At 37.3% G+C, this 232,316-nt stretch overlaps 1 protein-coding gene across 3 annotated transcripts; it reads left to right on the plus strand.

Moving 5' to 3' along the window:
* The first annotated feature begins 107,350 nt into the window (after positions 1–107,350).
* TSPAN12 (tetraspanin 12) lies at positions 107,351–215,798 on the plus strand. 3 transcript variants are annotated; one of them, XM_043966621.1, is made up of 8 exons: positions 107,351–107,662; positions 108,880–109,015; positions 134,510–134,592; positions 136,110–136,245; positions 164,261–164,335; positions 174,937–175,044; positions 178,000–178,143; positions 214,286–215,798. In XM_043966621.1, the coding sequence occupies exons 2-8, from the start codon at positions 108,950–108,952 to the stop codon at positions 214,589–214,591; spliced, it is 918 nt and encodes a 305-aa protein (XP_043822556.1). In that variant the 5' UTR covers positions 107,351–107,662; positions 108,880–108,949; the 3' UTR covers positions 214,592–215,798. The 3 variants fall into 3 exon arrangements, with proteins under 3 accessions (XP_043822556.1, XP_043822558.1, XP_043822557.1); XM_043966623.1 differs by lacking the exon at positions 107,351–107,662 and adding an exon at positions 133,595–133,653 and having other exon boundaries at positions 108,763–109,015; XM_043966622.1 differs by lacking the exon at positions 107,351–107,662 and having other exon boundaries at positions 108,763–109,015.
* Positions 215,799–232,316: the final 16,518 nt, after the last annotated feature.

Here is a 232,316-nt window from a genome sequence, read left to right on the forward strand (position 1 = left end):
GGAGAAGAAATAATATCACAAGTGTGAAGCTCTTTGCAAACCACAAAAAGCTATGTACAGGTTAATAATTGCTTTTTCTTCAGTTCTTTTTCAGCTTCCTTTCTTCACTTTCTTTAACAGTATAAGTAAATAAACATCGGTTTCCTTTGTTGAAGCATTTATTAGGTGCATATTATTTTCTAGGCACTGTGCTAAGCACGTTCAAATATCTCATTTGATCCTCACAACAGCCCTGAGAGGTAGGTTATTACCCCCATTTTACAGTTGAAACTAAAGTATACAGCAGTTAAATGACTTTCCCAGAGTCACACAGCTGGTAAGTATGTGAGATAGGATTTGAACTCAAGTCTTTATGTTTCCAGGTCCAGCCCTCTGTCAACTACTCACCTTAGTTCCCTATAGGAGGTCAGCTCCTGCTGATTAGGAGCATCAGCTGATGCAATAAAAAGTTTTAAATTTTACTTTGAAATAGAAATTTTCATCTATCTTTTCTTTGCCTTATGAATTAAAAAAATACACTGCATCAATTAATAAACCTTAGTCTTTTGAGGTATTATTAAATTCCACACCTTCTAATGTTGATAGCTAGAATTTCTATGGCATTTTGAGGTTTGCAAACTTTTCTGTTACAGATCTAGATGCCTACCACCCAACACAGAAACACGGAAAGGGTGAGGAGAGGGAGTCCCTGAACAGCACCAAAAGTCACTGCTGGTCCACAAGTGGCCAGCTCTGCAGGTGATGAAATAACCTGCAGTGACAGATTTTACTTTCAGTCTTTTCTTTAATGCTAAAATACTTCAGTGGATCTGTGGTTTCTGTAGGGTATTTCCTCTAACCCTGAGGATTACAACCCTTTCAATTTCTCTTGTCCTCCCATAAATTCCCCATAGATGGTCCAGTCAATATATTTTCCTTCATAATGTTCATTATTGATATATTCTCATTTTCATTGGTCCATATTCACATGAGGAATGGAACAAATACGTATTAAGTGCTTACTATGTGCTAAGTACTGTATAAAGATCTCATTTGATCCTTACAACAACCCTGTGAGGTAGTTACTATTATGATCCCTATTTTATAGTTGAGGAAACTGGGGCAGACAGAGATTAAGTGACTTGCCCAGGACATCCTTCTATTACATTTTCTTCCTCTCTCTGTACTTAGCCAGGGCTATAATTTCTTCAAACTTCAGTGATTGCTTTTACTGTGGATACTCCTCCCAGGTAATCCCTTAATGCTTTATTAGTAGATGGTTTCATGAAATTCTGTAACCAAAAATATTCATAATCTAGTGGCCAACTCTCTGCTAATGAGCCTTTCAAAAGTGATCGAGGCTAGTCCTTAGATGACAGATATAGGGTTGGCCACTGTGGCTGAACCCTAAAGCCTTTCAGATTGACAGCATTTTTCAGAGTTTGCACTACCCTGGCATAGTCTCTCAAAAAACAAGGTCACTTCCATGTCATAATGAGGTATCTAAGTTGGATTTCATTGGAGGCATATTTACTTTTTTGTTTTGTTTTGGTTTTTGGTGAGGCAATTGGGGTTAAGTGACTTGCCCAAGGTCACACAGCTAGTAAGTGTTAAGTGTCTGAGGTCAGATTTGAACTCAGGTTCTCCTGAATCCAGGGCCGGTGCTCTATCCACTGCGCCACCTAGCTGCCCTGGCATATTTACTTTTTAACTAATAGTGTGATTTCTTTTCCCAGTGGAAAATAATAGCTATTCCCTTCCAGCTTTCCTGGTTGTTTCTCATTTATGTTTCACTCAGTTCCTTGTGAGTAGGAACCATATTCTGTTTACTTTTGTGTCTACCACAGCACATAGAATAGTCTTTTCAATACATTAAGCACCCTCACACTTAATAAATACTGATTAAATATATAGTTGAATTCTCCGGCTTTACTCACCATTTCTTTAATTGAGTGCTTTCAAATATAATATTTCTAATAACACTGGGGATATATATATATAATATATATTCTAGGGATTGTGTGATAGAATATTAGGGGTTTTTTTCCACATTGAGTTTCATAATATCTTGTTCTTTTTGAGTTCTGATAGTCGTTTGCTTCTCTGATTTCTGGGATTGCTAAAGTGGCCACAATAATGTACTTGGATTTGTATTCACATTCCATACCTACTTGTCCCATACCTATTAAATGATACCCAACATAAAAGATGGCATTCTTTTTAAGTCATACAACCACAAGTAGTGTTAACTCAATACTCAAATACTTCCTGTAAAGGAGTGAATATGGTTTCCAACCTGAAACTTGAGGCATTCATGGAATTTATAGAAAGAGCCTGCTCTTTAACCTTAAAAAAGATAGAAAATCTTAAAGAGCAGCATGTTTTTCTCTAGATAGTGTAACTGAAATATATGCCATAATAAGATCTCATTGTACAAACTAAATTTTGGATTAAAGTATTACATGAACATTTGGAATAATTGAAAAACATATCTTATCAGCACCATCCATCATTGTGCTGAGATTTAAATTAAACAAATGTAATCAGCAGCTTGATGGAGGCACTACTATTTATACTACAGAGTTATACTATCTCTGTCAACATTGAAATTTTAGGGATTTCCTAAATAACATTATGTGTATCACCTTGTAAGTGGAATTCACAATGAAGTTTACTATTGGAATTATGTGACTAAACAAAATCTTGCATTTGTAATGATTCAGGCAAGGATCTACCTACAGAGACTATGTAACTAAATATTGGACAAAATAGACTAATGAGTTCTAATATAAATGCAAAGGGAGAGAAATAATTCTAAACGTTCCAAAATACTAAAGGTTACAGTTTTTCAGATTAGGGACTACAGATTAAAAAAAAAAATACCTTGAGAGGGCGTATTATTCAGAGTCAATTAGAAGGAAACCTAAGAATGTCTACAAAGGGTAACACAAAAACTGAGGAAAGAATTGTTTCACAGTACTGAGATTCAGTGCCTTATGTAGCCATACCCATCTACTTACAATATACCAATAGTTATGCTAGTACTAAAGTCTAGGACTGGTATACTTAGAATTCGTGGAAATCATTTATACCCAACCCCAGCAATTATTTAACTCCTTGACAGGCTTGGTAGGAGGAACGTTTTTCGTTTTTTTTTTTTAAACTTGACCTTACCAAAGGTTATCAACTATAGCTGATCACTGATGATGATTGGTAGGAATTTCAGACCTCTGAACATTATAATTTATCAAGTGATATCCCAAGTTAAATGCCTTCTATTTGAAATTTCTCTTCCCCCTGGAATTTTTCAGTGTTTCACAGAAATCCTGCTCTGTAGAGTTCCAGATGAGGTATCATTTCAGTAAGATTCTGAGCATGTCATCAACTAAGGATAAACTTGTGAGAAGACCATAAGAAAGTTAATTTCATTCATCAGGTATCCAGGCCCCTCAAAATGTGAAATTTGAATTTCTATCATTATTGTCTCTGTTTACCACATCAACGTTGTTGAATTCATTCCATCCAAGAAACAGGTATGTGGAATCCAAAATGTCCCTAGTCTATATAAGTCAACAGTTTGACAACTGTTTATTAAATGGCAACTACATAGATGATCGAAGTTGTTGTTCAATCATATCTGACTATTCATGACCGCATTTAGGGTTTTCTTGGCAAAGATACTGGAATGGTTTTCCATTTGCTTCTCCAGCTCATTTTACAGGTGAAAGAACTGTGTCAAATGGGGTTAAGTGACTTGCCCATGGTCACACAGTAAGTGTCTGAGACCTGATTTGAACTCAGGTCTTCCTGACTCCAGGTCCCAGCTACCTCCAGGCAAAGTAAGAGCTCTAGGTTTTTCAGAGGCTACTCAGTATCTACCACATTTTTCTTCTACAAAAATATAATTATATCTGAGCTACTTCATTGCCTCTTGGAAAAGATCCTTTGTGTCACTGAAATTACGAAGATGAGAATGCTTTCCAAAATGTCAAGTTTCTGTTTCTGAGTTAGCACACAAGAGGGAACACAGGTCACTGCTCCTTACACCTGATATTTCATCTTACTGAAACTGCTTAGCTACAAAACACTAGATTACTACTGAGGCACTATTTGCTCACTACACTCAAAAACAATGTCCACTGTATCACATTGACCCAGAAGTTCTATTATGAAGGAAATCAAGAAGTTACACAATTACATCTATGATTATGACTACAAATTGTACTATGCACAGGGCATTTGTTGGGGCTTTTTTCCTAAGGTTAAGCCTTCGCCCTTAACTTTGTTATCCCGTAATGCAAGCCTGGAGTCTTTATTTACACTAGTGATCAGCTGGATTAGAATCTTTATGCCTGACAAAAACACAGCCCCGGGTACATAATAATGCAGATATAAACATCCTCAAACTTCCTACAGCTAGAGCTGCACACTTCAACTGTCATTACTTCATGCTAGTCATTAAGCTAAAGCTATATGAGCTAAGAGTCCTTTGTCTTCTACCACTAGTCAGTCAGATACAATACTTTCCAAACATGCTGGGAACTTCTTGTAGAATGGGACATGTATCTATATATGTATAGAGATGGAAAACTATTAGAAGATGTAGTATTCCAAAAGACTTTGTTTTACACTGTCTCGTGAGTTATCTAACTGGGGCCATCTGACTCCCTTTGTCAACATCTCAAGCATCTGTCCCATGGTCTTCTCTTTATTCCTGGAAAAGCAAGAACTCATTAATCTATATCAATCAATGGGTAGCAAGTCTGAGCTGGTCAATTGCAAGGGTTGGCAGCTCTTGATAGGGCAGCTAGGTGGCACAGTGGATGAAGTACAGAGCCTGGAGTCAGGAAGACTCATCTTCTTGAGTTCAAATATAGCTTCTGAGACTTACTAGCTATGTGAACCTCAGCAACTTACTTAACCCTGTTTGTCTCAGTTTTCTCATCTGTAAAATGAGGCTAGAGTACCATTCCAGTCTCTTTGCCAATGTAAGGGCCAAATTTAGTGTGGGAAGAGTTAATTGGGTGGCTCAGCTTAATATTGGGGTAAGAAAAGAAATTAACAGCCTCTTTCAAAAACAACACAAAAAAGGCTTTATTAATTGGAACAAATTTAAAATACAAGTGAAATTAATAGAACTAGAAACAATGTATAAATCTCTGGGGTAAAAAGAAAACCCCAGGCACCCCAAACCTGCCTCCAGCCCAGCTAGCTCCAAACAGCTAGCTTTGCCTCAAAAACACAAACTCACCAACACCCAAAAGCTATAGCTCTAAGGAGAATTAGCTGTGTAGTCTCTTCTGTTTTGGTCTGAAGGTCAAACACCAGCAGCTCCTCTAACTGTCCCTACCTTTCTCGTTTCCCTCAGAACACTCTCCTCAGAAAAGCTCCCCTCTCCTCCCAGAAAACTCCCCTCCAACAGGAAACAGGGCTGTACACACACACACACACACAGCTTCAAGCTAATTGGCTGGTAGCTTTGATCGACAGTATCCATGAGCAAACATCACTTCCTGATGCCAAGGCCACATGGCTATGTCCTCAGGCCAGAGCTCACAAAATGTTCCTCCCAACAGGGGACGTTATTCCAACCCTCACACCAAGAAACCCCCAAATGGAGTCACAAAGAGTCAGACATTACTGAAAAACTGGCTGAAGAAGCTCTTGATAAGATATGATAATACAGTTCTGAGGCTTCTCAGGTCTCTAAAAGCAGGTACAAAGCAGCTCTGCCAGGTTTCAGCTCCATGGAATTTGATGTCCATCACAGGATAAGCTCATCATTTCTAATCACATCACCATGATGCTAATTCAAGCCTTGGATACCCCTTCCCTCAGCCTCTTCTCCCCTCTGGAGGACTGGAAAGTATATTACTGAACTCCCCCCACAGGCAGAAATTAGACTTTTATCTCACTCCACTTTTTATTTTCTTCTCTGCCTATACCCTCTGCTACCCCATCCCCCACCTTCCAACTTCCTTTTGTGTGTGTTTGTCTTTCTCCATTAGATTGTAAGCTCCTTGAGGGCAGGAACTGCATTTCTTTTTCTTATTTGCATTCCCATTGTTTAGTATAGTGCCTGGCACATATAGGCACTTAATAAACATTTATTGAATATAAGTGAAATTAAATTGAATAGTCAGCATTTATGAGTATAGGCTTTGTACTTATAAGGCATTATATCATCTTCACTGGAAGTTTTGCCTGAGGAATTCAGGCTATTCACAAACTATCAACATGAGCAGCAGCATCAACACCAATGTGCCCATAAAGGATGCCTCTTAAGGAAAAAAAAACTGTTTTGTTATTCCAAAATGTGGTCATCACATTACTTTGACCATTCTACATATTATATTTCAGGGACATTTTTTCATGAATATATTGTGTGGAAGCTACATAGGATGGTGTACTTCCTGCTATGCCCACCTGACCTCAAGACTCAGGTGAAAAGAGGAGCAACATCTTCTTAGGATTCTGTACCTTTCATCTCCTGCAGGTTCTCTGGGGAAAGGTGGCAAGGGGCTGCGCCAACTTCCATCTGCCTGAAAGCAACTTACCCCTGCTCATGACTTCCCCCTGCTTGGTACTTCCCCTTGCACCTCAAGACTTCCACCTCCTTCTGAGTTGGATCTCCAGCACCAGTTGAGAAGAGCAGCAAAACTTCCTCTAAGTGCATGCCTTCCATGCCCTGCTGCATGTGTTCCTTGAGGGAAGGCTGCTAGAGGTTGGCAGAGTGACTTCCATCTGTGCTAGCACAAGGCAGCTTCTACTGCCTATTACTATCCTGATCTCCCAACTTTGATGTGGAGAACCTCCGATGTAAAGAGGAACAACTTTTCCTTTGACCTCAGGCCTTCCATCTCTTGCTGTACTTGTCCCTTGAGTGAAAAGGAAAGTTGGTGAGGAGCAATACTTCTGTCCCCTACTGCTCTGTTTCCTGACTAACCTTTAACTTTCGGAGGTTGCAGTAGTGAAATGCAGCATCCCGTCTGACCATGTGCCTTCCGTCTCATGCTACCCTTCTCAGCAACTTGATCACTGGCCTTCTCTGGCAGGAGGAGTGGTGCTTTCTACGCAATGATGAATAGTTTCACACCTGCTCATACCCTATATATCCCACTGAGTCTGAACCCCTTTAGGCCATATTCCAAATCCTATTCCCTATCTTCTACCGCCTGATTATGTAATCCCATTTCCCTCAACTCTCCCACCATAAAGATATATCAAAAACACCACCTAACCCTTCCATTGTGCACCCTGGAATGCTTATTCCATAAGCAAAAAGCTTCTCTTCATCCTAAATATGTTCCTTTCCCATTCCTTCCATCTTTTAGTTATCACTTCAATCTGGTTCCGCACTGATGACAGTCTCTCTGGCTACCCTTTCCAACATTGGCTAGACCCCTCACTCATTGCCTCACTGGTCAAGGAAGGAATTAAAATACTTGCTTCCCATTTTTACTTCCATACCTTCATCACTCAGTAATTTCTCCTTTGAGGTTCATACAAATCACATCTACAACCCAATTAAAAATCTGATAGCTGTTGTCCCCAGACTTCAAAGTCACATCTCTTCCTCAATGAGTTCAGTACCTGACTTACAGTTTTTTCTCTCCTCCCCAACACTTTCTCTCATACTTGGGGACTTCAGTATACATGTCAACTCTTCTTCAAACACCCTAAGCACTCAGTTCCTCAACCTACTCATTTCCTATAACTTCTTTCCCACCTCAAGATGGTCATATCTTTGATTTTGCCATAACATACAAATGTACCACCTTCATGAAAGAATTCTAAAATTACCTTATCTGATTATAATTTATTGGCTTTTCACTTCTCTTCCTAATAAACCCTATTCTTCATCCACACCTTGAACTCCAATCCCTTAATTCCCTCAGTTTTCTCCCAGGCCATTGCCACTACACCAGGTACTCTCATCTTTCCCAAATCTTGACCCTCTGGTGAACCAGTTCAAATCTACACTGTCTTCCTGCACCCCTGTCAAGCCTTAGGCTTGGATTATTCTCACCCTCTGTTCCTACACAAGTGTTACTGAATGAAGGTGAAGAAAAGCATGCAACCATACTGAATAGGGTCACTACAAATTTATGTTGCATAGCCTCAACTGGGCTCTCATTGTTTCTAGGCACTCCCTGTCTTGCAAAAAGAAGTGACCTTACTCCTTACCAAGGCTAACACTATTTGTGTAATTCCATTCCACCCCCTCACCTCCAACAAATTGTTCCTTCTGTCATCCTCAATCTATCATCTCTATTCAATCTCTCCTCCATTAGCTTCTTCCCTACTGCCCCCAAACATGCCCATGTCTCTCCTTAAAAAAAAATCCCTCATTGATTCTCCCATCTCTGCTATCATCTTATATTTCTTCTGTCCTTTGTGGCCAAACTCCTTGAAAAGTCCATCTACAATAGATGCCTTCACTTTCTCTCCTCTGACTCTCAACCCTTCAGAATCCTGCTTCTGACCTCATTATTCCACTGAAATTTACCAAACTTACCAGTGATTAAATCCAATGGCCTTTTCTCAATCCCCATTCTTTTCAACTACTCTATAGCCTTTATCACCCTTGGTACTATCTTCTCTGTAGGTATTTTGGATCCTGTTCTTTCTGGGTTCTCTTCCTATCATACAGCTCTTTTTCAATCTCCTTTGCTGGATCCTCATCCCAAATCATGCCCTCTAACCAGAGGTGTCTCACAGAGTTCTGGCCTAGGTCATGTTCCCTTCTTCATTTGGCATTCTCATCAACAACTATGTATTTAATTAGCATCCCTATTCCAGTGATTCTCAAACCTTCCTATTCTGTCCTAACCTCTCTACTTACCGACAATCTTGCATCTCCAACTACCTTTCCAATATCTCTAACATGGATGTCAAATCTTAAATTCAACATGACCAAAATTGAACTCATTCTTTCCTCCCATACTCCCTCCCTTATCTTCCCAATTACTGTTGTGACGTTTAAAATCTAACGTGGGTCCTTACCTGCCCCGCCACCTCCAGTTTGGGAGGGAAACTGGCTAAGATTACTGATAAATTCAGCAAGAGTTTAGGCTTTTAAGTATTTATTAAAGTGTATTAAAAGTTAGTGAAGGGGGTAGCTAGGTGGCACAGTGGGTAGAGTACCGGCCCTGAATTCAGGAGGACCTGAGTTCAAATCCGTTCTCAGACACGTGTGACCCTGGGCAAGTCACTTAACCCCAATTGCCTAAAACAAACAAACAAACAAAAAAAGTTAGTGAAGAGAGAGAGGTTGAGAACAGATCTCTTATAGAATGGAAAACCCTAGCTTAGATCTATTCGGTATAGCCAGAGAGTAAACCTTGCCTTTCCCTAGCAACCCAGGTGAAGTTCTGCCACCATGCCGAAGTCCTGGATGAAAAGGGAGTGATCCTCAGTGGCTTTTCCCAGAAGCTGTCTATGAAACAGGAAGCAGAGCCGTCCACACACACAGCTCCAAGCTAATTGCAAGTTCCTTGAAGGCAGGGTTTGTATTTTGCCTTTTTGTATCCCTACTGCTTAGGACCATGCCTAGTACATAAAAGGTCCTTAATAAATTTTTCTTGACTTACTAACTGTTGTGGAATGAATTCTGATTTGGAAAAGATTGCATGCAATACTTGACATAACCCACGTACTTTTGTATTGTTAGTGACCAATAACTAGTCACTAATCTATATTGATTTATATTATACTATTATAGGGGAAAAACTTCTTTATTAGGGTAGACTCCTTAAAATTGTCCAGTAAGTATGCTCCTAATTCTACCTAAAATCTCTGATAGGGGTCACAGTTCTTCACTAGTTATTTGCAAGATAAACCACCAGACACTACCAGAAGCATTTATCATAGTTGGTTAAGGTATTTGTAAACAAAAACAATCCTTGAATTCAATGAAAAAGAGGACTTTCAGGCATTCTTGATGAAAAGACCTGAGCTGAATAGAAAATTTCACTTTCAAATACAAGACCCTAGAGAAGCATAAAAAGGTAAAAAAGGAAAAAGAAATAATAAGGGATATTAAAAGGTTAAACTGTTTACATTCCTACATGAGAAGATGATGCTTGTAACTCATAAGAGCTTTCTCATTATTAGGGCAGCTGAATAGAGTATATTTAGACAGAGGGCATAGGTGTGAGTTGAATAAGGAGGGATGATATCTTAAAAAAAAAAATTAAGGGGTGAGAGGAATGCACTGGGAGAAAGGAATGGGGGTAAAATATCACATAAACGAAGCAAGAAAAAGCTTATGGAGTGGAGGGGAAGATGGGGGAGGTGTGGGGGAGTAAATGAGCTTTACTCTCATCAAAATTGGCTCAAAGATGGAATAACATACACACTCAATTGGGTATAGTAACCTATCTTACCCTGCAGGAAAGTAGGAGGAAAAGGGGATAAGGTGGGGGGGAGGAGTGAAAGAAGGGAGGGCAGATTGGGGGAGAGGGCAGTCAGAAGCAAAATACTTTTGAGGAAGGATAGGGTGAAAGAAGATAGAAAATAGAGTAAATGTCATGGGGAGGAAATGGGATTCAGGAAAATACAGTTAGCAATAGTAATTGTGAAAAAAAATTGAAGCAAGTTTCTTTGATAGGCCTCAGTTCTCAAACACATAGAGAACTGAGTCAAAAATGTTAAAATAAGAGCCGTACCCCAACTGATAAATGATCAAAAGACATGAAGTTTTCAGATGAAATAAATGGGACCATCTATAGCCATATGAAAAAAAAATGCTCTAACTCACTTTTGATTGGAGAGATTCAGGTCAAAACAATTCTGGGTACTACCTCATACCTATTGGATTGGATAATAGGAAAGCAGAGGGAAATGACAAATGTAGGGGATATGGGGAAAATGAGGTGTTAATACACTCTTGGTAGAGTTGTAAACTGATTCAAACATTCTGTATAGCAATTTGGAACTATGGCCAAAGGGCTATAAAACCATGTATACTCTTCGACTTAGCAATTCCACTACTGGGTTGATATCCTAAAAGGAATTTTTTTTAAAAGTTGAATTCGAAATTGAGGAGATGCCCATAAATTGGGGAATGGCTAAACAAATTGTGGGATGAGATTATGATGGAACATTATTGTGCTAAAAGAAATGATGAGCAGGATGTTATCAGAAAAAACCTGGAAATACTTACATGAGCAGATGCAAAGATACTGATACAAATATACTGTACACAGAATAACAGCAATATTGTAAGATGATCTGCTGTGAATGACGTGGTTATTTTCAGCAATACAATGATCCAGGGCAACTCTGAAGGACTTATGAAAAATGCAGTCCATCTACAGAAAAAGAACGGATGGTGTCTGAATACAGATTGAAGCATAGTTCCTTTTTTAAAGTTTTTTTTGTCTGTTTTCTTTCACAACCTGACTAATGTAGAAATATTTTGCATGACTACACATGTGTAACTTATATTGAATTGCTTGAGTTCTTAAGGGGTTTTGGGGAGGGAGGGAGGAAGAGAATTTGGAACACAAAGTTTAAAAATTGATGTTAAAATTTGTTTTCACATGTAATTTGGGGGGAAAAATAAAATTCTAAATAAAGTGGGGCCCTAGCCCTGTCAGTAGGGGAAAAAAAACAATCCTTGAGCTATTATTGCTACTAATCATGTTCAAGAAAATAGCATGGGATGATGATGACTGCCAGCAATGAATTACTGACATACTTCTCCACAGAGGTACCCAAGCAGGTAACACAGGCTGTATAATTAATGGAAGGTATTAGGTACCAATAGTTGGGTTTAGAAGGTTGGAAAGGGGCAGCTAGGTGGCACAGTGGATAAAGCACCAGCCCTGGACTCGGGAGGACCTGAGTTCAAATTCAACCTCAGACGACACTAGCTGTGATCCTGGGCAAGTCACTTAACCCTCACTACCCTGCGAAGAAGAAGAAGAAGAAGAAGAAGAAGAAGAAGAAGAAGAAGAAGAAGAAGAATGGTGGGAAGCAATATATAATCACTGGAAGTTATTTTGATTGAAAAAGTTTTCAATGACAAGCATAGTATCAATGCAGCAGACTTTGAACAGGAATAATGAGAGCTATCATGCTCCACAGGTTTTTTGTGAGGATTAAATGTGGGATTGTGCATGCGCGCGTGCGCGCACACACACACACATACATACATACATAGACACATGCATACACACATATGTGTGTGTGTGTGTATGTATATATATATATATATATATATATATATATATATATATATATATATATATATATATATATATATATATATATACTACTCTAAGAAGACCTGAGTTCAAGTTCTGTCTCTTTCACATTTTAGCTGTGTGACCCTGGACAAGTCACTTAACCTCCTAGTACTTTAGGAACTCTAAGTTGCGAAGAATGTACCAGCCTGAATTAATAGAGAATATCTTCATCTGGCATTTCTCTATAGCAGTGAAATTACAGGTTCAGCCCTTAGCTCCATATAAGATTTTAAGAGTATAGGTCTAAGATCCCTATCCCCTGTCCCTATCTCTCCTTTAACAGTATATATATAGTATTTGAGCAAGAAATCAACGTCTTCGTATATTGCTAAGGGTACATTTGGCTAGATTTTTGGAGGGGAATGACTAACAAGACTAACTTTTTAAATGTATTTTGTTAGCTATAAAGTTTTTTCCCTTCCCCATGATATTTATTCTATTATCCATCTTCTTTCATCCTACCACTCTTCAAAATGATTTGGTTCTGTCTGTCCCCTCCACCACTCTGCCCTTCCTTCTTTTGCCCCTCTCTCTTTATCCCCTTCCCCTCCTATTTTCCTGCAGGGTTAGAGAGATTACTCCACCCAATTGAGTGTGAACATTATTCCTTCCTTGAGGCAATTCTAATGAGATTGAGGTCTTTGAGCCTATTCTGATGAATGTTAGGCTCATTTACTGCCCAGATTAAATAGATTACTCCACCCAGTTGGGTGTGTGTGTTAGTCCCTCCTTGAGCCAACTCTGATGAGTTTAAGATCTTTGAGCCTTTTCTGATGAGTGTAAAATTCATTTACTCCCTGCACCTCTTCCATCTCTTCCCCCACTCCATAAGCCTTTTCCTGTTTCTTTCATGTAGGATTTCACCTCTATCCTTCCCCATCCCCCAGTGCATTCCCCTCACTCCTCAATTTAACCCTAAGGATGTCATCATGGGGCAGCTAGGTGACACAGTGGACAAAGCATCACCCCTGGACCCAGAGGGATCCCAAGCCAAAACCCAGCCTCAGACACAAGACAGTCACCCACTGTACAACCCCAGGTATGTCCCCCAACTCCAATTTTTTATAGTTCTCTAGGGTCTTGTATTTGAAAGTCAAATTTGCCATTTAGTTCAGGTCTTTTCATCACAAATATCTGAAAGTCTTCTTTTTCATTAAAGTCCCATTTTTGGGGGCAGCTAGGTGGCACAGTGGATAGAGCACTGGCCCTGGATTCAGGAGGACCTGAGTTCAAATCTGGCCTCAGACCCTTGATACTTACTAGCTGTGTTACCCTGGGCAAGTCACTTAACCCCAATTGCCTCACCAAAAAAAAAAGTCCTATTTTTTCCACTGAAAGATTATGCTGAGTTTTGCTGCGTAGGTGATTCATGGTTGTAATCCCATTTCCTTTGCCCTCTGAAATATCATATTCCATGCCCTCCGGTCCTTTAATGTAGAAGATGCTAGATCCTGTGCTATCCTGACTGGGGCTCCACAGTACTTGAACTCTTTCTTTTTGGCAGCTTGCAATATTTTCTCCTTGACCTGAGAGCTCTGGAATTTGGCTATAATATTCCTAAGGAGTTTTCCTTTTGGGATCTCTTTCTGGAGGTGATCGGTGGATTCTTTCAATTTCTATTTTAGCTTCTGCTTCTAGAATTTCAGGGCAATTTTCCCTCAGAATATCTTGGAAGATGGTGTCTAAGCTCTTTCCTTGATCATGGTTTTCAGGTAGACCAATAATTTTCAAATTATCTCTCCTGGACCTATTTTCCAGGTCAGCAGTTTTTCCCAGAAGATATTTCATATTGCCCTCTCTTTTTTTTATTCATTTGGATTTGCTTTATGCTTGGTTTCTCGTAAAGTCACTGGCTTCCATTTGTTCAATCCTAATTTTTAGGAAATTATTTTCATCAGAGAGCTTTTCTATTTAGCTTTTCAAGCTGTTGACTTTTTTCTCATGTCTTTCCTGCATCACCCTAATTTCTCTTTCCATTTTTTCCTCTATCTCTCTAACTTTATCTTCAAAGTCCTTTTTGAGCACCTCTATGGCCTGAAACCAATTCATATTTTTCTTGGAAGCTTTAGATATTGGGCCCTGATGTTGACATCTTTCTCTGAGGGTGCACCTCAGTCTTCCTTGTTACTGAAGAAACTTTCTGTGGTCCTCACCTTTCTTTGTCTACTCATTTTGCCTTTCTTTTACTTGACTTTTAGCTCCTTAAAGTGGGACACTGTTTCCAGGCTGCAGTATCCCAAGCTTAAGAAGTCCCAGGTGGTATGATTTAAGGAGGATCAGGTTCTTCACTCATCTGGCCTGTTCCCTGGTCCATAGATGACCCCAGACCAACTTGCTAATCAACCAGCTTTGTGTGTTGTGGTTGTTAGCTCTGATGAGCCTGTGCCCCTCCCCCACCTGGGCCACTGCTACTTGAGCCTACCTCCTGGTTCCCAGCAGGGGTGAAAAACCCAAGTTCTGCCTCAGCACCATCTTAGGCCCCTGTAGTCTCCCCCCTGCCCAGGGCTCAGCCCTCTTACCAGACTGTGAGCTTAGTTCCAGATGACACTGGCACTTCAGCTGATTCAGAGGCTCTGGGGGTCTCCTTCTCTGGTGAGGCCTTCCTGGGACTGAATCTGTGTCAGGGTGACTGTGGGGTTGGGCTCAATTCCTGTATCAGCACAGCAGCTCCCTCCTTCTGACCTTTCAAGTTGTTCTTTGTTAGAACATGATTTCAGCACATTCTTCTGTGAGTTTTGCTGCTCCAGGCATTTTCCTATGGCATTATTTGGATGTTTTTTTAGAGTGATTGTGTCATGAGTTCAAGAGCTCACTCTAGCTATAAAGTTTTAAGAAAATTGGCCAACAAGTTTAAAGCACATACCACCCAAAGAAAAGGACTTCATCTGGTAAAATCTGTCTAGTGAGATGTAAAATATGAAATATAATCTTACATGTGCCAACAGACATCATAGCTTAAGGTATAGGAACAGAATTAATATTTTAATAAATTTGGATAACAATTCAATAAATATTTACTCCAGCGAGCACCTATTATGTGTAATAATCTTTTACCAGATAAGGATGTAATTCAGTCATATAGAAAAAGCAGAAGACTACAGGTAGACAGCCTGAGTGCTAAACTTATAACCATATAATGTCTAGTAAAGGCAGATCCCTTGTAGAGGACACCTGGGAGAATGTGAACAAGTATCTCATAGAATGAGAAGATGCAGATGACTTGCAATCTGCATCATTGAAGGGGTTACCTATATCCATAAGATTATTGATCCATTGAAGTATTGAATTGCAAGGTAGTCCTTAGGAATTACTAATGGAGTAATATTTTGAGAATTGACCTTTAGTCACTTCAGACTTATTTGAAGATTTACAAGAAAAACACACACATCCTAGTTACTGCATTGTTCACACTAATTATTGGTTTGTTGTTTTACCAAGAAAATCAGTCTTTCTTGTGAACTGTGAATGAAGCTAGGTTGAAGCATATTATCAGTAAAATTGAGGTCACATATCCCATGTCATAAAAGGTCCAGAGTACAGATAGGTTACTATGACAGTTCTATGTTGAACAGCTTCAAAACCATTTCGACTGGGCCATAGCATAACCATTAAAAGCTGGGGTACAGGGTTAGCATGAAGAAGGCCATGAACCAAGCTTATGGGGGAAAGAGAGGAATAATTTAGTGATTCATAGATAAGATTAACAGAATGTGGTGTACATTAAGACAGGATAGGGGCAGCTAGGTGGCGCAGTGGATAGAGTACCGGCCCTGGATTCAGGAGTACCTGAGTTCAAATCCGACCTCAGACACTTAACACTTAACTGGCTGTGTGACCCTGGGCAAGTCACTTAACCCCCATTGCCCCGCAAAAAAAAAAAAAAGACAGGATAAGTGTTGGGGCAGCAAGGTGGCACAGTGGATAAAACACCAACACCGGCCCTGGATTCAGGAGGACCTGAGTTCAAATCTGGCCTCAGACACTTGTCACTTACTAGCTCTGTGACCCTGAGCAAGTCAATTAACCCTCATTGCTCTGCAAAAAAAAAAAAAAAAAAAAAGGTAAAAGAAAGAGGATAAGTGATTGCCAAATGGTAGCAGAGGGAGAGTCTGAAAATGTCATTGTAGAGCAAGAAGTATGTCAATTTCTCTTTCTTATGTATCAGAAGGTAGGAGAGAAATAACAGGAAGTTTAATGGCTTGCATATACCAATAGATGTGGGGTATTCAAGAAGCAGCTAGATTTCAGTGAGTACCAGATGATGGAAAGAAGAGACCTAGTGTCAATAAAATAATAAATAAATACACAGAAGAGATAAAGGAAGTTCAAAAGAGGATCTGGAAAGGCAGGGTAATTTCTGACTGATATGTCAAATTTATTTTACACTTAAAAAAGCCCAAACCTGTGCATAATAGAAATTAACAGTTTTTTATACAGTCTTTTCTGTTTGCTATATATGTTATTTTCACTGTATGTTGATGTTTAAATTCAAAATAAATAGAAAATTTAATATTTAAAAATGGTATGATACTGTGTTTCAGTGCTGCCTCCCTTACTTAGGTGCAGACAATTGACACTGAGCCAAGGGAGTTCAATGAGCTTAGTAAGGTGTCTGAGGTCACCACCAGATGGCAGTGAAAGCCTGTAAACACTTGAGTCTTTAGGGCAGTCTTTTTTAGTCTTTTTTAAGCCACAGCCCCTTTGGTAGACTGTTGACACCTCAGAATAATATTTTTTAAATGAATAAGATAAAACACATGGGATTACAAAGAAAACCAGTTATTTTGAAATTTTATCAAAACATTAAAAAATTAATGGAGCCCAAGTCAAGAACCTTTGTTCTAGGGTTTTTCATGACTGTACCCTGGCTGGCTATCTTCTAGCAGAGCTTAGACTTGAGCAAGTTCCAGCACCTGTCCTCATCTCCAACATTAGAATGATATGTTTAGGGGCAGCTAGGTGGCGCAGTGGATAAAGTACCAGCCTTGGATTCAGGAGGACTTGACTTCAAATCCAGCCTCAGACAGTTGACACTTACTAGCTGTGTGACCTTGGGCAAGTCAATTAACCCTCATTGCCCTGACAAAAAAAAAAAAGAATGATATGTTTAAAGCTAGAAGGCACATGGGGCAGGGTCATGTAGTGCAATTCTTTATTTTTAGACAAAGTCCAAAGAAGTTATAGCTTGCCCAAGGTTACATAGTGTGGCAGAGCTGGGATACAAACTGAAGATCCTTTGAGTGCAAATTCAATGCACTTTCTCCTGCAATATGTTGTGTCTCAACATGGTGGTGACATGCTTCCAGGCTTGACTTGGATGAAATCCACCAATTATACTTGAGTTAGAGCTCCCACCCAGTAGGGACCTTTCACTGTCTCAGATTACTTTCTACTTCCCTTATAGATTCAGCACTTAATATGTAATGATCATATGGTTTTTAATAATATCAAATAAAATGCAAAAGAAAAAGAAAAGTTTTCCCTGCCAAAGCCACAACCTCCCAGATCTTTAGTCTATATGAAAAATCCCTGAGACCTTGTAGAAAAGGAATGGGATAGAATGAAAGCCTGCATCTCTAGCTCATTGATTAAATGGGAAAGCCAAGAATTCAACAAGAATTCAACAGACAAATACAAGAATGGTAGCTGGTGGACCTTGGATTATATTGGGATATGTCAGTCATGGTTCAGATCCAAAGTAACCAGGTACATCTGACTGTTCCAAATTCATTTTGTACCACTAATGGTATTCTTCCTTCTAGTAGCCTCTGAGGCTGCCATATCATCAGATGAAAAATACACTTGGCCTTTTATCCTTTTATATCTTTCCTAAAAGAGGATGATTTATAAGCAAGATCCAGGGGGCTAGGGAAAGGAGAAGCTGTCCTCTGTGGCAGCATCATCCAGGATTCAAGGATTGTTCAGGATGTGTGTGTGTGTGTGAGAGAGAGAGAGATGGGAGGGGGGAGGAAGGGAGGGGGGACAGAGAGGGAGGGAGGGAAGGAGGGAAAGAGAGAAGGAGAGAGAGAGAGAAAAAGAGAAAGAATGGACCCAGAGGAATATAATTGAAAGAGATGAAAGGGCAGGGCAAATTATACTGTACTACACTTTAAAGTGCTATATGCATGTGTTACTATTACTAAAATGTCTATTATCATCCATTTGGAATGCATATGCATAGGGCATGTTGTCCCTATCTACTGTGGAGGTTAGCCTGTTAGCCTTTGTCAATTTCAGTTATGAATAATTCCTTTTCTTTGACCTTTGGCATGTTTTATCTTTTACACAAAGTTCTAATATATGACCTATTATGTCCTGGAAGGTCTTTATATCTATTAATGTTGAAAACTGACACATGCACAGTGGACAGAAAACAAAATAAAAACATTAAATTTATAAACAAATGATCACCAAAAATAAGTACATCATGTAGAAATAATTTTTTTAGATAAAAAAACAAGGTTAATTTCATCATTAGCCTTGAGATAAAAGAGATTTACCGTAGGAATTTGAGCCCAGGTTAGGCAAGAGGCAGTTATCATCTTGTGATTATTATGGGAAAGAAAAAGAGCTTTCAGGACAAATTTAGATGAAAACAAAATAGCTTTGCAGACTGGTATGATGGTGATGTGTGAAGATTTCAATTATAAGGTATTACCCTGGAGAAGAACTAAAGAGAGGAATAGATTGTCTGACCTTAGATTAGATATATCTGAGTAAATGAGAGGGAAGACACATTGTAACATTCTTATAAAGAACTTGAAAGATAATGTAAAGATAGTATTTGAATAAATTGCTTATCTCTGAAGCAAGGGAGGAATGGGGAGCTATAGAAAACACTATGTAGTTTTTAGAAAATGTATTTCCTCATCTGTAAGCTTTACAACAGCTGTTTTACTTGTAGAGTGCTCTTTATATTATTATACACACCCAAGCGTTTGATAGATACTCTTTTGATTGACATTGAAGCTCAATATTGGAAAATGATGAAGTTTATCATTTTATCCTTAAATTTTCTCCATTGTAACTATAGGGATAGAGACTAGACTTGTGATTTCACTGGCAAAGAGAATTCTGGTGAGAAATATTCCTCTGCCAATTCAGGTCAGCACCTTCTTCACAACTTAGTCTTAGGGACTTTCTTAGAGGACTAAGACATTATGTAACTTCATCCTGGTCACATAGTATGTGTTAGAAGCATATCCTGAAAGCAGGCCTTCTAGACTTTAGGGTTGGCTCTCTATGCACAATGCTGTTTCTCCCTGAAAATTTTCTTTCAAAATCTATGGCTTTCTAGCATTTAACCCTGACATTATAGGTTTATCCTTTGGTCTAAAAGTCTCATTACAATGTAATTTCATTTTATTAATGAAGCTATAGTTGTTTCTCCCACCCCCAGACTCAAATTTTAAAACATCTACTTTACTCATATTCAGGTTTAGTGTATTTTTAATACAAAGACCAAAGACAAGTATTTTCCACCACAGTTATATTTTAGTGATTGATAAACTAATATGATGGGTAGCTAGGTGGCACAGTGGATAGATTGCCAGACCCGGAGTCAGGAAGACTTATCTTCCTCTGTTTGAATCTGATCTCAGACACTTAGTTACTTCATCCCGTTTGCCTTAATTTCTTCACCTATAAAATGAGTAAATCTATAAAATGAGCTAGAGAAGGAATGTCAAACCACTTCAGTATCTTTGCCAAGAAAACCCCAAATGAGATGATGAATACTCAGAGACAACTGAAAAATGACTGAACAAAAAATTGAAATGAACAAAAAGTTTCATTTTATTTCTCCTAAATTTATATATAGGTAATAATCTGATTTAAGACAAAAATCTTTAAAGGTTAGTCCACTTTCAGTACTCTTCTTTAAATATTTTGTATTCATCCTTTAGGGAAGTTCCAAATTCATATTTAGGAAATATTTGTGTGTAAGTTTTTTATATAGTTTCTAAAATGAAAGCTCTGCAAATACAAGGAGCACGTGACTCTCAGTAGACTATCATAGTACTACTATGGATAAGCACCATTGTAAAAAATAAATATTTGTTGAATAAAATAATTCTTTTTAGAATAATTTGAATACTTTAAAGAAGTTTAATGGAAGCATTTTTCTTTATATTACTGTTATTTCTGGTAAAGAACTATCTCCTACTCCATTGGATCCTACTTGGCAACAAAAAATAACAATTAAGCAAAAACACCTGTTACAGTGACTACATCAGACAGTCAATTGATTATATTGTCCAAGTACTCCTCCACTTCTTTACTATAAAAGGAAAGGTATGCTTCATAATTTGTGTTCCAGCACCCTCATGGGTTATTTATTTACTCAATGTGACTTTCTTTTAGTGATTTATTTTTCCATTTACATAGTTAATAGTCATATATATTGTTCTTTTGGTTCTTTTTGACAATATCAGTTATATGAATCTCCCCATGTTCTTCTGAATTCTCTTTTTCCATCATTTCTTTCTACATAATCCTGTCCATTAAATTGGTATATCAAAGTTTTTAGCCATTGTATAATTGGAAGATACTGACTTTGTTTTCATATCTTTCTTCCACAAATAGAACTGTTATGAGTTTTTTGGTACATAGTGGACCTTTATTTCTTTATTTCCTTGAAATATAAGTTCAGGAATAGGATTATTGAGTTACAGAGTATGGGCAATTTAATCAGTTTTCATGCCTAATTACAATTTGATGTCCAGAATTATTGGATCCATAGACCTGTCTTCCCATAACCCTTCAAACATCATTCCTCATTTTTTTGTTTGTTTTTGCTTTTGTTTTTTGCCATCTTTGTCAATTGCTAAGTATGAAGTGAAACTTCAGAATGGTTTTTTAAAAAATTTGCACTGTTGGTGGAGTTGTAAATTGTTCCAACCATTATGGTGTATGAATGTATTGGAACTCTGATGTAAAGAATGACAAATATGGATGTATGAAGTGCTAGAGAGAAAAGAACGAAGAGCCAAATGAATAACATATACAAATAAATTTGTTGTTGTTGGTTTTTCAGTCTTTTCAGTTGTGGCTGATTCTTCGTGACCCCATTTGGGTTGTCTTGGCAAAGGTACTGGAGTGCTTTGCCATTTCCTTCTCCAGCTCACTTTTACTGAAGAGGTAACTGAGGCATACAGGGTTAAATGACTTGCCCAGGGTCACACAGCTAATAGATGTGTGAAGTCAGATTTTAACTCAGGTCTTCCTAACTCCAGGCCTAGCATTTTATCCACTGCATTATCTAGCTGCCCCAAAGTGAGGATTGAGGAGTTAACAAATTCCTGAGCAAATACAACTGGCTATTCACCAAGAGCTCCCACTACTCCCCAACTCATCACATGTCACTCATATCTTTCCATCATTCTCTCCTTTTTCATGCTTATCTCACATGAGATGACCTTTCTTTTTTGCCAAAGCCAACCCCTCAACATGTATCTTTTTTTTGGGGGGGGGGTGAGGCAATTGGGGTTAAGTGACTTGCCCAGGGTCACACAGCTAGTAAGTGTTAAGTGTCTGAGTTTTGGATTTGAACTCAGGTCCTCCTGAATCCAAGGCTGGTGCTCTATCCACTGCACCACCTAGCTGCCCCTCAACATGTATCTTTGATCCCACCCCTTCCTGTCTTCTACAGCTATTTGTTCCCTCTGTCTTCTCCCCTTTCTCTCTCATCTTAAACTACTGGCACCTTCCCTTCTGCCTACAAAATATTCATAGTCCACTCCTAACCTTAAAAAAACCCTCTCTGGATCGAATCATCCTCACTACTATCATATATCTTTCTTCCCCTTTTCGTCTAAACTTCTCAAGACGACCATTTATGGTAGGTGCCTCCACTTCTTGTCTCACTTGCTTCTAAACCCTCTGTAATCTTACTTCCAACCTTATCATTTAACTGAAACTAGTCTCTCCAAAGTCACCAATGATCTCTTAATTGCCAATTATAATGACCTTTGATTCTGTCATTGACCCTCTTCTGAATTATTTCTCCTCTGGGTTTTCACAACACTGCTCTCTTCTGGTTCTCTTCCTACTTGTATGACTTCTCCTTATTTTCCTTTGCTGGACCATCCTCTGGGTCACTCACAGGTTTATGTATGAAGCCCTAATCTCTGTCTTTAGGTCTGGTCCAAATGTCTTTTGGATGTCTCAAATTGGATATCCCATAGGCATCTCAAATTCAGCATGTTCAAAACAGAACTCATCTTTCCTTTCAAACCTTTCACCTTCCCAGCTTTCCAGTTACTAACAATGGCACCATCGTCCTATTAGTATTCTAGTTTCAAAACCTCAGTGTCATCCTCCACTATTCACACTCATTCTACATATCCAATCTGTTGCCAAGTCTTATCATTTCTGGCTTTAAATTTTTCCTTTATAAGTCCTCTATTCACATAGTTGTCATCATGGTGCTGATTGACCCTTATTGCTTCATGCCTAGAATATTGCGATAGTCTTCTGATTGATCTCCCTGCCTCAAGTCTATCAGCACTCCAATCTATTCTCCAATGAGCTGCCAAAGTGATTTTCTCAAAGTACAAGTCTAACTATGTCCCTCCCCTAATCCATAAACTACAGGGACTCCATTTTATCCTCCAGAATCAAATCTAAAATCTTCCATTTGCTTTTTAAAACCCTTCCTAACTTGGCCCTTCCTACTTCTCTTTATATTCTAAGCTGTATGTTTGTTGGTCTACTTGGTGTTCTTCAATAGGGTACTCAATCTCCTGATTTCAGGTCTTTTCCCTGGCTGTCTCCTACACATGGAATTCTCTTTTTACTTATCCCTTCCTCTTACTTTTTCTGACTTCTTTCAAGACTCAACTTCAATCTCACCTTTTGTAGGAGGCCTTTCCTATCTCCTTGTGCAAATGTTTTCTCTTTAAGATTTTCTTCCCTTTTCCAGCATGTATTTTATAATAGGAAGTAATTTGTATATTTCCTTGATCAGAATGTGAATTCCTCAAGCACAGAGATCTTTTTTTTTTGCTTATCTTTATATCCCTATGGGGTAAGCACAGTGCCTGGTACATAATGATACTTAATAAATACTTATTTACTGATTGACAACAGTGAATTGTAGTACAATACTGTCAAAGTTAAAAGATGATTCCTTTCTTTCAGTTAATAGCAGTAAACTGTGGTTGTTTGTTGGGAAGTCTCTTCTGTTAAAACAAAATTTATCAATAAGCTTTCTTTTTGAAAAAGGGTCAAGTTTTATCCATTGTTTTTAAAGGTATTATTGTTCAGCAGTGTCCAACTCTTTGTGATCCTATTTAGGGTTTTCTTGGCAAGGATACTAGAGTGACTTGCCATTTCCTTCTCCAGCTCATCTTACAGATGAGGAAACTGGGGCAAACAGTGTTAGGTGACTTGCCTAGGGCCACACAGCTGGTAAGTATCTGAGGCCAGAATTGAACTCATGAAGATGAATCTTCCTGACTCCAGGTTCAGCATTCTAGTTACTGTGCCATGTAGCTGCCCTGCTATTAAAGGTAGTGAGGAACAAATTAAAACCTTACTTTTTATATCATTCAATTCCTTTTTCCAATTACATGCTTGTTCTGGGAAATATATGGTACTACGACTATTTGTTTCTTATAAATGTTATTTATTAAACTCATAAAAAGAAATATTTTATATTTTTAAAAATAAAACTTAACAGTATATATTGAAGTAGAACTCCTGGGGATTTGACTAATCTGGTTTTTGAGACTCTTAATTGCTTAAGGTCAAGGGAGGAGACCTTATGGCACATGGTACAAATGAACTTCATAGAAAACTGAATTCCAATTTTGTATAAATGAAAAGAGCTCAAGTGAAAATAGAAATTTATTTCTCAAACTTTGCTGAATTCTATTCAAAACCTGTTCTACAGATACAGCCTGAATACATCTAGCTGCTTAGCAGAAAAATGAAAGTCTCCAGGAGTCATGATGCAGTAGTGCAAAATTACTTACCATTGATGACATTTGCCCAGCAAGTATTCTTTGTAAATTGTAGTTTCAACTGACTGTAATAAAACCATAATAGGTTTTTCTGACACACAGTTATGTATATTTACCTTTTAATTGGCATGTACTTAGACCAAAAGTAATATCATCTCATGAATTATATTTCCCTTTGTTTCTTAAATTAGGATTAAAGATTTATAATTATAAGATAGAATGCCAAAATAAACCAAAGCTAATTTGTTTATTTAATATATAATGGTTCTAATCTAAAAGTTTGCCATAGAGATATTTTTTAAAATATTTTTTACTTTTTTCTACAAAAATTTTACTTTATGTCATTTGAAACCAATTTAGATGTGATTAATCTGATCAAACTATGATTATTAAAAAAAAGAATTATAAATCACTTATATTCTTCAATATAGTTTACTATTTAAACTTGTTTAACATCTAATGAGTGGATTATATTTTTCCTAAAAATTAGCATGGAACCACTCATTTTGTAGTAAATTAATATTTAGGTCATCTTTAAGGTTTCTTGTAGCTGTAATATTTTATGACTATATTGTAAAAATGTTTTCTCTTTTAAAATGCACTACTATTCACTGCTCAGATCTAACATACATTTTCAATATAACATCTGATATGAGCTGTTTTCCTAGATGAAGAGTGAAGTTACAAAATGAAAGGTTAACTATTTAAAGACCATTGAATCATAAACCATAACCTGGAAAAAATAGAGAGAGGCCTCTGATCTAGCCTCCTGATTCTAGAAATGCCTCATAGAAACTGTCCCATACTAATTTTTAGATATTTTATTTTTAGCGATCTCAATAGAAAGTCTAATAATTATAATAGTTTTAATAGTTCTTAGTATCAAGAAGTTCTTCATATCTAATGCAAATATCAATTATTTATTTTTTCTTGTCCTGGAAAATGGATGGCTGATAGCCCATCTTCTGTATACTAACCTATTAGATAATGAAATAAGATAGTTAATATTAGAAAATGATTTGATACCTTTAGTTTTTAATTTTAACACATAATTTTTCAAAACAGGTTGGTTGTTAATTCATTGGCTCTCTGCTTTCATCCATAACTCTGCAATTCACAACCCTTCCATACTGACTGTATCATGTGCGATTCTTGTCTATATCTTTTTAAAATCATTCATAGGCAATCCACTAAACACACTGGAAGCCTTCCTATGTTTCTTTTAATATTTCATGAACAGTAGTGTAGTACTCATGCTACCTTTTAACACTTACTCCTTAAAAATATTATTGATGATTTTTGTTCATATATGACCTTCTTATCTGAATATATCCTACTTAGTGAGACTTCCCTTTTATTAAAAATATCTGCACTATGTCTAACAGTGAATGCAATATTCTAAGCTCATAATTTACCATTTCTGCAGTGAAGATAGATATGTACATGTTCTCAACTTTTTTCAGGGACCAAGCTTAGGCATTAAAATTATATAGTGTTCAGTTTCACTTGTATTTCTGTTTAAATTGTTTCAGTGATTGTATATGTTGTTTTTCTGTTTCTACTTACTTCATTCTGCCTTATTTCATATATCTTCCTATGTTTCTTTGCATTCTTCATATTTGTCATTTCTTATGGCACAGTGATATTAAATTATATTAATGTACTGAAATACATTCCCAATCTGTTGGCAAATACTTTGCTTCCAGTTTTTTGTCATCATGAAAGTACTCAAATTAATATTTTAGAATAGTGGAACCTTTATTTCTTTCTTTTAACTCATTGATATATTTGCCTAGAATTGGGATTCCCATAACTCTCACTCAATACATATATGACCAGCACATATTATTATGCATCACATATATTCTTTTTTTTTTTTTGCAGGCAACGGGGGTTAAGTGACTTGCCCAGGGTCACACAGCTAGTAAGTGTCAAGTGTCTGAGGCCAGATTTGAACTCAGGTACTCCTGAATCCAGGGCCGGTGCTTAACCACTGCGCCATCTAGCTGCCCCACATATATTCTTTTTAAAAAATATTTTTATTTATTATGTTAAGTATTTCCAATTATATGTAAACACATTTTAATAATCATTTAAAAATTTTTAGTTCCAAATTCTATATATATTCATAATTCTATCTTTTATGACATCACTCATGTGCACACCATCTTGGTATATACTACAGCTTATATCTTTTGCCATTTGTGTTTAATGAAATTTTAATTGAGATTTTGTTGTGCCAGCATAAAAAAGTCCAAAGCCACAAAGTATTACATAGAAACCACTAATCTTTTAAATGAGCTTTTGGCTTTGTTGGAGTCATTGAAAGCACTGCAAATGTCTGATATATTCTCTTCAATTCTGCCTCTAGCTCATTGCCTAACCCATGATTTCAAGGTGCTCCCAAACTTATGTTGCAATTTTAAGCTGTCAAAGTTTTGGGGACACCCTTTGATACTGATAAACTAATGAAATGAGCTGTTATAACCTTCTCCTCCTCAAGTCTTTAAGGTTGTAATAGCACTTCAGGGAAGATAAGAGAAAGCTGATGAGAAAAGAATGCCACTAGGAAATGAAGGCCCATTTGGTAGTGGATTACTTTAATTTATAGTGGGACACAGTAGATCCTTTTGTGTGACTTCCACTTGAGACATTCAGAATACCTTTTAAGTTTTTTTCCTTTCCTTTCCTTTCCTTTTCCTTTCCTTCCTCTTTTAACTTTCTTTTCCTTTCTCCTTTACCTTTAGTTTCCTTTCTGCTTTTTCTTTTACTTTTTTTTTTGCTAAAATTCCTATCCAATCCTTTTTGTTTAACATCTTCCCATTAGTGATATTTTGAATATTTTTTCTCAGAATCCTACTCTGATGCCTGGTGGTCATGGCTATTCATGAAATAGACAGTTTTACTAAACAGACATCATAATCATTTGTGGCCCTTACTACTTCTTCAGTAAAGATGGAAGAACAATAGAAAGGGAGTCAGAGGTTGCTTAGAATCACAGAATTCTTATATGATCCATAAATGCTCAAATTTTACTTAGGCATAATTTGCCCTCTTTCTCTGGGAACTATTAAGAGAATCAAGGATACATGCTTATTTCTGGGCACTTGAGAGACATGGAAAAATAGTTTTGGTTTTGGTCAGGCTTGAATCAATCATTTTTCTTGTGCCAGATGTTGTGCTAGCTGCTAGGGATACAACTACAAAAGTGAGATCATCCCAGCCATTGAGGACAATATATTCTAGTAGGGGACAAAATATATTCACTGATAAGTAAATAAAAGTGATATAGAAAATCTCTAAATAATGATTGGGAGCAGAGCACTAAGAACTGAGAGAATAAGGAAGGTCCTTTTGAAGATGGTGGTGTTTAAGCTGAACCTTGAAGGAACTAGAATGCTAAAGATGAGAGAGCATTTCAAGCATGGGGATAAGTTGTGCAAAGAAACAAGAGGTCCACTAGGGTGCTGCTGCAATAATATTAGCCTAAGGGGAAGGTGGTAAGAATATACTAGATGGAATAAATGAGAGATTTTAAGGGAAATAGGATTGTTAATTACTGGACATGGAAACAGGAAGCAGAGTCAAGACAGTGGAGTGAAACCAGGAAACTGCCTGAGCTCTCCCAAATTTCCCTCAGAAACAACATTAAATTAAGCCTCTCAACAGATTCTGGAGCTGCAAAACCTGCAGAAAAAAATGGAGTGAAACAATGTTGTGATTTAACATAACCTGGAAGATCTTCAGGAAAGGTCTGTTTCATCTGGGTAAAAGGGGAGCATAGCTCAGCACAGAAGGTGTCTGGGCAACCCAGCAAAAGACTCTTAGCCACAGCACAGATCAGCAGTTGAGGACCTGAAGTCCTAGCTCAGCAAGCTAGTGGCACAGTAAGCCAATTGTGAGACCCCCAGACCCAATGCAAAAGGAAATCTGCCAGCTGGGGTATCTTCTACCCAACAGGCCCTACTAGGCTGGGCTGCTCAGTGCCATGATAAAGCTGCAAGCTGCTAAGGCCTCAGGGCAGAAAGCCAGTGACTGTGGCCCCCAGCAAAAGAAGCTTGGGAGAGTGCATGCTGTATCCTAGGAGCATAACTCAACCTTAAAAGGCACAAAAGAGGCTAAAATATGAATAAGAAACAGAAAAGAACCCTCACCACTGAAAATTACTATGGTGACAGGGAGGATCAAAACATAAACTCAGAGGACAACAATTATAAAATGCCTACGTGTGAAGCCTTAAAGGAGAAGAAGAATTAGGGGCAGCTAAGTTGTACAGTGGATGAAGCACCAGCCCTGGATTCAGGAGGAACTGAGTTCAAATCTGACTTGGCGTTTACTTGCTGTGTGACCCTGGGCAAGTCATTTAACCCTGCAATTTGTTTTTTTGGGGTTTTTTTTTTTGGTGAGGCAATTGGGGTTAAGTGACTTGCCCAGGGTCACACAGCTAGTAAGTGTTAAGTGTCTGAGGCCGGATTTGAACTCAGGTACTCCTGACTCCAGGACCGGTGCTCTATCCACTGTGCCACCTAGCAGCCCCTAACCCTGCAATTAAAAAAAAAAAAAGGATAAGAAGAATTGGTCTTAAGACCAAAAAGGCCTCTTGGAAGAGCTCAAAAAGGGTTTTATAAACCAAATAAAAGAGGTAGAAGAAAAATTGGGAAAAGAAATGAGAGTTATGCAAGAGAAAAACAATAGCTTGGAAAAAGACAATAATGCCTTAAAAATACAATTGGACAAATGGAAAAGGAGGTGCATAAGCTGACTGAGGAAAATAATTTCTTAAGAATCAGAATTAGGCAGATGGAAGCTAATGACTCAATGAACCAACAGGATTAGAAGTAAAGCAGAATCAAAAGAATATAAAAGTAGAAGAAAATGTAAAATATATCTTCAGAAAAACAACAGACCTGGAAAATAGGTTCAGGAGGGACAACCTAAGAATAATTGAACCACCTGAGGACCATGATCAAAAAAAAAGAGCCATATTTCATGACATTATTTAAGGAGAACTGCCCCCAATGTCTTAGAATCAGAAGAAAAATTAGTCATTGAAAGAATCCACTGATCACCTCCTGAAAGAGACCCCAAAAGGAAAACTCCAAGGAATATCATAGTCAAATGCCAGAATTATCAAGTAAAAGAAAAAATGATGCAAGCAGCCAGAAAGAAATAATATCAAGGAATAACAATCAGAATTACACAGGTCCTAGTAGTTTCAACTTTAAAGGCTTGGAGGCTTAGGATATGATATTGTGGAGGGCAAAGGAACTGGGATCACAACCAAGAAAATACTACCCTGCAAAATTAATCATTATCTTTCAGGGGAAAAGATGGGCATTCAATGAAATAGGGTACTTTAAAACTTTCCTAAGGAAAAGCCCAGAACCAAATAGAAAATTCATTCTACAAATATAAGACTCGAGATTCATGAAAAGGTAAAAAGGGGTAAAAAACAAAACATGTTACTCAATAAGGTTAAAATGTTTCCATCTCTACAGGGGAAGAAGATACTCACTCTTTTTTTTTTTAAATTAATAAAGTTTTTTTTTCCTGTTACATGTAAAGATAGTTCTCAATTTTTGTTTATACAAGCTTTACAATTTCAGATTTTTCTCCCTCCCTCCCCTCCCTCCCCCCTCCCCTAGACAGCAGGTAATCTGATATAGGTTATATATATATATATATATATATATATATATATATATATATATACATAATAACATTAATCATATTTCTGCATTAGTCATGTTATAAGAGAAAAATCAGAGCAATGATGAAAAACCTCAAAATAGAAAAAACAACAGCACCCAAAACAAAAGAAATAGTATGGTTCATTCAGCATCTATACTCCACACTTCTTTTTTTTTTTTCCTGGATTTGGAGATCCTCTTCTGTACCATTGCATTGGTGAAAAGAATATAGTCCATCACAGTAGATCAACACTCAATGTTGATGATACTGTGTACAATGTTCTTCTGGTTCTGCTCATCTCACTCATCATCAGCCCATGCAAGACCCTCCAGGTTTCTCTGAACTCCTCCTGCTCATCGTTTCTTATAGCACAATAGTATTCCATTGTCTTCATATACCGCAACTTGTCCAGCCGTTCCCCAATTGATGGGCATCCCCTCAACTTCCAATTCCTTGCCACCACATAAAGAGCAGCTATAAATATTTTTGTACATGTGGGTACCTTTCCCCTTTCCATGATTTCTTTGGGCAAAAGACCCAAAAGTGGTATTGCTGGGTCAAAGGGTATGCACAGCTTTATCGCCCTTTGGGCATAACTCCAAATTCCTCTCCAGAATGGTTGGATCAGTTCACAGCTCCACCAACAATGCATTAGTGTTCCAATTTTTCCACAGCTTCTTCAACATTTATTATTTTCCTTTTTCGTCATTTTAGCCAATCTGATAGGTGTCAGATGGCACCTCAGAGTTGTTTTAATTTGCATCTCTCTAATCATTAGAGATTTAGAGCATTTTTTCATATGGGAATAGATAGCTTTGGTTTCTTCATCAGAAAACTGCCTGTTCATATCCTTTGACCATTTCTCAATTGGGGAATGACTTGGATTCTTAAAAATTTGATTTAGTTCCCTATATATTTTAGAGATGAGGCCTTTATCAGAAGTACTGGCCATAAAAATTGTTTCCCAGCTTTCTGCCTCCCTTTTAATTTTGGATGGAAGAAGATACTCTTGAAAATTGTATCTTTATTAAGGCTGATAGGAGGAGTACACACAGACAGGAGATGTGGGTATAAGTTGATTCTGATATTAAAATAAACCTTAAAGGATAACAAAAAGGATTATACTGAGAGAAAAGGAAAGGGAAGGAAGAATGGAGTAAATCATATCACATGAAGAAGCACAAAAGACCTATTACAATAGAGGGAAAGAAGGGAGGGGTGAGCATTGTTTTGTCCTTACTCTCATCTGATTTGGCTCAAAGAGGGAATAACACACACACTCAGTTGGGTATAGAATTTTATCTTACCCTATAGGGAAGTAAAAGGGGAAAGGGGAAAGAAAAGGGTGGGTGTTGATAGAAGGGAGGTTAAAAACTAGAAGGTGAAAGAGGAAAGGACAAAAAGGTGGTGGGGCTGATAGAAGGGAGGGCAAAACTAGGAGCTGAAAGGGGAAAGGACAAAAAGGAGTTGGGGCTGATGGGAGGGTAGACTGAGAAAGTGTTGGCTAGAAACAAGACACTAGTGAGAAGGGACAAGAGGACAGGAAAGAGAAAAGTACAAATAAGGGGAGAAATAGGATGCAGGGAAATATACAGTTAGTAATCATAACTGTGAATACGAATGGGACAAATTCTCCTATAAAGCAGAAGCAGATAGCAGAGTGGATTAAAAATCAGAATCCTACAAGATTTACGAGAAACACATTTGAAGCAGAGAGATACACACAGAGTAAAGGTAAAAGGCTGGAGCAGAATATATTATGCTTCACCTAAAGCAAAAAAAACAAAAACAAAAACAAAAACAACCCAACCTACATGTACCCAACAATAGGTCAGTACTTTTTAGAACTGGAATATAAGTGATATTAGTGTATAAAACTAGTAAACCAAGAGTGAAAAGTGAAGGATTTTAATAATTTAGGAAAGTTGGGGCTTTTTATGCTTACTGGCCAATAGACCATCTCTTTTTATTTATCCAGTAACATAACCCTATTTCTTGCCTAGTTTCCTATATTATGCTCTCATAAAAAATGAAATAAACCAGTTGTCACAGTGCCCAGGCTATGAAAAATTAGAAATAAATACTTGTTGAATGATTGGCAATTCTAATCTAAGTGAACTGGGGAAGAGAAGGAAAGATAATAAACATTTATAGAGCATCTACTACATGCTAGGCATTGTGCTAAGCATTTTTTTATTTTAGAAAAAATACTCTCATTTGATCTTCACAACAAGGAAGGTGCTATTATTGTCTCCATTTACAGCCAAAGAAATTCTGATAATATTCTTTAATGCTCTATTTTTATTAGTGTTTTTGAGTTCTTTTAATTCCCGAGGGAAAGAGGGGGAAATCTAAGTAACTGAGAAACATCTTCCAAATTTACGAGAACTATTAAAATCATCTTTTCTAGAATTAATACAATAAGCTTCATAATATAGAATTAACTGATGTTTTATTTTTTACTTATTAAATTTACTTATAGCCAGAAAATACTTGGGTACTGTGATACAGTGGAAAGGGTATTGGCTCTGTACTCAAGAGGACTTAGGTTAGAAACCTGCCACAGTCATTTACAATTTGTACGTTGTTGGGCAAATCAATTAACCTCTCTAGGCTTCAGCTTTCTTATCTGTAAAGTACAGAAGTTAGAATATATGTACTCTTGAATCTCTTTCACTCCCAAATATAGAATCTTATGCTCTAATTAGGACACTTCCTGCTCAAAACCTTCTAATTGTTCCCCATTGCCTCCATGACAAATTCTGAAGACTCACTATAATTTTTCTTCACCATATCTATCCAAACTTAACTCTCATTAAGTCCCAGAAGTTTCCATTCAAGATCATATCCCACTAAACTGAAACATACCTCAGAGACAATCTAGTCCTCCCTGTCTGACAAATATTTCTACAGCATTGCCAATTAAAGGTGATCCAACATTCACTTGAATACCTCCAGTAAAGGGAAACCCAGCTGTTCAGGGAAGCATTTTTCCACTTTAAGAAGTTTTCCTTACATTAAACCTAAATTCACCTTTCTTCATGTTCACCTGTTGCTCCTAGGTCTGCCACAAAAACCTCAGTTCATTTTCAAATGTATTGCTATCTAGACATGCTTCCCCATCTCATATTTAGGAAGTTGAATTTTTAACCCATGTGGTACTTTACATTTATCCCTATTCAAGTTCATCTTATTAGATCCAGCCCAATGTTCTAACCTATCAAAATCTGTAATTGAATCTGCTAGTTATCTCCCCCAGTTTTGTGCTGTCTAAGGCAATGTCCACAGACAATCACAATGCCACAAGACTTCTGTGTTATTTTGTGGACAGTATATTTCACTTTGCATAAGGTCATGTAAATCTTTCCAGGTTTTCCTGATAGCATCCTGCTCATCATTTCTTATAGCATAAATAGTGTTCCATCATAATCTCATCCCACAATTTGTTCAGCCATTCCCCAATTGATGGGCATCTATCTCTTCAATTTTGAATTCAACTTTTTGATTTTTAAAATTTCTTTTTGCATACCAACTTAGTAGTGGTATTACTAGGTCAAAGAGTATGAATGGTTTTATAGCCCTTTGGCCATAGTTCCAAATTGCTCTACAGAATGTTTGAATCAGTTTACAACTTTACCAAGAGTGTATTAATGTCTTCTTTTCCCCATATCCCCTACAACATTTGTCATTTTCCTCTGCTGTCCTAATATCCAATCCAACAGGTATGAGGTCATATCCCAGAATTATTTTGACCTGCATTTCTCCAATCAATAGTGAGTTAGAACATTTTTTTTAATATGGCTATAGGTAGCTTTGATTGTTTCATCTGAAAACTTCATATCTGGCCTATGCTCTGGTCTACAAGCAACCACAGGCCTGTTTCTCTGCCCTGGAACCCAGAATAGAATCCTGCCCCACCGTGATTGCAAGGTCTTGTGTGCTTGTGCTCCTCCCCTGCCTGGGACCACCACCCAAGACTGTGACCCAGATCTGAGCAGGGGGCAAAACAACAGAGTCCCACTTCAGTGCCAGCAGAGACCCCTGTAATCTCCCCCTGGCCAACCACTTGACCCCCTCACCATCTGTGGGCTGAGTTCCAGAAGCAGCTGCTGCCACAGCTGATTTAGAGGCTCCTGAGGCCTAGTTCACTGGGGCTGGGTCTGAGCTGGGGTTGAATCTGCACTGGGGAGGCCTGTGCTGGGCTGTACTCCGCTCTCACCTGGTATAACAGACCTTACCTGCTGACCTTCTAAGTTGTCTTTGGCTGGAAAATGATTTCACCCTGTCCTTTTTTAGGTTCTGCTGCTCCAGGAATTGTCTTATGGAATTATTTGAAGGTATTTGGAAGGGTCTTCGGGACAGCTCAAGCAAATCATTGCCTTTCCTCCACCATCTTGGCTCCACCTCTGAGACTTATGTGAAAACTAAGTTTAGAGAAATTAACATTCATGGGAACCCAAAGGCAGCTAGGTGGATAGAATTCTAGTCCTGGAGTTAGGAAGACCTGACTTCAAATCTAGCCTTAGATATTTACTAGCTGTATTACCTTGGGCAAGCCACTTAACCTCTATCTGAATCAGTTTTCTCATCAGTAAAGTGGGGATAATAATATCACATACATCCCAGGATTGTAAGGATCAAATGAGATGATATTTGTAAACAGTGCTTAGCAGAGTGCCTGGTGCATGGTAGGTGTTATGTTAATGAGGATGATGAAAAATGTGCTACATCTTCATCTAAGATATTGATAAAAATATTAAAAAGGACAGGACCAAGGAACTTTTCTTCATCAGGACATTTTACTTTTCATCTCACAACTTTTGCCTAATTTCCTACATTTGAAGCTTACAGCTGGCATAAAAGTGAATTTAAATCAAATTTGGATTCTTTAAACACTCATGTACTCTTTCTTGCTTATGCCAAACCTGCTTATTAAAGGCATGGCGTTTGCTCCCGATCTCCACACTGCACCCCCTCAACAGACCACAACTAGCATTTTAAACAAAAATGGTCAGTGCATTCTATAATTTAACAGTTTGCCTCTCTTGGGTTGTAAGAGGGCAGGGTTAGGGTGAAATAGAATTCTATATCTGAATAGGATCCAAATCGTGTATAGTGCCATATACAGTGAAAAAATAGTCCCAATAAATATATCATTCTAAAAGGACATAACTGAACCTATATCATCTGAAAAATAATTTTTCCATAGTAAGTTACTTATTTCAGGCTCTGGGTCATTAATTTGCTGCAGTCACCAACAGGAAAATGGAATTTCCGTTTATCTTCAAGCTTGACTTTTATTCCAGATTCAAGCAAATACACCTTGTCTTTGAGCTAATTTCATCTGCAGCTGACTTAGTCATAGTTTCCTTGTAGCTTCTGTTTCCTTCCAGTCTGTGGGAATACCATTCACATGTTAACCACTTAATTTCCACATTAAAAAATATCCACCCACCTTCATTGAGATTCTCTTTTCACTATCACAAATTTTTGTTGTTATTAAATCTTTAGCAAGAAGAAAGTGAAAATAAATGTATATTTTGAACTAAGGTTTCATAAATATGAAGTAGATAATTTGTGAGATTTCAGAGTACATCTATGCAGTTGTATTTGTAGATTAAGATATAGTCTATAATATTTTCAAATTTTGTTTTGTTATGGTTGAAATTTCAAGTGAATCCAAAAGATTGTCATTTAAATAGAATTATTTACTATGAAACTTCTTACTTCTAAATTAAAGATAAATTTTGAACTTCTCTGCTTAGCACTTAAAAATAACTGTAGGGGTCTTTAGGAGTGAGACACTCTAAAATGGATTCTGGATACTTAGGAATAATACGAAGTATTTTATAATCAGTGCTACTCAGAGTTGAGACAGGAAGTATTATTCCACATAGTCACTTATGGAGAAATATGAAGCTAGCACAATGCTTCATATATAGTAGGTGCTTGACAAACATTTTTAAAAATAACCACAATATTTCAAAACCCAGAGACATTTACCAGTCAGTTCTCAAAGTCCACAGTGCTAATTCAACATCAGGATCAAATCAGGCAAAGTTGTTTACAGACAGATAAACTGAAGGATCAATAAAACCATAAGGAGAGCTGGAGGAACAGAAGCCAACAGAGTTCCTAAAGTCATTACCATAAAGGCATGAAATAGGGCTGCCAGGTCAGCTTCAACAAACAGTCCAGTCACATACACAGGAAATAGAGTTCAGGGAAGGACACAATGAGTTTACATTATGGTCTTGGCACATATTGCTCACTGGAGGGCTTCAAATTCTGTGAGATCTTTTATTAGCATCTATCTTCACCTTTCTCTTTGGCTTCTACATCTGTACTTGTTTGAAGCTGGAATACCATATCTTTGCTCTTTAAGCAGCTTAGGCATCTAAGAGCTACCATTGTCCTCTCCCTTTGTTCCAAACTATAAGTACCTCTCATAAGCTGTGTCCTTATTGTCCCACATATTTTTCCCTTCTCCCAGAACTGGTGATACAATGTTGGAGGAGTCAGAAGGTGCTTAAAAGTTGTGATTTGAGGAGTATCCAAAAGCATTTTGCTCACTAACCTATTGTTAGTCATTTAGTCATGTCTAGTTCTTTGTGACCCTGTGAACCACAGCACATCCTTGCTGTCTGGGGTTTTCTTGGCAAAGATACTGGATTGCATTGCCTTTTCCTTCTCCAGTGCATTAAAGCAGAGGTTAAGTGACTTGCCCAGAGTCACACAGCTAGGACAGATCTTTCCTGCCAACCTAAGTTGTCTTAGGATGGAAAATTGTTGTACCTTGTCCTTTCATGGGTTCTGCCACTCCAGAATTTGTTTTGAGGTGTTATTTAAAGTTGTATGGAGGGGAATTTGGGAGACCTAAGGCAAATCCTTGCCTTTTTTTTTGCCATCTTGGCTCTGCTGGGCAAAAGTCATCATTTCTATCAGTATCCACCTAGCCTTTTACACAGTATTATAATCCAAGTCTATTTACATGGCAACCAGTAGGCATTATGGAGGATTAAGAATTTCCTCACCCTAGTCCCATTCAGCTCCTTTGCAATTTTGCTAAGTGGATTTTCTGACATGATTTGAAAGGGATTCTGGTTAGTGACACAAGGATATGATAGTAATGAAAAAGTATCTCAGATCATAACTGATAAGAATCTTTAAGTTGAAAGATACAGAGTAGTATCAAGAAAAAATAATTCAAAAGACAAACTTAATCTAAGCCTCACACCTTTTACTGTCTTCCTGCCTAGATATGGCTATAACAGTCCCAGGCTATAGATAGAAAAAAAATGTTTAGACTTTTTCATAGGCCCAAACCTTCCCATGACAGCAGGGAGTAGCAGGATTTGAACAAGTTCCATAGTAACTGAGGCCAGCAGTAAGTAGAAGAGAATAGTTGGGCTTTCTAGCAGAGAATAGCTCAGTAGAGAGAATTGAGCTGCAAAAAGACCTGATAACACCAGTAGAGGAAACCATTATATTCCTTGCTCATGTCTCTTACCCAACTGGTGATATGGTATGGTAACAGTTGGGAGCATATAGTCCTGAATTCATGGGAAATCTTGTCACTTATTTTGCTATGCTGTTATGTGTTTAATACTTTTTCATTGACTCGTTCATTAAATATATTTGGCTTTGAGTTCATGTGTCCTCTGGTCTATCAGTGAGGGCTTGTGATCCTTTGCTGTGAGTAGCTAATGATCCACAAAGTGCCTTGAATGTGCTGTAGGTTTCCATACAAGTCATGGATTGGGTACTCACCAGTTCTTTCACTATAAACATTCCAAAAAAGAAACCACAAATCACATAGTAAAATATATACTTAATTTAAAATAGCAAAATAACATTCATATTGCAACATCTGGGCCAAAAAACCCTCAAGCATACCCAAGGCAGGCTGACCAAGGCTTTGCTTCATGGTATTGACATTTAGAGGACACTGGTAGCACTTACATCATCATAGAAACAATGCAGCTTAGCACCTTTTTACAAAAAAAAAAATCAAGAATATATTAGTACACAGATCTGTTATTTAAGTACTGTGGGAACTATCTGTAATTTAGTAGACAGGCCTTAACATCTCTGAGCATAAGTTGCCTCACACTCAAGAATTTAAGTGACTTCCCATGGCATCAAAGGCAGAACCTGATCTCGGGTCTTCTAAATCCTAGGCCCAACACTCTATCCACTAAGCTGTGTTTCTTTTCAGAAAGAATCATTAGCTAACTTGGTTCCCTCCTTTCCTCAGCCTTCTCTACTTTAAACCTTCCTACTTTCCCTGCTTATGTCCTCCCCAGAAGTGGCCCAATAGTATCCTAGGGTCTCTGTCCTTATAGTCCAGAAGTGTGTTAGGGTCTCTGTCTTACCTCCCTTGAAAGATGGTGATCTCCCTCAAGTGAGTTTGTCTTAAAAAGTGGGTTTGAAGGTATCCATCATGCTGCGTGTTCTGGGAATGTTTTATGTCACTTGCCCCAGGCACAAAATAGTTCATCACAATTATGATAGTAGCTATGCCATGTTCAATAGAGACATAGACATTTTCTTTTAGGTGTTGACCCTATGATTTGGTATGTTAACTATCCCTCCTACTTTTGTTCCATCTTCAGATTTGGTGCCATTTATACCTTTATCCAAGTTATTAATAAAAATGTTGAGGCACAGGAACAAACATAAATTCCTGGGGCACTCCAGTCAAATTTACCTTCCAAGATGGCATTGAACTGTCAATGACTATTCTTTATATTGAGGCCATTAAATCCATTTCAAACATACCAAAATGTGCTATTGTCTGGACCATATCCTTTCATTTTTTTCCCACAAGTACAAACATAAAAGATTTTGTCAAGGGTTTTGCTAAAAATTACATAGGATCATAGATCTAACAACTGGAAAAAACCTCAAAGGCCATCTAGTGCTATCCACCAATTTTATAGATGAGGATCCTGGGCTCAAGGAGGTTAAGTACATTGCCCAAGGTCACACAGATAGTAAGCATCAAAAGCAGTCTGTGAATTCAGGTATTCAAATTCCAGAACTAGTGCTCCTTCGGAACCATGCTGCATATTATATCTATAGCATTCCCCTAATCTATTATTCTAGCAATCCTATCAACAAAAGAGATGAGATCAGTTTGGACTGACCTATAATTGATGAAGGTAAGATAGTCTACTTCATAATTACTTTTTACTCACCATCTGTGAGACACCTTTTAGAATTTCTTCAGGAATTAAAGTCAAGCACACTATCCTATAGTTTTCAGATTTTTATTTCTTCCCTTCTTTTGAAAATTAGGACATTTATTCTTCTTAATTCTGTCATTCTCATTATCCATGGTATTTCAAAAATCATAGATAGTGGTTTAGCAATCATACCTGTCTATTCCTTCACCTCCTAACTTTGGATGTTCATCAAGGGTTTGTCCTGAATCCTTTCTCTCTGTACTTTCTTGCTTGGTTACCCCAATCAACTTCCATGGATTTAATTATCATTTCTATGCAGATGATAAATTTATCATGCACAAATTTATATATTCAGACCATCTCTTCCCTGAGCTTCAGCCCCCATCAACAGCTGACAATTAGATATTTCAAACTGTATATCTGGGAGACATCATAAACTCAACATCTGTTAAACATAATTTATTATCTTTACTTCCAAACTCATCCTTCTTTCGAACTTCCCCATTTCTGTTAAAGGCACCACTGTTTTTCTTCAGCCTCTCAGCTTTGTAACCTTGGCCTTATCCATTGTTCCTATGTATCCCTCTTCACTAATCAGTAGCCAAATCTTGTTATTCTCACTTCCACAGTTTCTCTCTTACCTGATCCCTTTTCTCTTGTCATCTAATTCATGCAATCATTACTTCTCACCTAGACTGGTCTTCTTGCCTTATCCATTGTTCCTGTGTATCCCTCTTCACTAATCAGTAGCCAAATCTTGTCATTCTTACTTCCACAGTTTCTCTCTTACCTGATCCCTTTTCTCTTGTCATCTAGTTCATGCAATCATTACTTCTCACCTAGACTGGTCTTCTTGCCTCAAGTCTGTTCCTAATTCAATATTTCATAACACAGCTGCCAAAGTAATTTTCCTTAAGTTCAGATTTGACCATGTCACTTCACTAGTCAATAAACTCCAGAGGCTTCCCATTGCCTTTAGAGTAAAATATAAACTCCTTTGTTAAGCTTTTAAAGCCCTTTATGACCTGGCCCCTAGTCTGTCTTTCCAGCCTCATTGCACAGTAATCCTTCCCTTCTACTCTGAGAGTTTCTTCTTCACACAGAACATTGCAGCTTTCTTCTCAGTTCCTTTCCATAAGCCATTCACCATGCCTAGGTACACTCCTCTCTCACTGAACCCTTTTGCTCCTTCAAGATACAATTCAAGGGGCAGCTTGGTGGCACAGTGGATAAAGCACCGGCCCTGGATTCAGGAGGACCTGAGTTCAAATCTGGACCAGACACTTGACACTTACTAGCTGTGTGACCCTGGGCAAGTCACTTTACCCCAATTGCCTCACCAAAAACAAAACAAAAGATACAGTTCAAGCGCCATCTACACTAAAACCTTTCCTGGCCTGTTCCCAAATTCTAGTGCTTTTCTCCATTAATTAACTTTATATTTCACTATCCTGTTTTCATTTGTATTGATTCTTTTATGTGTATATGCTTATATATGTACTTGTCTTTCCCAACAGAATGGAAGCTCTTTGACAGTAAGTTTGTGTAAGTCTTTATATTTGTACTCCTAGCACTTTGAATAGTGCTTGGAACTTAGTAGGTGCTTAATAAATGCTTTTTGATTGATTCATTCTTTCAGGTTCTAAGGATATAGTTCAGATATCTGGGACTGATGACTTAACTTATTTAGGAAACCTAGGAATTCTTTTACTATCTCTTTGTTGACTTGGGATACCATCTCCTTATTATCTTCTTCCTGTCTATTTTGGTCTTCTTTGGCAGAGAAAACAAACAAAATAAGAGTTGAACAGTTCTACCTTCTCTCCATTTTCCCTTGTCATCATCCTATCCACCCTAATTAGTGATCCTGTCCCTCTCTTTTCTCCAGCATAGTACAAAACAAAGAAACAAAAGCTCTTGTTATTATTAATTGTCCTGACACTATTCTCACAGGAATATGCCATGCTTATGCTTCCGTCTTTACTGCATGTCTTTTAAAAATCTAATTTGATTTGTGAATCCCCTATGTAAACACATCACTCTACTTAGGCAATTCCCTCTTTCTTCCCCATCAGAACTGTTTCTTTGTATCTTTAGAATTTCCCTTTTGGGGAACTTCCAGTACCACCTAAGCTGATTTTCCCTTGGAGAATTATAAGTTATCCTATATGTCTTTAAAAAATATTAGTATCAAATCATATAATTAAAAATTATCTTTGGGGCAGCTAGGTAGTGCAGTGGATAGAGCACCGGCCCTGGAGTCAGGAGTACCTGAGTTCAAATCTGGCCTCAGACACTTAACACTTACTAGCTGTGTGACCCTGGGCAAGTCACTTAACCCCAATTGCCTCACTAAAACAAACAAATAAACAGACAAAAAGACCCTATCTTTGCCTATTTGCGTGTGTGTGTGTGTGTGTGTGTGTGTGGTGACTTTGCACATTTTTCATTGGAACATTTCATTTTCACTGATAGCTTCAGTTTCTCCTTTTGAGAATTGACTGTTCGTATCTTTTGATGACTTATTTACCAATAGAGGAAATGATTCTTACTCTGACAATTTGCTTTACTTTTTTTTTTCAGGGCAATGGGGGTTAAGTGACTTGCCCAGGGTCACACAGCTGGTAAGTGTCAAGTGTCTGAGGCCGGATTTGAACTCAGGTACTCTGAATCCAGGGCTGGTGCTTTATCCACTGCACCACCTAGCCGCCCCTTGCTTTACTTTTTAACAAATTTTGGATATTAGATTTTTTTCATATGCTTCATGCAAAAAATGTACTGTTTGTTTTTTTCAAAAATTTTTGGATGCATTATTGATTGTTATGGAAAAGAAAAATGTAATCAAAATCAAAATTATCTCCTATAATTTCATCTGAGTCATAGATTTTTATTTTTGAAATTATTCTCACTTTACAGTTAAGAAACAAACAACTGTATTTTGTTCTCTAGTTTTTATTGGTGTATAGTTTTATATTTAGATTATTATTCCATTTGATCTTTTTACATATTATGAGATTTTAGTTTGTTCCCATTATTTGCCAAGTTGTCTCTGATTTTTCTATAATTTTTGTTGAATAATGAATTCTTTCCCTAATGCTTTGTTACAGTATTATTAAACCTTTGACTTGGTATCCATTTGTTCTAATTTATCACTGTATGATAGACTCCACTCATCTTTTTAAACTTTGTAGCAGTTTTTCCAATTTGTGTTTTATAACATAGTTTGAAACCTGAGAGTACAAGTTGTTCTTCCCTTTTCTTCTTCATAATTTCCCTTGACATTTTTGAACTTTCATATTCTTCAGCTTGAAGTTATTTGAAAATATTGCTATCTTTACTATATTGCCTTAGCCTAACCATGAGCATTGAATATAAAAATAATTGCTTAGTTTTTAAATTTAAATAAAAATGTTATAGGGTTGATTAAGTTGTGTATATGTCTTGGTCAGTTAATTCATATATTGTATCACTATTTTACAATGCATTTCTATTTTAAATATCTTTCCCCAATTTTATTGGCTTTATGAAAAATGCTAATGATTTTGTTCTGTCCTTTTATATTATAAAATATTTTATGTTATATCCTGCTGTTTTTCAGAAGTTATTTGTTGGGGGAAGCTAGGTAGCACAGTGGATAAAGTACCAGCCCTGGATTCAGGAGTACCTGAGTTCAAATCCAGCCTCAGACACTTGACACTTACTAGCTGTGTGACCCTGGGCAAGTCACTTAACCCCCACTGCCCTGCCAAAAAAAAAAACAGAAAAAGAAAAAAAGAAGTTATTTTTTATTTCTATTAATTTCTCTTGGCCTTCTAAAGAAACCATCATCCCATCTGCTGATAGTTGTTTTAACCTCTTCTTTTCAATTTTTTTTTGTCTTGTCTTATTGCTATAGCTAGAACTTCCAAATAACAATAGTGAGGGTGGATAGACTTGTATAGTATATGTTCTCAGTGGGAAAAGAGTTCCTTGTGCCAAAATTTTTGAAACATATTGTGTTTAATATGTATTATGCTCTATTAATATTTATTAATATAATATCAGACTATTTTACTTTTTATCTTAAATATGATTTATTATTAATTGATATAGTAGATAATACTACTATATAATGTTAGTTAATATTGTTAAAGAAACAATCCTCCATAAATCCTTATTGCAGTGCCTCCTCATTATATGAAGGTCACTCTGGATTCTGGAAGGCTACTCCAGAAGAGCACAAAGCTTTGGCAGTTTCATTTAGGCTGGGAGAGATTTTAGTGTAGTCCTTGTGACATTCTGTCTACTTTCTGTGGGGTGGTTAGCTAAGGATGGAGAGGTTCTTCACCAGTGGACTGGCTACTAAGTGATGTATTACTTCCAATGGAAGCCTCCTCAAATTAAAAAAAATAATCATTTTAATACAAAATAGCCTTGGTCCTCCATGGTCCCCTTCTGCTTTTGCAGTGATGGTGGCAGAGGTTTAAGAAAGGGAGCAGAGAAGTTGTTGCCTTCCACAGGCCCATAAATCTTCTATAAACATTGATGTATTTGTTGGTACTCTGATATATCTTTGTCCAGATACCAGGAAGAAGATGTACAACTGGAAGATATGAACTCTATATATCAATTTGGATGTTCTCACTATAAATGAAACCAGAAGACAAAAGGAAGTTTCAGAGAAATAGAATAGTTCATAGACTATTCTTAGGCAAATAAAGGAGATAATAGAGTTGTTTTATCATTTCACATAACTCTCAGCCATCTTGCATTGCAGTGCTAGTGAAGAACATTTTTTTTTTTGGTGAGGCAATTGGGGTTAAGTGACTTGCCCAGGGTCACACAGCTAGTGAGTGTTAAGTGTCTGAGGCCAGATTTGAACTCAGGTCCTCCTGAATCCAGGGCCGGTGCCCTATCCAGGAGAACATTTTTAAAAATGACCACTATGAAGAAAATTGAAGGTTATGTGCCTATATATTGAACGGTATGAGAGAGTAAAGAAATTCTACAAAGAGGGGGAAGCTAGGTAGCACAGTGGATAAAGCACTGGTCCTGGATTCAGGAGGACCTGAGTTCAAATCTGACTTCAGACACTTGACACTTAGTAGCTATGTGACCCTGGGCAAGTCACTTAACCCTCATTGCCCTGCAAAAGAAAGAAATAAAGAAAAAAGATATTCTACAAAGAATTCTATAAGACCATTCAAAATAAATCACTGGATTACTTTGATGCAAAGATAGTAACAGGGAAGGACTGAAAAATACAGTGGAAAATATGGTTTCAGATTAATAAATCTAGGAGGCTTACCCACATGGGAACATGATTCCTATATATCTAGAATATTTTGTTCAGAAAAAAGAGTTTGAAGGGACCCCAAGAGATATGGAGCATACCAAATAACATTACCCAAAAACCAAAATTGATTCTATCTTATCAAATAAAAAGCAAATATTTATTTCCATGGGATTCCTTTCCAAGTAAAGTGTCTTTGTAAAGTCAGACCATCATTTTAAGATCATAGGATACTTGTTAGAGAACAGGTCAGAATTGATATCATCAGAGAGGAATGAACAGGATGAGAAGAAGATATGGTGAAAAAGTAAAACAATTGCAACCTGACTTATTCAAACAAATCATGATGCTTGTGTGTGAAGGCCTTGTGGCATAATAAATCAGGAAGAATTGAGTTCAGTTTCTGCCCCTAGCACTTCCTTGTTATGAAACTATGGGTAAATCATTTAACACTGTTCTTCAGACAACTCTCATTACACCATATCTGTTGTTTTACTTTACCCTGTATAACTTTTACATGAAATCTCCTTCTATTGATATATTGATTCAAGATTTTACCCAATTATTACTGTTGGTTCACATGTAAAATTTTTCTGACTACTGTGGCTTCTCTAGAAATTATGTGGAGATTCATTCCTGGACTTATTTGCATATCAAAGGCCATAGCAGGCCTTTACTTTTCTTTTTAAAATGCTTTAAAACACAGGTTTAAAATAACTGAGGTAGATCAATGGAACCGGCTAGACAAGGGGGAATCAGAAACAATGAAACTCAATAGCCTCATGTTTGATAATCTGAAAAACATAAATTACACTGGAAAGAACTCTGTATTTGATAAAACTGGTAGGACAATCAGAAAGCAGTCTGGCAGAAATGAGGCTGTAATACATTACATCATAGTTCATAAAATATTCTTAATGGTTATGTGACCTTAATTTTTAAGATCATACTATATAATATTAGAAGAAAAGCAGATCATATACCTTTTATAGGTATGGGAAGGATATGTATTCCTAACCAAACCAAGGATAGAGGCAATTATAAAAGATAAAATAGATAATTATTATTACATTAAACTGAAAAGCTTCTGGAAAGGAAAATTAATACACCTAGGATAAGAAGGGAAGCAGTTCAATAAGAAAAACATTCATATCTAATTTTTCTGAGTCTTTAGTTCATAAAATATTAACAATTTGCACATACATATATATACATACTACACATGTGTGGCATACATATATGAAATGCATGTGTGTTCATAATTATGTAACACGTTTCATGAATGTGTGATAAAATGTGTTACACCTGTATATGGTATACATGCTTGTTATATATATATATATATGCTATGTGTCTGTGCATGTATATATATGTAAATAAACCAAAAGCCATTCCTCAATAGATGAGTGATCAAAGGATATGAACAAATAGTTCTCTAAGAATTGTAAACTGTTAACAACCAAATGAAAAGATGCTCCAAAGTACTAACAATGAGAAAAATGTAAATCAAAGCAAGATCCTCTTATCTCCTTTGTAGCTGTGGTAGGCCCTTAGGTGTTGCTCATTGCACATATTTTCAGACTTTTTTGACATATTGATCAGCTATGCTGATTTTTTTTCTACTCCTTTTTCTTTCTGTCTTTATAAAATACCATTTGGTTATATAGATTGGCTCTCTGGGAGAAGGAAAGATTTGGGGGGAAACTATGGTGATGTAAAGGAACAAAAACATCAATAAAACTTATTTAATAAAGTTAAAATGCTTGAAAATATGTCTCAATGTATATATTTATATGTGTATATTATCCATATCCACATGTCTATATATGTGTATCTATAATGCATAATGTGTGTGCATATATACATATATATACATACATATATATATATATATGTAATATTTCTAGTCTAGCTGGATAGAAGATAAGTAATCCAGGGTTTTCTGTCCTCTCATTTTGGGTAAATGATCCTGTGCCATTTGATTTGATATCTCTTGATATGGAATAATGTTCTTCTTGGCTGAAAAATCCTCTATTTAAGAAACTAGATTCTGAAGACAATGTATTTTCTATGTGAGTTGAGCTAAAGTGAATTGTTCTTTTTTTAGGGCATATGTTGAATTCTATTGATCTGTAATCCGTCACTTGATCTTGCTAGCTCTGAAAGATTTCTTATCCAATTCCTTAAAAATTCTTTGTATTTTTCACATAAGGATCCAATGAGATAGTATAAGGAAAATGCTTTCCAAACCCTAGAGTACTATACAAACATATATTGATGATGTTTTTTGTTGTAAGTAGTAGTAGTAGTGGTGGTAGTAGTAGTGGTAGTAGTACTGGTAGTAGTAGTAGTAGAAATAGTAGTGATCGTGGTAGTTGTGGAGATGGTAGTAGTATTAATAGTAGTAGTAGTATCATCTCTCTACTTTCTGAATTCAGGTTCTGTCATATTACATATGAAGTTTTCAGGCCTTTTTCTAGGTAAACATTCCTTTAGTCATGTCTTATTTTGCAGCATTTTCTACTTTTATTGTTGATTCATTTTATTCATATCTAACTCTATGTGACCTCATTTGGGACTATTTACTACTGCTAATTGCCCTTTCAAACTGAAAATTTTATTTCCAATTGATTATTTTATTCAAATTCTCTACAATTTCCTCCATTTGTTGTTGTTCAGTCATTTCAGTCATGTCTGACTCTTTATTACTCCTCTTCATTTGGGTTTTGGGTTTTTTTTTGGCAAAGATACTGGAGATTTGCTATTTCTTTTTCCAGCTCATTTTACAGATGAGGAAACTGAGGCAAACAGGGTAAAGTGACTTGCTCAGGGTCACACAGCTAGTAAGTGTCTGAGTCCAGATTTGAACTTGGGAAGATGAGTCTTCCTGACACTAGGCTTGGTGCTCTATCTACTGCACCATCTAGTGGCCCAACTTTCTCCATGACTAACCTTTATCTGTTGCCTTGTTCTGTTGTTGTTGTTTGTGCCCCTGTCCCCATGTTAGACTTTGCTAGATGCTAGGGATTTCTTTACAAAACCTTTCTCATTATTTAGATCCTCCTCGGTTTTTATAAAGTGTTTATCTAATTTGATGTGTCTTGTGCTATATTCAGCTGTCATTTCATGACGGTAGTTATTATTTTTACCACTTTTTGCTGACTTCTTTTCAAGATCTTTTAACATCTAATGTTTATTCATCATGGTACAAGATTTTATCTGTGTGCTTCATGTTCTCTTCCTTGTCTTTGTCTGAGAAATGATTTTCATTTGAGGCTTTTTGGTTATCCTCCTTCCCTTTATTTATTTTGTTTATTTTGCTGTGTTTGTATCTATACATGGAGTGGGGCATGGGCATTGAGCAGCTATGATTTTTGTGATTTCTCACTCTATCTTGTTGGAATGTCCATATTATAAATTATATTTTTGTTGTAATTAATTTCATCCATTCTCATTTCAATTAAGAACTACATGTTCAAATACAGAAAGACTCAATAAATGGAATACTACTTTAGAAATAGTTATACATAGAATCTATGAGCTTTTGATATACTTCTAGCATTCAGGAAAACTACCTTGGTTGCATATATCAAAAGTTCTTATAACTAATATCTGTATATCCCAGTATATTTTAAATGATAGCCATTTAAAAAATACATATGTGTGTGTATGTGTATGTGTGTGTGTGTGTGTATATATATATATATATATATACACACATATGCACACAAATGCAGGGCTTTGAGTTAAGAAAATATGAGGGCAGCTAGATGGTGCAGTGGATAGAGCACCGGCCCTGGAGTCAGGAGTACCTAAGTTCAAATCTGGCCTCAGACACTTAACACTTACTAGCTGTGTGACCCTGGGCAAGTCACTTAACCCCAATTGCCTCACTAAAAAACAAAAAAGAAAGAAAGAAAAAAAAAGAAAATATGAAACAATCCCTTTTCTACTTTTAGCAACCTTGATCATGTTTCTCAGCTCTAATTACATATACCTTTTCTCTACTGAATGACAATAAATATGTATTTCATTGTGCATCTTAGCTTCTGGTAACTGTTTAAAACTGTACAGTCCTATAGAAAACCTACTACTGCTATGAAATCATACTAATAGAGCAGTAGTTCCCATATAGTGGTTCACAAACCCCAAATGGATTCATGATTATGGTCTATGGGACTGATATCAAATTATTGAATGGCACCATAAGCAGTAAATAATTTCCCAATTTCATTACAAATATATTTTTCCTGATTTGAAACTTTTGATGGCAAAAGTTTTCATTGTAGGTATTATAAACAATGAATAAGTAAGTCTAAAAGAATATTACAAGCAGTATGTTAAATAATCCTGAGACTTCACAAAACAATTTTTTGTTGTTGTTGCTGAAAGGGATCCACAGAACAAAAAACTTTAGGAACCACTATAGTAGAACAATAAAAGCATAAAAGCAGTTTATGGTGTACTTAAGGATAACCAGTCATAAGTGTTACTCTCATGGATTACAGTATCCTTGGGAAACTCTCCTATGGAGAGTAACTGACTCCAATTTATATTCTATTCTTTGAAAAGGCTCAGAGCTTCCTTCTCCCTGCCCTCCCCCACCCAACCCCACTCCCCAAGTCAAATTACCCACTTCAGTTTTTGACCAACTCTTGCAAAGATTTATTTTCCTAGTGCTCTCTGCTAAATTGGTTGGGATGAAAATCTGATGATTAAGGCAATAGCTGGTAGATAGCATCATCAGAAGTTCATTCTCTTGACTTCCTGCATAGGGACAAGGGGACAAGGGGACCTTTTCAGCACTAAAGAACTGTGAGAAAACAATGGGATTTGGCAGATACTCAAAGGCCCACCTGGAGACTAATCTAAATTGATTGAATTAAGTGAGAGTGATTGATTTTGCTGATTAGCCTACTTCAAGTTAACTAGATTGTAATCACACCTGGCCAGCCCTTAAGAAGGTATTGTTCTCAGAAGCTAAGGACTTTGAACTAAACTAGAGACCGTCTTTGGGTCCAGTGAACCAATGGAATTGGATGATCCCTACCAATCAGTTTGAAGCAGTGGGTGGGGACCGCCTCTGCTCCATACCTATAAAAGGTTTCCACACTCAGTTTGAGAGGAGTGCAGGGTTGAAGCAGGCTCCTGGCAGAGGACTTGAGGAAGAACCAGCCCAGGCTGGAACTCTAGGCTAGATGTGCCTTTTCTTAACTCCATGTGTTCTCTTTTTTTCTAATACCTAGTATGCTTTAATAAATGCTTAATGCCCAAAGACTGGTGCTAAAGCTTCTAATTTAAGGTGACCACACATTTAGATTTTTTTAGACAACATAGCTAGAATTTTAAACATCACAGAATACACCACAGTTCTTGTCCAGCCAACCATCATCCATAAGCCACTAAGGTTCAGTTTATTAGTCACTCCTGGCTATTAGGGAATTTTGTTCCCTCCCTGATCAAGATAGTGTTTGTGGTACTAATTCATTCACTTATTAAAAGATATTACTAACCATTTTATTGAAGTTGAAATAAAGTTGTAAGAGAACAGAATATCCACATCAGATAGCATATATACTCTTTTATGACTTTTTACTTGTCTCTTCTCCCTTAAAATATTATTTAAAAAAATAAGCAAATGTCCTTTTGAAAAATTCATCAGTAACTAGGATTTTAATAACTATTTTAATTTGCAATTTTAAACGTGTTCAAGTGTGAAGAAATTGTTCGTCACATTAGCAGTTCCTTTGGAAACTTTTATTTTTTTATTTTTTAAATAAAAAAATGAGACTCAGGATAATTTAAACTCACCAGTTTCCAAAGGTTTGTCATGCCAGGGTGGGAGTGGGGATAAGCTCCCACTCTCCATAGAATGCTCCAATGGTGTGTGTCTCAAATAGCCTCTGACAACTGAAGCCCAACTCCTGACCTTCTCATGGTGGAACTCTTTCCACTAACAGGAGAAGGGGCGAAGGTGAGTCACTGGTGCCTTAAAACCAGTCGCTTTGGGCAGGTGGGGCTCGTCAGCCTTGGCAGGCAACTCGCCTAGGGGAAAGAACCCTGATTTTAAACCTCCACTGTCTTGCAGCTATACCAATATATGGGAAAGGCTTCGGGAGTTAACCCCGAGGAAAAGTCAGGAGTTAGAGTCCCTTAGGCAGTTGGATATTGGACATCACATCCCTCTGGCAACTCCTGCGGCGGCACTGGTGCCAAACTGTATTGGCTCTGCCTCTCCTTTGGATCCACCAATGTCTTGGAGAAGGAAAACCTGCTACATGGGCAACAGTTTGTTTTCCATATTGATCTGCCCTGGCCAGCACCCTGGAGAGGACACTCCAGCTACTCCTCATGGGGTAGATACAACACGGGATGCGGCAGTTACCGGTTATAAGTCACTCAGGAGCTATGGCTCCTGTATCGGACTGCACAGCCACACTGTGGCCTGTGGATCTTCAAGGAGATGATCCATGGTTGTCTGCAACTGGTGGAAGCCTACTACTACTACCAGTTTTCATTTGTCATATGTTTTGAGACATTTTGCTTATTATTAGTGAATAATGTATATAAGCAATAATAAATAAATATGACTCAAAGCATTTTTCTTCTGTTTTACCAAGTTCAATTATTATTCCATTTAGTTAGACTATGCTTGATAGCTATGCCTACATATATGTCTATATGTTTATTGATTCAAGTTGATCTTGATATAGGCCCCAAGAGTCGTTTGCATAAGAAAAGTGACCACAGACTTTAAAATTCTATACTAAAGTGGTGTGAATCAGAATTAGCTAGTGTCTGCACTGTGCTTTAATGGATTAAAATATTGGCAAATGCCCATATGGACAGTTGTGGGGAAAGGGAAAGAAGTAAAAAATTTCAGAAATCTGATGAATGTCTAGGCATTCAATCTAAATGGCCTTATTCCAACTTATATTGTCATGAAATTGTGCTTTAATTTTTAAAAGTAAGTTTAGAAATAAGTTATTTGTAGTCCAAAACCTTTTGCTTCTTATTATTTGTTGTTCCTTGAAAATCTCATTTTTATACTGATGAATTATCATTTGCTTACTTTAAATACAATTATTATTAATTGCTTTGAAGTATAATATATCCATTTAATAGTTTCTGCTTTCAGAAAATAAAATTAATACATAAATGAAACAAAAATTTTCCTTCTACTTTTGGTAGAAAAACTATTGCATTTCACACATTACATTAAGCAGTGAAAACTGAACAAATGCAAACAGCTGCCAAACCATCTATCCAACATTCTGTTTACTCCTTGCAAAGAATGAATTTTCAAGAATCAGACATATGGACATTATATCATGTGTATATGAACACTTGTGAATTGAATCCAAAAAATGTGCTGATACCAAACTATGGCTACAGCAATAACCTTGCTACAGTTCAGTAAATTAAAGTGTTAGGGTGTCATGATATATTCAATTTAATTAAATTCAAAGTATTGATTTTGTATAAGGGACTAGTTTAGGCACTGGTAACATAGACAAAAATTAATAGACAAAGAAATATGTTTATTGAAGATTATATAATCTGTTAGGGTGATGCAACAAATATCTACTGTGGAATAAAATAGATAGTACAAAGCACTTGGAGGAAAGAGAGTATGAGATGATGAGTATGCATGAGAGTCAGCGTGGGCCAAGTTACAGGGGCAAAACATGACTTCTGTTTGGGAGGACAATTAATAGAATATTTTGCCAGAACAAAAAACATGTATAAGGGAACAATGTAAAATAAATCTGGGAAAAGTAGGAAGGGGCCAGATGGTAAATACCAGAATGAGGAATTTGTCTTTTATCCTGTAGACAATATGGAATCACTGAAGATTTCTGAGCAAGAGAGTAATAGCTTGTGCTTTCTAAAGATTATTTTGGCAACTTTGTGGAGCTAGCATTAGAGAGGAGAGGGATTGAAATCAGGAAAACCAATTAGGAAGCTATTGCCATGGTTCTTGAAAGAGGTCATGAGTGGCTGAAGTAGGGTGATGGTTTGTAAAAGGAGAGAGTTGGACCAGATGAGCTCTGAGGTCCCTTCTAGCTCTAAATCTATGAATCTAGAATCATGTGAGTAGAAAGAAGAGAATGACTGTCAGGGGTCTTAGAGGTATTACTGACAAAACTTTACAGGGAATTAAATATTGGGGAGTGAGGAAGAGGAAAAAGACAAGAATAACACCAAGGTTTCAAACTTCTGTTACCAGAAGTATGGTGGAGAACTCAACAGAGATGAGGAAGTTTGGAAGAGGAGGAAGTATAGGGAGAAAGACTGAGATCCTTTTTGGACATGTTGAATATGAGATGCTTATTAGGCATCCAGGTGGAGATTCAGGTTGCTGTTGATACAAGATAAATTCAGAAGAATGGTTATGATTAGGGTTGTATATAGAGAACTAGGAGTCATCTGCAAAAAAAAATTGAAACCTTGGGAACTGATGAAATCACCAAGAAGGGGAGTATTATATAAAGAGAATATGAGGTAACAGGACAGAGTTTGAGGGACAACTATGATTTGGGAATGGAAGATGGATGATGATTCAGTAAAGGGCTGAGGAAAAAGTCAGACAAATAGGACAGCCAGGATAGTAATGGCACTGAAGCTAAGGGAGAAAAGAATATGTAGAAGGTGGGGAAAGAAAGAATCATTAGCAGTATCAGAAACAGCAGAGAGATCAGAGATAAGGACTGAGAAAAAGTAACAGGATTTAGAGTTTAAAAGATTATTGTTTACCTTGGATAAAGCATTTTTAGATGACTGGGAACACAGATTGGAAGAGGTTAAAAAATGAGTAGTTAGGAGCAGTTAGGTGGCACAGTGGATAAAGTACCGGCCTTGGATTCAGGAGGACCTGAATTCAAATCAAGTCTCAGACACTTGACACTTATTAGCTGTGTGACCATGGGCAAGTCACGTAACCCTCATTGCCCCACAAAAAATATATAAACAAACAAACAAATCGATAAAATGAGTAGTTAGTGAGAAAGAAGAGTCAATGCGTATTGAAATAGAATGATAATTTGAGGAATGTAGGATTAAGGCAAGGTTTTTTTTTTTTTAAACATAGGGAATCCTGGGCATTAAACATATACCATTTACATCTAATTCAGTAAACATAATTTATATTCTCCTATCAGTAATATAATAGCTAGCATTTCATAGTATTCTATTGTTTGCAAAGAACTTTAAATGTGTTACCTCGTTTGATTCTCACAACTCTGAGAATTAAATACTCTTTCCAGATGAGAAAACTAGGGCTAAGAGAAGTAAAGTGTTTTACCCATGTAAATACTTACCTAGTATATATCTAAGATACAATTTCTTTTTTTGTTTTTTAAATATTAATAAACATTTTTATTTAAAGTTTTTAGTTCCAAATTTTATCCCTCTTTCCCTCCCTTCCTTCCTCCTCCCTGAGGCATTAAGCAATCAGACATAGTTTATACACGTGCAATTATGTAAAACATTACCATATTAGTCATTTTATATAAGAAAACTTGAATAAAAGAAAAAATGAGAGAAAAGGAAAAATCACATGCTTCAGTCTGTGTTCAATAAATATCAGTTCTTTCTTTGGAAGTGGATAATAAGTATGCTTCATCATTAGCCCTTTGGCATTGTCTTGGATCATTCTATTGCTGAGAATAGTTAAGTCATTCACAGTTCTTCATCAAACAATATTGCTGTCACTGTGTACAATGTTCTGGTTCTGCTCACTTCACTATATATCATTTCATACAAGTCTTTCCAGACCTTTCTGAAATCATCCTGTTTGTCATTTCTTATAGCACAATAATATTCCTCACAATCATGTACCATAGCTTGTTTAGCCATTCCCCAATTGATGGGCATTTCTTTGATTTCCAATTCTTAGCCACCACAAAAAAGAGCTGCTATAAATATTTTTGTACAAATAGGTTTTTTTTTCTCTTTTTGGGGATATCTTTGGGATATAAACCCAGCAGAGGTATTTCTGGATCCAAGGGTATGCATAGTTCTATAGCCCTTTGGCCACAGTTCCAAATTACTCTCCAGAACTCCGCCAACACTGGATTAGCATCCCATTTTTCCCACATCCCCTCCAACATCGAATATTTTCTTTTTTTTTTGTTATATTTATTAATCCGATAGGTGTGAGGTGATACTTGAGAGTTGGTTTAATTTTCATTGCTCTGATCAATAGTCATTTAGAGAATTTTTTTCATATGACTACAGATAACTTTGATTTCTTTGTCTGAAAACCAAGTGCTCATATCCTTTGACCATTTATCAATTGGGGAATGACTTGTATTTTTATAAATTTGACTCAGCTCTCTATATATTTGAGAAACGAGATCTTTATCACAGATACTTGTTTCAAAAATTCTTTCCCAGTTTTCTGCTTTTCATATAATCTTGGTCACAGTGGTTTTGTTTGTACAAAAGCTATTTTGGGTGGGGCAATGAGGGTTAAGTGACTTGTCCAGGGTCACGCAGCTAGGAAGTGCCAGGTGTCTGAGGCCGGATTTGAACTCAGGTCCTCCTGAATCCAGGACTAGTGCTTTATCCATCATGTCTCCTAGCTGCCCACCTTGTACAAAAGCTTTTTAATTTTATATAAGCAAAATTATCTATCTTATATTTTGTATTACACTCTATATATTCTTTGGTCCTAAATTCTACCTCTGTCTATAAGTATGATAAACTATTCCATACTCTCTCTCTTTTTTTGTGGGGCAATGAGGGTTAAGAGACTTTCCCAAGGCCACACATCTAGTAAGTGTAAAGTGTCTGAGGCTAGATGCAGGTCCTCCTGAATCCAAGGCCAGTGCTTTATCCACTGTGCCACCTAGCTGCCCCCAAGACATCTTTTAAAATCTATTTTGAACTATTAAATTGGGATCACTCACTGCTGTATTTGGAATTCCTTGGATTCAGAGTTTTAAAATTAGGATAGTCAATCAATATCTCCTACTTCTTTTAATTCCTTCATTTGGTAGCAAATACCTCTGCAAGTAAGATATTATAAGATAATGCAGGCACACTTATTGAGGAAGGGAAAAATAAGTTAATTAATGAGGTTTTTGTGTTCCAAATAAATTGATTGAAGGATATTTTGCCAACTGAAGATGGGTAATGGTTATAAACCACCAAATTTGCTTCTAGATTGGAGGTATGATGTGATAGTTTGCCAGATTGTGGTAGTGTGGTTCTAAAGACAGTTTCTCCATTTTTCCTTTTTTGTAGGAAAACATCCTATCTCTTAATTTTGTTAGAATGTTGATTGGTGAGGAGCAGGATACTTCTGCTTCTAGACCCATGCTTTTAGATTCTTCAGTGAAATTTGTAATTTGCTAGAGGGAATGAGAATGTAAGAGTGGAATGCTCCTTAATATACCCCAGGTTGACTAAAAAGGATGATATGGAAGGTCTGATCTAAAATGTCTGATGCTTTGGAGCCACTTAAGTTCACATGAACATTTATCAATAAGACTATTATTAGGAAATGAGGTTGTTTTAACATGTTATTCAGTTGTGTCTGATTCTTTGTGACCCCATTTGCAGTTTTCTTGGCAGAAATACTGGAGTGGTTTGCTATTTCCTTCTCCAATTCACTTTACAAATGAGGGAACTGAGGCAGAGTGAAGTAACTTGCTCAGCATGACACAGCTAGTAAATGTCTGTGGCTGGATTTGAATTCTGGAAGATGAGGCTTCGTGACTCCAGACTTCATGCTCTATCCACTGTACCACTCGGCCTAACACCAAGAAGATTTGAATTCAAATCTCCCCTAAGACACTAACAAGCTGTGTGACTCTGGGAAAATCACTTTAACCTGTTTGCCTCAGTTTCCTAATCTGTAAAATGAGTTAGAGAAGGAAGTGGCAAACCACTTCAAGAAAACCCTAGAAGGGAGGCTTGAGTAGCAGTGGCCTAGGTGAGGGAAGGGCACAGGCTTGTTGGAGCTAACATCCACAGCACATAAAGTTTTTCTGTCTGGTTAAGTAGCAAGTTGGTCTGGGGTTATCTACGGATCAGGGAACAGAACTTGCTCCTCCTTAAATCATACCACCTGGGAACCCCTGAAGCTTGGGACAGTGCAACCTGGAAACAGTGCCTCACTTTGAGGAGCTAAAAGTTAAGTAAAAGAAAGGCAAGATGAGAAGACAGAGAAAGGTGAGGACCATAGAAAGTTACTTTAGTGACAAGGAAGATCGAGGTGCACCCTCAGAAGGGGATAGCAACATCAGGGCCCCTATATCTAAAGCTTCCAAGAAAAATTCAAATTGGTCTCAGGCCATAGAGGTGCTCAAAAAGGACTTTGAAGATAAAATTAGAGAGGTAGAAGAAAAAAGGGAAAGAGAAATGAGGGTGATGCAGGAAAGACATGAGAAAAAAGTCAACAGTTTGAAAAGCCAAATGGAAAAGGAGATAAAAAAGCTCTCTAATGAAAATAATTGTCTAAGAATTAGGATTGAACAAATGGAAGCTAGTGACTTTATGATAAACCAAGACACAATAAAGCAAATCCAAATGGATAAAAAAAGTAGTGGACAATGTGAAATATATTCTTGGAAAAACTGTTGACCTGGGAAATAGAAGCAGGAGAGATAATTTGAAAATTGTTGTACTACTCAAAAACCGTGATCAAGGAAAGAACTTAGATATCATCTTCCACAAAATTGTCAGGGAAAATTGCCCTGATATTCTAGAAGCAGAAGATAAAATAGAAATTGAAAGAATTCACCAATCACCTCCTGAAAGAGATCCCAAAAGGAAAACTCCAAAGAATATTATAGTCAAGTCAGGATAGCACAAGATCTGGAATATGATATTCCAGAGGGCAAAAGAATTGGGATTACAGCCAAGAATCACCTATCCAGCAAAACTGAGTATATTTCAGAGGAAAAAATGGGACTTCAATGAAAAAGAGGACTTTCATGTATTCATGATGAAAAGACCTGAACTGAATGGAAAATTTAACTTTCTAATACAAGACCCTAGAGAACCATAAAAAGGTAAAAAGGAAAAAGGAATTAAGAAGGCTGTTAAAAGGTTAAACTATTTACATGCCTACATGGGAAGATGATATGTCTAACTCATAAGAACTTTTTCAATATTAGGGCAGATAATAGAAATAAATTTAGACAGAAGGTACAGGTGGGAATTGATTATGAAGGGATGATATTTGCATAGTATTTATTTTTTGTTTATCTCTCTTTGTGGGGTAGTTGGAGTTGGGTGACATGCCTGGGGGTCATGCAGTGGGTGTGTCTTGTGTCTGAGGCCGGATTTTGGCCAAGGTCCTCCTGGGTCCAGGGTGGATGCTTTGTCCACTGTGTCACCTAGCTGCCCCAAGATGACATCTTTTAGGTAAAATTGAGGGGTGAGAAGAATGTACTGGGGGAGGGGGAAGGGCTGAGGTAGCATAGGGTGAAATCCCACATGAAAGAAACAGGAAAGGGCTTATGGAGTGGGGGAAGAGCAGGACAGATGGGGGAGGAGCAGGACAGTAAGTGAATTTTACACTCATCAGAATAGGCTCAAAAACCTTAATCTCATCATAGTTGGCTCAAGAAGGGATTAATACACACACACCCAATTGGGTGGAGTAATCTATTTAAACTGGGCAGTAAATGAGCCTAACACTCATCAGAATTGGCTCAAAGAGGGAATAACATACACACTCGATTGGGTGGAGTAATCTATCTAACCCTGCAGCAAAATAGGAGGGCAAGGGGATAAAGAGAGAGAGGCAAAAGAAGGAAGGGCAGATTGGGTGAGGGGACAGTCAGAAGCAAATCCCTTTTGAAGAGGGATAGGGCGAAAGAAGATAGATAATAGAGTAAATATCATGGAGAAAGGAATAGGAAGGAGGGAAACAGTTAACAATAGTAATTGTGCAAAAGAGAAAAGGGAAAGCATGTACAAAAATATTTATAGCGACTCTTTGTGGTGGCTAAGAATTGGAAATCAAAGGAATATACATCAGTTGGGGAATGACTGAAGAAGCTGTGGTATATGATTATAATGGAATATTATTGTGCTATAAGAAATGACAAGCAGGATGATTTCAGAAAAACCTGGAAATACCCATATGAACTGATGTATAGTAAAGTGAGCAGAACTGGGAGGACATTGTGCACAGTGACAGCAGTATTGTTCTATGAGCACTTGTGAATGACTTAACTACTCTCAGCAATTCAATGATCCAAGACAATCCCAAAGGACTAATGATGAAGCACACTATCCACTCACAGAGAAAGAACTGATATTGATTGAACACAGAGTAAAAAAAAAAAAAGAGTACTTGTGGTCTGTACATAAATAACCTATATCAGATTGGTTTGCTGTTTTGTGGAGGGAGAAAAATTTGGAACTCTAAATCTTATGAAAATGAATGTTGAAAACTACCTTTACATGTAACTGAAAAAAAAATAAAATAAATGTTTGTTACAGAAAAAGAAAAGAAAAGAAAACTTCAGAAAGAATCATGAAGTCAGACACAATTAAACAACAACCTCTGACTCCAAACTGAGGAAAGGAGGAGGATGCCTTGTTACTTTGTTTCAAGGATAAAAGCAAAAAGAATAGACAATTTTACACTTATAAGATATGTGCCAGATCATATAGGCAGAACTCCCAGAGAATTTAGGAAGTGTGCCAGGAAAATGACCTTGAGTTATTCTCTCAAATGAGGAATCAATGGCATTAAGAATTTCTTACGTTTCCTATCCTTCCTTGTGAGTCTACAGATGAAATGCTAACTCAGATTCCATGGAAGAAAGAAAATAAATAATATTCTAATATAGAAAAATCTTAATAATGATTCTTTATTAAAAGAGCTATGTATAAATGTGTATATTCATCTATATATTCTAGTGCAAGCTATACTGATTCATTGGTATTACTCAGATTTAGTAAAGATAACACTTACAGGCACAAAATTCTAATAATCCAAGTCATAGCTTTATATACATAATAAAAAGTGGTAGAGAACTACAGGGTCCTCACATTATGGAAAGCATTGCCACAGTCAAAATTTTGTTGACTCTGCTGCAGGTAGAGACATGTTGAAAGTCAGTTATGAGGTATAAGAAGATGCAGTCTCTGCTGTAGAACATGATCTTATTGGTGCTAGTATTCTTCCAATTTGTAGATCACTACCCTTTCTATACCTTCTGATCCTATGCAATTTTTGTCCATGTCTTTCTGTACATTTTTCATAGATGATCTATAAAATTCACCAGGTGCCTTCTGATTCTTTTCACCAATTTTATACATGAGCTGTCCATCATAACTCACTCTTGTTTTTTATTTGTTTGTTTCTTTGTTTTTTGGCCGGGCAATGAAGGTTAAGTGACTTGTCCAGGATCACACAGCTAGTAAGTGTCAGGTGTAGGTCCTCTTGAATTCAAGGCTGGTGCTTTATCCACTGTGCCACCTAGATGCCCCCATAACTCACTCTTTTTTTTTTTTTTTTTGGTGAGGCGATTGGGGTTAAGTGACTTGTCCAGGGTCACACAGCTAGTAAATCTCAAGTGTCCGAGGCTGGATTTGAATTCAGGTCCTCCTGACTCCAGAGCTGGTACTCTATCCACTGAGCCACCTCGCTGTCCCAAAATGGTGTTTGTTTTGGCGAGGCAATGAGGGTTAAGTGACTTGCCCAGGGTCACACAGCTAGTAAGTGTCAAGTGTCTGAGGCCAGATTTGAACTCAGGTTCTCTTGAATCCAGGGCTAGTGCTTTGTCCACTGCACCACCTAGCTGCCCCCATAACTCACTCTTAATATAGAAATCTTCAGGTTATACATTTCCTCAATTATGTTTTTACACCAATTTTAAATGTAAGTCATCATTTGTAGTATGTTGTATCCTACCCATCCATCATTGACCTTTACATTTCCCTTAAAGTAACCTGTAATTCTGCATCTTTTAAGAGTTTTTGTGTTGCATAATTTGTAACCATATGATATCATAGGGCAAATTTTATCAAAAAGAAGGATATTTGCAGAAGCAAACAGATTGGGATTGCTAAAAGTTCGTAGTTTCCTAAATATAATTGTCTGTAGTTTTTCTTCTGTCCAATTCTGGGCCCAGTTTACTCTCCATCTGTAGAGTCTTGTAAAAGCAAAGGCCCATACACAGACAGACATTCACATTGTTGGATTAAAATACTGAAGGACTAACTCTTTGGGCTGCTTATCCAACTGCAAAGCATTATTTGGATAATTTTTTTTTTAATCTGTGCAATTAAACTTTGGTTTTTCAGTGTTGATGTATAGTCTAACCTCTTTTGAGTGACTGTAGGTCTTAAAAGTATCCCTGTCTTGCTCTGGGTTAAATGAATTCCTTACAGTGCCACCCACAAACAGAAGTTTCTGGATAATCTTACCATTACTAAGTCTGTCCCTTGTCTCTTTGGACTTGGCACAAAACACTATTCCTAAAACTGCTGAACACATTTAATAAGCATATGTCTTAGGGTTTTGTGCCCTGCTTGATGTTGATACTTAAAGATTTATTGAAAGGTTATATCTCTGATGTACCTTTTATGATTTTAATGTATGTAATGCCTTTTGTGAGAGGTGCATTTAAAATGTCATTTGACTATGCCAAATCAAATGCATTTTAAAATTATCAAACAATAGATGAAGTGGGAACTTATATTTTCTACATATCTAAGGCAGTTGTTTGAGTATAAAACAATAAAAAGGAGAAAATAATATACAAAAACTTTCATATTTCCTTTCATTTTTTGTTTGCAAAGCTCTCCTTGAAATATAGATATATCATTATTATGTAGAATTTATAGAGATCATAAAGGCATTTAGGCTGGTAATTATTCATGTCTTCTTAGTTAATTTTTTTGTATTAGTAGTATTAGCCATATTTGGAATCTTTCCCTTGTTTCCATATCTTGAAAATCAATCCCTGAGTGCCTTTAAGATTGTGTTGCCTTCTGTAAGATTTCTTAAGAATGTAAGCAAAATTGGTCAAATCTAGCCTTTCTTCCTGATTTCACCTTAAGTACCATTCCCGCTTCCTTACATTGTATAGCAGGATACATATCCTGATATAATCTAAATGTGATGAGTATTGGTCACCAAAGAAATAGAAACAAGTATTTTCCATTTCATTTCTATTTTTTGTACTTTGAGTTTATTCTACAAATACTTTTTGGATGACTTGGCCCACCTAAGTCTTACACAACATTTCCCCTAATTTCTAGGTTCTTTCAGCATCTTCATTGTGTTGATTGTTTTCCATTAGTTGAGGTTCTCTAGGTCCACAAAAGTATACTCCATCGTGTTAATGTGGCATGGAGGGGACCCTAGCTAGGTTCTTGAAGGATGTTCTAAAAGAGTCAAATGTGACCAGGGTTTACTCGGTTGTATAGGATGGAGTATGGTCACATTAATATATTGTCTCTGTTTTTCAAGGATCTACCTGGTTAAGTTCAGAGAGGTTCACTCCCAGCAGGATGGCCACTAGGTCATGATTTCTTTGACCATGGAAACATATGAAATGAATACAAATGTTAAATGCCCCTCAGTCCTGTGTGATTACCTGGATCATGATGGATACACCACAGCAGAAAAGAGGCAGAAGGTGCTCAGGATCACACTTTTTGAACTATAAACTGTTGGTACTCCCAATGTATAATCTTTGCCCAATGGCAAATGAGTTGTTTCTTTGAGGGAGAAACTGAACCACATCTATATTGGAATCATCACTAGACATGAAATGAGAAGACCTATAGAAGTTGTAGCTAAATCGAAGGAAGACTTGAAAATTCTCAAAGAAGCAAATGAAAGAATTGGCATAATTGGTTTCCTCATGTCCCGTGAAATTGTATTTCTTATTGTAATTGGGCACAAGATGAAACCAACTCTGTTCACATGCTTTATTAAACTGCAGTTTAGCTACAACTCAAGACTGTTGTTAGACCCCTACATGAAGCCTTTTTTGCTTGGCTGAATCTGCCAGCTCTTGTGCTTTGCTAGCATGGCCTTCCTGAACCAAGGGTTACCTCAAAGCCACGATGAGGCTTCAGAATAAGACTTTGATGGAAGATAGCTCATTGTCATAAAGTGATAAGGATTTTTTATAGTGTAGAGAAGACAAATATACACACATATTTAGGGTCTTGTACATAGTTTGATGTACAAATTTATAATAAATATTCATTTGATATTGCCTCTAATAGAGTAAATTTCCATTTGAATATAGTATGAGATTTTGCAGTTTAAGTAGTACCATATCCAGGTATGTGATTTGACATGAATTGTAATTTGGAAGGGTAAGATAAAATACTAACATTTTTATTTTATATGCAATCGAATGCTTTTTTTTTCCTTAAGGGTATGTAAGTTTTGTTTGGTTTAAGTTATAGATTAGAATACTGACTGCACGTTCCATTAGGGCAAGAACTAGGTCTGATCTACATTTTCCTTTGCCTTTAGCACCTAACAGTATTCTATAGGCATAAGATGAGAAATGCTTATTGAATCAAATAGCTATGTCTTGAAATAACTTTTCATATGTGCTTATGGCATAACTAACATCCATGGGATTCAGTTCAAAGAAGAAAGCAGACCAAATTCACTAAGAACATTTTCCAGATTCAAGGAATTCTTCTCTACTTTTGGAGCCTGTTTTTTGGCTCAGTGGAGATAGAAGTTCAAAGGCACATCAGTCAGTGCAATGAAATAAGTACCTTGGTTACCCATTAAATTTGTCTTTGTAAATAAAGCACGGTGAGTTTCCCTTTGATCCTGTGAAGATAGAGCCCAGTGTGCTATCCTTCGTCCAGCAATGAAAATAAAAGAGGCTGCTGAAAATAAGGCATGTCATAGTTATATAAAGCATTCAAATACTTTAGAGCTAAAGCAGAAAATTTCTTCTAAATAAAACCCCAGCTTTTTATTTGTATCAGTCCATTGGAGGTTAATAATTGAGTTATTTATGATAAAAATTAGGGAGCAATGGCCATTTTAGAAAAATCTTACCTGAAATTCAACATGAAATAATACATAATATTATACGTTAATGTTATTTTGGTTGTTTAAATTTTTCCTCTAGCATTCTTGTTACCTTTTTGTGTGTGTGTGTGAGGTAATTGGGGTTAAGTGACTTGCCCAGGGTCATACAGCTAGTAAGTGTCAAGTGTCTGAGGCCGGATTTGAACTCAGGTCCTCCTGGATTCAGGGCTGGTGCTTTATCCACTGTACCACTGTACCACCTTCCCCCTTTGTTACCTTTTAATTTAGTACCTGTTAAAGAATCTCCTCGACAGTGTTTCCAAAGATTGAGGTAATTTAATTTATAATTCAACTAAAAATTTCCCTATGTTTTCATTTTTTACTTTTAAAATTTGAATAATATATTTGCTCATACATTACCTTAATTTCTGAATATATACAAAAATATTTTAAAAAGAAAGAAGTAAAAATTACAACTTAGCAAGATTGCCCAGTGCATCAAGTGAGTTTGACAGGAGAGCAGTGTTCCACTCCCATAGACAAATACCTCTGAAAAAAAGGAAAGCAGGGAAAAATGCTTTGTTATCTCTTCTTCTGGGAAAATCCTGATCATTAGAATTTTACACTGTTCAGTTCTATTACTTTTTCTTCTTTGCATTTACTTTGTTCTAGTCATAGTGTATGTGGTTTTCCTTGTTTACTCACTCTCTATGTGTTTCCATAGGCCTTCTCATGCTTCTCTGAATTTGTTACATTGTGTCATATAGTTCATTAATATTCAATTGTATTCATGTGTCATTTAGCCATTACCTGAATAATGGGCATCTGCTTTTTTTTCTAGTTCTTAGCTATTTCAAAACATTACTGTAAGTATTTTGGTGTATATGGCACTGTCTTTTTTATTTTTGACTTTGTTGGGGTAAATGTTTAGTGGTAGGCTTTCTGGGTTGAAGGGACCCCATATACTTATATTTATCACTCTCAGTTGGTTGATATGAATTGAATATTAAATGGTTGATAACAGTACTGACCCAGGCAAAATGATGAAATAAATAGCTTTTCTTTGGTGTCCTTTGCCCGATGTTGTGCCTTTTCCTTCCACTGAAAATAAGACATGCCCTGTGTCTTATTCAAACATGGCTTTGGTCTATGCTATTGATCAGACAATCTACAAGTCTAATACCTACTATGTTCTTGTTGCTGAGGATACTTTGATAAAATAATGGAATTTGGCAGCCGTCCAGGGGTCCCACCTGATTGATTTAGTATTGTTTGAGAAACCGACTAAGTACCTACTTGGGATGATTAGATATAGGCCACACCTGGCCTGGCCTGAATGATGTATATTGCTGATGTCAGCAGGGGGACCACAATCAGCCACACAACTTGAAGGACCTCCCTTTTGGGGGAGGGAGAGAAAAGGTAGAAAAGAGAACGCTGAGGCTAGGAGCTCCCTCCTTCCTTTTGGTGAGCTTCCGAGAGTGGACTGGAGAGGGGCTGCACAGTGTGTAATTTAAATTTCTAAATGTAGGTTCTAATCTGCCCCCCAGTTTTGGGGGGAAACTGACTAAAATCACTGATAAACAAGTTTAGGTTTTTAAGAGTTTATTGAAAGATAGTAAAAGAAAGAGAAAGATTGAGAACAGAATTCCAACAACCTGGCAATCCTATCTTTCCTCCACTCCCATGTGAAGTCCTCTGGAGTCTCGCCTCCACCACAGCCAGGTCAGGAACCAAAAGAGAGTGAACTCCTCCGCCAGCGTCCGTATGCCAAAGCCATATTTCGAGTCAGTAAAAATGGTGGCACTCTTCCCTTTGGCTATATTACAGGCTTGTGTAAGAGCCACAAGTTCAGCAGCCTGTGCACTAAAATGGGAAGGCAGAGAAGCTGCCCAGAGGGTGTCATAATCAGAAACTACAGCAGCTCCAGTAAAACGGGTTCCCTCTCTCATAAATGAGGAACCATCTGTATAGAGGACAAGATCAGGCTTCTCTAAAGGTGTATCAAAAAGATCATCACGGGGTTTTTCAGCCATATCAACTAAAGAAGCACAGTCATGCAATGGCTCCCCCAAGAATGGAAAGTTAGGGAGCAGTGTAGCTGGGTTAAGGACTGTACAGCGTTTTAGAGTGATATTCTCATTACCCAGCAGGACTATTTCATACTTAGCCAGCCTTTGATCTGAAAAGGCTTGTGTCCTATGATGTAGCAAAAGAGCCTCTACTTCATGAGGGCATTGCGTGATTACAGGGTTACCTAGGACCAAATCAGAGGCTTTTTCTACCAAAAGGGCTGTGGCTGCCACTGCCCTAAGGCAAGGTGGTGCCCCAGAGGCTACAGGGTCCAGTTGGGTTTAATAGTAAGCTATGGAGTGTTGGTTAGGCCCCAGTGATTGAGTCAGAACCACAGAAGCCACCCCGCTTTGTTCATGCACAAAGAGAGTGAAGGGCTTGCTGTAATCTGGGAGGCCTAGGGCAGGTGTTGATAATAGGGCCTGTTTCGATTCCTTTAGAGCTGAGAGATGTTGGCTTTCCAACTGCAAAGGCTCTGGAACAATATTTTTTGTTAAGGATATCAGGGGTTTAGTGAGCTCCCCGAAAGAAGGGATCCACTGTCTGCAGAACCCTGTAGCTCCCCAAATGGCTCTTAACTGTTTCTTAGTAGTGGGGGCAGAAAGTTGTTGAATGGCCTGGACTCTCTTAGGAGAGACAGAGCAAGTTCCAGCAGCCAGAATAAAGCCTAAGTATTCTACCTGGGGCAAACATCATTGTACCTTTGACTTGGACACCTTGTGGTCTCTCTTGTGTAGCTCTAATAATAAGTGATGGCTATCTTCCTGACAGGTTTCACCATTAGTTGAGGCTAAAAGTAAGTCATCAACATATTGTACTAATCTGGAGAATTTAAAGGTAATGGAGGCCAGATCCTGCTGTAAAATTTGGGAAAATAATGTGGGACTGTCTACAAATCCCTATGGGAGTCTAGTCCAGGTCCACTGTGTGTATTTTTCCAGGTGAAAGCAAATAAATACTGGAAGTCCTCATGCACTGGGATGGAGAAGAAGGCAGAGCAGAGGTCTACCACTGTGAAGCATGTAGCATCACATGGTATGAAAGACACTATTGTGGCAGGGGTTGAAACTATGGCATGTCTCGGTATAACATAAGAGTTTATTGCCCTAAGGTCTTATACAAAATGATAGACAGGTTTACCATCTGGCCCAGGCTTGGGTTTTTTTACTGGCAAAATGGGAGTATTGCATGGAGAATGATGACATGGAACAATAATACTCTGGGTTTTCAAATCCTCAATTACAGTGGTGATTCCTTCTATAGCTTCTTTAGACAATGGATACTGTGGAATAGATGGGGCCCCCCTTTAACTTTAAAGGTAACAGGCATGGCAGATTTAAGGAGCCCCACTTCAGTAGGGCTGGTATGGACTGGTTTACAAAATGAGAGCAGATAATATGGGCGTCTCTACCATCTAATGGGTCTAGTCCAGCATATTGCCTGGCATGCTTACACAACCTGTCAGAATCTATTAGGTCTCTCATCAGGTCCCTGAACTGTATCTATACATTTTTGCCAGTTATCAGTCTTTTTTTTCCCTCTTTCACCATTTATTTTTTTTTTCTCAACAAACATTTATTTTATTTTCCATTTACATGTAAGGGTAGTTTTCAATATTCATTTTCATAGGATTTAGAGTTCCAAATTTTTCTCCCTCCCTCCCTTTCCTCCCCCCTCCATAAGATCGCAATCAGGTTCTATATGTACAATCCACAAGTGTTCTTTTTATCAGTTCTTTCTATAGCCGTGCATAGTATGCTTCCTCATTAGTTCCTTGGGATTGTCCTGGATCATTGTACTGCTGAGAGTAGCTAAGTCATTCACAATTACTCATTGAACAATACTGCTGTCACTACACACAATGTCCTCTCAGCTCTGCTCACTTCACCATACGTCGATGTTCATTAGTCTTTCAAGGTTTTTCGGGGATCATCCTGTTTGTCATTTCCTGTAGCACAAGTCCATTCCACTACAATCATATAACACAGCTTTTTCCATCATTCCTCAATTGATGGACATTCCCTTCTTCTCAATTCTTAGCCTCCACCAAGAGTTGCTATAAATATTTTTTGTACAATTTTCCCCCTTTTTCTTTTTCATGATTACTATTGTTAACTGTTTCCCTTCCATCCTATTCCCTTCCCCATGATATTTATTCTATTATCCATCTTCTTTCATCCTATCACCCTTCAAAAGGGATTTGCTTCTGTCTGTCCCCTCCCTGACTCTGCCCTTCCTTCTTTTGCCCCTCTCTCTTTATCCCCTTCCCCTCCTATTTTCCTGCAGGGTTAGAGAGATTACTCTACCCAATTGAGTGTGTACATTGGTCCCTCCTTGAGCCAATTCTAATGAGATTGAGGTCTTTGAGCCAATTTTAATGAGTGTTAGGCTCATTTACTGCCCAGATTAAATAGATTACTCCACCCAGTTGGGTGTGTCTATTAGTCCCTCCTTGAGGCAGCTTTGATGAGTTTAAGATCTTTGAGCCTTTTCTGATGAGTGTAAAATTCATTTACTGCCCTGCTCCTCTCCCATCTCTTCCCCTACTCCATAAGCCTTTTCTTGTTATTTTCATGTAGGATTTCACTTCTGCCCTTCCCCCTCCCCCAATGAATTCCCTTCATCCCTTAATTTAACCCTAAAGATGTTATCATCTAGCTAAGTGACACAGTGGACAAATCATCACCCCTGGACCCAGGGGGATCCCAGCCAAATCCTGGCCTCAGACACAAGACAGTTGCCCACTGTACGACCCCAGGTATGTCCCCCAGCTCCAATTTTTTATGATTCTCTAGGGTCTTGTATTTGAAAGTCAAATTTGCCATTCAGTTCAGGTCTTTTCATCACAAATATCTGAAAGTCTTCTTTTTCATTAAAGTCCCATTTTTTCCGCTGAAAGATAATGCTGAGTTTTTCTGGGTAGGTGATTCTTGTAATCCCATTTCCTTTGCCTTTTGGAATATCATATTCCATGGCCTCAGGTCCTTTAATGTAGAAGCTGCTAGATCTTGTGCTATCCTGACTGGGGCTCCACAGTACTTGAATTCTTTCTTTTTGGCAGCTTGCAATATTTTCTCCTTGACCTGAGAGCTCTATAATTTGGCTATAATATTCCTAGGAGTTTTCCTTTTGGGATCTCTTTCTGGAGGTGATCAGTGGATTCTTTCAATTTCTATTTTAGCTTCATCTTCTAGAATTTCAGGGCAATTTTCCCTGAGAATATCTTGGAAGATGGTGTATAAGCTCTTTCCTTGATCATGGTTTTCAGGTAGACCAATAATTTTCAAATTATCTCTCCTGGACCTATTTTCCAGGTCGGCAGTTTTTCCCGGAAGATATTTCACATTGCCCTCTATTTTTTTATTCATTTGGATTTGCTTTATTGTGTCTCAGTTTCTCATAAAGTCTCTGGCTTCCATTTGTTCAATCCTAATTCTTAGGCAATTATTTTCATCAGAGAGCTTTTGGACCTCCTTTTCCATTTGACTTTTCAAGCTGTTGACTTTTTTCTCATGTCTTTCCTGCATTACCCTCATTTCTCTTTCCATTTTTTTCCTCTACCTCTCTAATTTTATCTTCAAAGTCCTTTTTGAGCACCTCTATGGTCTGAGACCAATTCGTATTGTTCTTGGAAGCTTTAGATATAGGGGCCCTGATGTTGACATCTTCCTCTGAGGGTGCCCCTTGGTCTTCCTTGTTACTGAAGAAACTTTCTATGGTCCTCACCTTTCTCTGTCGGCTCATCTTGCCTTTCTTTTACTAGATTTTTAGCTCCTTAAAGTGGGACACTGTTTCCAGGCTGCAGTATCCCAAGCTTAAGATGTCCCAGGTGGTATGATTTAAGGAGAATCAGGTTCTTCCCTCGCCCAGCCTGTTCCCTGGTCCTTAGATGACCCCAGACCAACTTGCCAATCAACCAGCTTTGTGTGTTGTGGTTATTAGCTCCGACAAGCCTGTGCCCCTCCCCAACCTGGGCCACTTCTATTCGAGCCTACCACCTGGTTCTCAGTAGGGGTATAAAATCCAAGTTCTGCCTTAGCACCAGCATAGACCCCTGTAGTCTCCCCCCTGCCCAGGCCTCAGCCCACTCACCAGACTGTGAGCTTAATTCCAGACAACACTGGTGCTTCAGCTGATTCAGAGGTTCTGGGGGTCTCCTTCTCTGGTGAGGCCTTCCTGGGACTGGATCTGTGTCAGGGTGACTGTGAGGTTGGGCCCGACTCCTGTATCAGCACAGCAGCTCCCTCCTTCTGACCTTCCAAGCCGTTCTTGGTTAGAAGATGATTTCAGCACATTCTTCTGTGAGTTTTGCTGCTCTGGGCATTTTCCTATGACCTTATTTGGATGTTTTTTGGAGTGATCTTGTTATCAGTCTTTCTAATACAGGATTCCATTGCCTTCAGCAATGTTTCTTTTGCATCTTTCAACATATCAAAATGCCTAGGGTCATTGGGGTCCCAGTCAGGGTCTTGAATAGGCCACCCAATATCAACCTTTCCCATGGCTTCCAGGCCATTTGCCACAGCTACTATATCTGCTCTTTCCCCTGGGGACAATATTGTTTCCATGAGGTCAGTAACATCATTCCAAGTGGGCTGATATGCTCTAAAAATTGCCCTGAACTGCCTGATGACTGCTGTGGGATCCTCATCAAATTTAGGAGTACTTTGTCCCCACAAAAGCAAATCCTTGGGTGTAAAAGGTGTGTATTGTCTGAGCTTATGTATAGTACCTTTTTTACCATGGGAGAGGATCTCTTGAAGGGGAAAAATTTTTACCTTCTCTGTCTCTTCTACAGGGGAATCATTTATTTATTTATTTGGTTGGTTCACATGGAGGAAATAGAGGGAGAGGGAATAGGAGTTGGGTCATTTGGAATTTCAGTCTGAATGGCCTTGCATTCAATCTCGGGTTTGGATTGAGTTGTATTACTGGGCGTTTTGGTTTGGGAGGCCATGTCTTCAAGTTGGGGTCTGGATTGAGTCAGATCATTTATTATTTCAGTTTGGGAGGCAGACTCGGATGTAAGCTGGGGCCTGGATTTTCTTCGTCTTATATATTATATCATACTAAAGTATGATAATTTTCACTTGCTCTGGCCCAGATTTCCCAAAAAAGTGAATGTTCAGTTGGACATTCACTTAGGGTTCTTTGCAAATGCCTCAATGTTTTGGGATCAAATGACCCATATTTGGGCCATTCTTCCTATAATTCCTCATGCCACATAAAACACAGTCTGATAAGCTCTCCTCTGGTTATGGTTGTATTTAGTCTAAGTTTTCCCTTATTCCAATCCATAAGTAGCTTTCCTAATGGGGAATCCTGGGGAATCATCTTTATCCTACTATCATCTAGGACATGCCAAGTTTTCCATACCACACCACAAAGCCAAACAAAACCAAAAAGAGGAATAAAAAAATATTCATTAAATTCAAACTGGCCAACATCTCTGATTAGTGAAGATAAAGCTAGAAAAAGGGCACTTAGGAAGTTTAAAAGATCCATTTGAAAATTTACAACAGCCAGTACTTCGCAGCACTTTCCAATTTAAGGGGATGGGGGAGGGGAAATCTTACCCAACTGGAAGATCAGAAGTTCGGTTTTCCTCTTCGTGGTCAGCCAAACTGTGTAATTTAAATTTCTAAATGTAGGTTTTAATCTGTCCCCCCCAGTTTTTGGGGAAAACTGACTAAAATCACTGATAAACAAGTTTAGGTTTTTAAGGGTTTATTGAAAGATAGTAAAAGAAAGAGAAAGATTGAGAACAGAATTCCTACAAGCTCGCAGTCCTATCTTTCCTCCACTCCCCTGTGAAGTCCTCTGGAGTCTCGCCTCCACCACGGCCAGGTCAGGAACCAAAAGAGAGTGAACTCCTCTGCCAGCATCTGCTTCCTACTCTGTGTGTTCCTCCCAGAAATGGGAGGCTCCTCAAGTTGATTGGCTGGTAGCCTTGATAGACAGCACCCATGAGCAAGCGTCACTTCCTGACGCCAAAGAAAAGCCGCATGGCCTTGCCCTCAGAGGCCTTCTCCTCATGGTGGCGCTTGGCATCATTCCAATCATTACAACAGTTGACTCATAGAACCTACAGATCCCAGGTGGTAAGTTAATAGAAACGAGGCCAGCTCCTTGAATTAGCTAAGCTAGAAGCAATTTTGGGGATTGTGTCAGTCTTTGCTAGAGCCAGGGAGCTTATCCATTTTTTGCTTCCCCTATTCCCTTGTCCTTGGCCACCCAATTAACTCTCCCCATATTAAATTTGGCCCCTACAATACAAATATAATGACTGAAACCATTCCCATTTTTGAGGAGTTTGTGTTCTGATGAGGTCAAAAACAAATACAAATATGAATATGAATGGATATGAAAAGAATAAACATGAATAAATACAAGGTAGTTTGAGAGAACACTAGCAGTTGAGGGGAATCAGGAAAGGCTTCATGTAGAAAGCCATGCCTGTGCTAAATCTTGAAAGAGAAAAGGGATCCTATGAGATGGAGATGAAGAGGAAGTGCATTTCAGGTATGGCAGATGACTAGTACAAAGGCACTGAGAAGAGAGATTGAGTATCTATCTTAAGGAACAAAGAGAAGGCCTGTTTGGCTGGATCCAGAATCAGTCGGAGTCAGTCAGTCAGCAAACATTTATTAAGTGCTTACTAGGTGCCAGATACTGTGCTAAATGCTGGGATTACAAATAGGAGTCAAAGGAAAGACATTCCCTAACCTAAGTAGCTTACATTCTAATGGTGGAAAGATATAACATAAAATAGATCTGAAGGGGAAGAGGAAGGGAAAGTTGCCAGGCCCCAGGAATTAGTAGAGTAAGTCTTGTGGAGATGAACCAACAGTACAGCCTGGAAAGGTATGAAGAGAGCAAGAAGGGTAGGCAGGAAGGTCAATGAGGATAGGAAGATAAGTTGAGTAGTTTGTATTTTATCCAATGGCTAGTAAGAAACTTATGGAATTTATTGAATAGGAGAGAGACATAATAAGGTCTGAACTAAGGGAAAATCACTTAGCCTGCTTTGTGGAGGAAGTATTGGAATGGGGAGAGACCAGAGGCAGGGAGACCAATTAAGAGGCTGGTGTGTCAACCAATTTGTCACCTAATTTCCAGTAGAGGATTTTTTATTTTTATAGCATTCTAAAAGAATGAATATCTAGCAATTGACTTTTAGGCACTAATAACACATAGCAGGAAAGATTATTTTGAATGTATTAGGCTCTTCAGTGCTCTTCAAATCACATCTCATAAATTGAACATACTTTCCTATGTGTAAAGTTTGCTTTTATTTAGGGAAATCTATAAAATTGCATAGCAATTTTCACTATCACTTAGTGGCAGTCTGGTTCTATAGACTTTATAGGTTCTGTAGTCTATGAAATTAAATTTTTTATTGTTTGCTTTGTCCAAATTTCTATGACCTACTTGACAATTTGACAAATTCATCCAACTCAAGTTGATTTTCATGAATGAAGTTTTTTTCTTCTGTTTTGCAGAAATAAAGAATCAATTATTTTGCCATTTAGTTACCAACTTCTTAAATTTTAAATGAGTATATTTGATCTTAGTTTTCAGATTTAAGAAAACCTAGGTCTTAGGTGAATGCAGTATAATTGAAATTTATAGCTATACACACATACATTTATGGAAGTGAATAAATGTATAAGATTGTATTCTAGTCATAATACTTCCACAAAAGAAAGTACATAACAGTTAAATGCATAGACTTAGATTCAACTGGCTTTTAAAAATTTATAACACTACTCTCCACCACTACTGATGAAATTAGGTCTCTATATTATTATCTGGTCATTTGTGAAATCTTTAGTGTATCCAAGCATTAGGTTTGAAACTTAAAGTTTATTATAATGCAACAATCTAAATTTGATTTTTATCTCTCTAAATGACATTTAATCATATTAGCATAACTTATATAGGGGATAGATTTGGGGTCTGTTTTAAGCTCATATTATTCAAGAACTCCCTGAATTGCCAGGACATGGGCATGGAAATGCAAAGGTACCTCTGATCTGTAGATCTGTTTATTTATTTATTTGCAATTTTCATTAGGGAAAGGTGGCTCATAACTTAATTTTTATGGCACTGGATTCCACGTTAATTCAATTGTAGCTGATATTTGCTAATAAGGGGTAAAGGTAGCATGAATAAATTGCTAATTCAAAAACCCAATTTTACCCATTTGCTTCATCCTCTTTTTTTTCTTTGGAATTTCATTTTCTTTTTCTACCTCATTCTATAAGACAAGAGCAGACCTTTAACAAAATGACAAAAGGTAAATGGTAAGAGGATGAAAAGTTGTGAATGGGTTTTATCTATATATTGGAGAAATTGACCTGGGATCATTAGCAGCTGATTGTATTTGCTCTATTCTGAGACATTTAGAAATGAGGGAGTTAGCTATGGACACCCCTATTAGTACTGTTCTCTGTTGCAGACTAGGTGATTACCAAGCTCCCTTTCAACTCTACACCTTAGGAGTTGATTAGATTCCAGGTTACTGCATTGGAAACAATGATCTACTGTCTTAAATGACATTCTTTCAGTTTTTCCATAAATACAACACAATTTATGATGAAAATATAATTATCCATATTAGCTGAAAAAGTAAATCATTTCTTTAGGAGATGGACTGAGGTTGATACTTCCCAGGGAATTGATATTTGACAATAATGAAAATCAACTTAGAAATTATGTAGCATGAACTGATGCAGGATGAAATGAGCAGAACCATGAGAACATAGTAACAACAATATTATATGATAATGTGAATAACTTAGCTATTCTCAGCAATCCCAAAGGACTCATGATGAAAAATGGTATTGCCTCTCAGAAAAAGAACTGATAGCTTCTCAATACAGACTGAAGCACATTATTTTTCTCTCTTTTTTAAAATTTTTGGTTCATTTTCTTCCACAAAATAATTAATATGGAAATATGTTTTACATGATTGCACATATATAACCTATATCAGATCGTTTACCACCTTAGGAAGAGGAAAGTAGAGGAAGGGAAGGATAGAATATGGAATTCAAATTTTTTAAATAGTTAAAAATTGTTTTTACTTATAATTGGGGAAAATATTATTTAAAAAGAATATCTGCACACAAAAATATTATGTAACAGAATGCTGTCCTCTTCATAAGCTACTCACGTATACTAGATACAAAATCTCTGGTCTCTATTCTCATCTATATAGCAGGAGGAAACAGAAGTTAACCTTGAGTGGTGAGGGGAGTTCCTGCATTGGTTTCAAGAATGTGTATATATGTCTATCCCAGGGAGCAGGAGTTCATGGAACTGGGACAAAGTCCAGCTTGTAGGAACAGCTGTTTTTATGGTATGCTTCTCCACTGACTCACTGCCAAAGAGGTTTCAAACTGAGGTTTTGGATGCCCCTGTGCAGGGCAAACAATGATCAGATATGGTTCTCTTTAAAACACAATAAGACTGGGGCAGCTAGATGGTGCAGTGGATAAAGAACTGTTCCTGGATTCAGGAGGACCTGAGTTCAAATCCAACCTCAGACACTTGACACTTACTAGCTGTGTGACCCTGGGCAAATCACTTAACCCTCATTGCCCCACAAAACAAAACAAAACAAAACAAAAACCAAAAACAAAAACCAAAAAAACACACAATAAGCAAAAAGTTGTACAAAGGATTCGGTTCTCTTAGCTACCATGCACCTCTTCTCCACTCTTTCCCCTCCCTCATCCACCTTTGAGGAGATGCCCAAGATGAAATCCCTGTAACCCCAAGAAATTCATTTGACCTCATATTTTCTACAAAGTTTTGGATTTACCATAGTTATGTGCCCACTAGGAGCTCCTTCATTTACCACCTGATCTGCCAAATGGCCACCCACTTAAGCTATTTCTATTTACACATTGTGAGTGGATGACTGCTTTGTCCCAGGATTGTTTAAAAGTGCAGCTTCCAAAGTTGAAACCCTTAGGTGGGAGCTGGGAAAAGGTTATTTGTACACACTGTCCTCATTGATGAACTCTTGAATATGGTACTTTGTACCAGACCCAAAGAATGAAATTTAACATTCAAAGAATCAAAGAGAATGAGCCCAGATAAGGAAAGGGAATAGGGACAGGAATCAAAGATGCTGACGAGATTTTGAGCCAGAAGAGGAGAATTAGAGTGCTATTTTTTTTTTAAAAGGAAAGCATCTCCTTTATTAAAACCCTTATTAAAATTCACTTCTTTCAATGAAGGCTTTGTATACCTATAGACACCTTGTAGATTGAATAGCTTATTTGGGAGCTAATGAATAACAAAAGAAAACTGACACCATGTCTAAAGTGAAGAGCGCAGAAACCAGATACTCTGTCATCATACTCACTGCACTTAATTGTTCCTCCCAAGCAGTACATTATAGTGGAAGGAACCTTTAGAATTTGAATACCTGGATTTTAATTCCAACTTTGCTATTTAGTACCTGTGCCTTTGAAGAAATCATAGCTTCTCTGTCTTATTTTCCTCATCTGGGAAATAAGAGTTGGACTAATTTATCTCTAAACCCCTTATCTCTAACACTCCTTTCAGCTCTAAGTGCTATGACCTAGTGATTCTTCATATTGACAACATTAATTTTGTGAGTTTTTTTTTTTTTTTTGCGGGGCAATTGGGGCTAAGTGACTTGCCCAGGGTCACACAGCTAGTAAGTGTTAAGTGTCTGAGGCTGGATTTGAACTCAGGTACTCCTGAATCCAGGGCCAGCGCTTTAACCACTGCGCCATCTAGCTGCCCCAATTTTGTGAGTTTTTAAAACCATAGTGATTCATGTTATTAATTTGTAACAAAGTATAAATCATTCTCTGGTAGCATATGGTGTGTTTGTATAAGAAACTATTATTCCATTCTGACAATGATGGCACTGGATCCTTCTTACCATGACTACCAGCCCTGGGACTGACTGAATTTGTCTCAGTAATTATATAGAAATATTTATATATTTATACATGCATATATCGTATATGTTATATTTGTGTGATCCTAGGAAATTCATTTGATTTCAATCTGCCTCAGTTTCCCCATCTGAAATATGGGGATACTGATAGCATCTACCTCATAGGGTTATTGTGAGGATCAAATGAGATAACATGTAAAGTGCTTTGCAAATGTTAGAGTACTATATAAATGCTAGCTATTATTTTTATTGACTATTCAAATGACTTAAGGCTTAATTAGAAGGGGATTTGGCAGTGAGTTTGGGCTAGTGAGGAAAAATAAGACAAATTAAAGGAGGCTTTTCCAGAACATATGAAATATTTAATGAGGCTAGCTATAGGAACACAAGACATGACTGAAAAAAATGCAATATGATTAGTGAAAAACCTGCATTCTGATTAGAGAATAAAATTAGTGTATGCCTCAGTTATTATAAAGTTACTTTACCCAACTGTTAAAAATTTGTTGAACCAATTAATTTAAACTGATCAAAATAGAAGTGAAATACTTTAAACTTTAATTCAATGAGTTTAATATGCATTTCCCCCTTTATCCACCACAGTTCAAATTAGGATTGCATATATTTTGATTTGGTTACTCACTCTATAGTTTAAAAAGAGAATTAGAACCCAGAAAGGGAGGTGAAATGTTATAGATGAGGCAATAGAGAAGGGGCAGGCTAAGGGTATTAATGAAAAATTCAAATAGCAGCAGCTGCTCCCCATTCCATTTTTGCCCAGTCCATTGCTGGCAGAAAGCAATACTAGAGGAGAGGGGGGAACTCTCCAGATCATCCTCTAAATGAATTGGTGGGGTAGGGAACAGCTAATAGAAACATACAGAAGCCTTAAATAGAAGCAGCTGCTAACTCCTCTGGATAGCAATTTGACAGCTATTTAATTAGGTCCAGTGGAACAGTTTTATTTGGCAGGTGAAGCACTTAAATATTATTATTCTCAAATATTTGACTTCTAAGTTTTACTAGGTTTTATTTTTAAGAATGTAATAGGTTTTATAAAGGGAATTCATATCAGTTAATATACAGATATTTTGCTTATATGACTATAATCAGATATTTGGGCTGATTTCCCTATGAGCAGCATAGACTTCTGGGAATTGTAGTTTTGATAGTGTGAGTTTTCCCTTTCCCTAGGCAGAATGATTGCTAGACTACAGTGGAGGATGCTGAGCCCAAGCATCTGAGTAAAAAGTTCCTGTTGAATTTAGAGAAGAGCAAGCGTGATGGTGTTAGCATTATGATAGGCATTAGTTTGATGATCAGGAAGATGGAAGGGGTGCTTCAAATGGATGGATATTAAAATGGGGAAGGCTGATGCTGCTAGAGCTCTTTCCTGCTCGCTGCTCTGCATAGTAAGGTTCCTGAGAAATGGTGTGAAGTGGGAATGGCCTGACTCTACTGTCTATTTTTGCTCCTTGAGATCAGTGAAAGGAAAGTGAAGGTTTAAATTCCCCTTTTTCTACACTAGCAGTTGGAAGACATATCCCCATGATTTCTCCATTGCACAAACTATTTATAGTCCCTGTGTTTGTTTCACATGAAATTATGTCTCTACAAAGTTATAACTGCCCTAAAATTCATATCTGTTCATTTTGAACAGAGGGATGACAATGGATGAAACCAATGAATGGCTTGAAATACAAAGAATTAAACAGGACAGGGGTTTGAACCATTATCTAAAATATTTAGGGTTTTATGCTGGTTTTGGGTGATCTCAGCTATAATCATAAGGGATGTAAGGTTTTGTTTGTTAAAGAATAACTCATAGGATCCTACACAACAGAAAGAGACCAACCACATGACTCAGGGCCATTTACTCTTAGGATAAAGAACCATCTTCAGTTGATGAAGAGTGCCAGGGTACTCAGTGCAGCTTCTTGCCCCCTAAATGAGTAACAAAAGGTTCACACCTAGAAAATTCATGCACTCTGCTTTCTGGTAGGATGAAAAAATGAAGGATATGGAAGGAATGACTAACAAAAAAATTACAAAATGAAGCTATTCTATCACCTACACAACTAACCTTCCCAAATAATGTCACGGGCTGATTACTTAAGGAACCTGAATGTACTATTAATCTGAATATATCCAGAGTGAGTGTGCTAGCATTTAAAATTTAGAAGAGAGAATAAAGCATTTATTAAGCTCTTCCTTTGTGCTAAGCACTGGGGATCCAAATAGAAAAGCAAGATAGTCCCTATTTTTAAGGAGCTCATAGTCTATTTGAGTAGAATACACCTATAGAACATTTGAGCTTCAAATCAGATGGAAAGATCCCACGGTCCTTTGGGTGTAGTGTCAAAGACAATGGTAATGCCTCTTTTTTAATGTTAGTTACACTATTAATTTTAGATTGGTTTCTGATATTGGACCATTTGACTGTATTAAGGACTTTGGTGGCAAGAACTTTATTTTCTAGGTCTTCAATAGATGTGCCTGGAGCACCTGCAAAAGAAGCTGCTAAACCACATCTCAGGGTTGCTTCTCCAATGGTGGCTGACTTTACTGAGCTAAAACCATTGTTATTCCCAAGGCTCTTGGGTTAAGCATCCTGGACAGTTCCCATCAGGATCTGAAGAGAGATAAAGGTCAAAGTGGTTGTAGTGGTGGTTTCAGATGTTTGACCTTTACCACCTTCTGTTTCTTCCTCAGGATGCCTTGCTGTTTCAACAAGGATGGCTTTCTGGCCCTGCAAGTGTCAGTTGGTTTGTAGTTGGTGGGGATGGCTGAGCCTGTCTCTGTAGGGGTTACGTCATAGATGATAGCTATGAAAGCTGGGATGGAAGCAGGACAGGTGGTATGAGGATTACTGCCACTTCCAGAGTTCTTATGCCTATCTGCCTGTTGTTAGCAGCCAATCAGCTACTGTTGCTGGTGGTGATGAGGAAGGTGAACCCCCCTCTCCACAATGATTTCTCCCCTAAACAATGGCTGTGGAGATGGGATAGGAAGCAAATCTGGTGGTTTGCAGAACACTTCTATTAAGACACTTGGGGGGCAGCTAGGTGGCGCAGTGGATAAAGCACCAGCCCTGGAGTCAGGAGGACCTGAGTTCAAATCCAGCCTCAGACACTTAACACTTACTAGCTATGTGACCCTGGGCAAGTCACTTAACCCCAATTGCCTCACCAAAAAAAAAAAGACACTTGGGTTCAGGGTCCTACAGTTCCTCCATTTGAGGTTTGAGGGGGTAGATGGTGGTCAAGGTTGTGGAGGTGGTTTGATTTGTCTGGCACATGCCATCTCCTCTCTTTCTCAGCTAGGACTAGCTGTACTTGTTAATGATAAAATATCTTTTTTGTTATTTCTAGGTAAACATCAAAAGATAATTTTTAAAATTATTATTATTATTCATGTTAGGTACCTCTTGGGAAATGTCATGGTATAGAAAAAAATAGTAACAAACTTAGGTGGGTTTGAATCCTGGATCCATTGCTTACTAACTATGGGAATATGGAGAAAGTTATTTAGCTTCCCTGAGCTTCATCTATAAAAATGGGATAAAAATGTCTATACTGCTTACTTTCAAAGTAAACTGCTTTGTAAGCCTTAAAGCTTTATATAAAAATGAGTTACAACTACTACTAGCACTGGTTATGTCTTTCCTTCAGCAAAGTGCATAAAATATCCTTGCTATTCCAAGATTCACATTCTTTCAGATTATCAACTAGTTGTTTTCATGTTGTCTCTCCCATTAGACTGTAAGATTCTTGATATCTTTTGTATTTGTATCCCCATCACTTAGCACAATGTGTGACACATACTAGGTGCCTAATAAATACTTGTTGACTAAATGTCTAGTAGTAAATGTGGCAAATCTAAAAAAATTAATTAGTCTATTCTGGCTAACATGGCATTGCATAGAAGAGGCACTTGTACTTCTAACAGTAAGCTACAATAAAATTGCCTTTAATCAACACATGACTAAACAGCAATCACAGATAATAGGATGCATGGAATAGTAATAATTTGTGTTTCAGTATAGGAAATTGTTTAGGGTTCTTACTCTGCTTGAATAGAAGCCTAAGGGTTTCCTCCCTTATTCTGGGCAAAAGGGATGAAAATCTAAGCATCCCTGGTCAGCATTGTTAAATTTCTAAGTTAAAAAACAAGTTCAACAAGTTTCAAAGAAAAGACTTGTTAGTTAAGTGGAAAGACATTGTTTTCATTAGTGCTGAGAGGAAAAGGGAAAGTTTCATGTAACACAGCACATCGATGATCCTTCATATCTGTTCTTTCATGACATCTTTAAAATGGCCATTGAGAAACAACAAGGTGATGCACTTCAATAAGTGTCAATCAGAAACATACAATTCCACAAAAGATACAGGAAGATAATAAAAACCTATTTCTGAAATTATTTCACATGTATTATAAAATTATATAAATCAACAAATATGCCATTCAAAGAACTATTTAAACTTGTAATTTCAAACATTTTCATAAATAGGATAAAATGATTATATGTGTTAAACAGGAAAATATATTCATACAAATTTCTTCCAAAACAGTTTTTGACATGCTTTAGAAAATATTACCAGTAACACATAAACTCATCAGTGGTGTACAACATATTTTTAAGGAATTGGTTGTCTGAATTAATTTGAGTATATTTTTTTACCATCCCTTTGCAATTTATTTTATTAATAACTTTTATGATGAGGATATTTTGTAGATATATTTATTTTAGTTTTTATAACTCAAAAATGTGTATAAATATATATAAACATATAAGTTGGAATAATTTCAAAATAATTATATAAGCTATAAAACAATTTTCAAAGAGGTTATCATTTCATATGAATAAAATTGCTATACAGTTTAATGCTTTCATAATATACACATGAAGGTTGAAGTATTTTAGAGACTATGTCATGTATAGATACAGATACCTTTGATGGTCTGGTGAAACCTATGGACCCCTTCTCAGAATAATGCTTTTAAATAATAGAAGGAAACACTAAATTTCCATTACAGATTAGTGAATATATATATTTCCCCCATCCAAGTTCATGGACCCCCTGAATCTCTTCTTGGACCCCTTGAGCATCTGTGACCCCCTGGTAAAGAATTTGTTCTAGGGTAAGTATATTTGTACAGTCTTTCCTAATGTAACTTTTAAGCAAAGAAAATATCAAATAACTGATCAAAACAACTCAGATGGAAAATTATAAAAATGATTAATAAAAATGATTGAAGTCTAATTCCACAGCCTGTATATGTGTGTATATGTATATATTTTTCTCATGCCCAAGCTGTCCCATATTTGCCATTTATTTAAGAACAAACAAAAATCCAGATAATTTGAAGCATTGATCTTTAAGCCAAATTGCTTCATGATTCTAGCAATAGCAATTTATTTAAAAAACAAATTTTCATACTGTCCTGCTTATGTGAAAAAGACAATAATGACCTACTAAAAACAAGTTACAAACTAAATACTGATGAAAAGGGAAAATGGGAGTTTTCTGAAGGTAGCAGCATGGAGGAACAGAGAATTCTCCAATTAACTTAGATTTCAATCCAATTAACTTAGATTTACATATATACATAGTGTGAGATTTAAAATTGGATATTAGATCATAAATCTTCCCTACTTAACCCTTCCCTTAATTTATCTCCCAGACTAGTAAATGGAAGAAGCTTCTGGTTTTCTAAATAGAGCCTTTATTGTATATAAGGTGTTGTTGATTAGAAGGATAGGAAAATAGAAATACAGTACAAATCGTCTTAAATCTAGGCTTAGTCTATATTCCTTATAAAAACTCACCAAACCGATTTAGGCCACCTTTGGATTGAGTCAGACCGTCTGTGCCGCGCCGCCAGGAGTCCCGCCAAACCGGCAAAAAAAGGCTACTCTCCTTCTCTCCACCCCGGAAATCAAAAAACCCGGCAGGCAGTCTGACATGCGCAGCAGGCGGACTGTACCCGGCAGGCAGTCTGACATGCGCAGCAGGCGGACTATTCATCTCCTCCCCAAAAGGGTGGTCCTTGAAAAACTGGCGTCTTTCAGTTATCCTAACCGACTGTTAAAAACTTTCATATTTTACCACAATAGATACGTACATACATACAACAGAAGCAAGGGAAGTTACAGAAAATAAAATCAAAGCACGTCACAGTCCTGTAAAAACAGTGTCAGGAATGCTAATGCTTGGAGAGAGATGAAAATGGTGAGGAAACTTAAGGACAACAAGGATTTGTTTTTTAAAACCATTGGGGGGGGGGCGGGGCAGCTAGGTGGCTCAGAGGATAGAGTACCGGTCCTGGAGTCAGGAGTACCTGAGTTCAAATCCGGCCTCAGACACTTAACACTTACTAGCTGTGTGACCCTGGGAAAGTCACTTAACCCCAATTGCCTCACTAAAAAAAAAAAAAAACAAAAAAAAAAAAAAACAAAAAACAAAAACCATTTGGGGAATTAAGAGTTTCAGAGAAGGGAAGTGATTGCTGATCAGGCTGGATGAAATGATGATAACTGACAGCAGAGAGAAAATAGTGTTGCTCAATTCTCATTTTGTTTGATAACCTAATATGAATAAGGAAATAGTAGTAGAGCAGCTAGCTGCCCTTGGTGGTTTCAAACCATCTGACCCAGATGAACTACATCCTCAGATACTGAAAGAACCAGAAGATAAGAGTACTGAATCATTCTCAGTGATACTTGAAACATCATGGCAAATGGGCAAGGTACCACTAGATTGTAGTAGGACAAATGTTACCCCAAGTTTCAAAAAAAAGAGACGAATATAAAATCTATAAATTGTGTCACTGAACTTGACTTCAATTCCTAGGAAAATTCCTGAATGTATTATTGAATTGACTAGTAGATATCTCCATTAAGAGAGGAAGGAGTGATTACAAAGGAATCAAGCTAGCTTCATTAATATGTGTCTATATTTAGAGTAGCTTTATTTTCTTTTGTTTGTTTGTTTGTTTTTGGTGAGGCAATTGGGGTTAAGCGACTTGCCCAGGACACACAGCTCGTTAAGTGTCAAGTGTCTGAGGCCAGATTTGAACTCAGGTCCTCCTGAATCCAGGGCCAGTGCTCTATCCACTGTGCCACCTAGCTGCCCTTTTATTTTCTTTTTTGATAGGGCTTTTGACCTTGTAGATGAGATGAATGCTGTAGCTAAAATTTGTCTGGCTTTTAGCAAAACGTTTGATAACTATCTCATCAGAAAAGGTAGAGATGTGGGCTTTTGTTGTTGTTCAGTCATTTCAGTAGTCAGATGTTTCATGACCCCATTTGGGGTTTTCTTAGCAAAGATAGTGGAATGATTTTCCATTTTCTTCTGTAGCTCATTTTACACATTTGGAATTGAGGCAAACAGGGTTAAGTTACTTCCCCAGGGTCATACAGCTAGTAAGTGTCTGAGGCTAGATTTGAACTCGGGAAGATGAGTCTTCCTTACTCTAGGCCCCACACTCTACTGCTTCACTTTGCTGCTCCAGAGATGTGGGCTAGGTGGTAGTAAAATTAGATAGATTTGGAGATGGTTGAATAGCAAAATTCAAACAGTAGTCATTGATGGTTTCATGTCGGCTTAAAAAGAAGTCTCTAACAGAATGTCCCAAGAATCTGTATTACTTGTTATTTTTATCACTGACTTGGATAAAGGCTGCACAAGAAAAGGAAGGCTAGTTAGTGCAGTAAACAGCACAGTTCCAAGTCAAGATATCACCTTCCTGATGTCATCGGTCCTCTTTGAGAACAAAGGATAAACAACAATCTGTGACTAGTAGTAGCTGCCCCACTGAGAACCCAATGGGCCAGTTCCAGCTGGGCAATGTTCCTTCCTTCCCTCCTTCCTTTCCTCCTCCCCTCCTCCCTTCTTCCCTTCCCTTTCTTCCCTTCCTACTGTCATGGGGAAATAGGGTAGGGGGTTTGGGCAAGGAGTTGGAGTTTGGGGTCCTTAGGAATTCCTCTTTAAAGAATTACACCGTATTGCACACAAATCCAGTAGAAAAAGATAGTAGTTTATTTAGGGGCTGGGGAAGGGAAACCAAGAGAGAAATCCTTGGACTTCTCATGGGGATAAAGGCATGGCACAGAGCATGGCTCTGAGATACCAGTCTCCTCAAGCAGGAGACAGGCAGATACTTTTATAGAGGTCCAATGGTGGTCTGATGAGGTGATCATCTGACTGTGGAAAGTTCCCCTATTGAAGGAGGACCATCCCCCACTGGTGGTGGCTGGGAGAATTGGGTGAAGGGTGGCAAAGGCAGCAGCTACACCCAAACTTATCTTCCCAGGGGTGAGGGAGACTGGAATGAAGGGTGATGGTCCCTGAGCTAGCTCAGTCCTGATCAGGTTCCACTTATCTCTTTAGGTGTCTCTGTCCTTTGGTTTAGTTTCTCAAGGAGAAGGTTCTTTGATGTACCCCAGAGAACTTCTGGGGTGGCCTGGGACAATAACACTACCTTCCTCCCTCCACATGGGGTGCTCTACCCAAAGGAATATAAATACAAATATAAATTTTGATCGCTGAAGCTTTGCAAGATATCTTGGGGCTTGGGGGCTGAATTTTTTTCTCTTCCCTATTTATTTATTCTATCATTAAAAAAACCACACTGGAATAGTCAATTCCTTTGTCCCTGGTAGTTTCATTTTTATCATTCCATGAAACAGAGCTCTGGAAAACTAGGCTTTGATGAAGCCCATTGGGATTCAAATGGAACTACTTCACCATGCCTTAAACTCAAATCACTTTGGCTCTCACCCATTGTACCAAAGATAGATCCCAGCCCAAGCCTCACTTAGTCATTGTTTGGATTTTGATGGCTCTGAGTGAATATAAATAGCAATTGTTTCTGTTCTGGCCAGAAACCCTGAGGGTCTTCCCTTCCCAATTTGATTTCTTTTCAAGTAGGAAAACTAGGCCATCTTTTGCCTCATTTCTTATGTAGCATTAAATCACTGAATGGGCGTTGCCTCAGATAAGCTAAGGCCAGGGAGATCTTAGTTTAAGAAGGACCAAGGTTTCCCACTGCATCTGGAGGCATCTCCATCATCCTGACCTAAGTCTTGCAACTAGACTTATGACCCTGGAGGAGAGAATTAGGCTGATGACTTTGCACAGCCCTGCCTCACCTAAAACCAATTTATTTGCAAAACAAGACATCACCATCCTAAAGTCATTGGTCCTCTTCTTGAGTGAAGGACAAACAACAAGAAATAACACAGACAAGCAGAGTGGAAATAGATAGTGATAGGCTAGAATATTGGTCTTGATCTAATAAAATAGAATTTAATAAGGCATCATTCATAAAAGTATTATAGAATAGCAGATAAAAGACTGGCATTGAAATGAAGATGACTTAAATTATTCTCATCTCTAATATATACCGCATCTATGACTCTGGACAAATCATATAATTTCTCAATATCCCAGCTAATTCTCTAAGACTCTCACTTAAAGAATATCTGTAATCTTAATTAGTAGCTTCACATGAGAATCTACCTATAACAATGAAATCATGGGCCACACTGGTGACTGAATTTGCCCTTGATACAAGACTTTATAGTTAACATTTGAGATCCATTCAAACTCTTTCAATATCCTACTTGGTGACCAAGAACACATTTTTAGAAATACATATAAGTGATACTTATAATTCCAAATATGTCCCTACTCTATCCCTCTTCAAGAAAGCAATTTTAAAATAACAAAACAGATTTTCAAAAAATAATTCAGTAAAGCCAAGCAACACAACAACTGAATCTGACATCTTATACAGTGTTCCATCACCATGGCACCTCACCTGTAAGAGCACATATCTTCAAGGTGATGCACTGGATAGAGTGCTGAACCTAGAGCCTAGAAGATTTGTTTTCAAATCTAGCCTCAGGTATTTGTCAGCTGTCAACCCCTGTTTGCTTCATTTTTTTTTTTATCCATAAAATGGGGATAAAGCACCGGCCCTGGATTCAGGAGGACCTGAGTTCAAATCTAGACTCAGACACTTGACACTTACTAGCAGTGTGACCCTTGGGCAAGTCACTTAACCCTCATTGCCACCCCCCCAAAAAAAACCTGGGGATAATAATAGTGCCTATTTCTCAGGGTTGCTAGGAGGATAAAATGAAATAATATTTATAGAGTGCTTTGAAAATATTATGGTTTATTCATCTCTAACTCTTAAAATTTAAAGTATAATAACATAAATTATTAGTATTAGTATATTTGACTAGGCTTTGGGTTTCATGGAATCTATGGTCATGGGAAATTGCTGGATTCATTCAGAGCATGAACCTGTGACTTGAACCCATTAGTAAGGACAAATATAAAACAATATGGGTGGTACAAGATATGCTAGGTCCCTGAGGGAAGATAAAAGTTGCCAGGGAAAGTTCTATAATCACCTATCCTTGATAACTTTTGGAAAATATGGGTAGCTGTCTTAAATATTCCTTCCCAGAAACATGGATAGATTAGATAATTTTTCCTTCCCTTAAATTTATGCTCCTATAACTGCCTTTTTTCAGAATGTCTGTGTTTATGGAATTCTTGATTTACAAACTATACTATGTTATCAGTAATATAATAGAGAGTGTTGATAACTTGGGAGTAATAGTGGTATACAAAAGTGTGAACACTATTAATCTGGAGTTTCCCCTCATATTATTTTCCTCATTTTCTATGCTTCTGTTCTTTCCCTCATTCTTCATGTTGCCTCATTCTGCTCCCTGCTTCCTTTTCCAATTCCCCTCTGTTTTTCTGCTCTAATTTGACTCACCAGTCCAATTCACCAGGTTTTCTCAACGGCTAACACAGAGGATTGTTTGTCAGGTGGAGGTGAGGGTCAGGGAGGTGGAAAGGAAAGTTTGCGTAGTACTCATACAGTTAATGAGAAAAAAAAATGTGAAAAGTTGTATCTCCATTAGTCAAAAAATGGGAAATGAAGGAAAGAAATACAGAAGTGTACACAGATTAATTTAAACCAAATCCACATTAGTACTGCTAACTAATTAAGCAAATACTCATAATTTGTTTTATCATTTTTACATTAAGATCATTTCCATAATGAAGGGTAATTATAGTGTAGTCTAATTAGTTATTCACATATCTATTCTAATATATTCTGATGAAATAATTAGTCCTTTATAACATAATTGTTGTATTTTTTGTTGCATGTTAAATGCTTCTTTTGGGTTTGGGGATAGAGAGAAAGAAAGGGCAATACCCTTCTGTATTTGAGAATGAACCAATATAAATGAACTTGTCATTTCCACTCTTAATTGCTAATGGATTATTAACCTAAATCACAAAATCTTTCTATCAGATTCTACAGGAATAATGAAACTTTTGTTTGAAAATAGCCCATCCAAAAAGCATATGCTCTGAATCACTGAATATTGGTGTTGGGATCATTCTTTGTTAAATTTGTTGACAAAATGTGTAAAGTATTATCACCTTCTGTGCATAAAAGGATATCAGAACAAAGGCGCCAAGAGACACTATACAAATAAGATTCAGAATTATAAAAGGAACCCAGTGAATAAAGATTACTGGAGATAGTCACAATGAATTAATTTTTTTACATATGGTGAGTTATTTCAATATAACAAAACAGAGTACAGGGAGCAGCTAGGTGGTGCAGTGGATAAAACACCAGCCCTGGATTCAGGAGGTCCTCAGTTCAAATCCGGCCTCAGACACTTGACACTTAGTAGCTGTGTGACCTTGGGCAAATCACTTCACCCTCATTGCCCCGCCAAAACAAAACCAAACCAGAGTACTAACATTGAACTTGTATACTATAGAATATTCCAATTTATATAGCTCTCCAAGCCATAAAGGAAGATATCTTATACTGCCTATAATAATATTTGAAATACATGGAAGATTTAAATATTTTTGATTTGCTTAAGAAATGGCAGGCCAGTTCAGGAGAATTTTGGAAAAACAAAAACATGATCTTTCTCTCTCTCCCTTCTTTCCTTCTCCACCTCTTTTTCTCTTTCTATAAAGGGCATTCTGTTGAATAGAGTACAATTTTTATTAATTAGTACTTACAGAAAAACAATAGTATATATTTCAAGTACCTATATACAAATTAAATCCACAAGATTTTAGTTCTAACTTAAAAAAAACAACAACTTTGATGGCTTAAATAACTATAATATAGTTTGCAGCTTTCGTAATGCATCTTTTGTTCAGGGGAATGGAACATTTTTTCTTTATAAGAACAGAATTTGATTTAGTGCTAAGAAAAAACCTTGGAATGGGAGTCAGTACTGAGGAGGTGAAAGCCAGTTCATAAAGGACCTTGAAGGCCAGGGGTTTGTGCTTTATTTGGTAAGCAATGGAGAGATACTGAAAGTTTTTGAATAGAGGGATGACATGATCAAAACAGTGCCTTTGGAAGATTACATGGCAACAATGTGAAGGAGAAATTGGAGAGATGATGCAAGAAAAGGCATTAGGAAGATATTTTAATAGCTTGGATGAGAAGAGACAGCCTTGAACTATAATGATTACATTGGAATGGAGAAGTGTTTGATATGAGAGATATTGTGAAGGCAGAAATGACAGGATTTGGCAATTGATTGGATGTGTAGATGTGAGAATATTATCAGGGGCCCCCTGCTGAGTGAACATGTGACCATCCTCAACCAATCAGCTTGAAGCAGTGTGTAAGGCAGTGGGTTTTGTCAGATGGTTTGGGGGAGCTGGTGGTTGGAACCTTGTGAGGTTGGCAGCTAAACCAGGAGTGGTTGAGGTTTAGGGTTTCCTTTTCTTTCAGAGACACTTGTTCTCTCTTTGTTAACCTCTAATATATTTTAATAAATGTCTGATACCTAAACTGTTAAACTGTTGTCCTAGTTAGCTTTCCCCACACAGGGTCAGGTAAGGTGACCACACACATTTAGTTTTACCCGTCACATAGGCTAAAGGAAAAAAAAAAAAAGTAAAAAATGTTTCCTTGTTTTTAAGGCTGACTTGGAATGATGGTGCTGTCATCAATAGAAACAAGGAAGTTAAGGAAAGAGGTAGGTTTTGGGGGAAGATGATGGGTTTGGTTTTATACATTTGAGTATGAGTTGTTGTACATCCAGGTGAATATCTAGCAAGTAGTTGACAATATGAAAATTTAGCTCTGCAGATATGGGGATGGAATATAGACTTGGTATCTTTGCTTAGAGAAGATTATTGAAACCTTGGGAAAGATTTAGATCAATAAAGGAGAAGGTATAGGGAGAGTAGAGAAGATAATCTAGGACACAACCATGTGAAACACTTATATTTAAGAGGTAGGAACAAGATGAGAAAATAGCTAAAATCAATGGGTAGAAGTATCAGAGAGGCATATTTAAGCTCACTTTAAAGAAATAAAATTTCCCAATAATTAGAGCTATCCCAATAATTTATGTGGATGTGTTATTTTTATGTAGTTTTTGCCCAATCTGAAGAAAATTGAGGATTAAAAGCAGGAGCCTAGAACTGATAGAAGCATGGGCATTGAGAGGAGTATCTAATATATGTAGGATATATATACACATACACACACACACTTTTATAAAAATAAGCACATACATATATAAAGACTATATATGTATATGTATGTTTGCATGTATATTTATATACACGTACATGTACACATTATATATACATGGACATATGTACAAACATGGGTGTGAATCCATGTATGCAAAAAAAGCATACATATATACAGAGCCTTTTTTCTCAAGTGGTAAATAGAATGTATCCTGACAGACCACTCTAAAGGTCTAAGCAGCTATTATAAGTGAACATCTCTTTTCTTGAAGAGTTTCTGGTGTGGTTTTTTTTGAATGAAAAAAAGCTTAAGTAGTAGAAAAAGCAATTTTGAGGTTTGGAACTGTATTATATACTGATTTTGTACCTCTAACACCATGTAGCATGATAGTGAATGACAGTAGCCCTCAATACATATTTGTTAAGTTGAGTTTAATTGAATTGAATTATTGGTACTAATGTTAAAATATGGAATGGATCTGAATCTCTGACTAGGATCAGAAGTTTGATTTGCAAAAAATTGAAGAGAAACTTTAAACAGAACTCACTTCTTAATTCTCTCTCTTTTCTTTAGGGGGATGGATTATCATAAAGATGAAAGTAGATAATACCCTTTATGTAATGGGGAATTTATTCCTTCAATAGGTGAGAAAGGAAGTGATGAGACCTGGGATAGCTCTCTGAGAAGGTATCGTCTATAGCACATTAGGAATTTTCCTGTGGTTATGTGATCTTGAGCAGCAAAAGGGTATGTTCCTTTTTTTCTTAAGTTGTACTTAAACAACATAAACTGCTCTTTACTGCTATGTAATTTTCCTATACAAAGGAATATTTACAGATAAAATGTTCTATCACTTTTTGATGCTCCAACATCTATTCAGTTTGCTGCCAAAAGGAAAAATATGACAAATGACAATGAAGATGTTGTAAGCATCATCATACCTGAGTATTCTCCATTTACAAAAAAATGAAATAGCAATACTGGTCATTCATGCATGCACAAATGTATGTATGTATGTAACATGGGATTACAAAGAACTGTCTTGGAAACCCATATGGGTTTTATAGATAGATGTGGAATTATCTCCTCCACATCTCTAGGATACTGGAGTGTGTCAGTCAATAAACATTTATTAAGTTCACTAAGGGCTGGGCATATGAATGTCTATAAATATGTGTAGAAAGTAGGATTTTAGCTGAAACTTGAAGGAAGCCAGAAGGTAGAGATGAGGATAAAGAGCACTCTATAATATACAGTGCAAATATCCAGTCAGGAGATGGAGAGTCATGTGAGGACTAGGAATGATGTGTGTGAGTATAATGGGAAAGAAGACTGGAAGGGGTCGGGGTGGGGGGGGGTCGGGGGTCAGGGAGTGCTTTGAACACTGAACACAGACTTTTCCATTTGGTACTGGAGGTAATAGGGAGACACTGGAATTTATCAAATGGGGGTCTAGGATGGTCAGATCTGTGGTTTAGGAAGATCCATTTGTCTGCTGAGGAAAAGATGGACTAAAATAGGGAGAGACTTGGGACAGGCAGCCCCAGAAGCAGGCTACTGCAATCATCCATGCATGAGGTGATAAAATTCTGGTCAAGGATGGTGGCAGTGTCAGAAGAGAGAAAAAGGGTTATGCAAAAGATATTATAAAACTTTGGCAACAGATTGGATATGGGGGCTGAGAAAGAGAGGAGTTGAGGATGACACTTAGGTTGCAAGTGAGAGAAATGATTATTAATAACCAATGATTTGGAGAGATTCAGAGTCTCCCCCCCTTTCTCTTTCTCAATGCTTCTTAAACTGTGGGTTGCAATGTGGGGGTCACAAAAAATTTGGCCGTAAATGTTTGATTTGTATAACTATTTCATATACCTCCATAGCCGGTATTGTTTGTCAGGAAAAAAGGGGTTGGGAGTGGGAAAAGCTTAAGAAGCCCTGCTCTATCCCATTTCAAGACCTAAGTCTCTGAAGGTTGATCTAACCTTCTCCTTTATATGACCCCACCCAACTTACAAGGAATCTCTAGTCTAAGATGCTAAATGAATTCCATTCGATCAAGCTTGGGTAGAGACAGACCTTTTTGTCTAAATTGCCCAAGGCTGAGGGTGGTCTGGGTAGAGAGATAGTCTATCTGTCTAAGGGTGACATGGTGTTACCTCTTTGCAGTAAGCCCATTTCTCTTTGTAAAGTCCCCCTCTTATTAATTGTTAGCCAATCAGAGTTGACTACCAACCTGGGGAACAGCTACTCTTTGAAGAGCACAAAAACTGTGAGCCTGACACCATGAAGGTCTTTGGCTTAAGAGAGATGTCCAAATAACCATCCTTTTATAAAAATACTGGCATTATTAATAAAATGATTATATTACCCAAAAATTATGTCTCTCAAACCTTTTTAAACACTACACAAGCCTGGTTGACTGGGAGTATGATAGGACTCTTTTTTTGTTGTTTGGTTTTTGGTTTTGGTGAGGCAATTGGGGTTAAGTGACTTGCCCAGGGTCACATGGCTAGTAAGTGTTAAGTGTCTGAGGCTGGATTTGAACTTGGGTCCTCCTGACTCCAGGGCCGGTGCTCTATCCACTGCACCACCTAGCTGCCCCTGGATGGTAGAACTCTTAATAGCATAGTAGGAAAGCTTGGAAGGGAGGAGAACTTGGGGGAAAGATCAACTTTGATCATGCTGAGTTTAAAATGTCAGTTTGAGATATCCATTAGGCTGTTGGCAATGCAGGACTGGAGGCCAAAAGAAAGGGGAGAGCTAGATAAGTAGATTTGAGAATCTTAAATTTTGAACTTAGGTTATGATGCCATAAAAGGAGTCACAAAATGAAATAAACAGAAATGGCAGAAGTTGAATAAGTCTTTTAGATTCTTCCAAGGCACCCAAAGAGACTCTCATTCATCAAGTAGTTAGACAGCTCCAATCAGTTATGGAATGTCTACAAATACTCCACAGTCTCTCCAAGATATTCCCCTTACACATTATGAGAATTCTCTTAGAAGCAAATTCCCTAGCATCTTCCATGTGAAGAGATGTACCAGGCAAGCGAACTGATAGTATTTGTGCATGTACCAGACTCCCATCAAAGACAGTGTCTCCAAAGTCTTGGCAGAGTTTTAAGATATTAAAGTTTAAAACTGTACAAAAATTTAGGTGACACCCTTTCTCTCTCATGCTCTTATATACACAGAGCTAGAGAGTGAGAGAGAGAGAGAGAGAATAGTATATGTGGGTTGTAGGGTGTTGTTCAGGGAAAATTAGTACATCTGCTATGAGGGCTGTCAAGGCCTTTTCAGGGCTGCTTTCCACCTTTGTTATCCACCTGATTCAATGCTCCCACCTGTGGCTCCAAGAAGCTGTGTCATGCTCAGTGGCTAAACCCTAGTAAATTATTTCAGCAGACAGACTAAATCAGGTTGATGCTAACCAAGGGGCCTCAAACCCATCAATGAGTTGGGGGGGGTGCTACCCCAAGTATGAGAAGACTTCCTTTAGTGGAATGGGAGGATGAGAACAATTTGTTCCAACAGCCATGAAAGTAGCTGAAGCAGGTACTATGGAGTGCTTAGAGTTTGGTTAGATGTCAAAGACACCAAAGTCATCTACTGCATCCTAAGCTATCATCGGTTGTCTTCACTTTTTTTCTTGCCACTGAACTCCAATGAGTCTGGAAGAGAGAATAAGGCTGGTGACTTCATGCAATTCTGCTTCACTTAAATCCTAATAATGTAAAAGTCAAAAGATATTACCCATACCACTTTACTATTTTTACCTACCTCAAAGCCCTGTGGTGATGTGAGAATTAGAGCACTACCAACCTGTTGAGAAAGATATTGCAGGGAAGCTCCACCATGAAAAGAACACATGTGATTTAGCAGCCGGAAATGACCTTTTCTGGGGTTTCAAAGGTCAGATTGGCATCAGGAAGTGATGTCTGCTGCCTGTGGGAACTGTCAATCAGTGTTACCAGCCAATTGGCTTGGAGCTATGTGTGTAGACGGCCCTGTTTCCTGTTTCACAGGAGGCTTCTGGGAGAAGCTGCTTAGGAGGGAGGTCTTTTTTGGGTCCAGACTGCAGCTTGGTGGCAGGGACAGGCAGAATAGGGAGAGTAGACAAATCTCATACATTATCCACATGTTTCTCTTTATTAAACCCTAATAGGCTTTAATAAATACTTAATGCCCAAAGATTGGTGCTATATGTTTTCTAATTTAAGGCAACCACTCATTAGATTTTAGACAACACAGCTAGAATTTTAGAACTTACAGTGACAGGCTAGGTACAGATACACTGGGAGTTGTAGCTACAACCCTGCACACTGGCAGCCCAGGCCATAGGATTATCTTCTCACTGAACTGAAACAGCAATGGAATTCAGGAGCCCCCTGCATGTTTGAGCAGCCTTTTTTTAGAACTGCACTGCTGACCTCCTGGTATGAGAAAGGGGCTAGAAAAGGTGCCCTAAAAATTGTCTGCTTTCCCCAACCCTGGCTTGCTTGCCCCAGCAAGGTAGGGATCCCACCTTGTGGTCAAAACAAAGAAAAATGTACAAAAACTTTTGTGAAGATGAATTCCACTCACCATCAGTATGTAGAATGTGCACATACTTATGAACAGCACAAAATCCAGTAGACCTGAAAGACAAACAGCTCTCGTTGCTAGAGAACTCAGCAGGTACTACATCTAAATAGCAGCCCTGAGTGAAACAAGGATGGAAAATGAGGGCCACTTTGCTGAAGTGGGAGCTGGATACACACTTTGCTGGACTGGCCATAGAGATGGGGAGTGCCATGAAGTTGGGGTAGTGTTGGTATGATAGGTGCAGCTGAATTGGAGTGTTAAGGATTCATATTTTTTGATGAAATATATCTGAAAGCAAAGGAAGAATAAAGTTAAAATGGCAACAGCAATGGTCACTTACTACTGAAGATTAGCGTGTCTCATGACCTCATCATCAACACTATCTTCCATTTACCTAAATGCCATAAAACTTTATGATGCACCATCTAATGATGGCATGCATGACTAGGTTCTGGATAATGGGTAGTGTTCTCATGCTTTTCCAGTCAGCAATGGAGTGAAGCAGGGCTGTCTGCTTGCTCCCATGCTTTTTAGCATGATGTTTTCTATGATGTTGTCAGCTGCTTTCAGCAAGGACAAAAATGGCACCAAGGTCAGTTACCACACTGATGGTAAATTATTTAACTTGAAAAGGCTACAAGAAAAGACTAAAGTAGAAGGAAAATTGGTGTTTGACTTTTTGTTTGCAGATGATTGTACACTCAATGCAGCCTCTGAAGCTGAGATGCAAGAAAGTATGGATTCTCTTGAGAATGAAGTACAACAACCAATCAATATTGTTTATGTCTATTTCTCTGCATATGCACATGTACATGTATAAGTATCTATCATCAGTAGTATAATATATATGTGTGTTTATATGCACATGCATATATATTCAATGTTTGTAATTACATTATGGATTGGATATGGATAATGCAACAGCCTCAAAATATAATTACTATTTAAAATATTTCTATAATAATGTAAATTCTGAGTTGAAATCTGAACTAATGACACAAAAGTCATCTATCCCTATTCTTTCTGCTACAATATAGTTATGGAGACCTCAGGTTACTTGGAGTGGGGGGAATGGAAATCTCTATCCTCTCCATAGACCAAGGATTGTTCCACTCTACCCACAGGCTCATAAATGTTGTGTTCATTATAGCTTGTAGCACCTTAAAGCTATTGCCCTTTCTACAGGCACCAGTCCGATTCTTTTTTTTTTTTTTTTTGGTGAGGCAATTGGGGTTAAGAGACTTGCCTAGGGTCACACAGCTAGTAAGTGTTAAGTGTCTGAGGCTGGATTTGAACTCAGGTCCTCCTGACTCCAGGGCCAGTGCTCTATCCACTACCAGTCCAATTCTAATGATAATGTTATCACCCTTGGAACAAGATAACTATGCCCGAAATGGCCCTGCTGTGTAGAAAGGGAATTTTTTATTATAGTAGCTAGGTTTGTTACATAAATATGTTATTGGGAGAGATGCCTTGATAAACAGTTCATGTGAAGATGACATAAAGGTGAGTGATAAATGTGGAAGAGTAGAAGAAGCAGTATAGCCCAGCTTTTCCCCACAACTATGACAACAAAGCTCAAAGAATATCCAGCCAAGTGGTGATTGGGAAATTGAAGGAAAAACTACAGTGAGTTATCTTTCCAGCCCAAGATAAAAAAAAAAAAAGCTTACAAGCAAGTGACCGTGGCAGGAACTGTGTAACAGGATTAGACTGCAATCATAGATTCAGAGTTCAGAGCTCCATGCTAGGTCAGAGCAGATCATTGCAAGAATGACTAACAAAAAAGATAAAAGAAAATATTATGAGAAGAGGGATGTCTGAGAGACAAATCTAGTAAAGAATAACTCCAAAATACGTACAGACAAAAATTCAAAGAAAAACACAGCTTACCTATTAGAAAAATTATTATTCCTAGGAAAAAGGATGTGTAAAAAAGAATGAAAATGATATAAATGAAATGAGAGGAATGGAGAAGTGAGAAAACAAACGGGAGCTATGGAGGAGAGAAACTTGAAAAGAATATTAACAGCTTAGCACAAGAGATATGAAACCTTATCCAAATAAGAGAGTCCATGAAAAATAGAATGTACCAAATAGAAGTTAATGACTGTATAAGACAACAAAAGTATTAAAAACAAATCCGTAAATTTAAAAAATAGAACAAAAGGAGGGCATCTAGGTGGCACAGTGGATAAAGCACTTACTGGTCAAGTCACTTAACCTTCATTGCCCTGCCAAAAACCAAAAAACCAAAAATGTAAAATATCTCATATAAACAGCTGACTTGGAAAATATATCAAGGAAGGATAACTTTAAAACATTGCACTACCTAAAATCCATAACCAAAAAAAGAGCTCACACATCATATTCAAAATCATGAAAGAAAATTGCCCAGTAGTCTTAGAAACAAAAGACAAATTAAAAATATCCTACTTTTGTCCACCATAAATACATGTTCTCCACTGTTCTTTTGGTGATTTCAAAGATTGTAGTGTTCCATGACTCAACATCATGCGATTTTCTCCACATTTCAGCTATTTATATAAAGAGTCTGCTTTGTAGTGGATAGAAGGCAGGAGTTGGAGTCAGGAAGACAGATGTTCAAATTCTTACTTTGATCTTGAGGATCATAGATTTAGAGTTGGAAAGGATCTTAGAGGCCATTGACTCCCAAGCCCTTCATTTTATGAAATAAGAAACTGAGTCTGAAAGAAGTTAAGTAAATTATCCAGGTTCACACAGCTAGGAAGTACCTGAGGCAGGATTTGAACTCAGGTGTTCTCCAATTCAGTCATAGTACTCTATCCACTGAGCCAACTTAGCTGCCTCTTTGAATAGTTATAACCTAAGGAAATTCTCTAAGGAGGGGTAACAATCTTCAGTAAGGACATGGAGAAAGTTCTCATACCAATAAATGACAAGTCTTTAATGCATTCATATGTATTTGTTCAAAGGCCATGAATTTCAGTACTGTTACACATTAAATTCCTCATTTAATTATGAACTCCATCACACCAGACACTGAATTATTTTTCTTTTTCTATCTCCAGTATATAGTAAAGTACCCAGCATATAGTGGGTCAGGCTTAATTCATGTGTATTAACAGATTCATTTGTCTCAGAATAAAGCAAATGATCCTGTGATCATTTGAATTAAAATTTATCAATCAAAACTATTTATTAACAGCAGCTGATAGAGACAAAGTGCTGTGCTAAACACTACAAAAGAACTATGCATCTCCAAGAAGATTTAGGGATGAATGAAACCATTTCAAGTGTCAGGAAAAATGTAAACTAAATTATAGAGGAGGAAGGACAATTCCATTCAATGAACATTTATTAAGTGCCTCTTATGTGCAAGGCAGTGTTAAATGTACCAGTTTGTCTGAAGTGGAGGATCCGAATGAATGAATAATTGGCAATAGAGATGGGGATAACAAGACAAAAATCCCTGCCCTACAAGAGTTTACATTCTCAAATATATAGAGAACTGAGTTAAATTTATAAGGATATATCATTCCCTAATTGACAAATGGCCAAAGAACATGAACAGGCAGTTTTCAGACAAAGAAATCAAAGTTATTTATAGTTATATGAAAAATGTTCTAAGTCACTATTGATTAGATAAATGCAAATTAAAACAACTCTGAAGTACCACCTCATACCTATCAGATTGGCTAACATAACAGAAAAGGAAAATAACATGTTGGAGGGGATGTGGGAAAATTGGGATACCAATGCCCTGTTGGTAGAGTTGTAAATTGATCCAGTCATTCTGGAGAGCAATTTGGAACTATGCCTGAAAGACTATAAAACTCTGTATACACTTTGACCCCAGCAATAGCACTACTAGGTATGTATCCCAAATAGATTTTTTAAAAAAATGGAAAAGGACCTATATGTACAAAAATACTTAAAGCAGTTCTTCTTGTTGTGGCAAAGAATTTCAAATTCTTTGCCAATAAATTGGGGAATGGCCGAACAAGTTGTGGTATATGATTATGATGGAATACTATTGTGTTATAAGAAATGATGAGTAAGATGCTTTCAGAAAAACCTGGAAAGATTTATTTGTGAAGTGAAGTGAGCAGAACTAGGAAAACATTGTATGAGAACTTCCGGGGGCAGAGTCAAGATGCAGAGGAAAGACATTAAATGCACAGAGCTCCTGACACAATTACTCCCAAAAAAGCAACAAAACAACCCCTGGAGCAGCAAAACCTACAAAAAGACAGGCTGAGATTATTTTCTAGCCAAAGACATCTTAGAGGGATCTGTGCTGAGATGCAAGTAGAGTCCAACCCCACTATCATACCAATACAGTCCCCAGGCAGGCTGCACCAGAAAATCTTACCCCTGAGCCTCCAAATCAGCCACAGCACCAGCGTCTTCTGGAACTAAGCTTATGGTCAGAAGAGAGGGCTGAATGGCTGGCCAGAGCAGGAAATACAGGGGTGTCTGTGGGACCTAAGGAGGAATTCAGCTAACCCACCCCAGAAAGGAACCAGGAAGAAATCTTGAGTGACAGGAGGCCCAGGTGGGGCAGGAGTGCAGGCTCATTTAAACTAAGAACCACAGTACAGGTACTTGCTGGCTGGTTAAAGAGCAAATTGGCTTGACTGTTATCTTCAGGCCAGGTGAGAGAAAAACCTACCCTTCCTCAAACTGAAACACCTGGGACCCTCTGAAGCTTGGGACAGTGTAGTTTGGAAGTAGGGCCCCACTATAAGAGGGAGTTAAAATCAAGTAAAAGATGGCAAAATGAGCAAGCAAAGAAAGTTGAGAATTATAGAAAGTTTCTTTAGTGCCAAGGAAGATTGAGGTGCACCCTCAGAAGAGGATAACAACCTCAGGGTCCCTACAGCCAAAGCTTCCAAGAAAAATATGAATTGGTCTCAGGCCATGGAAGCACTCAAAAGGGACTTTGAAGAGAAAGTAGGAGAGTTAGAAGGACAATTTAGAGAGGTGGAGGAAAGAATGGAAAGAGAAATGAGGGTGATGCAGGAAAGGCATGAGAAAAAAGTCAACAGCTTGAAAAGCCAAATGGAAAAGGAGATACAAAAGCTCTCAGAAGAAAATAATTGCCCAAGAATTAGGATTGAACAAACAAAAGCTAGTGACTTTATGAGAAACCAAGACACAGGAAAGCAAATCCAAATGAATAAAAAAAAAGGGGGGGGGGCAATATGGAATATCTCCTTGGAAAAACAGCTGACCTGGAAAATAGATCCAGGAGAGATCATTTGAAAATCATTGGACTACCAGAAAACATTGTACACAGTAAAAGCAATATTGTACAATGATCAATTGTGAATGACTTAGCTATTCTCAGCAATACAATAATTCAAGACAATTCCAAAGGATTCATGATGAAAAATGCTATCCACCTCCAGAGAAAGAATTGATGGAGTCTAAATGCAGATTGAAAAATACTTTTTTTTACTTTCTTTCTTTTTTGGTCTGTGTTTTCTTTCATAACATGAGTAATATGGAAATATGTTTTGCATGATTTCACATGTATAACCTATATCAAATTGCTTGCTATCTCAGGGAAGGAGGTGATTGGGGAGAGAAGGAGGGAGAGAGAGAACTTTGGAGCTCAGAATTTTTAAAATGAATGTTAAACATTTTTACAAGTTTTGGGAAAAAAATAAAATATTCAAAAATGTGAAAAGAAGTTTAAATCTTAATGTCAGAGATATGTACATATATAAGTATATGTACAATACATAACAAATGTATTCAGAGGACCCTTAGAGGAGGAGACACTAGCAGCTGAGTAGACCAGGACAAGCTTCCTGCAAAAATGGTGGTTGAACGTAGTCTTGAAAGAAACCATGGACTCCAAGAGGCAGAAGTGAGGACAGCAAGCATTCCTGGACAGCTAGAGGCAAAGGTATGAAGAAGGGTGATGGAGTATTGTGTGTGAGAAAAACAAGTAGACCAGGATTTCAGGGTCATATACTGACACAAAGGGATTGATGGATCAGAAAGGTAAGAATCAGTTAGATTATAAGGAGCTTTAACTGTCAAACAGAAGTTTATATTTTATTTTAGAGGTACTTGGGAGCCATTTGTGCTTCTTGAGAATGAGTTGGTCAGATCTGCACTTTAGGAACATAACTTTGATAACTATATGGTGGATAAAATGGAATGGGGAGAGACTTGAGGCTATGAGATCAATTGGGAGGTTATTTTCTGAGTGCAGGCCTGGTGATGAGGGCCTGAACTAGATTGATACATGTGTGAATGGAAAGAAAGAGATGTTTTGAAAGTCATAACAAGATTTGACAACAAGATTTGATTGAATATTTAATGTGAGAGTGAGAAGTTGAGGAAGAAACTGATGAACTTGGGACCAGCTCATCAAGTTGTACCCTTGATAGTAATATTGAAATACAATGGAGAGGTAGGGTTGGGAGTTGCAGGAGAGATAATGAATTCTGTTTTGGATGCATTGAGAGTGAGATGCCTGTGACATCCTGTTCTCAGTATTCAAAAGACAATTTGTAATGCAAGCCTAGATCTAAGGAGAGACAATAGGGATGTATAAAGAAATTTGTGACTCAACCCATGGAAATTGATTTTCAAGGAAAAAAGGTAACATACCTTCCCGATTTAGAAAAGAAAGAAAATTTTGATCTAGTAGGAAGAATGCCAGATTTGAAATCAAAAGAGCTGAGTTCAAATCTTGACTCTCCTTAGACAAGTCACTTCCTCTATTTGTTTCCTTTCATGTGCAAAGAGGACTAGATAAATAAGGTCCCTTTCAGTTTTAAATCTAAAATCCTCTAACTGAAAATAATATATCTTTCATATCATCCAGTCCAAAATAGAACTGCATTAGCCACATAAAGAATTCAAAAGCTAGATTATCTTCACACACAAAATGAAGTACAAAATTGAGATAATTGGAGAGATAAAGTAGGTCACAAAAATGTTAGGGACTGATTTATTCAGATGTGTATGGAAAGTGTTTTTCTTGTTCTTCCGTAGGTCTTGAATCATGAGCAAATGCTGCAATTTTGTATTTCATTTTCCATCTGTATAGATAGAACCATCTGAAAGGTCAACTAGATCACAGTAATGTATATTGATGAGGCTGATTTAATTGGACTCCATTACTCATCTAATTCTATGGGGATTTTGTCACTCACATTCATTCATAAATGACAGAAAACCTAAGAATTATATAATGTCTAGCTTGGTTAAGCACACAGTGTCACTTGAAAAGACCCTGCTTATTTTGCCAGAAGCAATAACTATTTCCCAGAGTTCACATCTTTTCATTTGTAGTAGGAATAGCATAATTTGCTATTGCATATTGAAGCCAAGTTAAATAAAACCTGAAATATATTTAGCGCATTCTAGGATTTTCCAAGAATTCATTGGTGAGTACTGCCCAAATTTCCATAACTGAACATGTAAAATGTATTGATGCAACATAGGAACATATTTTACATACTTTAAGAGGACGGAGAGGCAGAGAATCTTGAGTGTTCTACTTAGGACTTGAAATCAGGAGACCTATATTCTTTCCCCCACTTTATCATTAATGTGCTTCTTTTTAAAAAATTTATTTTGAAGGACTTGTTTCAACATCTCAGAGACAAAATTTTTTGAGGGATCCATGTCATAGTGGGAAAGGTGCTGGACTGGTAGACAAGAGCCTAGGTTATGGTCATGACTGCTGTTATTTGTGTGACCATGGGAAAATCATACAAAATCTCTGGATTACTGTCTCAGTTTCCTGTACAAAGAGGGATCTGAAGGAGATGATTGCTAAGGTCCCCTTGAGCTATAAGATTATATCTATATTGGTTAACTAGGTTGCTAAAAGGTTTTTGCTTGGAAACGAGAGGATATTTAATCATCCCCATAAGACTGAAGAAACTATGTGCAGATAGCACAGGAACATATGCTCCATTTAGCATTCCTAATGGATTTTACTGACTGTATCTCCTCTTTATGTCACTTTCAGAAGTAACTTTTAGAAAGAAGCATTAGAAACCAGCAACAAGCATACATTATCACCTCTGTTTTCAGTAATTTTCAGTTTAACTTCAATTTAAAGCTCATTGTGAGTGATTCAATTCAGCAAGCATTTATTAAGTGCTCACTGTGTATAATGCACTGTGCTAGCAGCTTGAACTACAAAGACAAAAATGAAAAACTTTCTGCTTTGGGGGGGGGATATATAATAATAAAATAATAAATTTTAAAAAAGAAAATAAAGAAAAAAAAATCCTGCTCTCAAAAACTCTAGATTCTATTGGAGGGGAACAACTTGTATACAAATACATTTAAAAGACATATAAAATAAATAAAAACTATTTTGGAGGGGGGTGGAAAGGTCTAATAACCAGTGAGATATATAAAGATACAGCTATAATATACATGCATACACAGATATATATATATATATATATAGACACATACATACACATATACATACATACACACACGTAAAGAGATATCTGTTTGGAGGACTTCTCTAAAAAAAGGTTAGAAAGCCAGTATTAGATACTCAAGGATAAGCCTTGAAGGGAGCTAGCAGTCTTCCAGAGAAGGGAAAAAACATTTCAAGCATGAGGGACAGATAGCCTGAGCAAAACTATGGAGACAGGAGATGGAATATCATGGATAAGGAATAACAAGTAGGGCTGACTGATGGAATTATGGAGTATGTGAGGAGAGATGTTGTGGTAGTAGAATCAATTAAGATCTGACAACTGATTGGATATAGGAGATGAGAACTAGTAAAGAGTGGAGGATGACTGAGGTTGTAAACCTGGATAACTGGAAGGATGGTGGTAGTCTCCACAAAAGTGTAGGGAATCAATTAATCAATCAACAAACAAGTTTATACTATGTGCTAGGCACTGTGCTTGGCTCTGCTCCTTAAAACAAACAAAGGAATGAAGGAAAGAAGGAATGAATGGGTGAATGAATGAACAAATAAGTAAACAAACAAATAAATAAGTGAATAAATAAGCAAATAAAAAATGAATGAATGAGTGAATGAATAAGTAAATTAATAAATAAATGATCAAACGAATGAACGAAAGAGTAAATACATACATAAACAAGAATGGATGAATGAATGAATGAACAAACAAATAAATGAGCAAATAAATAAATGAAGGGTAGTGCTTATCTTGGAGCAGGTTAGGTTCTACTAGTGAAGACAATGGGCATGTTTGTGTATATACACATATGTATACATATAGTCAAAATAAAGATAACATAATTGGGAAGGGGAGCAAAGATCAAATCAGAAAAAGTTTTGTGTAGAAGGTGGCACTTGACCTGAGTTTTGATGGAACAAAGGATTGTAAGAGGCAGAAGGGAGGAGGAAGTGCATTCCAAGCATGAGGAATAGCTAGTGCACAGGTATAGAGATGGGAGATATGCCATGTTTGAGGAATAGCAAGAGGACTAGTCTGACTGGCCAGCTAAAGTGATTTTAATAAAGTGCAGGTCAGAACAGGTCATTCACCCCTGCTCATGAAAAGCCAATGACTATTACCTCCAGAATCAAATAGGAAACAACTGGTTTGGCATTTAAAACCCTTCTTGTCAAGGATCTTCTTGTCCCTTTCCAGTCTTTCACTTTAGTGAAAGTCTTCCTAGTTTTAGACTTTAGTCCTTGAAAGTCACGATTCAGCCCCAGCTACTTTCTTATTCTCACCCAGAACCTCCTGTCTCCTGACCATCCTCCTCTCTGGACTGTTTTCCCTCATCAGCTACTCCTCTTGAGTACCATGGCTTCCTTTATACATACCTCAGTTAAAATCTCACATCCTCAGAGAGCCCTTTTCTCTCTGTCCCCACCTCTCCATACTGATAGCACTTTCCCTGTCAAATGCCCTTCCATCTAGTCCATATCTGTCTGTTATAGTCATTTACATGTTATCTCCCCAAATAGAATGTGAACTCCTTTAGCACTCAATGTATTTTTGCCTTTTTTTGTACCCCTGGATTTTAGAGCACTGACAACTTGAGCACATGGTAACTTTCTAATAAATATTTGTTGACCGACTGTGGAGAGTGGAGTAATGAATATTAGGGCTGGAGAGGTAGGTAGACAGCCAGTTGTGAAAGGATTTAAATTCCAAACAAAGAAATTTTTTTTATTTTTGAGACAATAAGGAGCCACTGGAATTTATCAAATAAGGTTACTGAGATTGTCAGACTTGTGCTTTCGGAAAAATCACTTTAGCAGCTATATGGAGGACGGATTGTAGAGAAAAGAGACCTTTGGCAGGGAGACTTAAATAGGAGACTGTTGTAATAGGGATAGAGTACTGGGCCTGGAATCAGGAAGATATGAGTTCATATCGTCTTTCATACACTTGTTAGCTGTGCTACCCTGAATAAGTCACTTACCCTTGTTTGCCTCAGTTTCCTCATCTGTAAAATGTGCTAGAGAAAGAAATGGCAAACCACTCCTGTATCTTTCCCAAGAAAACCCCAAATGGGGTCACAAAGAGTCAGACATGACTGAAAAATGTCTGAACAGCAACAACAACAATTGCAATAATTCCAGGGAAAGGTGGTTTGGAATTGAAATGGGGGTTAGGGGTGGCCATATTTGTGGAGAGAAGGGTACAGAGGTGAGAGGTGTGGAAGTATACACAAAAGTATTTGACAATCTACTGGATGTGTAAAGTAAGGGATAGTGAGGGGTCAGGGTTGTAATCATCTAGGTTATAAACCTAGGGTCATTAAAAGGATTGTGGCATCCTTAACAGAGATAGGGAAGTTAAGAAGAGAGATGGATTTGGTGGGGAGAGATAATAAGTTCTGCTTTGGATATGTTGAGTTTGAGATGCCTAGAGGACGTCCAGGTTGAAATGTCCAATAGGTGATTACAGATTCAGGACTGGAGCTCAGGAGTATTTTTCCGGGAAATGATAATTAAACCTATAGGAGCTGATGAGGTCATCAGAGTTCAGAGGGAGACATAAAGGCCTCAGATTAGAGTCTGGAAAGTCACAGTTTAAGAGCCATTATATGGATAATGAATCAGCAAAGGAGATTGAGAAAGGGTTGTCAGACAGCTAAGAGGAGAACCAAGAAAGAGTGGTCAGTGCTGTCAGGTGTTGCACAGAGATCAAGAAGCATAGAATGAAAAAAGGCCATCAGATCTGGCAATTAAGAAATATTTACTGGGGCAGCTAGATGGCGCAGTGGATAGAGCACGGGCTCTGGATTCAGGAGGACCTGAGTTCAAATCCGGCCTCAGACACTTAATACTTATTAGCTGTGTGACCCTGGGCAAGTCACTTAACCCCAATTGCCTCACTAAAAAAAAAAAAATATTTACTAACTTTGGACTGAGGTGTTTTAGTTGAGTTTGGATTCCTAATTGGAAAGAGTTGAAATGTTAGTGGGAAGTGAATATTTTACAGGAGGTCGACTGTGAAAGGGAGATTATAGGTTGGAGGGATTTTCAGGTCCAGTGGGTGTTTTTTATTTGTTTGTTTGTTTGTTTGTTTTAAAGGAAATTAGGCAGAATACCAAAGAGGGCTAAAGGCTTACAGAATTTTTACTTTCCACCTGTGCCTCAGAGAATTGGACTTTTTAGGAAAGTTAATAAGAATATGAAAGTTAATAAGATAGACCCAAAGGAAGAAACTTGTTATAAGAACTATCTGTTGTTCAGTCAATTTGGTGTGACCAACTCTTCTTTGACCCAATTTGGGGTATTCTTGGCAAAAATACTGGAGTGGGTTGCCATTTCCTTCTCCAGCTCATTTTACATATGGGGAAACTGAGGCAAACAAGGTTAAGTTACTTGCCCAGGATGACACAGCACATTTGAGGCCTGATTTTTAACTCAGTTCTTTCTGACTCCAGGCCTGGTGTTCTATCCACTGTAATACCTCTTAGTAATCGAATCTTCAAATATTTAAGGAGAGAATTTGGAACAATGATTTTTTTTTTGAAGGGTACATGGGCGAACTATTTCTTGTTTACAAAGAAACAATGCATAGTATGTTTTGGAGTTAGTGTCTTGTATTAGTAGTGTATTAATAGATTATGCTTCTAGTTTTAAAATAATTCAGATTTCCAAAGATCAGTCAAACAAACTTCAAATAAATGTAGCAGCTTAAATTTAGAGCCAATCATAATTTATTGTGAGAAACTGAGGGGTTTTTTTTGGGGGGGAGGAACTTTTGATGTTGCTTATTTGAAGGAATAAAATGGATTTCCCCTCCTTGGTGTTAATGACTTTGACAATCCGTCAGTCATTCATTCAACAAGCATTTACTAATTCCTGCTATGTGCCAGGAATTGTCTGAGACATACAAAGATAAAACAATACAAGTTCTTATTAATATACATGTTATTGATGCACATTTACTACCTATGTGACCTTAAGTAAGTCATTTGGCCTTCTGGGCCTCAGTTTACACATCCATTAAGTGAAAGAGTTGAAGGGTTGGCTTTGTTCCAAGCATATGTCTTTTGAAATTCATTTAAAAAAAATCAAGAACAAAAACAATTCAGTTTTAGGAATGAACAAACATGTTTTTGCACAGATTTGGCTGTACTTCCATCTCAAGTAGAATCCCTTTGTCACAAAATTAGGGTACAATACAAGTATTCATTCTGTCCCCCAACACCAGCTTTCCAAAGGGGTCCCACCAGACTGATTTTTCCAAAGTCTCTGGGTCCCCCCGCCACCACCACCTTTTTTTTTTTTTCCTGGGGGCTGCCCCTGGTGGGAGAAGGTGCGTCCTTGAGATACTTGCTCCCAGGAAGGGGGCAACTAGAAGAACGCCCACTAGGACCCAACCAGGAGCAGCAGCTAGCCCGGAGCATGCGCTGCAGACTGTGCAGCTGGCCACGGCTGTTGAAGCGGCTGCCTCGTCGTCTAGTCTGTCCCGGACTCGGAGAGTTGGCGAGGGCTGGGGAGGGACAGCGGCGCTGGGAGGCGGCTGAGCTGCCGAGACTTTCCAGCAACTGCTGCCCAGCACTTTTTCCCCGAGGCGGCGGCTAGGGAGGGGGGAAGGAAGAGGAGGAAGCGTCTCGACCTCTAGCCAAAACTACTCTGCAGGGCTCCCCGTGGCGCTTTGCTGCCCCGATGAGTCCCCGCAGTGTGTCCCCGACAGTCCCAGGGAGGGAGTGGGGGACTGAGCCCAGCAGCCGCGGTGAGTGACGGGGTCTTTCTCTCCCCCCCCTCCCCCCTCCCCCTCTCCCCCTCTCCCCGTATCCCCGCCACCGGCTAGTCTGCAGTTCCTGCCCCCGGGGAGGTATTGGAAGTCTTGGGAAGAGCGAGCTAAACTACTTAAAGATGGGATTTCGTTTTCCTCCCAGATTGTGCTGCCCTCCTACTGGGCTTTTTTTTCTTTTCCCTCTTCCCAGGTCCTTGGAGTAGTAGGCATTAGAAGTGGGTTTTTGGTGGTGGGTTGGGAGTGTTGGGGAGATTTGGCTTTGTTGCTTGTTGTAATGTGTTCAGAGGAACATTGGGGCAGGGGCAGGGGACTGGGGGGGAGGTGGGGAAGAAGGGTATGGGGGAGGGAGGGAGGGAGGGAGAGAGAGAGAGAGAGAGAGAGAGAGAGAGAGAGAGAGAGAGAGAGAGAGAGAGAGAGAGAGAGAGAATGTGTGTGTGAGTTTGAGTGTGTGAAACTTGGTGTCTGCACAGCTGCCTTGGACTTAATTCCTATGTGCCTCCCCTCCCCATTTATAATCCATCATTCCAGGGCAGAAAACATCATTTCTCACATTCTCTCAAAGAAACCCAAGTCGCAGAGCGGAATTACAGCTAACTCTTGTCTCCCCTCCCCCTTTCCAGACACTTTCACACATGACGTTTTGTGATAGGTGGGTGAGTGAGAACAGTAATTTAAAGAAATGTTAACTTCCCTAATGAGAAGGGGCATTCACTCCCTTCCATACATCAGCTGCTCGCCATAATTCCCTTTACATGTCAGGGACTTATGGTCTCTAGCTTTTAGGATTGTTCCAAGAAGTGGCAGTCCCAAAGGAGAAGTGAGTTGAATGAGTTTTTAAAGGCATCTCATTAAAACATGCTGGGGGGGAAAAAAACCAAAACCAAAACAGCAACCCAAAACAAAACAGTCCCAAGGTAATAGTCTGCTCTGCACCCATTTGTTAACAGAGCAAATATTTTCCCTTTTCAGCAGGTGTAATCTGGACCCAGTTTGGACTTTTATGTAGTTCAAGTTATCCTTCAACTCCATGTGCTTAGCAAATGCTTTTTGTTGATGAGGGGAAGTGACTGTGTTCCATTGGTCAGAGAAGACATCCTACTCTGAGGCCAGTGAGAGGATGTCTGTGGGTGGAATTAAGAAAAGACAATGGTCTGATTCCTTTTTCCTGTCTTCCTGTCCTGTACCCATTGCAGATTGCTGTTGCCTTGATTGGTGGCAGAGGATGTGGTAAGAGGATGGGGTTTCTCCAGTGGAGAGCTCACAATGGCCAGAGAAGATTCCGTCAAATGCCTGCGCTGCCTTCTCTATGCCCTTAATCTGCTCTTTTGGGTAAGTACTTCTCTAAACAGGTGGCACTCTCTGGACTCAAATTACAACCAGTCACCAGATAATGCACCAAAGGGCACCGCTAAGCATTAATTAATTACATGGGATTATTCCCTCTATTTTCCAGACTTGTAAAGGTTGTCCTTAGTAAGTTTGAGCCACCTCAAGTTCCATTCAGTAATTAAAACAAAATCACTACACACCCTTGCAGTAAAATTAGGTTTGAAGTTAATCTAGGGTTATAAATAAATACATGTGCCTGTAGAAACAGATAAAAAAAATTGTGACATACTGCTGAGGGAACTATTTGTTTTCATGAGTTACAGATAACTGCATCCCAGAAATTGTTTTCATTAATTTAAGTGTGTAATTTCTGACAGAAAAAAAAGTTTTACTGTTTATGGCAAATTCTTTCTACATATATACTTTCTACATACAGTATCTTATAAAAAAGTTTAGCTGGGTATGTTATTTGGAAAGACTTCGGGGGACTGTGAATCAGCTGAAAAAATAGCTCTCATGTAACCATTCTGTGTTAGAAAATTTAAGGCATTTTCTGCACGTGTATATAAAATACCATATGCTGTTTAACAAAATAAACAATAGGAAATTTAATGAGTTGAAGAAAACTTTAATTTCCTTTGTGCTAGATTTTTTTTTTGGGAGGCTGTGCTTTGGCATGAGTTTTCGTGAAGTACATTTTATCATCATAATGGTGTTTCTTAAAATCAGTGACAAAATATAAAAACTGCCAGTGAAACCTGTTCAAATAGAGACTAGTTTTGTTAAGGGTTCTTGATAATTTAGGGTCTAATAAGAAAATAGATCTTAGAAATAACTAATAGCAATAACATAACCTGCATTATTTAGCACTTCATATTTTTTCAGTGTTTTCACATGTTTTCTTCTGTGAGTTATGGTACTTTACTTTCTAATAGAGGGTGATCTCTTAGATAAGTTTAGATAAGATAAGTCTTCTGGGTAAATCTAGATAGAGTCAGAGAATAGAGCCTTCATGAAGTGACAGGGTTGAATGTTTATCAAGGAAGCCTTAGGAAATGTATTTGACAAGAATTGAATTAGTAAGTATATAATTCATTTAAAAATAGCGACTAAAAACCTTTATTTTAAAAAATTTATATTTTAAATTACATAATTCTCTCTCCCCCCCCCCCTCAACTGTTTACTCCTCAGCTAATAAATGAAGTCCCGTACTTGGCACATTATGTTTCAAGTTTATTGCCATTGTTGACTATGAAACTTATTCACTATGAAAAGGAACATATATGAGTTTTTCCACAAAGTGATAAGTACTTTATATTTTCTTTTCAGATCCTTTGCTCTCTTACCACACTAAAAAGAATTCCCAAAACAACATGTAATTAATTATTGTAGATACTAAAGTAGGACTAGCAGTATCCTATTTAATTCTAAATATTTCTCTCAACTTATTTATTTATTTATTTATTTTTTTGGTGAGGCAATTGGGGTTAAGTGACTTGCCCAGGGTCACACAGCTAGTAAGTGTCTGAGGCCAGATTTGAACTCTGGTACTCCTGAATCCAGGGTTGGTGCTTATCCACTGAGCCATCTAGCTGCCCCTTATTTCTCTCAACTTGAAATTCCTTCATTTGTAATAATTCTTCCTAACCACAAAAAGAGACATTTTATTATATTTTATATTTGTTCATTTCTAGTTTCTCAATAGGGGCAGGTAGGTGTTTTGATAGATAGAACACTGGGCTTGGAATCAGGAAGACATCTTCCTGAGTTCAAATCTGACTTCAGACACTTAATAGCTGTGTCACTCTGGGCAAGTCACTTAATCCTGCCTGCAAAAGTTCCTCATCTGTAAAATGAGCTGGAGAGGGAAGTAGCAAACTACTCCAGGATCTTTGCCAAGAAAACCCCAAAATGGAGTCATAGTCAGACATGACTAAACAACAAAAGTTTTTCAAAAGTACTAATTTTAAAATAATAATTCATTTAAAAATTATATAATCACAGAATTTTAGACCTTGAAGATACCTTAGACATCATTTAGTAAAGTAGAAATTAAATTTAAGGTCACAAGACTCCTTATAGAACCAAGACTAGAACTGAACCATTGACCTGTAGTCAAGTGTTTTTTTCAATATAGCTTATTTGAGTTTTGATTGATAACATGAATGCTCCCTTTCCAATAAAGAAAAGTATTTTGAGGTGGTAAATGACAAAAACTATGACCATAGACAAGTTGCCTAACTTTTCTGTGACCTAGTCTAAAAAGAAGTTAGACTAGATAATCCTTGAAGTGCTTTCTAGCTCCAAGATTCTATGATTTTATTATTCTGTTTTATGCAATAATTTTGATATTAATCTAAAAGTAGTTTTCTTTTTGTGTTTTTTTTTTTAGTGAGGCAATTGGGGTTAAGTGACTTGCCCAGGGTCACACAGCTAGTAAGTGTTAAGTGTCTGAGGACGGATTTGAACTCAGGTACTCCTGACTCCAGGGCCGATGCTCTATCCACTGCGCCATCTAGCTGCCCCTAAAAGTAGTTTTCTAATATCCAAGGAAATACTTTTAATTATTGTGTGACTCTGGGTAAGTTATTTAACATTTGTGCACTTCAGTTTTCTTATCTGTAAAATGGGGATAATAATCATACCAACCTCCCAGGGTTGTCATGAGGATCAAATGTGATAATTATTGTAATGTACTTAGCACAGTGCCTGGAACATCATAAGTACTATGTAATTGTTTAGTTATTATTAGCTATTATTATATTTTAGTGTTCATTAAGTCTAATTGGCAATCTAATTACTATTATGTTATTCTTGTTTCCACTTTAAAGTAATGTTAATAGGTTGTGCATAATTTTTTTCATTTATGAAACTGTAGAATATTTATCCAAATCAGTAGTTGGAAAGTGGACAGAGGGAAGTCAGGGAGGGTTTACTCTACATTTAGGAGAATATCAGAAATACCCAATGCAGGAATTGTTGTGGGGTGGGGGTGGGGGGAAGGGAGGGAGGGGGGGAGAGAGAGAGAATGAGAGTGTGTGTGTGTGTGTGTGTGTGTGAGAGAGAGAGAGAGAGAGAGAGAGAGAGAGAGAGAGAGAGAGAGAGAGAGAGAGAGAGATCTTTGTATTTCAGCAGAGTTTGTAAGGACTTCTGGTCATTTTCTGGGGTTGGAGCCATGGCCTTGAATAACTGCTTCAACACTTTTTTATATCTCTTAGGCATGGGAAATGTCATAGCTGGCCAGTGTAGTAATTTGACAGCTACAGCTTAACTGATTTCTACTTGAACCAGACATCACATGCTGAGTGTGGGGTAAAGGAAGGAGGGTTTTCCTTTTTCTGGCTCGTCAGGGTGTATTCTCAAACCAGGGAATCTGGCCTTGTGGTTCATAGTTGGAGGCACACCCCTTCCTCTTGGCTCAAGCACCTTTACAGTAGCTCCACCCCAATCCCATCAGTGACTGTAATATCAGCCACTTCACCCCCCAAGAATTATAGTGAAAAGTAGATTTTCCTTTGCAATAGCTTGAGTTCTGTAATGTCTTGTTTTAGCTTTATGGATGTCTAGCCTGTTGAGTTATTGGAGGAAGACAGAAGAGACAGTGGAAACACCTTTGCATTCAAAGAGAAAACCTGATTTCCTGATCATTTTGTGTTCTTTACGTATGAGAGATAGACCCAAGAGGAAACAGTCTGTAATGTTCAAGGTTACAAATGTACTGTTCTCTTTCTTTTTTTTTGAGTTAATTACCTTGCTTTACTTGATTTTTCATGTGTTCAGTGTGCTTTCCCAAGGCATGGGGAAACATGAGCTCAGGTCTGCTGACGTGGGATTGGCAAAGTGTATGAGTGGTGGGGGTGGAGGGGCCAGTAATTGGCCAAAGTCCTGAACCTCATCTGGGTCTGTGATTAGCACAGTGTGGCTTTTCTGAGAGGTGTATATAGAACCTGGGGGAAGGAAGTAGAATTCTGCCATAGATATCTCTTAGTGTTCCTATTTTCAGTTTGCTCACAATGGGGAGTAAAAGCAAGTGCATAAAGCAGGGAAACCAAGACCTTAGCAGCACCTTCACTGTGATCGAAAGATGATGGGCAGAGGTAATGGGTATGTGAAAATCCTTCCTTTACTGTCATTATCAGTTAACATTTATGGAACAATTCCAATGTATGTGGTGGTAGTCTGAATTTCTTAAATGTCTTCCAGTTTTAGGGCTAAAATTGGTGGCTTTGTGATGTGAGTATTTATCTGCTCAGTAGTCTTAGAATTATCTACTCACTTTACAAATTATCAAATACCTTTCAGATGGAAATTTTCTGCTACTACCAATATGGCAGAATTAGAAGCAAGGTTCTCCTTTTTCTTTCCCTTTGAAAATGCCTGAAAATTGATAGCACTTAACATTTCTTGTGTAATTGTTTCTGTTTTTAAAAAAGAATAATAGCTTCTTTGCAATTTTGTTAAAGCCCGTGTTTCTCACACAATTTGGCCAGAGCTATCATAGCATGTTTGTTGGAACATACAATAGCAGGGTAGAGTTAAGGCCAGATTTATTACACAATGAAATTAGGGAAGAAGTGTAGAACACAGTCAATTCAGCAAATTTTTTCTCTCCCTGTACTCAGTTTTCTGTTACCGTACATTCAGCCAGGTAGTGCATACTTTAGTCCTTAAACTGGTGCAAACAATGAAAACTTAGGGCTCAATATTCTTTTTTAAATTAAATTTTATTTTTTAATTGAAAGAAGTCTATTTTCCTCCAACCCTTTAAAAAAGGAAAGCAAATTTCTTGTAACAAATATTAATAGTCAAGCAAAACAAATTCCCTGGTAGATTATATTTTTTAAAAAGTCTTATTCTCTACCCTGAATCCATCACCTCCTTGTCAGGAGACAGAAAACAGGCTGTATCATTGGTCCTTTACAATCATGGATGGTTATTGCATTGATCCAAGTTCTTGTAGCTTTCAAGGTTGTTTGTCTTCACATAGTTGTTGTTGTTGTATATATAAATTGTCTTGGCTTAAATCTTCAAAATTGTTCATTTTTTATAATATTGTTGTTATAGTATAAATTGTTCTATTTCTGTTTACTTCATTCTGCATCAGTTCATACAAGTCTTTCTGTGTCTCCTTGAAAGAATCCATCCACATTTTATATAGCACAATAGTATTTCATTATATTCATATATTACAATTTGTTTAGCCCTTTCCCAATTGATGGACATCTCCTTAAGTTTCCAATTTTTTGCCACCTCATAAAGAGCTACTATAAATATTTTTATACATATAGAGCCTCTTCCTCTTTGATCACTTTGGAGCATAGGACTCTTAAATTGTATAGTTGACTCAAAGGGCATTTATTGTACTATTCAGGAACATTTGGTGTATAAATACAAATTTCCAGAATGGTTGTACATGTTCACAGGTCCACCAACAGTATGTTAGTGTTCCTATTTTCCTATTGTGTTTCCAATATTTATCATTTTCTTTTTTTTGTCATTTTGCCAATCTGGTGGATGTTAGGTGGGACCTCAGAATTTCTTCCATTTTCATTTCTATAATTATTATTTATTCAGAGCATTGGAAACCTCAATAATTTTAGATTAATCAGAATTTGCTTTCACATTTGATTCATATATTTATGCAAAAATGGTCAACTTTTAAAATATAGATAGTATAAAGACCTTATTATTTATTTTATTTTGCATCTAAGGAATCAAACTGTAGGCTAATGCAGAGCCCTTCAGCTAATGTTAACCATTATTACTAGCCCATTAAAATTCACTGCACCTTCCCTGGAGTAATGATATCAACTCAGTTACTTTAAGTAATGTTTTATTTCCTAATTTTCCATGCCTAAGCTAGCTACTTATTTAATAAAGTGTAGCTTAGCTCACAATGGAATAGCTTATGTGAACCACTGTCAGCTTCATAAGATGAGTTTTTGGAAGAGTTCAGAGGATTATTTCAATCTACTATTTTGCTCCTGAGATTTCTTGCCTCCCCAACATGCTGATCCCTTTTCTCCCTTCCCTTCCCCTTTACACCTGTAGGGTAGTTTAGTATAGTGGAAAGAGCTCTAAAGTTGTTGGGGCTGGTTAAGATGTGGATTGGAATACTTGCTCTATTACTTGACCTTGTAACCTTGGGCAAGTCTTTTTTATCTCAATTTCTTCATTTGTAAAATGGGATTTATACACACACACACACACACACACACACACAACCTATTTAACATAGTTATTATATGGAGGAAATGAGATCCAAGAATCATGTGAAGGCATTTTTTGACTATAAAGCACTATTTATGTTTAAGCCAGCTCATAATTAGCAGGCATATAATAGGATGGAAAGGGTGCTGGTTTAAACATAGAGGATGTGGGTTAACACCTCTTCTTTGCAGCTTTCAGTATGTGTGACCTTGAGCAAGTCTTTTAACTTCCTTGGACCTTGTTTTCTGCAGCTACAAAATGAGGGGGTTGGATTAGATGATCTGAGTTTCCTTCCCCCTCTAAATCTGTAATCCCATTTGTGTTAACGATTTAAAGAAAGTCATAGATAATTCTCAAATGTGATTTTAGCCATCTTAGTAAAAATTTACATTTTTGTGTCATGTTTTATAATTTACACAGTAGGTAGTTAGAAAAAGTGTTATTTAAGCACTTACTATGTGCCAGGAACTGTGCTAAGCATCCTGAAGGAGCTTCCATTAAAGTAGAAGAGAACATATAAAGAAGAATTGGAATGAAGGAGGGAAAGAAGGGAAAAGAAGGTACCCACAGAGGTGCATGACTGTTCAAAGAGCAAGTTAAGCTGGGAGTGAAGTGTGCAAGGCTGGGCTTCCTAATGAAATGTTGTTACTTTCTCACCACAGCCCCATGTACTGGTTATTGCAAATAGTTTTATCCCCCTTTTACAGATAGGGAAAATGAAGCTCAGAGAGGTGGGAGTCTAGAAACAAAAGGCCTTTCCCATTATATTATGCTGCCTCTTGTCACTTCTAGTCATCTTCTCCATCAGTTCTGTATAGAAAACCAAAGACTCATATTTTCAGAATTAGAGGCACTTTCAAAGGCTGTTTTTTCTGACTTATACCTGAAAAAAAATTCTCTCCATTGTATACAAAAGATCATCCACCCTTTGTTTGAAGTTAAGATGAATCTTCTACTTCCCAAAGCAACCCATGCCATTTTATGGTAACTAATGTTTAGAAAGTTTTCCCTTGCATCAGGCCTAAAGTAACCTATTCACAACTTCTAGCCATTCTTGCTAATTATTCTGAGTAGGTCCATGCTAATCTTTTTCATGTGACAGACCTTCACATATTTGAACACAGCTATCATGTCTCCCCTAAATCTTAAATGTTAGCAAGTAACACTATTGTCGTACTGTCTTCACTGCCTATAATTTATCTCCTGTGCTTGTAAACTTTGAAATTGATCATGCTCTTTTGTTCAGTTTCTAAGTATAAGTTAATTTTATTAGCAAATTCAAAAAGTATGCATACGATTATATTCCCAAATTAGTAAACATCTTAATTCAAGGGTTTTTGCCCCATGTTATTAGTCTCAAATTTAAATCATGACCTCAGTGTAGCAAACTACATGCTGGTATTTCATCTAGAGCCATTGCTGAAAACTAATCTAGAGCCACTCATTAATTTATTCAACAAATATTCTATATTGTCTACAAAAGACAGAGTTAAACTCCTTTGAGTAGGTCATTGAAAGAGATTGCTAGCACATATTCCTTGCATCATTTCCAAATAATGTTTTGAGACTGAGTGCAAATTTTTGTTTTTTTTTTACAGTATTTGGAAAGCATAAGGAGCTATAATCTTAGGTAAATAGGATTGTCACAGTGTTTTAGAAGTTCAGTAAACTCAGATCAGAGTTGAATGATTATTTTCATTCACAAAGATAGAAGGCATACTAGAAGTTGATTTATTGTAAAAGGTTCAGAAATTACCAGATAAGCTGGACTTCTGGATTTAATAATAGCCAGTATTTCCCTTCATGTTTTATTATATTTTCTCCTTTTTTAGTTCTTTGTTTTATACATCTATTATTATTATTATTCTTACTCTAGTTCAAGAAAATATAATGGGAGTTAAATGGTTCTTTTTCTGGGCATTTAATTGACTTCATAGGAGAGATGAATTTATTCTCTTGAGTGCTGCTTATTTACTATGGGGTTAAGATTATTATTTAAACATCTTTTGGGTTGTGTAGCTGCAGTACTTCTATAGAGTCCCTGTGAACCAATTAATATAATAACTGACATTTATTTAGTACTTTATGGTTACAAAGTGCTTTGTGCATTTTTTTTTTCATTTGTTCCTTACCAGGGTTTTGGGAGGTAAATCAGTCAATAAGCATTTATTAAGCACCTATTATGTACCAGACGCTGCTAAGACTAGGAGTACAAAGAAAGACAAAAGCTTGTCTCTGCCCTTCAGGAGCTCATATTCTACTGGGGAGACAACATGCAAACAACTATTTATAAATCAGTAATATACAGAATAAATTGTAAATAATAAACTGAAGGAAAACACAAGAGTGTTGGGGAAAGACTTCCTGTAGAAGGTAGATAACTACAAATATAGTTATTCCCATTTTGCACATTGAGTCAAAATCATGTACCTTATAAGTGACAGAGCTGGGACTTGAATCCTGGTCTTGTGATTCAGGACAGCACTTATTCTAGTAGGTAATGCTGACTCTCAAAGACAGTACAATTGGAAGGAACCACAGAGGTCATCAAATCCACCCAGATACTCAGTAGTTTTACAATATTTCTAACAACTATCCACCCTCTGTTTAAACATTTCCAGTGGTGAGGAGTTGACTACTTTTCAAGGAAGCATATTACAGTTTTGGACAGATGTAGTAGTTAATAATTTTTTCCTTATGTTGAGCTAAAATCTTCTTCCCTGTAACTGTTGATTCAGTATACATTCATAAGTGTCTACTATGTGCAAAGCATTGTACTTGACTCTGGGAATACAAAGATAAAAAAGTCTGTAGAAGCTAATAGTCTAAATTGGAGTTGGGGTGGGTGGGAGGAGAGACATATGCAACTTGATCTCACTTCTTTTCCCTGACCAACATATAACTAATCTCTCATTCATTGGATAGCCCTTCACATATTGGAGATAAGCTATCAGATTTGCCCTGGAAGTTATCTCTAGGTCCTCGTGTCCATATATTATAAACATCTATATGCTAATAACTAGTAATAGGACAGAGCTACTTCTGTTCTCACTTGATTCTTCCCTTAACACATTTATAGATCTGGATACACTTATTTTAACAAGAATTTTTAACATACCTACTAACTGTAGAGTATTGGGCTAGGTCCTAGGGAAGACATAAAGCATAGCTAAGAAAGGGCCCCTGCTCTCAAATTTGAGCTGCCATTTTAGTAGGAGGATATTGCAACAATATCAAATACTACATGGTCACTGTGTCAAAGCTGTAAAACAAAGTGTTACATGAGGTCCAAGGTAGGAGGGGAAAAAACGCTCTACTGTGTGTGGGTGTGGGGAGGAGGAGACAGACAGACAGACAGATGGGGGAAGGTATCACAGAAGTATTATTTGCATTTGCCTTTCAAGAATGGGCAGGGATTGAGTAAGTTTTGTTTTTGTTTTTGTTTTGCGGGGCAATGGGGGTTAAGTGACTTGCCCAGGGTCACACAGCTAGTAAGTGTCAAGTGTCTGAGGCCGGATTTGAACTCAGGTACTCCTGAATCCAGGGCCAGTGCTTTATCCACTGCGCCACCTAGCCACCCCCGAGGATTGAGTAAGTGAAGAGGGAAAGAGAAGACATTTAAAGGCATAGATCTGAGAAGACATAGACTAGAAGTGTGTACCCCACAGGGTTAGAGAACTTAGGTTTGAAACCTCAGCCCTGCCATTTACTTCTTACAAATCACTTAATTTTTCTAGTTCTCAGTTTTTCTACCTGCAGATCAAGGGGGTTGGAACCTCTAAGTTTCCTTCTGGAAACTTATGATCCTGTGATCAGGAAACAGTGCTTCAATTTGGCCATTTGTATAAAGTAAATGGGGGCAGCAAGGTGGCACAGTGGATAGAGTGCCAGAACTGGAGTCAGGAAGATCTGAGTTCAAATGTGGCCAAAGTACTAGCTATGTGATCCTGTTTACTTCAGTTTCCTCATCTATAAAATGAGCTGGAGAAAGAAATGACCAACCACTCCAGTATCTCTGCCAAAAAAAAAACCAACCCAAATGGGGTCATGAAAAGTTGGACTGGGCTAAAACAACTGAACAATAGCAACAACAGAGTAAATAGGATTTGTGTGAGAAAAAGGTTGAAAGGTAGGGTGGTGTCATGTTAGGGAGGACCCTGAATCTCAGACATAGGGGTCTGAACCTTACTTATTAAGCAATTAAATTATTAAATTGTTTTGAACATAAGATGGACAAGCATATACTTAAATAATAAGAAAGATTAATTTCTTAATAGAAGAAGTAACTAGGTGACACCATAGTGCCACCTGGAGTCAGGAAAACCCGAGTTCAAATTTGGCTTCACTTACTAGCTATGTGACCCTGGGCAAGCCATGTGACCTCTGCCTTAGTTTTCTCATCTGTAAAATGGAGGTAATAATAGCACCTACCTTCCAGAGTTGTTTTCAGGATCAAATGAAATATTTATAAAGTGCTTTGCAAACTTTAAAGAGCTCTGTAATGTGCTGCTGCTGTGATTGGAAGTAGAGAGAGAATAGAGGCAAGAATACAAGGTAGCAGGTAACTTTAATAGTTTAGATGGTATTAATGAAGTCTTGTTTTTGAGTTTGGGCAGTAGATAGTAGGATAAGACAGATCTTTTGAGATAGAAATGACAAAACAGTAATTGATATGAGGTAGGGTATAGAAAAGAGTAAGATTATTTCAAGGTTTCAAACATGGGCAGTTAAGTGCATGGTGTTGTCACAAGCAGTAAGGTTTACTTGTAAAGAGAAGCTAGCTTTGGGTCCTGCTGAGTTTGAGGTGATTGTGAGATTCAGGTGGAGAAGAGAAAGCAGGACTGTAGGTATAGATTTGGGATTTATCCATGTAAGGTGATAGGTGAAGCCATGGGAATAAATGATATTAACAGTGAGAGGGAAGAAAGTAGGGAGGGAGAAAAAGATAAAGAAATAAAGAGAGGAGTGAGACAGAGAGAGAAACAGAAGAGAGAAAAGAGTAAGAGGAGACAGAGACAGAGGGAAAGAGAGACAGAATGAGGGGAGATAATAAGGGACGACAAAGAGACAGGAGAAAGAGTGGAGAGTGATAATATTTCTGCATCTGCATATGTGTGTGAAGGGGAGAACATTGGGGGAACATCCATTTTAAAGAATTAGAAAGAAGACAAGGAAGCAGCAAGGGAGTTAAAGAAATGGTAAGAAAAAATCAAAAGAGAACCAAGAGAGAGGTATCCTTGAAACTAAGGAAGGAAAGAGTTCCAAGAAGGAATAGATGACAGATGCTATAGGAAAGTTCAAGGAGGACTTGAATTTTGTGTTTAATGGAATGAAATGGGATATTCACATGTAGACTTGTAAAACATCAGTAGCATTGATGTGAGAACTCCTTCTACCAGGAAAGATTACAACTCATGTATTATATTCTTAGAGACATTCTTAAGACTACAAGAGATTAAGTGAATAGCCCATATCCCCACAGCTAGTTCAGTGTCCCAGGTGAGATTTACATACAGGTGTCCCGGATGCCAAGCCCGGCATTCTACCTACTACAGTGTAGTTCAAAACTACCCCTATTTTAAAAAATAAGGCTAAGCAAAAATGACCTTGTAGAAGAGGGAAAATTAATATCTCTGCTTAGACTCCATGTGAAGATGTTGGACAGATTTAGATATAAAATCTTTTTTTTTTACTGTGTTAATTAATTGACATCTAGTTTTTTTTCCCAAGATTTAATTTTTCGTTGCTTTAAGTGATAGTTAAATAAAGCAATCAGAGCCTGGACTCAGAAAAGATAGGAATTTAATGGATTTGAATTCAGTCCAAATCATTTAACTTCCTTTTACCTAATACTACAGGGAAGCAGATGTAGTCCTACATTATTACATTTTAATTACATTCAAGAAGCAGTGTGACAAAATGTTTAGAAAATTAGCCTCAAAGCTAGGAAGGCCCAGGTTCAAATCATGCTTCTGACACACATTGGCTTTTTTACCCTGAGCAAGTCACAGTCTTCCAGTGATGGAGACACCTCTTTAAAACTATAAATTCCACTGACGTTGTTGACCTCCATTTGGAGAGGGAATTTCCATATCTAGGAGTTACCTATACCCATGAAATTACATGTCTAGTCCCTATCCCTTGCTCTAATGGTCATTTATATAGTAATTTAAGGTTTGGAAAGCACTTTCCTCACAAATATCGATAATTTGCCTGGGTAGAAGCTAAGGTTAAGAGATATTAAGTGAGTGGTCCATGCAAACAGTGCATATGGGCCCCAGTTTTCAAGCCTTTTCCTCTATCTCACTACACTGTCTCTCAACATTTTAGAGATGAGTGGCTGGAATTGTTTTTGGAAGAGTATTATGTTTATTTGAGAATTGTATTAGAGGTATTTGTAATTTAAAAATTAACCACAGTAAAACTGGATTTAAAGTAATTGGCAAAAATAAAAACAAAAAGAAAAAAAATTGGTCAGTGAAAAAGAAGCTATTAAACACCAACCACCCCAATGATTGTACTTCACCTGTTTTGATCGATGAGTTACTTCTGTGAAGATTGGTGGTATAGTGGGCCAGGAGTCAGGAAGATCTGAGTTAAAATCTGGCTTCAGATACTAGTTGTGTGACCCTGGGCAAGCCACTTAACTCCTATTTGCTTCAGTTCCTCATATATAAAATGGGGACACACTGGAGAAGGAAATTACAAACCACTGTAGTGTCTCTGCCAAGAAAACTCCACAGACAAATCCATGGGGTCACAAAGAGTCGGACATGACTGAACAACTGAACAAGAAAACACAAGACATCTCATAGCCTGGCTACGGCTGTCTACAGAAGATTAGCTATTTTGCATGAAAGCTGAAAGTAATGAGAAATTGAACAAGGCACTGAAAAAAAAACAAGAAGGAAAGTAAAGTGGGAAGAGACCTGTGAAGATTAATGGCAATGATTGTTATAGTAGTATTTAGAAGCAGTGGCAGTGAGCATGGCAGATCATTTCATAGACAAGAAAAAAGATGGATGAGAGAAATGCTAAACTCAGCAATGGTGAGAGGGACAAAGGACCATTTTGATCTGAGTCTATGATTGTGGCAGAAAGCAAAAACCAAGCAAAACCCAATTCAAAATACCAAAAAAAAAAAAAAAAACCAGTGCCAAGAACCAAGAGATAATTGCTGTAAAATAACTAATTAAGGACTAATTAGTTCTTAGGACGTAAGCAAAGACCTTCACGTGAGTCCTGTCAGGTGGACGTGGTTCCTTAAATTCCTTTCCAAGGCCATGTAGATTTGTTGAAGTCAGAAAAATAGTGAGACCAGTGAAACTGTCAGCTGCTAGCAATTGCCATGAAGGAAACAAAAATGCTTTTCATGGATGAGATAATATCAAGTCTGGGGTACTCAGTAATTAAAAAAAATAATTTTTACTGATAAAAGTTGCTTCATTTGAGGGGGTTCCCATCAATTGGGGAATGGCTGGACAAGTTGTGTTATATGAATACAATGGAATACTATTGTGCTATAAGAAATGATGAGCAGGAGGAGTTCAGAGAAACCTGGAGGGTCTTATGTGAGCTGATGATGAGTGAGATGAGCAGAACCAGAAGAACATTGTACACAGTATCATCAACATTGAGTGTTGATCTACTGTGATGGACTATATTCTTCTCACCAATGCAATGGTACAGAAAAGTTCCAGGGAGCTCATGATAGAAGAGGATCTCCAAATCCAAGAAAAAAAAAAAAAAGAACTGTGGAGTATAGATGCTGAATGAACCATACTATTTCTTTTGTTTTTGGTGCTGTTGTTTTTTTCTATTTTGAGGTTTTTCATTATTGCTCTGATTTTTTCTCTTATAACATGACTAATGCAGAAATAGGATTAATGTTATTGTGTGTGTGTGTGTGTGTATATAACCAACGTCAGATTACCTGCTGTCTAGGGGAGGGGGGAGGGAGGGGAGGGAGGGAGAAAAATCTGAAATTGGAAAGCTTGTATAAACAAAAGTTGAGAACTATCTTTACATGTAACGGGAAAAAATAAAATACTTTATTAATTAAAAAAAAAGTTGCTTCATTCATATATGTGATCCTGGGCAACTGAACCTCTTTTAACCTTGTTTCCTTAGATATAAAATTGGGCTAATAGTAATAGGACCCACTTACAGGGGCTGTTTTGAAGATCAGATGAGAAAATGTGTAAAAACGCTTTGCAAACCATTCTCAGAAGAAGCCCAAGTAAGACTGCAAAATTGAAATCTCAGGATCCTCATCAGACTAAAAAACAAATGCACCAAAAAAGTTTTAGGTTTTTTTTTTTTACTCTTAGCAGATGTGAAAGTTTTTCCTTATGGAATGAATGATGAATTGGGGTAAATGTAATGACGTAGCAAGAAGCAAAATTTAACCAATTAGACAAATTCCCAATATGACCTTGCTTCATGCCACAGTCATGAAAGTTTAAGAAATGTATCCATAAATATATAAACATCCTTCAATGGCCTGAGAACTAGCCTGGTTGAAAATGACAAAACCTGGGGGCAGCTACCTGGTGCAGTGGATAAAACACTGGCCCTGGATTCAGGAGGACCTGAGTTAAAATCTGACTTCAAACACTTGACATTTACTAGCTGTGTGACCCTGGGCAAGTCACTTAACCCTCATTGCCCCCCCCCCCCAATTTTTTTAATGAAAAAACATAGAAGATAATCAAGTCTAGACTTGGGACAAAATGGACTTCTTGTCAAAGGTACCTTAATATGCCTTGTGATAAAAGCATAGTTTCAAGATGAACTAAAGAATTTGTGACAAAATTTTATGAATGCAAATGCCAAATCATGTAAAATCAGAGAGTAACGATAAAGGAGGAGATAGTGCATATTAACATTTTTTAAAAGATGTAAGAAGTTGTAGCATTTGTTTTGTCAGTAAACTTAATTATTTAATTTTGTCCCAAATATTTCACACATAACTATACAATTTCAATAATACAAGGTTTGGTGGTTTGTTTTTTTTTGAGAGGTGGAAGGCACTAAGAATTAGAGGGAATGTTAAGAAAAGTGTTGTGTCATGACTAATGCAGGAATATGTTTAATGTGATTATACATATATAATCTCTGTCAGATTGCTTGCTGTCTTAGGGAGGTGAGTGAGGGAGAAAAATTTGAAACTAGAAATCTTATAAAAACAAACATTGAAAACTATCTCTACATGTAACTGGAAAATAATAAAATACTTTTATGATAAGAAATAATAACATATTTTAAAAACCAAAAAGAAAAGAAAAGAGAAAAGTGTTGTATAGAATTTGACTTTTGTTTTTCTTTTTTTGTTTTTTGGTGGGGCAATGAGGGTGACTTGCCCAGGGTCACATAGCTAGTAATGTAAAGTGTCTGAGGCCGGATTTGAACTCAGGTCCTCCTGAATCCAGGGCCTGTGCTTTATCAGCTGTACCAGCAAGCTGCCCCCAGAATTTGAGTTTTGAGCCAAGTTTTGAGGGGAAACTACAAATTCTGTCAGACATAGTTGAAGAGGGAGCATATTCCAGGCACAGGAGACAGGGGATCATCTATGAAAAGCCATGGAGACAGTCAACAATGCAAGGCAACAAGTATTGATTAAGTGCTTACTATGTGCCAGCTACTGTGCTTAGCTCAGGATAAAATATAAGCAAAAAAAAAAAAAAAAAAGGAGGACAGTCCTGGCCCTTAACGAAGCTTATATGCTAATGGGGGAAGATAGCCCACAAAAAGGAACTGAAGGTGGGGGTGGAGGATGGTGCTGAAGCTCACAGTCAGAGGCACAGCAGGGAAGGGAAAGGACAGATGACATATCTTGTGTGAAGACCAAGTTGGCAAGAGGGCCAACTTGGCTGGACCATAGTTTGTGTGAAGGGGGCCAGATTATGAAGGGCTTTAAATACTAAACAGTGGTGTTTGTATTTAAAACTGCAGAAGCTAGTGTAGTTTATTGAGCTGCAAAATGGCATAGTGAGATCTGTGCTTTTCATTAGGTGTATGGAAGATGGATTCCAGTGGGAGAATACGAGACAGGTAGACCAATTATGGGCTGTAGCAGTCCAGGTGACAGGGATGAGATCTTGAACCAGGGTTGTGGCTATGTAAGTAAAAGGAATGGGAAGTATAGAAGAGGTGTCATGAAGATAAAATGGATAATTCCAGGCACATTTGGCAGGGGGGTAGATACTCAATTCTTTTTTGAACATGTTGAGTTTGAGATGGCCACAGCATATCTAATATGAAATGTCCAATTGGTATTTGGTGATGTAGGATAAGTAGATCCTGAAGTCATCGGCATAGAGGTGATCATTGAAACTTTTACTAGCTGTGTGACCCAAACACAGCTTTTCTGTACCTCATTTTTCTCATCTGCAAAATGGGGAGTAGGGATGACATGGCCTCTAGAGTCTCTTCTAGTTCTAAACACATGATCTTACTAACCTGTGGGAGCTTATGAGGTCATCAAAAGATATTATGTTATAATTTTTATGGTGTTTTGTAACCTTAAAGACTATTTTTTAAATCTCTTGTGCCTGGAGAAATATCATACACTGCTATCATTCAATTCAATGGACATTTGCCAAATGTTTATTGTGCCTAGACACATAGTGTTAAGGGTTAAAATTCTAGCTAAACTGTCTAAAATATCTAATGAGTGGTCGCCAATAAATTATAAGCTTTAGCAAGAGTTAGACTTTTAAGCATTTATTAAGGAGAATAAGAATTTGGTAAAGAGAGAGAGAAAGGCCTAGATTCCTATCTATTAAAGGGAGAGCGCATTTCTAGCTCCCTTCTCCGCCAGCGTCCCCAGGAAAGAGCCCGAGACTGAGCGCCAGTCTCTTCCTTCCTCCTCCCACTAGCCCGCGTCACTTCCTGACTCCTGGTCTTGCCCTCAAAGACCTTCCCTTCATGGGCAGAACTCCTCTACAGTAAGTATCCAGCAGGTGGCGTTATTCCAATCGTTACAGTCCCCCCTGTTGTTCCTCAAGAAACAAAATGTTTCCTTGACGGAACAGTAAAAACAATATGATAACTATTGCTAACTAATAATATGTGAACAACAATATAGAAAAGGAAGAGAGGAAAGTTTTGTCCAGAGGGGCGATTTTTTTTTGTCCTCATGAACTGACGCTTTGACATTAGTCTTGCAAAGGGAGGGCCTCTGCAGAGAATACATGTTACAGATGGTGTATATTATAACAGAAAGAGAAAAAAAAAACAACAAAAACAAATCAAAACTGTTCATTTAAAGTCTCTGAAAGTCTTTTCTCAGATGTCCTCTAGGTGTAGTCGTGGAATGGAAGTCTTTTCAGGGGTTGATGTGTGGATGCTGGTAATCAGCCAGGAAATTTCCTACAAAATTGAGCTTAACACAACTTTAAAATAGCTTTGTCAATAATCAAATCAAACAATGAAAGTTCTCAAAAACATGTCTAAGGGAATTCAGAATCTTAGTTGTTACACATGAAACATATAATAAAACAAAAATTGAACCATTCTTTAAAATTTAATATTACTATAGTCCCCCCCTTATGGAGGGTAATTGAGAAGACAATTGCTGCGATATTAATTATTAAAAATAATTTTTATCTTTGTTTCATCACTTTTTGCATCATCTGCCTAATTATCCTCATGCCATTATGAGAAATTAGAAAATCTAATATAATTGGTAACAGGTGTCAAGGCCAAATTCAACACTGTATTTATCATGACACCTGAGATAATTATGGGGGTTACCATAAAAGAACAGAGAAATGATGGGATATGAGCATTCCCACACTTGAGCAATATATACTGCCCATACAGTATGCCAGGCTTAAAATAGGTGGATGGAATATACGTCCATGCCACCGAACATATTGGAGGAAACTGAGTCAGACTTAATCAGATGCATGGGATTGAGATGTCCATGGCATCAGGCATATAGGAGGGAGCATAGAAGCCAGGTGTAGAAGTGAGATGGGTGGGATCAATACTTCCAGCCATCTGTACAATATTGTGGGGAAAAATAAAATAAAATATTAAACCAAGAGAATCCAACCTCAACATTAGTCAAAAGCCGTTCCCTCGGCCATACCTTGACTTCATGCATGTCTCCCCTCATGTGACAGTTCAGTGTCTGCTCTTGCATGTATTCCTCTTGTGATTGGATGGCATCTTGGCCAACTGGCATCTGATAACTCAGAATAAAGGCAATTAATGTCTTAAATGATAAGTTCCCATAATCCAAGTCTCATATGTATTTAAAAATTGAGGATAATAAATGATTGCAAAAAATGTGAATACATCTTGACTCAGAACACAATATATAATTATGCAACAATTTCAAATAATACCCCTTTTTAAAAAAACTTAGTATACAATTACTTTTGTGAAAAATCTGAATATATTTAAATACAAGTTAAAGCATAACAGAATCTCAAAGAACTTTTTTTTTTTTGAAAAAAGAAAACTTTACAAATGTTCCCCTCTTTTTTTTTTTTTTTTGGAATATGCTTATCAAAAATAATACTTCTAGAATCAATTTACACTTGCCATGGCAAACAATCATGGGAGCACAATACTCCTAGAATTAACATTGTATTATGAAATCAAAACCATCTTGCAATTTTTTAAAATTAGATAAATGTATAGAAGAAAATACACATGGAACAATAAAAGACAGTGAAATTCAAACTAAGGAAATCTAAATGAGCATGAACTTAATATCAATAAGAGTATTATAAAATATAAACTGGACCACATGACTATAAAAAGCTTTTACAAATATTCTCTTTGTTTTAGAAACTAAGTATAAAACACAATCTCAAATGCATGAAAACCTCTACGAAAATAAACCTATACCATTAATTTCAAAATGTACATATAATAGCATAGAAATCCTATGTAACCTCTGAACTGATACTATTACTCTGAGTGAATTCAGAACACTTTTGATTCCGATATCTAAAATCCCCAATACTCATATCAATACCTTGCTGCTTACTTCTACATTTCTGCAAAATATATACCCTTCCATGGCAAAAGAATCGGAGTCTTGAACTATGTTGATGATTGTCATTCTTATTCGGCTTAAGTTTTTCTTCTTTAACCCCTCTATATTGTCTGTCAGCCTTTTCACCATACAAATGCTTTATAAGATTACTAATTAAAGACAAAAGCAGGTTAGCAAAATTATGAACAAAACGAGCATATCTGGAATTTAAAGGGTTTTCTAAAGTTGTCTCAGAAGCACAGCCAGGCTGGGGAAGGGCTGAGCCTGAAGCTGCAAATGTAGTTAGAGAAAGTTGCGCATGAGCATTAGATCTCTGGACTTCCCAGGCAGGGGAAGCAATGGGCTTAGCCATGGGAGGAGTAGAGGGTGGGGTCTGGAGAGGAGGGGAGGGACCAGCACAATTTGAATCACACTTGATTTTGAACTCAGGCCTGGATTCCTCTTCCCCCACCTTGCCTCCAGGTGCTAGGGGATTAAAAGCTTCTAGAGGGTGGGTCATTGCCTCCAGGCATGCAAAATTAAAGCAACAATTAGTGTTAGAACTGGGAAAAGCTGCAGGAATCTCTTCTGGTTTCTCTGAAAAAGCTTGGTTGGGAGAGGGAGAGATATTTCCTTGTGTGAGTAAGTTGCTGGCTCTTTTAACAAAAATAAAAAGAAAAATAGAAAATCCACAAAAACAAAGCATTAACATGATCTTATCTCCCATTTGTCTGGTTAAACAGACCAAAATCAAAAATAGGATAATTAGGGAGTTTAAAAGGTCCATTCGAAAAAATTCAAAGGAAAAACACAGCCAGTACACCAGTACTTAGCAGTTAAAGGGAGAGGGAGGGGAAATTTCTTACCCAACCAGCAGATCAGAAGAAGACTGAGGGTTAGCTTTCCTCTTCGTGGTCAGCCATCTGTTAAGGGTTAAAATTCTAGCTAAACTGTCTAAAATATCTAATGAGTGGTCGCCAATAAATTATAAGCTTTAGCAAGAGTTAGACTTTTAAGCATTTATTAAGGAGAATAAGAATTTGGTAAAGAGAGAGAGAAAGGCCTAGATTCCTATCTATTAAAGGGAGAGCGCATTTCTAGCTCCCTTCTCCGCCAGCGTCCCCAGGAAAGAGCCCGAGACTGAGCGCCAGTCTCTTCCTTCCTCCTCCCACTAGCCCGCGTCACTTCCTGACTCCTGGTCTTGCCCTCAAAGACCTTCCCTTCATGGGCAGAACTCCTCTACAGTAAGTATCCAGCAGGTGGCGTTATTCCAATCGTTACAATAGCCAGTTATAATATATGGTCATGTGACAAATTATTTTAGGGAGATAAAACACAAAATTTTGTTAGAAGTCAACAGGAGAGGTCAATATTGATGGATCAGGAAAAACTTCCTGGAGTATTTGACATATTGAAGGATTGGTAGAATTGGACAGCTAGGTGGTATAGTGGATGGAGTACCAGGCCTGGATTCAGAAAGACTTATCTTCCTGAGTTCCAGTTTTGCCTCAGACACTTACTAGCTCTGTGATCCTGAGCAAGTCACTTCACCCTGCTTGCCTCAGTTCCTCATCTATAAAATGATCTAACAAAATTTTAAAATGTGCTTTCATTTTGCACAATAAATTTTTATAAATAATTGGAAAGTTAATAAAACATTTTTGTGTTAAAATAATTATTGTATGTGGCTTGGAATCAATGAAGGAAGTATAACCCTCAAAGGGTTGAACTGGGAGAAATGGATAAATGTTGCAAAGAGGCAAACTTGGACATCAATCAATAAACATTTATTAAGCACTTGCTATGTGCCAGCACTGTGCTAAGCACTGGGTATACAAAAAGACGCAAAAGACTTTCCCTGTCTTCAGGGAATTTATAATCTAATGGGGAGACAACATGCAAATATCTATATAAAGAAAGTTATAATATACAGGATAAATAGGAAATAACTAATAGAGAGTAGGTACTGGAATTAAGTGGGGATGGGGAAGGCTTCCTGTAGAAGGTGGGTTTTTAATTGGAACCAGGGAGGGCTGTAGTAAGTGGAGGAAGGAGACCATTCCAGGCATTCCAGCCAGAGAGAATTTTGGGAGCTGAGAGATGGAGTGTCTTGTTTCTGGAATGGCCAGGAGGCTAATATCACTGGGTTGAAGACTAGAAAAGTAAAAGGGGGGGTAGGTTATGAAGGACTTTGAATGCCAAACCAAGTGTTTTGTATTAGATTTTGGAGGCCCGGCATGAGGTAATGAGGACCACTAGAGTAGTGTCAGTGTCAGGAGAAATGGTGTATTTGACAGATTTTGCAAAGGTGAAATTGACAAGCCTTGGCAAAAGATTGGATATGAGGGGTGAGAAAGGGGAAAAAGTCCGGGATGACTCTTAGGTTGCATGCCTAAGACACTAGAAGGATGGTGTTGTCCTTTATAATAATACAGAAGGCAGAGGAGGGGTGGATATAAGGGGAAAGTGGATGAGTTCAGCTTGGGACATGTTGAGTTGAAGATGTCTACTTGCCATCCAGTTTGAGATGTCTGGAAGGCAGCTGGAGATGAGAGATTGGGGCTGGATAGGTAGGTAGATTTGAGAATCATTAGCATAGAGATGCTGATTAAATCCATGGGATACTGATGAGATCAGTAAGTGAAGTAGTATTGAGGCAGAAGAGAATGAAGCCAGGACAGGACCCTAAGGGACTTCTATGGTTAGAAGGTTTGATCTGGAAGAGGTTTAAGCAAAGAAGACAGGTAGGAGAACCAGGAAACTGTGGTGTCCTCAAAACCTAGAGATAAGAGACTATCAAGGAGGATAGGATGATCAACAGTGGCAAAAGCTGAAGGGAGGTAAAGGAGAATGAGGACTGAGAAAAAGCACTTGACTTTTGCAGTATAGAGATCATCGGTAGCTTTGGAGAGAGCAGTTTGGTTGGAACGATTAAGTTGGAAGCCAAATTGTAAGAGATTAAGAAGAGAATGAGAGGAAAGTGGAGGCATGTATTGGAGACATCTTTTATGAGGTCTTTACCCACAAAGGGCAGAAGGGATATGGGATGATAGCAGGATTTGAAGGATCAAGTAAGATTTTTTTTTCAGGATGGGGCAGGGGAGACATGGATATGTGAAATAGCCAGTAGGCAGGGAAAGATTGAAAACAAATTAAAAAGGGGTAGTTAGGTGGCACAGTGGATAAAGCACCAACCCAGGATTCAGGAGGATCTGAGTTCAAATCTGGCCTCAGACACTTGACACTTAATAGCTGTGTGACCCTGGGCAAGTCACTTAACCCTCATTGCCCTGCAAAACAAAACAAAACAAAAAAATAAATGAAAGAGTGGGGATGGCAGCGGGGGCAATCTGGTGGGAGAGACTGGATGAAATGGGATCATGAACAAGTATATAGGTTAACCTAGGTAAAGGAGTAAGGCCACTTCATCATGTGAGACAGGAGGAGAAAGTGACAGGAGGCAATTGAGTGATAGGAGATGAGAAAGGGGGGAAGAGGGAATTCATAGCAAATGGCTTCAATTTTTTTCTGTAAAATATGTGGCAAGGTTCTCTGCTGAGTGAGTGGGTGGAGAAGCCATAGAAAATTTGAGAAGGCATGAAAAGATTTGGAAGAGCTTCTGTGGAGAACGGTATAGTAAATTGATAAGGGAGGTATAATAAGATTGTGTAGAGGGGCAGCTAGGTGGCGCAATGGATAGAGCACTGGCCCTGGAGTCAGGAGTACCTGAGTTCAAATCCAGCCCCAGACACTTAACACACACTTACTAGCTGTGTGACCCTGGGCAAGTCACTTAACCCTAATTGCCTCACTAAAAAAAAAAAAAACCTAAAAAAAAAAAGATTGTGTAGAGAAGGCCCAGTTGAGGTTGTGTAACATAAATTTTTACTGGACTCAGAATGTTTACATGGTTTTTTTCTATCTTTGTTCAGCAGTATTGGTGTAGATGGCAAATGGTGGGATTGAGGCTTGGCCTGGTGTGATTAATGATATGGTAAGGCAGCTAGAGATTCAAGAGTGAACAATGTAAAGTTGAATTGGTTCACCAAGGAGTCAAGATGGGGAAAAGAGGAGAGGATGGCTAAAGCAGGGGAGATGGCCTAGGAGAGAACTGGAGGGTAAATGGATTGGAGAGTTAACATAAGGGAAAAAATTCCCATTATAGCTATCTCAAAGTGGAATGGATGGTTTCAGGAAACATTTAGACCTCCCTCATTAGAGGTTTTTAGGCAGAGCATAAATGATCATTGACTTTTTCAGGAGCCCTTTCTCAGTCCCTCCAGGTCATGATGCTTCCCTTTCAGATCACCTTCATCTACTCTGTTTGTATCTTGTATATAACTAGTTATTTACACGTTGATCCCCCCATTAAAAGGTGAGCTCCTTGAAGGAGGACTGTTTTTTTGTTTTTTTGCTTTTCTTTTTATTCTCAGCACTCAGCATGGTGCCTAGCACATAGAAAGCACTTGATAAATGCTTAGTGACTGAATAGGAAGGGCATTTTATCATCTACTGGCCAGACTAGATGGCCTCTCAGGCCCCTTTTAACTCTTACTTCCTCTGATTCTGTGTCATAGAGAGGAAAGATCACTGTGCAGTGCGTCAGGAGCCTGGCTCCTTTTTAGTTTTGATTGTCCTTACTAGCAGTGTGACTTTGGGCAAATTAATTATCCTCTCTAAATCTAATTTTCTTTATTGACAAAATGAAATGATTGAAACAGATCAATATTTCCTAACCTGTGAATTCTGGGCCCCTGGAGAGTGGTAGATGAGATATTATAAAGAATCTTTGCATCCATATTCATATCAGACATTGTGATTTTAATTTTTATTAGCTTAAAAAATATGCAGTGTGCTATAGAATGATAATTAGAGGATGGCAGAGTCAAATGAAAGGTTTTTATTGTTGTTTTTTTGAGTGGGAGAGACATGGCCATGCTATAAGCTATAGGAGGGAGGAAAGGAGCTAGTAGAGAAGCTAACTCAAAGTTGAATGGACAGCCTCAGGAAACATTGGTTCTCCCTCATTAGAAGTCTTTTTTTTTTTTTCATTAGAAATTTTTAAGCAGAGGATAGATGATTACTTATTTCTTCAGGAGGCCTTTCCCAGTCCCTCCAGCTCTTGATGCTGGAGAGGTTAAAGATGGGAGAAAGGAAGTGAGTCATTGATGAGGAAGCTTCCAGAGAAGGTGGAAGGGGATAGAATAGAGGGTATGTTACCAATTGAGGGGTTAGCCTTGACAAGAAGAGAGGGATTCTTTTCCCTCAGAGAATGAACCAATTGGAAGAGGGTGGATGAAGATGTGTAGAAGGGATTTGATGTGTGGAGTAGGAGAGATGAGTGAGCTAATGACTGATGGTCTTGGTTTTCATAGAAAAGTGGATGAATGTCATTTTCTGAGAAGAGGGGAGGCTGGCATTGGTACTGAAAAAGGTATGAAATAACTACTGTGATAAAAGGTTATCATCTACTAGTCAGTCAATGAAGAAAAAAGCATTACCATGTAGCAGTGAGAGTCTATGCCACATATTAAATCTATCTTGTGGGCATCCCTTAAGTTTTTTATATAAAAAGGAATACTTAAAAGAATTGGGAACCAATGAAGGCCCCTTCTAGCTGGGGAGGGAGGAGATGCCCAGAGGTTTGCCATGAAGACTCATGTCCATGGGGATGCGGTTGGCCTCTTTTCTATCTCTGATTTGTAGTTCATCACAGGAAGATACCCCATTGGAAACTAAGATTCCCCCTATGGCAGTAGTGCCCAGGGGCTCTCTGATGATGAGAAGCCTGGGGAACCACCTCAATCCCTCCACCCACATGAGGCACTCTCACTTAGGGCTCCCTAAGAAACCTTTTTTCTTTGGACTTTGATTTTTTTTTTTTTTTAGTGAGGCAATTGGGGTTAAGTGACTTGCCCAGGGTCACACAGCTAGTAAATGTCAAGGGTCTGAGGCTGGATTTGAACTCAGGTCCTCCTGAATCCAGGGCTGGTGCTCTATACACTGTGCCACCCAGCTGCCACCTTTGTTTGATTTTTAAACAATTGATCTCAGCTTCTTTCCAGCCATGATGTTTAGTAAATATTTTTAGTATAGCAAAAAAAAAAAATCTATGATTCTCTCACTCTATGTTATAGTAGGAATATTCAATAAATAATATTGTGGTACAGTAAGTAATAAGTTGTTATTATGGATAGTGACACAAACATTCTGATTAAATCATATATTTGATCATTGCTCCAGCAATATCATTATATTAAATATTTAATAACAAATGTGTTTTTCCCCAGTTGATGTCCATCAGCGTGTTGGCAGTTTCTGCCTGGATGAGGGATTATCTGAATAATGTTCTGACTTTAACTGCAGAAACAAGGTAGGATTTATAATTATGCAGTAATATATTTTAGTATTGTTGGCCATGCTAGTTTTAAAATTATAGTGGTCCTGGGGTCAGTCAGAAAGTTCTTCCTGTGAAGAACAAAATGATTAGTCGACTTGCTAATGGCAGCCATGCCTCAAAGGTACAAGGAAAATAGATGCAATACAAATCATAACAAGAGGCCAGATATGCATATTGCATGATTAGAACTAGGAGGTGGCAATGACCCAGGAGCTCAGGAATGTAAACACAACTGTTTCAAGTATCCCCAGTCCCCCATAAGCTGTAATTTTCCATTTTTAGGTCTCCCCCATTTGCCCCCCTATAAAGATATTGTCTTTCTTCTGGCTCAGGGAGGGGAGGTCTTAAACTTCTCCTGGCCACATCCCACACATCCCCACATCCCCTTGCACCGGCTTGGAAGGATGAAGTCTTAAAGTTTTCCCAGGCCACATCCCTTTGCAATAAATAAAACCTAATGCTATCTCTGATTGTAATGTGTGTGAGTTCAATTCTTTAACTGAGGATATCCAAAAACCAGCCCACCCATGACAAAATAATATTAATAATCTCTTAGATATAACCTGCTGTTGCCCATTTAGATCACACATGAAGGATTTTTCATTTTCCCTCTCTCCTTTGGAACCTGTTTGGTACATTGTCTCTTTCATGAGCTTTATCTGCTTATGTGTGCCCTTGTCCCCCACCCCCACCCCTTTTTTCATGTCATCACTGGCCCCTTGCTCATTCTAGCCATTTTACAAATCAGTTTGTACAGAGCGGACCAGATGAATGCATGGATGTAAGTGGAAAAGCACATATCTTGCTGATGCTGGATCAGTAGCATCATCTTTGTATGTGAAGGATCATATATTTACTGGTGTTATTTCCTAGACAGTATAAAAATTGACTGCTTCTGTTTGTCCTGATATTCTTGGCCTACACCTTTCACTCCATTTGCCTTCTACCATCCTCTCATGGTCTATTCCCTGATTTCCCTTTTTTGTTGATATGGAACCATTCAAATCCACATCCATTTTGTGAGGCAGACCAATTTATAATTTCTTGAAAATCCTGGATTCATTGGTGAGAGCAGAAGAGAGGATAGGGTGAAGATAATGAGCAGGGGAGGGGATATTTTACTGATCCAACCTTCCTTTGGTTCCTTTCCATGAGGGATTATCTATGAGCTGTGGAGGACAGTATCATGCTAAGTACTGTTATCTTGGACCTCTGCTAGAGAGGCTTCAAGGTTTCCGTTTAGATTCCAGTCTGTCTTTTAAGAGAGAGACCTTTGCCTAAGAATATGTTCATAATAAGCTGAAAGAGAGATTCTCTCATTTGACAGGAAAAGCAAAGTAACTAAAAACAGCATTGCATTTACATGTGATGATTTAAAGTTATTAATTAAAACATGATTTTTTTCTTGTGATATAAAAACTTTGTCTTTTTTTCTTTCATTTTTGTGCGTGATGTATTTCTAATTTTTTTGTTGTTGTTTTTCTTTTTAGGGTAGAGGAAGCTGTCATCTTAACTTACTTTCCTGTGGTTCATCCCATCATGATTGCTGTCTGCTGTTTCCTTATCATTGTGGGGATGTTAGGATACTGTGGGACAGTCAAAAGAAATTTGCTGCTTCTTGCATGGGTACGGTTCTTACTTCTTCCTTCATTTTACCCTAAAAGACTAAATAGTAGTGTGTTGAGTTGTTTTTTAATCTCTGTCACAAGAAAAATGCCTAGGGATCTGTGATAGCAATGTGATTCCATGTGGTGTTTGCCAAACATGCTGTGGGAAAGAACACATTCTTTTCCTGAGAGATATGACTGAAATTAGTAATTTACAGTTTTGTGTTCATTGGAAGAGTTGTAGAAATGTGAACAGTTTCTTTCAGGCTGTGTTATAGTTTGGAGTGGCAAGTTTAGTTTGGTTTTGTTCTCAAAGGCCATGTTACTACCTAAACAGGCCCTGTAAGGCCTGAGGACCAAGAAGTCATAGAGGCCTTAAAAAAATTGTTTTCCAGGCATATTACTCACCAGATTGCTTTAAACAAATACCCAAATATTCAAATACATCAGTGTTATGTAGACAGAAATCTGGCGTGGAAAGAAGTCAGTAGGGATTTAACTTTGGTTCTACCACTATCTAGCTTTGCAAACATAGATAATATATCTAGATAGGTTTCAGTTTCTTCATTTATAAAATGAAGGGTTTAAACTAGATGGTTTCTGAGGTTCTGTCTAGCTCTAGAAATTCCAATGTTATGGAATTACATAAATGGTAGACTGATGGTTGATTGGTAAAAATTTTGAAGCTCTCTGAAGTTCCTCAGAAGGATGCCATGTGAATTTTTACATTAGTATCTTACTAATCCTTTTGAGAAAAGGCATATATTTCAGACAAATCAAATGCTTTATTCTAAATGAACCGATATTCTGGAAAGTTCTTGCCTGCTAATTTACATGTAACCTTTTATACAAGTAAAGCATATAAAGTCAGAAATACCTCCCTATAGCAATTTTATTTTTGAAAGTGGGAAACCATCTGAGCAAACTGATGAAAAAAAACAAACCAACAAATATCCATGGGTTTTGGCACCTTTTTTGACTAACTACTTAGAAGGAACTCATATTTGAGCTATTATGATGTTCAAACAAAGTCAAAATGTTATCCATAACACCAGTTGAAAAAGTAAGAAATTAATGGAGCTGACTTAAAATCAGATAAAGCCAGAGGTAAGAGGCAAAATCTTATAAAATATTGTTAGTGAACTGTAGTAATTGATTTGACCCTTTTGTTAAAATAAAAGTTCAAGTAACTGAAAAAAAATTAATTGCATTTTATTTAATAAATGTGAAATTACCAAATATAGGCAGGATATTTCAAAATGTTTTATTAGTGAAACATTGAGGGGAAAAGAAATGTTTCTCCAGCAAAATTAGAATTAAAGCCAAAAACCTGATTAGAAAAATAATCTAGAATGAACTGTTGTTGTTTTTTAAGTAATTTCGCTAGCAGAACTCCCTCCCCCCCCCCTTTTTTTTCCAAAGAGAAATTGAAGCTAAGTAGAAACTGTTTTTGTCTTAGAAATGAAAGCTGCAGATTGGTACTACTGAAAGCTTTTAGCTATATAGACAATTGTTGAATTCATTTGTTATTGCAATTTTACCTTACCATTAAAACACGTATTTTGAAAGCTTTGCCAGTTCAGTGTGGATGTAAACAAATTGAATCGACATGTTTACCCTGTTCAGCAGCAGCTAAATATAACCATCAAGAAATTGTCATTTGTCATCTTGTGATACATTATGTGTATTCAGTTGCAGGCAAACCTTAAGTGATAAAATGTAGACTTAAAACAAAGTTTTAGAAATCTGTAAACATTTAAGATTAGCCCATTATACTTAAGTAGGAGATACATTTTTCATTTTGACTTTTCTAGGGTTTTTGCATATTTTTCATTATTGGGGGGAAAAACCCTGTGTTTTTAGCTTTTTTTTTTTTAATCCAGAAGTTTAGAGAACAGTATCTAGAACCGGCTGATTAATGAAAGTTAGGCTATTATGAATGTTGGTAGAGTTAATTTGGTGCTTCTTGATTTAAGCTATAATGATAAAGTAGAATATACTTTCATAATGATTCATTTCTTACAAGATCTTCTCCAGAGTAAATAAAATGAGTTATACATTTCAGAATTATGTATTTTGGCATATGTCATTAAGATTTGAATTTTAAGCTTGGAAAACATCTTTTATTTCCCTGTGATAAAAATATTTTTGCATGACTTTTTCTTTTCTTCTTTGTTGATATCTTTACAAATTAACTTTCATAGGTATATTAATCTTATGTTGTTGAAATATAACTTTGTTTAAATGAAAAAAAAGTATTTTATTATTTTCCAGTTACATGTAAAGATAGTTTTCAACATTTGTTTTCATAAGATTTTTAATTCCAAATTTTTCTTCCTCCTTCCCTTCCCCCTCCCCAAGACAAAAAGCAATCTGATACAGGTTATATATGTACAATGACATTAAACCTATTGCTGCGGGGCAGCTAGGTGGTGCAGTGGATAAAGCACTGGCCCTGGATTCAGGAGGATCTGAGTTCAAATCCGGCCTCAGACACTTGACACTTACTAGCTGTGTGACCTTGGTCAAGTCACTTAACCCTCATTGCCCCATCCCCACACCCCCAAAACACCATATTGCTGCATTAGTCATGTTATGAAAGAAGAATCAGAACAAAAGGGGAAAAAAACACGCAAAAAAAGTAGAAATAGTATGGTTCAATCTGTATTCAAAATCCACAGTTCTTTTTTCTGGATGTGGAGAACATTTTCCATCATAAGTCCTTTGGAATTGTCTTGAATCATTGTATTGCTGAGAAGAACTAAGTCCATCACAGTTGATAATCATACGATTTTGCTGTTACTGTGTACAGTGTTCTTCTGGTTCTGCTCACTTCACTCAGCATTAGTCCACTTAGGTCTTTCCAGGTTTTTCTGAAATCTGCCTGCTCATCATTTCTTCCCCCCCTCCTTTTTTTGTGGGGCAATGAGAGTTAAGTGACTTGCCCAGGGTCACACAGCTAGTTAAGTGTCAAGTATCTGAGTCCAGATTTGAACTTAGGTCCTCATGAATCCAGGGCTGGTGCTTTATCCACTGGACCTTGCTGCCCCCTGCTCATCATTTCTTATAGCACAATAGTAATCCATTACATTCACATACCACAACTTGTTCAGCCATTCCCCAATTGATGGGCATTCCCTCAATTCCCAACTCTTTGCCACCACAAAGAGTTGCTATAAATATTTTTGTACATGTGGGTCATTTTACCTTTTTTATGATCTCTTTGTGATATAGACCTAGTAGTGGTATTTCTGGGTCAAAGGGTATGCACAGTTTTATAGCCCTTTGGGCATAGTTCCAAATTGCCCTCCAGAATGGTTGGATCAGTTCACAACTCCATCAACAATTCTTTAGTGTTCCAGTTTTCCCATACCTTCTCCAGCATTTATTATTTTGTCATATTAGCCAATCTGATAGGAATGAGGTGGTACCTCAGAGTTGTTTTAATTTCCATTTCTCTAGTCAATAGCGATTTAGGGCATGTTTTCTTATGACAATAGACAGCTTTGATGAAATACAACTTTGTAGCATAGGTTTGATCAATGAGAATTTTTTTCTTAAGATTCATCATATTTGTAGATATGAAACATTTAATACTCAAGTTAATCTGACTTATAAGCTGTAAAATACTTTAAAATCTACATTGTGAAGAAAAATCCTAGAATAATCAGTCATTTAATAGTAAATATCAACATAGTCAATTAAAGTACCTTTTTTTTTTTCAGTGAGGCAATTGGGGTTAAGTGACTTGCCCAAGGTCACACAGCTAGTAAGTGTTAAGTGTCTGAGGCCGGATTTGAACTCAGGTACTCCTGACTCCAGGGCCGGTGCTCTATCCACTGCTCCATCTAGCTGCCCCCTAAAGTATCTTTTGCAACTATTTATATTTAAATAATTACAGTGCACAAAATGCTATAATTTCTTTATTCATTCCCTCCAAGTCTGTATTAGGTTTCTTTTTTTTAGTTAGTATGTACTCTGTTCATCTTTGTATCATTTCATAAAGATTTTTACAGATTTCTTTCTATTCCTTTTACCTTTTGGTTTTAGATGTATTATAATATATCTTTATATGAATTACCAAACTTATTTGACCATTCTCTATTATTGGGCATTTTAGTTGCTCCCATCTTTTTTGTCATTTACAAATAATGCTGCTATTAAAAACAACCACCACCACCATCTACCAAGTCTTTGATCACAGTTTTCATATATAAACAGGAGCTACTGGACATTAAAATTGACAGTGAAGAAAAATCGTTTACTTTTTGGGAATACATTAATTTTCATTAGTTTTCTAGCACAGTAAGTTGGATACTAGTGTTCTAAAATAATTTAAATACCTTCTAAAAGTGAGTCGTTTTCTGCTTCCCCAATGGTAATCACAACCCATCAATCCCTTAGTACAGCTTTTGATTCTAATAAGACCATGGCTTTTTTTGCATCAAGAAAAACTTCTTTGCCCACCTCAAGTATCCAGGTTCACTCTCTGACCACAATATTATAACTATAACTGCACTGATCATAGATGTAGAGCTAGAAGGGACAGGAGAAGTCTCCTAGTCCAATCCTCCGTTTTACAGAGGAACTGAAGAAACTGACACATGAAGGTAAAATGAATTGCCCACAGACACAAAGGTAAAGTGGTAGAGGTGGGAGTTAAACCCAGATCTTCCAGGTCCAAATGCATATTCTTTTGGCTGAACCACACAGCATATCATAAAAAAGAGTAGAAAATAGTGTGGTTAGCTCATGGCAAAATGGATTATTTTTGCTGGAAAAACTATAATATCCTATGGATGGTAGGTAAGCTATTTTTATAATGAAAATTTTGTATATTACAGTAATGTACCATTGTTTACAGTTATTGGTGAGATCAAATATGCAGATTTAAGCTTATCCCTTTAATTGCTAGATTTACTTTAAGCATTCTTGATGAATATCTTCCTAAAATGCATTATTCACTTTCCTGTCTTTTTGAACATCCACTCCAACTCTGCTTCTAAGCTGATCTGTACCAAGAACAAATATTTATTATTTGCTTAAGATGTCAGGCTTCTTAGAGTACAGAAGACTAATTATTTTTTATTACTGAGCACTGTTTTGGGTATGTATAGGGGGTTTTCTCCGGCATTTGGTGGTAGGCTGTATTTCAGTGGTTTGAAATTTTCAGAATTCTTATTTTTTGGCCAGTGTTAAGTATATTTTCTAGTACCATTGCTATATCAAAGTCTATCATCTATATTGCCTCACACTTCTCATTCATGTGTATATATAATAAAATATTTTATATATCCATCGAGACAATCAGACAGACATAAATAGACTGCCACAAGAAACATCATTTTCTAGTGGATTTATAGTCAGACCTGTGTGCACCACTCACTTCTGATGCATACTAACTAATGTCATAATTATATAATGTCATAATTATATGCATCCAGAACATTTTTTTACCTCATATAATCTATCAGTGCAAACACTGGGACATATCTAATGTTACAAACTTATCAAAAATCACATTTTTGACAAGCATTATATCTTTTGACTGAGTCTAAAACCTAGTATGAAGAAAGGAGTAATATATATTTGCACAAGTTCATATGCATTAGCTTTGTTAAACAGTAATGTCTTCCCTCCTAATCAGTTTTCAGTGGTGAAGGGTTGCAAACTAGTAGCTGGCTCAAAGGGCAGCTGGATGGCACAGTGGGTAGAGTGTAGGGCTTGGAGTCAAGAAGATTCATCTTCCTGAGTTAAGATCTGGCCTTAGACACTTACTAGCAGTGTCACCCTGGGCAAGTCACTTCACCCTGTTTGCTTCACTTTCTTCATCTGTAAAATGAGCTGGAGAAAGGAAATTGCAAACACTCCAGTGTTTGCCCCAATGGGGTCACAAAGAGACTGAAATAACTGAACAAGAACAAAAGCTGGATCAAATTCATTCATGGCAGTAAGAATATATTTAAATATTAGTTTGGTGTTTTATTTACTATCACATCATTAACTATTATGAGCAGTGGAATAACCTAGTTTGAACTTTTAAAAATTAAAATGGGGGGGCGGCTAGGTGGCGCAATGGATAAGGCACTAGCCTTGGATTCAGGAGGACCTGAGTTCAAACCCAGCCTCAGACACTTACTAGCTGTGTGACCCTGGGCAAGTCACTTAAACCCCATTGCCCTGCAAAAAAACAAACAAACAAGCAAATATTAAAATGGGCTGCAGAATTTTGATTTGCATGCTTGCAGAAATGATATTGGGGGAAAAAAGAACTGCTTAGGTCTTTCCTCATCTCATTGGGGATATTGTCAGGATATATCATGCTCAGAGTTTGACTGAAATTCTCTGGCATCCTATATGTCCTTAGTATATATAATTTCTGTTTCATCACTTTGAGTTGAGCCAAGAACATGGTATTTTCACTCTTCGTCTAACTTGGTTCCAAATGAACATATAGTTTACATCTGGCAAACATAAAACAGAGTCTGTTTAAGTAATCACACCATTTTCTGCAGGGCTTAGAAAAAGCTTTATGTTTGTCCCTAATACTAATTAGATTTTATAGGGTAGAAACTCCTTCCATTTGTTAAGGGCTAAAATTCTAGCTAGTCTGTCTAAAATATCTATGAGTGGTCGCCAATAAATTATAAGCTTTAGCAAGAGTTAGACTTTTAAGCATTTATTAAGGAGAATAAGAGTTTGGTAAAGAGAGAGAGAAAGGCCTAGATTCCTATCTATTAAAGGGAGAGCACATTTCTAGCTCCCTTCTCCGCCAGCGTCCTCAGGAAAGAGAGTCCCGAGACTCCGCGCCAGTCTCTTCCTTCCTCCTCCCACTAGTCCGCGTCACTTCCTGATACCAAAGACAAGACTCCTGGTCTTGCCCTCAAAGACCTTCACTTCATGGGCAGAACTCTTCTACAGTTAGTATCCAGCAGGTGGCGTTATTCCAATCGTTACAGTCCCCCCTGTTGTTCCTCAAGAAGCAAAATGTTTCCTTGACGGAACAGTAAAAAGAATATAATAACTATTGATAACTAATAATATGTGAACAACAATATAGAAAAGGAAGAGAGGAAAGTTTTGTCCAGAGGGGCGATTTTTTTTTTTGTCCTCATGAACCGACGCTTTGACATTAGTCTTGCAAAGGGAGGGCCTCTGCAGAGAATACATGTTACAGATGGTGTATATTATAACAGAAAGAGAAAAAACAACAAAAACAACAAATCAAAACTGTTCATTTAAAGTCTCTGAAAGTCTTTTCTCAGATGTCCTCTAGGTGTAGTCGTGGAATGGAAGTCTTTTCAGGGGTTGATGTGTGGATGCTGGTAATCAGCCAGGAAAATTTCCTACAAAATTGAGCTTAACACAACTTTAAAACAGCTTTGTCAATAATCAAATCAAACAATGAAAGTTCTCAAAAACATGTCTAAGGGAATACAGAATCTTAGTTGTTACACATGAAACATATAATAAAACAAAAATTGAAACATTCTTTAAAATTATAATCTTACTATAGTCCCCCCTTATGGAGGGTAATTGAGAAGACAATTGCTGCGATATTAATTATTAAAAATAATTTTTATCTTTGTTTCATCACTTTTTGCATCATCTGCCTAATTATCCTCATGCCATTATGAGAAATTTTAAAATCTAATATAATTAGTAACAGATGTCAAGGCCAAATTCAACACTGTTATTTATCATGACACCTGAGATAATTATGGGGGTTACCAAAAAAGAACAGAGAAATGATGGGATATGAGCATTCCCACATTTGAGCAATATGTACTGCCCATGCAGTATGCCAGGCTTAAAATAGGTGGATGGAATATATGTCCATGCCACCGAACATATTAGAGGAAACTGAGTCAGACTTAATCAGATGCATGGGATTGAGATGTCCATGGCATCAGGCATATAGGAGGGAGCATAGAAGCCAGGTGTAGAAGTGAGATGGGTGGGATCAATACTTCCAGCCATCTGTACAATATTGTGGGGAAAAATAAAATAAAATATTAAACCAAGAGAATCCAACCTCAACATTTGTCAAAAGCCGTTCCCTCGGCCATACCTTGACTTCATGCATGTCTCCCCTCATGTGACAGTTCAGTGTCTGCTCTTGCATGTATTCCTCTTGTGATTGGATGGCATCTTGGCCAACTGGCATCTGATAACTCAGAATAAAGGTAATTAGTGTCTTAAATGATAAGTTCCCATAATCCAAGTCTCATATGGATTTAAAAATTGAGGATAATAAATGATTGCAAAAAATGTGAATACATCTTGACTCAGAACACAATATATAGTTATGCAACAATTTCAAATAATATCTTTTTTTTTACTTAGTATACAATTACTTTTGTGAAAAATCTGAACATATTTAAATACAAGTTAAAGCACAACACAATCTCAAAGACAACTTTTACAAATGTTCCCCTCTTTTTTTTTTTTTTTTTTTGGAATATGCTTATCAAAAATAATACTTCTAGAATCAATTTACACTTGCCATGGCAACCAATTTGCCAGGGAAATGCTTTAAAGAGTTTGATCAAATAATCAGTTGAGAAAAAATAACAAAAACAAACAACTCAGAATATGGGAGCACAATACTCCTAGAATTAACATTGTATAATAAAATCAAAACCATCTTGCAATGTTTCAAAATTAGATAGACAAATGAATAGAAGAAAATACACATGGAACAATAAAAGACAATGAAATTCAAACTAAGGAAGTCTAAATGAATGTGAACTTAATATTAATAAGAGTATTATAAAATATAAACTTGATCACATGACTATAAAAAGCTTTTACAAATATTCTCCTTGTTTTAAAAACTAAATATAAAACACAATCTCAAAAGCATGAAAATCTCTATGAAAATAAACCCATACCATTAATTTCAAAATGTATATGTAATAGCATAGAAATCCTATGTAACCTCTGAACTGATATTAATACTCTGAGTGAATTCAGAACACCTTTGATTCCGATATCTAAAATCCCCAATACTCATATCAATACCTTGCTGCTTACTTCTACATTTCTGTAAAATATATACCCTTCCATGGCAAAAGAGGCAGAGTCTTGAACTATGTTGATTGTCATTCTTATTCAGCTTAAGTTTTTCTTCTTTAACCCCTCTATATTGTCTGTCAGTCTTTTCACCATACAAATGCTTTATAAGATTACTAATTAAAGACAAAAGCAGGTTAGCAAAATTATGAACAAAACGAGCATATCTGGAATTTAAAGAGTTTTCTAAGATTGTCTCAAAAGCACAGCCAGGCCGGGGAAGGGCTGAGCCTGAAGCTGCAAATGCAGGTAGAAAAAGTTGAGCATGCGCATCAGATCTCTGGACTTCCCAGGCAGGGGAAGCAATGGGCTTGGCCATAGGAGGAGTAGAGGGTGGGGTCTGGAGAGGAGGGGAGGGACCAGAGCAATTTGAATCAGACTTGATTTTGAACTCAGGCCTGGATTCCTCTTCCCCCACTTTGCCTCCAGGTGCTAGGGGATTAAAAGCTTCTAGAGGGTGGGTCATTGCCTCCAGGCATGCAAAATTAGAGCAACAATTAGTGTTAGAACTGGGAAAAGCTGCGGGAATCTCTTCAGGTTTCTCTGAAAAAGCATGGTTGGGAGAGGGAGAGATATTTCCTTGTGTGAGTAAGTTGCTGGCTCTTTTAACAAAAATAAAAAGAAAAATAGAAAATCCACAAAAACAAAGCATTAACATGATCTTATCTCCCATTTGTCTGGTTAAACAGACTAAAATCAAAAATAGGCTAATTAGGGAGTTTAAAAGGTCCATTCGAAAAAATTTAAAGGGAAAACACAGCCAGTACGCCAGTACTTAGCAGTTAAAGGGAGAGGGAGGGGAAATTTCTTACCCAACCAGAAGATCAGAAGACAGGTTTAGCTTTCCTCTTCGTGGTCAGCCATCTGTTAAGGGCTAAAATTCTAGCTAGTCTGTCTAAAATATCTATGAGTGGTCGCCAATAAATTATAAGCTTTAGCAAGAGTTAGACTTTTAAGCATTTATTAAGGAGAATAAGAGTTTGGTAAAGAGAGAGAGAAAGGCCTAGATTCCTATCTATTAAAGGGAGAGCACATTTCTAGCTCCCTTCTCCGCCAGCGTCCTCAGGAAAGAGAGTCCCGAGACTCCGCGCCAGTCTCTTCCTTCCTCCTCCCACTAGTCCGCGTCACTTCCTGATACCAAAGACAAGACTCCTGGTCTTGCCCTCAAAGACCTTCGCTTCATGGGCAGAACTCTTCTACAGTTAGTATCCAGCAGGTGGCGTTATTCCAATCGTTACACATTCTCTCTACTATGTCACACTGACTTTATATCCTTATCTGTATTCAGAGTTTAGATAAAAATTAATAAAAAATGAGAAGAATAGATAATTAAGTAGCTTAAACCAAATGTGAAAAAAATCCAATCAGTGTTGTAGAGGTTTAAGATGCTTCCATTCCTGTGGCCTTCTCACCCTAGAAGGTACTTACTCTTTTGCAGCTCAATCTTCTGGTGAATTCTTCCTCAGAACCTCATTGAGGAAGTGCCCTAGTTGGCCATACTTACTCCTTTACTCCTCTCCTGGTTTCATTCCAGATACTTAGGACTTCTCCACCTTTTTCCCACCTCCCTCACTTTTTCATCTCTCCTTTATGTGCTGTCTTCTCCTATTAGAATGTTATTAGGATGTAAATTCCTTGAAGGCAAGCCCTATATTTTTTGGCCTTGTTATTTGTATACCAGCACTTAGCACAATGCCTGACATATATATATAGTAAGCCCTACTTTTCCTTCCTTCCTTGCTTCCTTCTTTCTCCCCTTCCTTCCCCCTTCCTTCACCCCTTCCTTTCTTCTTTCTTTCCCTCCTCCCTTACTTCCTTCTTCTCTCCTTCTCTCCCTGCCTCCTTCCTACCTCTCTCTCTCCCTTCCCTCTATTCCTCTCTCCCCCATAAAGTTTTTAGTATGTAGGATGCTACAAAGGAAATTGATAACAAAGGTAATATTTTTTTCTTAAAACTTTGCCAAAGCATGTATCACAGTTCTTGATTATTGGGATTTCTCTTTCTCTCAAACAGAAGGAGGTAGTAAGTTTTGTTTGTCACCTAAAAGTGGACCTTAGGTCTTGTAGTAGCTCTAGGATTCTAATTGCAATACTTCAAATTTTATCTCAAATATGTATAGACTGCAGTTGAGTTACTTTATTTCTGCTAGGTAATGAATTGTGTTATTCTACAAATTGGATTTTTCATGTACTTGGCAAGGGGATCCTCATTTGTCTGTGTTTTCTATGCTTTTTTCCCCATAGTTTATTTTTAATAAAATATTTTTGGTGGGCAGGGCAATATGGGTTAAGTGACTTGCCCAAGGTCACACAGCTAGTAAGTGTCAAGTGTCTGAGGTTAGATTTGAAGTCAGGTCCTCCTGAATCCAAGGCTGGTACTTTATTCATTGTGCCACCTAGCTGCCTCCCTATAGTTTATTTTTTTTAAACCCCAAAATATTTGAATAATAAATCTATTAATATTTAATTTCCTTAAAATGATTTGTTATAAAAATATTTGGGAAAGAATACTTTGTAGCACATATTTTCCATTAGCCATTCTTTTCATCCCTGGAGTTTTGTTAATTAATGATAGTGTGTATAAAATGTATTTTATATTAAGTAGAAAAAACATGTATTGTTAAAGTGCCTTTCTTACAAAGCTAGCACATTGAAGGACTTTAAACAAGCAAAGTCTTAAAGGGGTATGTTTGTACATTAGACAATGTGGCTTAATAACTGCCTAAAAACAGCAAAAAAAGAATAAACAGAATTGTCAAATTGATAAGCCTAATTTTTCCAAGTGGAGGCATGGTCTTGAGGGAGAAAAAGACAATAGTTTCACAACTTAATGGCTTTAAAACACCAATAATGATTTCAAAGAGAAATTGTGAAAATTATCCCTAGGACTACAAATATCAATCCCTTCTTCAGTATTCTCAACAAATCTGGCCTCTTGATTGAACACCCCTTGGTTATAGAAACTCAGTTCATCATATTAAGAATTAATAAACCAACAGATATACTTCTATTGTTGAATAGTTGAGAGTACATTTGAAGAAGACATTTGTTCAATTAGACATTCCTTAGATTTACAGAGTAAAATCTCATGAGACATCATGGAGTAAAAGAAACTGTCGGATTTGTAGTCTGTAGAGACATGGGTTTGAGTGTAGCCTCTGCCACATAATTGCTGCAACCATAGGCATGCTTATTACAGTCTTTGAACCTCAGTTTCCTCATTGTTAAAATGGCAGTAATGACACCTGTAGTGCCAGCCTGCTAGTGTTGCTATGAGGCTGAAGTGAGATAATACACATAAAGCACTTTAGAAAGCTTTTGATTCAGTATAATTGTCCACTATTATTATTAATATTAATGCACTTAATGTTTCGTGAAAGTCTGCCATGGGCTAGATCAAGGTCGACCTTTTCTTTTGCCATGGAAAAGGACTTCTCTCAGCACATGTCTAGGGTTACAAGATTGTACTTGGAGTGTTTTACTTGAAAATAGACCTACCTCTCATTTTAGAAACATTTGCATACATATAGTTGATGTATTATTTAATAAATCATTCTGATGTACTCATTAAAACAGGTACTTTTAACACACTGTGCTTTTCTGCTTCTAATGCACTTGAAAGTAACAAAACTATTTTCCAAACTTTTCTATTATTTAGAATTTATTTCAGACTGGCCTTCTTCAGGTCTATTCCAGGTTAGCCTATTACCCTGTAGTTCATCTCCATCTTGGTGGAGCTGGAGATCTAAGATAGTGAAGACCTTCTTTCAAGATAGAATTAGAATAGCATACAGGTTGAGGGTCTTGTCTCTATTTGAACAGCCCTTCAGGATACATTTCTTTGACCTTTGAGGCTACTATTACTAACACTACTCCTCCACATACTCTCAGTTCCATCAGTTCTTTTTACCTTCATCCTGGAGACCCTCTGTCCCTTTGATCTTTCCTTCTCTGTCATCTTTGGTTTCTCCACATTATCCAGCTCTTTTCCTTCTGCCTACTAATATGGTCCAGTCACCCTCATTCTTTACTTGACTGTGTCATTCCTTGAGACTGTTAGTCTAAAACTGACCTTCCTTTAGCTTCCAGTCTAAAGATTTCGCTTGCTAATTTTGATGGTATTTTCTCAATCCACATCTTTACTGACCTCTCTGTAGTTTTTGGCTCTAAAAAACCACTCTTCCTGGACTCTCTTTCCTACCTTGACTTTGATGACATGGATTTCCTAATTTTCTTCTTACCTGTCTGGTAGTGCCTCTCTAATCTCCTTTGCTGAATCAGTTGTCCTATATCTCCCACCCATTAAACATGGGAATCCTCCAAAGTGCTATCCTCTACCCATTTATTCCTTTAAATGATCTCTCTTCATGATCTCTGTTCTCATGGTTTTAATTATCCTCTCTACATAGATAACACTCAATTCTTCAAATCCAGTGTATTGCTCTAGTCCTTCCTCCCTTCCCCCCAATTACGTAATGGATGTTTCCCTCTGAATGTCCCATAGCAACAATTCCAAACTTCCCTGTCTCTTTCAAGAGCACCACCACCCTCCCAGTTCCCCATATTTATAACCTGTTGTCTTTGACTTCTTCCTCACCTCCTCAAATCCAATCAGTCGCCAAGTTCTCTAACAGTTCTACCACTATGGGCTCACACTTCTACTCCTTTATCTTTTCTCTGTCATAATTATCACTACTTGCTGGCTGTGTTTTAATAGCTTCCTAAAAATGCCCCTCCTGCCACCAATCTCTCCTTCCTTCTATCCATCCTTCATGTAGTTGTCAAAATAATATTCCTAAAACACAAATCTGATTATATCATTACCTTGATAAATAATCTCTGGTGTTCCATGTTGCTTATAAGCTAAAATACAGGCTCCTTGAGGTCTTACATGATTTGGCTCAAACCTAGTTTTCCAAGTGTTATTTTTCATTATGCTGCTTCACACTGTCTGTGTGTTTGCTGTTCCCAAGACTCAGCCCGACTTTTCTGCCACTGTGCATTCAAAGAACGCTGAAATATACGTGTACCTTTCATAATGTCTATCTTTCTTCAGGGTTTCATTCAGGTACCATCTCCTCCATGAAGTCTTCTCTCTTCCCATCAGACATTGGTAATTTCTACTTCAAATTTCCTTGGATTTATTTCTGTGTTGCATCCTTCCTGAAGAGTGCCTTCCCCTAGGACTTGGAATGGATTTTTATTTTTATATCACCAATGTCTAGCATGATATCTTGCACCTTTTAAGTATTTAATGAATATTGAACTGTATTAAATTATTTAAAAAAATAAGAAGTCTTTTGCAGTACAACTAAAGAACTCTCCTAAGAACAGGGAGGGAAATGGCAACCTGTTAGGTTTTCCACGTCATCTTTGGTAAAAGCTCAAAATACCTCACTTATTAAATTTAGGTTAACATTCTTAATATCACGGAGTTATTGAAATTAAAAGGAAAAGTTTTCCTTAAATTGAAAAATAATTTCAGAAAACTGATTTTACTTTAGTTTGATGATATATGTATATATTTCTATACATATAAGGAAAAATAAAGTGAATGTATCTTCTTTAACAATAATTATAAAATTTAATAAGAAAATTGTCTAAAATCTAGAAGTTAATTTTTAAAAAATAACATTGGATATCATTCTTAAGTACTGAAGAATCAGAATTACTGAATACTGAATAGAAATGGTCAAGATTATTTCTTTATATCTTTTGGATTTTTTAATAACCTATCACATATAGTATATTATGTAGGTATATGAAATAATGGGCTTTGTTTTCTCCCTTGAATCTGGGATGGTTTTAAGGCATAAGATAAAGAACCTCAACCAGAAGATTTTGAGTAAAGTTGGCTTGGATCCTGGTCCTCAAGATACCCAGAGTGTGTGTTCCATTAGATTATTATTATTATTATTAGCTAATTCAGTTTCCAGTGAACATTATTATTATTTTGTCCATTTTGTCATTGTCCATTTGACTATTTTTTTGGGGGGGGGGAACGGGGCAATGAGGGTTAAGTGACTTGCCCAGGGTCACACAGCTAGTAAGTGTCAAGTGCCTGAGGCCAGATTTGAGCTCAGGTCTTCCTGAATCCAGGGCTGGTGCTTTATCCACTTCGACACCTACCTGCCCCCATGTCCATTTGACTATTACTCCTATTCAACTGTTAGATGATGATAGTTGTAGAGAAGAAAGCTATTTTTCCAGGTCCAGACCACCCCACCCAGAACTGTGGTCTCCTCATCATCTCTCCCCACCTATCCTCCACTTAACTGTCAGTCTTCGTAAAGTATTGGGAGATGGAAATTGCCTTTTTAGGGCCTTAGCAGACCAGCTAGAAGGTCACTGTAGAAATCATCTCAGACACAGACAAGAAGCTGCTTCTTATATGATTAACCATAGACAAGAGTTTGAGTCAATTTGTCAATTTTCTAACAATTTGGAAAGATGTCTGTATGTGGGTATATATTATATACACGATTTAAGAGGATTTAAGTGTAGCAATAAACTTGAGAACTCAGAGACTTTATATGAACTGTTTTGCTTTATTAGTTTTTACTATCTCCTTTCTGTTATTATATGCCATCTGTAAACCTGATGCATGCAGCTGCCCAAGTGACTGTCCAAATGATGATTAGGCTTACCCGGGACCATGAGTTGTACCTAGACTATGAGAGGTACAGTGAAGAGTTATTCAGTTTCGTCAGGAAACTTTTGCCGTACCTGTCAGATATAAGGGGGGAATGTGGTAAAAAGTTTTAACAGTCAGTTAGCGATAATGGAAAGCTGCCAGTTTTTCTTTCTTTACTCTGTGTCCCACAGAGTGATTTGTTGGAGACCCTTTAAATCGAATGAGCCAGGCCTAAGAAGATAGTAGTAGCAGAATTTATTAGACAAGTTGTTTGATTAATATTGCTACAGACTTATTGTGGCTCCTGTTGAGAACTCTCCATTTAGCTTTCAACCTTTAAAAGCTCTGCTTCTGCTCTCTGGACTTTCTGGATACTACTTTCTTTGACAGTAGACATAAAATTTAATATGAAATGAGATTAAAATCCAGAAGTTAATATTTACAAAGTAACATTGGATATCATATTCTAAAATACTGGAGAATCAGGATTATTGAGTTCAAGAAATAGTTAAGACTTTTTCTTAGAATTTTTTTTTAATATTTCAGGCCCTCTAAAGATTATATAGCACCTTACTTTTGTTACCTAGAAGATAATGTTTGCGCTAAATTGTGAAAGACCTTATTAATTTGAACTGTATAAGTATGCAAGCTCCTTCTGAGTAGGGATTGTTTCATTATTTGGTGTGACAATATTATTAATATTACAGGGGCCCCCTGCTGTGTGAGCATGTGACCACCCTCAACCAATCAGTTTGAGGCCATGTGTAAGGCAGTTGGTTTTGGGAGTTGGTGGTGAGAAACTCATGGGGTTGGCAGCTGAACCAGGAGTGGTTGAGGTAGTTAGGGTTTTGCTATTCTTCAATTCTTTCAGAGACACTTATTCTCTCTTTGTTAACCTCTAATATATTTTAATAAATGTTAATACCTAAACTGTTAAACTGTTGTCCTAGTTAGCTTTCCCCAAAAGGGGACAGATAAGGTAACCACACACATTTAGTGTTACCCATCACATTGGAATTGTATTCCCAGCACCTAGCCAGCATATAGTAAATGGTTTTTGATTCATCAAAATTCATAATTGTGGAATCCTTAAAATAAAGGCTTGCTTAGTGTTTGACTTAGTACTGTGGGGTGTGGTTAGGGATGGGTGGGAGTGGAGAAAGTTAAGGTAAGAGATTAGCTGAATAAAATAAAGTCTCAGAGGGAATAGTTGACCTATTTGCCAGAGAATTGCTTAAGCACTTTGTAGCATTATAGCCAGAACAAAAATAAGTCTGTGTATTCAGACAAGTAAGTCCTTAAAGAACTTCATACTTGCCAACACTTTGATGGCTAAATTTGAATTACAGCATATTTTTGAGAGTAACAGTTTTACATAATTGAAAATATTCTATAATTCAAATGTTTTAATATTAAACCAACTCTCCCTTCAATTATTCCCAATTATTAAGGTTTTAAGGTACTCCCATTTTAGTCTATTAGAAAAGGTCATTCAACATTATCCTGCCTATGGAAATGCTGAACATTGTCACAGATTGCACTTATAAAGAACTGATTTAATTTCCCTTCAATTTCATTTTGGAGTACAGAATATGACTGAGATTTTTATCTCTTGTTTTTTTCTGAGAGTGTAGGTACCAATGTAATGAAAATATTCCATATATCTTAGTCTCAGTAGATTCCTAACAAAATGACAGCTGTTCCATTACCTTGTACAAATATTTAGCACTGGATTCTATTATTTACTAACTACAAGTAATGTAATATTTTTAAATCTCCTGTCTCGGGGTTAAGAAAAATAAGCAACTGACAGAGAGCTACTTAACACCAGGTCTGCAAAGTTTAGCATTAGACAGGGATAGAGACTGGAGTTCATCATGTATCATTTTCACAGTCGAAGCCTTTAATCAAACCTTTTGTTTATTAAAGAGTAGGCGTTTAAAGTATAGCTAGAAAGAAAAGGGAACACAATTTATTTAATATTAAACATCCCTAATATAGTTAATGATATTTTGGAATGGTGTGTGTGTGTGTGTGTGTGTGTGTGTGTATACATGAGTGTGTGGGTGCATGTGCACATTTAGAGTTGCTGAATTGAAGACGGGACAATGGAGTGAGTACCTGTCTGTAGATAAGTATTAGCAAATTGGCTAAGGTACAGAGAGATTAAGTGGTTTGTTCCCTTTCACAGAACTGGTAAGTTTTAAAGACAGGATCTGAATCCATATCTTCCTCCCTCAAAGCCTAGAACTATGATTAGTGCATCCCATTACCTCTGAATTCAAACTAATCTGCTCGTGTGGTGTAGTGATGGATGTGGAGTCAGAGCATGTGAATTCAAATATTAGCTCTATCTCCCTCCTGCCTCTGTGATCTTAGTTAAATAACTGGCCTCACTATGACTCAGTTTCCTCATCTGTAAAAGAAAGGGTTTGAATTGGATGATTTCTTTTTTTTTTTTTTTTAGTGAGGCAGTTGGGGTTAAGTGACTTGCCCAGGGTCACACAGCTAGTGTCAAGTATCTGAGGCCGGATTTGAACTCAGGTACTCCTGACTCCAAGGCCGGTGCTCTATCTGCGCCACCTAGCTGCCCCACCCATATTTACTTTAAAAACAAACAACCCAACTTTTTTAAACTTCCTGTATTTCCTCATCCCTGCCTTAGAGCTTTGGCAATTTTTTAGACCAATTTGGTGTTATTTTATTTTTCTGGTACCTAACATGATTTACTTTTATTTTTCAACCATCTTTATTACTTTGTGGCTAATGACAAGGCTGACATTCTCATTTATTAGTTAATATGGATCAAATACAGTGGTAATTTTTTGACCCAGAGATCCCACTTGCTTGGTATATGCTCCATTGAGGTCAAAGACAGAAATATTCATATTCAAAAAAAATATTCATAGCAGGGGCAGCTAGGTGGCGCAGTGGATAGAGCACCGGCCTTGGAGTCAGGAGTACCTGAGTTCAAATCTGGCCTCAGACATTTAACACATACTAGCTGTGTGACCCTGGGCAAGTCACTTAACCCCAATTGCCTCACTTAAAAAAACAAAACAAAAAAACAAAAAAAAATATTCACAGCAGCACTTTTTGTGGTAAAAAAAAACAAAACTAGAAACAAACTAGATGCCCGCTGATTGGGGATGGCTAACTAAATTATGGTACATGAATATAAGAAATGTATTCTGAAAGAAATGATGAATATGAAGAATTCAGAGGGGGGCAGCTAGGTGGCACAGTGGATAAAGCACCGGCCCTGGATTCAGGAGTACCTGGGTTCAAATCCGGCCTCAGACACTTGACACTTACTAGCTGTGTGACCCTGGGCAAGTCACTTAACCCCCATTGCCCGGCAAAAAAGAAAAGAAAAGAAAAAAAAAGAATTCAGAGAAGCATTGGAAGATTTATAAATTGATACAAAATGAAGTAATGTGATAATTAAAAACTTAATAGACATAATTTCTGGGTAATTTAATCATTTTATTAATAATGCCAGCAGGTTATTAATAAAAGGATGACCATTTGGCTGTCTCTCTCAGACTAAAGACAATCATGGGAGCTGGGTATAACCTTGAAACAGTAGGTAGTTCATCAAACAGCAATCAAATCTAATTGTTTAACATAAGAGGAGGTGTTCTATATTAAAATGAAGAGCTATAGGGATCACCTGTAGGTTTAGGTTATCAATTTAAAGAATGTATACCCTTTTCAATGGGGGAGGGAGGGCCTTCCTATATGGAGAAGCCTTCCCTATCTAGACAAAAGGATATGTCTCTACCTAAACTTGAGTAGAACACAATAAGCTTCCCCACCCTAGATTAAATTCCTTACATTTTGGGTGGGGTCTCACCAAGATCAAGAGAGTGAATACAATCTTATTATCCAGGAAAAACTGGACCTTTAAAAGACAGCACTTAAGAAGGGGGGAGCTCTGAATCTTCCCAAGATATTGCTTATCAGTAGTAATTTTTCACAGTAAGTATAACCAGCAAAACATTGTATACAATGCCAGCGACAATGTAAATGAAAAGGGCAAAATCTCAGAACTGAATACTGTGTGATTATAATGACTAAGCTTGGCCCTGGAAAAGAGATGACAAAATGTAAAGAGATGAGAGACGGTGGGGAATATCACATACAATGTTATATTGAGTTGATGTTGATTAATTTAGCTAAACTGTCCTTTTTCTTCCTTTTTAAAATTCCTTGTTTCTGGGTAGGAGAGGAAGAAAGATATTTTTAGAAATGTTAAGATGGGGGGAAATAAAAATAATATAGTCTCAATATTAGTAAAAAAGGCACCTCAGTTTTTGAGGGGAATTAGATCTAGTTAATTAGATTTTTTAATTATTTGAGTCTAGTTATAAAAATGCATTGTAATGAAAATGAATTTTAGTAGTTCTCTGTTTAAGTTATCTTTATTATTATGAACTTAATCAAGAACAAGAGGTTTGTATAAGAAACATACATGTATGTATAATACATATAATGTTTAAAAGCTGTTGTGTCCCTCCACTTTTGCATTTTTGTTTTCTTTTGTTCATTAAAAATTGATGCAGTTTTTTGTGTCTAATAGTATTCACTAAGTTGATAGTCTTAACCCCTTCCCAGAAGCCCTCCCTTGAATTGTCAAAAAAAGCAAATCAACACAGTGAACAGGTCTATGAATGCATTTCTCATTTGTATCCCTTGTCTTTTGCCTTTCTATGAAGTAGTTCTTTATTAAAAGCTCACAGGATGGGGATAATTAACCTGGGCAAGCTTCAAAATGAGATCCAATCTCCTCCTTCTCCCCTCCCCATTTTCAAAGCAGGAAATTAGATTTTCTTTTCAATTGAAAATGTTAGATAAGAATTTGCAAAAGCTGTGACTGTAATTGTTTTCTAAAATAGCAAAAAGTTTAAGTGCTTCCTTTTAATGTAATTTTTAAAAATCTAGATAAAACAAACAAAAAAACCAACCTCCACAAAAATCACTAAATAAACTACCCTTCTGCTTCACAGGGCTGAGTTCAAGGTTTGAAAATTCCAAGCTTAATAGCTTCTAGTGACCATGATGACCATACTTTGAGTCTTCCATAGTCGTATAATAGTTCACATTTCTGTATGTCATTTAAGATTCTTAAACAAATGCTTTTTTTACAAAAGCCCTACGAGGTAGAGGTTTACAGGTTCTCAGGCCCACAGCTAGTGCCAAAGAAAGGACTTGGACCCAGGTGTGGAGGTCATACAACCTTTTCTTTTTCCATTGTCGTCTTTCCACCAAACCGTGCCTCACTTCTGAAGTTCTATGTGGGGACTGAGGGGATGGAGAGGAAGCTTGTAAGAAACTTTTGTGTTTAATTTAAAATCTTTTGGTTTTCTCTAACATCTTGACTTTACTTTCCTAAAAAAAAAAATGAATCACTTGAGAGGTTCAGGTTTATCATAACTAATTGAGGTTGGCTGTGGTTTGATTAATTTATTTTTAGTGACATGTTGGCTTAGATCAATCTGGATACTTGTTTCTAAACAGAAAAACTATTATTCTCAGGTTTGAATATATTTATTGGCATTAATTCCATTATTGTGAAGAAGTTTTCTTCATTGAGACAACTTGCTAATTAACACAGGTGTGGCTTATAGTGAGCCAGATTTCTGAGGGTCTTAAATGCTTGGTGACTAGGTTGTTTCGTATTTTATTCTATGGCAACCACTGAAAGTTTTTGAGTAGGGCATATGGTCAACCATATGCCTTAGGAAGATTGTTTTGGCAAGTATGGGAAGACTATAGGAAAGGAAAGAAACTGGAGTCAGAGAGGTGAATTGGGAAGCAATTAAATAAATGGGGAAAAGGTGATAAGGGCCTGAACTAGTAAGGTGAGAATATGAGGAAAGGATGGACGTGAGTGATTATACTGTTAGAATGGACAGATCTTAACAAATTGACTAGATGTTGGGAAGGTAGGGGTAAGGGAACAGTCAAAGATGACTGATTTGAACATGGTGACAGGGAGTGTGATGGGACCATCAGTGAATATAAGGAAAATGGGAGAAGGGGCAGGTTTAGGGAGGAAAGTAATGAGTTCAGTTTTGGACATGTTGAGTTTGAGGTGCTGGTTGGCTATCCAGGAAGAGATGTCTAGCAGGAAGTTGGAATGTGGGACTAAAGCACAGAGGAGTGATTCTGGGTGGACAGTTTGGAAGTCATTTGTGTAGAACATGATTTCTTGATTTACTTCAGCAGCATTAATCTGCATAGCAGGAGAAATTTAACAGCAAGACAGTGAAAATTTCCCCATTCCTAGGGTTACTAGGAGGAGAATTGTTGACAGTCAAATGGGCAAGTGATTCAAAGGTGGAGTAAAGGGTATTATTAAAATGTCACTGAATTGCTATTTAATATATGGAATTATGAACTGGGGGTAAGCATGCCCAGTTCTTTGAGAACTTGCAGGGAAAGACCACGGTGATAGGGGGGAGTGATGCTTCAATCACTTTAATAAGGCAAAGAAGGTGTAGGGGCAAATGGCACAAAAAGAACAGAGAGAGTGGCACGAAAGGAAGTGGTACAGAGGCAGATAGAAAGGAATGGGGCGAAGTGGCTAGGTGGCACAGTGGATAGAGCACCGGCCGTGGATTCAGGAGGAACTGAGTTCAAATCTGGCCTCAGATACTTTACATTTACTAGCTGTGTCACGCTGGGCAAGTCACTTAACCCCAATTGCCTCATCAAAACAAAACAAAACAACCAAAAAACAAAAGAAAGAGGGAAAAAAAAGAGAAAGGAATGGGGATGGGATGGTAGAGGAAGGCAGGCAGCATAGGGAAGAGAATGGGGAGGGGGAGAGGCACAGAGAGCGACTTGCCTAACCATGGATTAGAGTTGAGAACACTTGGCATCATGGACCCAGATAGAAAACGAAGAGTGCTGGGGGCTTGGGTGGGGGTGCAGGACTTTGAGGTCTCATTTTTATAGGGTTTTGGTAGGGGAATGACTAACTCTTATCTCTGCCACCTTGGGGTTAATTCAATAATTTATCCACATCATCCCAAAATGATTAGCAATATTTAGTGTTCTCTTGGTCTTACTGTGGATTTCTGGAATTTATCTGAGATTAACATATAGGACCAAAATGTCCTTACACTGAGGCCTAGATTGCGTCTGATTTAGCACATTGTCTCAGGATGTGATGTTTGGTTAATATCTGATACAGTTTGCAAATTATGCTCCTTTGTTCTTTGTATGACCGTATGTGATTTCTAGTTTTCCCTTTGCAATCTTATACTCCTTTCATTGTTACTTTGACTGGCTACTTATAAATTTAGTTACCATACTGACTAGAAGTGAGAGGAGTGGTAAGAGGAACCAGAACAAGATACAATTTTAACAGTCACTGATTATAGAGTAAAGCTAAAAGAAAGAGTAGGAGAATAGGCTTAAAGGACTGATTTAATGAGAGTAAATCGGCAACTGGGTGGTGCAGTGGATAGAGCACTGAGGTTGGAGTCAGGAGGACCTGAATTCAAATACAGTCTCAGACACCTACTAGCTATATGGCCTTGGGCAAGTCACTTAACCCCATTCACCTCAGTTTCCTCATCTGTAAAATGATCTGAAGAAAGAAATGACAAACTACTCCAGTATCTGTGCCAAGAAAACCCTAAATAGGTTCACAAAGAGTCAGACAGGACTGAGTACCAATGAGAGTAAAGACTAAGAATGGGTGGGAGAGATAGTAAGACTAAAGATTGTGGTGAGAGGAATTTCAGAGTTCAGGGTTTCAGAGGTGGAGCAGTTTTCGCTTGATGGTGATAACTTTGATGTGACTACACTGGTGAAGGTCATATGAATTGCAGAGTATGTGGAGCTGTTTAGACAGCATAGAAATATAAATATCATTTACATTGACAGTGAAGGAAATTGGCAGAATGAGTGGAAAAGGAAGACTTTGAAGGGTGTGTGTGTGTGTGTGTGTGTGTGTGTGTGTGTGTGTGTGTGTGTGTGTGTGTGTGTGTGTGTGAGAGAGAGAGAGAGAGAGAGAGAAGTGCAAGCACAGTGTAGTAGTGTAGTAGTGAGGACTAGCCTTGGAGTCAGTGTAACCTGGGGTTCTATTCCTGTGTCAAACACATACTGGCTTTCATTTAACCTTTATGAGATCCTAAATTGCAGAAAGTTTGCAAATCTTCATTGATATAGAATGTCTCCACTAGCAGCTCCTACATTTATGAAACTGCAAGTTCAGATTTAAAAAAACAAAAACAAAACACCAACAAAATTCTGCCTTATATGACAACCCAAAACTGAACACATCTACACACAGATGCAAATTTTAATGATAGCCAACATTTATGTAGTGTTTACTATGTAACAGGCATTGTGCGAAGCACTTTGCAAATATTATCTAATTTGATCCTCAAAACAGCCCTGGGAGGTAGGTACTATTATTACCCCCATTTTACAGATGAGGAAACTGAGGCAAATAGAGGCTAAGAGACTTGCCTAGCATTACACAGTAAGTGTCAAAGGCTGGATTTGAACTTGTCTTACTGTCTCCAGGCCTGTAACTCTATCCACTGGAGTTTAAATTAGAGGTCTAATAGTCTAACTGTGTACCCTGAAGCATTAATCCCTTCTTAACATTTTCCTGGCAGAGGGGCAGCTAGGTGGTGCAGTGGATAGAGCACCGGTCCTGGAGTCAGGAGTATCCGAGTTCAAATCCGGCCTCAGACACTTAACACTTACTAGCTGTGTGACCCTGGGCAAGTCACTTAACCACAATTGCCTCACTAAAAAAACCAAAAAACCAAAAACCAAACAACAACAAAAAAAACCCAACAAAAAACAAAAACATTTTCCTGGTAGAGAGTTACAGGGTATTTGCTACGTTCTGAGTCAAAGGAAGTTGGTAAACAGAGGTGGAGGTTCTATATATTCTATTTCTGTAGGTTGACTAATTCAAAGGTATTAAATTTTGTAAGGCATGATGGATTGGGGTATTTCGATGCTACAGAAATGGAGCACACACTTAAGAAACAGACAAGAAAAGCCCAAATGAATGTTGGAGGAGGAAGATCAAAACATACAAGACAGCTCAAATGCTTGAAAGAGGGAGATGTGGATGGCAGTGTAATTGAGGGAAACTAAGAGGAAGGGAGAAAAGTCATCACAGTATTTGTGTTATGAGTATAATCACTACATATGGCAACAAAAAGGAAAGGGAAGTATGTGGCTGACGGTACAGTACAAAGTATACCGTACTATGGTTGACATAATATTTGTACTGAACAGGGAAGAAGAGATTTATGGGTGGGTTAATGCCCTAATTTTGTGTCTGGAAAGTAACAAAATTCTAGGAAGTGTTGAGTGAGTATATGCCATGTTGCCAAATTTGTTATATAATATCAAGGCTCCAAATTCAAAATTTTTGGTAGTTTGAAGTAAAATGATTTTGCATAAAATCACTTAGCCTGATTCTATTTGCTTGTCCATTGGATGGAGATGATACATTATGTTGAAGAGGACATGTAAGGAACAAATGAAATTACAAAGTTCTTTGTGGAGTTGGAAAGAAAGATTTCAACATGAATGTAGAAGGGGCTCAGTGTATCATTATACTAAAGAAAAAAGTAAAGAAATGACCATGTAGAGAAGGAAGGCAATGAAGCAGGACTATAGCATTCTGTCAGGGACCAAATTTTCTTTGTGACTGGTGTCTCTAAGAAAGTGACTTAAGAGGGCATTTGTGACAATTTTATAGAGTATCAGGAAATCAACCTGGCCAACTATATAGTATACATCAAGTGAAATACACAGGTCAAATCTGAAGCATGCATGGAAACTCAGAGAGAGAGACTTAATAGCTAGGATTTGATGAAGTAGCCAAAACAACCAACTGGTGTTTTATTTGGCACTCGCTTCTCTTAGTCTAAAGAGGTGTCCTAAAATGTAGCAGGAGTTCAGACTAGTGATGCTCATGACAGAGAATTCTACTCTCCTGATAGAATTCTTTTCAGGGCCTGAAGGAAGCAGGTTAGAATGGGACTCACATTTATACTTAAATATAAGCCTCTATTGTTATTAAATAAAACTACTAATTAATAGCACATAGATAATGTTTTATCAGAGCCATTCTCAGTACAATAAGCAATGTTAGAGTGATTCTGGCTGTGGCTCCTGGACAGTTGAGAAGGCAAAAAAAAAAAAAATCACAATTGTGGGACAGGTACTTTCTGAAGGATAGCTCTGACCTTTAAAAACTTGTCATTGAACTGGTAGACTACATCTATCTTCTTAAAAAAAAAACACTCAAAAAACTCTAAGAAAAATCAGTCTAATGACCTTGAAGTACAGAATATTTTTATGGATTTTCCAGAAATTGAATTGAAGAACAAGGCTCATATCCTGAACAATAAAATTGTTGATAAAACTGACGAGTAAATAAAATACTGCTGGATTTGCGCTTAATAAGGACATACTGATCATATGCTAATGCTACATAAAATTAAACATTTGGCAATTGGAGAATGGAATCTTCTGAGACCTTTCAGAGGCTGTTGTTATATTTTAGCATGTGAACAAAGAATTTTTTATTGAATCTTTCAAATTTTTGTATCTACAGTGAAAGAATATTTTAGAAAAAGACTTGGATGAATGTAAAGATATTTTATTTCTAGCCAAATGCAGAGCACATCCAAAGCAATCTAAATTAGTATAGGTAAATATGTTTGCCATCTTTATGCCTTCCACTGTTAAACTCATTGATTCTACCTCTAGACCAGAGAGAACAATATCTGCTTATAATAAATTGTGCCAATTATTTCATGACCTTGTGCTTTTGAAAGACCCTTTCTGCCCTAGGAATCAGGTACCTGTTAACTTTCCAGTGGCCCAAGGAGGCTGCTACTCGACTAGACAATGGGTGGCTTAACTGGAGGGGAGATGGGAGGTAAGGGAAATTAAAGGAAAGGGAGTGCTGAATAAAATCATCTTAGTCTAAAGAGGTGTCCAATAGTACCTTACATTGTCACCAAGCAAAGGAAATGAAATTGTCATTCCTTTAGCCATCTTTGGTTTTCATTTTACTCAATTATGTGACATCCTGATGTATCCTTTCTTTTCAGATGTGACATATTTTAAAATATTAGGGATTGGGGAGAGGGTTGGATGTGTGACCTACCTTGTTAGAGTAATCATATTGTGAAATGTTTTTTACAGGATAGTGTTGAAAATTAAATGTAGTTTTTATTTCCTGTCTCCTACAAAAATTAATAAACAGATCAGAGAAATTAATTGTATAATATCTCCTACAATTTGTTTCCATACCTATCCTCCTACCAAAAAAACCCCCAAAACCAAAAAAACCCAGATCAGAGACAGGAAAAACATAATATCAGTTTATTTGTCCCAAGAAGAAAGAAATATGATCATGTGGAGACCCCTTCCAAAAGGGGCTCAGGGACTACCTCTTTCTGAGGTTATATAAGGATTTTTTTGTTCATTGGTTACAGGTTGTTGTCAGTTTCATTAGCATGATACAAATCAACCCAAAAGCAAATACTATAACAAAGCAGTTTTATCAATTTCAGTTATAACAAGTATGGAGGAAATATAGAAGCACCATAAAATTACAGGATTCCAAAAAGGAATTTGGCAAGGAAAGTTAAGGAGGAAATTAGAGAAGAGGATCAAACTGGAGGAAAAGCTGTCTCATACTTTGAGTCAGTTTTTTATTTTGCAGTGTTTTATACTTAGAAGTTTACAAGCCACAAAAAACCCCTAACTTCACACATAGAAGACACACATAGTAATGATTTGCTAATATACTGAACCTGATTAAGTTAGGTGTTTCTGTGGCTTGTAAACTTCTAAGAATTGATAGATACTTATTTATCTGGAATGGTGAGAGTAAAGCCTGCTCATAAGGAGGGGAGCAAATATCATGATCTCTGGGTCATACCTTATTAGATCTAGGTTTTGGTTTACATAAGCATGGGTTTCTGACCCACAATTTGCTGTATATTGTTTTATTAGACTTTAACATGCTAATTCAGATGTTAAACTAATGAAATACTGAAGTTTCTCAAGGGTATTTCTCAAGGGTGATTAATAAGCAATGGCCTATTTTGGTAAGAATGAATGTCCTTTGCAGATGTCTTTAAATTTGTAAGATATTCTCACCCATCTGTTGACAAGTGGCTCTCTTTTTCAGTAATGATCAACATCTGTTTTCTTTTCCTTTAGATAAACATGACACAAGATATTTTGCCTAGTTTTGATAACATAAATTCATTTTAATTACCCTCCACTAATATGCTTTTATCCTGTATTTTTTTCTGTAGTACTTTGGAAGTTTGCTTGTCATTTTCTGCGTAGAGCTAGCCTGTGGTGTTTGGACCTATGAGCAGGAAATTATGGTAAGTTCAAAGGGGGTACTAAAATTTGAGTTGAACCAGCTTTCAAAAAAAATGAATTATTCCAAGGGCACTATCATTAGTTTGAAGGTATATTTCTCTAATTATGATAATGTATGATAAAAATATTTTTCTCCTCTGGAAAAAGAGGTCCTCTCTTCTGTGTATATGCTTCCAAAGTTTACATTAAAATTTAGGGTATTTTTCCTGGCTCACTGTAGCCACTTAATAAATACTTATTGATTGGGGGGGGGGCGGGAAGAGGGCACTCATTTAGGAGTTGGGGTGTGTGTGTGTGTGTGTGTGTGTGTGTGTGTGTGTGTGTGTGTATGCATGTATGCATATATGCATATATGTATCCCGATTGAGTATCTGCTTTAAAAACAACTTTGATAAAGTTTTGAGATTTTAACAACAGAGATTCATGTGCTGAATTTACTTTGTATTAGCCTTGAATTCCACTTAGAAGTTTAACCTAGTGCTAAATGTATGCTTGTCAGTAGAAAGCACATCATCACCTGTGTTTCACAGGCCAAATTATCTTCCAGTTTGCTAACAAGTATGGTTTGAAAAGTTTTTAGTTTCAGTGTATAAACATTTCATCATCTGAATCTTAGCTACCTGAGAACGGTTCTCCCTCCCTTCTTTCTCTCCTCTGTCTCCTTCCCCCTTCAGCTGATGTTTTTTTAGGGAAATGAGAATAGTTTTTTTCAGTCAATACAGTATTTGCTTTTTATATTATGTTTGAAAAGGATTTTCCCCGTTGGGACATGTTGCAAGGTTTTATTTAAACTTTGTCATGAGAGATTGATTCACTTTGATATTTTCTTAATTTGCTATATTTCCTTCCCTTGATATATAGCTTCTACTACGGAAAAATAGCTTTATTCATTATATTTGTAAACACTTGTTAATAACGCAATAATTTACTTATATAGCTATTGATACTATGCATATATATATATTCTTTATGCCCTTTTATGTACATGCATTTTAAATACAAAACATTTCTTTTTAGTGCCTAAGCCTTGTTTTTCAAATGACCATTAGGTTTTTATGTGCATGCCATGAAATATTCTCATTACAAGGACATATTTTAGTAGTATGTTAGTGATGCTTACATAATTTACACAGTATGATTATGAAATAAACTTTTAAAAATCAAGCTATACTTCTCAAGTTAAATTTTTAGAAATCTAGGCAAACCTTGGGTAGCTTTCAGTATAATATATAGTCTTTATTTAATGTTTGCCCTTTATATCTTTGCTATTATTTGCCCTTCTGGTTTAGGAATTCTATAGATTCCAAATTACAATTTTATTGTGTTAAAATAATTCTTTTTTGACATCATTTTCATGCAAATCCTGCGAACGTAAAATTCTCTGGCTGATTCTAGTAGCTTATTCAGGAGCATCTGTAACTAATGGTGGGAGAGTTTACTCCAAAACTTGTAATAACAGTTCTTTCTGTCATTGAAGTGGCATTTGTCAAGTAGTCAGTACTGTGGTTTTTCATATTTTCTTTGGCCTCAAATTGTCACCAGGCTCTGTCTCTTCAAGTAAGAGTTTCTGGGTAGCTTTCACATCTTTAAGGTCTTCGGTAATTTACTCCTATTTTTAATTTTCTCTTACATTCTTTTCTTTAAGCTGGAATTGCTCAGTCTCATGTGGTTACACTTAATGCAGTAGCATCTGAAAAGTGCCCTGCAATAATGTTAATCTACTTCACTTTTTAATTGAAAGTTTTGGATGATGCAGTTATATACTAATTTTTAGGGTAGGGCAGGTTTAGAGTGTTTTTTTTAATGTTTGTTCATAGATGTTATTTTAATTTCAACATGGGTATTATCTCCAGGGGCTATGCTCATTCCCCATCCATCTCTTCTTATCCCATGTGACTTATCTGTACCCTCCTATTACAAATTTTCTGCAGGGGTATGCTTGACATTCTGGGGATTTTCCCTTAGGTCTCTTGGCATTGTGTGGGTACCAGTGGAGCAGCACATAGTCTGTACGTGAATTTAAGTTAATAGGTTATCCTTTGTTTTCACTTCAGGATTAACCTACTGCCTTTCCTGGTTATACATTTCTTCAACAATTTTTTTAACTATGTTTCCTTTATAAATCTTTTAAAACTTAGAAAAAAAACCCTATAATTTCAGTAATGAGCAAATAGTGAATATTTCAATATAAAAAGGACAAGGAAGATGCCTCTGCTTGGTAGTTTTTCAAGTACATATTGAATTTAATAATAAATTTCTGTATGCAGAGGACTTGAAAGATATTTCTACTTTGAGGCTTTTAAAAAGTATATGTTAAATTAACAAATTTAACAAAAAAGCAACACAATTCCTGCTTGTGTTCCCTTCTTGCACATCTTTTGTTCCTTCTGAATATTTTTTTAAATGTTTTTTTTTCTTTTTTGGTGAGGCAGTTGGGGTTAAGTGACTTGCCCAGGGTCACACAGCTAGTAAGTGTTACATGTTTGAGGCCGGGTTTGAACTCAGGTCCTCCTGAATCCAGGGCCACTGCACCACCTAGCTGCCCCCTTCTGAATATTTTAATAATGTTTTAATAATGCCCTTTTTTTGTATTTCTATCTTTTCTCACTAATTCACCCTTTACCCACCCATAGAAACCCTTCTTTTTAAAGAAAATGTGGATTCAAGCAAAACAAATCAATATATTGGCTGTATCTGATTTTTCTGTGCATGTCTTCATTGATAATATGCTGCAGCTTTTGACCAGCATGTGCATTTCTGTTGTCCTTTGGATGACCTGCAACTCATATTTTTTGGAGATTGTGATATTCCATAGCATCCCTGAAAGAAAATTAGTGTTAAAGAGATGGGTCTTTGTTTCACAAAGAAGCCTGAGGTCATTAAAGGCACTGCACAATTTACCAAATGCAATCCAGCTGGTTCTCCTCCTCCTCTTAATTCTGTACCCAGTTTATGGTGCATCTGGGGTGTCTATTCAAAATATACACATGAAAAAAAAATACACACGAACTGATTGACTAGCTCGAGGGGCTATTCAGGACTTTTGCTTTGTTTTGCTGATTTAATTTTTCAACTTTTTAGTAAAAGCAATAAATGTAGATTTTATTAAATCCTGGCAGAGAAATAATAAAAACTTAAACTTTATTCTTTTTAAAGACTAGCATTGGGGCCTTTGCATGATCTTCTTTTCCAATTCAATGTGCCTCAGAGAATTGATTTGCTTATAGTAGGTCTTTAATAAATGCTTGTTAAATAAGTGATTGAATTAAAGAATACTCTTGTTTTTGTTATAAATCATGTCTCTGAAGATTTTGGACCTTCTTACTGTATCCAAAAGATCGGTCTTTTCAACCTACTCCCCAAAACATAGATGTCACATAGCAATTATGTTCCTGGTAGAAAGGGAAAGTAGGGAGAGAGGAAGCATTTGCTTCTTCCATACAAAACCAAAGGAATTGTTGGCAGTTGTGTATTCAAATTTGCACACTATTGTTTCTTTGACTAGAGATTTGATGGTGAATCTGCTTGATTTAAAAAAGCTTTGAAAACTAAGTGAAAATTACAGATTAAACTAATTTGTTTTGCATTTAAAATGGCTTGTGCAGAGTATGTTTTGGCACCTGTACAAATCTGAGACCCTGTATAAATATGCATGCTTCCAATTTATGACAGCTCTAAGGTTGAAAGAAGAACTTATGACTAATTTCTTCCATCCGCAAGATTAAAAAGCTAGGGCAGACTGTTAAATGCAAAATAATAAACTGTTTCTTAAAAAAACCTAAATGCTATATAATTGCACTGGTTTATCAAACTGAAAGAAAATATACGTGTACCCTTTATATTAAAAAAATCTCATTCTCACTGTAAGTCCAGATGCTAGTTCTCTTGAGAGGTAAGATGGAGCCATTTGATTCTAAGAATTGATCCGGCTGCTACTGTCTACATAGGTGGTAAAGTTAGTGTTCTTTTTAAATTGTCCTCATCCTCAAAAATAAGCACATCAACTTAGTGTTCCTGCAGTGGAGAGCAATTCTCAAAATAAACTTAATTCCTTGTAGCAATAGCTTTTGCATAGTACTCTATGCTGTTTTTTAAAAGTCAGGGGATTTAAATAACAGTTGACTCTGCTTCCTGATTTTAAAGTTAAATTGTTCATTAGATGTGTAAATATTTACACATGGATAATTTTAGTGAGGTGACTAATCTCTGATGAATTATTAAAAGTTAAGCTTGAATTAAAATATTTACAAAGTAGGTATTTTTACCCCAACTATATTAAAACCACACACAAGAACAAAACTTGTGGAACTAAAAGCTTATTTGCAATTTAGACACTCACTGGATCTCTCCCAATCTTGACGTTGAAATAATCATATTGATTCAGTATCATCTCTTCCTTCAACCTATTTACAGTTATTGATTTTGTTCTGTAACTGCCTAAGTCATGGTTCTTTATCTCTGAACTTTGTTCAGAATTCAGCTGGCCCATCATGAGTTAAGTTTAGAAATCCATTTCTCTTGTTAATTCCTGTTCTGTTCTTGTGTCAAGGAAATCTGTTATCCTTGAAGGATGATGGTGGACACTAAGGAGTTTGGCCTAATATCTTTACACCATCAAACTATGTTACAAGGATGTCTGGTTTGTTATTCAAAGAAGTCTGGTCTACTATCTCTTACCTTGCAGGTGGACTCACTCACACAAGAACATTTCATAGTTACTGGAGGGAAGGAGAGGATTGTTGCCCCTCATTTCCGTTTCCAACCAATCATATTGTTTCCCATGCCTCAGTTCTGTAACCAATCACATTGATTTCAACATTTATGATGTAGAGCTCTTTTAATCAATCCTAACTTGTTCCTTACTTATGAAGTCCTGTTCTTTGTTCTGCACTTTCCTAAAAATTGTAAAAAGGGTAGCCATTCCTGACCTTTGGGTCTTAGTTTTGCTAAGGAAGCCAAGAACAGTTTTTTGGTAAATTCAGACTTTACTAATAAATTGATCATGCTCAGAACTTTGTGACACAGTTTACCTTTTTTGGAATATAACAATATAATGCTATCTGTAACAGCTCATGGCATTTTTGATGGCACTAACTACCTTATAAAGGTCCTGCATGGATGTATCTTTATAAAGTTCTAGTAAAGCAGTTAGGGATGTTTTATTATGGTACCTGTGTATTCCCTCATTTACTCACTAGGAAGTAGGGTTAGTAATTAAAATGTGTAGAAAATTCCTCCTAGTCCTTTAACAAAAAAAGTATTGGATTTTGGAATCAGAGGACCTAGACTTAAATTCTAACTCTGCTACTGGAGTTGGATTGAAATTCTACTCCTACTTCTTACTGCATGTATAACCTTGGATAAGTCACAACCTTTATATTCCCTCATTTGTAAAATGAAAGAACTGTAGTTGCTAGTTCCTAAGTGCCCCCCCATCTGCTGTAAATATATTATTTATGAGCCATGAATGGTAAAACTGGATCTACTGACCCTGCAAATGTTTCTCCATAGTTCTCCCACTCCCTCTTTTCTCTCTGTGTGTGTATCTGTGTGTGTGTGTGTGTGTGTGTGTGTGTGTGTGTTTAACTTGTACACTAAAAGAGAATGAAAAGTCCCACAGGTCTCTAGCATCTGCTAAATTTTGTAGAATACAAACTTCACTTAAAATGTACTTTGTGTTGATTGCTGTTCCATTTGGAAAGCTAAAGAAGTGTGCTCTAATGTAAGGCCAGATCCCACCATTTTACACCAGATCTTCAGCGGCTTATCTTGTTTCTTTCCAAAATCAGTTTCAGGCTAGTTGTGGTGATATAGGATGACAAATAAATTTATTGATAAGACTTTTGTGAAGTAGGATGTATTTTGATAGCTCAAGTAAGGGACATTGAAATTAGATGTCCTCTGTGTCCCTCTGGTACATCTATGCTTTGAATCTAAGCAGGTCTCATGTATTATGTTGTCTTTAGATGTTTACCTGTGTAGCCTGGCAAACTACTAGAGTATTTGGGCATGTTGACATTGCTAATCCATTTGACAGTTAGGATGAATTTGAACATTCACAAGGCCATAGGTACTTAAAGTAGATCCAGGTAGACCATACTTTCTTTAGTGTGGGTGAGGCAGTCCTTCTATAGTATAGTGTCACACTATCCTCACGAGTTGCTATGAACAAAAACATTTATTACCTTTTAGCCAACCATCAAACAAGGGAATCAGTGAGTGATTTGGATAGCAGCACCATCATGACTGCATTTTAAAAAACTCTGCCATAATCTTAATCTCTAAAAACCCCAATTATTTCATCCACAGTGTCTCATACCATTTCTAATTAATTCTGCTTCTGCATACCTATTTCATTCATTATTTCTGGTCTCCTTTCTTTGTACTGAATCAACCCGATCAATAGTCAATAACTTAACTTCACAAAAGTCATCTTAATACTAATGGTAATTTCAGTGTTTGTTATCTAAGATTGTGCCCAAGACAAACTGATGACATATAGGCAACCAGATAGATCAAATTTATGTTCAGCTTCTACTCCATATAGAGACTGGCACTGTGAGTGTATCTGAGGCTAATCCATTCAATTGTCCTACTACAGGTTTCATTACTTAACTGATAAAAAGAAAGAAATGTTGGCAGCTTATTTCTTACCTCACCTTCTTTTGACTCTTCTCTCTCTCATATGGAGACACATGATTCAAATTCCTCCTTTTTCCCTCTTCCTAAAACCAGTCTCTTAGCTTAAGTATTATTCTTTTATGATGCCCTCTTCCAAAAAGTAATATTTGAATTGTCATTTTATCACAAATGGAGGCATTTTTCTGACAGATTATAAATTTTCTGTTTGACATTGAAATCCTGAAAGTTATCAGCTATATGCCATGGTTTTTCAGAAGTGGGATTTTTCTCTGACAGAAATCTTTAGATTCAATCAATCACTACTTTATTGTCTATGTCTAAAGCTTCTGGGTAGTTATCTCATATTTTTCCTGTTATGTATGATATTTGAGGTTTATATTAGTGTCATATTTTGCTAAAACACCTATGATCCTTAAATTAACTTTGCAAATCCCATCCTGAATGTCATTTACCTTGGCCTGTATAGTATAGAATTTAATATCAAAGTTGTCTTTTGTTTCTCTTTAGCCAGTTTTTTGTCCATTTCCCCAAATCTTCATTGCCTTTTAGCCTCTACTGTTTTGGAGTCTCCATTATGTATTGTAAGTTTTCTACTTTGATGTTTGCCTCCATTTCTGCCCTAATCTTTATCTTTTAAAAGTGCTATTCCTCTTTTGAATCATTTTGGATTTTCTTTGGGAAATTGGTACAGTTCTCCTTTTAGATTACTTTCTTCCAAATACTAATACTAATAATAGTCCTATCCTTTGAGGGGCTTTGGGGGATTCTTACTCATTTTTCTTATATTTTGATGAGTTTTGTTGGTGGTTTCATCTTCTTGGGAGTTTAGTTTATGCCTAGGCTTTCCCTTCTTGAATTTTGTGTTTTAACCATTTCCTTATATTCCCAGCAGCTTATCTCGGCTTCCTTTCTCACTTTTCAAGTCCTCCTTTTCCCACTGCTCTGGCCTCCACTTTTACTTTTGTACAGACTCCCAAGACTGGGTGTCTGGGTTCTGGGTTCATCACTGACAGATAAGAAATTACAGGTATTTCCTCTTCCTCTTCCCTTGGTCATAAAATCAATTGCTATTTCCCTCTAGGCAACAGCAGTACCACATCATTCACTCACTACCACCACTAGCCCCAAATACACACACACTCAAATAATTGTCCTCCCTTTCCTTGCTATGGCTGTCCAGGACCAGTATTTTCTACCTTTTGTGGGGTGCAGGGGAGGTCAGATTGAGTCACTGTCATGGGCAGACCTGGTAGAGGCCACCATAGTCAGACATATAAGCTTTCGAAGTTAACTCCATCTATTGTACTTGGCATGCCAGTTGTCCCGCCACTGGGTAAGATGAGTGGAACCTTAGAAGTGTTTTAAATTTGATTTTATTCCAAAATGCTTTGATCTTGAGTGTTGTTTCTGCCTTATCTTGTTGATTCAGCCTTAATTACTATAAGTTTGGCTTGCTATTTCCTTTTTTTGAGGTTGTTAGGTTGGAGCAGTTAGGCTGAAAACAGCTATTGGGTCATACTCCCTAATTCGTGGTCTTGTCTCTGTGCTCCTCAACTGAAATCATTAGCCAAATATTGTTCTAGTGCCAGTAAGAAATTCCCCTCTAACTGTTAGGTAGAACCTATGGACCTTCCTTGTTCTTCTGTAAAACCCAACACCCTTCTTCCATATAAATTCTATTTTTCTCATGTCTTCTTTTTCATTACAGGTCAGATTATCTTCTCTGTGTTCTGTTCTTCTGCTCATCAACCTCTTGATATTAGTTTGTTTCCTTCCTGACTTCCTTAGATTGTTTAGGGTTGTTTTCACTGTCCTAGCTGGGACTCTTTCATTGGCCAATAGAGAACATATATTTAAGACCTTTTTACCTCTCCCTGTAACTATTAGAAAGGAGCTTGCGTGTTATACATATATAATTGACCAGGGCCTTTAACAAGAAGACAAGCATAGCATATACCCAATATTCACTGAAATATTTCCTGCTGTTTCCATATTTTCTGAATCATAAGTAGAGCTACATAATAATAATAATTTACATAACATTTTGTGTAAATTCTCTCATTTACTAACTAAAGAAGTTCTTTAAACAATTAAGATAGTCTTGATAATAAAAATACAAATAAAAAATGATTCAGGAGTTGTGAATTAATATGAGTGGTAAGAGCATGGAAGTCAGACTTGGTGTCTGTTGTCAGCCATTTAACCCTTTGTGGGTATCAGTTGTTTCAGTTGTAAAATCAGAATTGGACTAGATGATTTCTAAGTTTCCTTCCTTTTCTAAAAATTCTGTGGCTATTAATGTGCTTGTCACTTCTGGGAATATTAGACAAAGTTTTTATCTTTAGTTGTAGTTATATTGCATTTAAAAGTGGGAATCAGGATAATGTATTTAACAAATAATGAGACTAGTTTGGCTAGAACAAAGGGTTTATTTAGGAATACAGTTAGAAATAAAAATTGAAATGTAGTTGAGGAGGTATGTTTTATCATCAGACAGGGCTAATATGTTGATTTATTTTCTTAGACTATACATATTTGTTATAAGAGAGGATTTCTACTAAGGAAAGGGTGGTAGTTTGTGGGCAATGATAAATAAAGCAAAAAAAAAATAGCATCAATTGAAACATTTTAAAAATGCAGGTTAAAAGAATGGAATTAGTGAAAGCATAGAGGCATGAATGGGCACAGTGTACGAAGGAACAGTAAATAGACCAATTTACCTGGACCATAACTTTATAAAGAAGCATAGTTGAAAACAAACCTCAAAAGGAAGTATAGTCAAGTTGTAGAAGGCTTTGCCTGCTACACTAAGGAATTTGATTTTTATCCCATAAGTAACTAGTGTGTAATTTAAGATTCTAAATGTGGATTCTAATCTGTTCCCCCAGTTTTGGGGGAAACTGACTAAAATCACTGATAAAACGAGTTTAGGTTTTTAAGGATTTATTCGAAAATAGAAAGAAAAAGATTGAGAACAGAATTCCAACAGCCTGGCATTCCTATCTTTCCTCAAATTTCTTGTGAAGTCCTCTGCCACCACCACCACCATCAAGTCAGGAACCCAAAAAAGCGAGAGCTCTCCGTGCAGGCTCTCTTTCCTCCTTCCTGTCTCCTCCCAGAAAATAGGAGGCTCCTCAAGTTGATTGGCTGGTAGCCTTGATAGACAGCACCCATGAGCAAAACGTCATTTCCTGACGCCAAGGAAAAGCCACATGGCCTTGCCCTCTGAGGCATTTTCCTCATGGCGGAGCTTTCCCACAGCAAGTCTCCAGTAGGTGGCATCATTCCAATCATTACACTAGGGAAAATTGAAGTTAGGTTTGGTTTGGTTTGGTTTGAATCAGGGAAATGACATAATAAATATGATGTGATAAGTAGACTAATTGGCTCCATCTTATTGCTTGCAAACACCTTCCTTGTGAAGTGACTTTGGGTCACTGAAATAATGAAATTGGTGATTTATATAACACTCTCCTCTCTGGCATATAGCAATTCTCCCTTAAATTCAGCAAAGGTTTCTTCTCCATGTTTCTTTTTCAGTTTAGTCCCACCTAACTTCAGTCACTTGAAAAAACTTCAGTAACCATTTCAAGATTGACTACAACTCCTGTGTGCTTTTCTGTAAATAGGTGTATATTTTCTTAACTAAAACACTCCTACTTTTATCCATTGTGATCATTGGTGGTTATTTCTCGTTTGTTTTTTTCTTCGATTTAAAATGTAAATGTGGAAGTGGAGCTGTTTCTAATGTGTTTTTCACCTTCTGCAGCCAGCGTTCGGCAATCAGTGGGTTCCCTGTTCAACAACTGTCTGACAGTATAGACACTCAGTGAATTTGAGTACAATTAAGTCACTAAGCAAATGTCAATTGTAGACTTTTTTTTCTAATAAATGCATATTTCAAATGGGGTGTTTAGTGCAGAACGTAATTTGTTTTTGTTATTTTACTTTTGATCTTTAGGTCCCAGTGCAGTGGTCAGATATGGTCACTTTGAAAGCTAGAATGACAAACTATGGCTTACCTAGATACCGATGGCTGACTCATGCCTGGAACTTCTTTCAGAGAGAGGTAAAAACTCCATTGAAATAAGTCAATGAGGACTAAGTGGCATATCCTTGATTTTTCTAGTTGTTTGTGTACACGTGTATGTGTTTAAGGTGGATAAAGCTTTTGTTGTATGTCTTTGTGTTGAAAAGTTAAACCTATGGTTTAATTATGGCCAAAGCTGTCATAAGGGAAGTTTTTTATTTCATTGAGAAATGCCTCAAATTCCTGAAAATGCTAACTACTTACCATCCTTCTCATTTCCCCTTTTCTTCTTGCATATGATTTATTTTTAGTATTTTCAGAATTTTTCATAGCTCTTTTGCTGAACTAAAGTCAAGATTCTTCTCAGAGGGTATTCTTGAAAAACATTCAGGTTCTGTTCAAGGAAGTTATTTAAAAGCATTTAATGTCATTAGTAATAACAAATTGTTTTAATTTTTCTTTGATAATCAATAATTGACTTATCTGTTCTTTCAAGAATATTCTAGTCACTTTTGATTCACTTAAAACAGGAACATAAGGTTCATGCTTATATTTAATTCTTGTTCAAATTACCCTACTCAATTAGTGACAAAAATAATGTCGACACTAGCTAGATATTTTAATTCTGGGGGTTAGAAATTAAACTTTCAAACCAGCCATCATGCATTCTCTTTAATGACCAGCATTCTGTACTGGAAAAAGCTCTGCATTTGGAATCAGATGACATAGCTTCAAATTCTGGCTTCATCGTTTGGCTACAAGCAATTTCCTCATCTGTAAAGTGAAGAAGTTGAACTAGATGATCCCTAAAATAGCTTTTAGCTCTAAATCCCATGATACATATTACATGACTCTGTTTCTCCTCTCCCAGAGGCATAACTAGCAAGTTTTGCATCTCTTTTTAAAGAGAAACTAAATGGTAGATAGAGGGAACAAGGCAGACTCAGACCAAGGTGGAAGGTCATTGTCTGGTAGTAGCTTCCTATTTGAACTAATTATTCTTGGTAAGTGCTAAGGTCCATCGTTTCTGTCTTGCTCAAGGATTATAATTGTGGTCAGCATACTCTGAATTTGAGAGTAAAGCCCCAGTTGCCCTACTCTAGTTATGACTCTTCATTCTGTGATTGAACTCTTTATAATAGACATCAATTTCTTTATTTGTAATTCTTTCCTTTATTGGAGCACTGACTCAGGTATAGGACAAAATCTGGGAGGTCATATAGAAGATAACAATTTCTATTTATAAAGCACTTAAAAGTTTATAAAGTATATTTGTCTTAGCAAGCCTGTGATGTAGATAATACAGATATTATTGTCCCATCCTGTACATTGAGAAATTGAGGCTGAGAGAGAGTAGGTGAGTTGTCTATCTTCCCATAGCTAATAAGTGTTAGAACTGAGGTTCAGACCTAAGTCTTTTGATTCCAAGATGGGGATCAAAAGATACCCAGATGTTCCTCCTTTTTACAAATAGGGATCCTTACTTCTACCTCAGGGCTAAACTTGGCTTGTGCTAAATTTGTTGAAGTGCTCAGCCTCACACTAGCACAGATTTCCTATTTATTTGTAGACTTCCTAATCTTATTTGTTTAGTTTGTATTTGTACTAAAACAGAAGATAAAGAAAAGTGATGAGAGCGTTAAAGTCTGTGAAAAAAACTATCTCCTGAAACTGGAATCTCATAATATTATATCATAGGTCTGCCTCCCCCCCCCCCCCCGCCTCCCCCGCCCCACCCCGAAAGCCAAAAAGGAAAACCCACTTGGACGAAAATGAAACCCAAAATGAAGCTTTTTTTGGATGACTAAAGATGCAAAATGTTATCATCCAGTGTTATAAGTGGAGTTACTTATTTTGGCATTAATTCATTCAAATTCTCTAGGTATATGATGTTTAAAATATTCACTTATACAGAGGTCAGTCTTCTGGGCCTTTCATTATATATTCCCAAACTATCCTATAGAAAGCAACAACAACAACAAGAACAACAAGAACAACAAGCTTAAAAATACCCTGAAAAGGGGGCAGCTAGGTGGCGCAGTGGATAGAGCACTGGCCCTGGAGTCAGGAGTACCTGAGTTCAAATCCGGCCTCAGACACTTAACACTTACTTAGCTGTGTGACCCTGGGCAAGTCACTTAACCCCAATTGCCTCACTAAAAAAAAAAAAATACCCTGAAAAAATTATTACAGGTTTCCTACACAAAAATCACAGAATAGAATCAAAAGGGACTTTAGAGATCATTTTCTCTGACCCCCTCCATTCATTGGAGATAGCAAGTAACTCTCCCCTAGTTCACACAGCAGTCTTCTGACAGTCTTTTCCCCTTATTCCCTTTTCTCTTTAGTTCTTTACTCAGAGCTGTCCTGATTTTATTTGACATAAGAGTCTTTAAAAAACCCCAAAATACAACTTGGTTATCTTTTTTTCCCCAGAACATAGCATGTTGGAAGTAGTAAATTCAAAGGGAGGCTTGAGGATATTGTTAAAGATATATGCAATGCTGGTAGAAAAGACTTCCAAATTTCAAAGGATACAGAAAACTTGGCTGTGGATTTGGATCTATCCACCCAAATCACAGAATCTGTTAATGTAGACATAAGAAACCTTTAGATTTAGCCAAAAGTTAAATTAGTGACTTGGAAGTAAATGTGGTTAGAAATCCATTATAGTCATCAAATTCCATCTTGTTTCTATTGTTTTTGATAAATTGACATTACTGTACAATTTTTGTTAAAATCTCTTAGAGTTCAGGTGTTAAAAGGGAAAACCTGATTGGCAACTTTTTGTACATTGTGCACATTATTTTTCAAAACTGTGATGGTGCTACAATTGGCTATTACTACCATAATTGGTACAGAAAAATATGTCATAAATCATGGATAGCAGAAATAGAGTTGGCTGTTGATATGGACATTTACGAAGTCTGTCTTATCTCCTCTGAGCAAAGATGTTCCTGTATTCCCTGATTCTGGCTGGTCTTCCTTTTGCAGTTTAAGTGCTGTGGAGTGGTGTATTTCACAGATTGGTTAGAAATGACAGAGATGGACTGGCCTCCAGATTCCTGCTGTGTTAAGGAGTTTCCAGGATGTTCAAAACAGGCAAATCGTGAAGACCTCAGTGACCTTTTTCAAGAGGTAAGGAAAGAAACTGTATTTCAAGGGCAAGTATTCTATGATTTTAACTTTTTGGTAATGAAAAGAATATTTGAAAATCAATACTTGACTGAAGAATGTTTATATAGACATTTTCCTACTGACTCTAAAGATACTGCTTTAAAAAAGAAATCTACCAAGCAACCAGAAATTAAATGAAATAACCTTTCTAAAAGTGCTTAGCATAGCACCTGGAACATGTTTATGCTGTAAAAATGTTTTCTACCCCTTAGCCCCCCAAATGTCTTTTTTGCCAGAGCAAGAGAATACAAGTAAAAGAAGGAAAAATATGTATAAATATTAAAATGTAAACATAAACAACTTGTGCTTGGGTCTAAGACATAGCAACAAAAAACGTTGATCCTGTCTAGAAGTGAATTGTTTTTTACATGGATTTCAAATGCTATTCTCTGGAATCACAGAGTATTTGTGGCATTAAAAAAAAGTTTCCTTAAAAACACATACATGATAAACTTGTTTTGACCTCTACTGATATAGTACCTAGGTTTGGATCATTTGAGAATAACACATGGCAAAAGGGTCATACAGATGCACAAAATGTTTGGAAACCTCTGATCGTTTAAAAAAAAAACAACAGTAAAAATGGCTATTGGAGTTCTCCAGTTCCCCCTGCTGGCTAATGATTAAAGCTATTAACTTTATATGATTATTCATTTAGTTAACAAATCTTACTGGGGGTGTGGTGGCATGGTAAGTGAGCACTGTGTTGAAGACACAGTATTAAATGCTCAGTAGTGGGATACGAGTTGAGGAAGAAGGACATGGTCCTTATACTCAAGCACTTAGAGGAAGCCCTTAATAAATTAGAATATTAAAACTCCAGAAATTGAGGATTTTTTGAAGTATGAGACTGGGAATAGATTGACAGGAAGCATTCAAAGATAAAGGCCATCAGCTTCCTCATCCAAATGAAGGGGCTGAACTAGATGTCTTTGATGTTCCCTTCCAGCTCTAAATCCCTGTATTCTAGGATCTAAGATCCCCACAGTTTGTATTATATTTTTCTCAGATGCAGTTATTCTTTTTTTTTTTTACATATAAGGTATTTTATTTTTTCCATTACATGTAAAGATAGTTCTCAACTTTTGTTTATACAAGCTTTACAATTTCAGATTTTTCTCCCTCCCCTCCCTCCCCCCTCCCCTAGACAGCAGGTAATCTGATATAGGTTATATCTATATATCTATATACATATACATATATATATCTATATCTATACACACATATATATACACATAATAACATTAATCCTATTTCTGCATTAATCCTGTTATAAGAGAAAAAATCAGGGCAGTAATGCAAAACCTCAAAATAGAAAAAAAAACAATAGCACCCAAAACAAAAGAAAAAGTATGGTTCAATCAGCATCTATACTCCACAGTTCTTTTTTTTTTTTTCTTGGATTTGGAGATCCTCTTCTATCATGAGTTCCCTGGAACTCTTCTGTACCATTGCATTGGTGAGAAGAATAAAGTCGATCACAGTAGGTCAACACTCAGTGTTGATGATACTGTGTACAATGTTCTGGTTCTGCTCATCTCACTCATCATCAGCTCACATAAGACCCTCCAGGTTTCTCTGAACTCCTCCTGCTCATCATTTCTTACAGCACAATAGTATTCCATTGTATTCATATACCACAACTTGTCCAGCCATTCCCCAATTGATGGGCACCCCCTCAACTTCCAATTCCTTGCTACCACGTGAAGAGCGGCTATAAATATTTTTGTACATGTGGGTCCCTTTCCCCCTTCCATGATCTCTTTGGGAAAAAGACCCAAAAGTGGTATTGCTGGGTCAAAGGGTATGCACAGCTTTATCGCCCTTTGGGCATAATTCCAAATTCCTCTCCAGAATGGTTGGATCAGTTCACAGCTCCACCAACAATGAATTAGTGTTCCAATTTTCCCACAGCTTCTCCAACATTTGTTATCTTCTTTTTTTGTCATTTTAGCCAATCTGATAGGTGTCAGGTGGTACCTCTGAGTTGTTTTAATTTGCATCTCTCTAATCATTAGAGATTTAGAGCATTTTTTTATATGGGAATAGATAGCTTTGGTTTCTTCATCAGAAAACTGCCTGTTCATATCCTTTGACCATTTCTCAATTGGGGAATGACTTGGATTCTTATAAATTTGATTTAGTTCCCTATATATTTTAGAGATGAGGCCTTTATCAGAAGTACTGGCCTCAAAAATTGTTTCCCAGCCTTCTGCCTCCCTTCTAATTTTGGACAGATGCAGTTATTCTTAACTCTTCCATGTTTTTCACATTAGCAGAAGTATTCCAACCTTTTGTTTAAAGTAAAGAACAGTTTTCATGCAAGAATTCATATAATATGAGATGTGAATGTTATGAAATTATTTTAAAAAATGCTTATTAGCATTTAGGCTTCAGAATCAGTGCTGTCCTTTAAAGTAGCCACATTAGCAGGATATGCATTATGCCAGTAATACTGCCATTACTCATGATGTTTTGGAATTGTCTTCAGAGACAGTTTACCAGACGCAGAGGAAATTCCATGTCATTGCTATATAGTCATACCACATTTTTCAACAACAGCTGTATTGCCTGGTTTCATTATTCACCTTATTCAGACTTGGCTCTAAATGATTTTGGGCTGTTTTCAGAAATCAAATCTGCCCATAAAGGATAAAAATTTTCTACCATTGAAAGCAATATTCCAGGCTCTTAAAGCTATTCTAAAAAAAAAAATGCATTCCTAAATTTTGTAAGCGATAGTAGAGTTATCAGAATAAGTGTATAGTGTCTTAGTTTTGCAGGAAACACTGTTCATTTGGATTATAAATTGTTTTATAGTCACCCCAAAATGAGGGACATTGCTTTATAGTTATGGCTGTGCATGGTATACTAGAAAATTAATAGCTCTTAGAGTCAGCCAAGCTCTTAGTCTTAGCTCTTCTGCTGACTTCCTCTTTGCTTCTGGGTTGTGTCATTGATCTTCTTTGGGCTTCATTTTCCTCATCTCTAAAATGAAGGAAATCAACTAGAAGCATTTGCTTCCTAATTTAACATTCTGTACTTTTTCAGAAGTTTATTGAAATATTGTTAATTCTTTCTATATCTTGACTTTATATTTAGTGGAATCGTATCCCCATTGCCTAGTACAGTTCCTACTTGGTCCTTAGTAGGCAATTAATAAATGCTTGTTGAATTGAATCAAATAGAATTAAGTGTACTGTAAAGCACTGTTTATAGTGAAATGCTTTAAAAGCTTCTTTGTTATTTTTTTTCCCTCTTCTCTTCCCCTTATCATTAAGGTTTATAAAGCTAAAATCCTATCATCTGCAAATAGTTTTTCCTCAGTCCCCCTTAATGCCAGGGCCTTGCTTTATAAAATTATCTCCAATTTATCCTATATATCTTGTTTGTTTATAATTGATTAATTCCCCTTAGACTAAAGGCTCTGTGAGGGCAGGGACTATTTTTTGTTGCCTTTTTTTAGGTGTTTAGGACAGGGCCTAGTACATAGAAACTTCTTAATAAATGTTACCTTGATTTACACAGTGTGGTGGACTAGCAATTAGGTCTCTTCAGTCAGATTTTCTGAGTTTTTTACCTTGGTGTCTGGGAGCTTAGGAATTTCACATTCTGTATGAAAGGCTATTCATTGGCTACTGTCTGAAGCAAGGAAGATCATTAGAATATTCAACAGTTGAGTCTTTTCCATGCTGAAGGATATATATGTACATTTTAAATAAGAAACTATTATTTATAGTCTGGGCAGCTAGGTGGCACAGTGGATAGAGTGCCAGGAAGTTCAAATCTGGCCTCTGATCATTACTAGCTGTATGATCCTAGACAAGTCACTTAATCCTCTTTGCCTCAGTTTCCTCATCTATAAAATGAGCTGGAAAAGAAAATGGCAAACCACTCTAGTATCTTTGCTAAGAAAACCCCAAATGGGAACACTAAGAGTTGGATACAGCTGAAAAAACTGAACAACAACTAATTTATAGTCCAGGGTAAGTACTACCAAAATATTGAGTCTTGGCTTCTGCTATTAAAAAAGATAAGATGGGTAAAAGTCCAACAAAACTTGTAGAAATTCAACAACTTGTTATTTACTTCTAGCTTATACTGACTAGATAAGGAAAGCCAAGAGACCCTTGAGCAAGGCAATGAAGATGTACCTAGAACCTAATGAATAGGCTTTTCCTTAGGAAAGGAATAGGCTGTTCCTTGGGTATTTTTGCGATATTGGTTTTGTTTTTTTTTTTTAGTGAGGCAATTGGGGTTAAGTGCCCAGGGTCACACAGCTAGTAAGTGTTAAGTGTCCGAGACTGGATTTGAACTCAGGTACTCCGGACTCCAGGGCCAGTGCTTTATCTACTGCGCCATCTAGCTGCCCCACGATATTAGCTCTTAAAATATAGTCGCTCAGTGTGAAAAGTGACTGTCCAGCACAGAGAACCATTCATTTCTACCTTCTTCTAGGACTAGTACTGACTGATCTGACTGGGTACCATCAGTACTGATCATGAAAATGGCATTTTACTCAGGCTGTTATCATGTATGGATTTTGGTCAAATATGTCAGCACTTTATTTTTTCTTGTTGTCTAGTTGTTTTTAAGTTGTGTCCAACTCTTCATGACCCCTTTTGGTGTTTTCTTGGCAAAGATAATGGAGTGGTTTGCCATTTTCTTTTCCAGCTCACTTTATAGATGAGAAAACTGAGGAAAATATGGTTAAGTAACTTGTCCAGGGTCACATAGAAAAAGTATCTGAGGCTAGATTTGAACTCAAGTCTTCCTGGCACTCTATCCACTGCACCACCTTGCTGCTCTATTTTATTTTAAAATAATCTTAATCAAATTTACTATTTTTGTTCCATTTTAGAAATCCCATTTCTTGTTTTTAAGGCTGAATCGAGTTTTATTTTTATCAGATTGTATCTGTATTGCTTGATATCATTGACATTTGCATTAATTATAACTTTATACGGTATATAGTACAGCAGTGTACAATGGTTCTCAAAGCACCTTCTGGAGAATTCTAGGAGTCCCTGAGACCCTTTCATGGAGTCCACAAATTCAAAACAATTTTCCAAATAATGATAAAATGTTTTGATTTTCTAATATTGTATATATTGATAGATCAAGTCACATAAACAAAAGCTTTGGGGGCTTCAATAATTTAAAAATATAAAGAAGTCCTGAAATTTAAAAGAGAAAGAGAGAGAGAGAGAGAGAGAGAGAGAGAGAGAGAGAGAGAGAGAGAATGAATGAATGAATGAATGAATGAATTGCTGGTATGGTAAAACAAGGAGTAACCTGGATTTGAATCCTGGAGCTGCTATTTACTAGCTGAGTGAGTCTGGTCAGGTCACTTTACTATCTATAAAGGAAAGACTTAGACTACGGCTCTGAGGTCCCTTCTTGCTTTAAATCTCTGTGCTAATGTTGAGATCTTCTGGCCCCTCTAAATGTCAGTTTCCTCAGCAGTTAACTGGACTAATACTTATACTCTATATCTGATTGGATTATTCAGGTAAATATTTATTTTGTGCCAGCTATGTTCAAGGCAAGAAGCAGTGTGGCATTTTGAATAGGGGCTGACCTTGGAGTCAGGGAGACTGGAGTTTGTCTCATATCTGACACATACTATCTTTGTGACCACAGTCAAGTTACTTAAACTTTCAGTGTCCTAATTAACTTTCTAAGTATATAAATTACATAAAAATTGCTGTTTTGCATCAGTGGACAGAATTTCTAAAGTAGGGACTCCCCAGACTGATGAAAAAATTGGTTCATAACCCCACCCCAAAGTATAAAGAACTGTGTGTGCTAGGAGTCAGAGAGATAAAGACAGCTCCTGCTTTCCAGGGGGTAATTTCATTCTGGCGGTAGTGGTGGTGAAAGAACTGTTTTGTAAACCTTAAAGCACTGTGCGTATAGCATATGTATATGCCTATATATGTATGTGTAATGTATTATACATATATTATAAATACATATTTAATATGAGTTTTAATTGTGCTGTTAAACTAGATATTTGATAAAGGTAGATTATTTTTCATCCAATTAATCAACTCTTTCATTTGCCATGTAATTGTCTTTACATAATCAATAAGCATTTAATATGAATATGTAATTTTTAGTTATAGTTGTTACACAGATTTTTTAAAATCCAGAGTACAGATTAAATTAATAATTAAATATAAGATATTTAGTAAAAAATACTGTACCACAAACTAAACATAAATTAAGGTGGTGAATGGTGCTGTTCTTTGAAAAAAGTATTAAACACTTTTAATTTTACTTTTGATTATAACTACAGAAGTCTTTTCTTTGAAAAAAAAATCATGTCTTTTATTTCACATCATTTAATGAGCATTGTGTTCATTTCCCTTTACTGTGGTTTATTTGTACTATAAGTTGGATGGGTCTTTGCTTCATTGTTTACCATGACAAGAACATGGATGTTACTTATGAGAGTATTCTGATGCAGTGCAAAGAGCCCTGGACTTGAAGGGAGAAGCTTTTCATTCAGGTCCTAGGTCTGCTACTTATTATGGGAAACTTTAACTTTTCTGTGCCTCACTTTCCTCATCTGTCATGGGGCTAATGCCAGGACCACCTACCTCATGCAGCATTTATTGTAAAGAAAAAAAATGTGTCTGCTAAATGAATGAACAAAAAAAAAAACATTCATGCGGTATCTTGAATCATTTTGTAACTGTAAATTCCAATATAAATGGAAATCATTACTGCCCTGTAAAAACAAAAATTACCCTTGTGAACAAAGTGGCGTGTCTACTTTCCTCACAAGGTTAATTTTTGTTTTTACTGTAGAACATGTATATTTCAGTCTCCTTAATGTGACTACTTCTGAGCAGTGGTATAGATGGCACCCCATCTATGCCTCCTTGTCTTTATCCATATCCTCTTATAAATTCTTCATGGGGTTGGGGATTAGGAGGGAGGCAACCTAATATGCTGGGGGCTTTTTCTAGATCCCTTTACTTTGGGTGGATATGAATAGAGCACACAGCCTGCCTTTTGGTTAATTCTCACTTTTGCCACCTAACTGCCCCCCCTCCATTCTGGTAATATCTCTCTAATGATCTATCTAGTGCTTATTCTGTTGTTGTTCATTGCTAATATGCTGCAACCAGGTTTCCCCATAGATTGCTCCTTGCCCTTTGACTCTTAAATCTTAAGATTTAAGTGTGTTCATGATTTGTGGCCATATAGCACCACTAAAAGAATGTCAGTGTTAAAAACGTAGATTTTTTTTCATTGATAACTATGGTGTCACTAAAAGCAGTGAGTAGAGTCCCCAAATATAGTCCCATATTTTGTCTTCCATTTATTAAATTTTGAGCCTAGTTCATTATTCTTCACTATTTCTGTTTAAGACATCTGTATTGACCGACCAATCAATCATAAAGCATTTAAAATCACTTTTTTTTTTGTTCCAGACCCTGTACCATTACAACTGTATATGAAATGATAGGTATTCTTCCCCTTTTTCATTTTTCCTGTGTGGGTGGTTAGGACAAATTGTTTTGATTGATGGATCTCATTCAGGAGGCTCTGAAATGATAATACTTCTCTTTGGACTCTGTTGGAAAGCATAGCACTCTGTTTTATGCCTTTGTTTGATATCAATAATCAGTGGATCCTTGAATAAAGATATCTGTTATATCTTTCAAGGTATCTTGTAAGTTAAAATATGGATGGAAGAAATCATGTTACAGGAGAGCCTTTAAGGTGGATTTTGCTCTATGAATCAAATTCCCTTTTATAGTTAAAAAAAATTAAGTACAGTGAAACTTTGTACTTTATCATTTTCAATCAGTGTATGTAAAGATGCCTATTATAGAACAGTCTATCAGTTCCCTTGTCATAGTTTCATTAAGAATTCTCTTGATACATGGCCAGATACTTTTTATAAAGATCTTGTAGGGATAGGAAAGTAGGCACATGGGTCAATAATTATGTTTTCTCAAAATACATTGGTTCAGTGGTAATAACATCCATGATATTTTTTTCCAAATGCCTTGTACCTACCCTATGAAAGAGAGCAGTGTAAGTATTGCTATTTTCATTTTATTGATGAGAAACAGAGCTCCAAATAGCTAAATGATTTGCCCTCACTCATACTTAACACACCAACCAGGAAATTGACACACATCTTCAGATTCTAAATCTAATGTTCTTTCCATTCTTCAACTAGATGCCATAGTGGATAGAACGCTGGACCTGGAGTCAGGCAGTTTTAGTTCAAATGTTTCAGATGCTAACTAGCAGTGTGACTCTGGACAAATCACTTAACTTTTGTCTGCCTCAGTTTTCGTAAAATGGGGATAATAACAGTCTACTTCACAGAGTAGTTCTGAGGATCAAATGAGATAATATTTGTATAGTGCTTAGCATAATGCCAGGCACATAGTAGGCAGCATATAAATGCTTATTCCCTTCCCTTCTCCCCTCCAAGAAAGCCAGTAGTGACTGGGGGTAGGGTGGAGGGACTTTACCCCTGTGTCATTCCATCCCCATTCCTTCCTGTCTCCTCTCTTCCACCAGGGAAGAATGCAGGTCTATCTTGCTTATGCTCTTATCTGCCCTATGAACAGGGAAATTCAAAAAAAGAAACAAGAATGAAAAACCTAGTAATTTTATTAGTGACAAAGCTAAAATATAGTATTACTATAATTTTCTGACTTGTTTAGAATAGTTTCTCTTTCATTTTCCAAAAGTATTGTTCATTTGATCTAATTCTAGCCATACTGTAATGCTTGTAAATGCGTTATATATTTTTGTATCAAGCATCATAGTGGATGACTGACCTGGGTTTCAGTCTGTCCTCTGATATCCTGGTAGGTGACCTTTGGAAGGGTACTTAACCTCTCATTGCCCCAGGTAACTCTCTAAAAAACGTTCCAAAACAAGTATTGATCTGTTTGGGTAGAGGGAATTTTTTCCACTGCAAATTCTCTATGCCAATGAGATCACAGGTCTAGTGTCCACCCCTCCCTTGTCACGATCCCATCCCCCAAAAGGAAAGGAAAAAACCCAAACTTGTATTAACATCTTTTAACTGAACATCATTGAAGATTCATTCACTAATGTAATTAAAGTCTTCTGGATCACAGTTAGGGGTGGTTTGTTTTGTTTTGTTTTGTTTTTTGGTGAGGCAATTGGGGTTAAGTGACTTGCCCAGGGTCACACAGCTAGTAAGTGTTAAGTGTCTGAGGCTGGATTTGAACTCAGGTCCTCCTGACTCCAGGGCTGGTGCTCTATTCACTGCACCACATAGCTGCCCCACAGTTACTTTTTTTAAAAAACAAAACACTGAACCATGAAAATTACTAGCTTCTTCCCTCAAGTCCAGCATATTTCTTTTTTTTCTTTCTTTTTTTTTTTTGGTGAGGCAATTGGGGTTAAGTGACTTGCCTAGGGTCACACAGCTAGTAAGTGTTAAGTGTCTGAGGCCGGATTTGAACTCAGGTCCTCCTGAATCCAGGACCGGGTGCTCGATCCACTGTACCACCTAGTTGCCCCTATGTCCTGCATATTTCAAGAAAGAAAGAAAGAAAAATTATTACTCAGACTGACTGCCGAGGAGTCAGAGTTTTACTATGCCTTAATAACGGCTTCCTTCCTCTTATTGTTCACTAAGGTAGATAGTGGGTCTTTCTGACTTCTCTAAAGCAAAGCTTCTTAAACTGTTCATGTGGGGGTCACAAAAAATTTGGCAACAGTATAAGGTTATGTATACCTATAAACCTGTAAAAATTTCTAGGGTGAAAAGGAGTCATGATTGGAAAAAGTTTAAGAAGCCCTACAACTTCCCTATTTAGTCCTTCTGCCTCTATCACTCTTCCTCTGCAGTGGGGGAGGCTGAGTCCTTTCAGTCATGTCCTTCTCTCTGTGTCCCAGACCCCATTTGGGGTTTTCTTCTGCAGCTCATTTTACAGATGAGGAACTGAGGCAAAGAGGGTTAAATGACTTGCTCAGGGTCACAGAGCTAGTGAGTGTCTGAGGTCGAATTTGAACTCAGATCCTCCAGACTTCAGCACCAGCACTCTATCCAGCATAGCACCTAGCTGGAGGTTTGGTAGGGCAGCCTTTTTTATTCTATTGGCCTTTTTCCCTACCCCTCCCCACTCTAGGAGTTCTTATACAGTACTAGCTTTACTCTGAAATTATATAGTATTACACTGTATACATTTTATATTTATCCATCTGTATATATGTTATATTCCCTACTAGAATATAATCTTCTTGAGGGAAGAGACTATTTGTTTTTGTCCTTGGAAGACCAGCGTAGTGCCCTGCAAATAGTAGGTTTTTAAGTAAAATGTCTCTTGATTTTTAAAACTGGAACTTTTTTCTTAGGCATTTACTGTTATTCTGGAAAGACTAAATTTAAAAACAATACCGTTCACTCCGGTGATTTTACCATTAAGTTTAAGTTCAAGTAGGTTGAAGACTTAAGGATCAATCAGATAAATGAGTTTATGTATCTGTAGGACAACTTGTTGCCAGCCACAAAGCAGGAATTTGGAATAAAGGATTAAGGTGAAAGATGCCTACCATGGTTCCATCTAAAGTTTTGTTTTGTTTGTCTTTATCAAACCTGGAGGGATAGGAGTATGAATTACAAATGCTCACCTGGGTAGTTGATTGATTTATATTTGTCAAGGACATTAGAGGTCATCTGGTTTAACTTTTTCATTTTATTGATGAGGAAACCAAGACTTGAGATTAAGTGATATGGTCAAGGTTATTTTAAGTGTCAGAGATGGGATTTGAACTCAGGTCATCTCTTAGAGCAAGGGTGTTGGGTTTTTTTCTTTTTTTTTTTTTTCCCTTTGGCAATCGGAAATTAAACATGGTTTGGAAGGACTTTCTAATCCTAAATCAAATGGGGATTGGGCATAAAATTCTTCTTTCTGGTAAGCAGGAAGGTTAAAAAATAGACGGAATGCCTGAAAGCACTTACCTAACTGACCGGCTGTTGTGTTACCAAAGAGTTATGCCTCTAGAAGTGAAAATTTTCTACTTGGATAGGAAATCTCTATGGTAGCTAGAGCTTTGAGAACTGGGATATTTTTTTTTTTTATGCAGAGAAAAGCTTCTAAAGCTTTCCCTTAGTTTAATATGGGGTATAGGGTGGGTTTGCTGTCCTGAAAGAGCTAAAACTTAAGATTTGGGGCTCTAAATTCAAAGAACTGGTAAAGCTCACTTTTTCCAAAAGCAGCATTTCAGCTAAAGCAACCAGAGGATGCCACTGAACCATCCTGCATAAATCACATGAAACCATCTGGGGACAGTGCTTGGCAGAAACTATACACCATGCCCATATACTTGGGAGAGAATATACACCTGGCACATACTTTATGCCACAAGAGAACAGTATGGCTTCACCAGATCATGTTAGAGGTATGAGTGGCCTCTCTATATGTGTGCCTCAGTTACACATGTTGCTTTTCTGTGTGTTCTTCCACTTATATCACCTGGGTATGACCATTCTTTACATTGATGGTATGTCTATTAAGGAGAGAATATGTCCCAAATTTAGGGGGGAAATGTTCTATTGCTATTTTTTTTACTATGCAATTTCATTAAGTGACTTTGTGTTGAACCAATTTTGTCCTCTGCCTACCTAATGGAAAAAAACCCAAAACCCTATTTATAGGGCCTTATGGCTATAATTTTTTAGTGGATCCACATGGGGGTGACAATGGAGCATATAGATGCTACATTGGTAAAATATTTTGTAAGCCTTAAGTTGCAGTATAAATGCCAGCTATTATGGTTACTAGATAAGTCCATCACTCAAAACTAGAGGCTGATGTTTCATCATAATTTCAACAGGAACATGTATTAGACGTAAAAATGTATTGTTGATTTTGATATTTTGTTTGTATTTCATCTTTATGAAATTTAATTTAATTTCTAAACATTCCCCATGTTTATTAAGGTTGCTGGACAAGCATTTTTTCCACCTTTAGAAACTGTGTATATATAGATCAGAGAATAATGAAAATAATTATGAAGGCATCTGATTTGTGACTTAGACGACTCCTTTTGTTCATCATTGACTTCTGGGGGAGAGGGGAGGTATGGGTAATCTCTTTGTTAAAAGGTTTGGATGCTTGTGTCACTTTCTTCTTGTTGTCTAAGCCTTCTTTTATAGATAAGAAAATTGAGGCCCAGGAAGGTTGAGTTGTCTGAGGTTGGTCATAGAAGTAGAGTTAAAGGTGAGATTTGAATTCAGGTTCTCTGAACCTCTTTCCACTAGAGTCAGAGTAAAGAGAGAAGAATAAAATGAAATAAGGTGTGTTAGGTCCAAATCCACATTAAAAACAAATTTGACATTAATCTAGAGCCAATGAGGAACCATGAAGATTATGGACACATGATTGATTTGACCATATTTACGCATAAGGAAGAATATTCTGGGACCTTAATGTGTATGGTGAAGGGGGGTTTTGAGGTGAGAAGACTGATTGTAATAAACCTGATATCGTATGAGGTCCTAAGCTTAATAAGTCAGAATAGAAAGGAAGCAATTGATGTGGTGGTATAATCAATAGGACTTATTAAATGATTAGAGATGGTTGGAGAAGAGATTTAAGAGGAATGGTATTGGGTTTAGTTTTAGACGAAGTGCTAACTCATGTAAGGGGCTAAAATTCTAGCTAGTCTGTCTAAAATATATAATGAGTGGTCACCAATAAATTATAAGCTTTAGTAAGAGTTAGACTTAAGCATTTATTAAGGAGAATAAGAATTTGGTGAAGAGAGAGAGAAAGGCCTAGATTCATCTATCTATCTATCTCGGGGAGCTACAGTTCTCCTGCCCTGTTCTGGTGAAAGAGAGTGAAAGCGCCAGCCTCGCCCCTTCTTCCTCCCACAAGCAAATGTCACTTCCTGACGCCAAAGAGCTGCATGTCTTGCCCTCAGACACCTTCTCCTCATGGTGGAGTGTCCTGCAGTAAGTCTCCAGCAGGTGGTGCCATTCCAATCGTTACACTCAGAAGGGGAGAGGTCTGAACCAGAGGTATTGATTTTGAAACTTCCTACTGTAAGGGGCTAAAATTCCAGCTATGATGTCTAAAATCTAATGAGTAGTCACCTTAAATTAGAAACTTTAGCAAGAGTTTAAACTTTTAAGTATTTATTAAAGTACAATCAGAAGTTGGTGAGGAGAGAGAGAGGTAAAAATCTAGCTATTTCTAAGAGACCCCAGCATCCGACCTCTCAAACCGAGGTCAGGAACCCAAGAGCCCAATGCTTCTGCGGCTACCCCTAGAATTTCTTGTGAAACAGGAAAAAGGGCCATCCACACACAGAGCTCCAAGCTAATGGGCTGGTAACTTTGATTGACACAACTAACAGGTGGTTCTGCAGATGTAAGTTCCAGATGCGGGGCAACTTCCAGATGCTAATGTCACATGGTTTCTAAATCACATGCTTTCTCCTCATAGCTGAGCTTCTCTGCAATCTCTCTCCAGCAGAGGGTGTCATTCCAATTCTCACACTACATAGGGTTGCTAGTTGAGTCTGTCATTTCTTGAGACTGGAAAACTCAATCATTGAGAAAGTTTATAGAGAGGGGAGAGGACATTGTTAAACATCCTAAGTAGGAAGTTGGGGATGTGATAAGGAGACAGAGAAGGAACTGGTAGAGAAATAGGAGGGTAACCAGAAAAAAATACTTTCTCTGAAGCCAAGGGAGGAAAGAGTATCTCATGAGAAGGGAATATCAGTAGTGTCAAATACTGAAGACTAGAAAAAAATGACATTGGATTTGGTGATTAGCAGATCCTTGGTGACCTTAGAGCAGTTTTAACAGAGTGGTGGTATCCTGATTAGAATGAGTTGTGAAAAAGAGTGTTGAAATAATTTCATCAAGAATTGGCAACTTTGGCAAGAAGTTCAACAGTGAAAGAGAGGGAGATTGGATAAGTAACTGGTTGGGCCAGCAGAAGGGAGGGAATTTTTTTAGGATTGTAGAGAATATGAGTGTGTAGAGAGAGATGGAAAGGAGCCAGGGAAGTGGGAAATACTGGAAATAAATCAACCTTTTTATGTTGAAAAGTTTGTGTTTATTGATGTTCATCAAATTCACAATAAAAAAAATTAAAAAAAAAAAAAGAAAATGCACTGAAGATTGCCCAAGATGAAGTGAAACCGAATCAAGGATATAAGCAGAGAGGGATTAAATTCTGGGAAGAGTAAGGTTTTCTTTTCTTCTGTTAGCAGAGGAAAAGAAGTCAGAGTGGGCAATAATGCTGAGAACTTTGAGGAATTGTGGAATATAGCAACATAGTCTTTTTTTTTTTTTTTTTTTTTTTTTTTTTTTTTTTGAGATATTTTATTTTTTCCGTTACATGTAAAGATAGTTCTCAACTTTTGTTTATACATGCTTTACAATTTCAGATTTTTCTCCCTCCCTCCCTCCCCTCCCTCCCCCCTCCCCTAGACAGCAGGTAATCTGATATAGGTTATATCTATATATATCTATACATATACATATAGATATATATATACACACACATATATATACACATAATAACATTAATCCTATTTCTGCATTAATCCTGTTACAAGAGAAAGAATCAGAGCAGTGATGCAAAACCTCAAAATAGAAAAAAAAAACAACAGCACCCAAAACAAAAGAAATAATATGGTTCAATCAGCATCTATACTCCACAGTTCTTTCTTTCTTTTTTTTTCTTGGATTTGGAGATCCTCTTCTATCATGAGTTCCCTGGAACTCTTCTGTACCATTGCATTGGTGAGAAGAATATAGTCCATCACAGTAGGTCAACACTCAATGTTGATGATACTGTGTACAATGTTCTTCTGGTTCTGCTCATCTCACTCATCATCAGCTCACGTAAGACCCTCCAGGTTTCTCTGAACTCTTCCTGCTCATCATTTCTTACAGCACAATAGTATTCCATTGTATTCATATACCACAACTTGTCCAGCCATTCCCCAATTGATGGGCACCCCCTCAACTTCCAATTCCTTGCTACCACGTAAAGAGCAGCTATAAATATTTTTGTACATGTGGGTCCCTTTCCCCCTTCCATGATTTCTTTGGGCAAAAGACCTAAAAGTGGGATTGCTGGGTCAAAGGGTATGCACAGCTTTATCGCCCTTTGGGCATAATTCCAAATTGCTCTCCAGAATGGTTGGATCAGCTCACAGCTCCACCAACAATGCATTAGTGTTCCAATTTTCCCACAGCCTCTCCAACATTTATTATCTTCCTTTTTTGTCATTTTAGCCAATCTGATAGGTGTCAGGTGGTACCTCAGAGTTGTTTTAATTTGCATCTCTCTAATCATTAGAGATTTAGAGCATTTTTTCATATGGGAATAGATAGCTTTGGTTTCTTCATCAGAAAACTGCCTGTTCATATCCTTTGACCATTTCTCAATTGGGGAATGACTTGGATTCTTATAAATTTGATTTAATTCCCTATATATTTTAGAGATGAGGCCTTTATCAGAAACACTGGCCTCAAAAATTGTTTCCCAGCTTTCTGCCTCCCTTCTAATTTTGGATGCATTGCTTCTGTTTGTACAAAAATTTTTTAATTTAATATAATCAAAATCATCCACTTTGCATTTTATAATATACTCTATCTCATGTTTGGTCAAAAACTGTTCTCCTTTCCAAAGATCTGATAGGTACACTATTCCTTTCTCTCCTAATTTACCTATGGTATCACCTCTTATGTCTAAATCATGTATCCATTTTGACCTTATTTTAGTATAAGGTGTAAGATGTTGGTCTAAGCCTAATTTCTGCCATACTATCTTCCAGTTTTCCCAGCAGTTTTTGTCAAATACTGAGTTCCTATCCCAGAAGCTGGAGTCTTTGGGTTTATCAAACACTACATTACTAGTGTCATTTACTACTGCATTTCCTGAGCCTAGCCTATTCCATTGATCTACCACTCTATTTTTTAGCCAGTACCAGATAGTTTTGATGACTGCCGCTTTATAGTAAAGCTCCAGGTTTGGTACCGCTAACCCACCTTCCTGTGAATTTTTTTTCATTATTTCCCTGGATATTCTTGATTTTTTGTTTTTCCAGATGAATTTTGTTATTATTTTTTCTAGCTGTATAAAATAATTTTTAGGTAGCCTGATTGGTATGGCACTGAATAAGTAAATTAATTTAGGCAGTATTGTCATTTTTACTATATTAGCTCTGCCTATCCATGAGCAATTGATATCTTTCCAATTATTTAGATCTGATTTGATTTGTGTGAAGAGTGTTTGGTAGTTGTGTTCATAGAGTTCCTGGGTTTGTCTTGGCAAGTAGACTCCCAAGTATTTTATATTACCTACCGTTACTTTAAATGGAATTTCTCTTTCTATCTCTTGCTGCTGGACTTTGTTGGTCATGTATAGAAATGCTGATGATTTATGTGGATTTATTTTATATCCTGCTACTTTGCTAAAGTTGTTAATTGTTTCAAGTAATTTTTGACTTGATTCTCGAGGATTCCTTAAGTATACCATCATATCATCTGCAAAGAGTGATAGTTTTGTTTCCTCCTTGCCTATTCTAATTCCTTTAATTCCTTTCTCTTCTCTGATTGCTAAAGCTAACATTTCTAGGACAATATTAAATAATAGGGGTGATAATGGACATCCCTGTTTCACCCCTGATCTTATTGGGAAGGCCTCTAATTTATCTCCATTGCATATAATACTTGCTGATGGCTTTAGGTAGATACTGTTTATTATTCTAAGGAAAGCTCCCCCTATTCCTAAACTCTCTAGTGTTTTTATTAGGAATGGGTGCTGTACTTTGTCAAAGGCTTTCTCTGCATCTATTGAGATAATCATATGATTTTGGTTGGTTTTCTTATTGATGTGGTTGATTATGTTAATAGTTTTCCTAATGTTGAACCAGCCCTGCATTCCTGGTATAAATCCCACCTGGTCATAGTGTATTATCCTGGTGATCACTTGCTGTAATCTCCTTGCTAATATCTTATTTAAGATTTTAGCATCAATATTCATTAGGGAGATTGGTCTATTATTTTCTTTCTCTGTTTTTGCTTTGCCTGGTTTTGGTATCACCACCATATTTGTGTCATAAAACGAATTTGGTAGAACTCCTTCTTCACCTATTTTTCCAAATAATTTGTATAATATTGGAATTAATTGTTCTTTAAATGTTTGGTAAAATTCACCCGTAAACCCATCTGGCCCTGGGGATTTTTTCTTAGGGAGTTCATTAATAGCTTGTTCAATTTCTTTTTCTAATATGGGTTTATTTAAGGATTTTATTTCCTCTTCAGTTAACCTGGGCAGTTTGTATTTTTGTAAATATTCATCCATTTCATTTAGATTGTCAAATTTATTGGCATACAGTTGGGCAAAATATTTCCTAATTATTGCTTTAATTTCCACTTCATTGGTGGTAACATCACCCTTTTCATTTTTGATACTGGTAATTTGGTTTTCTTCTTTCTTTTTTTTAATCAAATTAACCAGTATTTTATCTATTTTATTGGTTTTTTCATAAAACCAGCTCTTAGTTTTATTGATTAGTTCTATAGTTTTTTTGCTTTCAATCTTATTGATTTCTCCTTTAATTTTCAGGATCTCTAATTTAGTGTCTAATTGGGGATTTCTAATTTGTTCTTTTTCTAGCTTTTTAAGTTGCATGCCCAATTCATTAATCTCCTCTTTCTCTTTTTTATTCATGTAAGCATTTAGAGCTATAAATTTTCCCCTAAGCACTGCTTTGGCTGCATCCCATAGATTTTGGTATGTTGTCTCATTATTGTCATTCTCTTGGATAAAGTTATTGATTGTTTCTATGATTTCTTGTTTGGCCCATTCATTCTTTAGAATGAAATTATTTAGTTTCCAATTGATTTTCATTCTACTTTTCCCTGGCTCTTTCTTACATGTAATTTTTATTGCATCATGATCTGAGAAGGATGCATTTACTATTTCTGCCTTTCTAAATTTGACTATGATGTTTTTGTGCCCTAATACATGGTCAATTTTTGAAAATGTGCCATGTACTGCTGAGAAAAAGGTATATTCCTTTCTATCCCCATTCAATTTTCTCCAGACATCTATCATGTCTAACTTTTCTAGTAATCTATTCACCTCTTTCACTTCTTTCTTATTTATTTTTTGGCTAGATTTATCTAATTCTGAGAGGGGGAGATTCAGATCCCCCACTAGTATAGTATTACTATCTAATTCCTCTTGTAACTCATTTAACTTCTCCTCTAAGAACTTGGATGCTATACCACTTGGCGCATACATATTCAATATTGATATTACTTCATTATCTATAGTACCTTTAAGTAAGATGTAATTTCCTTCCTTATCTCTTTTAATGAGATCTATTTTTGCCTGCACTTTGTCTGAGATAAGGATTGCTACCCCTGCCTTTTTTACTTTAGCTGAGGCATAATATATTCTGCTCCAGCCTTTTACCTTTACTCTGTGTGTATCTCTCTGCTTCAAATGTGTTTCTTGTAAACAGCATATTGTAGGGTTCTGGTTTTTAATCCACTCTGCAATTCGCTTCCGTTTTATAGCAGAGTTCATCCCATTCACATTCACAGTTATTATTACTGACTGTCTATTCCCCTCCATTCTATTTACCCCCTTTGTACTTTTCCCCCCTTCTTTCACCCTATTCCTCCTCACCGACATTTTACTTCTTACCCCTGCCTCCCCCGATCTGCCCTCCCTTTTTATCACCCCCCTCTCTTTTCTTTACCCTTTTCTCCCTTGCTTTTGTCCTCCCTTCTCAGTCCCCCCCTTTCCCTTCCCCTTTTGTTTCCCTAAAGAGTGAGTTAAGTTTCTTTATCCCAATGAACGTATATGTTATTCCCTCTTTGAGTCAAATCTAATGAGAATAGGGTTGAAACCATGTTCCCCCCTCCTTTCTTTCCCTCTATTATAATAGGTTTTTTTTCCACCTCTTCATATGATATAATTCATCCCATTCCACCTCCCCTTTCCTCTCCTCCCCATAGACTCCCTTTTTATCTCCTTAATTCTTTTGTATCATCACATCAAAGACAATTTATATTTATACCCTCTATATAAAGTCCTTCTCTCTGCCCAAATACATTTACAGTTCTTAAGAGTTATGAGTATTATCTTCCTGTGTAGGGATATAAACAGTTTAACCTAATAGGGTAACTTTTTTTTTTCCCCCTCTGTTTACCTTTTTAAACTTCTCTTGAGTCTTGTATGTTGAGATCAAATTTTCTATTCAGTTCTGGTCTTTTCACCAGGAAAGATTGAAAGTCCCCAATGTCATTAAATGTCCATCTTTTCCCCTGAAAGAAAATGCACATTTTTGCTGGGTAATAGATTCTCGGCTGCAATCCAATCTCCTTTGCCTTCCGGAATATCATATTCCAAGCCTTGCGGTCCTTTAATGTTGAAGCTGCCAGGTCCTGAGCAATCCTGACTGTGGCTCCATGATATTTAAATTGCTTCTTTCTGGCTGCTTGGAGTATTTTCTCCTTCACCTGATAATTCTGGAATTTGGCTACAATATTCCTTGGAGTTTTCCTTTTGGGGTCTCTTTCAGGAGGTGATCGATGGATTCTTTCAATGATGATTTTATCCTCTGATTCTATGATATCAGGGCAGTTCTCCTTAATAATTTCCTGGAATATGGTATCTAGATTCTTTTTCTGGTCATGGCTTTCAGGCAGTCCAATGATTCTCAAATTGTCTCTCCTCGATCTGTTTTCCAGATCAGTTGTCTTTCCAATGAGGTATTTCACATTTTCTTCTATATTTTCATTTTTTTTATTCTGCTTGACCGATTCTTGGTGTCTCATGGATTCCTTTTCTTCCAACTGTCCCACTTTAATTTTTAAGGCATTGTTTTCTTCAGTGAGATTATGCACCTTTTTTTCCATTTGGCTAAGTGAATTTTTTAAGGTATTGTTTTCTTCAGTGAGATTATGTACCTTTTTTTCCGTTTGGCTAAGTGAATTTTTTAAGGTATTGTTTTCTTCAGTGAGATTATGCAGCTTTTTTTCCATTTGGCCAAGTGAATTTTTTAAGGCTTTGTTTTCTTCAGCTTCCTTTTCTAAGCTGCTGATTCTTTTTTCATAGTTTTTTTGTGTTGCTTTCATTTCTCTCCCCATTTTTTCTTCTACCTCTTGCAATTGATTTTTAAAATCCTTTTTGAGCTCTTCCAGGAAGGCTTTTTGTTCTTGCGACCAATTCACCTTCCCTTGTGAGGCTTCAGATGTAGACAATTTGAGGCTATTGTCCTCATCTGAGTTTGTGTTGGCTTCTTCCCTATTGATACAGAAGCTCTCAATGGAGAGGGCTCTTTTTTGCTTCTTACTCATTATTGCAGCTTATTTATTTATTCTTTAAGTTGAGGTCTACTCTGGGGGCACCAGGGTCCCTGTTTTGGGCTTCTTGTGCAGGTGTATAGGTGCTGTGTGACCGGGCTTTTACTCTGAGGCCTTTATGGTGTGTGGAGATCCCCTGTCCTGCACTTCCTGTCTGATTGTGCTCGGCCAGCCAGGCGCCAGACCCCGGCGTCTGATCCCGCCGTTCGTGGCCCTCTCGGCCGGTGCAGGTAAGTTTTTCCACTGTCCTTCTTGGCCACCAGATTTTTGAACCAGGTTCCGGGAGCCTCAGTTGTTCGGCTGTGACCCGCAGCTCCTGCTGATTTGCCCCGACCCCCTCGGCGCTGGGTTGCTGCCCTGCGCTGGGCCTCCCTTTTGCCCGAGTCAGACCGACCTTTTCCTGAAGTCTTCTAAATTATCTCTGGTTGGAGGACTGTGTCTCTCTGTCTCTTTGCAGGTTCTGTAGTTTCAGAATCCGTCCAGAGGCTTGATTTAATGTTCGTTTTGAGGGAACAGAAGGAGAGCTCAGGCAGCTTGCTGCTTCCTCTCCGCCATCTTGGCTCCGCCCCCCCATCTTGGCTCCGCCCCCGCAACATAGTCTTAATATCAATGACATAGGAGACTAAATTATTGTTTTACATGTGAGGAGTGGGAATCATGATTGGTGGCTTTAAAGGAAAATTTTTTAAAAATTGAACAGTTGTCATGAAGGATAAGATAGGGGGTTGTTAAGAATTGTTCAGTAATTGTCAGTGGTGTCCAACTTTTTATGACCCCATTTGGGGTTTTTCTTGGCAAAGTTACTTGAGTGGTTTGCCACTTCTTTCTCCCTCATTTTACAGATGAGGAAACTGAGGCAGGTGAGGTTAAGTGACTTGCCCAGAGTCACACAGTCTGAGGCCATATCTGAACTCAGAAAGAGGAGTCTTTCCAATTCCAGACCAGGTACTCTATTTACTTTATCATCTAGTTGCCTGGTGATAGAGCCCACCTGAATTTATATACTATACATTTTTTTGGGTGACTCTAGATGAGTTAAAAGACTTTCTCCAATGATATTAACAGACTAGAAAGAGGAGAAGAGTCATTGGATTTTTCCTAAGGATGGGACTTAGCAATATGGGAATAGCAGGTCAAAGTGAGAAGGAATTATAGGGCAGTGCTCAGTAAAATCTAGGCTAATTAGACCCAGGTCAAGGCTGGGAAGTGAATATAGACTGGCAGAATTGTCACAAGTCAAGGTACTAGATTACTAATCAATCAAAAAAACCCGTGTGTCAGGCATCGTGCTCAACAAGGGGGAACGCAAAGACAAAAATAAAACCGTCTCTTCTTTCATGGAACTTACCTTCTATTGGAGAGTATGTCATCATCATCTAAAAGGCACTTTAGCTGAGTCTTGAAGGAGGTAAAGGAATCTGAGTTGGGGTTGTGGAGGGATGCATTCCAGGGGAGTGCCATGTGTGAGGAACAGCCAAATAGCCATTTGGGTTAGAGATTATGAGAAGGACATTAAGGACAAAGACCAGGTATGGTGAGTTATTTAACAGGAAAGGATTGGCAGTTGTCACTGGAGAGTGTAGAATTTCAAAGTTCCAGATCTTTGAGGTGGGGCAATTATGAGAGATGGGGAAGAAAACTGTAACCATGAACATGAGTGGCCAAAGTAGAATAGAAAAGGTCTTTGGAATTGAAGGGCTCAAGGAACTTGTGGTCAGTTGTTAGAGAGGTCATGAACATAAATGTGGAAAGTTCCTGAGGATAATGGCTACAGGGGTGTGTGTGTGTGTGTGTGTGTGTGTGTGTGTGTGTGTGTGTGTGTGTGTGTGTGGTGTAGGATAGAGAGGAAGATCAAGAACCAAGTGCTAAAATAATTGAGAAAATTATGAATGATCCAAAAGGTTGGTAGATGAATGGTTATAGCAACAAGGATGAGCGAATGGGCCTGGAGTGATAGGGCTGTTATTTGAAAGTTTTGGCAATGTCACCAAGTTTGTTAAGCATAGAGTTGGACCGCCAAAGGGCTCAATGGGACCATGACTTGTAAGGGCATTGGTTCTTTTTTACTTCTTCTTTGGATCTAGTGATTGTGATTATATAATAAGAAATAATAAATCTATGCATACACATATATGTATACGGAGAGAATTATAGGAAATGGTTCTATACCCCGAAGGATGTTTTGGGAGACACACTCCTGGTGGAAGAAGGAGGGGCTTTATCTGGACTTGAAGGAAGCCAGAGAAACCAGAAGACGAAGATAAGGAGGAAGAATGTTTCAGGCATGGGGAACAGCAAATGAAAGTGCCTAGTAGGGAGATGGAGGATCTAGGAGGACTAATAAGGAGGTCAGTGTAACTACATTATGTGATGAACAAGGAATAAGACGAATGGAAAGGTAGGAAGTGACCAGGTTATAAAGGGATATAAAAGCCTATTAGAGGATTTTATATTTGATCCTGGAGCTAGTGGGAAGCCCCTGGAGTTTATTGAATAGGGGTATGATATAGTCATAGCTATACTTAAAGAGAATCAATATGACAGCTGAGTGGAAGATGGACTAAAGTGGGGAGAGATTTGGTGCATAGTAGACCCACCAGATGGCTATTCTAATAGTCTAGGCATGAGGTAATAAAAGCCTACACTAGGGACTCTGTAGTGTCATTGAAGAGAAGAGAGCATATACAAGAAATATTACAAAAGTATGATCAACAGGACTTGGCATGGGATTGGATATGAGGTTTGAGAGATAGTGAGGAGTCAAGGGCCTAGGTTACTGGGAAGATCATGGTGTCCCCAGGTACAAAGTCTTATCAAATCTACCTCCATTGTGTATCTCATACTTACTTCTTTCTCTGTATTCATACCACTGTCATCCTAGTTCAGAGCCTCAGCACTTTTCTCCTGGACTATTTTAGTAGTTTCCTAGTTAAACTTTTTGATTCTCAAATCTTTCCTTTCCAATTGGCCCTCCACACTGAGAGCCTAAATATTCTTCCTTAAGTACACCTTTGACCATATCTCTGCTAAACCTAAGGACCTTAAGTGGCTCCTTGATACCTTTAGGATAAAATACTGACTCTTTAGTTTGGCATTTAAAGCTTTACAATCTAGATATAGCCTACCTTTTTGGACTTGTTTTACATTACTCCCCTTCATTTATTTTCAATTTCAACCAAACTGGACCTTTGCTGTTCCCAGAACTTGCCTATTGGACATTTCAAACTAGATGTCCTAGAAATATCTTAAAATTGAAATGTTCAAAGCAGAACTCATTTCCCCTTAAATTCTCCTTTCTTCCAAACTTCCCTATTTCTATTGCAGGCAGCATAATCTTTCCATTCTCCAAGTTCATGACCTCACCATAGTCTCCCTCCCCTTTGAATTCAATTTTGCAAATTTTATGTTCACATTTCTGCACCTGACCCATTTTCTTAATTCACAGTTGGCATCTTTATTCAAATTCTCATACCTCAGGCTCCTAATTGGCCATCTTCTCAACACTCCAATCCATCCTACACATTACTGCTTAAGTGTGTAGATCTGGATGTGATTCCCCAATTCAGTCATCTCTTTGTTTAGCTTTTAAATTCCACACAATCCGAACCCAGCCTATCTTTCCACCATCAGACATGACACTTCCTCCTGTTCGTCATCCAACAAAACTGGCCTTTTCTTGGTTTCTTACACATTAAAACTTGTTTCCAGTCTTTTTTGCTTTTGTGCTGGCTGTGTTCCATCCCTGGAGTTTATTTCCTCTTTAACTCAGACTCAGAGACCCTCTCTTTCTTTAAGACACAGCTTAAGTACTATCTTCTGAATGAACCATTTTTTAGTCTTGCCAACTGCTAGTGCCTTCTCAAACTAACTGGTATTAAACTATTTTGTATTTATTCGTTTTATATTTGTACTGGGTACATGCTGTATACACATGTTATGTATATGTACTTGTCTCCCCCATTAGAATGTAAGCTGTTGGCAAATAGGAATTATTTCACAATATTTGTGTCCTCAGTATTGAGGAACAGAATGCTTATTGATTGATTGGCATTTCATCTACCTTTGCCCTTTTGCATTAGGTGTTTTCCCCATGCCTGGAATGTCTTCCATCCTCACCCTCTACCTCTTAGAATTTTTGCTTTCCTCCAAATCTTGGTTCATGTTCAGTCCCTATGGTTGTTAATATGCTGCTCTTCCTCCTCAAAATATCCTGAACACAGATATTCTTTACATGTAACACATGAACCTCCCCCCAATAGAATGTAAGGTCCTTTGAGTTCAGATGTTGGTCTTCACTTGACGACTTGCACAGGGTAGACACTTAAAAACTGTTTGCTAAATTGGATTGAATTGGTATTCCAAATTTCTTAGCCGTGCTTTCCCAGTAGTTTATGTTCTTGTATTGTACATGGGCTATTGTGTTTTATTTGCCTCCGAGTCCTTCTTGTCTATTCTATTCTACTGATCTTAGGATTTTTTCCAGTACCAAATAGTTTTAATGGCTACTTTTTCATGATATCGTTTGATATAATTTAGCTGTAGAATAATATAGATGGAAATTCTGGCTTTATTTATTTCACTGTTTTATTTGAACTTCTTTACCTTTTGTTCCTCTAAGTAAATTGTTATGATTTTGTCTAGTTTTACAAAGTATTCTGCCCAGTAACTATTTTATGAGGGTTTTTTTTTTTTTAGTGAGGCAATTGGGGTTAAGTGACTTGCCCAGAGTCACACAGCTAGTAAGTGTTAAGTGTTTGAGGCCAGATTTGAACTTAGGTCCTCCTGACTCCAGGACCAGTGCTCCATCCACTGAGCCACCCAGCTGCCCCTGCCCAGTAACTATTTTAAATTGTTTTTACTAAGATTATTTATTCTAGGACATTTCTACTTTAAATTAAGAAAAATTTAGCACCAATGTAGAAGGCACTTTAATTTGAGGATAGATGAAATAGTTGTATATAATTTCCCTTTCAAGGACTGAATTATACTGTTGCAGTAGCAAGCCAGTTGTGTCATAAGTGCAGGACGCTTTAGACAATTGCCCATGGCATGCTAATAGCCTTCCCTTTTTCCATCTACCTCTCTTTGTCTTTCCCTTTCTTGCACTCCCTTATTTTCTCTTTCAAAATTCTCTCTTACTTATGCTTTATGTTTGCCAGAATCAATTACAGGCATTGAAATGTAGAATTTTGAAAGGTATTGTGTAAATCATTAAAATTAATCCTCTCTTTTTACCAATGAAGAAATTAAAGCCCTGGAATTTGAAGTAACTTTTTCAAAGTCACAGCACATTTTAAAATTATATATATTTTTTCAGTTAGCAACAATCCACACTCCCTTCCACCCCACTGCCAATTGAGAACAAAAGAAAAGCAAGACCCTTCTTACAAACATATACTGTCAGGCAAAGCAAACTTCTACTGATCATGTGCAAAAAAACATGTCTCTCTATCAGGAGGTTGGTAGTATGATCGTTCCTTAATCCTGTAGAAATATTGATCATTACACTGATCAGAGTTCCTAATTCCATCAAAGTTGTTTGTCTTTATCATATTGTCATTGTATAAATTTTTCTCCTGATTTCTATTCACTTTGCATTAGTTTATACAAGTCTTGCCAGGTTTCTTTTAAAACCATCTCCTTCATCATTTCTTATAGCACAGTAGTATTGCATCACAATTGTATGCCATTATTTGTTCATCCATTTCCCTAGTTTATGGGCACTCCCTCACATTCTCATTATTTTTCATGTCAAAAAGAGATATTATTGTTCACCCTTAGAGTTTGTTTTGCTTAGGACTGCTCCCTCCTTTAATCTTTTCTAATTCCTCTTTTTCCCCTTTCTCTTTTTCTGTTGAGTGAAATATATTTCTGTAGCCAACTTTGTGTATATTTTTCCTTCTTTTGATCAGATGAAAATGAGGTTCATTTCAGCTGTTCATACTTCCTCCTCCTTGTTTGTATAGATGTCTACTTTTGCATGCTGATTATGTGAGAATTTTCCTAAACCTTCCTTTCATTTCCTACTCTTTGTGTATTGCACTTCTCCTTTCTCTTCTCTGAAGATCATCCATAGCAGAACCACTCCCAGGGCTTCTCTAATTAGACTCCCTCTATGTCTCCTGATGATTATAGGGCTTAGAGGGGACATATGATCTCTAATTGAAAGCAGCTTATCCTTGTTTTATCCCTTCTGATTATTTGTGTTTACCTTTATGTTTCTTTTAACTCCCATGTTTAAAATTCAGTTTTTCCACAGATCAGGTCTTTTCATCAGGAATGCTTAGAAGCCTTCAATTTCATTAATGATCTATTTTTTTTTCCTCTGTAGAATTATTCTGTTTTTCTTGGCTATAAGTAACTCTCATTTACCTTCTAAAATATCATATTCCAAATTTCTCTGCTTTATGGTGATAACTGCTAAATTATATGCAATTCTGTGACTTCTCAGTTCTGAATTTTTTCTTTCACTGCTTTCAGTAGTTTTTCTTTGACCTGAAACCTCTAGATTTTGGCTATAATGTTTCTGGAAGTTTTTGTTTTGGGGTTTCTTTTAGGAGGTAATGGGTGGTTTCTTTCTATTTTGCCTTTTAGTTCTAAGAGCTCTAGGAAGTCTTTAAATTTCTTTCTTTCTTTCTTTCTTTTTTTTTGGTAAGGCAATTGGGGTTAAGTGACTTGCCCAGGGTCACAGAGCTAGTAAGTGTAAAGTGTCTGAAGTCGAATTTGAACTCAGAGAACCAGCCCTAGATTCAGGAGGACCTATCTACTGTGCCACTTAACTGCCCCCTATAAATTTTTTAGATTCATTTTTTTTTTCAGGGCAATCCTCCCCTCCCTCCTCTCTCTCATAAGCATTCAGATAGTCCAATAATCCCATTTCCATTTTCCACAGACCTCTCTGTGTCCCTGTAAAAACATGGGCTAGACTCATTGACTTTTTCTTGTGTTTCCTCATCAGGGTTCAGGCTGTATGAAGGGGGTGGGGATGGAAATGGGAAACTTACTATACTTCATGTTACTCTGCCTCCACATAGTAAATTAATGACAGAACTAAGACTCTTGATCTAGGTCTTTTGACTCCCAATACATTGTTCTTTTTTGTTATGCTACATGCCTTATGATAACAGGATCCAGTGAATTAATCTCCCACCTTCTTTGTCCCTGGGCTATCTCAAGATAAATGATTATCTTTAATAGAAGGAACATTTAGTACCTTAAAGAAAGGAGAATAGTAACCTTGACCTTTTACTTAGTTTGCTAAGGGGTATTGTGAGAGCTCAGGCTCTATTCTTCCACAATGGATTATAGACTTAGAGACTGAAAGGACCTTAGCGATGATGTAGGCCAATCCTGCCTTTTTTTTTTATTTTTTATTTTTATTTTTTATTTTTTTGCGGGGCAATGGGGGTTAAGTGACTTGCCCAGGGTCACACAGCTAGTAAGTGTCAAGTGGCTGAGGCTGGATTTGAACTCAGGTACTCCTGAATCCAAGGCCAGTGCTTTATCCACTGCGCCACCTAGCTGCCCCCTTCTTTATTTTTTATCTAACAGTACTGAGGAAACTCAGAGAGGCTAAGTAACTTACCCAATGTTATTAAGTAAGGGATAGTCATGATTCACACTCAGGTCCTCTAAATACAAATTCAGAGGTCTTTTTACTACTTCATCCTATACCCTACCTCTTCAACCCCAAATACATTCACAGCTTTAATATTTTTAAAATGTTTTTTATATCATAGTTTCCCCCAGTAGCCCTTCTTCTGCTCCTGCCAGAGATCCATCCGTTAAAAAAATAGTATTTTTTAAAGAAAAAAGAAAAAAAATCAGCAAAATTGACTTACTTTGAATACATAAAAAATATTGCAACCGCTGTGGATTCGCTACCTTTTTAGAGGGGTGTTCTCTCATCTCTTCATTTGAGCTGTGCTTGATCTTTATAGTTTTGTTACATCCACTTTTGATTTTTAAAAATGTGGTTATGCTGTCCATTTCCATTTTAGTTACTGTGTATTTTGATTTCTTGGGCCTGCTTGCTTCATTTCATGGAGATCTTTCACATAGTTCACTGAAATCATGTACCACAATGTTTATATCCATTCCCCAATCAATGGGCATCTAGTTTGTTTCCAATTATTTGCTATTGCAAAAAGTGCTGCTAGAAATATTTTTATGTACATAGGGAATTTCTTATCAGCTCCATCAACATTGAATAGAGCCATTTCTCTTATTAGAAAGCATCCCTTCATGTGGTTGTAAATATGTAAATACATATGTAAATATGTTCTCCCCAAAACTGTTCATATCCTTTAACCAACTATGTATATTGTTTATATATCTGGGATGCCAAACCCTAATTACAAAGATTCTTTTTTCCTATTCATCAATTTCCTTTTTTTAAAAATCACAGATGCAGGGCAGCTGGGTGGCGCAGTGGATAGAGCACCGGCCCTGGAGTCAGGAGTACCTGAGTTCAAATCCGGCCTCAGACACTTAACACTTACTAGCTGTGTGACCCTGGGCAAGTCACTTAACCCCAATTGCCTCACTTAAAAAAACAATCATAGGTGCATTAATTTTATCTGCATGGAAACTTTTTAGTTCAATGCAGCCAAAACTACCTATTTTAATTTTTAGGAGTGTTTCTATCTTTTGTTGGCTTAATAATACATTATATTGCACACATATAACCTATTTCTGAATGCTTCCTGTCTCAGGGAGGGAAGAATGAAGGGAGAGAATTTGGAACTCAAAACTTTAGATAAAAACGTTCATTAAAAATAATAATCCATGGGGCGCCTAGGTGGCGCAGTAGATAGGTACTCCTGACTCCAGGGCCGGTGTTCTGAGTTCAAATCCAGCCTCAGACACTTAACACTTACTAGCTGTGTGACCCTGGGCAAGTCACTTAACCCCAATTGCCTCACTAAAAAAAAAAAAAAATCCATTATGCATGTCTGAGTTATAGGTGTGAAAAGTATATGATCAACTTCTGTTGTAAAAATTTTAATAATATGATCTTATATATTTACATAGACTATATTGTGAATCACAGTATAAGGTGTTGGTCTAAGCCTCCTTTCTTCCAGACTGCTTTCCAGTTTTTCTAGGATATCTCATCAAATATGGAGTTCCTTCCTAGGTAATGTGTGTTCCACTTTATTAAACATTATGTCATTGAATTCCATTGATTTTTCTCCCTCTCTTTTTTTTTTAAACACATTTGTTAATTTATTTTTTTTGTTTTTTTGTTTGTTTTGGTTTTTTGCAGGCAATGGGGGCCAAGCGACTTGCCCAGGGTCACACAGCCAGCAAGTGTCAAATGTCTGAGGCCGGACCTGAAGTCAGGCACTCCTGAATTCAGGGCCGGTGCCTCAACCTCTGCGCCATCTAGCTGCCCCTTTTTCTCTCTTTTTTAACCAGTACAAGATGGTTTTGATGACTGCTCCTTTATAAAATGGTTTGAGGTTTTGATGTGCTATTACCCCTTTATGCTTACCTTGTTTCATCATATCTCTTCATATTCAAGATCTTTTTTTTCCAAGTTAATTTTGTACTTATTATATAGAAATTATAAATGTTGAAGGGTTTATTTTATAGCATGCAGCATTGCTCAAGCTATTATCTCAGTATCTTTGTTGATTCCTTATGATTTTCTTAATTTCTTTCTCTTGTCTTATTGTTTTTAGTAGCATTTCCAGAACTGTGTCAAGTAACAGTAGGTATCCTTTAAATCCCGTATTTATTGAAAAAGTTTCTCTTATGTCCCCATTGCATATGATTTTTGCTTTTAATATGATTGTGTTGGTTGTGATTCCTAATGTGGAACCATCCTTTCATCCTGATATAAATCCCACTTGGTCATATTGAGTGATTTGTAAGATAAAATAATGTAGTCTGTTTGTTAGGATTTTGTTTAAAAAATTTAAGTCAATAATACATTAATAATGATACTGGCTTATACTTTTCCTTCTGCATTTTATCCTTTCCTGGTTTAGGTGTTAGGAATACATTTGTCTCACAAAAGCATTCTGATATGGTGCTTTCTTTCTCAATTTCTTTTTTAATTTCTTTTTTTTTTTTAACTTTTTTTTTTTTACTTTCTCAGTTTTTGAGAATAATTTGCCATGTATGGGTACTAAATGTTCTTTGAAAATTTTGATACACTTCTCCTGTGAACCCTACATTATTTAGGGTTTCATCATTAAGTATCTGAGGTACTTATTCTGGGCTTTTCCCTCAAAGCAGTTTCTGCTTCTGTCTTGTATAGCTTGTCCCCCAGTTGTCCCACTCCTAGAAAAATGCCGATTCCTGCAGGTGACAATATATTTCCCGACTCCCAGGACACTTCCAGACTTCCAATTATATTATAAAGCAGCAGTCATTAAAACCATATTGTATTTGGTTTTTGTTGTTTGTTTGTTTGTTTTTGCAGGGCAATGAGGGTTAAGTGACTTGCCCAGGGTCACACAGCTAGTGTCAAGTGTCTGAGGCCGGCTTTGAACTCAGGTACTCCTGAATCCAGGGCCAGTGCTTTACCACTGCTCCATTTAGCTGCCCCCAAAACCATATTGTATTTGTTTTTAAAAAATCTGGAGATAAAATAATGGAATTTAATAAACCACCGTTTTATAAAGCATAAAATAAAATTTACCTAGGAAAGATTTCCTTATGTGACAATGTCCTTGGAAAAGTCTGTCACAAATTAGGACAGAACTTTGAATCACTCTGCCTAAATGTGAATCAGTATTTTTTCTGGGACTAAATTACAAGTTGGGCAAATGCATAGAAGGGGAAAGGCCTGAGGGGAAGGTGTCTCCTATGATCTTTCAGAAAGAGAAGGGAGAGAGATTGAAAAGAGATGTATGAGATGGTGTTACTGATGAATATTTCTAGGTGTAAAGGGAGATGTATTGGGTGTCACCTGTGAGAATTTGGCAGTTGAGGCCACTTGTCTTGCCGCAGGAGTAGGTTCTTGGGGAGAAAATAGGGCATGGTCCCAAATTGGAGATTTTGAAGTAAATGGAGAAAGAAAGTGACCAGTGGAAAAGGTCCTGCTGTCCTCTCTCTCCTCTACAGTAATTGGCAGTTTTCTGGAAATGAGGAGGCAAGGTAGGGGCTAAAATTGCTTTGAAGGAAGATGTCAGGATGGCTACCTTGGTAGTTTTGATTCTATGAAGAATGCAGAGAGTAGAGAATGAAATAATTATAAGGGCTTTGACCCAGAGAATGAGGTTCTAGAACATGAACAAGAGTGGATGGATCGTGAACAGTGAAGGAGAGAAATCCTCTGTGGTAAGGGGCATGGAAAAAAAAAGAAATTTAAAAAACTTAAATGGGAATTGGGAGGAAGATGAAGAGAGCCCATAGGAATAGGGTGATCCTAAAAAAGACATTAAACTAAAATAACTGGAGAGACATAGTACTGTATTTACAACAAAAGAGAGAAAACATGACTTGAAAAAATCCAATAAAATGAAAAAATGGCAGACCAGATAAGAAAACAAAGCCACACAAACTGTCACAAGAAACATATTTTGCCAAGGCATACACAGAATAAACTGGGAGATGGAAAACATTTTTTTACTACCAATCTAGTAAATCCATAAAAGCAAGAGTTGCAATCTTGCTATCTGACAAAGCAAAACATTAAAAAAACAAACACTGATAAACAAGGAAACTAACCAAGCTACAAGAAGACAATCAGTAACAAGCAGTGAAAGGAGACTTCAATGTCCCTCTCTCGGTTTTGGATATGACTAACAAAAAAGATAAAGAAAAAAACAGAAAATAAGGAACTGAACAAACTGCTGATAAACTAGAGCTAAAAGACTTTTGTATCTTCAAAGAGAGACTGTCAAAGAATATGTGTATCAACATCACCTGGAACCTTAAGAAAACTGATCATTTCATGTTATTCCATGTAAACATTAAAAGGCAGATGTAAATAATCCTTTACAGACCACACAATGAAAAACAAGATTGTCTTTTTTGTGGTCCCCAAACGAATGACTGAGCTAAATGGACACAACAATGAAACCCTAAATAATGAGTGAGTCAAAGCAAACTGATATATAGGAGAATTCTATCAAATTAAAAATAATTAATACCTATATTATACAAATAATATGTGTGTATATATATGTGTGTGTGTATATAGATATACACAAAAATATACCTATGTTATACAAATATACCTATATTATACAAATAATTAATACCTATATTATACAAATTATTTTCAAAAATTGATGAAGTCCCTATCAGAATCCATTTATGAGACAAATGTAGTTCTAAAACAAAGAAAAAAACTATAAGACAATATTGTGAACATGGAATACTCAATATTTTAAATAGAATTTTATCTAGCAGACTACAACAATTTATCTTAGAAATCATTCATTATTAGCAAATAGGATTTGTAGCAGGGATGCAAAGATTGTTCAACATTAGGAACCACACTCAACATAATAATTTTATTTTATTTTATTTTTAATTTTTAACATTTTATTTATTTAATTTTTTTGGTGAGGCGCAATTGGGGTTGTGACTTGCCCAGGGTCACACAGCTATTAAGTAAGTGTCAAGTCTCTGGACTCGGATTTGAACTCAGGTCCTCCTGAATCCAGGGCCAGTGCTCTATCCCCTGTGCCACTTAGCTGCCCCAACATAATCATTTTAAAAAGCCGAAACATCCCAAACTAAATGATTATTTTAATAGATACAGAAAAAGCCTACAAAGTATAGGCACAGAGTGACCTTCTTAATTTCATAAAAAGTATCTATTAAAGGCCAAAAGCAAACATTTGTAATGGAGATATACTAAAACCTTTTCTAATCAATAGGGAAGTAAAGCAAAGATACCCAATTGCCCCACTATTACTTGACATAATTATGGGGAAAAAAATCTACAACAGCAATAAAACTGTTGAAATTAAAGGTATAAATATAGGTATAAATAAAACTTTGCTATTTTTGTGGTATACTTGGAAAATCCTAAGTAACCAGTAAAAATACTATTTGAAACTAATAGATTCAGTGAAATTACAGGCTACAAAATAAATCCTCAAAAATCAACAGCATTTCTATATTATATAACAACAAAATACAAGAAATAATAATAGCAAGGGAAATCCCATTGCAAATAACTATGAAATATATAAAATATCTAGTAACTAATCTACTAATGCACCCTAAAGACTTGTGCAGATGCAATTACAAATCCCCCTTAAAGAAATAATTAACAATTTAAATAGCTGGAGAAATTTTCAGTACTTGTGACTGGGTTATGTCAATATAATAAAAATGACAGTACTAATAAAATATCAAATTACTGAGGGGATGCTTTATAGAATTTGATAGAATAACAAAATTCCTTTGGAAAAAAGAAATGATCAAGAGAAATGATGAAAAGAGGTAAGCATGAAGAGGAAATAGCACTTCTAGACCTTAAACCATCTGGCAATGGTTTAAAAAAATAGCTAGATCAATGACCCTCAGTGACACAATGTTGGATAAGGTGAAACAAACAACTTCCCTAGGAAAGAACTCTATATTTGGCAGGAACTCCTGGGAAAGCAGTCGGGCAGAAAGTAGACTTATGTCTTACATTATATTCTATAATACATTCTAAATGGATCCATTAAATCAATACTTAAATCATAATTTATAAAAAAATATGAGTACAGAAGATCACATACCTCTCAAGGTATAGGTAGGACATGCAGTCTTTTTTTGTTTGTTTGTGAAGCAATTGGGGTTAAGTGACTTGCCCAGGGTCACACAGCTAGTAAGTGTTAAGTATCTGAGGCCGGATTTGAACTCAGGTCCTCCTGACTCCAGGGCCGGTGCTCTATCTATTGTGCCACCTAGCTGCCCCTGACGCAGTCTTAACTCAACAGAAAAAAGCACTTAGAAAAGGCATTTGTAGAATGCTTTTGCATTTGAAATGTCATCCATAATTCCTGGTAAAAACTATTCAAAGTTTTAAAAATTTGTACTTCAGCTGTTTTGGTTGCTCTTTTTAAATGGTCTAAAGTTGTAACTCTGACATGGTATTTAGGGCCAAAATGTTTGCTGACCCTGGTTTTAGAGAAATAGGCCTCTACTGAGTGGATCTTGAATCCATTTTCAACTTGTTGCTACAACATCTTCTTGGACTGTCAAGATCCCCTTCAAGGAGCAGAGAACAATTAATAATGGCTTGTTCTCCCCATAGCTCCCTATCTCTACTACTTTGGAGAAATGAAAATTAGTTCCTTTACACAGAAAGATAAGAACCTAAAGTCTTAGGATATGGACGAATAGGTTTTTGTTTTTGTTTTTTTTTGGGGGTGAGGCAATTGGGGTTAAGTGACTTGCCCGGGGTCACACAGCTAGTAAGTGTCAAGTGTCTGAGGCTGGATTTGAACTCAGGTCCTCCTGAATCTAGGGCTGGTGCTCTATCCACTGTGCCACCTAGCTGCCCCAACAAATAGGTTATTAATTAGTAGATTATTGACAGTGAGTTAAGTCTTCTTCCTCCCAATCCAGCTGGTTGTTGGGCTGGACTCCTGATAAGACTGGAGGTTAGGCTTGGTATAAAGAAGTCATTGAGTGTATATCTGTGCAAATACCAATGACTGTAAGCTAAAGCCATATATTAATGATTTTTGTATGATCTATTGTTTAATATAAATCATGCTCTCTTTCCCTCCTTGTGCCCATTTAAGTGATCTTTTGGGGGGGGCAGGGCAATGAGGGTTAAGTGATTTGCCCAGGGTCACACAGCTAGTAAGTGTCAAGTGTCTGCTTCTGGATTTGAACTCAGGTCCTCCTGAATCCAGGGTTGGTGCTTTATCCAATGTGCCACCTAGCTGCCCCCTTGTGCCCATTTAAGAGCTGCTCCAGTCACCTGTAAACAAAGGTCATTGTAAAAGTTAGTGTGTGAAATGATCTATAAGAAGACTTTGTAAATCTACCTGCATATTTTGTTTTTTTTTTAAGCATATTTCAGTGCATTGGTTGACATTTTGAAATTTAAAAGAATCCTACCCCAACATTGGCATGAATTTCATTGTATAGCAATAGCTCTTAACCCTGTTTGCATAAATAGCAACTAAGGGGTAGAATTGCACCATTTCTCTGTCTTCAGCTTCCAGTACCACTGAAAACAGTAGCTAATGGCCAGTATAGTTCTTTCTCGTATGTTCCTTTAGCCTGTTCTCCTAGGAACATGGTCTAATAGTAAGAGCTGAGATTTGATCTCTGCACATTTGTAGCCACTTATGTAGTAACTTAGGAAAAGACATGGTGGTTATTGAGAATAGTGGCAAGAGAATATTGACCATACTTAGTAGCTGCGTAATAAATGCTTATTCCATTTCATATTGTCAGTACAAGTGAAAAGGCTAATTTTTCATGTGAAAAAATATAGCACAAAATGGAGTTATAAATTTTGTATATGCTTATTTATGTAAATGTTGTCAATATAAATGGATGCTCTTTGAAGCCTGTGTTTTATTTTTCCTTTGAATCATTACTACCTACTTAATAAATAACTTGTTGATTGATTGCTAGTTGGCCAGAATGTTTGGTTGTCTCATACACCATCGTGCAAAGTAAATGAATTTCTTAAGAGGTATGGATGTGCAAACATCACTTGGTAGTGTTAACTGATGCGGAGTTCATATTGTCTCTTAAAAAGAGTTATAAGAGACAGATCCCAAATGATATTGACCACATCTATTTGTTTTTCAGGGTTGTGGGAAAAAAATGTACACCTTCTTGAGAGGAACCAAACAATTGCAAGTTCTAAGATTCTTGGGTATCTCTATCGGAGTTACACAGATTCTGGCAATGATTCTCACAATTACCCTGCTGTGGGCTTTGTATTATGACAGAAGGGATCCTGGGACAGATCAAATGATGTCCTTGAAGAATGACACCTCTCAGCACCTGTCATGTCATTCAGTAGAGCTGCTGAAACCAAGTCTGTCAAGGATCTTTGAACACACAACCATGGCAAACAGCTTTAACACACACTTTGAAATGGAGGAGCTGTAGATAATGCAAAAGGATGAGGCCACAAGATTTTGGGATTGGACTTGTGGGTTTTTGTTTTTATGGGCATACAATCCTTTGTCCATTTGTTTATGAAATATCACTAAAAAAGAATATTTGAAGAATTGATTTTCTGCTTCCTAAACCAAGGAGAAAAGGATTTCATTTCGTACTAGAAGTACTGGCTATGCGGTTAAAACAAAACAAGACCAAACCAAACACATCCTTTATTGCATTGGGGAGCAGAACTAACATCAGCCTTTTAGGCTGTATCATGTAAGATTTTTATTGTTTGTAGATATAGTTATGTTTGGGAGTTAACTTTGGTAAAATTTGACTTACATCCACAGGCTATTTAGTTTAAAAAGCACTGATTAACTACTAATATAGGAGAGTAGACAGTACTAATGATCCTTATTCTTTGATGGTGAATTATTTTGGAGGTATTGAAGAGATTCTACAGAAGAAAAGTGTGTGTTGGTTACCAATTAAATGTGACTTTCTTTAAAGTTTCTAAAATGAACTTTACCACTTAAAAAAAAAAAGAACTAACCCAATGTCTTAAAAGCTGATCAGGGATATTTGTGTAAATGATTGTTTTTGTGTGTTAAGTCTGTATAGTTGAGTAGATTTCAATCTAATAAATGTTAAAAACAATTGTGAAAAGGACAACATTGCCTTTGCACAGCACCTTTATTTTTAGCCTTTCTTGTAAGATTATTTTTAAAAATTCTCCCCTATATTTTATAGCTATTAAATATCACTAGGTTTGGAAAGTCACCAGTGTGATAAAATAGGCATCATTATTTTTCAGAATATGGTCCTGTCACCAGAAAATTTTTAACAAGGCAGTTTCTACTTAACCAAGTTTATACTATATGACTTGAGAGTTGTACCTTTCCAAACTGGGCTCTATATGAACCTAGCACATTTTCAGACACTTATTACTGTCCTCCCACAGTCTGTGGAATATACTATTATTATTATCCAATGACATGACTGGGGTATAATTTCAATAAATTAAGTATTGTTTGATTAGAGGTTTTTTTTTGCTATATTACTTCAATTAAGACACTGGGGTTATACAAGTTATGAAATTTCTACAAAAGTTAGAATATATTTATTTGAAATGGGAAAAGTGCATTTTACTGTATTTTGTGTACTATGTTTAATAGAATATTTGAAAGAAAATTAAACAAATTTCAATAAACCTTTTGTGAAGAGTCGTAATTACCTTATCCCTAGTCTTACACATTCTTACCATTTTGTTGGAATAAATCCTGGGGAAAATATAGGATAGGAAGGAAAATTATAGTTTTTCCAAGGCCTGGGGTACCTTTTTAGGAGTGTATATCATTTTTTTTTTTAGAAAAATTTAAAAAGAACTTAAAGATGTCTATTTACTTTCAAGCATAACTTATTAATCTTGGGTTTTGTTTTGTTTTGTTTTTGAGGGGCATTGAGGGTTAAGTGACTTGCCCAGGCTCACACAGCTAATCTTGGTTTTTTGTGTGTGTGTTTTGGTTTTTTTTTTTTTTTTTAGTGAGGCAATTGGGGTTAAGTGACTTGCCTAGGGTCACACAGCTAGTAAATGTTAATTGTCTGAGGCCGGATTTGAACTCGGGTCCTCCTGACTTCAGGGCCAGTGCTCTATCCACTGTGCCAGCTAGCCGCCCCATATCTTGTATTTTTTAAAAAGGACAACTCAAAGAAAGCTAAATTGACCTTACCTTTAAAATTTTAGCTTCATGCTTTTCATATTCCAGTTAACTTTTCAAATTTCTATTTTTTCCTTCAAAATTCTAAAGCTTGGTGATTTCTCCAAAATGAGTATGTAGTCCACAGATACAGATTATAACCTCTCCATGAGTTTTCAGTAGAGAGGAGAATCCAAGTACACACTGAAGATAGGGAGAGGAATGCAACTTTAATAGTTTCCCAGATATGCTAAAAGAACTGTCCAGAGGAAAAGTTGGGGAGCCAAGAATAGCATCAGGACCTGGAATCAGGACGATGAGCTCCAACCTAGCTACCCAGCCCTGAGCAAGTCACTGAAACCTTCTGAGTCTTATTTCCTCATCAGCAAAATGGGCAAGTGAGACTTGCCAGTCTGGAAGGTCCCTTCCAGATCTGAATCTCTGATCCTATGATCCAACTCCTCCCCAATCCCCATGGGACCAGCACCCTAATTCAGACCCCCCATTACTTCTCTTTTGGAATATTGTCAATACTCTCCTAATTGGTCTTGGTTTGGTTGCTTCTACCTCCTCCCCTATTCAAAATAGATGCTTAATATTCCTATAGCACAGGTCTGACCATATCATTCTGCTGCTCAAATCCTTACAGTAGTTCCCTATTGCCTCTTTTTTTATTTTATATATATATTTTTAGTGACGCAATTGGGGGTTAGGTGACTTGTCTGGGGTCACACAGCTAGTAAGTGTTAAGTGTCTGAGGCCGGATTTGAACTCAAGTCCTCCTGAATCCAGGGCCGGTGCTCTATCCACTGCATCACCTAGCTGCCCCCCTATTGCCTCTTAATATAAAATTATATATATATATATATATATATATATATATATATATACACACACACACACACACACACACACACACACACACACACACACACACACACACACACACACACACACACACACTTCTCAGCCTGACATCTAAGGCTCTCTACAGTCTGCCTCCAACACCCTTTGCCAGACTCATTCCTCATTACTTGATTTCATGCACTCTGTATTCCAGTCAGACTAGGCTACTAGCCATTCCTCATATCAATATTCCAATCTCCCACCTTGATGCTATCCCCTCATGCCAAGAATGTAATGTCTTCTAGATTCTTTTTACAGAGACCTCAGACATCGCTTTACATCAGTTGTTGTACTGTATCCCTCTGGGAGAATGTACCTGAGGATAAGAACTGCTTTTGCCATGTCTCCAATGCCTTCCATAGTGCTTTGCTCATAGTGAGTAATAAATATTTATTGGATCACACTCCACCTCTCAGAATACTTATCCTCAAGTCTCAGATCAAGTGCCACTTCCTCTATGAAGTCTTCCTTGATTTCTCCCTCACCTCAGTTATTAGTGCTTATTTCCTCCTCATACTACCTTGAATATATTTATGTATGTATATGCCCATCATTTCATTGCAGTAGAATGTAAGCTCTTTGAGAGGTCTTTTTTGTTCTTTTTCATCTTTGTATCAGCAGTACCCAGTAGAGTACTTACATACATAATAAGCACTTTGAAAATGTTTATTAAAGTGACCTCAGAGATCCTCTAATCCAGAGGTTTCTAATCTTTTTTTTTTTTCTGTTAATCCCTTTTGGCTTCCTGGTTGAAACCTATAGTCTTCTTCTCAGAGTGATTTAAAAAAAAATAAAACATAGAGGCTTTCAAAGGAAACTAATTATGTTTTAAAGAGGTGAGACAAAGGGGGTGAGCCAAGATGGTGGAGAAAAGACAAGGACTCAACTGAACTCTCCCAAATTCTCCTTCAAACAACAACTTTAAATAATACCCCAAAACAAATTCTGGGAGAAACAAAATTCACAAATGATGGAGAGGGGGGCAGCTAGATGGTGCAGTGGTAAAGCACCAGCCCTGGATTCAGGAGTACCTGAGTTCAAATCCGGCCTCAGACACTTGACACTAGCTGTGTGACCCTGGGCAAGTCACTTAACCCACATTGCCTCACCAAAAAAAACCAAAAACAAAATGATGGAGAGGAAGACAACTTAGAAGGTCAGCAGGAAAGGTCCGTCACACTGGGGTGAAAGTGGAGCACAGTCCAAAGTAGGCTGTGCCCCAGCAAACTGGCAGCAGGCCTTTGGGGTGACTGAATTAGTAGTGGCTGGGGCTGTTTCCAGAGATTTCAGCCCACGGACAGTAAAGGGGTCAGAGAACTGGTCAGGAAGAGATTACAGGGGGTCCCTTTGTTGGCAGTGGGTGCAGGACCCTGTAGCATTGACTGTATTTGGGTACAGTACCAGCATTAGGAGTCTCAGTGCCAGCATTAGGAGGAACACTAGCATACCAGACCTTGGGGCTCAGGAAGCAGAGACCCTCATCACAGTTCCAGAGTGGAAAAGAGTGCTTGTGGTCGGTCGCAGACCCGGAGAGAAGTAAAGACACCTATTCCTAGATCATACCACACTGGAAGAACTGAAAACTTCACAGATTCCCAGAACTAGGTCTGAGAGCAGACCCAAGAAAGTCGTGAAGCTTGTGACAGTGCCCCCTCCCACATGGGGAACAGAACAGAATATTTCATTTTCAAATATAAGACTCAGAGAAGCACAAAAATGGTGAACAGGAAAGAGAAAACGTAAGGGATTTGATAAGGTTAAACTGTTTACATTCCTATGTGTGAAGATGATACACAGTTAGAAGGAGCATACATAGACAGAGGGCATGGGTGGGAGTTAAATATAATAGAATGATTATCTTAAAAAATAAAATTAAGGGGTGAGAAAGAGGAATGCACTGGGAGAAGGGGAAAGGGAGAGGTAGAATGGGGTAAATTATCAATGGCATAAAAGAGACACTAAAGATCTTTTACAGTGGAGGGGAACATAGGGGAAGGGGCAGAATTGACTCAAAGAGGGAATAACCTATACTCAGCTGGGTATAGAAATTGATCTTACCCTACAGGAGGGTAAAATGTGGATAGGGCTGATAGAAGGGAGGGCAGATTGGGGGAAGCCAGTAGTCAGAAGCAAAACACTTTTGAGAATGGAGAAGGTGAAAGGATATGAAGAAAGGATAAACAGCAGAACAAATAGGATGGAGGGAAATACACAATTAGTAACCATAACTGAAAAATAAAATTACAGCAAGTTTCTCTGATTAAGACCTCATTTCTCAAATATATAGAGAACTGAATCAAATTTATAAGACTAAAAGTCATTCCCCAATTGATAAATGATCAAAGGATAAGAGGAAGTTTTTAGATGAAGTAATCAAAGCTGTGTATAGTCATATGAAAGACTGTTCTAAATCATTATCAATTAGAGAAATGCAAATTAAAACAATTCTGAGGTACTACCCCACACTTATTAGTTTAGCTAATATGACAGGAAAGGAAAGTGACAAATGTTAGAGGTGATATGGAAAAAATTGAGACACTAATGCATTCTTGCTGAGTCAACCACTCTGGAGAGCAATTTGGAACTATGCCCAAAGAGCTATAAAAGCATTTATAACTTTTGATTTGGCAATAGCACTACTAGATGATCAGTATTCCAAAGAGATTAAAAGTATATGTGTGGGGAGAGCACCTCTATGTACATAAATATTCGTAGCAGCTCTTTTAGTGGTGGCAAAGGATTGGAAATAGAGAAGTTGCCCATTAACTGGGGCATGGCTGAACAAGTTGTGGTATATAGTTGTGATGGAACACTATTGTACCATAAGCACTGATGAACAGGATGCTCTCAGAAAAACCTAGAAAGACATACATGAACTGATGCAAAGTAAAACAAACAGAACCAAGAGAACATTGTTCACAGTAAAAGCAATATTGTTCAATGATCAACTGTGAATGACTTAGCACAAAACAATGATCCAAGACAATTCCAAAGGACTTATGAAAAATGCTGTCCATCTCCAGAGAAAGAACTGATCAAGTCTGAATGCAGATGGAAGAATATTGTTTTAAACTTTTTCATTTTTAAAAAAGTTTTTAGTCTGTGTTTTCTTTTACAACATGACTAATATGGAAATTTGTTTTTCATTACTTCACATGGATAACCTATATCAAATCACTTGCCCTCTCAATGAGGGGGCACGGTAGGTAAAGAATTTGGAACTCAAAGTTTTAAAAAATGAATGTTAAAAATTATTTTGATATGTAATTAGGGGGAAAATAAAAAAGTAACTATATTTAAAGGGATGAGACAAAGATGAAATGACATCTGTCCATAGAGTCAATAGGGAGCCAATGAAGTTCATTGAGAAGGGGCAAGATGTGATAGGACCTTCCCTTTAGGAAGTTCATTTTGGCAACTATATGGAGGATATATTGGAAAAGGAAGAGACGATGCAGGGAGAACAATTAGTCTATAGCATTAGTCCAAGTGATGAATTCCTGAATGCATATGATGGCTGTGTAAGCAGAGAGAAGAGGACAAATGTGAATAATATCATGCTAGAAATAACACGATTTGACAAGCGATAGGATATGCAGGATGAGGGAGATTGAGAAGTAGAAGATGACCACAAGGTTTCAGATGTTTATGACTAGAAGAATGTCTTGATGTGGCACTGAGGAATTTTGAAGAGGGCTTCAAAAGATTAAGAGTTTTCTTTACTGAGAGAGTGGAATAAGAGTAGGGGTGGGTGTAAGCATAGCTCCAGTTGTGATAGAGTCAGGCTCTACCATGAATCAAATATTGGGGTATGGGTGGGATACAATACCCCTACCCATCTTCCCATTGGATGACCTCCACATATCCATAATTATTCAGAACACACTTCCCCCTGCCAATTTGGAGACTACCAACCGAAACTATTGGTTCACAACCTATAGTCTATAGTTACCAGGAGAGTTTCAGAGTTGTTGCAACAGTTTCAAAAATCCATAACCACATTGAGCATTTTCATTTTTAAAAGTATTTAATTATTTTCCAGTTACATAAAAGGATAGTTTTCAACATTTGAACATTTTCATTTTTAAACCAATTTACCTACAACAATACAGTCAGCGTGAATAATGGATTTTGTGTCTATGGACTTACATTATTGATGCTTCATTTGTGCCTAATAGGACTAAAGTTATTTCAAAGTAATCTTCATGCAAGAAGTACCTGGCTTAGTCCTGGCCACGTTTGTCCTAAGTATCCTCTGCTGTCTAACTCAAGCTGAGAGGTAGCTGAGGCTTTTTCCAACAAGATATGTTGGTGAAAGTAGAATTTCTATGTTTGGAGTTTAGAAATTTAAATATTGAAGCAAGTTGGATGTGGTGCCAGATCTAAGGTTGAAATTTGCATTGCATTAACTAGGTTTCAAATCTCTGAAAGCCATGAGACAGTTCCAGCCAGCTCATTAAATGATTCAGTACAATAAACAAACATAGCTTCTATGAACTGAAAACACACAACTCTTTTTTCAAATATACCTGCTGTTGTGATTAATAAGGAAGGAAACTAGTATTTATTAAGTATCTACTGTGTGCTCAGCACTTCACAAATATCTCATTTGATCCTCTCAACAACACTGGGAAATAGGTGCTATTGTTAGTTCCATCTTACATAAGAGAAAAGTGAGTCAAACAGAAGTTAAATGATTTGCCCAAGATCACACTTGTTTGTATGTGTCTAAGGCCATATTTGAACTCAGTTCTTCCTGACCCTCGGCCCAGTAGCTCTATCCACTGTATCACCTATAGCTGCCTCTATAAATTTCATATTAATAAAATATAAAGCTATTTGTGTTAGGAAAGTCACAGTAACTTTTTATCTTCATCATAATAGGTAGCCTTTCTAAGCTGCTTATCATGTGCCAGGCATTGCACTAAGCACTTTATAATTATTTGTTCATTTGATCCTCACAATGAAATTTGAGGCCGATACTATTATTGTCATGTGAATTTTTTTTTCATTCATTTCCTACCTGGCTTTACTCCTCTGAACTTAATCATGTATCCAGGAACCTGATCTTCCTGAAAGATGACGTCAAACTTGCCACTCACACTTCATTGATACTCCTGCCCGTAGAATCTTTTCCTCCCTCTAATGGAAGTATAGTGTATGGAAAGCAGAGAGCTCCTCCCAGAACATTCATTTAAGGAAGATTCCCAGTCCAGGAATATCTTCCTTTCCCACAGGGCTGCCCCCAAGCCTCTTCCTTTTCAGCTTCTTTTGAGCTTCTTGAGGGCAGGAAGTGTCTTTTGCCTTTCTTTGTATCACCAGGATTTAGCATGGTGCCTGACACAAGTTAGGTGCTTTTTTTGTTTGTTTTTTTGGTGGAGCAATGAGGGTTAAGTGACTTGCCCAGGGTCACAGCTAGTAAGTGTCAAGTGTCTGAGGCCAGATTTGAACTCAGGTCCTCCTGAATCTGGCTGGTGCTTTATATCCACTGTGCTACCTAACTGCCCCTGTAGGTGCTTAATAACTAATTATTGCCTAATGCATATAAATAGTATACTTTTGATCTTGTGTTTAGGTTAAAAAGGGCTTCTTAAACCATATATCCAGCCCGTATCTCTCCATATTATTCACAAAGATCTCAAGAAAGACTTTTTCAGGGGCAGCTAGGTGGCACAGTAGGTAAAGCACCAACGCTGGATTCAGGAGGACCTGAATTCAAATCCGATCTCAGACACTTAACACTTACTAGCTGTGTGACCCTGGGCAATTCACTTAACCCTCATTGTCACCCCCCCCCCCCCAAAAAAAGACTCTCCAATGTGTTGTTGAAAGCCATGTCTGCTGTGGCTAAAATGTTCTCCTAATCTATTCATCTTGTAACCTTGTCAAAAAAGGAAATATAGTTAGTATTGCATGAGTTCCTTGTTCTTGATGAACCCATGTAACTTTTAGTGATGACCCCTTCTATTTTCTGTTCAGAAATTATCCTTTAATAATATGCTGTAAATTTAGGGCAGGAATTAAAGTCAAGCATAGCAGGAATAGTTGGAAGGCGCCCCCCCCCCCTTTTTAACTGGAACGTCTTTTGCATTCTTATATTTTTACTCATTCGTTCATCTTACATAAGGTAAGATTCTGAGGATAAAAAGGCAAAGCAAATAACAGTGCCTGCTCTCAATGACCTTATATTCTGTTCATTAGGGGTGGGTAAACCATGGAAATGATAAATAAATACAATGTCATTTAGGACTCAAAATCACTTAACCTTGTTTGCCTCAGTTGGCTCACTTGTAAAATGAGCAAGAGAAGATAATGGGAATCCACTTCAGTATCTTTGCCAAGAAAACCCCAAATGGGCTCATGGAGAGTCAGACACAACTGAACTGACTGAACAAGAACAGCTCGAGGAAGGATTAAGCACCAATGACTACGAGGATCAGGAAAGGTTTCATCAAAAAGTGGAACCTGAGTTGAGCCATAAAAGAAGCCAAAGATAATAAGAGGCCGAGAAGAGAAGGGAGTGCATTCTAGGTATGATATACCTATACAAATGCACCGAGGTGGGAGATGAATGCCAAGTTTTAGGAACTACAAATAGGCCAGTTAGGCTGAAATCGAGAATTGGTGAGCAGAGTCCTGAAAGGTGATCTAGAGTTACTCTATGAGGGACTTTAAATGATAAAGTGAAAAGTTACTATTTTATCCTAGAGAGCTACTAATGTCTTCTTTAATGAGGGAGTGTCATGGTCAGATTTTTCTATAAGATAAGTATAGTTTGAGCTGTTTACCAAGTTAAGTGGAGAATGAGAAGACTGGTAGTAGGGAGTGAAATCAGGAAGCTGTTGTACAGTAGTCCTAAAGAGAGGCTATAAGGGCCTCAACTTGAGTGATGCCTGTGTGGATAGAGAAGAGACAGATTGATAGAGGGGAGAAAGAGAGAGAGAGGGGAGGGAGGGGGGGGAGAGAGAGAGAGAGAGAGAGAGAGAGAGAGAGAGAGAGAGAGAGAAGAAAAGGGGGATGGAGGGAGGAAGAATGAGGAAAATAGGGAAAGGGGGAGAAGAGAGGAAAAGAGCAGAGGAAAGAGAAGATGAGGAGGAAGGAGAGAGGGAGAAAAATGGAGTATGAAGTACCTATCCTACATGTATCCTATGTATACCTGTGAAGAATTTGAGATCTTTTTCTTGACTTTTATCTTTTTCAACTGGCCCGTCTTCTAACTTTTCTTTCTTCTTTCACCCTTTAATAAGCTATTGTAGAAATATAGCCCACCCCTTGTTTGTTTTGAAGTTGACTTCTTTTGGTTTGAATAATGAAGCTCTACTTCCAAGTCACCAAATCCTGCCAATTCTTTCTTTACATCATTTCTTACAAGAAGCCTTTCCCATTACCTGCAGTGTAGTCCCCACCCTTTTCATCTCATGCTTAGGTTATTGTAATAGACTTCTAACTGAACTCCTGGCCTCTTATGATTTTCTCTTTTCCATTATGTCCTGCATAACATTTCAAGATAAATCTTCTAAAATACTATAATGTTCTGCTAAAATACCCTAAATGCTCTTAGGTCTCAATTAGCTTTCAGTATAGAGCTGGGCACCGTAAGCACAAGAGAAAGTCCAAACTTATTAGACTGATATCTAAATCTCTCCATAGTCTCTGGCATATAGTAGGTAATTCATGCATGTTTGTTGAATTAAAATGAATCTTACTCAAACTGCTTTTCCTACATTATATCTCAGGACTTCAACAAAGATAGAGACAGCATGGCATAGTTTTTCAGTTCTTAAATGTGATCCATGGACCCTCAGAATTACCCAATACCCTTCTGGGGAGTCTGCCAAGAAAACCCCAAAAGGGGATCAGGGAGAGTTGCAAAGATACTGGGATGGTTTGCCATTTCCTTGTTCAACTCATTTTCCAGATGAAGATCTGAGGCAAACAGGGTTAAGTCACTTGCTCAGGGTCACACAGCTAGTGTCTGAGGCAAGATTTTAACTCAGGAAGAGGTTCCAAGCCCAGTGCTCTATCCACTGGGCCACCTAACTACTCCTTTTCATAATAATACCAATGTGTTATTTGACTACTAAATACTCTTCCCTTTTTCAATTACATATTTGTGTGAGGTCAGATTTTCTTCATCTACTTCAAAAAAAACAAAAACAATGTATTAAAAACAAATCGACTACAGAAGCCATATGAGAATCCAGTTGTCTTTTACTAAGCCAGATACTGCAAAAATTTGTCAGATAAAGCCACTCTTGACTCATTTTTGAAAATAGTATTTTCATTAAAAATATGCTTTGTTAATAAACAATGGGCTAATTATTTTAAAATTTTATGATAAATATAAATATGATAAACACCCATAAGTATAACCCACATAAATAAAAGTTCTTTAGGACTCTCATAATTAAGAGTATAAAACTGCCTGTCTGCTATAGACAGGCATACTATTTTTCACTTTCTTTTTTCTTTTTATTTGACTCATTTTACACAAAAATGACTAATAGGAAATGTTTTACATGATTGCACATACATATAAATATATTGGTTACTATCTCAGAGGGGGAGAGAGAAGAGAGGGAGAAAGGAATAGAATTTGGAACTCCAAAACTTTTTTATGCCAAAATTGTTTTACATGTAACTGGGGAAATAAAATATTATTCTAAATAAAAGAGTATTGATAGTCCTCCAAAATTGTAAAGGGTGTAAAGAGAACAGAAAATTAACTGCAGGAGTAGTGGATAGAGAGCTGACCTGGAGAACAGGAAAACCTGGATTCACACCCCACTGCTGACTGATACTAGATGTTTGACCCTAGGCAAGTTATTTAACTACTCAGTGATCTAAGCCTCTAAGACTTTAAGTTGCCGAGAAAGTGCTCATCTGCGTTGGTCATAGGAATTTTCTTACTTGTGGCATCTCTGTTCCAATGAATCACAGGTCCAATCACCAATCCCTACTCTAAACATTAAAACTCTGCTCCAGCAAGACTTATCTGCTCTCTATTGACTAAATAACATTGCATAATCCTGGCTCTGTGCTTTTTCTCAGTCTATTAAATACTTCTCAAATAACCTTCTCCCTTTATCATTCCTATACATCTGTCTATTCCCAAACTGAGACCTGGGAAAGACCTGAAGCTTAAAAAGGCCAAGGTCTCCCTCTGCGTCTGGGGCCATCTCTGTTATCCTGACCTATGTCTTACCACTGGACCCAGATGAACCTAGAGAGAGGGAAGCTGATGACTTTGCACAGCTCTGCTTCAGTTAAATTCAATTCACCTGCAAGTCAAGACATCACCTTCCTGATGCCATTTGTCCTCTTCAAGAAAGAACAACAACAATTCCCTCTCTATTTATTCCTTCGTTAAATCCTAGAGGCAGCTAGGTGGTTCAGTGGTGCAGTGGTTAAGGCACTAGCCCTGGAGTCACAAGAACCTGAGTTCAAATATCACCTCAGAAACTTATTAGCTGTGTGACTCTGGGCAAGTCATTTAGGCCCCAATTGCCTTAAACATCCTGGGCCATCTTCAGTCAGTCACTGGACCCAAATGGCTGTGGAGGAGAGAGGTTGGTAACCTTGCACAGTCCTCCCTCACTTAGATCCAATTCACTGCAAGTCATGACATCACCCTGTATCCATGGCCCTCTTTGAGATGAAGGACAAATGAAATGAAAATGAACTTCAAGCCTTTCTCTCTTGCTAAGTCATCTTTGATCACTCCAATCCACAGTGATATTTTTTCTCATGTGATCTAATAGTATTTTATATCTATAGGTTACATTTGACATCTACATATACTTATATTGTTATTTGACTTTTCACCTGCGTCTGTCTTGTCTCTCTATCAAATTGTAAGATCCTTGAGGATAGCTACAGAAATAAAGATAGCTTTTGTGTCCTCGTTAAGGGTCTCTTTCTTTTTTTTTTTTTTGGGGTGAGGCAATGGGGTTTAAGTGACTTGCCCAGGGTCACACAGCTAGTAAGTTTCCAAGTGTCTGAGGCTGAATTTTAACTCAGGTCCCTCCTGACTCCAGGGTCAGTGCTCTATCCACTGCGCCACCTAGCTGCCCCCTACTACAGAAATAAAGAATTTGAGAGCTGCAAGAGACCTCACTGGTCATCTAGTCTAACTTTTATGTTAAAGAATCTCCACTAGAACACATCCAATAAATTGTCATCAAGCCTATGTGTCAGGGAATCCATCAGTCGATTGGTCATAGGATTTAGTAAGCACTAAAAAAACTCATATTTTCCACTTTTTTTTTTTTAGTGAGGCAATTGAGGTTAAGTGACTTGCCAGGGTCACACAGCTAGTAAGTGTTAAGTGTCTGAGGCCGGATTTGAACCTCAGGTCTTCCTGACTCCAAGGGCCAGTGCTCTATCCACTGCGCCACCTAGCTGCCCCTTAAAAAACTCATATTTTCAAAACTGCTCTCTAACTATTCCTCCCATCTTATTATGTGAAGGGTTATTTTGTTGTTTTTTTGTTTTTGTTTTGTTTTCAGGGTTTTTTTTAATTGTTTCATTTGTTTGTTTGTTGGTACTCAAGTACAAGATTTTATCTTTACCACTGTTGAATTTTCTCATTAGATTCAGTCCAATATATACTCCTCCCAGATCTGAGATAGAGAAAGGAACACCTGACCCTTGTCAGGATGGCAAAGAATTGAACAGTATAACATACAGAGAAGAGGACAGCAGCAAACCAAGAGCCTAAATATTTAAGTTCATCAGGTATAAATTTAAAAAGTATGCCATTTAAGCCTTTATTCAAGTCATTGATAGAAAGGTTAAATAGTGAAGGGCTAATCATTGAAGATCTGTCACACTGCCATTAAACCATTAACACTTACTCTGAGCCACACCACGAACCCAATTCTCAACAGCTGAATCCATACCTTCTCCATCTTTTCCATAGGAATAGTATGAGATACCTTATCAAAAACTAAAATATAGGCAAACTGTATCCACAACATTCCCCTTATCTACTAGATTAGTAATCCTGTCAAGAAATGAAATGAGGCTAGTCTGGCATCTTGTTCCTTCTTTATGGCTACTTTCTAGAGGGTCAAACTTGGGGGATGTATATAGTCTATTCCTTCTTCCAACCATTGTGATTGATAATCCTTTTGATTAGATTTGCAAGTCATCCAGCGTTACAATGGCTTCATGTGATTTAGTAGACTGTTTCCTGTGCTTCATCTCTGGCTAGGCATCAGTCATCTCTGTATTATAAGCCATAATTCAGAAATCAAAATCTCATTCTCAGATGCCATTTTAGCCAGCTGTTCTCTTCTCAGATAAGTTGTTCTATTATTTATCACTCTTCTTCAGTGGGTGGCAGAGAGGAAAACACAAACTGTGTTCTTATAGTCTTCAGTTTCTTTATTTTTTTCCTTTTCTTTTTTTTTGTGGGGAAGTGAGGGTTAAATGACTTGCCCAAGGTCACACAGCTAGTAATATCATGTGTCAGAGGCTGGATTTGAACTCAGGTCCTCCTGAATCCAGGGCTGGTGCTTTATCTGCTGCGCCACCTAGCTGCCCTGGTCTTCAGTTTCTTGCCCAAGACTTCATAATTGCAAAAATTTTTATGCTCCTTCTGGCACTGTCATTTTAGCATGATGATTTTAGGTGGCTTAACTTTATCACTCTTTGGAGGACATGCAACACCCCTCTCTCTAGAGCTCCTCTATAGCAAAGACTGTCTTTTGTCTTTGTCTCCCTAGTGACTAGCGCAGTGCCTGCCATGTGGTTGGTAAGCACTTATTAAATGTTTATTGTCTGTAAGAGCATGCAACTCCCTCTTCTTCAGGAGAGCCTCAAATCTGTTTTCAAGCCTTGACTGTACTGCTGTCCTCTTCCTTCTCTCTGTGCTACACTGTTCCATTCTTTATCATCCTGACATGGGTCAAGTCTCCCTTCCTCTATCTCCTTTTTCCTCACATTAAAGCTTCCCTGTTTAAATTAAGAACATTTCATTCTCCCTTATACTTGAAGAGGAATTTTTAAACTTCATTTCACATCTTTCATGAGATAGATCAGCCAGCACTTGGAGCACAGATTCTAGTAAATTGGCAGAAATAGAAATGTTAAGTGCTTGATATAAGTTGTTGTACTATTCTCTTCATAATGGTTGAGATCTTTGGCCTTGTTTCTTTGAATTACTTGTGGGTGTAAACATATCAGCTCTCAGCTAAGCTCCAGTTAAATACTTATATAGCCAATTAGTACTTCTTAATTACTTGATCACCTGCTCAAATTTCTGTCCTTTGTCTCAACAACTCAGCATCTACAAATATACCCTCTTCCCCTTCAGTTAACACCTTGGTGGGCAATCATGGCCTAGGCCTGAGTTAAGGAAGCTTGGAGTTCAAATCAGCCATCAGACATGTTCTGTGTGACCCTGGGTGAGTAACTTAACCTCTGTTTGCCTCAGTTTCCTCAGTCATAAAATTAGGATACTAACAGCAGCTATAACTCCTCCCAGGGTTGTTGTGAGGATAAAATGAGATATTTTTAAAGCTTGCTTAGCACAATGCTTGTCACATAGGTGCTATATAAACCCATAATTAACATTTTATGTTTCATCAATTCATTCATCAATACTAATTTATATTTTCTCTCTCTCTCCCTTTCTCCTTTCCCTCTTTCTTTCTGCAGGGAAATAAGGGTTAAGTGACTTGCCCAGGGTCACACAGCTATTAAGTGTCAAGTGTCTGAGGCCGGATTTGAACTCCAGGATCAGTGCTTTATCCATCCCTGGATTCAGGAGGACTTGAGTTCAAATCTGGCCTCAGACACTTGACACTTAATAGCCTTGTGACCCTGGGCAAGTCACTTAACCCCAATTGCCTTACCAAAAAAAAAAAAAAAAGTAGAATCTATTCCTTAATCCTCCTTGATGTTTTTATATACTAATCCTTCTTTTTTTCCTTCAACTGGGAGGCAGAATCTAGATCATTATCTGGGCCTAGAGATTTTTCTCCTTCAGATTTTTCTATGCTCTCAAATTTTGCCATATTTCTCCTTAAATCTAACCTATTTCACTAGTCTGGACCCATTCAGGTCACCTGATTTGCTTCCTCTTATTCACTTCTAGACCTTCTCTCTTCTCGCATAACCTTCTACAGATGTTTGAGTAGAAAATATCATTAGTATACCATTTTATATAGTATGCTAGTATTTTGTACAGTACAAGTTAAACTACTTTATTTATTCTTCATAGGCACAGCACAGTGACATTAACATAGCAGGTGCTTGATAAATATTGAGTGAATGAATAAGGCAATTAATGGAATCAAAAGCCACTGGGGCAGAGGCCTGAGATCATTGAGAAATTCTTGAATCTATCAGGGGGATACCAGCTGGCTCTGTACTTTGGCTTTAGCACTCAGCCAAACATTACAAATGTCTGAGTGAAATTCCAAATTGCACTTGAGGCCAAAGAATACAACTACTACCTTGGATTTATCATGTTTTTTTCTTGCTGAGAGCTGAAACACTTTTAAAGATTTTTTTTACATCTTTAAATTCTTTGGTATGACATTTTTTCCTAGATATATATTCTTTTTCTTAAGCTACTTATTTCTTTAAAGATAAGGAGTCAACCTGTAATTTAATCATTACAAGAAATTCCCACATGAGGGAATTTTCTTAATTAAGGTAAGTAATCTTAGAGAGTTGCTGAAAGGAAACCAGTTAGCCCACTAATCAGCCTGGGGTCTACAATGCTGAGTATGAGCATAATCAGATAAATGCATGATTGTGAAATATTGTACAAAATAAATAAAAATACAATAAAACATAATGTCAATATGTTATTTTCTAAGTCAATGTGTCTACATGGATCCTTATGTACAGTTTAGTGGCCCCTGTTGCTAATTGAGTTTGCCACTATTGGCCTAAAGGAATATGAGGTTAAGGGTCTTGTTCAGGGTCATATGGTCAATATGTCTAGGGAGTGGGACTTGAACCCAGGCTATACTTGCTTTGAGGTCAGTTCTCTAACCACTATACTGTCTAATTCTTTTTTAGGGACCTCAAAAGAGTTTATGACGTTTCATTTTCTCTCGTGTCTCTGAATCTACCTCTCTGCACTCTGCAAGATAACACAAGGTTCGTCTTGGCTGCTCAAAAATATTTATTGGGTACCTACTATAAGAGCCCTAGAGTTCATGCCATATAAGGACTAGTTTAAGGAAATAGGGCTGTTTTGCCTGGATAAGAGAAGATTTGGCAGAGGTCGAAAGTAGGACACATCTGAAAAGTGGTCACATGCAAGCAGAATTAGGGTCATTCTGTTTGGCTCCAGGGAACAATACTAGAAGCAATGAGTGGCGTTCTCAAAGAAGAAAATATAGACTTGATATTAGGAGAAACTTTCTCCAAAGGAGAGGCATCCAGAAGTGAGATTGTCTACCCTAGATGTCAATGGGTTCCACTTTACTGAAGGGTTTTTTAAAAAACGTGCTATGGGAGCAGCTAGGTGGCACAGTGGATAGAGCACTGGCCTTGGATTCAGGAAGACCCGAGTTCAAATCTGACCTCAGACACTTGACACTTATTAGCTGTGTGACCCTGGGCAAGTCACTTAATCCTCATTTACCCATGTAAAAAAAATATATGCTATGACCACTTGTTGGATATGTTGTAAAGGGGATTGGGTTCAGATTTGGGTTGGATTGGATGGCCTCTTAGGTCCCTTCCAAACCTGAGATTCTCCGAGTTTGTCCCTAGCCAAATTAAGAGAGGCAGCGTTGACGCATTGGACAGTGGGTGGGGCAAGCCTTCTACTCTGAAAACCTGAATTCATCTACCTCCTGACATATTGGCTTTGTGACCCTGGACAAATCATTGAACTTCTCAGTGCTTTAGGTAAAGCTCTAAAACTAATTTGCAGTTGTTGGAGTTGCAAACTACTCTAACCTTTCTGGAGAACAATTTAGAACTACACCTAAAGGGCCATAAAACTGCACATACCCTTTGACCCAACAATTCTACTAGGTCTGTATCTCAAAGAGAACTGAGAAAAAGGAAAAGGACTTGTTTGTACACAAATATTTATAGCCCCCTTTTTTTTTTGGTAGTGGCAAAGAATTGGAAATCAAAGGGATACCCCTCAA

This window comes from Dromiciops gliroides, chromosome 5, assembly GCF_019393635.1.
Source record: "Dromiciops gliroides isolate mDroGli1 chromosome 5, mDroGli1.pri, whole genome shotgun sequence".
Taxonomy (NCBI): domain Eukaryota; kingdom Metazoa; phylum Chordata; class Mammalia; order Microbiotheria; family Microbiotheriidae; genus Dromiciops; species Dromiciops gliroides.

What these genes read in the sequence shown, in the direction of transcription:
- TSPAN12 (XM_043966621.1), top strand. Translation starts at nt 108,950, where the DNA reads ATGGCCAGAGAAGATTCCGTCAAATGCCTGCGCTGCCTTCTCTATGCC. An exon ending in CCCTTAATCTGCTCTTTTGG is followed by an intron (nt 109,016 to 134,509) that starts GTAAGTACTTCT and finishes GTTTTTCCCCAG; the next exon opens with TTGATGTCCATCAGCGTGTT. An exon ending in CCTATGAGCAGGAAATTATG is followed by an intron (nt 164,336 to 174,936) that starts GTAAGTTCAAAG and finishes TTTGATCTTTAG; the next exon opens with GTCCCAGTGCAGTGGTCAGA.